The sequence below is a fragment of the Labrus mixtus genome, chromosome 15 (genome assembly GCF_963584025.1).
Source record: "Labrus mixtus chromosome 15, fLabMix1.1, whole genome shotgun sequence".
NCBI classification, from domain to species: Eukaryota; Metazoa; Chordata; class Actinopteri; order Labriformes; family Labridae; genus Labrus; species Labrus mixtus.
The window spans coordinates 18,627,307-18,894,816 of record NC_083626.1 but is presented as its reverse complement, the minus strand read 5'-3'; the positions used below and the strand labels follow the sequence as shown (position 1 = coordinate 18,894,816).

Genomic DNA, 267,510 nt, shown 5'->3' with positions numbered 1-267,510 from the left:
ATTCAATTACTGTACATAACTAAACTCAATAGATTTGTCCAAGGAAATAAACTCTACTACAATCAAAGTTTTCAGAAAAAATACATATACTAGGAAATTAAACCAGTTATATTAAATGTATTCTGTATTTGCTTAGAAATCAATGTTTGTTTTGTTTATTTTGGTAATTTCAGATCAAATATAAATATTTTTAAAGTTAAAAAAAAATATCAATGACATTGATCTTGATTTTCTTGATCACTCTGTGTAAAAAATGAAATTAAAATATTGCTGTTGCTTTAAATAATTATGTTTTTCCCCCCCTCGCCACTAGGGGCAGCGGAAACAAACAAGCCGTGAACCGCGACGGTTGACGGTTGTCATGGGCAACGCGATAAGGCTAGCCTGTTAGCATACTGTTTGTTACTGTGACAAATGCAGCAGAAAATGAGAGTAAATTTCTGGACACCAGATGAATGTAAGTCTAATATTCACTCTCCATTTAACTCTGTCTTCTTCTCTGGTGCTCATGAGTAGTGCAATAAGGTTTGTCAGAATCTTGTTTTGTTCACGATGTTTATGAGAATAGTATTAAAACTTAACATTCAAGTTGTGCCCCATTAGAAAAAAAAAAAAAAACAATGATTAGTTGCAGAAAGTAGCCAAGAACATTTTATCATATAGCCTAAGGTACTTTCCTCCCACGAATCCAAGTTAGTAACGGCCTGTTGTTCCTCTGCCCCGCCAATTTTGTCAAATGACTTTGCTGGTGGAGGAACAACCGATCTTAAAACATCAATAAACTGCATCCAAGAGATACATCAGCAACAATTGTGGGTGTTTTTACTGTATACTCCTAGTTTGCTTCAGTTGGGATGAAGCTGAAAATCTGCAAAGTTTTCATTTGAGGCAACATCAAAATGATAGCAATTCACCCTCAGGGGAACATGAATGTGACAGCCAAATCTCAAAGCTATTTATTAAAGCCATTGAGAGATTCAATAAAAACCATATGTAAGGATAGTAAAGAAATACACAATATTATCAGAATTCTTTCCCTGGTGGGGATGAGTGCCCTGTCCAAATTTTGTGCCAATCCATCCAATAGTTGTCAAGATATTTTTACTGAAAGCCATAAATGTGGACCCGCTGGATTGTCGAAGTCAGTAAGTGTCGTCCACTGACAATCCATCCAATAGCTGTTAAGATATTTCAGTCGAGAAAAAGTGCTGGACCCTCCGATATTGCCTCCCTAGAGCCATGTGGCTGTTACGGCAAAATAGAAATTGAACAATAAAGTACATTATTGAGCATCACAGACACTATAACACAGTGAAGATAGGGTACCTTTAATGTCTCGGACAGTAAAAGTCTTTTTCTAATGGAAATAATAAAGCAATAACTCATCAACCTTCATTGTGGTCTTATTAGTGGAAAAGTGTGACAGATAATAACAAGGGAAGCACCTCGTGATACAATAAAACTGGTGGGAGAAACGACACGAGGAAGACTTAAAAGATGTTGTAGGAGAGTGTTCACGATCACAGTATAAAACTTAAAATGCTTTGAGTCATTGTGCTTGTCAGATCTTATAATATGCTGCTAAATTCTACTCACTGCAGCACATAACAACCCCAGAGACCCAGTGAGCCAGGAACCAGCCTGCTGCAACATGCTGCATGGGTTATATCAGGAATGATGTTACAATGCATATAGGCTCTTTGTTTGTTTGCAATGAAATGTGATAGATCTTTACTTTTGATTAATGAGATGTTCATGTGCAACACACCCCACAGTAACTGGACCAGGACCAGAAACCTGTTGGGCATCCAGCTGCTTGAAAACACAGACGATGGCCTGCGTACACATACAGTGCAGAGGTATGATGAACAGCCTGTTGTCTGGTGTGCAGCAGTCCACATTTATTTTACTCTTTTTTTGGGGGGGGAAGCGGCCAGCTTACCTCCTAAAAAAGACCTGCAGTATGTATAGTTGGTTTGTGGACTGTTCTGAAATGAATACTATGTGGGTATCTTGAGCACATATTTCAGGTAATATGTCCAATTAGAATGAAACAAGAGTTCTAGTGGGCTTCGTGACATGGGGCCTCCACTCAGCTCGTGCAGGTGGGCGTCTGAAAGGTGCGTATGTATCTGCAACAGCTGGATGCCTCCGCTCCTGCCTGATGACTGTTTTGACAGTTCAGTAATAGCCCCTGTTGACAGTCGAGGCAGGCCTCCACTGGTGGAAGCAATTCAACTTGAGCTATTCAGAGTAAAACTCCTCATTTCAGAGTAATTAGATTCTTGAATAAGATGATTTTGAATCCCTCTGTGATCAACGAAACCAGGGGAAACAATTAATCGGGAAAGGGAGGCGCATGCTTTAATTGGAGCTTGATGAGTGTTGTGCTTTGGAGAAGGGTATCTTTCACAGCATCAAGGAGTCCTTCTTTTGCATCTATGTAATTTGTTAGGGCGGTTCAGGATAATTTGCTCATACGCTGAGCCATACATAGTTGCACCTTGCAGGGTGGCACTAAAAAAAGAACTTGGATAAAAGCGTCTGCTAAGTGAATTGTAACTAAAAAACAGATTATAATTATTTTAAAGTGTTATATTCGGATTTTGTGATAGAATTTGATCATGCTGCAGGTTTATGCATATTCTTAACAGGTTTCCTTAATATTTTACAATACCAGTTTTTCCTTTCTGATACCAATTCATATACCTAGATTTGAGTTTCTCAGAGTTTAACCAATACCCTCCCATACCAGTGCAATTAAAATAGTTTATAAAAACATAGATTGCTGACTTTATGTTTGCTTTGACTAACATTACAACCTTAACTTGAACCACATTGTTGTTATTTGTTATTGTCACATCATATTTAACCTGAAACCAGTCATTTAAAACATAACTGGTTATGGTTTCAGAAGTATTAGTTCTTATACTGAGTATCAGATCAACTCTGTAAGTTTCAAATATGTGTGGTAAATTTGATTTGTAGCTAAAGGATCATTTATGGTGTTCTATTTATACCAGTATTTCAAAATGCTCTGCAGAGTCCTCACATTATCTGTAAAGTACTTTCTGTCACAAGGTTAAAATAGAATGCTGGATACCAAATGGCATCAGGATACAAACTTCCCTCACTCTCAGTTTGACACGCTGCCTACACCCAGGTTGATTCCCTAAATCAGCAGAGTGCTTACATAACCAGGGTCACCTGTGGACCCTCCGGGAAATAGAAAGCCCTTAATGAAATGCTCACATCATGTCCTCGATGTTTCAACTCGTCTGCTAATCATATCAGAAACTATAAATCCCAACCTAGCTGTGTGTTGTGTCAGAGAGCTGAACCAGATTAGAGGGACTTAAAAACAGTGAAATTGAGAAAGCACCTGTTTTATATCCTTGTAGTAATCTCCTAAAACCTAAACCCCAACCCATCACACCATGTAATGTCTGTAGTACAGTCTCTGAAAAACAACAAGTCCTGACCGACTCTAATACAAGATGTTACATCACATCTATGTTATGTAATCTTTGTTCAGGAATTTGAATGTTGCTCAGCAATGTGAAAACATTCAAAACTTTGCTTAATATCACGAGGCAGTAGTAGCGTGATTAAACAGAGTGCTGCATCACTATGCAGCGCTCTCTCAGTCTAACGGATTTTTGCCTAATCCCTGAGAGTTTAATGGTGATGAAACTCAAAGAGCTAGTCTGTCCTGGTTACATGCACAGCTGTCCACTCGGTTTTAGATTTCCACCTTTTTTGTCTCTGAATAAACATTAAAGTTGCACAACAATAACAGTCCCTTCAGCTTGGAAGACGTCATGTTTTAATGAATCATTTAAAAATGATCAAACAGCCTTCCTCTAGCTCTTCTATGTTGGATGCCGTGGTACTAACAACTTGTCTTTGACATATGAAGGATTACATCAAATCCAATGAAATCTCACTGCAATCCTTAGCCCCTCTCAATGCTTGCATTAAGATTAAACAGCAACTCAAAACATTACAGATTCATGGACTTAAGATATTGATTGATTTCTTTTGAGGCTTCTGTTTGTCTTATCAGGTTTTAAATAGCCCTCCATCCCCGACCACCCATGTGATCTCTTTGGTCTTTCATGTCATCGACTTCATGTCCTCATCCCACACACTCATGTTCTTCAACATTGACTTTCATCTCTGCTGTTTTCACTGTGTAATTCTGTTATTCAAAGCATGTTACACTCAATTAAAATAAGGAAAAAACTAAGCTAAACAAAGTAACGCTCCCCTCGGGGGTTGCATCAGAGCTGCTTTAAGTATTTGTCGCTTCAGTTCAAATTTTGTGGTTTTGTTTGTTCCACATTGTTCAAAGTGCTCTGCTGTGTTTGATCAAAGCGATGTTGTCTTTGAAGAGCTGTGCAATTGCAGTTTGTTTTTGGTTTGTTGACTCTCCTGATTTCTGTACTTCACTATTTGCCAGATAAGCGGCACGCAGATGGAGAATCATTGTATTTCCACTGCTAGATTAATGCAACAGGTTTATGTCAGATATGTATGTGAATGATGGATTGCTGCAGGATACACTTCTGTTTTCTGCTAGATAAGAAGTTGAAACTATTGTTTGAAGTTGCGGCTCCAGGTTGAAAAATAATATGCTTTACGCCTCTTCAAAAACAAAACTATATCATAAGAGCAGGCATTTAATCTTAAAGGAGTTTTGTAGAAAAATAAAAGGATCAGAAGATTTTTATGAGTTGGAGTTGATGATTTAGATTAGTCTACTAAATGGTTAAGTGTTGTCAATCTCACTAGTTGGCACCAGAATTAGTGCCTGTGTCCACTAAGGCCGTTTTTTTTTTTTTTGTTTTTTTTGCATTGGCAGCACTCATTTTCAGTTTAAAATCGATGCAGTTTGGGGATTTCAGCGTTCAGCGACCTGAGCGCAACAATGCCCTTGGCGTCAGCAGGTCTTTGTCGCTGCACTCTCAGTGCTTTAAATTGAAAACAAGCTTTTGTAACAGTGCTGAACCCGTCAATGTCACTTCTCCCTCACCTACCAATCAAAGTCATGAAGGGGCGGGACTTCTGATATCAGCTTTGTAAACAATCGCTGAAAAGAAACTAATCTGACCTTGAGGGTGCAATTTCTAGGTCTAGAGCAGCTGCTCGTAATGCCAGGACAGGATTCATTTACCTTTTTTTTTTTGGCGATATTTCCTTGATTACAGGAAAATATTTAGCATAGGGAGCAATTAAATCGACACAACTGTCACTACCAAGGGAAGCAGGAGTTACATTTAGTAACCCGACAATGAGCGCTGGTGAGAAGTGCTGTGAAACTGAGGTTATGGGCACTGCTAGCGCAAAAAGTCAGCCATGAATGTATCTCCTGTTAACCAGCCTGCTATCCCTGTTCACTCGACCAGCAGTGATTTACCACATCCAGCACAGGGATGTGGACGTTAGCTGCAAGGAGGGCTAAAGGCGGGTGGTGCTAATTTAAAGCTCCTTTGACGAGTTTTGAGATGCTAATGAAGCAGACTTGAATTAAAACTGATGACTCATAAGGACCTACAAACAGAAAAAGACCAACACCAACTTTATGGGAAAATGATCCAAATGCATGTTGTGAATCGCCACACATTTAGAATAGCCTTCAAATGACTTAAGGAAGAATGTGATGAACTCTTTCAAACAGCAATTAAATAGGCTTCACGTAAATTGTGCTTAATCTTGACTGTTTTCTATTTGTTTTCTTATTTTTAGATAAGTCAATTAGTCAGAAATTCAATTTTGGTTAAATCCACAGGGGTATAGTCACAAGGAACATTCACAGTGGTTGGAGTGAGTTTTAGGTACTTTATGCTTAGTATTATACGAAATATAATGGATGTACAGTTTATTTAAAGTTAGCTTAATGACATGCAAGGTTCTCTAACGGACAAAATGTGGAGATACACACATTGAACTTACTCTTTTCAGTCAAGGGGAGCCATAAACTCACAGTGTTGTCCTGGAGCTTTCTGTCCTTGTAAAACACTTGCTGTGAAATATGAGCTATATTCATTTACTGATCCCTCGAGAAATATCCCCCTCCCCCATCAGTTCTGCACCTGAGTACACGGATACCTTTTTAAGGGCTGTTAATGGCTCTTCTGTGATTTTGCAAAATCACAGAGGAGGATAAAATAAAGTTAAAACTTTCATTTTTACTTTTGGGTCAGATGACAGCGAAAAGCAAGTCTGGAAGAGGAGGTATCACTTTACTTTGTTTTTGTTCCTGATCCTGAGGCGTTTAATCTTCATCTTGCAGAGAGAAGAGATACATGATGTTCTTTTTTCATTTACAGCATTTACACTCACTTCTGATTGTGTCTGATGCTATTCCCTGAGTAAGGATTTTTGCTTTCTCCAGAGGTCATCGGTTTCTGACACACAAAAAAAACTTTTGCAACATCAACTTTCAAGTGTCCACTGTGTTCCTTCCTCACTTAACATCGGCTCCATAAATGCTACGTGCTTGTTAGTTTGAATTTTGGACTGGTCTCTTGCAGAGGGGCTGAAGACAGAAGTCAGGGTGCTGGGATCGTAAGTTGCGACGGGGATAACTGGAGGTTTTGGCTGTTTGCAGCAGCTACAGCGACAAGGAGTCAGGTAGAGGTAGACAAGGATGGAGATCATGGTCACCACACAGCCTAGCAACGTTGTGTAACCAGTGTTAAAGGACTCAGCTGCAGGCAGAAGCACTGTCACATTCACCTCCCGGGTTGCATTCAGTGCCTGTTTAATATCCACGGCGGTGCACACGTACAAGCCTGAGTCATTGACCTTGGCTGCTTGAATCTCCAAGGTACCATTAGGAAATAGGCTAATTAGTGTGTCATTAATGCTGTCCTCGGTGATGTACCCCTTGCTGGGGGAGAGCCATGTAAATGAGAGATCTGTGCTGCTCAGGGATGTTTGGCAGTCTAGACGCACTCTTCCTCCCTCTGAAACCAAGACGTTGGAGAGTAGCACGGTCAACGGCTGCGAGACAGCTTTTTCCATTGAGCAATTTTGGAAGAAGCGTGTATATCGGAGGAATCGAATGGACCCTCGTTGGTCCCCATGCATGGTGCAAGTGTGCTCATCCGTAAAGTCCTTCAGAGACTCATACCCTCTCAGATCCCAATGCCAGAAGACACTGTACATTGAGCAGTCGCAGATCAGCGAGTTGTTATGGAGGTATAGCCCGCGCTGCACCAACCTGGGCAAAGCTTTTACGTCCTCCCACGGCAGGCGCGACATCCGGTTGGACGAGAGGTCTAGCATGGTAAGGAAAGGATGACTGTGGTCTTGGATGGAGAAGAACGGGAAGTGTGTGATCTGGTTGAGGCTGAAGTAGGCCTTCTTTAAGCTGCTCAGACCAATCAGTGTGCTGGACTCCACCTGTGCAATCTTGTTATTGTAAAGAAGGAGCTCCTCCAGCCTCCACAGACCCTGAAAGTAGTGTTGCTCCACCACCTGCAGCTTGTTCGAAGACAAGTCAAGGTGCCTCAGGCCAGAAGCATTGTGAAACACCCCGATGCCCATGGAGCTGAGCTGGTTGTGGGCCATCCGGAGGTTTTCCAGCCTGGGCATCCGTTTAAAGCTGCCCGGACCCAACCAGGACAAATGGTTGTGGCTGAGGTCAAGGGTCGTTGAGAAGGAGGGCACTGACAGAGGTAGCTTGGAGAGACCACTGGAGCTACAGATAACTGCATCAGATACACAGAGGCAAATAGATGGGCAGGTCTCCTCCGAGCCAGGGAGGAGCAGCAACAGGAGAAGGCCTGGATACAGTCCAGGGGTCATGTTTCTGGAAGTCGGATCCTTCAAGGTTTCTAATCCCTTAGGCACTCCCTGGTCAGATAAGAATCAAATGAGAAACAGCGTGATATATTAAAACCGTACTCTTTCCACCCACCAGCTGCTTTGAGCAGTTCAACAGACAAGTAATGTGACTCCAAGGTTAATGCCGTATAGGAACTCCCAGTATCCATGGCATGTAATGAAAAATGGTTCAAACGGAAAGGCGACAAATCTCTTTAGCCCCAGTAAAATGCTTTCATCTTTTCAATGACCTCAGACTATTTGGAGATGTTTCCTCTGTACACAGAAATAATACACATTTCTTGTGTATTATTTTTAACTTCTAATGATATACTTCTTTATCGTTTACATTTTAATGTTAATAAATTAAAAGTGGAAAAAATAGGAAATAATGTCCCCACACCAAAAAGCCCATATTGGGATCGACCTATTTGGATTTCTTTTGTCAAACAGTCCAAAACTGAAAGATATTCACTTCCCTATTAGAGTAGATAAATAAAGGTCTTTTTTCCTAGAAATTGGTTCTAATGTGTTATTTTCATTACGGAAGGTTGCTGTCAATCAATTAATCCATTAACTATTGAAGCTCCAATCATTGCCCACCAAGAAGTCTTTTAACAATTTTAGAGTTGTGTTTAAAAATCATACTCACAAAACGAGATACTTTACCTTCAAAAAGTAGGTTCTTCTGCTGTAGTTTATCATCACCAAACATCAGTTATAATCGAATTCCTGCTGCTGACTTGTAGGTCTGTATGAATTTGAAGACAAAAAGGGGAAAAGTTCACACCACTTCCAGACAAGTGACCGATTTAGCTCACTTAGTTAATCCCATTCTCCCCTCCAAAAAGAGGGGGGAAAAAAATGACTTCTCCAAAGTGCTTAGCGGCAACATGAGGCTCTAACTTTCCTGAGCTTTTTCCTTTTCGTAGTTGTACCCCCATCAGTGAAAACCCACAACATTGCCGTCTAATCCTTATCTCCTCCTCAGATCCTCCTCCCCAGGCGCTCAAGGAACAATGCTTTAGCCTTTTCTCTCCAGCCAAGTTTAAGGTCCCCCTACTGGCTTTTTCCTCGCCCCAAATGAGTGTGCTGCTCAACAAACATCCTGCAGTGCTTTTGCAGTGTATAGCAAACAGCACAGAGCTTACTTAATCTCCCACAATCCCCTCCTCCTCCTCTGTGTCATTTAGACACCAGCCTCGTGTCTCCCTCTCTCATCATTAAGTAATGATGCTGGTGGCTGCCCTTTCTGCTCTCTAGCTTACTTCCTGCCTCTCTTAGCAATATCGGTTTTCACACAGTATTCGATTGATATCCTATTCCATAAAGAATTTAATGTTTTTACTTACAATTTACAGATTAGAAGAACCACAGGAGCTTTTCTCGTAAATATGAAATGTGTTATCAAGTTACCCTTTCATCAATAATCTGACTGAAACTTTATACTTTACTTTTTACTTTTTATTTCTGGATCCTGCTTGACTTATCTTTGTAAAAAAAAAAAACTTGTTCTAGTCAATAACAATTGGCAAATTCATTCTTGGTCTCTTTGTCTCTTAAAGTCTTTCTGACATTGTAGGTCTCATCTTAACTGTGAAGCGTCCTTACTTTTTTTTTCTGTACATTTGAGTGATGTTTCCTGCTTCATGCCCTGCACTCACACACACAAGACCTTTCTTTCTATGTGCCTTAATCGGCGCATCCCCTCCTTTGCTTGCCGAGCCCACGACATCCCTCCTTCCTTTACCCTCAGCTTTGGGTTTGACTGGATATATGCTGTCCATGCTGCTTGGTCATGGTGGTCGCGACAGCTCTGATTTCTGTCACAGTGAATTAGCTTTGCCTCCCAGCAGCCACCTCCTCCTCACTGCCACCCCCCACCCCACCCCCCCACCCCCATCAACCCCCCTTTTATAAGTGCTTGGGGCTTTGACTGACTCCCACTCACTCACTCACTTTGCAGAGGCACATAGCTGATTCCCACGTGGATTCAAGCTCCCTGACTGGGGTTCACGTCTGAAATGGTGGGCTGATGGGGACAGAAGAGGAGCTCTTGGAAAGTGAAGGGAATGGTGTGGAGTAAAATTTGTCCGAGATCAGTTAAAGCATATTTCTTCTTGGTGTTAAATGATATAAAGCAGGGTAAGAAAACACATTTAAATGCATTTGTGCTAAAAAAGCCATCTCCATCTTTGGTATTGTGGCATCACACACAATCTTGTCCCAAGGCTAGTCATCAGCTTGGCTGGAACATGTAAGAAATATATACGCCCACACACTTACATCTGAGATATACTAGAAAAAGGATTTCAAACAGGCCATCCTTGTAGGTGTTATGTTTATGTGGGCTTATATCAGGGCTCAAATGGCCTCAGAGTAAGTTTTCCTGCAAATTGAACTTTGTCCCACTGTAAAGAGAACCTTTGTCCAAATAGCTTTTAAATATTCATGCTGCATTGATTGTTTGAAGGTATTATGTAACACCCCTATTTGTTCAATTGGCTGCTCCAATCATGTATGTTGTGTTTTTCCAAGTCCCTAATTGTAAACGGATCACATAAGTCCTATAAACCAACGTGTTCATCTGCATAAGCTGGTAATGATTCATGGTTCGGTGAGCTCAGAAGAAAATGAGCATGTGAGGCATTTAAATAACCGTGTGTGCGTGTGCCAGCGTGATGTCGGTAGCTGTGTTTGTTTTTAGCTACAGTGTAATTGTGCAGGGAACATGTTCTTTTTCTCAACTAGCCCCCTTTCTGCTGCAGTTGACACAACATGAACATTTCAGTGCTTTCATTATTTTCAGTATTGATCATTGTGTAAAGGATCCGTGTTTTCGAGTGCAATCATTAGTCATTGTCCACGGAGATCTATTCAACCAGTGCATGAACAGGTAAACAGAACGGAGAGAAAGTGGTGTTTCTATTCAGATGTATTCACTTAACTTGGAAACCAATTCTTTGTGACTTTTTCTGCAAATTGCCTCTCATCTTACCGTATTAATTGAGTAATTTCAGCAAAATTAGGTTCTCTGGAATGATTACCCTGTCTTCCTTCTTTTCCCACTCTGTCGATTGAAAATCTTTCTGTTAATCCATATGTGTTCCTGCATGTTCCTGTCCGTATCTGTTGTCAGACCGGACTTTGTGCTACTCAATCCTACTGCTCCGTACAATCCCTAATCTGATCAGTATCTTTCTATCAAGCTGCTTTGCAAATCCTGCCTTCCTCTCCCGCATATATTTGATTGGACTGAGTGTATGCAAATCAGCGCTGTCAAATCAGCCAGGTTCAGAGTGGACCTCAAAGCTTAAACCCTGACCCTGATGCATCCTGCCCTTAGCAGAAAGTGATTTTCCCTGCACCATCTGCTGCAGGAGAGAAGAAATAGAAAAAAAAGAAGCACACAACAGCACAGGGAAAAGTCTGCTCTTATCTTGCCCTTGAGAAGCAGTGAAGCTCACTAAGAGTCAATAACATAAAGCTTTACTTTCTCAGATGTAGGAAGAAAATGTTCTTTGAACATTAAAGCGCTAGAATGTAAAAAAAAAAATGCAGATATACTTTTCAAACTCTGCCTGCTTTTATTCTCATTTTAATGCTTAAAATTCATGGAAGGCTCAAGAAGTAGACTTGAAATTATGTTGAGAGTATCCAGATTGGTTTAATACCAAGTCGCTGGCTTATTTGTTCTTTTTAATAACATACTCTACTGTGAAAAGAAAGAAAATGAAACAAACAATGTCAAGCTCTATGTAAATTATTGAATAAACATCCGACAGGAGACACAAGAGCTAAAGTCATACACGGAAACATCCACCATTTCCAAAAGCAACTCTGAAAACCCTGCAGCATGGAGTGCTTCTGTCTGTCAATTATGAACCCTTGAACCTGAACATATACACACCCTTGTTCAGTATTTATTCAGCCTTTCAACAGCTTTTTGTTAGGACGCCTGACATCCAGACTCTCAAATATGCATGAGCCAGTGCCTGCATGGAGATTCGGAGGATTGGGTTTTATTTCTTTCCCTCCCTGGGTGAATTTGCTGTGGAGATGAGCTCTCTGTTGAAAAGGAGTTTCAGACTGTTTGCTCGTCACAAGGAGCAGAACAGCGGCTCCATACGCTCTGTATTCACAGGGTTTGCAGTGCATTATTTGAGAATGTCTTAATCTAAACCCCCCCCCCCCCCCCCCCCCCCCGAAAACTGGTGAGATGGTGTTTTTGTATGTTACATAATGTGAACCACACACACACACACACACACACACACACACACACACACACAGTATGCTCCAAAACAATCCGACTCTATCTTTTCCTGTAGGAGATTTCTGCATTCAATCCATCTGGTGGATATGTTGTGGTGTGAGCATGAAGAGACAGCACTCCATCTAGTGGTTACTCAGCTGGAATGATGAATTTTCTTTCACTATCTGCAGCTTTATCACCAATCCTTCTTAAAGAAATGTGGATAAATAGAAAAAAAAACTTACAGATATACACAATTTTAAAAGATTGCACAGAAAAAAAAACCTAAATGATTGTGTAATGATTGCACAATCTTAAAGGAACAGTGTACCTGAGGCTATAATGTTATTAGATCTCTGAAATTCATTTTTGCATAATTGTCTCTGATATAAATTTACAAGCTGATTGGGATATTCACATTTGCATAAATAACCCAACATGTTACTGCACCCCAGTGAACAGATTTATGCCACGAAGGTACTATTTCTAAAGCACTTCAAATCATACTGTTAGCATTTTCTCTTGTATCAGTTGTCATATATACAGTATACATATGCAATGAGGCAGGAGCTGCAGATTTACCCGCCTTACTCCAGTTTCTACTTCCAGTCTTTAAGCCAAGCCAAGCTAACCGCTCGCTGACTGTAGCTTTATATTAAACATACAAATATAACAGATATCAATTATTCAGCTTACTCTCAGCCAGATGTCGAATGTAATGTTTCCTTAAGTGTTAAACCATTCCTTTAAGATTTATTCCTTGATTATTTCGTTGAGTGCATTTATGATAAAAGGACTGTAATTTTTCCCCATTTCAAATCGCCTTGATTAACACTGCGTAAAGGGGGCTGAACTAATTTTAATTTCAAAAAATAAATTAATCTCCTGAGTGTGGTGAATTCTCAGCCAGAAGCTCATATGTGCCGATGTTTATGTGCTGCAGTTTGGCTACCTATGAGCACAGTAATCAGACATAACTCGTGATTATAATGCAAAGCCACGTCTTCAAACGTGTCGATACACAGGGAGCAGTGTGCAGGAGAGATGGCTCGGGGTATGAAAAGCCCCACGTCTCCTCAGCCTCTGTCATCTGCGCTGATTGTTAACGGATTTCAATTAGGACTCACAGGAGTTAATATGATTGCTTGCTGTTTACACTTTTTTTTGCTTTCATCCATGGAAGCCAATTATGCACGAGTAGCAGTAGATGAGTACTGGACGCTGCTAATGGCCCTGCTTCTCCCTTTGTGTTCACATTACTGAAGGATATGGGTTGTGAAATGAGATCACTACTGACTACTGTGCTATCAGTGATTGTGCTATAAAACATTATGGGCCAGAACGTAGTAAATTGTGTGACGTGACTGTGGGGTGGCAGCCTGTCTGCTCTTTTTTATCTTTCGTCGTCTCATCTCCTTTCTCTTCTTTTTACCACGTTTTTTGTCATGTCTTGTTTCTCTCCTCTGCCCTCATATCTTCTCTTCTACACTAAACTTCTTCCTCGCTCCTTTCCTTTGCTTCATGTCTTCTGTCCTCTTCATCCCTGTGCTCATCATCTCCTTTCATTTATCCTCTCAATTCTTATCTCCCACATCACTTTTTTTTTTACACATCTCCTCTCTGACTTTCATCCCCAGCCCCTGTGGTTATCAAGAGACAGAAGGGACGTGAAGCAAAGCCTCCCCCCTTCCAAACACTTATGCTTGATTGACATATCTAAAATCCACTATGTTCCAATCAATACGCATTAATGTACATAATATAGAGATTTGACATATATCAAAGCCAGAAAATGTATCATAATCTCATTGCTAGCAGACTCTTTTGCCCATTTATCACCAGATTGGATGTGTGCCTGTCCTTGTGCATGGCCGTTAATGCAGACATTTGAATCTACCTTGGCTGCACTATTCTGTGAAGAATGGGTTAAGTTTAGAATCAGCTCCAGAGAGAAGGAGTTTGTTTAAGTTTATGATCCGTACATGTGTTAAAAAAAGAAAAGGCAAGTAGAGCAACAGACAAAGATGAGACAGGAAAACAGCAGTGTGCAATACAGCGCAGGTTTGTCTGACTGCACTTCACAGTTGAAATAGTGTGATGGATCCTGCAGCCAGCTGTCTTCGACACCTGAGCCACGTTGCTGTTGCAGTGTGACTGCTCTCCCCCCCGACTCAGAAAGACACCCGGGGACATGGGGTGTGATGAGCAGTTAGCAGTTCCATCATGGATCTCCGGGGCCATCCATGGAAAATGAAACCATCTCTGAACAGGTAACTCAATTTAACTCGTGGCTGCTTTCTCTGAAGCTACAAGCACAAATACTTTCCCAGCTGATGAGATGAGGTAACAGAGCATGGCCGCAGTCACCCAATGCAACAGTAGAGGCTCGTTCCACTCAAATTGCCTCGACATGGTCAAGGGAGGCTTTTCCACCACTTTTTACAGACGGAGAAGCAGACACTGAAGAGTAGAAAGGTTCTGGGTTTTCTCTCCTTCCTTTTCAATCAATAGAATAGACTGGCTTTAATCATGGAGCTATTGAGTGCTGAAGCTAGCAAAATGGAGAGTTGCTCTTCTGGAACCATTCCCAACTCTTCAGGCACAGGAGGGAAAACACTTTATTTGGACATAATTTACAGCGTGCCAAAGCCTTTCAAATACATTTATTTAATGACATTTAATGCTCGACACATGAAAATTAGATACCTGTCTTAAAAAGATATTTTTAAAAAAGAGCATCTTATGTGAGCCAAACTTAAGAGTTCATTCCAAGTAGCAACACTGTGTTTCTATATAGTTATTTTAACACCTGTCACCACTGTAATCAGCTCAGATTCCCACTAGGTGATCTATGGCATGCTGATTTAAGAACCTTAATTTGCCTTTCTCTGCAAAAATTCACATTTTGTACTATGTAAGACAGATAAAAAAGAAGCAGGAAAGATGTTTCTTTATAGAACGCTAGACATGCAGGTACAGCAGAGGGTCAGAAAAGAGATGAAAAGCAGAGATTTGACTGATGAAATAAAGTGACACCAAAAAACTCAAAATTATATTTTTCATTATCGTATTTGACAGGCACTCCTGGTTTTTTTTTTGGACAGCAAAACAGTAAATATTGAACTGCCTATAAAAGGCACACTTCCCTCCAAGATATATTGAAATAGAAGTCTTGTATAACAAAATCTGTCAAATGAATGTAGGGCTACCTGAATAATTACCAGCAGCATTGCTCTCTGGTATCCAAAAACAGATGAGGTAAATTATTTCGAATGCATAAAAGCTCTGAAATGGATCCCCAGTTTAGACAATTAGCTCCACAGGGAAGGAGGTGTCACTCTCATACCTCGCATTGGAAATCACTCTTATTAGAACCATTTCATAATTGTTCTCCCGCTAAATTATCTAACGATCACATTGACCTTCCACAGTCCTGCTTAGTAGTCTATGAGTTGCATTTGAGAAAGTCAGTTTAATGAGCGCAATTTAATGGGTGGCTCAATAATGCTATCTTCTACTCCATTATTAATCACAATAAAAAAGTTAGCTCTGTTAATTATTGCTAATGTGTTACAATGGAAAAGCCAATGTGGCTTGAAAGCCTGCAGGTATTTAAGTGGAAGTGATGTATTGTTCAGGCTGCAGGAAGATCACCCAATAAAATGTCTGCTGTTAAAGGCAGCCGCTACAGCAGATAGATATGGCATAGGTCGTCGCACGCTGTCTTTCAGATAAGTCTATATGACTTCTTTGTATCACATTTCATCCAACCTGAATGTTCACTGTCGGCAAAATGGGTCCTTGCACCTTCTTTTTAGAGGCCAGCTCTGAACATATAGCAAGTGTTGGCATTATATGCGTACTTTGAAGTAGCAGGAGTTGTAACGAGAGAAAAAAGAAACCCTTTGTTTAATGAAATCCAGGTCCAAGCCTCTGTTGCATTGGTCTCTCTGCTAACGTGTCCTCGAGCAGGAATCCATACCAGCACCAGAGCTGCTGTAAGGAAAATGGAGCCATTGTATAAACACAACAAGCAGACAGGCTTCTGTTGATAACCTGCAGTGATTCTCATTGATTATTCACTAACGCAGACACTAATTCTACTTGAAAACAAAATGCAAAGGAAAAATGATGCTGTGCCGGCGGTTCTACAACAGAGCGAGGCAGCCGTATATCATCCCACTGTTTGTCAGCCGCATGCTGTGAAAGTGAAGCAGAAGATGAAAAAGGGGATGGGGGAGGGGGGGGGGGCGACAAAAAAAAACAGGATTGAGTGAGACTGATTGTAGCCTGCAGAGGGCGACCATTAAGCTCACCAAATATCATTATCAGATTTTCAATAAGGTTGCGGCCATCAGATAGTGAATGCAGACATTGTTGCTGCTGCTTCTCCAATCCGCTCCTGCAGCACCAGGTGCAACATGTTTTTTGCAATTCAATCTGGCTACAAGGCCACGAGGAGGCTTTCCTTATTGCTTAGATCCCAGAACAAATCAGAAGCCCAGTGAGCATCGGGGGCCGGGGCTGCCTGTGGAGAGGCTGCGGGCTCAGGGCTCGGATGTGCACTGTTGTTTGAGTGATTACACAATGATTACCACCCGCCGCGTACTGTTGTGCGATGTGTGCGCTGCCAAACAAGGGCACATGGAGGGATTTACTGTGTTCTGTGTTATCAAAATTTAAATTAGTTTGCTGATAAAGTCTATCCAAAATGAAACCATATTTCAATAGATTATTTTTCCCCCAACCCTCATCACAGGCCAACGCTAATGAGAGATAACAGACTGGAGATAAGGGAATTTAGGCTTGCAGGGTTTTCTTTTGCTTGATTGTTTACTAAGAGCGGAATAGCCGAAAGGTTATAGAAGACTCTGTAAGCCGGCGAATATTAACAGAGAAAGCGTTGGTTGGATTGGATAAAATAAGAGAGGTGGGGGTACTAAAGAATAAAAGTGGGAACCAATCTGTCAGTGCAGTCTGGCTGAAGTTGGCCCTTTCCTCTCTATTTGATTATTTCCTTATCTCTCTCTTACTGGCGGGCGGTGAGTAACAGTGACCCACTGGATTGCTTCCTAGACCATATTTCCTAGTCCGACTCTGGCATCACAATCCATTCCTAATGTCGGTGGATTTATTGTGAGGCCTTAAAATCACACAACGCAGAAGGAGAATGACTTAACAATAAAGAAAACAGGGATAAAATAAACTGCTGTGTTGAACATGGAGCTAACATGAAGCCGGGACAAGGATAAATCTGAAAGGGTTGAGATGTTTAATGTCGAATGTTCTGTCTTAAATCACTTTATCTGCTTCCATCCAACAGTAAAAAATTCCCGCACAAGACAAAATACTTGACACCTGGGGCATTCTACAGAGATACACTTTGACTCAGGCTTTAATCTCACTTATAGTAAGATTGCAGATAGAGGTCTACAATCCTCTATTGCAAAAAGCTTAAAATCTAACTATCTAGAGCAGGATTTATCTGACATGGATTCTGGGTAATTTAAGACTTCCTCATAGAAAAACATGGCGACATGGCTGACTGAGCAACTGTGTCACGCAACTGTCTCATCTCGATTTACTCCAGCAGAAAATGTTTGCCTTCTGGAAGAATTCAACAATTACAAAGACATTCTACAGGGAAAATTCAGCAAAGAATGTAACAATCTCCCCCCCCCAAAAAAAACATCCAGCAGCATAAAATCTTTCTACAGTGGAGGCCGGTGGCAGAGCACAGACACTGAGGTTTCGTAATGTGGTAATTCTCAGTGCCTCTGCTTACTCATCAGACTCCAGATAGTTCCCAAACAAAAACAACAAACAATGCTTTGACTTCTGTACATTTCCACACAGTTACTGCAGTTTTCAAAACTTCTCGTAACTCCTGAACCATTTTTTTACAAACCTCTAACAATGAAACATGTTGACCTCTCCATTTTTCCACCAGTAAGCAGGTATTGTCAATTGTTACCATGGGAACGCTGGTTGTCATTAATTATAAGTAAGAGAACATGTTGCATGCTTCATGAGGCCGGGTGCACAGTGGCTCATGTTCTTTGCATAAACCTGCAGCACATAACTTGTGTTTCCCCCTTCTGGCAGGGAGAATAATTACACAACTGTCGATGCATGCTAATGATTTTTCCTTTCGTAACATGGCCTCCCCAATGAGGAGAAGTTCTGACAGAGATTGTCGGTGTTTGTCACTGCTTTTTTGTTTATGTAATCCCTCCTTTGAATACAGAGCTTAATTTTTGGTCTTGGATCTTTCTTCTTAGGTTTTTATCCACCATGGGGTCAGTTATACTTATGTTGCTGAAGCCAAGTGGCGCCAGCAGGAGAGAATTTCATAGTACATACAAGAACCATACCAGCTGTTGGACACCTTCATCTTCCAAGTTCCCAAGCGCACATAAGCAATCACAATGACTGAGTAAGCAAGAGAGAAAGCCAGTACACTACTGCTACCTATACAACATTAAAATCAACCACAAGCTAAATATTTGAAGCAATGTACTGCAGTATTTTATACCATGACAGCTATCGCAGAGCAACAAAAAGTCAAAGTCGGTATTGAACTTAAATCTGGATGGCAAGATATTTGGTTTGACAGATTCAGATGCTTTTTTTTTTATCTCATCAGCAGTAATAAAGTCGATGTCACCTGGGGAGGCCGAAGTAGCACATACTGTGGATGTTTGCTGCTGTGTGGGAAAAGTATCTGAGTCTTTTGGGCTTGGGAGACAGTCACTGGTGGGGAGATCTGAGATATTGGATTGTTTGCTGGACTTAATCATGGACTAGCTGGCTGATGCCTTCTGTTGTACCACAAATGCTAGCATTACTAACAGTAGCAGAATCAGGGCTGGTATTACACTTGGCACACACTTCACTGCAAAGTTGCTTTTTATTTCCAAAAGCCTGAAAAATGTTTCAATTGTTTGTTTGCTTATTTCTATGCAACTAATATTCCAACACAAAATAAACAAAGCTAACTTCACAATTTAGCGCTAGAAATGTTTTGATATACCAACCCTTTACCATTACTAGTTACGTTACACCAATCATATGCCTTCAATGTGTTTGGGTCATGATATTAGTGAGTTGATGCAGCTATAGACTCCATCTCAAGAACAGTAAAAAGGACAGAAATAAAAAAATAACACAAAATCTGCAGTCATCACAGTTTAGTTTTTATAGAAGAAAATTATAACCCTGTAACATCCTAAATGATTACAGTGTGTACAGGGTAACAGCTGTATCTATGGTTGCATCCCCCCTTCAATTCTGACAAACCAGTCTTTTCTCCCTTGCATAAAATGCATCATTAGGGTTGCACTAGCTCAGGAATGTATATACCAAATGTATATTCTAATTTGCTGCGTCTTGTAAGATATTAAGGTGGCAGCGATATGCTTAATCAGCACTATAAAGACATTTTTCCCATAGGCTTGAATGTTACAGACTTTCATTTACATGTTAAATATATGTAAATGTTTCATTAAAGGATCAAAATCAGTCAGTCTTTATTTCAAAGTGTTGTACTTGCAGTAGAATAAATTAAGATAATTGTGAAGTTTGGCATAACACTCAGAAAGTTTTGATTATCTTTTTGCAACCAGCCAAAAATTATTGAAGTAATCGTGTTTAGGATTTCAATATCTCCCAGTTTGGCACCTCCTTCAACAGTTTGAATGTAGAGTCAGTAGCATTGTTAATTGCAGCTTGTAAACCCAACATTTAATCCGGGCCCCTCCTCCCGGGCTCATCGCCACCCAGAAGCGCACACTCTCTGCAGGATGTAATGTGTATGTTTACTGCTTGTACCTACACTGCAAGCTACCGTAAGATAGCACAGACTAACCCCCTGTGCTTTGCACCTGCCTGTCCAACTCCGCCTCTGCAGGTGAAAGCCAACCAATGGTTCACTTTCATTTTAGATCACTTCCATAATGTGGATTACAAAACCCTAACTAAATCTAACGTAGAGACAAATTATAATTCAAACAACCACTGTTTTAATCATCTCTATCATGTTGTTGTCATCATTAGTAGGCTCACATGTTTACCTGCCTCCCAGCGATCAGCAACTTCACCTTCCTGATGAACATAATCATCACATCCTCCCTGATAGGTCCAATATGGTCAAATAAAATAGGGAACAAAGCTTTTTAAAGCAATAAATAAAGGTACATTTAAAAAGTACTAGGTAAAAGTTTGAGACTGCTAGTTTATAATTCAGATTTTCCACATCCAAATAAGTTACTTTTCAGATACACATGGTAAATCCTAAATATAACAAATACATTATTATTAATTAAGGTAGAATCTTGGGCTGTTAGGGTAATCCATCTACTTCAGCTGTTTCTAATACACCTGTAGTTATAGCTAGCTTTGGCTTTAGACGCTGTAACACTAAAGAGGCAATGGAAGAGCAGGAGCTGGATCTGTAAGTGAAGAAGATGGAAAGAGGGTAGCTCAACTGACAGCTGCGAGGACAGCATATATGAAGGTATATATATAATGTATATATGCTGTATATATTTATCCTCCTCCTGGGATGAAGTGCTTCAGATGGTGGTTACTCATCTGCCAGGGATTTTTCTGGATGTAATGGACTTCTGGCAATTTACACCAGGACCGACTGTACCAAGCGGGTCAGCCTGCACGGTGCACCTGCCATAACTGCAGAGTCAACTAGAAACCGAATAAGGATTCCAAGCAGCTGTGTCTAGCGAATGAGAGTGACTGAATACCCTGACCCTTTCCAAAACTATGTTAGGTACAAAGAAGCCCCTTTTAGATTTGATTAAATATTCATCACTACCTCAAAAACATACAAACAAAGTCTGCACAGTGAGTAATGCTCCTGTGTGTACTCTATTTTAAATGTGTGCATGCTGCTATAAAATTCACTTCACTTCTTTAAAAAAAAGTGAACTTTTATTTTTCGAAAATGTCTTATCGATGTTTTGTTTTCAGGTTTTCTATTATACAGATTTATACAAACAATTTTACAAGTTTCTTTCTCAAAATATTGATAATAAACCGATTGAGCTCTGAAGCACACTGTCCCTTCGTCTCTTGCTCCTACTTGTATACTGTATATGGCTGATGTCATGTCTTAGAGAGAAAAAGAGAATAAGTATCAGCGCCTTTAACAGTGTTTTCACAAATACTTCCTGACATATAAGCATGCAGGATCAAGTTGAATGATGACCCTCACAGCCTGACCACTGAACCAGTAGGTGAAATCATTACGTGTCCATTCATCGGCAGAAATATAAAGTATAAGCTTTTGTCTCATATTGACAATTATGACATACATGAAATGAATTAACTGTGGCATTTAATGTATGGATAGAAAATATTGATATTGACAGGCAAACATGTTTACAGCACTGTTGATAAGTGTGTATTGATTTTAAAGTACACTACAGTACCATGCAATCTAGATATCTCCAATACTGCATTTATACATTTCTAACTTTTACCACAAACACATACATAACATACATACATTGTAGGTAAAAGATGTAAAGTGATGGAGGGACTGACGCGTGGTCCTCTCACTCCTTCCATGAGGAAATCATCCCTCTTGACATACAATTTTTTTGTCACCTAATAACCCTGTGTGTTTGTGCAACAAGATTAGACACATAGTCCATCTGGATGGAAAGTCCTGCGCAGACAAATCATGGACATTCCATGTGATCTGATGTTAAAATATCTTACACTGAGATATGTGCATAGTAGTATTGTTAACATCTGAATTGAATCTCCAACAAGCAAAGTAGGCTAACTGAAAACAAACTAATCTGTCAGATTATTCTCCAGTTGTTGATGCAGGGTGGGGAGGCAATCGTGTCTGCTTGATTCGTGTTGCTTCCATATTTGAATAATCATATTTACAATGGCACTGCTATCTGCAATGCTCCTATTTTTTATTTGCTCTATTGACTCCATGTTACTGACTAGTTTACCGTTTTCATATAGACACATGCATACTCACTTTAAAAAGCTGTGGTACCTGTTTTATTTGACCTTATCAGACCTATGAGGGAGGATGTGATAATGTTCATCAGGAAGATTAAGGTGCTGACTAATGATGATGATAATGATGCTAAGGATTAGAACAAACAAAAGTAGCTGTTTTAATTATAAACTGTTGGATTAAGTCAGTAAGTACTTTTGTATTCACATTATGGAAGTGACCTGATTTTTCTGAGAAGGACCCCCATGACTTCACTCCAACCTAGCTCCCCCTGAATTTTGGCATGCATGACATCCCTGAATACTGTGTTGTGTAGAACTTGTTTAGTAATCAAAGTCAAAGTCAAAGTCAAAGTCAACTTTATTGTCAATTCCAAAATATGCCAGACATACAGTGGAATCGAAATTGCGTTTGTCTCCGTCCCACGGTGCAATACCGGTAAATAAAATAAAATAAAATGTAAAGAAAAAGTAAACTTGTGCAATATGTGCAATGTGCAGTAAACTGATTGTACTTTTGAATAGTTAGCTTCAGAGTTATTAGTCCAGAGTTCTTGGTGGCAAACGGGAGGGGGTTTCAACGTCCAGTGTTCGTGGGGGCAGAGGGGAGGGAAGGAAGAGACTACTACTAATAGTATTACTTTGTCTGGTCACTTGTACAGTGTATTTCATGGTCCCAGCTCTGCAGGGCTTTAACAAGATTTGTACAAATCTTGCCAAACAGGCATCTCTGACACACACTACACACACGACACCCTCACCCTTTGCCAAACGATCACTCTTTGCCTCGTTACTCTGCCGCTGCGATTTTTCTTCTCCGGGATTGTCTTCTGTCCAAGTAAACAGTGTCTTTGAAGTATTCCCCCAATGTTAATAGCCATGGCACCTTTAATGATGAGGCAACACACAAGGCCTGGGAGAAATATTAGCTCAGCAAGGTCACAGCAGACAAGGTCCCATCTGTCTCCGTGCAGCCTCGGTGGATCCCCGGCCCTTACATTACTGTGGCCCCGGGGCAGGGAAAATGGATCATCAATCTGATTTAGAGAGACTCTGGCCAATGCTGTCATTTCCAAGCAGAATAACACTTTTTTTTTTTTTTTTCTGCCGTCACCTTTTGCAGGTAAATTCTTAATGGCCAGAGATGTTAAACTGTCTCATGTATGGCGTCGCCAAGCACAGACCTTCACATCACATTACATCAGACCACACCAACAAGCCACACCTGGTCCTCTTCAGCCGCCATGGATCTTCGGCTTTCATGCTACTAAAAGAAAAATAGAGCGGAAAACTAAAGTAGGAATAGCTTTTTATTCTTTATTTACTGCTGCTCTGTATTTGAGAGTAATTCCTCGCCATGGTCATGAAGTTTTAAGTCTGTCGGTAAACTCAACGGCCAATCATATTGCTCCAACTTCAGAATTGAGACACCGTGCCAAACCGGATCAGCCATGCCTTTAGTGCAGCCACTTTTCTCTCTGTTTTTTCTCACCGACACACACGCACACACAAACGTACTCGCGCACACAGAAAATACTCGCACACAACTCCACACGCTCTTTCCATGGAACTTGGTGTTGGTGGCTGACACAGTAGAAACGTGGCGTAAACGAAAAGGCCTCAGTGGCCACACACACAGCACTGTTGATAATGAGTCTGTAATCCATTTGATAGCCTATAAACAGGGTGAGATTCTTATGAGCCCTAGCCAGGAAAGAGAGCCAAACAGTACCCTGAGGTAGCCATAAAAACAAGCATGAAGAGGAGTGCCAGTTTAGTACATGCGGGTCAGCTGGAACTTCAATCTTGTTTTTCTATCTTTGCATAAGAGACTTTTGAAAATAAAAAGGTGGTGTTTCTCCCACTCTTGTTAATTTCTGTCATCTTCTTTTCATGCTGGTTCTCCAGTTCCCACCAAACCCTGGCTGTCGACTTATCAGCCTTGCCCACTTACGAGGAGTCCTCTGATGCAGCTCCTGCATGAGGAAAATGTCACGTTTGTATGCCAGTTTAAATTTGCTTATCGTATACAGAAAGGAGCCGCTAAGAGGGAGGTGGTTGTCTCTTTAGAACTGGGCCTTTAGGGCTCTATTGAAAGCCAGTTCTTTTCTGCATCCCTCTAATGTGACACAAATCTCTTCAACAGGGGGAATGGCTTCTGCATCCGCAGCTTGCTTCAGGTATATTGGTTGTATTTTTCTGCCCTGTATGTTATGTGTTGCGTTCCAGCGCAGTGGAGACACAGCAGGGAAACCCCGGCTGTTACCCCTGGCTGGGTGTTTCAAAACCTTGGCAACAGCTCAGGAAGCACGCGGGTGGCCAGGCCATGCTTGCTGCGCTCTGGAAGACTTTGAACCTGAAACCTGCAAATTCACACATTGTTATTCACCTGGAACTTGCTGTTTGGTTGACTTCTAGACCCAAACAGCATTATAACAGGTTCTCTCTGTTCACACGTCTCGCCTTTTTTTATACTCTGGTTCACTTTGCACTTTCATACCGAGTCCAAACATCCCTGTAGAATTCCCCTCCCTTGACACACAGTGTGATAGCTTGCTTTGTTCTCTCTGGCAAGGTGAACATTGTCAAGGGAACATTTAATAAGAGAAGAATTGCTTAGAAAGGACAAGAAAGGGCCTCGGGTGGAGAACCTCCCTCTGATGAGGATTAGTTTTATCCCTCGTATGCAAATGACATTGATTAAGCCCGAGACAGTACTTCCTTGCTTCGGTGTGGCATTCCTCTCCTGCAGGTAATCTCTGGAGAAACTACTGCAATATGCAGCCTTGGGAGACAATGTTAATAGCCGAAGATGAACTGCCATCATCATGATCATCATCATTTGGCGCTCACAGACAGAGGAGAAGTGGCAAATTACACAGACGTGTCATTGAACAACTGGTGTTTGCTTTTCCTGATCTGCATGCTGATTAGCATGAGAAGCTACATACTTCTTTGTTCCTAAAATGCAGCGGATGCTTCTCGCAGTCCGTGACTATGCAGCCTTATCATCTTCCCATGCTGAGACTTTTAACGTCTTAATCCCTCAGCATATTGCAGGAGATTATCTTTCTAAAATTAACTAGACCCTTGAGACTGCAGAGATAGCAGATGCTTTTCTTGCCACTTGGTGAGTTTTCAACAAACAAAGTGGCTTATTGCATACAGGGGAGCACGCTCAAACATTAGCTTTTTAAAAAGCTGCAAGATTGTTGGACTATTGTGCTGTTGTTGCTTTTTTTTTTACCACTGCTCAATTCATTCACATAACAGAGAGCGTTTGTTTGCAGGTTGGCAGATTTTTTACGTTTTTCATTGGAATGGCTGTTTGGCAGCGTATGTGCTCTGCATGCTATCACTGTACTGGGAAATAAAGATGGAGGAATTCGAGAGGGCTGCCAATTGTGCTACAATCCTGTTATGTCTGACATTTACGAGCAATAGTTAGTCTAAATTACTCACAGGTAAACTTTAGCTGTCATGTCACCCAAAAACACCCTGCATCTTTTTCGAAACAAAATATAGATAAATCATGCTTATGCCTGTGAGTATACAAAATTTGATTAAGGCACATTTATTTTAATTTTGTTTCTTATATTGCCAAAAAGCTATTTCTTATCCTCCATTTAACTGCTGCCAAGATAAAGACGAATTATGGCTTCTCGGCATGTTTTTCTAAACCTTGACTCACTTTTTATCATCCAGGTAGATCAATCTCTCTGCAGACCTTTTAGCTGCCTAAAGAGGGAAGAAGTAATTTCACTGTACATGATGACGATGGGTTTTCCACTTTTTAAGTCACAAGACAGCTTTAGCTCAGTGTCTATAAGACCTTAAGTGAGGCGTTATTAACGTTGACAAGTAGTTCTTAAATTGATTTTAAATTAGGGAGAACATTTTCCAGAAGGTAATTGGTCAGAAGGCCCATTAAAGGGTTAAAGCCCAAGCCCTAATTTAAAGAGAGCTAAAGCAAGTTAGATGAGCAGCAGCCAGTGGGATGTCTTCACAGCCTGATAGCAGAGAAAGTGCTCTTATCATTGTTTTTATTATACATGGCCTGTTACATAACCATACAGCGCTAATTCATATTTCACAATAAAGCTAAAACCAGCATTAGTGTCCTATTTATGAGTGCAAGTAGTTCAGTCCTTTCAATCTTGGCGAGGGATATTTCAATCAAAAAACTGCTTTTGTTCAATTAGAGCTTAAATCTGCTTAATAAATGCAAGCTAATGTAATGTTATATAAAATAGACGTCATCATTATGTCCTGTCCTAAGCTTGGCGCTCATTTGCAATAATAAGGATTCTGGCTTTTATTCCCCCGCTACATTAATGGAAACTAGACACACAAAACATTCATTCATGAGCCGGAGGAGTCCTTCACATCTCACACTGCTTATGTAGGAAAACAGCCTGAACAGACAGCTAGTTAGCCACAGTGAAATCAAAGATGCACATAATAATTCACATGTCAACCTGTTGGTAATTAAGAGTCATTGATTTGCATGTGTTTAGAAAAGCCTCATGAACATGCACAGGATAGATGTATGATTAAAACTGACGTGTGTGTTAATCCAACAGCAACATGTGACATTCACAAATACACATGAGGCCATCAAAAGACATTTTTTTAAAGTTTAAAGGTAGATTTGAGATTTTTTTTTACATTGCAGTGGTGGCTTGTCATTAACATATTTAATTACAAAACAAACAGAATAAGACAGCACAGCCAAAAAAACAGAAGGAAAAAAGAAAAGCATACATCTGTCACAATAACAAATATATGGATCACATATTTACAGTCTATGATCAAATCAAATACAATCTTATTGACATTAAAGGAATACTTCACCCATTTGCATTAAGCTTTGTATCATTAGAAACCTGGTAGTATTTTTGAATGGTCGTGCGTCCCGCCCTCATTTTCCCCTGAGATGGGAAATCTTTGTATTTCTAAATCTGAAAAGGAGCTTCTGATGACGCAAAAATCGTCATTTTGCGTCACTGGAAGCTGTTGCGGTTAGCGGGGTGAAACTACAACGCTAGTTCCTCATATTTTCGACCACTGAAGCTACAGACCAATCACAGATCAGTGGGTGTGAACTCACTCCCAGAATCGAAACTTAACGTCCGCCATATTGCTTGGAAGCTATGCTAACAGGCTCTATGGAGAAAGCTGATAATGGCGAAAAAATATAAATCTAGCTTCGAGACGGCTGCTGCCGACAGGCAGGTCTTGTGTTTTGGCTGCTGCGGCTGTTGGTCGCCAGGGCCGCCGCGACACAGCAACCGTCTCGCGGCTATATTGATGAATTGCTGGATGCCGCCAGCCGCTGCCAGCTCAGCAGCAGAGCCATAAGGCCTGCCTGTCGGTGGCGGTGAGGACGAGGAGCCGGGGCCGGCTCGAGCTTGGGCGGACTGGTAGTGTCGGTGCTCTCACTGTTTGCCTGTGGACACAGACATAGAGTCTGTTTTCTGCCAGGAATTTCCAAGATACCAATTCAATTCTGGAATAAATCTCAGAGTCAGTTGAGGAAACGGCCTTATGTGTTGAAGTAAATATGTCTGTAAATGTTTTTATTACTATATTTCTACTGCTATATTGTATATTTTGGAGAAACAGTAACGATAGAATTTCCCTCTGGGATTAATAAAGTATTTCTGATTCTGATTCTGAAATCAAGGACCTTAGTGGGAGTGGCCTGCGGTGCTGTGCATTCTGGGATTTGGTGTCTTTCATCAACATGAGGTAAAAAGACACTTTCTGCCGGCCAAGAAGGCACCAACTTCAAAATGTATTTCAAATTTCTACTACATATATGACCCAATGTCAATACAAATTCATGTTTCAACAAGTGAAGTATCCCTTTAATTACATATCAATTAATTCCATTGTGGGCGCTCCTTCTGCAGTAAGCTGACAAACTCACTGGGAAGACAATCTAAGAAGGGTTGCCGAATATTAAAAAAAAGGTTTGTTGTGATCCTTCATATAGCACTGAGGCATTACAAAAATATAAAATGTTTCTCTGTACCAATGCGTGACCGAGGGAGGCCTCTCGCTGTATCCTGTAAAGCTGTCCTCTTTGAAAAAACAGAAGAAACAATAAGCTACAACAACAATGTTGGCTTTAGCATTACTGTTTGTGAAAAATTTGGCTCAGCTTCTTAGCAACATTTTCCAATACCTGGATATTAACGGACAGATTTTTTTCTGCAGAAACACATACAGTCAATACTTTTCAGATCAAATACAGAAACCTGAACGCTCACCACAACAATAAAGTGTCCCTCCCTAATAGGTTCTGTTTTTACATAATGTGCATGTAGTGAGTTTATATAAAGGGAAGCATTGTTCTAGATTACACTGCCCAGAAGTAAAAAAGTACAAATTAGCTTCACTTCTACCAACTACAACAGTGAATAATGGCCACACATCCAATTCTATTATAACTAATTGCATACCAAGCAAAGGCTATTTAGCTTACTATTCTGCAATCTGACTTTAACTTCCTTTAAGTGACATTTTCAATGAGAGATCTAGTTACCAGAATTACTTTTACTTCAGTGAAAGATCTGAATACTTCCCTCTCTCCTGTAAAATACTATAGTGGGGTAACAAAGGTAGAATTCACGCCTGTGAGAGTCTATGGGGGTATGTAAAGTAGTTTAAGGCCCCATAAAAATGTACTTAAACTTCACTCTCCTGTAGTCTATTCTCTGCAGGGCTGACACCCTCCTCGTTGCAGGGAAAAAAAATTACTCTCCTCATGTGACTCACAGGCAGGTCAGTTGTGACTATGTGGTTTGGAGCGTCCATTTTGAAGACAAGGACGGGAGTGACCAACTGAAGCCAACATTAAATGACACAAATGGGCCAAGCATTTGAAGAGAAATGAGGGCCTGTACGGCTTTTTACCTGTATCAATGCTTGTGTGTGCTTTCATAGAATCAAGCTCATTACTCACTATTTGCTGCAGACGCACGTTCTACTTCAGCTCACTCTCCTGTAATTTCAGCTATTTTATAGTCGGTATCTATTATGTGTAATCTGATAATGATTTAGCAGCAGTGTTTGCTTGCTCTGCTTCGGCCTCCTTTGTGTGCAGTAAAGCTGAGACTCAGACAAGTGAGTCATGTCGGAAGTGACAGCAGATATTTATCACTGCCACTGTTTATGGCGCAGCCTGCATGGGCGTGTTTTCTTTTTTTTTTTTTTTCTTGTCAATCTTAACGCTTAAGCAGGGGAGTTAAGCACTAATAAGACAGCTTCAGTGTTCACCTCGCACACTCCCCCCGCTCTCCTCTGTCAGATGAAGGAAGAGATCTGAGCGCGTCCTGGAGAGCCTCCCCAGTGATCACTGGTCTGAAATAAAGCCGATCCCTTAACTAAGGAAAGAACAACAACAACTGGCTGCATGGCTAGATGTGTTGTGGGGGTATATTTTACACCCATCACCGTTTTAATGTGTAAAAAAAAAGCCTAGTTACCGGTTTTGCAGCGTGTAAACAGAGCGGAGGCAATTGGGTTGCTGCTGTTTTCTGGCAAGCTTCCACATTTCAAAATTAGGACTTGCTCCAGTATCACCATGCTTTCTCTTCCCAGAAAACATGATGAATTATTAAAAATAAATAAATAGTGGAAGCAAGGAAAATGTCACCAGTGCCTCAACTTGATTCACACATATTTTTCCTGAGGTGTTAAGGGTAAAAATATCTCCCCAGCTTGTTCAATTTATTCTTTCTGAAGTTTAAATTCCCTTCCTTAACATGCTCCTTTTTATCTTCTAAATCTATCATTTGTGATTGGACTACAAGTGAAATCTATAAAAGGATGATTTTCTCCAGCCTTTTCTTTCCAAGAGTGTCCTCAAGATGTTTCCATTCATTGAACTGCAGCTGACCGACCATGTGAGCCTTAAACACGTTAATGAAACACTGAAAAACATTTACTGCAGAATGAACTGCACAGAAAATGACTGACCCTGAAGGGAATGATTTTCTATTTGCTTTTGGTCTCAGCCTGTGATCATGATATACCCACATCCCTGCAGCTACGTTGTGATTGCCGAGGTCGTCTCCTAATGGTTTGCTATTTACTTTCACTGCACTTTCCAATCACTTGTATCACCTTGTGAACTGCTGCTAGCACAAATGCACATGCTTTCTAAAAGCTTCCTGAGAGCAAACAGTGGGATGTTGTTGCTTTTCTGCAGCCTGTCCATCCCTTGTGCACTGCAGTGTCTCTGAGGCCGTCATCAATTATGTCCTCAAGGTTCAACCAGTAGCATGTTTCCACTCTCAAATGAAGGGAATTCTCTATTATTTAGCTGCTAATACTGCTCCTGATGGCCCCTAAAGTCTGACAGGATGGGCTCTTGTTTGATGCCTTCCTGCACTCTAGAGCAGCTCCGACGTAAAAAGGGGCCGACACATGGCCATGCTGGTCATTTTATCTGTTCTCCTCATTTCCTGCCAGTTGCATTAGCTCGCCCGCTGGGGTTTCTTTTGGCACATTAAAACAGATTTGGGTTAATAATTGATGCTGCGATTTATGGACTCCAGTGCCTGAGGTTCAATTGTAAGCCTCCACTTAAAAAGAAAGCATGCTTCTCATGCCTGCCTTTGCCTCGGAGTGCCGTGATTGATAACTTCAGTTTGATAGTGTGCAGTTTATTGTATGAGAGTCTTTAGAAGAAAAGAACCAGCCGTATCATTTTTCATACAACAGTCCGTGTGATGTGATTATGTTTGAGTTTCGAATTTCTCATTCACACATCAGCTAAAGACAAAGAAAAATCTATCAATCTGTGCAACGCAGGCAGTAAATCTATGGCTGCTGGATCATCTTTGATTAAAAATGTTTTGCTCTAAATTAGTAGTCAATATCAACAGCAGCTTTGACAATACGTGAAAAAGTCGTTAAGATGTTCATCAATACAATGAACAAAGAAGGTGTGATGTATGTGAAGGAATTAGGCTTTCATTAAAATTCAGCAAAGAGGCTCCAAATAATTACTGTACATGTCTCATTTGTTCGCTTGTGAGGATGAAAGCTTCTCAACACAGATGAAGGACTTAGAGCCATGTGTTTCATTTGGATCCTTCATACAACTTCATGTCCGCGTGTTTTTTTTAATGTGATGCCTTTCTAAGAGGAAAGTATAACCCATAAAACTCTGGACTCAGGACCAGCTGCTTGGATATTAGTGCAAAGTGTAAAGGCAAGTGGATTTCTGTGTGCTGTGTCATTTTTAGCCTTGTTGCTCTAGGGATGGCAATAACAGTCAGTCAAAATGTCAGTCCATGGCTTTAATATCTCAACAACTTTTTGATGGATTGTCATGAAATTTCATTCTGACAGTCACGCTTCCCAGTATCCAATGTGCCCTATTGACTCAAGTGATTTCCTGAATTTCCTTCAGCAGCAATGTGGGGTTGGTATTTGTGGTTTTAGTCAACGTCGCAACACATTGACACTGTGGCTATTTTTCCCCCATGGAAAGGAACGATGAAGGCTGTCGCTATAGTTACAGACAATTACTTGCAGAACTGAGTAACTAGATGACTGTCAACTTAATGCAAAGACAAGAACTAAAAGTGTTTGTTCAGAACTATTGCAAGTTGAATTAAGCAGCGGATTAATGAGCCAAAAGAGTTACAACCTGTTACAACCAAAAGTAAAATATTCATACTTTACCATAACTTAAAGAAGCCTTCAGGCCTGTCTCTTAATTATATTCAAAAAGAAAAATACTAGTACAGAAGCTTATTATAACAACATCGTATCTAAGAAAGTCTTATTGCCAGCCAAAAAATAATTGGTTAGATAATTGTTTTGGCCCACCAGCCATTGGTAGATAGACCATAAAGCTCATTTGGACCTTGTCTGCAACACTTAGTTAGTAAGTAGATTAACGCTAACACCGGAGGTTGCAGCTTGGTTCTCCTGAAGCTTGTTCGATTTGCTCTCATTCAGATGATAAAATGACATATTGTTGCATTTCTCCACGGGTCTTTTTATGTTCAAACTGCAGGCCAAAGCACGCACCTACTCAGGGCTGTCAAATGTCTGCCACCACCACTCACACAAATACAGAATTTAACAAACTTGTGAATTATCGCATAAATGAGAGGGGCTTTCAACCCCCTGCCGGTATTAAGGTTTAACGTGTGACCTTGTTAGCTGGCGTCTTGGCGACTGGCGACGAAGGCCTGTGATTTTATTGCTGCTGAAAACGGAAATGTCATTGTGAACGTTTCTTTGTTTAGTTTTTCATTTGCTACATCTGATGAGTACATTTTTGATTAATAATGAAAATTAAACAAAGAGGCATCTGTGAGTACTCTTGCTATTTTCATGCAGCAGAAACTCATGCAGCCGGTTTACATGGCCAATCCTCAAACTGTAACACCTGTTGTCATCCTTGGTGAAATTGTGCTCAATTTTGACTGTTGTCAGAATGTTTTCTAAACTTTGAACTAGCCAACTCGTCTGAATTTACATTTGCTAAATGGACTTTGAAATGAGTCTCTTAGGAACATTTCTACTTCATATCAGTATAGACTCACAGAGCTGCTAGCGGCTGTAAAACTCTGTTACCAAAGGTTTGACCTATTGGTGGGAAATTATGGTCACTCACCCATTCATGGACAGGGTCTGTTCGTGTCAAGTATGTACAAATTAGTTTTCTCAGTGGTGGCGGCGCCATGTCTAATCATATGCTTTTATGGAAATTAAGTTCAGTGTGAAGGTCAGCCAACAACGTATTTCAGCAGCAATATTCAGTAAAACAAGGCGCCAGGTGAGCAGACACATTTGCAGCCAATGTTGAGCCTAATGTCTGAGCCCATATGGGACACAATGTAAGATCCCTGGAAGTACATTTGTAAACTATGTATGCCATGTGTTTAATTCTAAGGCCTAAAAATGTGAAAAAATCTGAGGAATTATCCAGGAAAAAGAATCAGTGATTTTTTTTTTTTTTGTCATTTCATCATTTCTCAAAGACAACAATTCTTTCCCTTTTCAAGGAAAGTAGGGAGATGAGGATCCATTCCCAACAGAATAGAATATAAAACAGGAGGGCGCGTTAAGAAATGCACCTGGTTTCCCTGAAAAGAGGGATTGCTGCCATTTCCAGCTCTATTTTAATTTCCTGTTTATTTCGCTCTCTGAAGCTTTGGGACCCCTGAAAGGATTTAAATGCCCTTCAGTCCTCGTGTCTTTCTCCCATTGCCTTTGATTTATAGATTTGATTTTCAGCTTGAAAGCGAAAAGGGAGAAATTCCAAAAGCGGGGAAAATACACCATCATGACATGTTGGAGCTTAAAGCGAGCTGAAAGGTGGAGGAAATAGGAAGGATATAAAACTCCCATTGCTGGCGCCACGGATGAAATATGAGGAATTGTCGGAAACCATGTAACAAAACGTGATATGCAGCAAATGAACTGGGCTTTATTCAATCCCACAGCAGCCATAAGAAGTCTCATTCTGCTCTGTCTGTATTGTGCCGTGCCCTGTGTCGACAGGACTCACTTTCACTTGACACTGGCGGGCACCCATTAAACGCTACAATACACAATCATTCCTCTTTCCAGACTCTATAAGCACATTGTGTTCTCCTTTTCTTTCCTTTGCGCTGTGAGTCCTCAGCAGCAGGTGTCACTTACAGGCACCCTGACTTGACCGTGACTTCCCTCATCTCCATAGTGCATCCAAAACAAGCCATAATATTGTAACCTCAGAGGTATGAATAAATGCATTCCCTCACCTTGACTCACCCTCTGTATGAGAGATCAGCTGGGTTGCCTCAAAAAAGGCACCCAGTGTGAAAACAGGGAGATGTCCCCGGGGGGGAAAGCAGCTTTTGTGACCCACAGTTCCAGCCACAGTGGTCCTGAGAGACACAAGAGAGTCCAAAGGGAGACAGACCATGGCTGAAAGAGACACAGGGGGGATACTGGGCGACCGTTGGAAGCACTGAGCTCACGTAAGAGATAAGCCCCAGGGGATTACTGTCAAACTGTACGCTCCTCAGGCTCGCACATGGTCAAAATGGGTAGCGGTTTAACTTGAACCTCTTTTAATTGAGTACGGCCTCCAGCTGAAGGAGGGGAAGTACTGAGGATGAGTCAGCAACAACGACTGTTGGTTTAAAGTGACTGTATTTATACATAAAAGTAGTGATTTATTGTTCCACCTCATGTGATAGCTATGTGCGGTAATTCTTTAAAGAGTTAATTTCCACCTAATGAGTGAGAAAGATTAACTCGTGTGCATGATGGATTGCACCGCAGCAGGCAGACAGGAAAAGCAAATACTTTCCCCAAATGTGTGTGTGTTTTGTGTGTGTGTGTGTGTGTGTGTGTGTGTGTGTGTGTGTGTGTGTGTGTGTGTATGTGTGTGCGTGTGTGTGTGTGTGTGTGTGTGCGTGTGTGTGTGTTATGAATGCGTCCCAAACTCTAGTAAAGACTGCAGGGGCACTAATCTTAAATAAGTAGGCCTGCCCTCCACCACAGTCCTCACACAGCAGCTCCATATGGTAATGAGCTGTGTGAGATGAAGAAAATATGTTATTTTGTAGCACAAACAGCACAGCAGTTAATTCAGGCAGCAGAGGATTAATCCATTCACACAGTTTCAACGGCAACAACGTTTTCCCTAAAAATCATGGTAAGGTAAAAAAGAAGGAGCTCCCCTGTGTTACAGTGATAGAAAAAAGAGGTTTAAAGGCTTGCGCAATGCAAATAAGTCACACGCAAAGTGTGTACTGTGGTGGTTCTGTTACCAGCTGCCTGAACATAAATTGACACGAAAAACAAACTAGGAGGCATGCCTGCCAAAGTGAAAGAATGACTTTATGATGCCCATCTGTAGTACATGTCTTAAGGTTTACATTAGGATTTTAAAACACATGAATTCATTTGTTCTTTTTTAAACATTGCAACGTTTTTGCATTTGAGTTCAGTGCAACTCTTATTCATGTCCCGTCACAAGCACAGAGCTTCTATATATTTGGAACCACACTGTGTACTTCACAAAAACGCCTATATTTCAGGGAAATGTTTACCATGGAGACAGAAATCAATTCAAAATGAAAGCAAGCTACTGCAGCATTACTATGGTAATCATAGATCAAAACTGTTCAGCTTCACACGTACTGAAAACAATGTCTTGATGTTTACCAAATCCTTTTGTTTATCTTTTTTAAATCTTCTTTTTTCTGTCTCTGCTTTGTTTGGATAGATTTATCTGTAAACTCTATTTTACAAGAAGGAGGCTCTAGCTTTTTCACTAGAGGAGACGCAAGTATAGTTATTGTAAGACAAGTCAATAAATACATATAGAGTGATCAGGGACTTTTCTTTTTGAGGCAAGCAGTCAGCATTATGATTCACATAACCTACTACACACAAGTTAATTCAAGGAGTATTTGGGGATCAATTCAATTCAAAAATCTTGATTGGCATGAATGGAACAATATTGCTGAAACAAAAAAAAACAATAATAGTAATTAAAACTAGTAATATCAATAATGATATTATATTAAGAATTAAAATCTGATAAATATCCGGTGGAAAAAACGTAAGAAGTAGTCATTTATTGTTCAAATTTTGCTTACAATTAGAAAAACATTAACTTGGTTGCTGAAAGATAGAAGTAAAGATTTGTAAAAACAAAATTTGAATGCCTCTTGTTTGTTTTTAAAAATGACACGGCAACCACTGACACCAGTAGTCTGAAATCTCAGAGTTTTCCACCTCTGAAGGAAAAGATTGCAACTGGAGCACAAGGGTTTAGATAGTCTCTTACGGTTGCCGAGCAACCTCACATTTATGACAATAAATAAATAAAACGTAAAAAGTAAGAAATGGTCATAGCCACAATAAAACCAACCTTCTTTCTAAAGCTTGTTAAAAAAAAGAAAATAAACCCCTGGGAACCAAATTCTACAACCGCCTGCTTAATATATAATTCAGGGTTGATGGACATTATTGCTTGTAGTGGAGATAAGAGTTAAAGTAATGCTGTGTTCAGGCTTGGAAAACACTTGGGCCAAATGTTTTTAGAGGAATGTCTGCTTTGATTGTTTTATGTCTCTTCCTGAAAAGTGAATGTTAATGGGGAAAGGTTGCTAAATGACATTTGATACTGTTAATATGCTCTTGGTTATATGTTATTGATTGGAGCACATACTGTAGAACAAAATCTATTCAAACATTCAATGACTGTTTTTTTAATGTTTCCCTAATGGTTTAAAAAAAGTAGTACACATATTGCATGGTTAAGATTTTCTTGACTCGGTTGGCCCAACTGGGACATTGACTTGAGCACACACATACATGTTTGGCTGCTTACCATTTCTTTCTCTGAGTTTCAGGTTCACACTTTAAAAAAAAAAATGATACTACATTGAAATAACACAAAGCTAGCAGCCTTTTTTAAACAGAGCAAATAGTTGGTTTGAACCAACCATCATGGTTAAGGATTTGGGGAATGATATGACGCCTCTTGAACTTTCACTTTTGAATGTGGCCGTATCACATGGATCAATAACAGTAATTGTGAATCTTTAAAATGTGTTTTCAAATATTGTCAAGTTATTATTGACTTTTTACGATATTGGTTGGGATTGGTCAGGGCTACTTGAGGGAATTTATTTGGGAACTCCACGGTTCAGATATCCATCATTACCCAATTCTAGATGCTTAATGAGACTTAACTTTTATATCGCATTTGCATTAAACCACCTAAAGCCAAAAGTTTCCAAGGATGTGTAGGGCGGAGTGTTAGAGGTGCATCCATTCACTTTTTTTCAGTTCTGATACATATGTACCGATAACGATACTGATTCCATTATTGTCATGATTTGGTTTTGTATTTGAGTTTCCCGTTTTATCCCAGTGTTACTTGTTTCCCTTGTGTGTTAATGTTTCCTAGTGTTGATGGTTTCCTAGTTTTGTCTTCAGTGTTTTCTGTTTTATTTTGTCATTTATTATCCTCGTGTATCTCTGTGTTCTAGTGTGTTTTGTTACATTCTTGAGTTCTGTGAGGACTAGTGTTTCATGATTTATTTTGTATTGTCCTCAGTGTTTCTGGTCTTGTGTTTCTCCCTGCCTTGATTACCCTCATTGTCTTCACCTGTGTCGTTAGTCTCACCTGTGTCTGATTACCCCATGTCTATTTAGTCTCTGTGTTTCTTGCCCTCTGTGTCAGTTCATTGTTGTATGTTGTAAGTAGCCAGTGTTGATTGTGGTATGTCGCAGTGTCAGTTTTTGCTCGTGCTCCTGTGTGGCTCCTTGTTTTTTGATCTCTGTGTTATTTGTTAAAGTTTTTGTTTGCCTTTGGCCTTTTTGATTATTAAATACTTTTAGTTTATTCTGCACTTGGGTCCACCTCTCCTGGTTTTCCAACCGTTCATGACAATTATTTTTATATCATATCTAATAATGCTATTGTTCTTGTTCATGTTATGAGTGAGGTTACACAAAGCTGAAGTAAACCCGGCATTGCATTGTGCTGGCTTCAAATACAAACAGGCAGCAGCAACAGCTGTGAGGTTTTCCAAATTAAATCTTTCAAACTGTAGTGTAAGAATTGTACTTTTTAACATAAAGTAGTAGAAGGAGCTGTTCCATCTCGTCGTCATGGAGACAATTTGTGGGCTCTTACAGTTAAGTCTGAACGTCTTCAAAGCGAGACTGAGAATGTTTTAAAGTTCCAGACCATATTTCTTGCTCAGTGACGTGGATCGGTGCCGTCAGTCCGATATCTGATATTTAAATTATGTCAGTATCGGACCCGATATCGCTATTAGATCGGATTGGCCCCATCTCTACGGATGATGTTACCTTTCATCAGAAGCCGACTACTTGTTCCCCCCTCTAATTGGTTTCTTTTTCTTTTGACAAACAGATGTGAAAGATACTCTAGTCGTTTGTAGTTCTCATACAGACACGTACGTCACCCCCCCCCCCCCCCCCCTGCACACCCACAACCCATGAAGAGGGGTTGTTATGAGTCATTCACAAAGACTGTGGATAACATCTTCTCCCACCATCACGATATTCTATGAAGACACTTGTAATAGAATAATTTGATGAGGTCTAGAGCCGCTCAGAAGGTCGGCTAATTAACCGACACAAGGCGGGAGACATTTGCCATCACAATCAAATTTGTGGCGAAAGTCCTCCTGGCTAACTAACACAGCTGCTCCCACTTATCACGAGAGTCCACTGAAGCATGAGGTTAGCCATCAAAACAAAGGCCCAGTCACACACTAATAGGGCCGCAGGATGATTCCAGGATGGTGTGGGTGGGAGGTCAGCACCTTTTGCCCCGCTACTGCCACATAAAATAAATCCTGATCATTATCGAAACCAGGCAGGCTCCCAATCAGGAGCAGGTACTTGTCATATCTGTGGGAAAGAACCGCTTCAGTAGTGTCGGCTGATATTCTTTTACATTCCCTTTTCACACTTTAACTTTTTGTTCGTCTACAAGGCCACATTTCTGTACAACCATTTACACGGGCTCTTTGTCATATAACCCTCAGATGGCCTGTGGAGTAAAAAGCTCTGCCTGCTGCGGTTTTGTATTCCAGTGGTCACTCTTGCATTATCTGTCTATCTTTCACATTTCAGAGTGAATGGGCACTGAGCTCACAGCTTCGACAAAGACATAATTAGAAAGGAGCAGGTATGACAGATGGATTACAATCATAACTGAGAGTGTGGAGAGTGTAACGTCCTAGTCACGGTGCACCTGCTTTGTCTTTGAAACAAACAGAAGAGGAGGTATATGCCTTTTTTCATATTGTATGCCTGCAGAATCACAATACCTTTATTTTGTTCTCCACACAGGCGCTGATTCTGCGTACAATAAAGAAAAAAACCATACATAGCCTGATTTTATTATTCCAAAGCAGATGGTGCAAAATGAGACACGGGGCCCTAGCAGCTCAGTGACCTTCATGTTGCTAATCTAACATCGCCCTGACATTGATCTAACATTAACTCCTCACCTCTCACAGAGTATGCATGACTCCAAACAGGCTGGTGGCCCGGCGTTATTTCGAACAAATCACCTAGACATGCAATTACCTCCTGCTCCGGAGTTATTTCTTTCCTGTGGATGCGACGGGCCCTTTAATTTGAGTCCAGGAATTAAGCAGGTTTCCAGGTTAATTAATTTGACAGACAGAGCCCATTGTGCCTGGTGTCAGCCCAAAAGGAAACCTTATTGCCTCTTGTCCTGCAGGTCGACTTCTTATTGTGCTTTGATTCCTCATTCTTTAAAGAAGCGCACACTGCTTGGCGTGTAATTGACTTGAAGAAGACTGCATCCAGCAGACGTGTTATTGAACGCCAGAAACAAAGGCTCTGGTCCCTCATAGGAGTCTATTATTTACCAAGTGGGATGCATTGAAATGTAGAGCATCCCTGGCGTGTGGCTGCATTTATTGGTTAGTTTGGCTGTATGTTGAAAAGCAAAACCTCTTCCAGGATACATCCTCGCTCCTTCCTGCTTGTTGCTTCTTTCTTTATCACATGATGGAATTGAAATGGAGTTTATACTGTGTGTATTTGAGCACACATGAAGCTGTGGACGTGAGGAAGTAGAACACAGAGAAGATCCAAACCGAAGTGTAATCTCGGTCTAAATCACCCGGACTTCCCATGGGGAAAGGCCCGTCTTCCTGGGGTTAGTCAGTGAATTAAATCACAGTGAGGGCCCCATTTTTCAAAAGTAACCTTTCCGTTGACAGTGTAAGTGGGAGTCAGGCTCTCACCCTGGTCCGAGCTGTGGAATTAGTGCCTTGTGAGGCGACACCAGTCTCTCAGGGTGTCATTTGTAGGGGCTGTTTGTGGTTTTTTTTTCTTTTCTGCCTGTCTGAGTTCGCTCAGTGTGGAGGAGACCATCTGCCTCCCTATCCTCTCTCAGCCCTCATTTCTCTCCGCAGCAGTCTCTTCCCGGCAGTTTCCCACACACTTTCCTGAAATGTATTTTTGGTGCATCTCATGAATTTTGGCCCCAGAGTACAGTTTGTGCTCCCAGTACCCACATCAACACCCTCAGACTTGGACATGAAGGATTCTCCTATTGAAAAGTATTCATGCAATCAAAGCAGCTAATGGAGATAAACACACTACATGGCTGGATTAGGCTTGAATTAATCTCTTTTCAACTTAATTAATTAGCAATGTGTCCATTCCAGCCTGTAGTGTCAATAGGACATGTTGCAATTAGAGCTACATCGCCTTTTCTAATCTTTTAATTGAACAGAATTGAACGGAACGAACATGTTCATGAATTGGTATTTTATGCCTCACAATCATTTTCACCATGTACTGTAACAACTCTTAGGGTCTGTTTACTACTCAAAGATCAGAAAACGGAACTGATTTATCCCATAATCCATTTGCTTTAGAGACTGCTGGTGTATTTCTCCTAGCAGCAGCCCCTGGGGATGCTTTTGTTTGGACGTGTGGCGGCTGGTTGAGAGGTGGTCATTTTCTAAGCTAACTTGAAAATGAAGCCTATACGAATGAATTATGTATTTTCTGTGTGCTCAGTTGGCACCTTTTATCAACTTCTAACCCACTGATTGACTCCAGCAGAGCCTTTAACATGCATTTTTTTTTTTAAATACGATTTTCCTCACCTTGTTTAAAATTAATGCCACAAAAGTGCCAAGTGAGTCCCCTACTAATGCCTGCCCATGAACGCAAATTATCATAATCTGCTTGTTTGTAAAAGCACCATCTGTGCAATTAAATAGTTTGGTGATGATGATAGTGTTTTGTTAGGAATATGAGAGGGCTCCTTTTGCTCCTGGAGGTGTGGTTAATTCTCACCAGCCTGTGTGCCAGTGTGCATGCCAGCTTTATGTGTGTGTGTGTGTGTGTGTGTGTGTGTGTGCACACAGGATGAATCAGGAGTGTCTTCTGAAGAAGGGTTGCCTGGGAGACCAGCCTGGACCCCTCCAAACGTGTCTGTTCTCCCCTCCTCCTCCTCCTCCTCCCCCCGCCTCCGTTTTAAAGGTGCATCAGTAATGAATCCAAAACTATTTCAGGAAAGCCACTTTTTCCAGTCGGCGGGCTCATACCTGCAGCTCTTCCTTTTCATAATGCCACAGATCTCTGTTTCATGCCAGCCTCCTTCTACATCAAAAGCAAAAAGAAGGGGAAACACTTCTTCTGTGTTTGTGTGAGGTGATAAAGGAGGGGAGAAGGAGAAGAAGAGAGAGAAGAGATTATGAATGCGGAGACGCTGCGCGCGGAGAGGCACTCAGAGGAACAATTGTCGTACTATTAAAGTCAGTAAGTGCATTTTGCTCGGCATGTTTACCTTCTCGTTGAGTTGATGCCTTACGACGCTGAACGCCAACTTCCTGAAAACCATTACATGAAGTGATGCTTCTCTTTTTCTCTTCCTCTCTCTCTCTTTCTCTCTCAGCCTGCTGAATGACGTCTCGCAAGCTAAGGGGGCTGAAAACTCGGCGCACACAGTGAATCCCTCGCTGTGACTCATTCATTTTGTATAAATGCGACCGGTTGCAGAGCCGGAGAAAGAGCAGGGGCTTTAATTAGCTGGATTTTCTCGGTCCTCTGCTCGGAGGACGCATTTCAGCTCGCGCTGGTCGTCTCTTTTCTTTCTTTCCTTCTTTTTCCTTTTATGGAGACTGTGGAGATGATATGCACCCGTGGGAGACAGACAGCCGACCGAGCCTTTCCTGCGCTCCCATGGAGTTGGTTTGAGCAAGAAAGAATGTCACCCACTTCTGCTGGTCCTGACATCTAAGTATTGATTTTGCGAGATCGTTTCTTGAATCCGTTCGCGTTTGAAGTAGAATAATTCTCTCTGTGTGTGTTCTGCGCTGCGGGTTTTTCCTGTTTTTGTTCACGCGCCTTTGGATTTAGCATAAATGGACAAAATTAGGCCAGTTTATCTGCGGAGGGTGTTCATTTTTCCCCCACTGATATTTTCTGACATATGGATGTAGCCTCGCTTTCTAAAAGGGAAACCGAATTAGGGCTTCACTATTCAACAAGCTGCAGCGCTCACTCCAGGCAGCAAAGCGATGGGCGCAGTTTGCCTGAGCCATCCTCTGCGTCTTGCTTCTTCAGCCCAGCTTGTTGAATCTCCTCCCTGGTGACATAGAAGAATGGCTTTATTTTAACAAACTTCCTCAGCCTGATTACGCTCAACCCGTCCCTTAAAAGTTGATCATGGCTCGTGCCTTTGTGCGCGTGAAGCTGGGCTTTATTTTCACAGTGTTTTGGCTCATGAGGACTGTGGTGGATTTCGCGCTAACCCAGGAGACTTATGCCCCCCACTCAATACGGACTGATGGCCACCTGACTCTCGGCGGACTCTTCCCGGTGCACGCGCGGGGGTCCGACGGCACGCCATGCGGAGACCTGAAAAAAGAGAACGGCATCCAGAGGCTGGAGGCCATGATGTACGCGTTGGACCAGATCAACCAGGACGAGCAACTCCTACCCAACATCACCTTAGGCGCGCGCGTGCTGGACACTTGCTCGAGGGATACCTACGCGCTGGAGCAATCGTTAACTTTCGTGCAAGCCCTCATCACGAAGGACACCTCCGACGTGAGGTGCACCAACGGGGAGCCACCGGTGTTTGTCAAGCCGGAAAAAGTGGTGGGAGTCATCGGAGCCTCGGCGAGTTCGGTATCGATTATGGTTGCCAACATCCTACGCCTCTTTCAGGCAAGTCTTTGAGCGTGTGGGATAGTTTTTAAAACTGTTTTTGATGTAACTCCTGTTAGAATCCGCTTTTTAGGGAAAGGCTGTTCCGTTTTATACCACCTAGTGATGGGAAGCAGATGGAAGTAATAAGTGGTAAACAACAAAAACCTGGTCCTATGCAGAAAATAAAACCCACCCTGTTAAAAAACAAACACCTTTATTTTCAGGCGTTCATACAGAGATTTTTACTTTGCTCTTGCCCATGTTCTAATTTTCCTCCATACTTCTCCCCATGTATAAAACAAAAAAAAAACAAAAAAAACAAAAAGGTAAGGTGGTGTGAGTTTTGGTACTTTTCCCCTTCGCTTCACTGTGCTGTGCATGAGACAGCTGAGTGTGCTGTTGCCTGTCCCCGGTGGTGCTGAAAGAACAGCTCCCGTCTGTTCCAGTCTCACTCCAGAGTCTGGATGAGTGGGCACTGACAGCCTGACACAATCACACCCAAACTCAACAACCGCCTCCTGAGAATAACTGGCCCCGCTTCATGTGATTGCGCATGATTATATGAACCTCTTGTACAAGGAAGAGACTGCAGGCGTTTTTATGAATTGTTTTGATCGTGAAGGCTGAGATTTATGGTTGAGTTGCTTTTATCTGCAGCGGGGGGGGGGGGGGGGGGGTTGGGCCTAAAAAAGGAGCTTGTTTCAAACTCTTCGCACCCTAATTGAGCTCGATAGCATTGCGTAAATAAAATGAATTTGCACTACTAATTTCAAAATGAGTTAGCATGCGTGTCTATGTGAATACATTTCTGTTCCTGCTGTCTTAGACACAACTGACCCACTGCTGGGGCTGCAGTGGAATGAGGAAACACAGCAGGGCACTAATACAACAGATGAATTATTTAAATCACATCTTCACAGCAAAACACCTAATTACTTGGATGCTTTTGCAAATGTGCAGACTTCTTTGCAGCTTTTTTTTTTTGTGTTGTTTTGTTTTTTTCTCTCTCGTGTGAGGACAGTGGTGTTACACCCAGGAAGGATGTTCTGGGCTGCAGTGTTGGTGCTAATGATTTGTGGTCGCACGTTGTAACCCACTCCTGTCGTTTTGTGTTTTCTCCCAGTTCAATTAGAACAAACCACCAGCCTGGCTGTAAGTAGCTGTTTAACTGCAACTGGAAGACAGTCAAAGTGCTTAACATGCTTTTAGCCCCCCTCCTACCTCCAATCTCCTTCTCATCACCCTTTTCACACATACACACACACACACACACACACACACACACACACATACACACACACACACACACTCTTACACATGCAACACTTTTGTTTTTTACACAGCTAGTCATCCTCTGTGGTCTCATGGCTCCACTGGCTGGACAATTAGACGGATGGTCCCCAATGCAACCTACACCCTGGCTTTGGTTCCTCTTCTCTCTTTGTAGGCTGAGTTAACAAATTAGATTTTTATCATTTTAAGTTGGTGAAACCCCCCAGTTACACTTTGAAGCATCCCCAGTAGACTTGTTATTTGTTAAAGAACATTGTAAGACTTCCTTTTGCGAGCATAATTTAACATGTATGAATTTGTGAAATTTACAAGGCTTAAGTTGAAAGAGGCGATTCCTTCTCTCGTCTTTGCAGCTCACACCAGCGGCTCTGAAAGTGTAAAGCGATGGGAGTGTGAGGCGTAGTCCATGTGTGATGCTCTGTTCAAGCGCTGTGGATTGACAGCTGTTGTCGTGCAGCTCCACCCGTCACTCTGCATTTCTTCTCATTTCCCCAAATTGTTTGGCAGACAGGTGGATTTAATCACCACAGTAAAAAAGAAAATCTTCACGCAAGATAAATTCAGATCCCATTTGCCCTTCATCACACAGTTTTTTTTCCCCCTTCCAGTGGTGATGATGGAGGTGATAATAAACGATGATGACTTAAATGTGAGGCCGCATGATACTGTATAATCAATACATGTCAGAAGTGAGAACTCCCAGCCCATTCGCCCTCATTAGTTTTACAGCATTTGATTAAAGTGTGGCAGCAATTCCAAGTTTCTGAGATAATCTTTGACTTTGATCCATCAAATATCAAATGATTCAAGCCAAAAGTTAAAGAGAAGACCTGTTCAGGTATAATTAAAGAAGAAAAGCATTTTTATTTCTTAAATCAAAGGGATAGAGTTCCCAGAAGAAAGTCTGAGTTAATTTAAATCATATTTGATTGTTGGATATGCTCAATAAGTGCACAATCTAATGCGGGCTTTGAAGTTAAACCTTCAGATTTAAGTTGTATGATTTCCTCTCACTTAGCTGTCCTCCTAGCTTACTTTCTGCCTTGTTCTCGTTGAACATCATCAGGTCATTTTGTGCCTCACCCCTGTGATAAATGAATCATCAGAGAAACTAAATAGTGATCGTAGACTTTTATTGCCAGACGCTAAATATCATGGCCGTCTATTCGGGACATGAGTAGCTGCTGAACTGTTAATGCCGGAAAATTGACATGGGGGATAGATTTTTCTGAGGACCCAGGAGGGGTGATCAATACTGTTGCCATGGTGAGGCCGATTTGCTGCTAAGATGTTTTTATTTCGCTGCCTTTCATGCTGTGTTGGAAATGAGAAGCAACAATGCCACAGGAGGGAGAAGAAAAATCAATTACCCAAACTTTTGAATTGTTACCAGGAGCCATGATGTTGTGCACATTTTGAAGAATCACCCAATCTTCACTCTTTGCTTATGAGTCAATCTCAAGGAGGAGGAGGATTCTGTGCTTGAAAACACGAGGTAACTTTGTCCATTTGTAAGTCCTGGCCTCTTGAATGAATCATGAAATTGATTTTTCCCTAGATGACATTTACATCAGGGAGTGAGGCACGCTATTCAGGGGTCGCATCTCTTTTTCCCATAGACTGAGGCAAAAAACTTTGTATTGAATGCAGGTGAACTCGGTCTTGTCCTCCTGTCTGGGGAAGCGGCCCCTTCAGACGAGCTGTCTAAGTGAGGCATTGACGTCCTCGCCTCTCATAGCCCTGACAGGCTCCGCTCGGCTTTTTATCTCTCCTTTTTTTCAAAGAATCATCACTGTGATTGATTTGAAGGAGATTGAAGCCTTGCAGTGTGATCTATTCAGCTGACACTGGTAAAGACGGACACCAGAGGAATATGAGGTGTGTGTGTGTGTGTGTGTGTGTTTGTGAGTTACATAACAAGCACTCAAAGTGACACAATATGGCAGAGGTTAATTATGTCTCTTTCCCTAAACATGGTTGCCATTTGTACATTGATGCATGCAGAAGCTTGGGTCAATTAGTCACATATCCAGTCCTGTCTCCAGCCCTATGATAGGAGACGGTGCTGGTATGTCAAGGATGCAGCATTTGAAGACACACACACACACACACACACACACACACACACACACACACACACACACACACACACACACACACACACACACGCACACACACACACTTCATATGCACACAAATAACTCCCACCCTTAGCTGAAGGAATGAAAACACAATTGTCTCTCTGCTTTTGCTACTTGCATTTTCCCTCCATCACTTGCTAATTGGCTATTTTTTTTCTGAGTGTGACACAGAGACCCCTCTCACGACATTATATCTTTATAACAAGCATCTGAAACCATAATGCAAAAAGTTATTCCACTTTTTCTACTTTGTTGACACCTACAACAAAACTCACGAGGAGCCCGAATTGACGACAAATAAATCAGTTGAGTATGTTATTATTAACATAATATTCCAAGGACAAAGAAAATGTAAATCAATATAATCATGACTTGGAGTTTGCTGTGGTGATACTAGGACATGTGTTTTTTTTTCGTTGGGGGATTCTGGTCCTTGTTGATGAGGCCAGCTCCATTTTGACATCAACCAATCCATGCAGGATCTATAACAGATAAAATAACTCACATTGTAAAGAAACAAATATGACTACTGAATGAAGTTATGAAAGAACTCAGCTGAGCTAAAAGTACAAGAAAAAAAAGTAACAAAAAGAGTAAAAGAAGATGGAAAGAAAGAAAAATGAGTGAGACATTCTTTGAATTTCAGATTTAGAGAAAGTCTCACAGGGATTTGTGTGAAGATGGAAATCTAAGACTTCAATATAAATGATGTGAATAACATTTAAATTTAATTTAATGATCAGTGCACCACCCTTCTTTAAAGTCCTGAATTATTTACATTACAAGAGAAGAACTGAATACGAGTCCAAATGTTCCCTGTCTCTCTTTACCACTCAGCTTTAACCCCTACACTCAGGTAGAAGACAAACTCTATAGTTTTATTGTTTTTTCCTGCGGGAGATAGTTTGTACCACTGGCTCCAGTGGTACTCCCTTGTGGTCTTACAACTGACCCCTAACCCAAACCATGCTGGTTTTCATTCCAGCCATTTAATCTGATGCTGACTTGTGCCCTGGTCAGAGCGGAATTGGCAAGGTGAAATCTACTTGCACGCTGGGGCGAGAGCAGGTGGGACAGGACAAAACGTGGGCGGGGTAACAAGCATACACCACAACGTGTTAGCATGGCTGACAGCCTAAGAATAGATTCTAGACACTTCTTTATACATGTAGTCTATTTTTTTGTCCACTATCACGATCATTTTACTACTTGCCAGCCACATAATGTGAACCTCCACCGTCTGCTTGTTCTTCATTCAGTTAAACAAACGAGGATATAAACAATCAATACTTAGTTAAGGAGAGGTCAATCCTATGCTCTTCAGCCGGTCACGAGTGTGAAAGGGTATTTTCCCGGGTCAGAGTTCAATCAGAGCGCACGGTGCAAGATCAAGTGGTGACAAGACCGTTGTGTGTAAATTATGAGGAGCCAGTAATGCTGCAGTAAACCTGGGATGCAAATGAATGCATCCAAATGAAATTATGTTGCTGGACATAACAGCAGCCATGCTCTGAGTACGAGTGCCAGGACTGAGCAACAGCAGGCATAGATCTAATGTTGGAATTGGATGATAGAAAAAAAAAAGAACAAAAATTTTTTTTACATTTAAATTGGAATGATGTCAAAGTCGTGTTTGTGGCGGTTTCCAAAGCACAAATTGATCTCCAGGAAAACTCCAGACACGCAATGGCAACAATTACGATACTAGCTACACAGCGAAATGTCGTCTGAGAACCTGATCTATCAGATGTCTCTCTCTTTCTTTGGCCCTATTTCTGGGAGGAACAGCGTTGTGACAGAGTTCTGTTGCACTCATGTTCAGTGGAGCAGGTGTATATTTACACACAAACACGATTCTCTGTGAACAACTGATGCAACATTAATAAACTGAATAAAATATCCCTGTGTTAGACATGTTGTCATCGCTTCTGACACCAGGTCTTTAGGTCAGCGGCCTGCCACAGGGAGAATATGAGAAGCCATGCATGCCTGATATTAATGTCTTGGATATTCCCACAGGCCTGGGGGGGATGGTCCACTTTATTATTGGGCTCCATAATAGTGTGCACGACTGTGTGACTAAATGTTTTCCAATGAAAACAAAGCTAGTGCATTCTGACTTCATTCTTCATTTGTTTTCAGACATGTTTCAGTTTGTTTCTATTTTGTGTCCACTTACATCTGATAAATATTCATTCAGACCATGTAACTGGGTGCCATCCCTCCTTTATACATGCTTTTAAGCTTGTCTCTCAGAGACAGGCTGTTACCCACACCTCCCATGCATAGGAGGATGGAAGCGGGCACCTGCCTTAAAGCTTAGCTCTGCTCTCACATGGGGTCACACCAGTGTTCCTCAAAAAACGTGTCGGCAGTATGACTGTGAAATGTGACTAGAACAGCACTCTTAGACTTTGTTGGAAGTTTTCTGCAGTTAATCTGGCGAGCAGAAGGAGCAAAAGAAGAGGAAACCCCATTACGTCCGATCCTCTTACGGGGATGAGTGGAGAAGCATGAGGAGGTCTCTGCTGGCTGCCGGTCGGGCTCGCACTTATCCCTCCAAAAAGGAAAAATGTCCCTTTTACTTGTGTAGGAAACAGTCCAGTGTGGGCTGAAAGGCATTATCACAGGGCTCATTGTAGTTTGTTTAAACACAGTGATATGTTTTCCATGGAGCATTTTTGACACAGCTTCCATTACAAAGTCACTCAGCCATACTAGCGCTGAATGACTAAATAGGATCTGATTCTGTTTTCAAGGCAGAAAACCTCATAAGAGCACAAAATGTCTCCATGGATCAAGTGAACTGTTTTTCCAGGCATTTTCCTGTCTTCTCACGGGTCCTCAAATCCTGCTAAATGAGTTTGGTGAATTCGTGAAAAAGGCTTCTCTTAGTGCAGCCTGTGAGAGTGTCTGCTGATTCCAAATGATGCATCTGTTATGGGTCCTCTCAGACCTGGGCTCTGTGCTTTGTTCCCTGTTTCATCGCTTTCTCAACACCTTCCTCATCACAATCTGAAATCACACACCACATTAGAAATTATTTTGCACTTAAGACTAATCCTTTGGATCTACTTGTCAGGGAGAATTCCCTCTCAACACATACAAAATGTTGGACTTTAAAGAAAATAGGAAGTAAAACAGTGGCTCTGAGGTTTGGACTGTAACGCACTGCAGTGCTTTTGCCGAATGCTAAAAAACTGCAAACAAACATTCTTCACAGTGACAATGCTAACTGCTAACAATGCTGTTCAGTTTTGTTATTTACCATTAAGTACGCTATCTCAGTTTAGCATGTTATCATGCTAACATGTCCTACCTTACCTCCTTTGACAATGGTTAGCCCAAACAAGGTTTGTACTAAAATGTTTAGAAGAAGTAGTTTACTTTTTTAGATCCCCAATCTTAGTGTGTTAGCATTAACATATTTGCAAACTTCAGCTTAAAACAAAGGACACCTGGGGCTGATGGAAACTAATTAGTAATTGTTAGAAAGCAGTGTCTTGGAATAATTTATCACTTGATGATGACCCTGGTGGAGAAGTTAAAGAATCATATAAGGGATAACGTATAGTGAGCAGGTTGTTGTCGCGGAATGGAACAGGACCTCGTCCACCAAATCACTACCACACTTATTAAACGGCTACTTACTAAGGAGATCAATCATTTGAAACAATATTGATTTGAAAATTATTTTATTATTTTAATCAATTAATCAACAAATAGTTTAATCTACAGTTAGAGCTTGGTCCATAGCAACAGTTACGTCTGTAGCATGGTTAAGGTGAGCTAGACTAGCTGTTATTACTCACACTACACTGAACATTACCGCAGATGGTGAATTGAAACACAAGGTGAACAGACCAGGATTAATCAGGGCAGCACCTGATTTATTTTTTCCGCCTCAACACCGTCGTAGTCTGTTGACATTTTCCATTAAGAAGTCTATATACAGAAGTCTTAGTGTTTTAGTTTGGTAGATTTCCCTGTCGTAGCGTACAGTTCTTCCATCCTTTAACCTCTTTCCTCCATTGTTATCCTCTCCTTTCTCTTCTTCCCACTGTAAACAGACCGACTCCAAATTAAACCGGACTTCTTTCCGCCGATTGATGTGATGAAAGTTAGTCCTCCAGAGTCCACGACAAGAGCCGAGTCCCCTGCAATCATCTGCTTTTTTAATAGTTAGTATTTCTTAACAACAGTGAGCGTTGCTCTGCTTAATTGGCCAATCAGAATCAAGTATTTAACACAGCCGAGTAATTGAAGTCATTAAAAGAATCTCGGTGGAACACACATGTTCTAAATTACACGCTATACACCCGCTAGCTGTTGAGGAGTTTCACTTAAAAGGGGACAGATTGTAGTAAGAAAATCAACAAAGACAGGAGGGTTTTACCTGATTTTGACCATGAACATCTCTCCAAAGTTCCAGACGAACATATCTTATTGGTAACGACAAATTTTCCATATCAACCAAAGAGACATTACTAGAAATGATGAATGCAACACAGCTCTCAAACTCAATCAACTTTGTGCAGTGGGCCAACAAGTTAGAAGTGACAGGAGGTGAACCGCTCACATGGCAGTCCCTGGAGGCCGGCAGCACGAGGCTCTGTTTGGACTGCATGCCCATGCGAGGGCTCTAATGTAGACAGGCATGTCACTGAAGAGCAGCAAGAAATAGACGAGGCGTCACCGCACGCCAGCTTGAGCTGCAAGAGAGGGAAGAGAAAACGAAATGGTCCTTCTATCTATAGTGCTCATTTTTTCCTCAGGTACCTCGAGTGGCAGCAAGCCAGGTAGACCTTTTTCATAAAAGTGCCAATATTGTTTCTAGAGAGAGGTATTTGTTCTTTATTTCCTTATAGGTAATTGTGAATGTAAACAGGAACACAATGAAAATCATTTTCAACTCTATCGCTTTTGGTTGGGAGGCAGAGGTTTTGAGTGGCACTTAAGCATCGCTGTGTATATAATTTAAGCAGCATTTCACACCGTGGCAAGTGGAAGTGGAGCTAATTTTGCTGAGAGGTATAAGTTATGAAAAATAATATTATGTTATAGGCAGATAACATGTTTTATATAAACTCTCATGCATCTAATATTAGTTAAGTGATGCAACATGTACAACAATTGCCCTCGGAATGTAGTTGAGCTGAACTATTTACCTCAAAATGAATTGAGTTAGTATAACACAGACAGTTTCATATATTAGTTCTCATGAATCTACTTAGCTACGCTCAATTTTATTTTGCAGATATTCAAAAACCTGAAGCTCTGGGTCAGTGAGCTCATCCATTTGAAATATGGTCATTAAACATCCATGTTTATGAATTTAAGATTTGTGCACAGGGATGGCAAAGTCCAGTGTGCGCTTTCCTAGTGAGCATAATAAACATCATCCGAATTCCTTGTCCTTGTGTTGTGTTATTACAGCAGAGCCTGAGGGTACATCAGTTGCTAACAAAAGATACTAACAGTAATATATAACCATGACATCAGGCAGCACAATGTGGACCTTTATAGAGAGACTAAATTATTAGAGTGCAGCATGGGCCTCAGGTAGTTATGCTAAAAACACCTGTTGATTTTTGATGTGGAAATGAAAGAGTGGAACTTTCATTAGCTTCAGTTTCATTTTGTCTGTATTTCCCTTGGGATGAAGCTTTGCGAGTGTGGCGTATGTATTTTTATTTTTTTCCCGGGTTGGCTGTGCAGTGGTGTGTTTGTGCTGTTTGAACAACTTTGTGTGTCTCCGCTCTTTTGAGCTTGAAATGTATACAGTGCTGCAGCATCTAAGGCATATATACATAACAAATCAGTTGACAGGATGACTGTTTTCAGATGCAAATCCCGTGGGATTTCAAGTGCTCTCTGAAAAACAGCATCTGACACATGCATTGATTTGAAGGAAGACCTCAATCACCACTGACATTTTGCAAATTAGGGAAGCTCTCTCCTTTCAAATAGGATTGCTTAAACTCCAATTGAATGCCACACAGGAGCTATTGATGGCAGGAGATAGTGTTTTTTTAACAGCTTTATCAGTGTTGGACCACTCGCATGTGGCCCACAGTGAAGCTGGGTGGATCAATAGCCTGCCATTTATCAATGGATTATGCATTGAGCTGTCATGTGCTACCTGGAGGTCAAAGGCCAATCAAATGTGATATTTGCTTGTTGATATTCAAATACCAAACTGTCTGTGTTGCGTCAGCCAGTCAAAGATTTTTCTCTCTGTACTCCTGCCAAAAGATTCAAAACTAAAATCTATTTTATATTCAGGAGGGTGAAATCAGATATATTTTAAGAATACTATATTACACCCTGATTTTCCATTTTTCATGCTGTTGTTCAAGGTTTTCCTGTATGTGTATATAGGTTTCCCATATGTGTATAGCTATATTAATCATGCTGTTAGGACAAAAGTCTGCTTTAATATTCACATTAAGAGGTCATAAAGAAAGACCTCACAACAAGTTAACCACTAGACATTTGATTCTAAAGGTAGGGTTTGGTTAAGGTGTGCGGTTGATTGTAGTTGAGGTTAGGACAAGCCTGATGATGATTTATACTTGACGTACTGGTTGATGTACTGGTGGCCCTGGTATAGACACCTGCAGTATAGGTTGTGATTTATTTAGATTGTGATTGATCCAGTGTCATATTTCAAATGTTGATGGCTCCGCAGCAGCCCAAGACAGTCAGATGTGTTCAGGCGGCATATTGTATATGATACAATTGTATTCCCACAGTAACTGTTGTTTATATTCTTTCATCCTCTTTGTTAAATGCAGTGACTGGAGGCTATACAGAAATATTTACACAGTAGAACTTGAGTTATATTCAGGTTAAATGCCTATTTAACCTTATCTAATCACTGGGATTCAGATTTCTCCCTCTGACTTCACCGTGTTTACATTCTTTTATTGGTGTATAGAACGCGGGTTGTGGTGAGAACAAGCTTTGCAGAAGAGCGGTTGCTTAATACTGAGTCTTTCTATAACGTCTTCAGCTTCGTCATCCAATCAAAAGTCTGCAAAAATATAAAAAACTTATCGGACTAAACACAATCTATCTGACTGACAGGTCTCTCTATCACCTGTGTCTGCATGGGTACTAATAAATACTCGCTTCTCTAGAGACAATGGAAGTTTTAAAGTCCCCATGAAACCAGAATGGGTCGGCAGAAGTAGTGGGAATAATCACATTCTGTTTGTGAAAACACAATAACAGGGGGGGCCACACCTCCCTGGCTCAATGATGGTGAGATGGTTGTGCTTGTTAGCTTGTGAGTTAAGAGAGGGAGTTGAGTACAAAGCAGTAAATCAGAAGACAACGTTTTTTCTTTCTTTCTTTCTTTCTTTTAACTGTTGTTACTTTTGAAAGCATTACTGAGCATGCACACACATCTGAAAATACCCTGCAGGCACTGTATTTAATTTGAATCTAGAAACAACCAGATGCAAGATTCCTGGTGTGGCCTATTTGGGAGGCGAGAGATGAAGAGTAGACAGCCATGTGACCTAGCAGCTTCGTTTATTTGATCCCTAACCTGCCCCTTGATATTGGCTGTGGGCTACACACAACAACCAAAAGGTTCCCCAAAAGAAGAAAAATACGTAACACAGACAAAGGGCAGGATGTCTGCAGCTACAAGACAACACCACACACTGCTAGTGGGTCGATTAATAGAAAGGGATTTCTTTTGTTTCGTTTTTACATTTTTTGGGTTTGAAAATCCTCCTCATGTCTTAAAGGCTATTCTTAACATTAGTCAAAGTTTGATTTAAGGGTTTAGGTCAGGCCTAAGCCTCCAGGGTATGAGTGTACGTCAGTGCAATGTCCTCCTAAGTACTAAAAGTGTGGACATGAGTGTGTGTGTGTGTGGATGTGTGTGAGTGTTTTAGAGTGGCAATAATCCTTCACTCTCAGTGCTCAAGCAATTTTCCAGTTCCAGTGCACAGTTGGAAACACATCACACCTTATTATTTAGGGAAACCATGCAAACAGAGGTGTGTGCACTAATGAATATAAAATAGAGGAATGGATAAATACGTGGCACTTCAAGGCACTCACTGTGCTGGTCAGAGCACAAGTGGCTTTAACAGATAAGACCTTAGTTTGTTTTACTGCACAATTGTATTTTAACATTTGGTTAAAGCCAGTGCATGTACAGTAATAAGCCCTTTGTTACCGTATTGATATGCTTGGCTTAGATAATATATTTTATTATCTCTAAAAAAAATGTATATTGGTGTTTGGATTAGATTTCTGACTTGCAAGGCAAGAAGTTATTGACTACACACAACACTGTTTGCCACATGAGATACTTAGCTAAAGAAATACAAATTCATATATATTCATTTTTTTCATTAATAATGAGGCAACATGTCCAACGTTCTAGCTTTCATATCTTTGTATTACATGTGCAAAGCATTGTATTGTCTCTTACTTCAGAGTGTTTGACAGATTGTGTTGTTAGCACACTAGAGATCCACATGAGCTGTTTTGAGGGGGATGCATGTTAGTGTTTTCTTTTTCAAAATAAAGATAACCCTTCAGAAGCGGCTTGTGACAGTTCCATTGTATTCAGCTGTGCCCGTTCCTGTTTCGGCTGGTTAACTTGTCTGAGGGTAATTGTCTGATCTGGCGTCTGTTTCGCATCTCTGATTCTGGCTTTGAAATACATGTCAGTATGCAGCCTTCTGACACTTTGTCTCACTGTGAGAGGAAGTTATGCAAAATGTGCATGTCACAAAAACACATTCCCCATAAATCTTCTCGGTCCATTAGTTGAGACACTTGCTGTGATGAATCATAATCTCAGTGAGAATGAGAGTCTATTTACACAGAATAGCTCCATCTGAAAGATTTTTTCCAGTTCTTCCAGACTTGGCAGGTTATTGAATACGGCACTGGAAAAGCTTCTTGCTCTCACTGAGTGGACAATCGTCCATTGTTCTGGCTGTGGAGCAGAGCCTGTGTGCTGCTGACATGACTACAAGGTCAGATGCCCTCAGAAATGCTCTACATCAGCAGCACCCAGCAAACAGAGAGCCAGCAGGTGGCCAGGTCACGACTTGACACTGTATGATTTTCATCACAGAGAGCCACAGGGGTAGCAGACAAACAGAGACACACTTTACTCCATGGTTTGTCATTGTACCTACCTTTTTATAGCCATTTAGCAGTATAACTTTGACTTATAGATTTGTGTTGGTGGTAGTGTAACTAAATCTTTTATGGTTAAATGGCATTACCAGTTTGTTTGCCTAATGTGTTAGTGTAGTTAGGGCAAAGGTTGATTTGGAGACTCTGCACTGCTTTAATACTTAAATATAATCTGACTGAGAAACACTTGATGTGCACTCAGTTGGATTTCACATCTCAAATGGTCACGAGTACTTTTAATCTACTTTGAAATGGTTTAGAAATACAGAGAAAACAATAGATGAAACAGCAACATGAACCACTAAATGTTTACTTTTTCGTCAAGCCATTGGTAAAAAAAAAAAAAAAAAAAACTTAACTTAACTTAAGCTTAATTCTAACGTAGGCATGCTTACATGCTCATTTTGACAGTGCTAACATTTCAATGAAGGTCACAATCCTTGTTAAGAATGCCTATGATTACCTTTTGGTAATAAACAGCACTGCACCAAAAATGAATCGTAGATTTTGAGATATATCAATTTGAGAATTGAAAGACTATAAAACTGATGGGATATTTAAAGTCTGGATTCATCAATTAGTCATCAATTATGTCTGTTCAAAATGTCATTGCCATCTAACCCATTTCTGAGAGATTTCTGTCCAAACCAAAATGGTTGACTGATGCCCAACTCCTAGCATTGCCCCCCCTCCCAGTGTCACCAGTACTGCTTAAAGTGGCAAAAAGAAGCCTGTACTTTGGAAACCTACCAGGACCATATATTCTCAAACATTTAACTTCTATATTAAAAGATCTTTTCACCTCATATATTCTTGCCTCAAACCCACAAGTCATTAAAATGTCGCAGTCAGAGTTGTAACCATTAAGTGACCGTACATTCTTGATTTTATCTTTGGCTTGTTGGCTGCTAGATTTAAAGTTAATCTGCAGCTCACATCCTGCTCACTTTATAAACATACTGTGGCTGAGGTCTGACTGACTGAGGATTATATTTCCTCATGAGTCACACAGCTTGACATCCTCAGGCTGTTCTGACTGTCCCCTGTATTGACAGAAGAAGAAAGGTGAGTTCAGAGGAGAAGGGACTCTATTTCCCCGGACTGAGCCTCCCAGGCTGCAGCTCTGAACTCCCACCAACGAGTTCCAACAATCAGAAGCTTCAGGTTAGAGATAGTTGATGTGAGGGCCGGTTAAAGTCCCAGCGAAGGAGACGTTATTTGTATAAAGGCCTGGAGGAAGGTGCAGACAAACTCAAGGAAACAAACTCCTCAGGTTCACTGTGAAGTGCCCTATCGTGATGTTTTTATTTTGTTACCATACTCAAGGTTGCCTCAAATCTTTTTTATTATCACCTTTAAACCTCCATGTTTGGGGGTTTGTCTTTCTGAAGCTTTATGCTGCTATTTAAAAAAAAAAAAGTTTTTATCTGTTTCTGGATGGGTTTCAATCCTTTCTATATTTTTCTCTTTCTTTTTAAAGAAAGAATGTGAATGCTCTTCTGGTTTATTATTGCCTTCCTTTGTAGTTTTCAATGTATTTTATACCTATTTTAAAGCCCTGTTAGATGAGTGTGAATATCATACTGTGAATGGCAGTTTAAGCGGCACACGGCCGTGTCCCTTTAAAATAAAATCATCAAGACTGCATACATTCCGTTAGTTGCAGTTACTGCAATGCACAGCATAATGTAAAAACACAACACTGGGAATTATGTTAGTTTTAGCTATTTAAGTATAAGTGTGGCCCTTTTGCAGAAACCTGTATTCATGTGCACGTTCTACTTCACATTTGCAAACCCTCTCTCAGTCAGACAGATCCACGCGGGATGACAGAGGATTGGGCGAGTGTTTCTGCATGCAGGTGTTTGTGATAAGATTCTAAAATCTCAACCCTGGGAGCGGTTCAAGGCAGCACTGCAGGCGATGCCAAAGCAAGCAGATAGCTCTCTGTTGAAACATCCTGTTCTGATCTAAACCATTACATATATCTCAAGTGCATGGATTCAAGTATGAGCTCAGACACACCAACTGAAGGAATATGAGATATCTGTGATATTTTTTCCCCTGCTGTGATCACTATGTAATTACATGGCCCTGCTAAAGAATTCTTTGTGAGGAGGAGCAGACAGAGGAGGGAAGATAAGATCGAGGAGGCTCACCCACCATTGTCTGCACTATTAGGGGAGAAATGGGCCCAGCGATGATGCTCTGTCGAGTCTGAGGGGAGAGCTGCACACAGAGAGATGGGGGGGGGGGTAATACAGAGGGAGTCATTGGGATGCAGGTCAGAGTGTTGCAGGTGCACGACTAACAATGAATGTGTCAGACCCTGTATGCTCCAGGTGTAGGTGGGGGGAAAAAAGATGTACCTATGATCGCTCTGTGGTGAATAATATGCCAGAGACAGTCCAGTGCTGGAAAATGCAATGAGGCAGAGCAGAGATGTAAAGATGTTGCACACACCAATGATTGCCAACACAAAAACACAGACTTTTGTATTTGCAGGAAGAATAGACATGTATTTTGTCTCTTATCCAGAGCATAATAGAATGCATATTTCAGCATGGCTTTATTGATATCTCATATCTCATGTTGAAAAACTAAAGTTACGATGCAGGCTGCAGAGAAAGAACACAGCAGAGAAAAAACAAAGCCGCGTCCAGTGCACTCTGCAGTCTGGAAAAATCAATACAGCCCTTTGTAATGTGAGACCCCGTGGATATAAAGGAATACATTTGATAACACTTAGTCATAAACCTGCAGGCTGTGTTTTATTCTTGCCGTGACTCTGTGAGTTTCCCGTCGCACCTGGAGAGAGCGCGCAGCACAGCCGCCATTATCAAGGCTGTTCTGTTGAACTCTATTGTTCTCTGCAGGGCCTGGCTTTGTGTGAAGCCTACGAGGAGCTGCACAAAATTACTTGAAGAAAAAACAGGATCTGTAGAAAATAAATGTCATGAGTGACAGAATAAAAGCTCGACTGTCATGCAGGCTTTAAAGGCGAACTTTGTTAGGTGTTCTTAGAAGGCTTTCTTTAAAGACAGGTATTCCAAAAAGCAATTTTAGACTCTAACACTGCATAACATAGCTCTTTCATGAGTACAGACTAATTTCCGATTAGGCTACTTGATGTTTGGAATTGATTATTCTTTTGAAAAACCAATTTAGTTGAAATAGCAGTCTGTTTACCAGATGGAAAGATGGAGGTCGGTCAGGTTCTCTTTGTGAGCTATCCACACTTTCCACCCACGCCTCAGCTCTACTCTACTGTGTGGCTCTTCTGGTCAAATATCTGATTTGTGAGTCATACCTAGCCTCTATACCCATGGAGGAACATGCTGGTTGTCTTAAAATACACACTGGCAGGGCAGCCGTGCTAGAGCTCAGGCCCGGCACCAAGCGCCAGAGCTGCCCAGGGGACTGATGTTGAGCGAGCGGGAGAGACAGAGGGTGAGGGAATCGACAGGGAAAAGGGGGAAGTGGGCGGAAAGAAGGAGACGATGGAAGGTCGTGTTAGATAAAGGATTATGAAAGCCTAACTTTCTGTCATGTAACACAGAGGCTAGTTCAGCAGTGTGGGCAACTCTGAAAGTGAGGTGTTTGGGCTGCAGCAAAACACAGTAAACATCCAGACTGGTTGAACACAACTCAGGTGAGGTCCATGTAAAATAACTGGCTGGGAAAGAGTAGAAAGATGCAGTAGGAGTGTAACATGAGGAGGAGGTGGAAGAGAGGGAATTAAAAGAAAAAGCCCAACCATTAAATTTCTTCTTCTTCTTCTTCTTTTTTTCGCCAAACACAGTTGAGATGAAGCAGAATTTCTGTCTGTGTAATGTTGGCTAGAAAAGCTTTTTCCAATCCATTAAGTGTGATGTGTCCATACAGCAGACAGCCTGGAGTGGATTGTGGGTGTAAAAAGCACAGATCTTTTAGACTGAAGGCTGGAGTTAACATCCTGTGGCCCTCATGCTGTTAATATAAAGTTCACGCAGCTTAAACATTTGGTCATTGAAAGGTTTTTATTATATTCTCATATAAGAAACATATTTATTTGAGAAAATGTTTCATGTGACTTTCAGAATTAGACTATTATTATTTTTAACTTAAACCCCTGAAACCAAAATAAGAAATAGCCGCTTTCTATGTTATTAAGGGTCTTTATACTCTATGTTATAGTAGACATGTTTAGGTATTGAAAATTGTATTCAGTCCAATCACAGAACCCGGCTAGCAGTGATGTCTGTAAATGACTCACAGTTAACTTCTGATGTAGCCAGCAGTTAGCCATAAACTACTTCTAAGAGTTCCTTTTATGGGCACTGCATTATTTAAAATCCTTGAGAAGCGACCGTGTTTCAGACTAGAGGTGGGTCACATGGAAAAAAATATCACACATTTTTTATGGCAAGTTCACGATCCCGATTTTATCATGATTCTTCCTCATGACCAGAACAACCAAACCTATTTCCGCTTATCATTTTCAGCCTGTTGGTCAATGCAGGAAACAGCTCAATATTTGTCCTTCAATAGTTGGCATCTTCAGGTAAGGGGGAGCCTTGAGGTGTCCTTGGACCACAAATCATTTATTTTCCTGCATTCTGATACATTTTTATGCACCACTTGGTGAATTTCCTTCACCACTTTATAATCTGATATAGTCTTGTCTCCTCTTTTGTGTCTTTTAAAATCCATTTTCATGTGCATCAGGCACATTTTCACGCAGTTATACATTCCTTTGAAAACGTGTAAACTTTAAGGGTGCTTGTGTTTCTGAACTATTTTAGCCCTGCAGAATTGCTATAGCTGTAGCTGTATACAAGTAGCCTATGTTCAAATCATGTCATGTTGAATTAACTAACTGGACTTCCTTTAGTTTTGTTTATAGACCGGTAAGGATGGCAAAATAAGCAAATAAAAAAAAAATCCAGAATGAGATTATTCTGTGACACATTCTGCGGTTATGCAGTGAATAAGTGAGTATTACTTATTTTAGTTTAACTGTAATCATGTTTTATATTCATAGAGGGGTCCGGACAACATCCTTTGACGCACAGAGCGGTGACCATAGTAACACACTCACTCACTCATTAAAACAGATTGTGTTCATACTTCTTCTGTGCTTTTGCTATGCTTTACTGATAATGCTTGGGCATTTATTGAACAATTTCCACTGGTAATTATGGGAACTAATCAAAGGAAAAGTCAAAGCAGCGATTGGCTTATTTACATAAAGCATCAACATTGTCCTAGTCTGAAGTATTGATGGCTGCAGGTGTGGTGTGTTGACCACAGATAGGTGATAGTTGATCAGTTTTTGGCAGGCGGTTGTTGCAAACATGTGGGGGAGGAGGGGTTAGCTCAATCATAAGATAGCTCTAGCTAACAATTTGTCACTTATATTAAGCAGTGCTTTCATAGCTTTGAGAAAATAAATCTCAGCTAACATAGTATGTGTATGCTAACTGCTAACTCGGATGTGGATATCATTTTATAACTCAATGTTCAGTGACAAACTGAAATGAATTATTTCGCAAGTTGCTAGGTGACCAAAACGACAGACGGGGAAAATAGCTCTGGAAAGTAGCTTCTGCTTCAGCAAAATGTATCTGTCCAGTAATGAGAATAAGAAAGCCCTGGCCTTTCTTCTGCTGAGAAGGTGGAAACGAGCTGCAAAAAAGAAGAGGTTGTGTGTTCATTAAATCCTCAGGGCACGACAGGATTTGGAGGAGTTTAGTCTCGTCCAGGAGCTGCAGCTTCACCGCCGCTTCACAACCACAACACACATTTCTGATACTTTTTTTTAACACACCTGGTAAACCCAAGTACAAATACAGTAAAGTACAAACAAAGTCAGAATAAAGCTGAAATAGCGCTAAAACCTTTCCAAACAAAAGCTTTTCTGCCGATGTCCTGGTAGCGCTCGAAGCTGGTATTGTAGAGCTCAGGAAAGTGATCTGATCTCCCCTCCTATTGGGCGCGCTGAGAAGTTGTCACTGAGTGCTGCACCCAAGTTGAAAATGTCCATATAGCACGCAGTAACGACTGGCGCGACCTTGCACTGCGCTAAGCTCGGTGCGGCACAGATACACCCTTGCGCAACACTTAGACAATGAATGGGTTTGAGAGTGGCGTGCGTTGCATCCTACAGTACCTGAAGGGGCATTTACACAACTCTGCAGAAGAGAAACAAAACTTAAAATCACAGCGATTTAAGCTGATGTACTGAACAGAGCACATAGTGACTCATTAAAAGATGTGTCTCTGGTCTCGTGCAAAGAAATGAGTTGAGCATCACCTCAAACAGGTTTGTTTGAGGGGAGAAACGGGGGGTTGTAGTGCATGGATAATATGCATTAAATCCCTATAATACTGTAATACCATGATATAACACAGTTAATGCAAAAAGCTAAAGAAATACCTTCATATGATTCTGAGGTCATATCGCCCGCCTCTACATGCTAGTGGAATTTCTTTTACACAGAAACAACCTTGCTGTAACTGCCACAGGTAGATACTGTAGGAAAATCTATTAATACACTTCTCTGAATATGATTCTTCTTTGGAAGTTAATATAGTTTGCAGATAATTGATTGATTAAAAAATCTCATCGTTGTAATTGACCTTAATTTTTTAGAGATATGGTTTCATCAAGAAACATGGAGAAAATTGGGAGGAAAATAGAAAGACAATAGACAGAGGGAAGTAAATGACTGAGGGCAGATTGTCTCTACTTGGGGGAAACTGGCAGCCTGAGGACCTCTGTGGGCAGGAAGTGTCTGCTGATCATCTGTGTGGGCGTGTATGCATGCAGATAGATGACAGGGAGGGAGGGAGAGACACACGCGGAGATGAGCCTCACTTTTTTTTCTCCCTCTGAAGGGGCTGAAACACACAGAGGGGTGGAGAGGAGAGCGGAGAGGGGCTGAAAGTCACAGGTCGTGAAGGGAACGCAGCCTTCCCGAAAAGGAGAGTTTGAGTGAGTGTTAGAGACACAGATGGGCAGGAAGAGAGGGGGAGAGAGTGACAGAGAAAGGGAGGAGAAGCCGCCGGCTTCCACCGCCCTCCTCGGCTGGGTTGGCAGCGGCGTCTCTGGTGAGGAGAGATTACCAAAGCCCAGCCTGAGGTTACATGTACGGACACAGTCATTACCTCCTCCCTGCTAACAAATGGCACTGCTCTCTAAACACAAAGCAATGGCTGTCTGATCACCCTCCTTGTCACATGGCTGCTGAGCTTTGATTTAGCAGGAAAGATGTAAAACTTGATAACGGCTCCATGTCTTTATAGGCCTGTTTATTGTACTGTATTATTTTGTTTATAGGATATCGACCGTTGCTGGTTTACAACACCCGGCTTTGCAGCTACAAATAAATCCTCTGACTAGGGATGTTTTCTGTGAGCAAATATTTATTCCATTAGGGACAGGCTGTGCAGTTTTTGAGTGACTTTCAAAATAGCTTCTTGGCCAGTTTATTGGATCATACTTACATTTTGTGTGTGCGTGTCATTGTGCTGGTGTCATAAGGACAGTCTGTGCATTGGCATCCAGCCACAGGCAGCACGGGGTTATGAATTCGGGTCTGTCAGAACCCGCTGTCATATCCGCCGTCACCATGGAGATGGTTGCAAACAGCCGAGCGGATCCTTGACTGTTGTCAAGATATACTTAAAGAGCTAATCATGCAGCAAATAGAGGCGCTGGGATTCCTGCAACACAAACTCCCCGGCCGCACTCCCCACCCCAGTTAGAGCCATTCATGGGAAACATCTCAGCTCTGCCACTCATGCTTCATTTGCAGCAATGCTTTTTAGCGTAGCCATCAGATAAATGGAAACCAAACCCAGCCTGTACAACACTCAAGTTTTCATTGTCTAATTCTTTGACAGATTGTGTTCCTACAGTATTGCCTTTTGTAGGAAAACACTCTTTGTTTGAAAGATGGCCTTTGATTTTTGTCTAAGAACCCATAGCTTGTCATATCTCTCTGTTTTCTGTGTCCCATCTTATATCTGCAAATTTTCCTCCTCTCAGATGGCAAGGATAGATCGCTGCCATTACCCCAACTGAGAGTCGTGTTGTGCCATATGCTGCCTGTTTTTCTTCAAACAAAAATGCCTTTTTTGCATTGAGCATGTGCGATCAAACCAAAGCAGAAAATCACAGCAAGAATTGCTCTCAGCCTCTTGGAATCATCACCTTTAAATGAGCCGGGTCGGGCAGTAAAAGCACAAACATTACAGTCTCTCACCTCTTGTCAGAGCTGACCATGGTTAGGGTAGTGGTGGTGCTGCATGAGGAAACACAACGGAAAGGCCAAGGCACTCTAATTAACTTTGCCTGGCATTCCCTCTTACTGTGAACGTGTCTAACCTTTACACAACCTCGCTTCGTCCCCTCTCCTCTTAAACACCCGGGTTGAAATTCTCATTTAATGTCAATAAGCAGATTAACAACCCTCCCCCGATTGAACGCCTTCTTTCTGGTTTTTTTTTTGTTGCCTTCTTTAGACTTTAGCAACAGATTTTTATTCAGGGCGGCCGCAGCACTTTGCTGTGGTAAATCAATAAAACAGTGTCCCCTATAACAGACCTCTGTGTTTTCCTTCCATCGATCCTGTCAGCCCAGATACATTCAAGAGCAAGCCAGGCGATTACCCTCAGCAATCTGAACGCTGATCTATACTGCAGATGACAGGTGCTAGGCATCCGCTTTTGGTAATTGTGATTCTGAATGGGGGCGTCATTAATCATTCTTCGCCTGAATTCATGTGCCCATCATGGTTACTGAAGTTTCTTGGATGCAGACTTCTTGCAGGAGTCACCAACAACTTTTTACCCTCATGAAACAGGACTATGTTGTCATCCCCGTGATAAATGATGTTTCCTATGTTGCAAATTAAAAAATGTTGTATTAAAATTAAAGACAATCACAAAGAGTTTCAAACGCATCTGTGCAAGTCAAATTCCTAATGTAGCTGGAAGATTAGAGGACTGTAATCCTGTTCTCATTTCAAGCTAATTATTTACAGAAATTGATTTGGAAATATCAATAAAATATCTATTCTCCCCGCCTTGTTATCTCTGCATTATCAACCTCAGCCAATAAATTCACATCTGCTGCAATTTGTTGCAACAAGAGCTTATTTAGTTGAACCCATTCCGGGAATCAATCATCCAACTCAAGTGGAAAAACTCAACTTTGTAATCTACCGGGAAAGACAGATCAGGAGATTTTGATTCACTTATTTTACGGAGGTTAAATTATTAACTTGCATTCTATTTAATTTGAAGGCTTGGAAAAGGGAATCCAAAGGTGTCAGATTGTTATCGGTATTAGTTAGTCAGCATCTCCTTGTATTCAAGCAGGTTTAATCCTCACACCTGGACTCTTTCTCAATCAAGGTTTATCACTTTTGTTGCCTGGAGGTCAGAGTGTTAATTAAAAAAAGCACATGCTGAAAATGTCAATGTTTGTACTGAATGTTGGTGCAGAATCCTTGGGAATAAGAAGTGTAGGAGTATTGAGAGGGAACAAGCCAGGAACAAAGTTTTTTTTTAAAAAGAGACATTGCCATCTTAAATGGTTCCCTGCAGCGAAAAGCTCTAGAGAGACAAATGTTCAAGCAGCTTTTATGTCCCAGCTGAGGCGAAGATAGGACGAGATTCAACAAACCCATAATACCTTTTGACTCTGCAGCAACTCTGTTCAGATACATTCCCTTCTATCAAATGTTCCAAATTGATGCTTTACTTTTTGGAAAGAATAGTCTTTTTTGAATGCAATTCACAGTGGTTGTTCCTTTTTCATTCCTCTTATTCTCACCCTGTACATTCACTTCAGGCAGTCCTGATGGGATTCAACCTGGGACACCACAGCAGCATTCCAAACTGTACATTTGTCTAATTGCACCACTGATGGTGCAATTCACTCATTTTGTAGATTTGTATTTTTTGGGGCCTTTTTGAAATACATTGAGTCGTCTTATGCTTGACCTCCTCCTCCTGCACCTCAATTTGTCAGCTTTGTGCGCTTGACTCGCTTTGAGTTGTGGGTCAAAGCTATAACTCACACTCTGAGAGTTGGAGTGATCCCATCAGCCAGCTGCTGTGTCCTCATTCCAGTGTTTCCCCAGCGTCCGGCTGCTTTTGATCACTCTAACGGAAATGGATGGCGTTCATAGTGCGCTCTGATTAGACTGTGTGATGAGATACAGTGCTGGGGTTCAAGAGAAAAGGATGTCTGTATCTGCTTGTGCGTCCACCTGTTAAATGAGAGGCCATATTGATCTCAGACATGCCACCAGGTGTGATTGTAGTTTCAGAATGTCAAACACAGCAGCTGATGAGATGTTGAGGACGTTATCAGGTAGAAATGTGAACAATATAGCACTAGATCCCTTATCCACTTGACTTCATTATAGGCTCTGTATTATAGTGATTTATCCTATAGTTGTAGACATCATGGCCTTAAGCCACAATCGTCAGACTTATGTTGGAGCAGGAAAAGTAGGAAAACAAAAAGAGACTGACTCACAGATTGACATTTACCTGCTGTTAGTGATGACGCTTGCTCACTTAAAAAGCTGAGCTTTGTGAACACCTGCAGTCTTTTAAAGAAACATTAAAGTGATTATCTCGTCCAAACATCAGAGTGTCGTCCTCAGCAGTTTAAGTTTTCTCAGCTGTAATAGAAATATTTCAGCTATCATTAAGTAGGAAACTCTTTTAACATTGTAAACACAGTTTTTATAAAAGGTCACATACAGTATTATGCAAAATACACTTTACACTGTTTTTCGAAGACTAATATTTGTCCCTAGCCTGTGTGAAAACTCCCCAATTATGAGAAAAGTCCATCCTCCCTGTCTTCTGCCTGCTCCACTTTTCAGAAAGTGTGTGCTCAAACAGGCCGTTTCAAGGATTTATCTTCATGACATCACAAAGGACAGTAACCCCTCCCCCAGGTGGGGGACATTGCCACAGCTTGTGTTTGTTCTGCAATCTGTTCTGAGTCTCACCGTAAAAAAATAAAAGCTACGGACACAGAAACGGTCTGTTCTGAGCAGGGCTGAAATAGAGAGGTTTATAGGCATGATCAAATACAGGATCAGAGTGGATTAATAACTACAACCTTCACAGTTTTGGGGAGCTCAGAGAGAAGAGGAGAAGGAGAATATGTGACCTTTAAGGAGTGTCAAGCAGATGAAGATTGTGACGTGGACTATTGGAGTTATTTTTGTTTTTCAAATATTTAAAGTGATTCCTCTCATGAACATGCTCTACACTAAGGTCACATGACAATTTTTAAAAAAGTGTCACGACTCTTGAAGGGCTTTTTATTTTTTTGCCATATTAAAAAAACCTGGTGACAATCTCATAAATCCTCGATACACACACACACACACACACACACACACACACACACACACACACACACACACACACACACACACACACACACACACACACACACACACACACACACAAGCAACAGAGCTGTCAGTCATAGAATTTTACCCCTTTTTTATAGCATCAAATAAGTGAAACTACCATTCTTTGAAAAATAGAAATACATTTATCAGTATATTGAGAACTAACTTTTAGATCCTACACCATGTTTGAGAAAAGTTAATTTGGTTTTTATAGTTTGACCCATATGCATGTCCCATCTGTTGGAGGAGGCAGAGCTTTTGGCTTATTCTACATACAGTCAGGAGGGAGAGCACCAAATGTTTTTGCATCACATTCGGGGATCTGTGATGTCATCCATCTTTTTATACAGACGGGCTACGCTGAAACATATCTACCTACAATCTCGCTGGCTGCAAACAAATCTACCTACAGGTACAGATAAAGTCACCTGAACCTGAACCTGAGACTTTGTATTTAACAATTTCATGTCAGACCTAAAAGGACTATTTATGACAAATATGTTAGGTGTACAACATAAGCTCTGATGTTCTGCTCTGTTTACAGTAAACAGGCAGCCATATCAGATATGTGCACATTAAACAAATGTGATTTTTCAGAGCCTTCACCACAGCAAACACCTATAACACTGCACCAGAACAATATCAACACATGACTAAACGTCCTCCTTCCCCCTTCTTTTTTCCCCCAGATCCCGCAGATCAGCTATGCGTCAACAGCCCCCGAGTTGAGTGACGACAGGCGCTATGACTTCTTCTCGCGTGTGGTTCCCCCAGACTCGTTCCAGGCTCAGGCCATGGTGGACATTATCCGAGCCTTGGGCTGGACCTACATCTCCACCATTGCCTCGGAGGGCAGCTACGGAGAGAAGGGAGTGGAGGCCTTCACACAACTCTCCAAAGAAGCAGGTGAGGAAAGGTGATCAGGGATGAGAACTAAAGCCTTTTTTTTTTTTTTTTTTCTTTTTTTTTTAAACGTGTTTGTAAGATTTCAACACACAGTTGCATTTTTCAGGAGAGGAAACGTCCTTTATTTCCAGCTCATCCTTGAATCGTTTTTTTTTTCTCTCTTTTGGTGAATGAATTATTGATCAGTTTGGCAACTTCTGCTTTCGTCCCCCAGTGAGTTTAAGAGTGTTAGAGGAAATGTAGATGGAGAAACAGCTTGCCACATCACGATAATGAGCCTCTAACATATTCACTGTTATCAAATGTAACCACTTCAGTGTTTTGAACTCAGAACAGACATTGTGTGAAATAGTCTCATGTGTTCTCTTTAGCCATCAGAGAATGTTCCAGCTGAGTGTTCGTTGGGGTGATTTGAGTTTCACACATTTGCTTTTCTGTTTCACCTCGTGTTTTATATCCTTACTGGGTGAGAGTGCAGGGCATTGTGGACGGTAATGATGGTCAGTGAGATTTGCGGTCAGTCAGTTTAGTGACCCTGCTCGGGTTGGAGCTTTTAAAGCAGCGAGCTTTTAAGACTTTTAGTGTTTGTAGAAAAGAAGCCTTCTTTTGTGAATGTCTCTTGGCATTTCTCTTGAAACTACAATTAAACAGAGAACCACTAAATGCTGGAGAAAGCAAGCTATTAAGAGTCATTCTTGTCTGTTTTGCCTGTTAACTCAACATCAATGATGATGATTTTAAGTCGTGATGAACCTCTCTTACGATTTACATTTGAATAGTTTATTTAGGGTTTGATCACAGCTCCTAAAGAGTACTTACAGCAGAATTCACATGCAGACAAGGTGTTGTGTCTTTTGCCTGTAACTGGGCTGAATGTGGTGCATGAATCACCTGCTCTCCACAGCGGTGCTGTTGCTGGCATGTGTTGGTGGTACATGTGAATCAGCAGTCATTGCTGTCGCCAGGAAACACTCAGAGTCCTTACAGTTCACTGAGCAGGCTATCTTTGTCAAATCGTGTGCTGTGCTTTTGAAAGTCTGTAGGGACTTTGCAAAGTTGCTGCTGCAGGATTTCTGCAAGAACATGACAAGGATACATTTAGGATAAATACAGTTTACTGAGCGATAGTGATTGTAAGAATGTCTTTAATGCCCAAGAGGTGGGAATTATTATGTTCAAGACTCAAGCCTTTTTTTTTTTTATCTTTGTGAAAGAACCGCTGTAAGAGGAATCTTACCTTGGCTCCACAATAGCACAATCAGAAAACTTGATGCTGTCTACCATGGTGAAATGATTGAAATGACATTACAAAACACAAAATCTGTCACTGTTTCTTGTTCTTTACTGGATCCCACCACACATAAAATGAAGATACTGATTTACCAGGAATATTACATGAATGTATTCTGATTCACAAAAAAAATCACAAGGTTCACCATCTACTGCTACTGCAACAACCATATGAAATGACGGGATCTGATTGGTATGTCCGACACATCATGATCATTTGACCTAGGGCTGGGCGATATGACAATAAAATGTTATCCACTGAAAAAATGTTCATATCAGTCGATATTGATATTTATGAAGGTAAATGTCTTTGAATTTTAAAGGCTGATTTTTGCTCCTGACTGAAAGCTGAAGAAACCAGATGGTTGATTGTGTTTTAACCATTCTTCATTGTCAGAACATGACAAACGATACTTGAACAGAGGAACATTTCACAATCATAAGCACAGTGCAGAGAGCTGGAAAAAGCTGATATGAGAGTTGGGGAGTATAACTTACTGGCCCAGTGCTTGCTGAGGGTCCACACTGACACTCGTTTTGGACTGTAATTTATTTCTTTCGGTGTGTTCTTGTTCGAGTGATATTGTTTCAAATGGTGGAAAATGTTTGTGGTGTTATCCCTTTTAGCTGTTATATGTCTTCATCACAGTTTACAGAGCACGTTACTCTGTTTTTTGTCAGGCTGTACAAATTGCCAAAATATCTCCAAACTCCTGAAGTTGAGCGGCCTTTCTTGTCGACAATGTTTTTTCTCATCTTTGAGCTGATAGGCTCAGAGGTTTCTTCAGTAACGGTATCAGTCATTTCAGCTGTGTTTCCATTCCGCTCCAAACTGTAAGCCTGCCTACCCATATCCCTGCGACGTGATTGGCTGTTCATTGTCTTTTTCTTCTTCGCTTTGCTGTCAGGTAGAAACTAGCATTTAAGGTGCATTAGCACCCCCTTCCCCAGTGTTTGGTTGGTGTAACTACAGGGTTTAATCTATCTGACTTTTATCAAACATTTGTAATATTTTTTATTGTTATATTGCCCAGGTGAAGTCCATTTGGTGGTACTTTAAATAACATGTTTATATTTGTTGTTTACATTTTTTATCTTTGCACTAAACACCAAACAAACACAACAGCACTCAAACTTAAAACGTATTTCCATGAACTCAACTTAAACAGCTTACATGGAAAGCATACTGCAGAATCTGGAGCATGTGCTGCCTGATCAAAGTTTCGCCTTAATTTAAGTAGCAGTTGCATTATCATGTCCCAGCTTTGTTTCTCGTGAGCGAGGAAGAAGAGGAGGGAGGTTTTACGGTTGCAGTGTAAAATTGATGCTTTAACTCATGTTGTGTGGCTAGCTAACAAGCTTCTATGTCTATTGCACATTTGTTTTGGCACTTGGGAGAGGTTAGCTGCTTTTGTGAAAACATACTGGATAAGAATCCTGTACCCAACCTCAACATCAATATCCATTATACCACAACAACAGGTGTGCTATTGAAAAGGTATTTTGCTGCTGCTCAGCTCATCCTGCGTGAATCCCAAACAGTTTCTCGTACATCTGTGGGAGTGATCTCTGTCTCTTCTAACAGACTAATGTGCGGAAACCTCAAGAAGGAGGAAAGCTAATGATATCCCACAGGCACCGATAAGAAGTCCAGCGTGCATGAATATTTCATCCGTGTGCATCCGTGTCCAGTGTGATCACTCATTAAAACTTTAAGAAGCTGTTTGTGGCTGTGTAATTTGCATCGACAGAGCGAGAGGGAAAGTGTAGGATTGAGAAGGAAAAGCCCTGATTTCAGGCTTACTTTAGAACTTTCAGCTCCTCTCATATCCTGTGATAAACACATTTTCTTCAAACTGGTTTCCTCAGATGCATTTTCTACAGATGTTCCTTTTTTTTCTCGTCTTAAGCAAAGAGCAGTAAGCCCGCTGATATTATTATGACACTTGAACAGCTGCACAAGAATGAAATTATAAGCCATTGTTGTTGTTGACTCATCCTGTTGCTGCTGAGCCGCAGTCACTTTCCAATATTTTGTATTCATATACAAATGGGAATTACTTCCTGTAAAGAGAAGCTCCCAGAACCCAAGGCATTTTATCTTTAATAAACACATTAATTATGTAATAGCATAACTGTGCATTGACACGACTCCTCTAAAGGCAGCAGCTCTGCACCAGCACTGACTGGAGTTGGTTTGAATTGAATAAAAAACAGACTTCTTAAGAAAGACGGATGTAGAAAAAAATCTGGTGCTCACTTTAAATGTGTTGTGAGGAGATATATTTAGAACATAAAATTTTCAACAAACTGCTTAACTGCAGAGCTAGAACATTCACTGGCTGGATGCTGTTGCAGCATACTTGCAAGGTGATCCATGAGGCCTTGGGATTTTGTATTTTTGAGCAGCCCTGTTTGGTTGAAATAAAATGTCAGATGCATTAGTAGAATTCAAACTTCACCACTTCAAGGAGAAACCATCCAACGGACCAATGCAATATGGCTGCCCATTACCCCAAGCTGAGACTAGAGTGATGGTCAGCTTGTATTGATCTATTTTGTCTGTGTTTTCTCTTTTCTCCTCTGTTTTTTTTTTTTTTTTTTTTGCTCCACTTTCTCTCCCCCTGTTTCGGCACTGCTCCATTGTGCACCTTCATCCTGGCTCCAGGTGAAGCTGGCAGAGATTAATCTTGTTTGTATTTTTCTCTGTCTGTCTGGACTCAGGCCAGAGCGATGGAGCTCAGTTTTTCCCATTTCATAAAAAGACTTGCATTTGAGGAAAACCACCCACAAAGTATCACTGTGGAATTGATTGCAGCGGGTTGCCAACACGATGCATTTTGTTAGATCTGAGCTGTGAGGGAAACACAACCTGCCAGTGAAGAACAGCGCTCATGTTTAGCAGTAGGAGAGAAACCCTGCTGCATCTGAAAAGCACCGTAAAAATAGACGACGACGACGACGACTCCTGCGCATGACCCTACGACATTGACAAGCCCCTGACTGGCAGTGAAAAGGCACAGAGGATATGGAAGGTTGCACAGATGTAGAATATGAATGTCAGCCGCCTGTCAGCCCAGTTTGATGTGCTCCCACGTGTTCATGCAGGGAAGCTGGAGGGAGCAGGTCTGCCTTGTGACTGTGGAGGTGATAAATATAATTGCAGCATTATGGATCCCCTGGAGGCTTGGGTTTGGAGGGTGTTGAGTAGACGGGCGGGGGGTCGAATCCATCAAGAGCCTCTAATTTAAAGGGATTTGTATTTCACTAAAGCAAAATGGCGATGCAGGATTCCTCGCCCCGGAGTGCATTTTCAGAACCGAGGGCATTGAGGATGAATAATTGAAGCAGTTAATGCAGTGCATGACCTATGGCACTCAGACAGATAAGCAGAGAACTTCCAAGAGCCTGATGAATTTAGCCATCATGATCATTACGCTGTCTTTGATATATTACCCAAATGTGAAGCAGAGGGTAGGAGTTCACGGTGAATATAGTTTTCATTTTATTTTTTTGACATCACGGGTAAGTGACTGAAGTGCAGCTCAAACTTTTTAATTTCACAAGCGAGCATATCTTACTTCCAGGATAATTTCAGACTGAACATATTAAGAACTAAAGTGCAATGTGTTTTGAATTTAAGACAAACTAAGAAAATGTTGTCGAACCTCAAAGAAGAGCAAACATGCTCACAGCTGTACAGAATCGTTTGATCATGGGGATTACGGCACACTTTTTCAGAAAGCCTCTCCTTGAAGGCATGCGTAGTGTTTGAATCAATTATACACATGAAAAATGACTTTTTAAAAAAAACTGTGAAAACTTAAAAAAGGGAACTGTTATTACATTCTTTCTAACTTCTTCACAGATGGCACATTGCTGTGTGAAATGGTGTGCGAGTGTCAGTTTGTTTCAGAAAGTTACATAAACTGTTTGACACAGCCTCTTTCCATCCTCACAGAGGTGTTTAAAATGTAGACTTTTGAACGATGCTAGACCACTTAACATGCAGTCCTGATGACATTTACTGACAAAAACAAACCCATAATAGCTGCTTACTTTTTTTTTCTGCTCCATTTTCTGCTCACCTGCATGTTCTTTTTCACTCTTTCATTGATTCTGTGAACATTTCAAACTACACAAAGCCTTGTTATAAAAGCAAAAACCTGTGGTCACAGCCTCAGACTCTGATGCTTCATTAGTTAGCTTGGATAAGTTGTAAACATAACAGGTCTTCCCTGTGTCCTTTTTACATCATGTCTTGCCACCTGAGGCAAAATCTCCACCTGGGAGGGCCATGTGTGAGTGAGCAACTCAGGAATATTTCAGGGGCAGGCTGTTCTGAAATGTTCTAGAAATGTATTTGGAATCAGTCTTCATAATGCTGGGAGATTAAACACTAATATCATGCAAAAAATTACATATACATATGTAATATCACATTTAATCACATAAACTGACCAATAAAAAAATGCTTTTTAGAACTGGCAGGGTTTCTGCTTCCGCCCCCCAACTCTGAATCAGCCAGAAAAAACATACAGCACTGGAAGAGGCTTATTGTCCAGTGCTAGTTCAGGAGCCGAGGGAGATGTCAATCAAATGCAATCTGCCACGCCTACACAGTTAGTAGAGAAAGTCTGCAGAGAATCAAGCTGTTTGATTTTTACTTGTTTTTTTTTTCTATTAGATATGAGTGTTAATTTTCACTCTGATTTTTGTGGAGGCTTAAAGACATGCTCAACTTTAAAATCACATATGCATTTATCTATCTCAAGCCAAATATCCGGAGGCATTTAGCAGTTGCTTTACTACGTTATTACTATACAATCCTCTTTCTTGGATAAGACTTCAATGAACTGGGAGTAAAACACCCCTCCCCTCCTCCAGAGCCTGAAATCCATCCGTCTCACATCACACCATCACCAGCCAAGACAGACACATGGCTCTTCTATAAAGCCACTATTTGAGTCGAGAGCTCTTTCAAGTCAAGGCGATGCTCTCCAGTGACAGGTGAAGGCGGTCCGACCCACAGCAGAATACTGTGGAAGTACAGATACAATGCTCTCATTTCCATCATGCCTGCCCTCCCCCTGACTGACTGAGCGTCTGGCTGACTGACAGATGAGGTATTCCGCAGGCGTTCAATAATTTAGCTACCACCGCTACACTGCTGGTCGGCAGCCCTTAGGGCAGACTTAAGCCCAAAGCACGTTCAGCTCGGCCGCTCTCTCTCTGTCTTTGCGAAGATGGGATCTGCTCCAAGTGCTTCTTATCTTCATCAGTGGCTCTTGTGGTCTCTGTCTCTATTATTGACTGTTGTGACCTATAATAAATCTCTGTTCAAGACTGTTATACCTCTTCACACAAGCCCACAGGGTTGTTTTTTTTGTCATAACGGAGTTATTGCATTTTCATGAGACTGTTTTTCTTCTATTCCTCTGTGTACTTAATGTGTGTGTGATACGTGCTGTACCTGCCCTCTGGAATTGAAAGATGCCATTAATACAGTAGATTCAGATATTATCCAGTGAAAGAATATATTCCTAAAACGTAAACCCAGACTTGCAGTGTCATACTGTCGGATTTCTGGCTGAAATAAACTAAAATCTCTGTGCAGAGAAAGAGCTTTAGTGTCATCCCTTGGAGACCCACAACGCTGGCTGTTCTGCACAAATAACACCAGGCACGTTTCACTCTAACAGGATACCACAAACCCTCAAGCAACAGTGAGACCATTTGTGGGATCTCCATTTTTATGTTTAGTCCACTTAGGGGAGATAACAGCAGTCATCCCAGCGGTCTTTTGTCTTGAATGGAGAAACGTTTCTATGTCTGCCTGCTAATACTTGAAAAATGAATAGTTAAGAGGAGGCTCAGCAGTTGTCATTTTGCTAGTTCGTGCCTTTAGAAATGCCACAGTAAACCGTGACTGGAGATGTGTGTTCTGCCAGCTAAAAGCTGTTTATATCAAAGTAATGAGCCCAAGGAGACTGGCAATTAGGAGAATCCTTCCATTTCTCTGTCTACTCAGGGAAACTCAAACTGAAAGGTTATTGGGTAGGCTATTAAAATGCTTGAGTGGGATACATTTTAATTGGTTTGGGTAGAGCTTTGCTGTTGACTCAGGACACAGGCTGCTGCCTGGAGTCTAGGCCTACAGTAGTAATGATGTTCTCTCGTGCAGGTGAACATATTATCTGTTTATACAGCGTGCCTCAAAGGTTAGTTTGTCCTCTGCACGTTTAATTACCACCTTAGGTTGAACTATTCTGTTCGGTTTTTTATGAAAGATAATTTAGCCTCTCTACTCATTAATGAGCTGTTTAAGATAACCCTGAAGACAGTGGTATCTACAAACTGCTATAAGCCAATCGCAGTCAAACACTGTACCAGATAGCCATTAACTGTTTAGCAATGCACAGAGCAATCAGAACTCTTTATCCTGTACAAACTCGTTAGTGGTGACCTGCCTGAGAATGATTAATTCTCAGTACTAATATCCTCCTTGTTTTTTATCGCCTGCTCTGCTATCTGATTGGTTCAGTGTCCAACGAGAGATGTTTGATAATGATTTTAAATGAGAAGTCAATAGTGTGCTATTGTATTTTCTGTATCCATAAGATGAAATCTGAGGCTTTATGTCCCTCTTGAAGTGGACCATTGAATTTGTTATAGCAGATTTGTTTCCGTCTTACTTTCAATGGTTTTGGTGCTCGGTCGGAGGGCGCCATTTGAGAGTTATATTGCATGCCGCTGTGGTTTTCAGCTCATTTCCAAGTGCAAATGTATACACCCAAAGACTATCATTTAGACTATATAGCAGCAAGCATGACAGCACCAACAAAGTCTTACTATTGTGTTCTGATGTTTTCTATTTCAGTAGGGGGAAAAGCAGCTATTGTGACCCCCGGCTTCTGTTCCACTGTGAGAGTGTGTGAATGGGTTGGGATCATCCCAGAGGCCTTATCATTTCTTACTTCTTTCCCCATTTGAAAAGGTGGAATCTGCATCGCCCAGTCTCTGAAAATCCCTCACAACCCCAAGTTGGAGGATTACGACAAAGCCATCGCACAACTGCTGGAAACGCAGAATTCGCGAGCAGTCGTCATCTTCGCCAGCGAAGAAGACATACGGTGAGGATGGGAGCACAATGACGAGCGTTGATGACTTGCCATGTTGAGGTCTTTAATCTCTGAATAGCAGCTCCTGAAGACAGGCTAAAGGCACAGATTTATCATGCATGCTGCACAAACGTACCACCAACAACACAAACACGAGCATGCCTCAGAGGAGAAGAGGGAATACAGATCTCAACAAAGCAACAGAGATATTGTTTCATTCACTACAGCCCATGGGACATGGTGTAAAGAAACACAGAATGAAACATTTAGTACCTGTAAATTCAAAATGAAGACGCTAGCAGTGGATATGCTTGTGAAATGTAAAAGAAGATGACTTGTACTCCCTCTAAATAAAACATTGGAAAAACACCTATTACACAGAAATACACAAGCTAACATGAACAAATAAAAACAGCGTCCTTCCTTTTCACAGAATTCTTTGACAGAGTTCTCACATCCAAACTACACCTTTGAGCTAGCTTTGGCTTTGTGTAATAGATATTGGACTGCACACACCCTCTTGTTCTCTCTTAATTCACACATGGATGTCCTTGCAGGGGAGTTCTCAATGCCACCAAGAGGGCCAATCAGGTGGGCCATTTCCTGTGGATTGGATCTGACAGCTGGGGGGCCAAGAGCAGCCCGATCCACCAGCTCGAGGATGTAGCAGTGGGAGCGGTCACTATACTACCCAAACGCTCATCCATTGAAGGTACACACACACACACGCACACACACACACACACACATACACAACTTGCTTTACTGAGGGCTGTATTATTTGGGAGTGCCGGTGGGAGTTATTGTTTTCTATAGTTTTTTATCTTAATCATATCACTAAGTTAAACTTTTAGAATGTTAACTGAAATTGTATAACAAATTATATTCCTTTAAGAAAACTAAGTTACTTTTATTTAAATAAGTTAGGGATGTAATGCTACCTTTCAGTACAATTCTTCTTTCTGAGTAAGAAAGGGACAATTCAAATCGATGAGACACAAAATATGTTGCAATATTTGTTTTCTATCAGCAGAGGGCTCTATTTGCTTTTGGCTTGTTTGACACCAGTAGCGTAAAGGTTTTTTAAGGTTGACAATGCATCTTGTTTCAAATGAGGGACGCAAAAGCAAAGTGAGCAGACGATACAAAAAAACATGCAAATATCACAAGAGATGAAAAAAGCAAAAAGCTCAACCGAAATGATAATATGTAAAAAGTCGTTACGTTGAGAAGCTGGAGACCCTGAAAACACATTAATAATATACGCTGGCCCTATGTGATAAAATTTAGTCACACAAAGTCAATTGGTTTTTAAAAGCACGCCCTGAAAATGTGGTAAAAAATGTTCACCTTGTATTTGATGTAATTGGCTGCTTCCAGACAGGAAACAAGTTAAACACAAAGTGGACATAAAGACACCTTATAAAGCATACTATGGTAATTATGGTTATTTATTCTTGTATAGCTCTGTTTTTTGTCCCCACTAACATATCTATAGATATAGCTAGCTATAGCTGCTAATTTAAAATGCCTAACCAAGGTATGCTTACAAGCTACCTGCTAACCATGACTGCTGTTTGTCGTTGCTATGGACAGTTGGATTATCAGTACTTGTTAGTTGTAAACAGCACTGATGGTAGTTACTAACAGCCAATGCCATAAAACCAGAACAACAAGCTAGCAGATGCTAAAATAAGTCACAGAGGTAAGTGGAATTGCAGATTCTCGTTGTTCTCTGTTGGTTTATTACCTGCAGCAACCTTTAGCAGATCAGTAGCCTTTTCATCCATCGTTAATATGAAAATATTGATTGAAGCAGAAACTATGATCAAACAGGCTTACAAAATGCTGTGACTTTTTGTACAAAAACCACTCCCTTTAAAACACTTCAAAGACTATCTGTGGAATTCAATGTATTTAAAAGGCGTATTTCAATGCCATTCTAGCTTTTTTTTGCTGGTGGTTGTCTTGTTTTTTCTGCTTCAGTTGACAGTTTTTACATTCCTTAGAACGACTTTCAACAAACTTCAGAGAACAAATCTGACCTTATTGTTGCATTTGGCCGTGGGTCAGACATGACTGGAATAAAGGGAGTTTTGACAAATGGATCTTTGATCTTATTGGTCTCTGCAGAAGATGAAAAAATTATTTGCTTTAAAAAAAGTTTAATTTAAGCAATTAAATTACCTAAAACTAAAGACTGATTGTCTGATTGTTAACATTTCTATCATAAATTCAAAAAAAGAAATGAAAACGATCAATTGTTTCCACAACTTAGGTGTGCATTTCTCCTAAAGCTGAAGCTGAAATGAGTTAACCCACAACAAGAAGGAGACAAAACAGGACAATAAATTGCTGCGTCTGCCACGACATGTACAAATTCACCACAGAAGAAGAATATTATCTGCTTGTACTTTCTATTTTAAGCCCTTTCTGGCGTCACAATCCTAATATCCACTCATCATTAAATCGAGGAAGTTTCATGAAGCTTTCATTAATTAAGGAGGTCCAACCAGGACACATGTACACTCTGGAGACAGTGAGAATATTATTAATTCACTATGCATCATTGATGGTCTTTTGAAAAGAAAATCAGCTGAGTCATTCAGCTCTGATTAGCCATTATCACCTCTACCCACGACTCAGCTGATTTGACTGGATAACAGAGACAGAGAGAAATCCACATTATTCTCAAGACAAAAAATTATATCTGTGACAAAAGTTAATATATATATATATTTAAACAAAATCCATAAATCACAAATCGTTCAGTGAAGTTTAGTCCTAGCTGGGTTTCCTGACCCACATTGTCTGTAAAAGTTGCACAAACAATAGAAAAGATTCTGGCATTAAAGACTTCCTTTTTCCTTTGTTGCAGCAATTTATCTTTCTTCAGGCTAATGCTCGATTCAGGCACCTAAGCCCTTTTGAAACAAGTGTTACGCTAATACATCATGCCTTCAACCATGGTTAGTGTAATGGATTTTCTGAAGTGAGGAAAAACCTGTTCTGCACCTACAGGACCTCGGAGCCTCGGGCACCAGGCTGTGGCACCCCATACAAGCCCTGCGTTATTTATTATGCATCCTGTTTTTTAATTAATGTAATTTCCTAGATGAAAGAAGTGATTAAAGTTCCATGGGGCCTTGAGAGGAAGAGGAACCAATGTGGTCAAATTTTGATGAAGTAGTGCTTGTTGGTGTGCTTCAAACACCTAGCGGCCAGCACACCATCACCACCCCCACCACTACTACTACACTCCTGCACAAGTCGCGCTTCATTTCCTACAGGTTTGAATTGGTTGATAATTGGTCCGGAACTGAGCCGTTCTTTCTCTTTCCTCTTTTTTCCCAGGGTTTGATGAATACTTTACTGCGCTCACCCTGGAGAACAATCGCAGGAACGTGTGGTTTGCTGAGTTTTGGGAGGAAAACTTTGACTGCAGGCTCCTCAGCGCCTCCAAGAGAGAGGATACCAGTCGTAAATGCACAGGTACACGAGTTTTGGCTTAAACATAGTCTGAACATTTCTGTACTACACTAATGGATGGTGCATATTTTATCTGTCCGTGTCAGGTTGATGTGAACTTGACCTTTTGTTCCCGTTAGAAGCTGCAGAGAGACTGGGGTTGGGGTTTTTAATGCAGCCCCTCTCGTCTGTGGTGCAGTCAGAGAGTCCAACACCAGGTGTTTTCACCCAGCGGGTGCAGGACAGGCTGAGTTTATTATTAGAATAATAATGCACCACGTGTCTTACACGTACTACAGTTGCAGACTATCTTCTCCTGTGGCTAATGTCCTGTAACTCTCAAATCCCATATTCCCTCCATTTTGCCTTAACCCAGTCACCTTGACAGCTCAGCTCAGCTCAGCCGTGCTGAGAGTACTAACAGAGCCAGAGTACACTTTATTTCAGTCGGGAAAGTTACAGGGACAATGACAGAAAAATGCCATCTCTGTGGAAGCATCGATGAAGGCGTTTGGAACAGTGATGCATGTTCGTATTACCTAAACACTGGCTTCTAACAGTATGACAGGCATTGCACTGCATGTATTATCTATATTATGAGGGTGATGCCTGTGATGTGGGCTGCTGTATTAATCTTGCCTGCATACGTGATGACGGTGAAGGCAGTGTGACACAAATGAGTGTTTGCTGAGGGATTTCTTTTCATTTATAATCTCCAGTTTGGCGTCTTTTATCACGCGTCAGAGACAGAAGATGCTCATTCATCGAGTGAACCCCACAAACCCTCCACGAGATGACAATAAATGAGTTTTCTTCTTCTTTCATCTCCAGCGAAACTGTCTGTCTCTTTATTCTTGTTTTTTTAATACCTCAAGCTGCTATCTCTGAACATGAGGCAGGAGTCCTTGGCATTCAAAGACTGTCCGTTTAGCACCCTATACAGAGCACTCTGAAAAGCAAAGAGGTTATGTGTGGGCTGAAATGTATGTTAAGTTATGAGGAATGGGCTGAAATGTCAGCACAGATTGCTTCTGACCTCCCTCAGTGTGCAAGTCTCCCACATTCTTAAATGTTTCCATTTAAACATCAGTGTATCCTCCACATTTGAGCTCTAAGCAGCTATCACTAAGGAGAAGATTTTCTTTCAGTATTCAGAGTTATCATTTTGGTTTACTGGGAGCTTGAATGTTAAGATAATGATGCTAATGATAATGATCATGAGGATTATGATGATTATTACTGCAAGCAATAGTAGTGTTTTGTTATGATTTTAATTTGCTCTTTGAATTGCAGGTTTCATCTTCCAGGGGTATAAAATTGCTAGTTCCGTTTTGTTTTACAGAAAGAGAAATCCAGCAGGGCTTGTACATTATGTATTCATGCAGTGTATCAGCGGTAGAGGCTAAACCTTTACGGCAGCCCATAGTGAAAGGGCAGTACACTGGGAGGAGGATATAAAAGAGCAGAGAGCTGCTGTGGAAGAGTATGTTACTAAAGTTCATGGTGATCTTCATCACCTTGCAAATGGGACAAGTGAGGTCTGTTCTTAGCAGCCTATTACTTTGTGATACACGGCAGTAATTCTGAATGTGCTGTGTTTGTCAAAAACACTTTGTCACACAGCTCAGCTTGGTACTTAAACTTGGGAACTTAATGTGTCTTCTTATTTTTCTATACCACATTGTCCCTCTGGGTGTAAATCTGTCCAAATCAGAACAAGCAGCAAATAGTAAAATGGAGGACTGAAAATGACGTTTTGGGGATGGTTGGGAGTTTTGAAAGGATGCAAAGACGAATGTCTCATGCATTTTGTTTCCCCCCTTCCTTCAGGCCAGGAGCGCATCGGGATCGACTCCAAGTACGAGCAGGAAGGGAAGGTGCAGTTTGTGATTGACGCAGTGTACGCCATGGCCCACGCGCTCCACAACATGCAGAGGGAGTTGTGTCCCGATCACCCTGGCGTTTGTCCACAGATGGATTCTGCTGAAGGGAAGACTCTGCTGAAGTACATACGCAACACCAGCTTTAACGGTGAGTAAGGCATCACGAAGGTCTGCACAACAGATGCCTAAAGAAAAGGTTTCACTTTTTTGTCCTCAAAGTTTCAGGCTTTTTTTTATGGAAATGGAGCTGAAGCCTGATCGGATGAGCTTGTAGTTTTTCTCTTGAAAAGGATTTAATTAAAAAAAACAGATTTTCTTATGCTAAAAAAAGACAATAGTTCTGGAACTGCTTCCATATTAACTCTGAAGCCTCCTTAAAACCAGTATACCTAACAGTTATACCTCGCATCAATGAGAACATGTCTACTGATGTTGAAGTGAGACAGGTTCAAATAGGCCGCACAAATCCAAGCAGCACCTCATTAACAATCTCTGCCTTGTAATAAAGCCTGTTGACTCCCCCCCCCCCCCCCCCCCCCCCCTTCACTTGTTTTAAAGTGTAGAGTTTATTTGTCAATCTATCAATCAAACAAATGTATTACTCCCTGTAGGGGTTATTTGTTTGGAACAGCTTGAACAAAAGCGATAAATAATAAATGAACCACAGCGAGGAACAGACATCAGGAAGTTTAACATTGAAGCTAAAAAAATCTAATCTAAAATAGTGATGTTACTGATGAATCAAAAAACAGTCTGAATCAAATCAAGTATAAGGCCTCGTGTCCACCTAGTGTTTTTTCCGGGCAGAAAGTGCTGGTCGTCCATGCTGTCTCTATGACAACAGTTTGTAGACAACGGCTGCTGTATGGCTGTATGGCTGTATGGCTGTATGGCTGTATGGCCGACACTGCTACGATCGTTTCTTTCCCGATGGCGGCAAAAAAACAGGTCATATGATACATTTGGAAAAGTGCAGCGGTGACGTCAACGGTGCCTTTCTGAAAAGTTGAACGATTTTCAACTTGAGCGCTCAGGGCGGCCGCACAAAAAAGGCACAGCGCTGAGAAGAAAAATGCTAGGTGGACACAGAGCCTAATTAAGGATAAAAGGACCAGATTCTTTAATGTGATAGCTTCAATTCTGTCAACTTCTCTGTCGTCCATCTTTCAGTGTCTTTTAACCTCCTAATTGTTCTCTTCTGTTTCTGTCTCTAAAAAGATCAATTTCAAAGGTATTACTTCCTCAGATTGATGTGATTAAAGTTTGTCTGTGATCAGCACTGGGTCACTAGCAGAGGTCTGCTCATAGCAGCAGTCTTCTTTAGAGAATATGCAGATCTAAGAATGCCACAACTGTCCATTCAGAGTTGAATATTTAACTCAGGTGTGGAATAAACTTGTGTACATATATTTATGAACTTATGGAAGAACCCCCTACGAACACTACGAGGTAAAATAAAGTCACATTTTCCTGCAATGCACACTTGCAGGCCAGCTACGATATAAATATTAATTCATTCACGGTTCAAAAAACATTTTCAGGCTCTGAGAAATATTTTGAGCCAATATGACATATTATGGGTAGGCCAGTACTTGAACCTCTACATTATTCAGCCCTTTACAGAGATACTTAACAATTAATGACAAATAGCTATTAATGACGGCTGCTCTGAAATGCAAAAAGGGAGGGGAGGAAGAGACAGCCAAATGGGAGCAGAGTTTAAATCAAGCACAACCTTTGTCATTACGAATGTGCCGGCGTGTATCTCAGCCAGTGATCGTTCAGGCGCTCCTCTGATGTACACTGAGTCGTCACAAAATGTTCCAGATAAGATTCAGCTCTTTTAAAAAAGGAATCATCCTAATCTGCTCACAAAAGTGTCCTACTTTTCGACGTGGATCCAGCTCATTGTGTTAACAAAAAATCACTCCACTCTGATGTATAATACATGAGGAGGGGAATGTACTTGTATGTTCCTTACTGGGTTTGTTGTATTTTACTAACAACCTGTTGGTTTATTTCATGTTTAATATCACCTCACTGTATGTTTTATACTAAATATAAAGCACAGTGTTATGAAGTTACAGTGATTCCATGCACAACATACAGACTTGAAGAGTTTCATTTGTGCAGCCACATTTGACACTTCTTATTAAATATTTTCCTTTTAAATGAGGTTGGTGATTACAATCATACTTAATGTCCGACACCTGCAGCACATCTTTAGTGCTATAAGTAGGGCTGTGACTAAAAATAATATCTCGTTATCTTTGGGGGATTCCGACAATAATGATATTTGACAATATTCAGCATTCCTCAAAAACATGTCAGTAAAAGTCTTGTATTGTACTAGCTCGCTCTTGTTTATTGTAACTGAGATATTGTTCATTATATTAAATAATATATTTAAGAAAAAACGGTCTTATTCATTTACTGAAAAATGAGTCATTCAAGTAAATACAATTTTTTTTTAAATGTATAAACCACCAGAGCAAGTATTGAAATCAAACAGTGCAGGCATGACAAACATTATTACCACAGCATTTCAAACTAGGCTAGGCAGGTTGTCCAAAGTAGTCAAAAGTGTTTTTTGTTATTCCGGTGCCTTAGCTGCTGGGTAATGGTCGCCCGCTCACTTCTAAAGCAGATTCATTCGCAGATGGTGCAAGTTAGTTGTCGAGCTGTCTTTCATGGAAACCGCTTTCCAACATAGTCTGCAAAAGACATTGATTAAGGCTGGTGCCGTGCAGGCAGCTACGCTAGCTTAGCTCTTTGTGATGCTTGGACACTGGATGTGTTCTCAATGCACATGCTCAGATATTTGTCCTACTTGTCTTGATCATATGCAGCGAATGTTTGTTGATTCTAAAGTCGTGTTTTAATTGTTTTGTTTTTTTTGCTAAATGAATGACATACAGAAAATTGTCATTTTGCACATCGTTAAAACAACAATTACGATATTCTACTCACATGTAAAGACTTGATTTAAATGTTGGCCTTTATTTTGTCATGTCAGCTGATTTGTTTTGTTCATCAAATCTTTAGTTAGGGACAGGTCTGTCTTGTCAAGATTATTTTCAGTAAAAAAAAAATGTGTTTCCCAAAACCTAGAACATTTTCTGATTTAATCTGTGGTGACAATACTCATTTTCTGGGGCTGTAATGTACTGTAGAGAGATCCATTTAAATCACTGCTGCGTTTCTGACAGTTTGTTTACTAAAGTGGAGGTCTGTCTGTGGCACAGAGAAATATGCTGTAGGATTTGGCCTCAGCAGCAGCACTACACATATTTTAGTCAGAAAACTCTTTTTGTATATGTTTGTAATATTTATTGCAGCAGCAGAACATAGTTTGTGTTTGGCGTCTCGGCTCCGACCTCAACACTCCTCGCAGCTTTATTTTATAAACAGGAATCTGAGGAGAGATGGGATGAGCTTAAGTCTACAGGGCGACGCTCGGGCGGTGGTGGTGCTGAGCAAGAGTGCAGTTATTGTTGCAGGTCAGAGCGCGCATAAAAGAGCAGAGTGAGAGACTGGAAATATTGCAGCTAAATAGACTAATTGGGAGGCGGTGTTGGCAGGTGATTGTGGATAATGACGCATGTCAAGTGTAAAATCAGTGCAGCTCGAGTTGTCTGCCTGAACTAGCTCACAGGCGTCGCCTCATTTCTCGCTGGTTTTGGTCTTTTTCTCGGGAGTTGAAAACAAGAACTAATATAGAATGTTTCATCAGTGTTATAAATTTAACAGGCAACCCTGCACTTGAAAATGATATTGATCCATCCAGTGAGTAACTCGTACCCTAACCGTTAGTGATTTGTTTATCAGTGTTTGCATAACATTAATCATTTTAAGGTTTATTCTTTACAGTACTTTAATTTGAACACAAATGTGTTTTAAATAAGTGTAAGTGTAAAAATAAACTGTTAGTGAACTTAGAGGCTACAAAGCTGCCTGACTACCTACAGTACACTGTCGCTATGGCAGCAATGCAGAGTTCCAGCAGACAAGAAGCCCTTGGTTTTTAAGGTGGCTCGAAAGAAAAGGCAATGTCTGTGTAGTGCTGAGAGTCCAAGGGGACCTTAACTAAGAGTAGATTCATGCATAGGATTGACAATCTGCTGTCCAATCTCAAAAGCCATCTGGGCCTGTGCTCACTTTTTTTGGGGGGATGTTCTGCCTCACAAAAACATTTACCTCAGTGTGACACCAACAGTGAAAGAGGCTCATTTCACCTGAGCCCAAAATGGAAATCTACACCTTCTCCATCCTCTGCCTCTTTCATTCCTGCTATTATATTCTCAAACCTTTATGCTGCTGTGGCTCAGGCCTATCTCACTTGCCCTTATTGCATTTAGACTGGAGCCACGCACATTATCCAGTGTATGTGTCGCTGCTAATGTATGTTTCAGAGTGGAGGAGTGTAAGCTTCCTTTGTTGATCTCCCCACTGCGCCGGAGTCACGGAGCTGAAGAGTGAGAGGCAGGGGGAAAAAAAAAAGAGGAGAGAATAATGATGCGAGAGAAACACAGCAGTGGATCCCCAGTCCACCCACACCGCTCTGCACAGCACAGCAGCAGTGCACTTTTGTCATGTCTTAGTTCAGAGCCACATGCAAATGCATAAATCTTTCATCTTAGACAGCACTTGCACTAAGGAGTCTACACAGAGCATTTTGCTCCCTTGAAAATATCAGGCGATGGGAAATACAAAGGAATTCCTAATGTCTTTTTATCTGCACACACAGAAACGCTGCTTAATTATTTGCTCTAAAGCAGAAGAGCGCCAAGTGCCCAATCACTCACGTCACTTTGCTGAATGACTTTGTGTGTTTGTTTATTCGTGCCTGTTTTGGCTGGGGCGGTGCGGTAAGAATGGTAACCCTGTCACAGCATTCACTCACAGGAGTCAATACCCTGTCAACATCTTTATAGACGGTGTCAACAAGTCTACTGCCTGTTTGGTGGAAACAGAAGTGACAGGACGGTGACTGCCACCCACCGATCTTTATTCTGGTTTTCAGAGTGGGAGAATTTTCACTATGGGCTTCACATGAATGCTTGAATTCAATGTGAACAGCCGTCGAGCTTCATTTTCTGTGCTGACACATTAAAGGAATTAGTGTTTTACTTCGGGACAGAAAGGGCAATGGGTCAAATGCCTCCAGATGCACCATTTCTGCTTAGTGAATGTGGACTATAAGTACTGTTTCAGCAGATAAGGAGGGAATAGAGTTGCATAAACATGGTTATAGACTATTTAGATCTTAAATACTGACTATCCTAATTTACAATGATGTAAAAAAGTCAAAAACAGAAATGTGGGTGCTTGTAAACAGTATTTTTATTTGAACGCCCCCCATCCTGTAGCCTGGAATTGGCTTTTTCTCTTGCTACCTCTGCCTTTCTTGTTTTACTAGAGGCCCTTGGCTGGAAACTTTTGTAAAATGGTCAATGACAAATGTCCTTGGAAAAATACAGGAGGGAGATGAAATTCCCTTCTGGCTGAAAACGAAGGAAAAGGTGTGGTGGCCTTCAGTCCGAAAGCCACAAGCTCTGTTCTACATTCAAAAGCCAACATGTTCCCGAAAGTGTTTTGGACATGTGCTCTTGGTCCTTCCTCTACACTTTTTATAGCCAAAGCTATTACAGTACTTAATTCCCATGCCAGGTGTCATCAGACTCCCCCTGTCCCATTTCAAAAATGGTTTCTCCATTTGTGCTTATGAGCTCACCGTATGTAGTGCCAAGGTGAACAGACTAGTTTGTAAATGCAGCAGTTTCCATTCTCTCTCTCTCTCTCTCTCTTTCAACATTGTGGGATGGTACAAATGACCTCATCAACAATGCAGCCATCCTCATGTATAAAATGAAGCAGCAATAAAACAGTTTTTTCCCATTAATGCCAGTTAACATTTTCTGCTGCCAGGGGGGAGCTGATGTTGACTGACAATTGCATTAACACACTCTGTAGACTCTGAGCTTGTATAATTGAGCAATGTGTAACCAAATGACAGGCTCTACACAAAGACACATTTTATGTTTCAGGTGTCCGTCCTCTCTGAGCTAATTAGTGGAATCTTCAGGGCTCTGCTTGAGACGGGCTGCTCCACACTGAGAGCAGATGGGGACCGTATGATGCTTTGGCTGACCTGTGTATCCTCACTATATGTCCCTTTGTTGCCAACTGTGTGACTGAAATGCATTTCCAACATGACACGATGGTGTGTGCATTTGAAATAGCAGTCCATTTTAGATATTAGTCCGCACCACTGAGTGGCTTACCACGGTTTGCATTTGCAAATTTGTATTCCTGCAGTTGCCAGTGTGCAGCTGCGATAGTGCATAGGAAGCAGGAGGGGGACGGCTTTATTGGTCAGTAGGGGGCCAGCATCCCTGTCTGTTCTTATCATAAAGGTTCAACATATAGGTCATTGTGTTTGGAGGTTTTTAACTGGAAGGTGCAGGCTTAGTTTATTTGTGTGGTCCATTCAGGGCCACCGCAGAGGGAGAGGCAATGGGTCAAAAGTTCATGTTTCTCTCCTTTTAAGAAAGCCGTGTGGTACTCTGACAAACCAGCATCTAACATTTTTCTTCTCTATTTTTCTTTTCTTTTTTTTGCTGCATTTTCTCTCCCTCTCTTACTCTGTACAGGCAGCGCCGGCACCTCTGTTGTGTTTAACAAGAACGGTGATGCTCCAGGACGGTACGACCTGTTCCAGTTTCAGATGACCAACTCCTCCATCCCAGAGTACAAGGCGGTAGGACAGTGGGTGGAGACGCTGCAGCTCAGGGTATGAACATTTACTCATAATGCCAACACAGGCGACACAAACCGGTTGTCAAATGTTGATAAAATGCTTGTATTTAAACAGGATGTGTAGGCTCAGCATGCAATGCTAAAAATGTACACGCATAAATACTGTGTTTAGCAAAATTGGAAACCCCACTGTGACGGGGGGAGGGGGGGGGGACATTATTTGCATCTCAAATATGCAGAGAGCTTAGGTGCAGATGTGTTTTACTTTCAGTTTAATTGATGTATTTTAGGCTCAAAAAAATGAATCCCTGTGTGCAATTTAGCAAGGGAAAGGAAGTGCTTATCTTTAACAAGAAGATAAATGCTCCAAATTCTTCAGGTGTAATATATTTTTCCTCCAGCAGTAAATAGAGAAACATATTCAACACAAACAACACATTTCAGTCGAGGTGTTGCATACTAATGTTCGACAAATGCTAAACAAAGTCCTGAATAAAGTTGCTGCAAGACTTCATTAAATAAGACTTAATTGTAATTGAATGTTTTTTCATTAGTTAGGATTATCACATCTCTGAGCAGCTCTTTTCTGCCTTAAGAGGAGATCAAAACATACAATTGAACAGACAGCGGATGTTAAAACCAGCGCTTCAAGGGGGATAAAATGTGGTAATTGTAGTCTGTCAGTTTGTGTTCACTATTAAAAAGGAGTTTGATATGTTTCCCCCTTTAAACACGCCTTCAATAAAAGTAAGGGCTTCTTTTGAGGGTTCAACATTAGAAAGAAGAAGGCAGTGAAAAACAGACAATGATTTCCGTTGTAGAAAATGACTCCTCTCCCACGGCACAGGTTGGAGGACTGACAGTGGAAGAGTGTGGGAGGTGGAGGAAGAACATGTTTTTAACCCGGGCGTCAGGCTGTGTGTGTGTGTGTGTGTGTGTGTGTGTGTGTGTGTGTGTGTGTCTGTGTGTGTGTGTTCAGCGTTTGGCAGCAGAGAGCTGCTGAGGAAGTTGATGTTGTTGGAAACTGACACCTGAATACACATCTCCAGTGTTGCTACTGCTGCTCAGTAGCTTTGGAGCAGAGTTTTACTGTACATGATTTTTGTAATTTAAGGCACACTTGAGAGTGGAAACTAAATCACATGAAATGCTGGGGTTCCTCGCAGGAAAGCTGAAAGATTTTAATAAGAAAGTTTGTGAAAATGCAATTTCCTTTTTGCATACCCAAAATATAGAAGAACCTATGGTTTATAAACAGGATCAAGGCATTTTTTCATCTCACAGGAGCCTTAAATCCCTTAAATTCAACTAAAACAAATCTGTTTAACTTTTCATGTTTGTGCAGGGCTGCTGAGCTGCTTTTGTAAGTGTTACCTGATGGTTTGTAGACGCTGTTATGGATCGCTCTGTAACACACAAGAATGAGCCTGTGTGAATCATGTGGACAATAAAGAGACTGATTCTATGCCAAGGTGGACGTGGTCTGAAATGCACATACTGTATGATAGGATGAAACCTGAGCTGAAATGTCTGGGTATTTATCTGTACAAAAAAAAAACATGACATTTACATACAGATGAGTTAACATTTGCATAATGGCTCTCTGGATCACAAGAATTAAACTCAATCCAATGGATTTGATAGCGCAGGTGGAACAACGTCTGCTGCTGAAGATTTGTGCTTCACTCTGTTTTAGTGTGATTACAAACCAAACGCTGTAACAATGCAATTATACTCCAATGCAGCAGCTATCACTTTGTTTGGTTAAACGTAAAGGCATCATAAATTAAAGGTTAACCCAGAATATAAACATCCCTTTTTCCACACAATGTGATCATAGATAAAGAAGAAGAATGTTGTTCCAGCTCACAGAAACTTAAATTAACTGTAAAATTAACGACTAAAGCAAAAAACCCAACCACGGCAGCCGCACGAGTCCGAGGTGTCAAAAATCTCACTGGTCTCCATGGCAACAGAGCTGTTGGTCTCATTACTGTTTCCACACTGTGTGTAATCGGGAGGTTTTCCAGAGAGCACCATTCATTGTCCAAATAACAAATGGCACCTTCATGCCCCCAGATAAATGGCAGATGATAATCTACCCAGACACCACAGTAACAACACATTTGTCATACAGGTACACACAACCCAAATACACTACGGAGGTATGTGTGGTTGTGTGTGTCTGTGTGTGTGTGTGTGTGTGTGTGTGTGTGTGTGTGTGTGTGTGTGTGTGTGGTTGTACTGTATGTGTTCTATAAAGATGCAGCTGCTCTGTATGTGTAATTACTAGCACATTTTTGGTAGTTGATGCTGTTTCTATTCTTAGGTTGGAGTCATTTTGAATGTGATCATATTTGTACCAGGTGAAAGTTTTTTTCTGCTGGTATTCATGTTTAAAGATTGGTAGAGTGTTTTGCTCATATTGGTTAAAAATCAATTTCACTGCACAGAAACGCAAAGATGAGGCAAAAGAAAAAAAAAATTCAAAAAGTAATTTTCTGACTTTTTTGGGAGTAAGCTGATTCGCTTTCCTGCCCAGAGTTAGAATATTGTTACAGCTGTCCTGTCCGAACACTTCATTCAAAGCCACAGACACAAACAGCGTAACTTAATTGAACAGAAAAACCCACCTACCATCTCTGTCGCCCCACTGATCAGCATATAATATTGTGTTTCGTTATTTCATACAAAAACTGAAGTATGAATAGTAGTTGTTTTTGGTGTATATGAAAACAAAATAGATTTAGCACAATAAGGTCAAGGTAAACTGTATTATCCCAGAGGTGCAATTTGATTTAAATAGTATGTTATAGATGCCCTGGTGGCAGGAGGTCGTTAGCGTTGAATATAGTAAGGCCAGATCAGGGTTTTTCCTGGCTCAGAATGGGCCTTTGGGGGGTGACTATACGCACTGTAGTAAACGTTCGACCCCCATCTAACAGTATAGTCTATGAATCTGTATTAACTTATTTGACAGAAATCTGTGCATTTCCTGTCATTGCTGTCCATTTTATAAAGAATACTATCATTATGCTTAAGTTACTGAAACCCCAATTAAATCTGGTAAACAATTGTTTTTTTCTTGCAACAGTGAAACAGGGGAGGAGAGGGATTTTGAGGGAGAGGGGTGTAATGAGATTGAGAGAGGGGAGGTCACATATTGCCAGTGCATTTCACCCTCTTTCTATGATGGCTGCTCTTTTCCTTTAAATTGTGTTTTCGTTTTACATACACGTTTGTTTAAGTACATTTATTTGAGTTACTAAGGTATTATGTCAAATAATCACAGATTTAAGTCACAGATAATTTGGATCATTTGATCAGATCAGGAAATTGAGAAATAATAAAAATATATTTGCTGGCTATAACGCAGCGCTGTTTGACAGTCTGTGTGGAGAAGTTCACAGACTACAGCTGGCTGACGTTACGATCGTAAAGTTATTGATTGTTGATAAAAGCAGACACGTTGGAAGGATCAACCGTGTTCCGTTGCACAGTTGCACTACAAGTAAACAGGTGCGGCCGGTGGTTGGGACTGTTGGGATAAATATTTACCGCCATGAAGTGTATTGCTCTTTGAAATTAACTCGCCAAACGGACAATCAACCTGCATTTAGCGCTTGTGGGTGTCAGCGGAGCGTCCGGAACAAGTCAAAAGAAACAAACAGTCAATCAGCTGGCTATCCAGCGCAAGCCGCACGTGTAAAAGGATGAGAGGGGAGATGACTGCTAGAAGTCAGAGACGTCGTATTAAAGTTTATGTTCTGCTTGTTCAACAGTCGGTTGATGTATTGATATTTTTAACAGACATTCAGAGAGGATTTGATTTGCAATTTGAATCGTCTTTGTTTTCTTTTGGCGCTGGGTAAAACCTCTTTGGGGGGCGCCAAAGAATTCTCTATGCAGGAAAAACCCTGCCAGATGTTTTATCCGACCCACACTCTGATGATAGGCTAAGCTAACTAGCAGCAGGCTTTAGCTTGATATTAAATGACCAAACAGGAAAGTTGCATCAATATTGTCACCTAACTCTCAGCAAGAAAACAGTTCAGTTTTGTTTCAGAGATGTTCAATTATAGACCTTAAAAGGTGTAACAAACATCACATGCAAATCTATCTCTGCAAAGCCATTTTTTAAGTTTATTAAAACATTTTTCAAGGTGCTTTTTAGATCTCTGTTTACTTCCTGGCTTTGACTATGCCACATGGCTGTGTTTCTAGACACATAACTGCCCTCTGCAGATCAGTTTTAAACTAGGAGCATCTGCAACATTGTAAAAAAACATATGTCAAACAAAACAAGGACACATTCAGCACCCATTAAGAATGTGCTCCATTAAGCTGTAGGAAGCCAAACAACTCCATATACTACTATGAGTCATAAATGAACATCAAATGTGTTTATTCATTGCATTCGTTGCGTCAGGACAGTGTACATTATTCAACATATTAGCAGTATGCATCTTTGTTAATATGCTGGAATTAGCACAAAAGTTAAATTTTATCCGCAGTCCGAGACTCGTTCTAACTAAAAACAATTGTACCCTTACAGGACACCTCACCAGACAGTCCACAAGTCAGATCAGCACACAGAACACATTAAGGCATAATGATCTCTTAAATGAATGCCTGTTTATTTTCAGTAGAGACTTAATGTTTCTGTTCTGCTTTGATGTATGTTGTTACACAATCACGTCTCTCAAAGTGCCTCTTTAAATCAGTCATTTTCAGGCAGTTTGAGAAGACAATGAAAAATCATTTTAACAATCATAATAACAGTTATTTTTCAATGTTTTTCTCTTCTTTTTGTTTGTTAGACTCCAATTGATTTATTCTAGTGAGCTGGCTTTTACTGTTGTGAAACTGCCTAAACCATGTTGCTGCATCTTTAATCTTCTTTTGCTTTTTAAGCCATGGATCAGTACACTTTCCAAAGAAATCAAAATATCAGCTCAGAGAATTAACAGAGCCTCTTTAATGCCCTAAAAAGCGATGTAATAGCTCTCAAAATGTCCATCTCTTCATCGAGTTTTCAAGGCAAACTTGTAAATTGCGCTATAGTTTAAACTTAAATTATGAAACACCGCAGGGCCTTCTGGATTAGAGTTTCAGATAGTTCTCCAGTGCGTCTGTGTACCGCACTTTTCATTTTGATGACAAGATCATAAATAGAAATGGCTCTGCAAAGTCTAACAGAGGCGTTTTGCAATTCCAAATCCCATTCTCTTTCCTTATCATCCCACATTTCATACCTCACTGCTTCCTGTATTAAAACATAATGTCTTTTGCATTTCACATTGCTTTATACTTTCACTGAACAAAGGTAGTCTCTGTTGCCATGGTGATTTCAATTACTTTCAAGTATTAGAAAGGCAATCCTCAAAGAAATTGGCAGAAAGGTGTTTTTCTTTATTAGGTTAATTGGGTTTTTTTTGTAACACATTAAAATAATTTGTTTGTAGAGATTGAATTCGACTTTGTGATTGCAAAGAATTTAGTAATCATAGGCAGGTTAATAAGGTGGAAAATAAATGAACGATATAGTGTTCAGGTACTCGTCATTGTTAGCATGCTTGCTCATAAGCAGTGGCCTTTTCAGTCTTCCTACTCTCTCTTACTTCACTGTGTGTCATCTCTCTCCCAGCTGGAGGAGCTTCAGTGGCCAGATGGGGAGCAGGAGGTGCCTATCTCTGTGTGCAGCCTGCCCTGCAAAACTGGGGAGAGGAAGAAGAGGGTAAAGGGCATGCCGTGCTGTTGGCACTGCGAGCTCTGTGATGGCTACCAGTACCAGTATGACGAGACTTCCTGCAGACTGTGTGCATACAACATGAGGCCCAACCCCAACAGAACCGCCTGCCAGCCCATCCCCATTGTCAAGCTCGAGTGGCACTCTCCATGGGCGATCATCCCCGTCTTCCTGGCCATGCTCGGCATCATCGCCACCATCTTTGTCATGGCGACCTTCGTACGCTACAATGACACACCCATCGTGCGGGCATCGGGCCGAGAGCTGAGCTACGTGCTGCTCACTGGCATCTTCCTGTGTTACATCATTACCTTCATCATGATCGCCAAGCCTGACGTAGCTGTGTGCGCCTTCAGGAGGATCTTCCTGGGCCTGGGAATGTGCATCAGCTACGCCGCACTGCTCACCAAAACAAACCGTATCTACCGGATCTTTGAGCAAGGCAAGCAGACGGTCACGGCCCCTCGCTTCATCAGCCCCACCTCCCAGATTGCCATCACTTCCAGTCTGATCTGCGTTCAGCTGCTGGGTGTGCTGGTGTGGTTCGCCGTGGACCCTCCGAACACCATCGTTGATTACGATGAGCAGAAAACCATTAACCCCAAGCTGGCCCGCGGCGTCCTGAAGTGTGACATCACAGACCTCCAGATAATCTGCTCGCTTGGCTACAGCATCCTGTTGATGGTGACCTGCACCATCTATGCCATCAAGACAAGGGATGTACCGGAAGACTTCAATGAGGCAAAGCCCATTGGCTTCACTATGTACACCACTTGCATAGTCTGGCTGGCCTTCATCCCGATTTTCTTTGGCACGGCCCAGTCGGCAGAGAAGGTGAGTAATTTTTTTCTCTCTCTTTTGCTCTCTCTCTGTCTTTGTCACCACCCCTCTCTTTGTCTGCCTCTCTCCCCCTCTCATAAATGTCCCTTTCATTCCTTCAGCCCTGTTTTTATCTTGTCCAAACACATGCACACATGCATATTTGTACTTAGACAAAAAATTAAAACACAAACAGTGCACAAAGCGAGCACACAACCCAGCACGCATATTTTCGGACTGTATAAGTTATTGGTTCATTTTCTTTTGATTTTTATATTCTCATGGTGTTTGGAAGCCCACACTCGACCACTGCAGACAGAAAGTGATATACAGACAGAGGGAGAAGGGATGTTAAGCACCAGAATCCTGAATTGTCTGACATGATGGTAGGATGGGGGTGCTGGCAGCCCCAGATGCCATTATCTTAGCTATGACGCCTAGGGCTCAACATATACCATCGTGCCTTTTTCTACAGAGGGAGACAAGTGGGGTTGAGTAGGTGGAGGACGAGGAGGATGAGGAGCTGGAGGAAGGCAGGGAGAAAATGGGGAGGGGGGGTTAATAAAAGTTTGATTCAACACATTCCATCTCTTGATGGGCAGCACTTGACTCAACAAAGCATTTGACATTGGCTGCTACTGGAGTTGATTGAGAATCTGACATTTTGACCTGATGCGCTCGTCATTGCTTATCTGGCCAGGTCCAAGCAGAATACAGATGCATTCATCTCACGAGCTGCACAGCGTTGTTTGGCAGGGCATGCATACGAGACGGAGCGAAAGGGAAGTTTTCCGCTGACAGAATATCGATGCTGACAGGAAAGTGTTACTCCTAACCTTTTGAGAGACACACCGTTCAATATCCTCCCTCCTAAGCTAGCGCATAAGATGGATCAGAAACTGATTTTCCTCATCTCAATTTGCTGCTGATTTCATAGATGAATTACACCCTCAGCAGCGATTAGGAGTTCATTATGCTACTCGCGGCGACTGGCGAGGCAGTAATGTGTTTATCTTTCCCCTTTATGCAGTTAACTCTTTCTTCGCACTTGCTCCTGCCTTACACTCACCTCCAGTTCACACCACCACATCCTGGCCTGGTAATGGCCCTGGTGGGTGCATTTCATGCTTCTTCCCCTAGACACTGCTCGGTGAGAAGTGTCTTTGCATGTCTCGATAGCATCCTTTGCAAAAGTGTAAGGTTGAAGTGAAGTTATCTTATCTATCATTTAAGCGTGCTTACACCTCTATTATTTGTGTGAGCTAGCGACATGTTTCTATTGAAACTGTACTTACTGGCACTAACAGTCCAAAATACAAAGAAAAATGTTAACAGCTGACGGCTGAGGTTGATGCTTTGTGGGTGTAGTTGGTTTGACTCTGTGTTGTGATATGTTAGAAAGTATAATAGCATATTTTCAGACTGTCCTTGAGCTATTTGTTATCTCACCTCTGGCAAGATCAACCTCTGAAAGAAATCCTCACAGATAAAGTAAGGCTAATAAAAGCTCACCATACATGCCCCCCAACGATCCCAACATCTCAAGTGTTTGAGAAGATGTCTAACCTTAACAGTAAAAGCAAAGTTCTTCTTTTCAACATTTCCTTTAAAAAAAAAAAATTAAAAAAATGTGTGGCAACATGAAAATGCAACTTGAAGATAGTAAATGTTATTTCTACAATGCTTCAAGTCCACGCTTCATCTGCATAAAACTCTTCTGTAATGTTGAATATTCAAAATGTGATCACACTACTACAAGTGCACATTTGTGTCGATCTGTATGTGAATGAGGAGGCAGTGTGATCCATTGTGATGCATTGGACTTAATCTTCACTTTCCAAGTGCCGTGTCCTCTTGGATTTTTAACAGCAAATTTGACCACACACACACACACCCACACAGATTTGAACAATGTCTCTCACCTGGGCTCGTCCAATATCAAATGATTTATGAAAACACTTGATATGATCGCAGCTGCCGGTGATAATCCATAAAGTATTATGACTGCAGTTGTCCTTGTTGTTGTTTTTGTTGTTCTGTGTGGTAGCAAAAGTTATGTCAACGCTGAGTGGAATATTCGTTAACTAAACATCATTAAGACGCCCTTGTTTTCCACACCTGTGGCTCCCTCTGCTTTCCCCATTCACACTCATGTGGAAGGATGCCATACAAAAACCGTAACAAAGGTCACAGAGCCCCTCCTGTGCACCTGCATGTGCTCAGTCAACAACTCAACACTCTCAAGTTAATTACTCTGAGAGTCACTGGCATCCACATCCAGCTGTCACCGGGCCTAGAGATCAACAGACGTCTAAAACAAACTCCAGGCCTGCAGGGCACCCTTCATACACATTTTCAACAGACAACAGAGAAATGTGCAAAATAGTGATAACAAAGTCCCAAGAGCTATTTTTTTTATGACTACAGATGTTGCTTTTGAGGGAAGGGAACAAGCCAGTTTATTTAAGGGATGCTGTCACCGAACAAGAGAACTCTTTTTCAGTGACCTCTGTGACCGCATTACACAACTTTTTCACAGTTCAGATGAACGAGAGGATTGTGAAATGAAACATTTCCCAGAGATACAGAAACTTTCCCTGTCACGCACGGATAACTTGATGTCATCGAAACATTTCTCACTGCATGTCTGGTAACCACTTAGGCCATTGTTAGTTGTCTCCTGAACCCACAAGCTACTTGAGAGAGAGAGATCCTGCTGCCACCTTTCATTAGCAGCGACTAACTATTCTCGGCCAAAACGTTCCCATTCCAGCTTTCAGCAGGCAAAACGGAAATTTTAACCTCTAATCCTCTTGTCCTCACTTGACACAAGTCTGACCTGACACTTCATGTGGATCCTTTTAAAAAAAATAGAAGATGAAATTTGTCTGCCTATCATTTGTTTCATGGGGGAAGCCTTGTCTAGGCTGCAGCAGAGGCAGACTGCAGGCAAAAGTTTTGAAACCGGTTGTCAAGAAGGAAAAGTTTTCGTTGTTACAGTGACAGATCCCCCAAGATGAAGAGGTGACATGACCCCAGCCTGCATTTATCATGCTTTCCAAGAGTGTGACATCATTGTTTCACAGCGTTCAGAGCCACAAGGGATGAGGAGAACCAAAAGGCAGACTCTGGATAGATTGCCACGGTAACAGTTAAATACAAAATAAAGTGATCCAAAATAAAGTATGCATTTAATAATCATTCTGACCAATACTACCTGTAGACACCAGTGGACTTTAAGTAAACACTGGAGAGCCACTTTGCTGGCTTGAAATTAAAGTAAACATATTCAAGCAGAAGGTAATTGGACAAGCTGCTTGAAATGACACAAGCCCTATCCGACCTCATCTCAATGGAGAAATTAAAATCTTCTACTTTATGTTCCCTATTGGTGGAAGAAAACGTATTTCTGTAATGTCACCTAGTATTTTTAAATACAACGTAACAACATCTACACACTTTCAAATATTGCCGCTGTTTTAAAATAAAAAACTAAAAGACTAATAAACAACATCAGAGTCCCAACATTAGATATAACAGCTCAGTTAAGATATCTACAATGGCAATCAAGACATGGAGGGAGACAGAATCGAGTAAAAAAACAACTTTTATGGTACAATTGCTTTCAAAGCATGTCTTGCACTTATCATCATGACCTGCACCTCATAAAGATAAAGCGGCCAAAGCTTGATTGAGCAAGCGGAGTCTTCTTTATTGCACTCACATTGTGTTTTTGACTGAATTATCCCTGTTGCAAAGCTGCATGTAATTGCAAAAAGGTGAATAATTGTGGAGACTGGAGTTTCTGCAGGCACAGGATTTGATCCTTGCTCTAGGACAAGTTAAAGATTAATTGTCAATGGCTTAAAACCTTTTGTCTATAAGCATTAACTAAACTAAGCTATTTAACAGGGTAATAGCTTTCCAACTTAAGAAGGACATGCTAACAATGCTAAAAATGAGCAAAAATGTTCTTTCTAAAGATCTTTTGGACAGTGAGTATTGATTTTAAAGGTTTAAGACACTTGGTATATAAGGACCCTGATGAGAGCAACAACCACAGCATCATTAGAGAGGATATAGTTCAGCAAATCCAGTTGGAGAGTCATCAAAAGGACTTTCTCTCATAGTTTTGGCTAAGAATTACTTTTTTTTTTTTTTTTTTTTTAAAAAGCAGAGCTTGGACATATGTCACAACCTCTTTTTCTCCCAATCTGAGGTCCTAGTAATGGGACCACTCTGAGTCCAAATGAAGGGAGGACCGTCCACACAGAAAGCAGAGTCTCGGTAATGGAAAGGGACTCTGCTGCACAAAGTCAGAGAGAGTTATTCATGACATGAGCTGGGCTAGAAAGTAGGCCACCTCGAACAACAAGAGACATCCAGGTAGTTGAGAGGAGAGTGCGAATCCCCTCATCCATTAAAGGCATTCTCTTACGGGGCGGAGAGCATCCCAATTGTCACTTACTGAATCAAGTCTTTATCGCTGTCTGCATTTATAGTACTCAACCACTGCCAACTAAATTGCCTTTGCAGTAAGTATATCCCTGGCGGGTGTAATTATGAGAATTACCCTCAACAGTTTATTTGTCTAAATGGAAGACTTGTCGTTTGTTGGGGATTGATGTTGGAGTTTGGCTTGTCAATGAGATGTAAAATTTAGATGCAACCGTTTGATTCCTGATGAGCGTGTTAATAAATCATTACTGTGGCTAAAAATAGAGAGTTGCCAAGCAGTTGAATGACTTCATGTATTTATTTATGTTAAAGCAACTGGAATTAATTATGGATGTTCTGTGACAAGCTAAACATTCGAGTGGAGGGTGAGAGGGACTAAGAATTTGGGTCAAGCTCATAGAGAGGCACAATCAAAAAATCTCTGTCTCAGTGATTAGAGACAGAAAGAAAGAAGGATATATGTGTGTGTGTGGTTGTGCGCATTTGAAGCTGTGTTAGAGGGTGTGAGACACTACATATCTACACATGTTTTGTGCGTGTGTGTGTTTATTTGAGTGTGATGGGTATGAGTAAGCACCTAACGCTTATTGGGCACCTGCTCCTGAATCAACTCTCCTGCACGGTCAATAAATCAGCTCTGAAAGGGTCAGCATTGCAGAGTCTAAGGTATCAGAATCTCATTAAAAGCTTATTCCAGCCGTGTTTAGTTGCTTGCACCAAACTCTGTAGTGTTGCTATGGATACCAGACAGGTTACCAATCACCAAACATGGAAACACCGAAGAGTGCTGAGATTCTCCGGTGATTATCTTCCGACGCTGTGTGAACCTCTCGCAATGCTTTGATTGGTTGCCCTAATATCTAATCGTAAACACTGCAAATTCCCAGCTCGAGAAACGAGAGACAAATGCAGCGTTTCCACTCTTCCACTCAGCTTGGAGTGACACAGAACAGAGTACACAGAGAGCATTGTGATATTCATACTGTTATTAATGCATGGTGTATCAGCCAGATCCCTGACTCTGATGCTGTTGCACAAACAGGAGGGGATGGAGAAAAATAAGCAGTTGAGTGAATTGGCATGTTGATGTTATCAGGCATTTGGATAATTGGCGTAGATCGGGAGACGAAAGCATGACTGGCATGTAAATGAGTCCATATTGTATGAAATAAATTACCATTAGTCATGCTATTTACCAAGAAAAACTATGCAAATGGTGACATTTCTTTCTCTGCTGGTATCTGTAAGCAATTCACTGCTCTGCAGATACACCGTGCAGGCTAATGTGTTTACAATTGTATCTCTCCACTGTCCATATCACTAACGGCTGACGGGAAGGCTGCATATAAGTGACATTTGATGCTTTCAAGTGTAGTAGATTAGTGGGGAGGCTCTAGTGATGTGCTCTCGAAACAGCCTCTTGCGGTGATTCTTCCCCCTCCAAGAGGCTTAAATGAAACAAGAGCCTCTTCCATGTCTGCAGAATGACTGACTTCCCCACCTCTTAGTGAAGTCACTACCTTTATATGAAGTCACTATATGAAAATAGTATTTAGCTAAATTGTAGCATGAGCCGGGCTGCGTAAGGGCAAAATTACAGTTTGACAGTGTGAAAAGTGTTATGTAAGCTCTGAAAGGGAAGGAGGCATTAAAGGGAATGTACCTGTGCAGGGCTCACATGAATGACAATCTTATGAATGATACCACTTAACACAGTGAGAGCCTTTCACAGGCTGCACTCCAGTGTGTGCAGAGCTGCAGGGAAACAAATGTAGATCTGCTCTGTACTGCAGATCCAGTGTTCTTAGCCCAAGTCTTTTTTATTGTTCTCTTGGAGGAATTTACATTAAACTGAGCACGGCCACATGTATTGTTCAGTGGATGCAGCTCTGAGGGTTTTCATTTGGTCTGGTGATTACTTGACTGATGAGATAAAACGTGATGTGAAGGAAGGGAGAGTAAAGGGGACTGCAACATGTCACGGCAAGATCCTTCGCACGACAGTCTAGTCGATCAATCCAGTCGAGGGTCCGGCCGGGCAGACTGGTGGAGAGGAGGCCATGTGAGGACATTTTGATAAAGTCGTGGTGATGCCTCTGCCATTGTCATTAATTCGCTTGAATCGTCTTTGACTTGAATGAGTAGCTGCAGGTCAGGCTTTAATAAATGCTGCTGGATTATATTACATCACGCATGGCTGCTCCTTTCCCCACAGCGACACATTACAAATATCCAGACTTCCCACATATCTAATAATGTTAAATTACACTTTTGTCACAGTACTGAATTATCATGAGATTTTGCACAAAATTATTATGAAAACAAATATATCGTCCAATGATGCAGGTCCCTGAGTTAGGAAATATGAAGATTTGAAAAAAGAACATGAGCGATGAACCTTTTTCACTATGCTTGTATGTTGTTATTGGGCTGGAGTCTTTATTAGGCTTTGCCTCATCACTGTGCTCAACAGTGTGACTGTTCAGTAATTGGCCACAGATGTTTAGCCATTATAGCTGTCTTGTGTCTCATTTTCTTGATAAGAGTTTAGATGCCACTCCTGACTTATTTTTCTGCCTCATAAAGCTGCCAAATCAAAGTTAATACAACATAGACAGAAACTGCCCAGTTCCATTATGTTTGCTGCTATTTCTGTCTGCATGCAATAACTTTTCTATTGTTCCTTTTTTTTCAGCTGTACATTCAGACAACCACTTTGACCATCTCCATGAACCTCAGTGCCTCAGTCGCACTGGGCATGCTCTACATGCCCAAGGTGTACATCATTATCTTCCACCCTGAGCTCAACGTACAGAAGAGGAAGCGTAGCTTCAAGGCGGTGGTCACAGCTGCCACAATGTCATCACGTTTGTCCCAGAAGCCCAACGAGAGGCCCAACGGAGAGGCCAAGACTGAGCTGTGTGAGAACCCGGCCGCTGACCCCATGAGTAAGTAACCCGGAGAAAGACAAATAACGCCTCGGAGCAGCAAAGACATGCACCATGCACCATGAACCATCCACGTTTAACTTTACATTAGACCTCATTTTATGTGTAACAAGAATATTTAAAGAATTAAATAAAACTCTGAATGCATTCGTGAATGCGTTATGTGTATGATATAAATCTTTAACTATGTTGTGCAATGATCACCAAATATATAGTTTATAGTAGGTGTAGTAAATATTCATTATACATGAATCCATATATTTTATATAAAACACAAACAATCAGACCTAGGAGTTTTAAATGGTATATTCTCATGAACTGTGATTGAGATATCTTCTCACATATCTCTCTCACATTCCCTGTGTTACATTAGAAAAGTCCCATCACAGCTGTTTAATTTCTGGACTATATGTATAATATTCTAAAGAATGGACCCAGTTATCTCCTTCCTTGATAAACGGTTAGACCTTTAGTCCAAGTGCAAGCTTGAAAGAAGATGGGGGACTTGCTCTCTGAAGAGATTTGAAGGAGCAGGGCTTTGTCGCCAGGAATGGAGGGAGATAATCTGTCTCTGTAGCTGTGAGTTACTCATACCACCCTTCATCTGAAACAGTGAGCGTGATCCTGTTAGCAAAGATAATACCGGGTATTAGCTGGTCGCTGGGGAAGCTTACTTTCTTCCATCAGTAGGTGATATTGTGTTTGTTTTTGATGAGAGAGAGAAAACACTTCTTTTTTTAAATGAGACTGCAGTAGCTTCATTTGAGAATAATGTTGCCATGGAAGCATTTTGCTCTTCTCTAGTTGTCAGAAGGAAGACATAGATGATTGACAGCACATGCAAATCACACATCACTGGCTCCAAAGGCCTCGTCTCCCGCAACACTTCTAATCACATTGGCACCCACAGGTGCAACAGCCCCTCAATCAACCCTTTTGAATTACGCCGATGTGATGACGGTTGTCACACTTTACTGTCATGAGCCAAATATGCTCGAGTATGTGTATGCAGACAACCATGAGGGTGAATAAGTCTGCAGTTTTTCCATGTGTGTGACTGAATGTGCGAGTTACACACATAGAAGCCAGAGAGCTGATGTAAGTATGCCAAGGGACGGGGAACATACCCTTGCCAGTCACATATGTGGCTCAATGAGCAAATACTCTGCATGGAGGGTGAAACCTCAACATCTGGCGCAGCAGTTCATCTGAAGTCCCCAAGCAGGGCATGCAGTCCCTGGAAGGCCCTCCCAAAAGTGCCCAATATCATCTGCTCTGTGTGTATTTCACCTTCTGTCTCTCCTACACGAATATCTTCTCGCTTCGCCTCCCCCTCCCGCACACACTCTCTCCACCTCCTACCCCTCTTATTTAGCAGCAGGCGAAGTGACATTTATTAATGGACAATTTATGTGCATGACCGCCCCAAAAACCTGAACTGTGCCTTGGCCATCCCAAGAGGATGTCCGTCAATTCCTGTAACCATCAGAGCGCCAAATCCCTCCTTTCAGGCCCCATCAGCCCAGTGTGAGACGACTGTGAGTGATTTATAAGATCGAGGGCATTAGCACCTCTGCAGATTTATATTGGTATTGATACAATGTAATGTGATCATGATTACAACTCTAAGAGGCAGGAGTATTTAGACTGCAAATCAGAGATGCTGAAATGCCTCACTGGCCTGAACTGTTTGTTTTTTTTTTCTAATAAAGATCAACCAGAGGTCTGTGTTGTATGAACACAAGTTATGTGGGAAGGAAACAGAACTGGAAAGAAAAAAAAAAGATAAGAAAAGCAATGGTGGGTTAGGGTTAGGAGAAGAATTATCAGCTATTGGTATTTAAAATTCAAATGATAGCGTAGGTAGAGGTTTAAATCCTAGACAAGTAACACACACGCACACACACACGCACACAGACTGTTTGCTTAATAAAGACGGCTCTTCCTTAAGACTGTTTATGGTTTTGCAGCGAGAATCTGTGGTACATTTACTAATGTTTTATTCATCGTACTCTCTGGCCAAGACTACAAAATCCAGCTGTAAAGAAATGGTGCTTCTTTAATTGCATAGCCCATGGGAGTTGGTCGCCATAGCAACATTCAAGCAGTAGGATAAGAATTTATAGCAATGCCTTTGATCAAGAAAATGTACTGTACATCGACCTTCTCCACCAAACAGAAAGGACAACACACCCACAGATATGCATTACTGTACATTCGCATTCCCTCATCCACATCTGGATTCACCAGCAAAAATAAACCTGAAGACTAATCTTACATCTGTATTCAATTCCAATCCTTAGAAAACCTCATACAAAATCACAACAAACCAAAATAACCTCTGTTCACAAAAAAATGTGCCTCAACTCTAAACACAAAGCTCATATTGGTCCCTATAACGAAATACTATACTTATAGGAGGACACACACACACAGAGTCACCTAGGCACTCAGCCACATTCTGATATGTTTCCATGGCAATCCAGACTGGGATCACATTGCATGCCCCAGCATTTGTTCGGTGCTCACTTGTATGCTGTTTGGTTTTTTCTATCACTAGTTAACATCTGAAAATAGAAAGAAAGGCTTTACACAGGGGCATTGTGAGTTGAAATGATACACTAGACCAGAAAATATTGCTACAGATTGCACACAGCTGGTGATGAGAATGCACGGCACGGAAGGGAAAGTTCACAGAAAACAGGGGGATGTTTATTTGCCTTCTGCAGGATTTTTTTTTTTTTTTTTGTTCCTTTTTGTTTTCCGAAATTCTCAAATTAAATTGTAATCTTTTCTGTTTGATGTTTTTACTTTGTTCTCAGGTCAAGCAACCAAGAAAACATATGTTAGTTACAACAACCTCAGGATCTGATCTGCTTGAAAACGGATGCTGTTTTAATCCATGATTGAGAAGAGGACGGGCTCCAAAGAAACAGAACGAGAGAGAGAGAGAGAGAGAGAGAGAGAGACACGAGGACAAAAGAGAGAGTGCAGGCATCCCAGCACCACCTGCAGTACCTATGCACTCCAGGGCTGTGGATGGCATCCAACCTCCATCCAAGACATGATCCATGAGTCCTGGCAGAGACTAGCACAGCTGTAGGCCAGCGTGGTTGGTTGGGCCTCACCAACCAAACAGTAGAATTTAAACATGTGTTGTGGCCCCTTTTCTCTCTGATGGAGAACAATTTGCCTGCTTAAAGGGGTCACTGCAAATGAGGACATCCGTGAAAAAAAAAAAAAAGAGGAAAGTGGATCTGCTTTCAAGATATTTTCTTTTGAAATGTCATTAAAGCCATATTCTCTTGGGGTTCCCATTATCTGATTTCTGTTTGTATTGTTTCTGAGTGATTTCTTCTTCTGTGCCTCTTTTTCTTGCAGTTGATTTCATAACCTTGAATGACGAGCTCTGCCACATACAGTATTTTGTTTTACTGAAATCAGTCCGAGATGATTATTATGTAAGAAGTGATGGGCATTGTAAGTATATTTTTTTGTAAATATTTGAGAGTATTTTCATGTTTGGAGTACAACAAACTAGATATAAAGTCTTTGTTCAAAATTTGATTTTGAATGGTAATGAAAAGCACCACAAAGTGTTCACTTTGCATGTGCCAATGTATGTCTGTTCTATTTGATGTAAACAAAAAAAAAAGAGAAATAAATTCTGAAAAGGATATGAGCTTCAGCATCTTTCTGATGTTTTTTTTTTTTTTTTAAAGCAGAACTGAACTTCATTAAAAGACAGAATATGGCTTTAATCTGTTGTTGAATTGACCTCCCACTCCCCTCCTGTATCTGCAAGCATGTTTGTTTTATAGAGTTTCGTACGTGGGTATATTATGCCTCATTATGGTGTGGGAAACATAAATATCAGAGCAATCATGCAAGTATGTTGTGATGTCTGTCAAATTATGAACATGTAATAAAATCATTTTGTTATCTTTTATACAACTAAACCAGACGGTATATCATAGTTATTTCTGTGTGTATGTGTGTATTTCATGTTTATATCGACGTGTGAAGTACAATTAATCACTACGCTGTTTTGGGTTTCTGTACACTGATGGAAATGTCATGTGCTTGTCTAAGGTCTCACCCCTATGACGGGGCAAATTAGCGAGTTGGTTGAGCAGTGCTGTCATGCAGAGGAGACGAAACGCTGTGGAAGAGCAGAGAGGAAGTCCACTAGCTGACTCCTTCACTCACCCTTTGGTCTTTCTGTCTCTTCCCTTGTTTCTTTCTCTTGTTCTTTTCTGTTCTCGCCACCATTCCCCTGCATGAATCTTATTACCTGTCAGATCAATTTGTCCTGCTGGTCACCAAGTCTTTACAAGCTAACCACTCTTTATTCCTGTGCCTGCCTGCAAGCATAATGTTGCTATTTTCAATATTGATTATTATATAAAACATGAATAGGCCACGCATGAGAGACTTCTGTTTCTTCAACCCGGTAAGCATCTCCCTCTAGGTTGTTACATGGGCAAATGATATATGAATGAGAGATGCTGATTCCTCTTTTTGTGTGTGTGTGTGTGTGTGTGCGTGTGTTGGTGTTTTTGTGTGCGACAGACACAGAGAGAAACAGAGGGGAAAGAAAAGGAATGAAATTCTTACCCAAACAGGTTTTCTCTTGTTTCCCCATCCATTTGTCTGGCAACTCTCTGGGCTCCTGTGGGACCAGATGGTCTTTACTTCTCATACGCACAGTCTGTCATTTTCTGTTGCACACAGCCAAGAAAAATCCCACTTATGTCCAATTAAGACTAGCCTCTCCCCACCAAATTAATTGCCTGTGTCAGTGTCTGTGTGCAAGTAATCAGTAGGGGCTGTACAGAGTTTAGATGTGCAGCTCAGCAAAAAGAAAAGACACAGCCCGAGTAATAGCTTTTTGATCTTGATATGATGCCAAAACTTAAAATACATGATATTTGATTTGCAAGAAACAGAAATGAATCATAAAATTCCATGTTTGTGCATGTTTTTCACCTACTTAAAACAGAGTAAAGGAATGGTTTACTCCATCTCCAAACTCCCAAGGCTCCTACGTAAGGGCCCACCTGCTCGGCATGCACCTGTTCTCTAGGCAGCAGTTTCCTGGAAGACACAAGCAGGGAATACATCAAAGGGAGGGAAACTGATCACGCTGGACTGTGAGTCCTTCAGGAGGACTTAAATGTTTAAAACACTTCGGACTGTCAATCACAAGTTATTTTGATGCAACCCTCGAAGAAGAAGAATAGGTTTTTACAGGCTAAGACGTACGCACACTGCGTCCTTAGTGCAGGTTTACCCTGCCTCGTAACGAAGTTGTCAAAACTGTCCTGAAAACTGTGAGAGAATTACATGCGCCTGTGTGACAAGGTGACACTGCGAGTACATCTCAGTGCATCTCAAAGAACAACAAACTCAGGCTTTCTTCTACCAGAGTTTTCATGTCACAGTTGTCCAGCTCTGCCTTTGAAGAAAGCCTTCCTTATCTTGTCAGAACTCCTGATGCGCTCTTTCACAGACAATTTACTGATGCTGGGTCTAGATTAGCTCTGTTTCATGGCTCCTGGGCTCTGGGCTCTTCTATCTCTCCATAAATGTCCAATTATCCAACTCCAGCCAGAGTGAAACCTTATCTGCTTCCCGTCAGTAACCAGCTGAGGCCTGATCTTACATGGGATGGATAAAGACAAGCCTCACTATTCTTATTTTTTTCCCCTGCTGCTTCTTGTACTCAAAACCTCCTTAGGATGCGCTTTGTTTACCAGCATGTGTTTTTTTCAGCTGTACAAATCAGGGACAGCTACTGTCTCCAGCACATAGTAACACTGAGACTTTTTAATTAGTGGTACAGTAGGATAGCCATTGGTTGGACATGAATCACAACATCTGCATCTCGGCAAAGGCACTAATTATCGTCTAAAAGAAGATCACTAGTAAATTTTCATGAACAGGCTAAGCTACTGTTTGTTTTTCTACTAGCGATCCAAGAAAATAATACAGTGCCCTTTTACAGTGAATAAATTAGTTAAGGGCCACTGAGTGTTAGACCTGCTTGTTGATTTTCTTGGGCTGCTCAGTGTGTGTGTGTGTGTGTGTGTGTGTGTGTGTGTGTGTGTGTGTGTGTGTGTGTGTGTGTGTGTGTGTGTGTGTGTGTGTGCACACACATGTTTGTCACAGTGTTATTGTTTTTTTTAATCAGCAGAAGAGACCAGGCATCATTCTCATCACATTAGTGTCTCCTGGTATTTATTCTCCTCTCTCTTCCTCCCTCCTTCTGTCATCAGTTAAACTCCTGGAGGGAGGGGGGGGGGGGGGGGGGGGGGGGGTCGGGTGGGCGGAGGGAATACATTTGAAATTTGCTCATTTGACAGTCATTCGAGCTATAGATTCTGACAGTACACAATTAGCTCAGTCACCTCCTTTATCCTCACTTATCTCTGGCTGGGGGATTCGGTACATGTCGCCTCCCTCACTGTCACCCTCCCTGCCGTCTCTTCGAAATCCAAACTTCTAATTCCATCTTTCCCCCAGTTAATGATTATTTGAAAATTACATATCTGACTTCATGGATTTAATTGACTGCTGCTGTGTTATTAAGATGGCTGAGTGAGACGAATGCTCTTCAGAATTCGCAGCTGAGTAGGTGCACTAATCTGCTGCTTTCCCCAAATTTCCCCTGTCAGAAAAATGCATTCATGAAGAAAAGAGGAGTACACATTGCTGGCATACATCTCGTAAATACGGTGCATATTTGTTCTGCTTTGGCTGCTTGAACGATTCTGCTCACTTTTATAGGCTTGCATCAAATAAGGCAGAACATTTTTAACATTGATTCACAGCTCAGGTTCAAACAAAAGCCACAAGCATTTTAACCAAGGCAGATCATCTATGCCTTGAACAGGAGTTGACAGAGATAAGTGCTGGCTGGCTGTGAAATTTAACTAGAGAGCTAAGCCCTTGATTTCAAGGAGCACGCCGTAAACAATGCATTTCCACATCCCACACAGATCACTGTTATTTCAAAGGAAAGCATACGCCTTTAAGAGCAAGAAAATATTGAAATGGAAATGAATAGTTAAGGGTTAGTATAAAAAAAGCCACATCAAACAAACAGGGAATGAAATCGAAAAACCCCAAAAGGTAGAGAGTAAAAAGAATCACCCTGCACACTTGTTTGGTTGTTTGGGAGTAGATTAGCAGCAACAGCTGTGTGGTGTTCTGCTTTATTGAATCTTTCTTCTTCAAACTCATCCTAATTCAGGCACATAAATCCTCCACAAGACTCCACCCTTAAGAGCTTAAAAGCTACACGTTTTTGCTTTGGGCATAGTGCAGAAAGGGTTCAGTCAAATGGTTATAAATCAATTTAAATTGTGAGCTATGGTCTTAGCACACACACTACATCGCTGAAGACTGTGTGTCTCATTTTTCAGTTGGCGGTGGAGTGTGGAGCACTCTCCATTTGATTAAACTCTACCCAAAGGCTGCATCAATTATGTATCTTCACAATGGAGTTAATGGACTGCAATAACAGTTGAAGATGACTTGACTAAATTTCCACATGACATGGCAAGAAAAATCTCACTTCAGTAATGTAGCCCTCCTGAACAGCTTGTCAAAAAAATGATAAAACACCAGGTCGGATTCCAGCTTATTAACTAAAATCACATTTTCTTTAGTTAATAACCCTGTAAAACATTTTGCCTCTCGACACATCTGTCTTATGCGGGAGAGTGTGAAATGCCACACACGTGTAAGGATATGGACTCTGCCACGCAAGACAAAGTGTATATATAATCCTGCATACACTCGAAGCAGGTGTGTGAGTGCACTGAATAAAAACTGTATGTGTGACGTGCGTATCTCTCAGCTCAGCTTGCAGTCCGTCTACCTTGTGATCCAGCTTCTATAATTCTCCTCTCTGGGGTTTGGATCCCATGAGTGGACCCTCGCCGAGAACAGAAGGGGCCTGCCAAGCCCCAACTGCACACTCACTGACCCATCTGGTCATCAGGCCAGCAGGGAGCAGGCCGGATGCAGAGACCAAAGCTTTGCACAAACATCCTGAGCTAACATGAGACTGGCAGATCACACAAAGCCTGTAAAAGGTAGGAACTGTGTACAGCCACCACATACTGAGCAGCCCTCATGTTTTATTTTCAGATGTTGTGTGTTGCCTGGACCGCTTATAACGATAGACGGGGCAAAGAGTCTGCAAACTGAACACTAACCACTGAGCGAAAACATGCTGCATTGTGCATAAAGTGACAGCGATCCTTGTCTATAATTTAGAGCAAACACAGCGTGTTAATGCATGCATCTGTGATCTTTGCAACTCAGACCGAGGTTGGCTCAACATGACACGGCGGAGCAGAGGCTTTTAACCTGACCTCAGTGCTGCTGTTTCACTTCTACACTCAAATGCACAGCCATGTAAATGGTTCTAATAACCTCTCATATGTCAAGTGCCTGCCTTCCCTCGGCACCCTGCAGCACGCCCTGGCTTAAAATGCTGCTCACACCATTAACTCCAGTAGGAAGCAGCCGGTACAAAAAAGAATCTGTCATGTTTTCTATCCCTAGCTGGTAATGAAATCCTTCCCAACTGCTTATGTTTGTCATACAGCTGAAAATCCACAGCATCCCCACCAACCGGCTCCTTCTGTGACTGAACACAGGGATTTCCATCCCAGCTCTGGATTGGATCCAATTCATGCGATAAGAAGCAAAATGCAATTAGACCACACTTTCTAAATCTGTGACTGAATTATGGAGTCTCACAGATGTTATAACTTATCTTACTTTCTAATTATGAGCGTGACTTAGGAGGGTGAAGACATATTTTTTTTTTATATGTCAAATCGGAATTAACTGAGGATGGGGTGTTTTGCTGATGCAACGTTAAAGAAAATGAGAATATCAGTGATGCACTCAACGATTCACATGAAGTGTTATGGTGACTCTCCTGGAAGATAATGAATTTAAATACATTTAACTATCTTATAATAGGCTCTTGTTACCCACACATGTGGTGCTTGATGAATGATAATTGCACTTTTGTATTTTGTTTACTGCAGCTTAAGGCTGTTTCTTATTTGTCTACAAAATTGATTGTAATTTCATGGAAATGCTTTAACTCAGTGCCTTTGCCATGGTGTGATGCTACTGCCATCTACTGATTCTGCAGACATCTCTACTGCATCTCTGTTTCCTCCTGCTTCTAGAGCCAGGCATTATCACCCTCTGTCGTAAAAAAAAACACAAGATCTCGAACAACCAGTACTGACAGACGACAAGATAAACTCGTGAACTGACCTGCTGCACAGCTCCGGGGGCAATCCTCGCTCACAACATGCTCACAAAGAATCCAAATTAGGCTATCTCATTCATTCACAAGATGGCGCTGCTGCCATCGTTTGTGTGAGGACAAAGCTGCAATTCTGACATTTCATGAGTGCTTCACCTTCGTCGTGATGATCCGCAATGCTGTAAGAGAAAATACAAACACTAATCACACGGACAATTGTTTTGTTGTTACCTCAGTGGAACATACACTGAATGACGTAATGCCCTAATCACTCTTAAAGGTATCAGCTGTTTGTTCGACGTGAACAGTGTGATGGATAGAAATATATATAAATATATAAAGTAGGCTGTAGTTAAAAAGTACAGAATGTAACACCTCTAACTACAGAGCCCTGTTTGTACACTTTCTGAAACACAAACAGTGTGGTGAACAAAATAAAATCATGACTAATAAACAGAATGACGTGTTAAAACTCACCGTTTCAGTTCACATCTGGAATGAAAGCCTGTGACACTGTGGCGACCAAAACATCACTCGAAGAATCATAAAATTAACTCAAATTAACTTCACGACCTGCAGCCACAGAAATTAGTAAGTTAGCTTCCTAAATTCGGCACACTTTTAACACCGCAGCTGGAGTTAGAGTCGTGTTGTTGTTGTTGTTGTTGTTGTTGTTGTTGTAGTAGTAGTAAAAACAAAAATAAACTCCGCACTTGTTTTAATTCGTATTTCCTTAAAGTTGAGGCCACTTGCCTAGAATTAGTCAGTTGGCTAGTAGCCTACTGTGATCCTGTTTGTGACAAAAGAAGACTATCTGGATCGCATTTGCAAAAATCCTCTTTGCTTAACTTGGAGACTTCCAGAGCTGTTTACTTTTAATATATTTTTTATGAGGACTGTAAAAGCAGCAGGCATTTTAAACGTTGTGGGGTTTTTTTTGTTTGTTTTTTTACCAATATTGTTAAATGAAAAGGTTCAACACTGTTTGATTTGTTCCCTGAGGAAATAATTAGGCTCCTGTTTGCAATGAGCGCCTGGCCTGGCTTTGCTTCAGGCCTAATTAGAAGTAGTTATGACCCCCGGAATTATAAACATGCTCACAAAACACCAGTTCTGATTACTGTTCTGCCCGTGTCTGAACTAGCATAGGTAAAGCAGGTGTTTAATAAACACTGAATGTTGTTAGGGGAGAGCATGTGGTGTAGTTTCAAGCAATTAGAAAGCAAAACATTTGCTTTCATCTGAATTTTCTGTGGCAAGCTCTTATTTCAGCCATTACAAGTCATAAAAATAGATGAGAGTCGTGGTTTTTGTGTGCAGAGTTTAAAAGAATCCACAACAGCAGTTATTAAGTGCTGTGCGTCAGATGCATCAACAACTGAAAGGTCAGTTCTTCCTATAGGTTTTCATGAGGTTATACATTTTTCATCACATACATTAACTTTCCCAATGCATTATTAATGAGTGCTGTGGGGAGGTAGATGAACTGAGAGTAAATAGCCTCAACTCCACATTTTGATACAGCCTCATTACCTACTACTGTGCTGCTATCGATTAGCTCAACTCCATTTGTAGATTTGAGCTACTCAACTTCTCCTGCAGCAGGCAGATTTATGCTGAGTATTCATAGAAAGCATATCCCGTCATATACTTTAGAAAACTACAGTTGATTGTGTACTGTAACAAGTCCTATATTACATTCTAACTTACAATTAAAATAAAGTTTATTTGGTGATTTTTGCTCTGACTTATGCTTTGAAGTCCTTTATGTAAACGTATAGTTGGTCACTGCAAGAAAAAAGCAAGTCTTTTTTTTTTTTATCACAACCTTGTACAAACCTCAACCCCTATAAGGTTGCTGTCAGTTGATTGAATTCCAACATCAGGGGATGTGACTCCCATCTGTCATTGGTCAGAAACTTAAGTCCTGTTCTGCCAGAGTGAAATGGCGTCCTACAGCCGCATAGTGAGAGGCTGCAGGTGTCAAACAGAGACAGTCGGAGGCGATGATTCCCACAGTTGTGGGAGGAACTGCCTGACACTGCATTTTTGAATGTAAGTACGTAGGCATAGAGAAAAGTTCTTTCCAAAGTAATATTTAAAATTTCAATCTAAGCATCAGGGCCGCAACTATTGTCCTATTTAATTGTTCAGACGATGGATATCCAAAAACAGAAAAAAAAAATGTCCATGAGGCCAAGTTGAAGCCAAGCCAAAACATATTTAACTACTATGCAAGTCACGGGAAAACAATAAAGTCTTACAGAGCAAAAAGTGATATCTAGTTTGGTTGTTTTTCTTCTTGAAGCGAGGTAATTCAAAACTCAATTGTGCAATTCATTACTGCTAGATGCATTATTGTTAGGCACTGTATGTTTTAAGGTACTCCACACCAATTAACTTGTGATTCAATATTTACATAACAAGGGTTGAAATACCAGTTATTTAATCTCAGTCTAAGCTCAGTCACTCAGTATGTGTTTGTAGAAAACAGTCTGACTGCAGTGTAACATAGCGCTTATGAGTCAGTCGCCTACAGTACCTTGGATGTTGTCTAATTGATTCATGATCATAATATTTAATTTGAACATTATAAACCTTGAATATTAAACCCACCTCAATAGTATCATGTTTCATAATGACATAGAATACGTCAACTGAGAAAGTAGAATAAAGGGTCTAGAAAAGTTTGGAGACAATCATTTTTTGTGAGCTTGAGGAACATTTAAAAGAAATACACATTTGTGTCAGAGATTGAGTTCTCTTCAAAATGTTCACAATGCAGAGAATTGTCTTCAATATTCCATAAAGAAGCTTTTCACATTATATCCAAAGAACTTGAATGATTTCTTTGTCGGACTACGCTAGAACAAATCAAAAAAGGACTGTGCTGCAGTTTCGAATGAAAATGTACCTTCACAGACGTGTCAATTTTGTAAGGTAGCAGGAGGTTCGCATCATGTCACTAACCCTTGAAATGGTTTTTGGCCTCTCCTGAATAAACTATCATTACACAAGCTCCATACTAAAAGAAACGGAGAGCAGACTTAGTCATTGTTATTGATATTTCTCTCAGAGATGTAGGAGCACAGAGCCATAAAAAGAAAAACTGCCCACCTAAATGCCATAGGAAGGGAGTACTTCTCTTAAAATATCACATTTTCTCTCACAGGCTGTGGTGTGTAATATTCTACAACTGAGTGTATAGCCCAAACATTTCACATACCAGAAAGCAAATCCCATCGTTACTGTAAGGTCATATATTTAATGGGAAAGTCATTTTGGAAATTAAATGTAGTTGTTAGATATTTTAAACTTACCTTTTAACTAAAAGAAAAGACAAACCCTGCATAAGGGATGTTAATGATTAATCATTCACCGCTGTTAAGAATTAAACCGATTAAAAATGTATTAACCGACAATCTGTTTACAATTTTACCAGCGGTCACGTGTAATTATACCATTTTATAGCAAAAAAGGACTTCCTTCACCTTTGCAAGTCAGAAAAACTGTTATTACAACTAAAGGAAGAAGCTGTCCTGAGAAAAGTGAGGCAAAAATGAAACTGTAGAGGGAGCGTTTTCTTGCAGCTGGACTTTGTGTGAAAAAACTGTGAACACCACTCACCCCTGGTCACAGAGATATGTTCATCTTTCTAAATAAAAACAACTAGGCCTTCCATATATTATGGCGAGTAGAGTATTTTATGCACTCATAACTGACTCCTGAACATGTAGGTGTGTTCATCTTCTCAAATAGCCTACAAAGCAGAATAATTAACTGTACTGTGAAGAGGCTCAAATGGTTTTATTTCACTTGTATATAACACTTTGTTGATTTTAAAAAGGAGTTTAATTTGGTCAGCCGTGTTAGTCTAGAAACGGCAGTAGCGCCACGTTTGGCATTTTTTTTGTTAGCAGCGCTGTTAAATAAGAAGTCATACATTTAAAAGAGAACTGTCTTCAAGCGAGAGCCTTGTTGTTTTATTAGTTTAAATTGTATTTCATCATTTAATGTTAAAGTAACTATTGTGCTGCTATGGTTTCAATAAAACAAAATGGAGAAAAAGACGTGTATTTTGTAACTCAATAATGATTAATCGATAATTGATTGTTTAGGTGTTCAACTGTCAGTTAAAAAAAAAAAAAACGACTGAAATTTGCAACCCTACCCTGCATATACCTTTCTTTGTACCGTGTTCTACTACTTGTAACAAATTCTGCTCCAGCTTTTGTTTGTGACCATGACAATGTAGTGTTTAGTTGAAACACTTTTTACTGAAAGTGTATATCTTATAGGTTGGACTAGTCAGCCCTTTTTATACACATACACACATTCATTGAAAACCCTGTTGAACCTTGTTCCTCTCAAGTAAAAGGGACCATACACCATTTTTGAGGCTTTACAAATAGTATTACATTTTATTAATATATTTTCATAAAACAAGTTTAAGACTGTATCAAAAACTCAGTAAAAACATTAGATTTTTAACCTTTTTTTTCTTATTGTGATATCCGATATGAAATGTACATAATTCACATGTTGTGGTTTCCCCATCATATTCAGATAATGCATTATTTTTTTGTGATGTGCAGGTTAACGTTCTTTTGTTCCCCCACAAACTATAAAGTATTTTTTCTCATGATTGTGATCATAAATCTAGACATACAATTAAAAAATAAAAGTATTTCCCACTCTGCCCCCCCTTTCCCCGACTAGGTTTACTGATAAAACACTAACGTTATGGAGTTGTTTAATTTCACAGGCACACAATTATGTACATCCCCATGTCCCCATGCCTCATCTGAACTGACAACAGGAAGTGCACCAAACATAACAGTGCAACACCTAGAGGCAGAGCAGTGATAATACAGTACTCTAAGCCCACCCACCCCTCAGACTACCAAAACCAACCTAAAATAAGACAGTGGATCCACTAATTTTCACCCCGCTGTGAATCACAGCATTCCACTGGCTCCAACAATATTGTTGTAGCAATCGCACAAGGTTTGCCTTGTGACCACAGACATCACCTTGGCAACAGTAAAAACCATCCGTCTCACAGGCAGGTTCAGTGGCACACACATTAAGAAAATAAAATCATTACTTGTTTGATTTGAATGAGGCTACATCTACAACAGGCGTGATCAGTGTAGTGTCCTTAATGATCAAGTACCAGAGGAATCTCAGTCATGTGGTTAGCTGAAGGATACAAAAAGACATTTTTCTTCTCCTTACCGGACTACCACTTACTGCGTTCAAATCTGCGCAAGACACGTAGTGCAAGGTTTAACAAGAATTTGCATAAGTGCAAGGGTTGCATGTTATTGTCAAGAGGGAGAAAAGCATAGAAGGGAGCAGGGAGAGATCAAAGTCGACTAAAACAAACAGATTTTTGTGTAAATAAAAGTGTTTCATGCTTTCAGTTTGGCATTTTGTATTTCATTCCCTCTAGAAATAACAGGTGCAAAATCTTAGTAAACCTAGCCGAAGGACAGATCAGAGTGATATCGAACTCATAAAGATTAACATTGTGAGGAAGAGCCTCAAGTCTGTTGTCATGGTGACATCTGTTCAAAGGCCCTGTGGGCTTCAGTCTTTCCTGCTTCTTTATTATTTTCTATACAATAGAAATAGTACGTCATTGAAGTTAAAATTGACTCTTCTTGGCAAAAACAGACAGAAAAGAATATGCAAGAAGTCAAAAGCAGATCTGAAGGAGAAAAAAAAAAAACATAAGGGCAGGAATTATAAACTGTTCCCGATCCATTTGCCCTGTGCCAGTAGTAGAATTGTACATTATAGTGTCTTATCCTTGATGGTCAAATATATGGGTATGGTTGCCTGCTCCTCTACAAAGTCCAAGCCATTTCATTGAACACATGTAAAATTACTCATGTTGTAGTTTTTAACAAGAACATCCCTACATTGCACCTGCTTTCCAAACTGAAAGCTGTAGTGTGCGTTAGGGAGGCACGTAGGGAGGTGGTGACCTGTATGAGGTCATGTTCTTGGGGCGAGATCCTTTACCCTCTATCGGGACAGTAAATGGTGGTGGGGGCTGGTAAGGAGGGGCATTAGGATCATCATCCTGATAAACAGAATACTCCTCAAGCAGATCTTGGTTCAGCAGGGTGCTGTGGGGGCCCGCCATGTTAGGGTACTCTGGAGGGGGGAGTGGGGGCTTCTCCTCCTGAAGGATAAGAGGTATGCTGGAGGACGGGGGCGACTTGGAATCATCTAGCTCATCTGCAAAGATAATTGGAACTCCTTTCTTGATGAAAGTGGCTTGCTCTTCTATGGTCATTTTCCCTTTGCGCTTCTTGCGGTAGCAGACCATAGCGATGATCCCGGCAATGAGGAGCAGGGCTGCTACCACTACAGCAGGAATGACAGTGTGTAGGTAAACATCGTCAGTGCTCCTACGACCTGTTCCAGGTGACGGTGAAGCTGTAGGAAGAACAGGGATTGGTACCTCTCCTGGTGGGATGAATGTGTAACTCTGACATTTATTGGTGCCACGAACAGAGATGTTTATGGGTTTGAATTCAGGCTCCATGGCTTTGATGAAAGCCAGTTTAGGTGTCCCTTGGTGATCAGAGATTCTATTACTTAGAACTGTGATTTGCTCCTTTGGACAAGGACTCTGCTGGAGGCTGTTGTTGGTCCATTCCACCACAATGGAGCCACTCTTGATGCTCCTCAGTGTTACTGTGCTAGTGTTGCGATCACCGAGGGCATAAGCCAACTTTTTAGTCAAAAGAATCTTCTTATGTACATCATTGCTTAAACTACTTGGGTCACCATGGAAACGAGCAGCAAACACAACTGAGGGTTTGTCATTGGATGACCAACGGTTTACTTGAACCTCAAACGCATCCATGATGCTCTTCCCACCCTTATCAGTTGCTAACATGAAGTACTCATGTTTCCCCTCATGCTGCTCCTCAGGGAGGCCGTACAAAAGCTGGATAGTGCTGTTGAATTGGATCCAGGATGTTTCACTCACTGCTTCTTTGGGGGTCTTCTTCAGAGTCAAACGCAGCTTATCAGTGGTACCATCCTCCATGTCAAAGAACGTATCGGGAGGAATTTTGACCTCGAAGTAAGTGCCAACCCATGCATTCACCTGATCAATGGGGTTGCGGATATCTGGGTTTTGATTTAAGTCAGGAGTCATTGACAGAGTAGTGGTGCGCCTTGGCGGTTTAGCTGTAGTGGACTTCGGTTCTCTGGGAGCAGGGGTGGAGGATTTGGGCTTCTTGGGTTTCCTTGTGGCAGAGGGTTTGGGTCTTTTGGTGGTGCTTGGTGGTGTTGGCAAAGCAGTAGCCTCCACAATTGTAGGCCGGGTCATGGTAGGCTGAATTGGGATGGTGCTTGTGGTTCCTAGAACTCTTGTTGGTTGGGGAGGTCCAAACACAGGTGTGTGTGCTATCTGATCTCTGACCCTCATAGTTGGCTTCACTGGAAGAGGCAAAGGACCTCGTACGGGGGGAACAGAGCTCTCTGTTGCTGTGGCAATAGAGGGCGAAGTTGGGGTGGGCACAACACGTACAGGGGGCTCTGGGTGAGTTGTTGGAGGCAGCAGGGAGGGCACTGGAGTAGGGGTGTTGTACAACTGCCGTCTGACACGTTTCACTCCATGTGGTTTTTTGTTGACAATGTGCCAGCCAACCACTGGATATCCCAGCCTTGCTGACATGGTCCCATCCTTTGCTGAGGATTGGACACTGCTAATGTCAGGGATATTGCCCTGATCAAGGGCACAGCCAAGTTTCCATGAGAGTAGGGCCCCATTCTCCACTACCTTCTTGGCATTGCCTGGTCCAGCCATGAAAGCAGACATGTCAAATAAGCGGTTGTTGACAACAGGGACCACCCTCATGTGTTCCAGGGGTACATGTGAAAACTTTCTCATAATGCCAAGTAAGTTAACCCTCTGCTCAGCAACCATTTTTGTCAGGTCAGCATCCAAGATGACAGTGAGGACAGTGACAGGCTCCTCAGAGCCACAGGTGAAAGGCTGGATACCACTTGTATCAGACTGTAGAGTGAGCAGGGCTGGCTCAGTATCGGCACGTTCTTCTGGGTATACTTCAATGGAGAAGACCGTGCTGGGGAACACTTGGCCTGCAGTCTCCTCAATTAGGTTTTCTCCAGACACCATGATATGATATACACCTTTATCCTGCTCCAGGGCCATGCCTCTCAGAATGCAACTTTCTTTGTCCCAATATAGCCAGGAGGGTAAAGTCTCCTTTCCCATCTCGATGAGCTACAAAAAATAAAAAGAGAAAAACTTTAATATACCACAGGAATACTTGAGATGTTGATAAGTCTGAGAAGGGAGAGTGAAAATTCATAATTCATATTTTAAGATAGCTCAGACTGGGACTTTAAATTATGCTATACATATAAATACAGGAAAGCAATTTAATATTGCCAACTGTTTTTACAATGTTTGGTATTTACAAAGCCTGAAAAACTACATCATGAAAGTATCCTGATTAATAATTCTCTATTTCATATTGACCAACTTGCCAGCGAAAGAGGAATTACAAAAAACAAACACACACGAAGAGGAATGCAAACCCTATCTATCCAACCCCCACCTCCTCCATATTCCATTCAGTCTTTCAAATCTCTCCAAATATGAACAGGAAGCACAGTAAGCATGTATTCATGATCACTATGTGAGTCATCACTATTCATTTTGACTTGTTAAGGTATGACAGGATATCATTCCGCATCACCACTCGGGCCAATAATAATCTCATGTCATTCATAAGTCCAACTGGAACAAATTGCACCCCAGTCAGCTTCTATCAGCAGTTATACAGTGATCAAAACTGAAAGGATAAATACTATGCACTATGTATTTCTACAGTGGCAAAAAAAGTACTCGTCTCTACGAGGTAAATTACAATTCTAAAAAGTTCCACATTTGTTACATTTAGAATACTGTATGCATCATCTGTGATTCATTTTTCCACTACTGTAGAGTTGACCTATACCTTTGTCATTGGGCATGAATTTGAAGTTGTAATTACTTTTCAGGGATACAAAAATTTAGTTTATAACCTTGTACCAGGAAACCCTGAAGTAAAGCTCAGGGCTTACAGGTTTTTCTATCATTTAAGATAAGAGAGGAATACATAGATAGACAGTCAATGTCAACCATCAGCATGGATCCTTTTGATTTGGTCTATTTAACCAAATAAAAAGGCACCTTCTGAAATACAAAGAATGGATAAAGCCTTGGACTTTGTAGTCCATTGATACAAAAAATAAATCCTCTCCATATTTCCTACTCCCATTTCCTTTAAACATAAATGTTATTCTCATGGATGATTGATACTGCTCTCATTGAATTGTTAAATAATTTACATGAAATTGTAGTAACACTAACTCTCTTACGAAGAACTTTAACAACATGCCAAATGTTTATCTAATAATAAAACAGTGCATTATCTCATAGTATTTATATTTACACTTACATTGACATTACAAGTGGCATTTGCAGGCCCTGCAGGAACCTTTAACTGAAAAACCTGTCCCACGATTGCAGAGGAGTCAGGGATGCCAGTGTGTACTCCCCCGTTCTTTACAGAGGAATCAGGGAAAGCTGATGGCGGACCTTCACCAACCAAAGATGCTGCAGCCTGAAGCTCAGAGAGCACAGAGGACTTCATAGAAGCCTCTAGTTCCACAGATATCATCTCCATCATTGTCTCTTGCTGTTCTGGAACAGACCCCTGGGCTATGGTAACCAGAAGCCCTATTACCAGTGGGATAGTCCTGCATGATAGTAGCCTGCTCCTCCCAGCATTGCCGCAGCTCATGTCTCTCCTTTTATAGTGCATAGCAAGAGGCCTTTGGGCTGCCCAACAGATGACTGTGAACAACTTAAGAGGCCGCATGCACTGAAGTCAGTCTGATGATGTGCTTGTGGCTCAGACCCCCTAGTTATTGGCTTTGCTCACAGATGCAGTGATTTCTCTTTGTTTTCTTCTGTGATCCATGAAGAGGTATGTGGCAACCTGTTAGACTGCCATGATAGCCAGCTCTGTGAGAAAACAAACAAAAGTGCAACATTAGAAAAAAAAAACATCAGTGTAAACAAACAAGGTACTGGTATTTTGGCTTACATAGTAAGGAGATCCCCTCAACAAATCTTCCCATCCCCAATACTATGACCATAGTGTATGTATGCATGCAAAGGCTGCATATCATTAATTTGCCACCTAGTCTGGAGTAGTATAGTAAGTGTTATGAATATGGTGCTACAGTAGAGAGCATGGGTGCATAGCTATTCTTCTCTTTAAAAACTTTCTGCAGCACATTTTTGCAGTTGAAAATCCCTGTTTTTGCCATTCTTGTGCCCTTTATTTGTTAGTCTTGTGATGATTGATGATAAGATGGACTGCCACCCTCTCCACTATCTTGACAATCAGGGTCTTCTCCAGAAGTAGCAACAACAGCTGGTTAGCACATGACAGAGTACATGTCCACGTCCCACTGCAAAGCATTGTTTCAGATGCCAGGGAGGTGATTAAATGACTTTCGCAAAAGAAAACAAAGAGTAGAACTAAGGTGCAAAAAAGGGACAATGAAAAAGACTTTCCCTAATCTTCTAAAAGATGAGAAAACTGTTGAATGAATGTCAACATGACATCAGTTATGACTCATTGGCATCAATGGAGTGGATGGTTTTGCAGGACATTCCTTTGCCTGCTCTTGAAGTCCCTTTGAAGGATGCCCTGAAGACTGTAGAAAGTGTAGCCCCCACCCCCCTGGGATCCTAAACAGATTGACCAATATAATTACCAAATTCTTCTGACATTACCTCAGACAAACAGTAGGAGTTGGCAAGCAGCTATCGTGGACTTCATTTCCATGACATTTACATAATACATGTTTATTTTGACACGTATAAAAAAATGTTGTCAGCAGGACGCACTGATCTACCGATCCTCACTTTCCTGTCATGCCATTTTCAGTAATAGCGATTCTCACGCGTTGCACGAGTGTCAAAGGTTGTTTGTCTTGGTTGTAAGTTTTAATTACGTGCCCTGGGGGTTGGAATAAAAGTCTCCATTGTGCTGACCCAGCCAACCCCAATCCTGTAGCACTCAGAAATGGGCAGAGGAGGGTCATCTGATTGCCTGGAATCCTAATGCCTGACTGGCAGAGAGCTATGACGTCAACCCACACACTCACAAAAACTCCTCCCTGCTCTTAACTGCTTCATGTCATTGAGGAAACCGTTTACAGCAGGTCTTTGAAAAACACTTGTCATTCACTGGTACACATCCTGGTCCAATATCTATGTCACACAAAACCCATCCCACAAAGAATGTTTTATGCCGTTTGAACTACACCATTATATCTGGATAACTCAAACAAGAAACTACCAATGACAGTGTGCTCTGAGAGCAATGTGATAGAAATCTGTTAAGAGCCAGCGTAAATGTTGCAATCACAAAACAATACTTATATTTAGGGTTACACAAACAAGAACTCCATAAGGTGACAGTGCAAAACTTCACAGGTTAAGTATGCTTTTCTCATATTTTCTCCTTAGATCTTCACTTTATCAATCATAAACATTTACATAAAAAACATTAGTATCACAATTCCAATCAGATTCCTAAAAATAACACTATCACTCTAAAGTTTTTCATACTATGTGGTTTGTGCTTTCCCATAAAAGGCCAAATCCTTTATGTTCCCTCTATAAGAAGATTTTTTTTTTTTTACTTTTACAACAAATTGTATTAGGCTTATTTGCAACTCATGTAGTCAAAAGGTAGCTTATTACACAGTTGGATGGCTGTATTTTAGATGGCTGAATGGGGCAGAGAGATATTCAATGGAAAACATTGTTCAAGGTGGGAGTGATCAGAATCTCTGTGGGAATCGGATGAAATGGTCAGGTATCCTGCCGTTTCTATTTAGATCTCTATCAGGCAGCTCAGATTGAGCCACGGTTAAAGTCATTAACTGCAATGCCAAAGTGTCAGAGCCCATATTATGTTGTATCAGTAATTTTGTGTTGACATTACAATGCAAGTAATGCCCCAGATCAACTTTATGTTTGGTTTCTTTGATCTTATTTTAATAAGGAAAATTCATCCCTTTGGGGAAGCCAACTAAATCAAAAGATAACATAAGTATTAGCTGTTGAGTCAAACAGCTTTCTGTTTAACATAAATCATGTTTATCACAGACAGCTATATTTGCAATGTTAGTTTCTGTGGACTCAAGTACAAGCCCATCCTTCACTCACTTTCCAAATAGCTACCCAAATTATTCTGATCATATTATTACAAGGAACAAGTCTCTCCATAGTGGTGTACAGCTGAGGCAGCTCAAAGGAGGAAAGCTAACCCACTTCTTTTGCAAATAATGCGATTCATCACTAGACAGAAATGTGCACACTAGAGGCAGTTAGTTATTTGATGCAGAGACATGCTTGTGTCAGATCATCTACACTTAAGTGCCTAATAAAAACTGTAGGCTAATGTATGCAAGACAAAACAACTCAAGCCATAATGTGTAATCTATGTATTTTACTTTCAGAGTTAATGAGGAAGATCCATATGCAGGTATATAGGGTTTGGTTTCTTGCAGCGATGTGGACTATTAGGACGAGTGCCAGCTATACATACAATTAATCCATATATAGTATATAGAGTATAACTGGATGGATTTTAAAAAGTCATCTGTTTAGCTCATCTGACATTTTGCCACTTACAAAGGGGTATTTTTTTTATACTGATATTAGTCACAATTAGAAGTGTGCTATATTGATTTTTTTAAAGATATGCGAAATTACAATATTGAGTATGTCACTCGTTTTGCAAAAGTCCACAAACATTCACTGCATATCATCAAGCCTAGTAGGACAAACTACGATGCATACGCAAAGAGAACACGTGCAGATTCCAAGCATCACAACAAGCTAAGCTAGCGTAGCTGCCTGCAGAGCCGAAGTTAAAGATGAGTAAACAAACCAGCCAGGAGACAATACACAAACACCACCAGCCTCAGAATCAACGTGGTTAGAGTTAACTGCTAGATGTGGATCATCCACCCTTGCATGGAGGTGGTCAGATGTTGCCTAAAAGACGTGAATCTGCAGACTATGTAGAAAAGGGGTTGCTGTTAAAGACAACGATCAGAGAGCTAGACAACTAACTTGTTTCATTCTCTACAAATTTACCACAGCACAGAATATGAACAATATGAAAAACTTTGGGCGTGAGCAGAGGACCACGACCAAGCAGATACGGTAAAGTCTTTCAGCAACAATGCCTCATGAGAAAAAGGGCAACAGATAGAAAGAAATAGCCAACGCTGACACCAATTATCTTGCAAAAAAATATGGTGCAAATTCAAGCGGTCGAGAGAGATGGTTTCAAACTGATTTTTACTACTTTGGACCCTATCTATGCACACTGCTTAATGGAAATATTGTAAACGCATGTATATTAACCCATCTGTCACATAATTACATTTTTATTGTGTTTATTTCAGCATCCTTTGCACTACTCCTCACTGCACTACTGTCTTAGTCGTGTACATATTAGTCTTGGTTTGTTATTGTTGATATTTAATGTAATCAGAATCACATTTATTGGCCAGGTATGCTTACACACACAAGGAATTTAACTTTGGTGAACTGTGCTCTCATATGTACAGGTACAACATTAAATATCAACAATAAACATAATAAAAGACTAATATTTACATGACTAAATATGAAACAGGGCAGTGGTGAATAGTGCAAAAGATGCTGAAGTAACATGATTATACTTTTGTACATAAGAGAGCACAGTTCACCAAAGTCAAATCCTTCTGTGTACGCACATGGCCAATAAAGCTGATTCTGAGATACACCCTGCCCAGCCTAGTTTAACATGCTGTCGTAATAATCTTAAGCAACGTTTTACAAAGTAAATCCTGTAGTCCACTTTGTAATGTTTCCTCATACCTGCACTGTTTGTTCTCGATACTGAATCTGGTGATTTCAGTGTTTTTTTAAATGTATTTACTGAATGACTCAGTTTTAAGTTAATGAATAAGACCTGTTGTTATACGTCTGTTCTTATTAATATCATCTACTTGAAAAGAAAAAAATCCTGCACACTATTCTTGCTAAGCATCACTAATTTAGTGTGTAGACACTTGACAAAGGTTCAGAGGGACGAAACCAGTTTCTATAATAAATTGGTAATGCTTGGCAGAGTCGTGTGCAGGATTTTTTCTTTTCAAGTGAAAGTTTGTCGTCCTACTTTATGAGATAGTTGGATTTTCCGAACACCTCCTTAAAAAAAAAATGTATATCATCAACATTTAATATACAATTTACAAAAGTGAGCTAGTACAATACAAGACTTCTACTGACTCACTTTTAAAGGGATTCAAAACATTGTCAAAATCCCCAAATATATCAAGACATTACTTTTTTCTCAATATATCTTAACCCTAGTGACAAATACATAAAAAAGCTACCTGTTTTGAAGAGTACCCTGATCAAGTTAAAAATGAAAGCTTTGAAAAATATATGGGTTGTATTTTACAGTTAATAAATTATTATTAGTGTTCATCTTCTATTGTGTTCTCTAGTTGTAAAAAAAAAAAAAAAAAAAACTATGAACAAAGCAGTTTCCTTACAATCTCCTGCTGGCATCATTTTAACGTCCAGCCTTAAGACAGTATTGAGTCATGTCTCACCTAACCCATTAACCAAGTTGAGACATGCACATTATCTGGCATCTTCATCAACTGACTCAGTTCAGTGGGATTCAGTGGGATACCGCAAAATCCCCTCTCCCCCTGCACAGCCCTCTTCTGACTTAAGAGATCCCAAACAAAGAAAACTAGAACAAAAAAATCAAGTAGTCTCTTAAAGAAAAATTGTCATGCAAAACTACTCAAATGCTAATCCTTCACTGACTGACAATGCTCCAGCTGAGCATAAAGACAAAACATATGTCTCGATTGATCTGTCAGTTTGTGTCTAAATGTAAAACACAAACATTAACATGAAAATAGGTTTTCCCCATAAGCTTAATTGAATTCAGAGTGAGCACTATGGCTCATCTCAAGCTGTTGCCACACACATGGGTAAAAAAGCAACAACTTAGCATCAAAGTAAGCTCTCCACAAAGTGTCCTGGATCATGTGTGTTATTCAGCAGCCAATCAAAAAAAAAAAATGCTTGTTCAACATTAAAATGAAACATGTACTTAATAAAATTGTGTTAGAGATTTGTTAACGTCAGAATTAACAAAAATGTTTATTTCAGGAAAAGGCCAACCTTCAACATGTGTCTTAACAAAAGCATTGAGCTGCAGCCATGGGCCTGTAGATGAGAGGATTGACATCCAAAGCTTTGGGTTAAACTTGCAGTTACACATTGTGTACTTCATCAATATCTTTCTGTCTATAGAGTAGTCTATAAGAATAAGGCACTCGTTCACATTCATTTCACAACGCAGATGTGGGGGATAATTGAGTCTTATTGTTTCATCACAACTATTTCTTTACAACAGCACAAAGCACTGAGTTATGGGGCCGACATGCTAAAATAGAGATGCAGTTAAAAGAAATCCTAAAGTGCTAAAAAAAAAAGGCTATCTAAAGGTGTTATTTTCAATACTTGTTAAGTATAACACAACTTGTTTATTTTCCACGAAACACTTATTAAAAACCACCCAGATTTTATGAGAAGCTCCTTTATGGTAAACAGTGCATTGACACAGGCTTGAGTGTGGGGAATTGCTGCCTGTTTCACACTGAGGCCTGCACTACTTGGGGGGGGGGACTAAAGCATTTACAACCATGGTATCCATGCTGTCTGCAGTTCGACAGTAGTTAAAACTTGAAAACCATCAAAAAATAATTAGGGCTCTGATGCACAGTGGCACTCAGGGCCAATTGAATTGACGTACCACATCCAGCAGCCTCCAGATAGTTCATGAGCTGAATAACAAACATATCCACAAGACAAGCTTGCTTTGCAATTGGATGTTTCCCTTGTGTTTCCCTCTTACACTGTTCGACAAAGTAATGAAATATGCGGCAAGGAAACCAAAATAGAAAACAGCCTTAGCTGAGTGAAAGTCTAATCTGACATGATGACCCTGACAGCAGCTTTGTCAAACACGGGAAAACTATTTAACTGTACTCTACAACCAGTGTTGGAAGTCTTCCAATCACTCTTGTGTACTTTTATGATTTTAAACATGTCAGAAGCATAAAGCATAAAGTTTTAACTCTGAACCACTGCAAACCTTCACCTCTGCTCCCTAAAGCCATTAGCTGTTGTTATGTTGTAGTGACTCATTTTTGGCAACTTCTAATTCATGTTAAATAACTTACCGGTACATTTCAAGTTGCTAAGGTTAATGATGATACTTTAACACCTCGTTACAGGATGAAAACATCAGTGCAGGGACCAAACAACTGGCACTACTGTAATGGAGTCTCACGTATATAATAGTAATGTTAAATAAAGGCCAAAACAGCCTTTTACTCACACAAATTAAAACTAGTTAACGTTAACCCCAAAAGACCCCGTGGTTGGTTGACGGCAGCAGATATGGTTTTAAGCGGTACATGTAACAGAAACAGTGTTGTCATTGCAAAAAAAAAAATGTTTCAGGATTGTTAATTATTAGTGGCCCAGTGACCAGTTAATGTTTGAGCTAGCTGAAGCTAACTAACTAAAAAAGCTACCCGGCCCCGTTTCACTTGGCCCCGTTTCCACTGGTGTCGTTTGACGAGGCCTTTTTGTAAGTGTTAACCACCATCTACAGTATATTCTGCATTGATAACCTATTAAGACACAAATTAACTCTTTATGTTTACGGGAATGTTAATTTAACCCCCCCCCCCCCTGCCCCTGCTTAAAAATAAATCAAATCTTCAAATCCGCTCACTGTGAGCTGCGTTAAAAGGACTGAGCGTCGCTAGCGCAGAAATGCACCTGCTTTATTCTAGGCGGACACAAGAAGCGAGGTGCATCCTCCTCACAGTGTTAACTAGCAAAAAAATAATAACATTAGCTACCTCCTTTCAGTCTTGCAATAACGCCTATTAAAGCATGTTAACAGGAGAGCAGCTCCGTCGTTTTCTAAACGCTGAGCACCAAAGTCGAATAGGAGGAAAAACAGGCTGAGCAATAGTAGCCGCGACCGAGCTAACTTACAAGCTAACGACAAGAAAAGTATGCTGGTGACAAATGTAACCGGTTACATGCCCAAGAGTCCGTTGCTAAATATGTAAATGAGTCGAGTTACCGATGATGGCGATGGCGGGTTTTGTAAGGAAAGTGCTGATAAAAGCAGCAGAACCATTCATTCAAACTGACCTTGTTAGCGAGCTAGCTTTAGCTCCTCTTCTCCTCTCCTCTTCCAGCCGGAGATCGCCGCGGAGACTTACAAAATGCCATTAAACATGCGCTTTCCCCCCTCTCTCTCTCCCTCTCTCTCTCTCTCTCCCTCCACGCCGAGGACAGATATGTAGGGTATCTGAGCACAGTCAAGGGAACAGATAAATCTCTTGCTGTGGTAAGTCTACGGATAGTTCACCGCTCTATATTGTAATTATGTCGGGTAGCAACCCCTCCCTTGCTGCCTCTCTGTCCTCTTCGCAGACAGGTCTACAGGTTGAGGCCAATCGTGTGTACCACTGTGACTCCGCCTCCCTTTTATTCGGAGACATGCAGGTAAAAAAAAAAAAATCTTTTGAACTGCTGAGTATAATTATTTGGTGTTTAAAGCCATTGTACTAATAGCTATGTCGATTCAACTCAATTTTTTATAAAAGAGGTACACTTGATAATGATGATGATCACGCATCAGGATAAGCCTCCTTTCAGCACTGTGCCATCTCAATCATGCTTCTTAGCTCTTTTTGAGGGCAACATGAAATCACAGAATTTTGTTTTTTGTTATTCATTTGTAAAATCTTAACAGACAGACAGGAGACTGTGCGGTCCCATACAGACGCACTACATTCGGACAAACTGTTCAGTCAGTCAAAGGAACTAAATATTGGAATATTCTCCCACTCACAATACGAGACTCACAAACATATGCAACCTTCAAAACACACCTCAAACAGTGGATAAAAGAAAACCAAGTCTGTGACCACCATTTAACCTCTAAGATTAAGATTAACTTTATTGTCCCAGTGGGAAATTTGTCCTGGACTTCACAGAGCTCTGATGCAGTAGCAAAAAATAACAAAATACATGAATTTGTCGGTAAAACATGTCAGTTAAATAATCATAAAATGCCATAGAAGTTAATTACTAAAACCATAAATATGTAATAGTTATGAAAAGTGATAACAGTGCAGGTACATCTACACATCTTCACACACACACTCACACCACCTCATACATGCACACGTATACTTTATTATTGTCTTGTGTCACTTGTGCCTTTGTATTTTATTTGTAATTTGTCTTTCTCTGTTACCTGCCTAGGGACAACAGATGGAAACTAGCACTTCTGCTATAATCTGGCATTTTTACTGCTGTACTTGTTACAGCTGTTCATTAATACAGTTACACTGTCCCTAACAAATAAATAAATAAAATAACACAAAACTCTGTTTTGACCAATACATTGATGTCTTTATAGAATATTGTTGGACCTTTTACCATATTAGGAGGATGTAAAATAACTTGTCCTTCCTCCTGTGCACAGGTATCAGGACCTTCATGGCCTCATCTCCACCCAGGCATATAGTAAATACTGCATGGATTGTTGTTTTCTTATTTGTAGCTTGTAATGTAGTTCAAACTCTCAAAGATAAAATAATGGCTTATCACTTTTGATGATGTTAAGCTAGATATCTCTTAAGCACCTGCAGTCTCTCTCAAAGGACATTTTTAATACAAGACATTGTATCTGATTTAAAAGTATTTTCCTTTCATTGAGCCCCTTTTCACAAGTTTATCAGAGATGACTACAAAGAATGAGCTTACTTTAATCTAACATAAAATCAGCACAGAATGACATGGTGCAGGGCAGTGTGCAACAAAAGGAATTACACAAAGCAATAGAGAAATTAAAAGACCCAAACGGCCTATATTCACCCCCAAGCCCTACTTTGTTGCTTTGTTTGCAATACAAAGTTTCAGACTTAAAGAGGAGTATATCTGTCTGCTGAGCCTGGTCTGTTTGTAGAAAAATGTGTCTCCTTAAAAGTAACAGGGTTCAAATATACCCCTCAAGAGACCTGTGATACTGTGCTGTGCTTCATTGTGTCTTCCATTCAGTTTATTGTGACTGACTGTGTCTGATGCAAATGCCTGTATGATAAGCCCTCTGTGCCCTACCAACCTTGTCAATAATATCCCACAATAATCCTCAATGAACGGATGTTTTTGAGCAAGATGTGAATCTCGGGAAATGTTTGTAATTAAACAGGAGTCTGTTGCTCAGGTTTTTTTCGGTCAAAAACTTTAGTCACATGGCTTAGGTGAGGACTTTTCACGTTCTAAAGGTTATATTTGTTCAAAGAAGTGTGCTGAAATGATTAACAAGGAGAGTCCTTTCTCTCAGCAATATAGCTTATCATCAGAACATTGCTAACTTCTCCCCTGAATTCTGAAGATTTCTATGTTCAGTGTCTTTGTCAACACAAAGGCCCTATATTGACTTTGGTATCAGCTATGTCTAGTTGAAAATCCAACTTCAAAGGAAGCAAACATCTGAACATCTAGGAAACTGTGGGATTTTATTGACAAGGTGTCTTATGGATCTTAGTACAGATGGCTTATCACAGAAGATGTGTTGCACATAGTTTGCATTTGTGCATTTGCATCAATGCATTCAGTCTCACGGAAACACTTGACTGCTTAGTGAAGGGAACTCTGAGGTAAGTCACAAGATGCGAGCATGTGTTTTTTTTTTTTTTTAGGGGTTCAGGGATGAAATAATGTTGGGTGAAATCATAAATTACACTAAGTCAATGTTGAGTCTATTTTCTTTTAAAAATAAGACTACTTTGTTTCAACTTGAGGACGACTGACTTCCCCCTAAACAGACACGAACAGGAAAATGATATGGATGGTTATTCTAGCCTTCAACATTATGGTTTTAAATAGGTCGCGTGATCTTTCGGGAACAATACTAAAAACAGGAAGGAGGGGCTCAAAAAAAAGAGGATCCATCTCCTAGGTTGTGTCACCAAATGTTGCAAAAGACAAAAGCAGCCCAGTGAAAACAACTTCAAATGAAACAACATTCACGGAGGCCATTATGCTAGCAAATCAAGCCGTGGAAATGGGCATTCTTATGATTCGTTTTGCAAACAAATGATTTGATGTCTTATACTCGAGAGAAAATATTTGCGTGAAATATGTGGTGCCATTTATGTAATGCCATCATCACACATTATCATAAACTATAAACCGTGCGGATATCTTGGGGCTAAAATGAACTCGGTGTTCATGGCAACGGAGAAACGGCCTTCACGTACCAATAAATCCCTCGGCCAGCATGATTAGGATTTTAAGATAAGAGAATCGCAGCCTGTCTGTAATAGTTCACAAGCCTGTCAGTCATTTGGGTCCCTCTGACTCTTTGTTCACCCCTGTTAGGCGACAGCTCGAAAAAAAAAACAGCATGCATGTACTTTCCGCATGTAGATTTGAGTGAACGGACTGGAAAATGAGTCTAAATTAAGTTTCTTTTCAAAGGGAACATGCACAGCTGATGAGATTTTCCTCCAGAATGTGTTTCCTAATACAAGCAGAGGATTAATTATGACAAAGATGTTGCATGGATTAATTTTTCTAATCACACATCACATTCACAGCCATTAGAATCTATTGTTATTATAATTGTATTATACCTCTTGAACGCACCATCAGCACAGGCTGAATGTCTAAATTGTATCACTGTCAGCTGAGAAGAATACACGCATTTCCTTGCTGTTCCCTCATCCTGTTGTTGACACTTGAGGCATATTATGGATGTGGGATCTTCATCGCGCATGCATCACACGACTCTCATTTTGCCTAAACACACATATACAAAAACACCTGCAGGCCTACTAGACCATGATAGCCCCACCGCGGTGGGCCTTTCATGTGATTGCACATATCAATCTGGCTCTTGATTTGTGAGCACAGAGCGAGAAAGAGAGCGGATTACGAATCAGCTGACTCCCCACATTTTCTTCCAAGTGACTTATTAGAAGGGTTATTCTGAGAGGACTGTTGGACTGCTGGGGGGGGGGGGGGGGTTGGCTGAGTAGTGAGACCCTCAATGGAGCCAATCTCCCCTTCTCTCACAGTGGCAGATTACTTCAGACAACCATTCTTGCTGCCACTCAATAACAACAACAAAAAACCTTTCTGCTTTTGCATATGCTGTGCTCTCAAATCCGTATTTTTCCCCTCCAATTTTTGTCACAATCATCCTTTTAAATGTCTCCACTCTAGTCCTTTTTTTTCCATTTCCTAAATAGAAAAGCGAAGCACTTCAGTAATTTGAGGGGACATTTCATCTAGATCAACGCTGGGACCCTTTAAAGAATGTGTCTGGAACACGTTCACCTGTTAAACGTTTGGTTTGTGGCCTGCCTATGGGTGTCGGCTTGCTCTATAACTTGTTATGTTGAGCTGATAATAGAACAGGAAGATGGAGGATTTCCTTTCAGCGCAGAGCCTGACCCATTCCTGTTAGTGCCTGCCCCCAGTTATCTGTTGTCGCTGCTCAGCACAAATAAGGTTTTGCAAGAGGTGCCGTCATCACTTTTGCATGTTTACACAAATTGTTCACGGGCGAGCCATCGTGAAAGCGCTATGAAAGCATCCTCCTTGGGAAAAAACAAATTATTTGCAAAATGACATGTCCTATTTAGATGAAAATTGGGACTTGTAGTTTAATCTTGTCATATTTACATATATTTCAGCCTAAATTAATCCAATCCGAGGCTTGCTGAGCTAAGTACGCTGATGATTCGAAAATTGCACTTCGTAATTAATCCACCACCCCGAAGAGACTCCAAAGGCAATTACAGGGGATTGGTCATTAGCCGGTCTCTATGTCAAACCAGTAACATATCAAGACACTACATTACTTTTTACACATGCAGCTCCTGAGGAAAAGCCTCTAAAGGCCCTGTGACCGGGCAATAGTTTTGTTATCAGAGACAAACAGGCGTAATGACTGAACCACATAAAAAGGTCGTCAAATAAAGAAATGTGCAAATGTAATGACCTCTGGATGACCTCAACGGGGAGCAGTTATCAAATCAAAACTCCCTCAATAGTCCCTTATTGTGTTCTGTGACTCCTTCTGTTCTGAGCAGTCATCTGGAATATTCTTAACCCAATCCATCTGTGCTGTAATGTGACTACTCTGTACTTAGTGTCAGTCCTCTGACAATTTTAATTATGATACCATATTCATCAATACATTATTTGACCCAGTCCAGATTCTAAGGGTCTGTCTAAAAGCAATGACCTTTTAAACGTACTTTTTCAATCAGGTTATGTCTGTTCATTTTATTTTTATGACTTAAGACTGAGAAAAATTTGAGAATTATAATGATGTGTTTCTGATATGTCATCTGAATTAAATGTATCTGTATTCTGAGCAAGAAGCCAAAAACTATCTGTGTGTTCACTGCTTTGGTTCCAAACGACCCACCTAAATGTTTTTATTTTTATTTTTATTTGTATTTATATTTATCTTATCTATTCTGTTTAATGTGTATTTTTGAGCTTTCTTGTCTGTGCTGCTGTAACGCCCGAATTCCCCCTCTGGGGATCAATAAAGTACTATCCCATCCTATCCTAAATAACTGCCATGGAATTTGGTGAAGCATTCATGGTCCCCAGAGGATGAAGCTCCCTGATTTTGGTGATCTTCTGACTTTTCCTGTAGCACCTTTTGACTTGTGGTGAATGTTTCCGGCACTATTTATAGATTGTTAAATTAAAATCTGGTAAAATGTCTCACGCCAACTTTAAAACAGGCTACCATGAAGTTTAGTATTTGATTGAACACACAACAAAGTAATTCAGCCTGCAGCTGCAGTTTGTGTTAAGTGCTAGCTAAAGGTTGATAATGCTATTTTGAGCATGTTAGCAAGCCAATGTTAGCACTTTAGCTCAAAGCACTGTGGTGCCTAATAGTGATTAGTTAGTATGTTAGACTAAATTGTCCCAGGGGGAAATCTCTGTCACAGCATTGCACATTAAATTACACACACCATCACACAGCAGCAGACAGAAATACATGAAGTTCTTCACAGCAACACTTAAAAGAACAACAACAGGCAAAACAACATGAGAAAGAGATTTTGATATGCCAAGAGACTCAAGCGACTGACAGCGTTAGGTCAGCTGCTGTAGACAATGTAAGCCCATCTGCACCTCAGTGACCTGAACCTGCATAAAAAGGGCAAAACAGTGAAGAGGCAATTTAGCTCCAGTGAAATGGTATCTGTGAGGACCATGCAATTGAGTTCTGAGAGGTTTGGGATACCTAATCTTGGCAGCAGTGTTCGTTATGTGGTAGCTTGACTAAACCTGTCTTTGGTTGCCCCTTTTTTCAATAAACTTTGAATGCCATAGTTTGCGTCTAGTATGACATTTAAGATAGGATATTTGATGCGTCAACCATGTAGAGGAAGACAGGAAGCTGGAGTGACAAATACTTTTTCTATGTCTTACTGCCGTTGAGATGACAGTGGTTACATTCACAGCAGTGGGTTAAGTGTTTTTCTGTGTTGTGATTGTCCAGATCTGATTGGTTATCTGCATGAAGAGCAAGAATTGTGTGTATCGTCAGAGTGTTTGGGGTAAGAGGTGGTGGGTGAGTGGCTGGTGCAATGAACCAGGGTTGTTTTAGGTATCTTTGTTTGTTTCATTCACTCACCACTCACTAACTGAGGAACAACTCTTTTGTTTCTTTATTTTGGTTTCCCCCAAAACACAGACCCATCGGTTTGTGCTGATAAGCTTGTTGTGCAAAAGTCTGTTTTTTGGCCTTGGCTCTGACTCTTTTTTTTCGCTCGGTGTGTTGACAGTTTGCTCATGAACAACTTGTTCTATAGCTCAGAAGGTGTACGCTTCATGCTGGGCAGCTCTCTGAACAACAGTCTGTTGCTTGTCAACGTGTTTCACTCTTTCTTTCAGCCTGCAGTAGAACTCAGAGGAACTGTTTCAGTCGAAAGTAACTCTTTTCGTACTCACAGCTTCCGACGCAATCATGCAGATAAAGTATTTCAGATTCACTTTTACTTGGTGATGGAGTTAACTCTTCCATTCAAATAGAATCCTATGATTGTGTATCCAACATCACTAATGCCTCAGTACAGTCCCACACAACTGCTAGCATGTCTGTAGATTTTGATTTTATTTTTTCATACAGCCTTCCCAGTTAACAAAAGATAGCAAAAGTACAAACATTCCTTATTAAAGCAGATCAAAAAATAGTATAGGCACTGATTCAACTTATCCACTGAAGTAAAATTGAAATACTGTATTACTACTTTTGTAGTTAACCTTGCTTGTTAGACTTACCTACACAAGTGGCCTACGTATGGGGGAGCGTCAAACCTCTGCACAGGCCTGTTCAGTGTAACTTGACTCTCTGTCCTCTCCTGTTACCTCTCTGCTTTAAGATAATCATCACCTCTTGTTGGTTTTTTTTTTTCTGCTCTTGGTGGGAAAAGAGATTTATTGACCAGCATGCATTATGTTTGGTCCCAGGAATGTGCTCCAGTTTTGTACAATGGACCCAACGGTGACTGGCACTCACCTCTAACGTGGCAGGCAGCTCTGTCTCTGTAAGTCTGCTGGGCTGCCATGTGTATTGAACAGAACTCTTGCTTCACATCGGTCTGATACCCTGAGCTTAGTGAAGGTGGAGAAAAGTTATATAACCCCATTTTCATGTCCCAGGTGTGCATTTTACACTGGCTATCAATTCCCGCCCAGTGTGACGGAGACCACAAGCCACATCATATAATGAGTCAGAGCTGGAGGATGCATTTCAGCCCGCCTTATTGCCTGGCTGGTCACATGGCAACAGCGCTGACTGAGATGGAATGAGTCAACTGCTGCAGGAATCACAGCCACACATCCATCCAGGTGAGAAAGTGTGAATTGAATCTAGACACTCATGTGTGTCACTCATAATCCTATGTTACAGTCATACTTATGAGAAGAGGTGACCAGGAGAGAGAGAAAAAGCTCAGCCGCGTTCATGCATCTCGGGCTGTCTATTATGTAGCGCCCCATATCCACCCACTGCTCGGTCCAAGGCTGTCTCTGCTTCTCAGCTCTGGCACAGGGGCTCTCTGTGATACAACAGATCTCTCAGAGCAGGGAGAGTGGTGCCCATGCCAAAGTCCTGTTATCCAAATCTGTCTGCACTGTCTCATTTAACAGATAAGAGGCTAATCTACAGGGTGGGCCGGAGATACAGAGCCACAAATACAAGGCCCCTCTTGTCGCTCGCTCGCCATTCTCTACATTCCTGGAATGTGTACAGGCATGTGCAGACAAACAAAACCTTATTTGAGGATCTTGTCTTTTGTCTCCTCCAGGCTCAGATGTGTGTCATAAAATGTAAATCACAATGTATTTTTTCTATTTCTCCGCCTGGACAGTGTTTATTATGTAAATTGCAGCCCTTGCTTCCTTTTATTTAACTAGCATGATAGCAAGCAAACGAATTATAGTGACAAGATTATAGAGTAAATCCATGTCACACAGGAAATAGTGTGATACTCTCACTATTATTTCTGAGCATTTTCCCGAGAGATAACAGACTTCTAACGGCTCAGATTTCCTTGTTGGAATATGATGACATACTGTACTTTTTTCCAACATAGTGCAGCCCAAATTTATGCTGTGTGGTTATGACTTCAATTTAATACCTACCTTTGATAAGTGATACCTTATTAAACATCTAACTTTGAAATGTAGAATTTTTTTAATAATTTCTTTTTTTTTTTTTTTACATTTACAAAAAATACGCCAATGTTCTCAAATGTTTAACAATAGCAGTCATGTTACTAAAATAGTCTCAAATGCAAAATTCTCTAAAAACCCTGGACTATCTGACAAAAGGTTAACAACCTGACAGCACTTGCAAGTTTGCAATACTCAAAACAAAGACACCGCCGTTATAGTGATGTAAATGACCAAATTCTAATCTCTCGTTCAGCTGATCAGTTGCCAAAAGCAGATTATTGTGGCTCTGCTAGCCAGCTTCTGCTTGAATGTAATTGTACACGGACTCAGCAAATCACAGACCAGGACAGTAAAGGGTAAATAAAACAATGAATAAACAATGGTTTCAATAATTAAAGCTGGGTGCACAGAAACATGCTACCACAAGCAAACAGCTTTCTAACAAAGTGTTTCTTTGTAATTGTGTTTGTCCTTTTGTCGGTGGCATAGTAACAAACATTATCCTTTTTGTCAGACGTTTTTCACTGCAATCATCCTCACGGATGTGGGAAAACTTTTGTCCTTCACTCTTAATAAACGTGACACAAACAAGAATATGAGGAGCTCATTATTCAGAAGCTGGAGTGTGGATCTTCTGTTATGTGATTTGGCAAATGTATTCATGATTTCATATTGGTATCTTCTGACAACGCCAGACTATTCAGGCTCTCTTCTGGTTCAACTGCCAACATCAAAGGTTTCCAAAGTTAAAAAACAATGTCAGAACAGTCAGTGTTGTGTGTAAGTATACGGAACTGTGCTCCAGCAGAGATCTCATTACCCCCTCTCTCCCCCACCTAAGTGCACATTCAAGATCAAAAGCTTTTTGAGGGTCATTTTCATACCTGAAACATGAGACCATGCAGATAGCCCTGCCACTGAAGTTACAGTTGAGAAGTCCCGGGTTATGAAGATATTAGGAAGTAATGTTTTACGCTGTCCTGTTTGAAATGCAAAGTGAAGATCAAAGCATTACAACATTTAATCTACTCTAAATCAGATCAATTGACGATCTTAACCAGACTTAATAAAGTTTATATATTAACTAATAAGAAAAGTTATTCCCTCACATCCTTATTTAGATGATTTAAATGGGGTTTATCTCTCTCTCTCTCTCTCTCTCTCTCTCTCTCTCTCTCTCCCTCTCTCTCTCTCTTTTGCACCTCATTCAATTGAATACCAGAACTTCCCACACGCTGCACCATACTTATCAGATCGAGTTGCTGCCTACAGGCTGTTTCCAACCACAACACAAGACATCATGCCGTCATAATATTTCCTGCATGGCATTTTTTTTTTTTTTTTTTGCACCTGTGAATGACACAGTATCCTTTGGCCTGTCGGAGATATAGCCTGGAGGAGCACTTCCTCTCTCACATCTGCCATGATCTCACCCCCTGCTTTTGTTTGTAACAGACACTGAATCGAGGCCTTTTCAACCCAGGGCTATGACCGTGGTTTAGTGAGACATTTAGCACATGGTTTTACTGTGAATGGAGGAGAGGACCTGCATGAAAATAGAACTTGATTAAAACTGGAACGTGCACGTTCATGCTGTTTAACAAAGCTTCATTTATGTGAGTGTGAATGAGACTTTTTGAATTTTTAATCTAAAGAGTAAAGCAGTAATGATCCATCACATCTATGGAGGCTATGAAGTCAGTGAGACATCTTAAAAGCTGATTTTGAAGTTCTCCTAGGTTCAAATTAAGGACTCATTTGAAATGAAGTGGTGTCATAGTGTAATGCTCACATCCTGATATATATCTAAGGACAAAAGATGTCTTCTTTCACAACGCTTAAAACAATATAAAGTCGATTTGAGGGGGGTAATACTTGTATTTTGTATTGCAGGAACATCCCTCAGCATACAGCATGTTGCTCTAGTACCACGTAGCAGGGGGTGTATTTTAATAAGTTTACTGTGATAAAGCTTTTAAGCTGTGTTCTTGCCGTGTTTACATGCAAGCTTTAAATGTTCAAGGACACATGCATTTTGGAAGGCACACGAGAGCGTCACACTTCACTTTCTTATCTCTATTTTACTCGTCATGGATGGAATCTGACCAACTTCACTGTAACCAGCAGCTAGTCACTGCTCTTTCAGTACCAGAGTTAAGTTGTTGTATTAAAATATTTATTTGTTGGTCTTTAATACTTTTTAAGAATAATAACATAGAGGAATTAAAGGAAGAATAAGACTATTTTAAAACATTCTGAAGTTAATATTGATCAAGTTCCATAGGAATACAAAATGAGTCCAATTCTGCAAAAGGTAAAAGATTAGAGGATAAGCGGCACAACTACTGGATCACTGTGATAAGGTCAAGTTGTAGAGTTAGCAAAGAGTCTGCCACACATTCAGTATTGAATAAGAGACATCATAATTATTTAGCTCCTGCTTAGGTTCTTACCAACTCCTGAAGGAAATGTGTTCCCAAACTTGGGGTCCCGACCCAATTTGGGAACGCATAGAATTAAAATGAGGTCGCCTGACATGTTTATTGATTTCTCCACAAATGTTTTTTTTTTTATCAAATATATTAAGACAGACCATTGTGGTTCATAGCCAATGTCAAAACAAGAAACTTGCAGCTTCTCTGTCTGTCTGTCATCCATTGTGCAGACATGTCATCCCAGCCTCTCATCCTTGCTCCACAATAATATACGTGAAAAAGCCTAGCTGTGGTCTAAAAGGAATGTTTACTTGCAACACTGTAGAAAAACTATGACATGATTGAAAATAAATTAATTTTAGCAAAAAGCTATCTGTGTTTTGGATGTCTGAGGTTGTCAGAGTTTTGTGAAGTCAGGGTTGGGTCACAGGTCAAAAAAGGTTGTGAACCACTGCCTTAGCTGCTCTACTCCACTATGGCCACCAACTGTATTTAAGTTTGCTAGTCTGCTGTTATGTACTGAACATTTAGTGTACTGCAAGTTTTTTTAGAGCGTTGCTGCTGTGAACAGACGCCTACTTTCCTTGTCATCATAAACATTGAGCCAAAGCTCCATGCTGCTAAAAAGCAGCTGCAGATTCGGGAGATAATTCTCTGTAGGTTCTCAACAGCTAATGACCAGTTTGGAAAAATGATCTTGGCTTTGATGAAATATCAAACATACAACTAAAGGTGCCTTTGATCACCTGGAACCCCCCCCTCCCCCACCCCCTTCTGTGGATTTTAAGGAAGCTAATCTGTGGAATTTTCCAAAAGTTTCTCAAAGAGGTCTCTGCTTGAACCGTATCTCCATAGAGCCGTCATTAAGTTATTTCATCTTCATCTTCAAATACAAAAACGATAAAGTTAACAATCCAGCACCAAAAACACAGAAAAAAAGTAATACCAAAAAAGAGAGCAAGACAGACAGACAGGCAGACAGACAGACAGGCAGACAGGCAGGCAGACAGACAGACAGACAGACAGACATACAGGCAGACAGGCAGACAGGCAGGCAGGCAGGCAGACAGACAGGCAGACAGGCAGGCAGGCAGACAGGCAGGCAGACAGACAGACAGACAGACAGGCAGGCAGACAGACAGACAGACAGACAGACAGACAGACAAACAGGCAGACAGACAGGCAGGCAGACAGACAGACAGACAGGCAGGCAGACAGGCAGGCAGGCAGGCAGGCAGGCAGACAGACAGACAGACAGACAGGCAGGCAGACAGACAGACAGACAGGCAGGCAGACAGGCAGACAGACAGACAGGCAGGCAGGCAGACAGACAGACTGTATGCTTTCAGATGTGTACACCTGTTCATTCATACGCAGGGCACAGTTATGCTGTGTAAGATCTCTGAGAGCCTGCTGTTCATAAGTTGTGTGTCACCTTCTGTTCCAGACTTCATTACTATAATTAGATATTGAAAATACGTGGTTATCTAAAAGTCATTATATATCATCTCTTCTGTTTCTTCCCTTTACCCTTTTGCCTTATGAAATGTTATTAATTGAGTTAGAAACAATAGATAAAATAGCAGGTCTGGTTATAATGCACTTTAATGTCAATGGTTATCCCCAGACCCCTTTCTGCTTGAGTTATTTCCCCCCTTTGAGTAGATAAAAACAGAACAACACTCATAGAGCAAACATAATCCTTGTCCTGTAAGCTATATCATATCTCTTATTAGAATTCCAACTCCAGCTGCTTCAGTCCAATGTCTCCTTCACCTCTATTGTTTAAAATAATACACTCTGTAACCTGAGCCTGAGAAATATAGTGCATGAAGATATATGGAAATATTCATAGTGTACAGTCACAACCTGTCTGTATCTAAACTCATGTTACTGTCACAGTGGTAGAAACTATACAAGAGTTAATTGGGAATTCTGTAAGCAGGTTGAGTAGACATAACACCTGTAGCTATCTTATCGTGTGAATTATGAAGGAACTTTTTCGCTAGTCTTTTTTAACGAGAATTCCCTTTCATGTCTGATAAGTAAACACCCAAAAAGAAATATCAAACCATTCCTCCATGCTTCAGAGAGAATCAAAGACAAATGCAGCTTTCAAGCAGATAAAACCCCTGCAGAGGAAGCAACTTTAATGAAAAGCAAGCCCGCTGTGAACCCTGGCATGTGGAAGCAGACAAAAGCAGAATATGTCTTCAATCACCATTTGTCAGCACAAAGTTAAGAAACGCTGTGAAAATTCAACAAAGAATGTTAAGCCGTGTTTGTTTGTGCATGAGAGGATGGCAGAGAAGAATAGAGACGTTCCACGGCTGAGTAATTGTAGTTGTCGCCTTGGTGTCATCTCTCGTTGTTTCAGTGTCATTTAGTATGAGAGCTATTTGTTAAGCCTGAATGCTCGCAGACAAGCAGCGCTGATATACATTGTGTTTGTCAAAGCAGATGGGGGGGTCCACATATATACTGCAGCTTATTTCAAACACGAGTACGGCTTTTTGTGACTTTGACATTACTTTGTCATTTTCAGCGCAGTTAGATTCGACAAATGATGATGCTACAATGTAAACACATGAGAGCAGTTCAGGTTCAAGGGAAGACGTTTAGGAATGTGTGGTCATACTATAAAACCTTAACCGTAGAACTGTTGAATGGAAATTATTTGATTTGATAAGGACGGGGGCATCCAGACTTTTTTTTTTTAACTGGGGTTGTTGAGAAAATTTGTAAGAACTTGACTTCACCAAAGAAATGATTCAAGGAGACTAAGATGGATAAACTTGAAGAAAGTTTAGAACATAGACTCATGAGGAGAGATGAATTACACAGTTTTACGGTGTCTTGCTAACCCAATTTTGTAATACCGTCCCTAAAGGCTTTCTATATATCCTAAAAGACAAAACTAATGTCAGGGTCATATTACACCACCTTAACTAGGATGTGATGTCTTAGACAATTGTCAGCAGACACTAAGTCTACCAAACATTGCAGATAACAGACAAGACCCTTGACACCCTAGGTTGTCCTTGCTTGTCTAGTCACAGCTGAGTTCTATCACCTGTGACTGATGTCAGAAGCAGCCTGTAGACAAACTAACGTCTGTACATCTGAATAGATACAGAAATTCCATCACAGGGTGGCCCAACTGTGGCACTGACTTCTGCAGGTGTGAGCTGAATGGCAAAAACACACACAAATACCAAATATTTACCCTTTCTAACTTCAACAGTCATAATTTATAACACAAGATGTCAACATATTTATCTTTTGAGCTTAATGTCGCGATGACTCAAAAAGAAGATGAATGTTCAAAATACCAATTTATACCGAAAAGATTACACGCAATCTCCTGCACAGTGTCTAACTAGTAAAAGTACATACAAGTATTTTGGTCCTGAAACATTGCCAATGAGTTCAGTAAGAAAGTGTGCATAACTTTCATGCACTGGTCTTATGAAATAGATGTGCAAAGTTTACAATTTAAAGTACAAAAGAAATTGTGTTACATTGATTTATGCAAAAAAAAAAACACTCGCATCCTTTTGCATAAAAGCCCAAATAGTTGGTTTTAACATGAGTCCCGCCTCTGACAGGGCAAATAGCCAATCACAGTTTAGGATTTTTGGAGTGGCACTAGGGGTGGCTAGGAGGATTTCAAGGAGAGGCCCATGCCCCCCCTGGCCACCCCTCTGGATAGTTACAATACAACTAAATATAGTTCAATTTCTGAGCATGAAAGAGTTAATCGCTTTAGTTATTTTCAGCTTTTGTCCGAAGTTTGTCGATTACAAATAAAGTGTCATCAAAATATAGAGCTTTAAGTTCCATAGGACGTCATTTCACTACAGACATGGAAATACAATAAAATGCATCTATCATACTATGACACCATACAGCAATCTACACACATGTACAACAATTATATTAATATCAGGTAAATTCACTAAAGGAATATGGCAGCACTTGACCTTTGTTGTGGAACATTTTATATCTGGGTTTCATTCTATTGGAGCTGGTAATGTGCAGCCCTTTATAGAAAAATATGAATACCCACTAACTTAACTTAATGATGATGGTCTCGATATTATTAATGATGATGATGGTAATCACGATGGTTTTTGTTTGATAACGATGACTTATAAGATGGTTTCTATTCTGATTAGAGCTCTCAAGAACTGCTGTCAATGTTGTGCTTTGCCTCTGTGCAATGCCTGTCAGCACCTGTGTGTCCAATCGGACTCAAAGCTGATCGTTTGCTCTTACTGACATTGTTTCTAGATCCTTGCTTGTGTTGTACTTACTCTCTGATGTACGTTGGAGAAAAGCGTCTGCTAAGTGAATTGTAGAATTGTAGAAAAAGCTGCAAGCCAAATGTAGTTCTGTGAGGTTCTAAGTTATAGTTGACATTGCCTATGCTTCTCATTTCTTTCTGTAATTGACCTGTTTTTGTATATATGTGGACAGAGGTTAAGAAACTTGATTCGTTTTTAGAAAACATGAAGACAAAAAGCTCTCCAAACTGTATGGATTGCACATGGATTGTGTGTGTAAATGATGCCTCTTACAAAGCTTTTTGTACCATTATTTTCAGGGCCTAATCTAATGAGCATGAAAGGTTTCTGATTGTGGAGTCTGAAGCTTGAGCCCATGCTCTCATGCAATATGAGGAATTAAAGAAAAAAACATAACTGGGCTGTCTGTTTATAGTGCCTTATTCATTTTAAACTATCTAGGTTGTACCTTGCTGTGTTTGAAATTTCTTCACATGATGATCAAACTTGAGCTGTGGTTCTAAATGTTTTCATCAAAGATTACACTCGTTAACCTCCTTTATTACTGATTCTTCGTCTTGTCATGAAGTTTTCCAGTTGAGCCCATATTTTCTGATAGAGAAATATATACTGAAACATATCTTCTTATTTTCAAACTCAATACGAGTGGATCACGTTTCAGTGTTTTTTTTCCATCTTCCTTACACAACACATAAAAAAAAAAAAACATACACACACACACCACAGGGAGAAATTGTGATTCATTTCTTAGCAATCAAATCCCACGCCCCGTGCAGCTCTCTCTGTTTGTCCAGCTACGATTGAATAAGGTCTCCATGTGTCAATTATATCCCTGTATTCCAAGTGTCGAGCATATTGATGCCTTGTCTTTTCCCCTGTTGATGGCTGTGTGTGATGTTCAACAATGCCCCTTTTTTTTTTTTTTTTTTTTTTCTGTTTCAAAGCCCCATCAACTTGACTGATGTGTGGCAGCGCTCTGACCCACACTCCCCCAGTGGTTGTTGCATTTTGAACGTTTTTGACAAACCACCCTGTCTGCCTCAAGATGATGGATTTGGGATCACACAGCACCTCCTGCTGTTTGAAAAACATAACTTCACTCTGTCACTGTGTCCATAGAAAGTTACTTAGTGAAGCTTTAAGTGCATGATTCATAGGCTGCCATTATGTAGAAACTCCCACAGAGTTGCAAGGTTAAACTTTAATGGGCCATATTCTCCTTCTATTGCTAGCTATCAAAGTTATTTCCCAGACAGAAGATTTAAAGCATACTGTAATGTTTCTTCCAACAAGGTTAGGATCTAATGCCGCTTTATTCACTCAATGATATACTGTACTAAACTGCATCAGGGTTTAGGTAATCAGACCAGATAACTGCATCTCCTTGGTCGCAATAAATCCTCCTGTAAGTGCTTAAAATATGCAGGAACCCATCGGCTTCCTCAGTCACAATTCTGGTCATGCATTTGGGATATAAAAAGCAAATCAAGAACATAACAAAGGTAAATATCTACTCTAGTGTGTTCATTATGTCAGAGAATACGGTCAATGAATAGGTTTTCTTTGCAGTAAATCCCACAATCATCCACTGGCCACAGTGATTTATGTTGTTCTCAAGGAGGCTTCATTACAGTGTAAGGATATTAGCAATGAGCAAGAAGTGATTTGTTAGATTTGAAGAAAGATGGTTAAGTGGCATCTTTTTTAAACCTCGGTTATGTACTTATATCCAAGTCAAGCGTAAGTGTGATACTGAAAGCTACTTTCAAGCAAACATAACATGGTTTAGGAGTCTGTGGTTGCAGATTGAAAAGGTGTAGGAGTAGAGGTTTTGGGATTTATGTGATTTAATCATATTTGATATCCTAATTTCCTATTCGTGAAGAAAAGCTTTGATGAATGATTTGTATATTAAAAATCCTGAAAAGTGTGTTGCCTATCAATGTGTGCTTATCTTATCTTATTAAATTTGCCACCTTTTTCTTTACAGAAGAAATCCAAGATGGTTACATTTTGAATATTCTTACGTTATTTTTGTATGGACTTTGGTCTCTGGTCTCTTTTTCTAAATACTGGTGTCTTGTTAACCTTTTTCTGGCATGGGAATATAAATCATGCATGACACTATGATAATATCAGACTAATCAATCAGTCAGTAGCCCACCTCTGGTCTTATTTGATTAACGCAATGTCCCAACTGTCTTTTGTCTTCCAGCCGGGATGAAAATGTCTCCGTCACACAGGCAAAGCAACACAATGCAACAGCTTACAGAGACAGTAGTATAGTCTAAATGTCAAGCAGTGATGATTATAGGCTTTTATTTAGAAATACAAATGTGATTTCTCATCAATCCTCTTCTTTTCTTTTCTTTTTTTTTATGCAGAAAATGTGAGTCAGCTTAAAAACATCTCTGTGAAATAGATGGAGATGTCAAGCTCAAATTACCGATATGCTCCCTCCGCCACACAGGAGCAGTGGGAGCTGTCTGGGATGTCGTGTTCCTGCGTCTTTAAATTAATGAGCCGTTTGTCAAGAGAGAATTCATCATACCCGCACACACACTAAGCTTGGTGCGAAACAGACTGATTCATGTCATTCTGCCCCCTGAGTGTTGTTGGTTTAGCGTGTTGCAAAGGGAAAAAGAAGTGTGCCACTTACTTAAGATAGCAGCACTTTATATTTTTACTAATGAGTGCTGTGTTATAACAATAATGTAACATTTTCAGACACTGTGTGGTAGGGTATAGTAGAGTAGCCTATATGATTCTATTTTAATTTCTTATGGGTAATGCTGTGTGAATTTTTATCCTTCATTTTATTTTATTTTAATAGGCAATATGAACCACAAAACAATATAAACAAATGCCCCTTATGAGCAAACCCACTTGGCAATAAACCACGGCTCTCGTTCTGAATGTTATGGTGGAGTGATTGCAATACGACGATGAAAACACAAGATGGCGCTGTGTGAGAAAAAGTTGGATTTCGTTGCACGCACAAAAAAAAACTTCAAAGAGAAAATGCCGAGGGCTCCAATTTAACAGAAACGCCACCAAATAAGGATGAATTCAGCCTTTTATCTTTTTTTAAACTGAGCTAAAAACTATTATTATTACATATTATTTATTCTACATGGTTTACTAGTCCGTTCCGTGTAATTCATCAAAGTTAAATGGCAGAAAAAGCTGTTTTAGTGAACATACATATAGGCTATTACAGCCGCGCTGTTTTTTTAATAGCAAATCCACGCTAGCCTCCTTAGCTTTTTTTTTTTTTTTTTTTTTTTACCCACACTCGCTTTAGATAATAAGATAATGATAATGCATGAGTTTTCCTAACAGTGTGGTTGAATGAGCTTAACGAAATTGAACGTCGCCATGCTATGAATTCACCCCGTGCAGAGGCTCACTGATCCTGCCTGTGTCAGTCTGCGGCGCTCAGTGAAAGCTCCTACCGCTCCCACAGGACATTCTGCGGGGACAGGAGCACCGCTTTCCAGCCGAGGAGGCGACACAAACACGCAGGAAGCTTAAACATCGCCGAGACACTGGACTTTTTGGCCCTCTCAAGCGGGCTGCCTCGGTTAATTGTGATAAGAGAGAGCGGGGTGGTCGCCGCCTGCATCTCTCTCCCTCCTCCTCCTCTCTCTCTCTCTCTCTTTCTCTGGGAGTGTGTGTTTGTGTGCGTGTGTGTGTGCGTGTGTGTGCGCGCGCGTGTGTGTGTGTGTGTGTGTGTGTGTGTGTGTGTTGGTGTGTGTGTGTGTGTGTGTGTGTGTGTGTGTGTTGGTGTGTGTGTGTGTCTCCACTCCTCAGCGCACAGGCGCCCTGCACTCCAGTCTGCTGACACACCGGGAGGACAGTCCGCTCTTTACGTCCGTGTCATTGGACTCTATGTGGATACAAATCCCGCTGAACGCAGACCCATGGGGAGACTTTAGCCTGCGATCACATACATGAAAACAGGTAAGACACTTTTATTATTTGTACCGAGCCATCCGCGTACGACATGTTCCTAATTTTTCCAACTTGAAACAGCTCGAATCCAATATGAGACATTCTTTATCGCTATTTCCTGTCAAATCTCAGTTTAATCCCTCAAATTAAACCAAACATTCAAGACTTGTATTTCTAATTTTCCCTGCAACTCGTCTCAATGAGTAATCTCCGAGTTAAAACCAGAATCAGACCCGTTTAACCATCAAATCCTTACTGCCCTTATAAATTACTCGTGCGATTTTACTTGCTCACTTCTGCGAGTAGAAACTGAAATCCAAGACTAGATTATGAAGCTATAAAACCGCGTGGTCTGTTAAATCCAGCATATGGAAGAAAGTCACTAGATGAGCAAGGGGACACTGTCAGAGCGGGGGACACAAACGCTCTCTTGTGTGCGAGTGTTTGTGTGAGTGTGCGAGGACGGTTTTATGATAATGAAAGTGGACGCCGTTGGCCAGGCCAGGCCAGTCCTGAACACAAAGATCATTCTCAACAAGTCCAGTACAGTGGGCGCCTGTGGGTGCTGAGGCAGCGAGTGTGTGTGACAGCACCATTATTCATGAGGATGCCTAATTGCATTAGTCTTAACACAGGATGGAAAAACTGTCTTGAAAGGTTTGACCTATATGAAGAAGCAAACCTCAGTGCAGCCACAGTTTAGCTTTGCATGTTCAATCGATACTTCTTTAAAAAAAAAAAAAAAAAACAAGGACTGGAGACATTCTTTCGCCACATTCTGGCAAACTACAAGTCCAGTTTGGTCATAGATAATCTTTAAAAGGCAGCGAGACAGATATGTCCTGTGTTTTGTCAGCAAGAAATAAGTCATCGTCTGTAAATAATGGGCATTTAACGGGGCAAAAGATGTCCTCTTTCCACTTCCAGTCACATGTTTACTGGAAATTACTTGGTCTATATTTATCCACTTCAGCACAACAGGCCCAATCTGAAATCAAACTGACTCATTGCTTTGGACTCTTCGGTACAATAGAATCAATAAAAAACAGCCTCTAAGTAGTGATGGTGGACCGTGCGGCTGATTGATTCAGGAAATCATGGTCCTCCTTCCGTGCTGCCTGGAGATGCTCATGAATCTTGCATGTGCACCTCCAGTGAGTGTGTGTTTGTGTGTGTGTGTGTGTGTGTGTGTGTGTGTGTGTGTGTGTGTGTGTGTGTTTGTGTATACACAGCGCGCTCAAACAAAAGTGGAGAGAAATATAGGACACAATTGAAAGAATGCACATCACTTTACAGGCTGTTACTGGAAGCTGCAGAATTCATTTGGATGTAATGCACTGTATGACTGTTTTACTGGAGAAGTAAAGGAGGACGTGTTTCAGATTTATCTTTCCTGGCACATAACAGAGATCAATGAGGAATTGGATTCTTTTGTGTGTGTGTGTGTGTGTGTGTGTGTGTGTGTGGCGGAGGAGGTGGAAACAGAATTTATTCCAGAAAGAGGAAAAAGAGGAACAGGAGATACAATGTGGCTTGTGTAAGAGACACACACACATACACATACACACACACACAAACAACGCTTTCAGAGGCACTCCAGGCTAGCTCAGACACAGACCACCATGTATTGCTGACTTCCTGTCCAAATGCAATTCCTTAATGCACTCTGAGAGTCAGAGATCTAATAAGAGGCAGAAGAGCATCCTCCAATAATGAAACCCCACCTGCATCTGTGCTGCAGAGGGAGGGGGAAGGGGGGGGGGGGGGGGCGGGTCTGAAAGGCTTCATAAATAACAGAGAGCAGACCTGACACGTGCTGCTCCAATGTCTGGGAACTGCCAATAATCCCTCTCATCTACTAAGATGCTGTTCTTGCAGAGTGAAACGGGGGGAGGAGACACAGGCATAATGCTTACTTTTAGTTCGCAGTCATCAAGTAAAAACGGCCCAGTGCAGCAGCTTTAGTCTATTAAACAGATCTGCAGAGAGAGATCAGGGATATTCAATCACCTTTTACTGATTGGGAGCTTTCCTGGATGATTTAGCCTTTAATTACACAGAGGAGTGAATCATGACTCATTTAGAAGAGACAACAACAAAAAAAAAACAGCAGCACATCTTGAATTGTAAGCAGATTTTTGTTCCATTTTATTGCCTCGATTTCTTTACTTTGTATCAAATTAGTTCTAGATTGCTTTTGAGTAGATTTAAAACCTGTGAGAACTTGTGGAGCTGCGTTTTTTTTTTTTTCCAAGAGGCGAACCGCTATCCTCCTCTCCACTCAGGCGTTAATTTAGATGTTGTTGTCACAGGAGCGCTGTTGTGTACAAATTAATTTCCTCTCCAATATGTGAGATAAATCCCCTGTAGCAATTAACCTGCATTTGAGCAATTAGCCCGGGCTTGTCGTATGTCTCATAAATACACACTCTTGAGGCTCTGCTTGAATGAAATGGATTTTTTTTCCTTCGGGGGTTCATCGTTGCACTCGCGCTTTTTAGCGTGAAAGTTGCGTTCCGGTGGAGGAGAACGCATGAAAGAAAAATCACATGACTGCGTGTTTTCATGGGTAGTCTGGCAGGCTCCATATAATAAACAGTGTTGTTGGCTTTGTCGTGGAGCTCTAATGAAGAGCGCCTTTCTTCTGAAGGCAGAATGTGACCCTCGCCGCTGTTCTTTAGCCTGACCCTGTGCTCGACAGAGCCCGCGGGCTGTCCCCGGCTGCTATGAAAAGATAGCACTGTGTTGTCGAGCTCCGGAGATTGACCCAGCGGGCCCCGTGACTCTCCTGTTGTGTCTCTCAGAGAGTCTCATGAGCGTGATTTATTTAGTTCAGGAGTCGACCCCCTTTGAAAGAGCGGCTTTCATGCTGTCGTTACTGTACACAAAGTAACTCGGGACTTAAGGATAGGTGTAGCTAAGTACGCCACTCCAATGACTAAGTGCTGTATTTTAAACGCTAAAAGTCTGCCTTCGTGACAGTAATCCTCTTTGCTCTTCAGTACACTAAATGGAGGTTTTCTTTCGATTGGCCATCTGCATCAGTGTGTGCGTGTCTGTTTTTGTGTTGCGACCAAGAAGGAGAGAAGCTTTTTATCCCCCCCCCCCTTCAGCTGCCGAGTGCCTGAAATATTTAACAGGGACTGCACTATTTTTGGGTTTGTGCTCGGTTTGTTCAGGAGCTTATGTAATATGTAGTTTTAGCTCAACATGCCTGGTGCTGTTGTATACCAAAGACACACCAGAGACTCAGTAAAGGTAACGATGCTCTGTGTGATTTTTTTCAGCCACACCAAAGACACTGTCCTGTAAAACTGGAGACCCTGCGCCATCTGTGCTTTGAAGGATTCAATTGCCATTTTTAAGACACTTTCTTGTGCGTCGAGGCAGCAGGGCCAATCCACATCTTCTCATGTTACTTGTTTCTAAAAGGTATCGATCAGCTCGCCTCCCTTCCCTCCAAACTGTCCCCATCTCCCCCTATTTCGTTCTCAATCTGTCTCCCCTCTCTCTCTCTCTCTCTCTCTGTCTCTCTCCTCCCCTCTCCTCTCATCTCCTCTCCTCCGAGGTGTCAGATTCTCTGACTCATGTCCTGGTGTGGAGGATGGGAGGAAAAGCAGGGATGAAAGGGAAGAGAGGGGAAAGTCATTCTGCAGATAGAGAGAGTGACCTTCATCCAGTAAGAGGGATGGGATAAAAGCGAGAGTTAATACCCCGCCAAAGTGTATTCTCCAGCATGCCAAAAAAAACCATTCCGAATGATATACGGTCGCTAATAGAAGCTCTCTAATAATAAGGAGCATGCCATTGTAAGTCAAGGCAAGGCAAATGAAGAGAAAATCTCTGCGTTGAATCCAGGGGGATAAACAAGCCGGAGAAGCCAAACTGTATAATCGAATGAAAACAGCACTGCAGCATGTGACGTACAAAGCCAGATCTTCCTTCTGTAAGAGATCAGAAATGAGGGCGACCCGACACTGAGCTACACCCCAGCAATGTAAGGAGAAAATGAGCTGCAACTTCTGTGATATCTGACTGGTCCAACAGTCACTTTTACAAGCAAGAAAAGACAAAAGTTTGTTACTCTTCCTTCATGTGATGATGTAGAGTTTTTGTTTTCATCACCATTACTTATTTATGTAGATCCTTCGTAAACAAACTCAGGGAGAACCTTTCTTAAAATGGTTCAGATGTTCAGACGACAGCATGTAGACAAATATAATAATCAGAGAAGGCTTTGATGTTTGTTATAAACAAGGATAACACGGCTGAAACCAAATAAAAGTCCTTAAATTTAAAGGTGCAGGTTAAGAAAATTATGATACGATGGGGAAATTTGACTTGGACTCAAGGTGCTGCCAAACATTCAGCTGCTTCAAAATTACGAGTTATATAAAACAGACCCTAAAACAAGAAAAACAGTAAAACGATGGAAACAATAACAAGTAAAAGCACAAAGATCAGCGACCTCTGAATTGTTTTTGTGGTATTAATGCTGTCATCTTATAATCTTAAAATAAACTTTTCCATAATAATAATAATATGTTGAATCCAGATATCACCTCTCAAGGGATCGTAGAACGCTTTACATCACACAATGGAGCACATTTGAGGTGCTTGGGGTCAAAGTAATATAAGGAAGGTCTTTGTTGTATCAGTGAATCAAGTTTATTAGTAAAACTTGAAATCATACAGAATAAAAGAGGCACAAATCAAACATTGCCTGATTAAAAAGAATAAATGGATTAATCACATTAAATAAAACAAAAAGAAAAAGAAAAAGAAAGCCTTTCAATGGAAATGTGGCTTCAAAGTGATTTTAAAGAAGATATGCGTATGTGATTGTTAGAATGGTGAACTCTGATTTTGTGACTAAATACCAGCTAAAACAACAAAACATTTGAACAAAACAATAGACAAGAATTGTTCGCCTACAACCTTTTTTTTTCCGTCTGTTTTTTTCCATGACGAGACGATGACGAGCTAAAAATAGAACTTTAAAAATAAAATCTGTCAAGACAAGTTTGTGACTAAAATAATATCGGTGGGCTGTCTGACATTCTCCCACTGTGTATTTGATCATTCTTTGAGAATACAAGCAGGACGTGTGTGTGTGTGTGTGTGTGTGTGTGTGTGTGTGTGTTTGTGTGTGTGAGTGAGTGACAGTGAGAGCACAAGGTGGACGCGATAATGAGCGTTAACTAGCTAACGTTTGCCTGAACAGTGATGTCTCTATGGTATCATATTATCAGTAACCTCACAACGCTAACGCTCTGCTTCATAAAGATGTTCTAAAAAGCTTTTTAAAATGTTAAATCTGTAGCTCCTCTGTGCTTAAATGTCTGTCAGGGATAGTGCTTAAAATAGTTTTACTGCACTGTCAGACTACACCACTACATGTTAAAGTCCTCCATTCATATTATATATAGTACTTATAGTACTTAGATAAAAGTAACAAAAAAAACTCAAATTAAAAAGCTTTTTTTCACTTAAAACTTAATCTAAAATAGCTGCCTAAATGAACACTGTGATTTAGACATGATCACCTTCTGTATAAAAAGAAAAGTATATATTGTTTAAGAGCATAATCAGCACAATGACAAATGATCCTTAGTGTGATAATCCTTAACTCCAGACTAAAGTGGAAAGCTCAACTCAGCTTCAACTTTATTTGTCCCTGAAGGGAGATTGGTTTTTGCTGAAAGGCATAACAGGACAGACAAAAGTACATTAAATAAATTAAATACATTTAAAACGCTAACACGGTATAACGTAAGAGGCTCTGAATATAGCAGCCTTGGAGAAACAACAGTGATCCTTGACCGAGGCTCTTCAGCAGCTTCCTTTAGAACAAAGTGCCGAGCTAAATGACAAGTGTAACGTGGAGTATAGTATATGGGCTTGGGATCTTGGTGTCCCCAGTCTAACTCAAGTCAGTGTAAACACAGGCTCAGACAGTGTCACAGTGTGTCTGGAACCAGCAGTCGCTTGGGAGATAACTATTGACAGCACTGGAACATGGTGCTGTAAGACTCATTATCTGTCCGCCTGTGCTGTTTTATCCCTGCTGGCGATAATGAGAAAGAGGAAGGAACTCCAGTTTAGCTTATTTAGAGGCGAGAGTCATCGTGAAAACAACAGAATCAACACTTGATCAATGCATGGTTCTGGCAGAGTGGTCTTGCTCTTCCAGGGTTGTACACGTATTAATAAGCACTGAGCCAGAACTAACTAAACACCGCTGCAGCCTGACAGTCACACATACTGATGGCTGAGGATAGACTGCAATAATGGAGTGTCAATTACTGCTCATTAGCTGTTGGATTCACTCGTAATTATGCAGATTGTGCGGCCAGATTGACATGAGTGTTAGTTGAAGTGACAAGAAGGCCTAAAAGTATCGATTCAGCCCACTTTGAGACGGACAGACAGCCTCAATAATTTCTACATATACGGTTGATCCTCAGCTGATACAAGAGGGAGGGTATAATGCAGACAAATAATCTGTTTTTGTGTATGGATGAGAGACGTTAAGATTTGATACACTCAAATGTATGTTAGGGGGGATTATGGAGATAAAAGTGTTTTGTTTCAAATACGATCCTCATTTAATAACAGCTTGATGTTGCTCCAAATTCCAAATGTCAGCCAGAAATCCCCACGCACTTTCTGAAATTCCTGCATCAGTAATTTTGTGACACAACTTCCGATGCTGAACTCTCCTGCAGATGTATTCATATCTGCAGAAAATATTTTATCATAGTTTTATTCCTTTTATTCCCTCTTTTCATCGACACAGGTTATGGACTAGGCTAATATATAACACTGTTTGTAATAAGTTACGACCTTGTTTTATAATCGATGGAAAAAGGTCATTCTATTCACTCTTTTCAAACCCCCCAGATCACAGATTGAAACACTGATTTATCACTTTTCTGTTACATATTACAACCACTTGATACTGCTTCAAATGTTTTGCATCAGTTATATTGTCACAACACTTCAAACTTTTATTGCAACTTCCAAATGATTGTTAAATATATTTACATATAATTAAAATGTAGTCATTACATGATGATGGAATTCACCAGGTGTCAGAAATATCCTCCATTTTTTGTTTTTATATATGTAATTATTTTAGTCTTTTTTCCTTTATTGGAGCAGCTGAAGAGAGACCTGTGCTACATGTTTCTACTTAATGTTATATGTTTTTTTCATGTGTATCAACCATGCAAAGCTGTGAAAACAAATTTCCCTCCTGGGGACAATAAAGTATTGTATTGTATTGAAATGTTGAGCTGAGAGAGTGGGGGATGATATGCAGCAAAGGGCCCGAGGTTGGATTTGAACCCATGGCTGATGCGATGAGGACTGCTAGGCTAACCACGCCCCGAACTATCGTACATTTCAAGAAACTGAAATTTGTTAGAATAAGGAATATTTTGCAACTTTCCGATGGATTTGTAGATAAACACAGGAAATCCAGATCTGCCATTTCATGTCAGCTAATTCTCCTGCACTCTAAAATTCTGGCTTTTGTTAGTCCGTCACAGCACTTCTAGTGAGAAACTCACGCTGCAGTTTTCCAGTAGAGTGGTCAATGTCTGCACAAATCCTGCCGTTGTATTTTCCATCTTTAACAACACAGATAATGTATCAAAAAAAAACAAATATGACAGTATCTAACTATAATTTAGAGCCTAGAGGTTATTATATAACCACTTGACAAATTCATCATGTCAGCCAACATATTCACGCACTCTGAAACTCCTGCACCAGTAATCTTCTTTCAACACTTCCAGAGAGAAACGTTTCAATTAACTGCAACGTTCAAGTAGATTTTTCAAGAGTGACAGAAATATGACAGAAATATTGTTGTTTTCTGAATCCTGTGACTTCACAGATCATGAAAACAAACTAATGTTTCTGTTTTCTGTATATTTATAAACTAGAGCCACTTCATAACGCTCTAAATTCAGCAAGGTCCCACACAGTTTCATAAATTCCTGCACCAGTAAATTTGCCCTCCTATGAGAAACTTTCCAGCAGATTTGTTAATATCAGCAGGAAATCTTGTCGTTATATTCACTCTTTACCGACCCACAGATTATGGATTATAAACTTCCAGCCTCAGGGTATAATCTTATCAGCGTCAGCCCACATTTAGGTGCAGTGGTTGTTGGCGTACTCTCTGGCTCCGGGAGCAGCAGGCGGCCCGGGGCTCTGATAACCCTCTCCGGAGCCTTGTGGCTGACAGGCGGCTCGCTCTGCAGGCTGACACGGTTATGCTTTAACACCAGACGAAGCCGACGGCTGATAGGAGAGGACGTTCCCCTCTGTGCCGAGGGGCTGACCCCTCCCATTATATGTGACAGAGCCGAGACACGACACGGTGAGAGATGAAACACTGCTCTTTAATTTCAAGCCTCTCCTGTTTCACAACTAAAGCCCTCCGCCGCCTTCATTTTTTTCTCTCTCTCTCTCTCTCAGCTCAGTGGAGAGATGTTAGAAGTGCAGACATGGGGAAGAAATCAAGTCTGTTAAAGACGTACAGATGTTTTTTTTCTAAAGCGTTTCCAATCAATAATATATAAATACAGTTAAGGGGTGTGACACGACATAGATATGGATCACACTTTTGATTAAACGATCAACATCGATTCAAAGTGAAAAATATGTATCCTGAAAATGATCTTCAACGTACACTGGCGGATAAAATATGTATTATTAGGACTTTGGATTTTTACCTTCAATTCAATGTCTTCAGTAGAAAAATATTTGAATATTTCATTTATTTTGTGGAATATTTTAGATGTAGCTGATAGTATTGAATGGGCCCAGGATATCATCTCTTATATTGATTTTTGAGCCACTGAATTGAACCGTGTCAAAGCCCCCGGTGTGACAGAGTTTGTGATATCAGAAAAAAATGTCATTGTCTTACAGGAAGCTGATGTAATGTTGTATTATGATGACACACATGCGCACTCAGTCTGATAAAAGCTAATTTGGAACTTGGAGCCCAGAAATCAGCTTCCTTCCATCAACAATAGAGTCCTTCATAAACAAGTTTGACCCATTTAGATTTGATTCCATCACACAGTTTTTTTCCCCAGTGGATTAAAGTAGGTGATTTCCACGCTCCAAATATTTGGCAATATTTAAACCGAAATCTTTTGCAAGTGCTGTGTTTGTTGCTTAAGTCACTCACACAGTCCTGAGGAGAAAAAAAAAACAAAGTTAGTCGTATTCTGTGTGTTGCAAATGTTGTCGTGAATATTTCATTTAATTGGTAAAAAACAAACAACAACTATGATTTCAAGAGACTTCTGGGGGCTTTTTAAAACAGCATTGTTTACAGCAAAGTTTAAGTATGCCTCATTTGAACGTGAAGCTCGAGGTTGTGCTGCGGATACACTCTCTTCTCGGCTGCACGGCTCATAAAGCAATAGAACTGATGAATCGCAGCGTGACTGGTGGCTGTTATGTGGGTAAAGCTAATCCAAACATGAAGCCCCCCCTTGAATATTTCATTCACATGGAATCGAGTCTGTTTAATCAAGAAGTCCCTGCATTACGCTCCAATCCTGCAGAAATGTAAGTATTCCGGGTGAATGTGTACTCTCAGGCAGTGTTAGTCCTAAAGCTTCCACTATTTAGAGCGGCACACTTTGCAGTTAGATTCATAGACAGAAAGTCCAAACGGCATGTTTACATGTGCCGTTTTCTCCCAGAGGGTCTCATTTAACTCTGACCACTTGCCGGGCTGTGTTTATTCCCCCTGTTGTACTGTGTGTGTTTTTTCCTTCATCGCAATCATCATCATCATCATCATCTCAGGACACGACGCTCTCATTGTGTCATCGCATGTTCTCAAGCATGGCCGCACTTCGAGTGTGTTCACGGCAGATCGCTGCAGAGAGTCCTCCTGAGGAACTTCTGAGCACATCAAAGCATCTCTTGTGTCCTGTTTGTGTGTCCCCGCAGTGTGTGTGAATTGTTGGCTGCTTTCATCCCAGCAGCTGTAAGCGGGGACGGGTGTGTTTTGTTTTGGTGCACACGTCTGACTGTCTGTCTCCATGTGTGCATCGGGGGGGGGGGGTCGTGCAAGCGTGTGTGTGTAAACGGTCTCTCACCTCTTGGCCTGCCCGTGCGCGTGTGCACACGTTGTCACCCTCTCACTTACTGCTCTATATGTGCCCACCCGGGGGACACCCAATCCTCTCTGCCTCTGTTTGTTCATAGAGCAGACATTCAATACCCCCCCTGACGCCCCTGCATATACACTGTATGCAGAGGGGGGAACCCTGTTTCCATCAATCACCATGGAGACCAGGCATGTTGTCCTCATTCCTTCCTCATTTCCTGTCAGCCGTCTGTTTGCCGGGTGTGTGAGGGACATGGCGGCCTCAGAGCAGGTGTCCACTTTTCCAGACAAGCAGGTTGTACTGCATCCTTTTCATCTCTCAGTCTCTGTGGCTTCCATGCTCCTGAAAACATGGCAAGAAAAAAAAAGATTGCTGCTGGCTGTCAAGGGATGCATGCTGGTTGCTGCTATTCGTGACATCTTTGATGTATGCGTCATTGAGGGAAGATAAAAACACACCTTTGGATATCCAAAAGGAGATGTCTACTTTAAACATCTTTTAGTGGTGTAAGTGGGTCATCATTTTGGGGGATTTTAGGAGCCAAGTTAAGAATGTGTTAGTCTGTATCCGGCATTTTTTTTTTCCTGGTTTCATATTTAATATGTTCTGATGTCAATGAGGCATTACGATTAAAAAAAAAAAAATGCGTCACAGGGGCCATGTTACCTGTGTGTACACAAAAGGTAATATTCTTTAGAGGACTTAAACTAAAGATCATTTTCAGTATGATTTAATCTGGTCCTCGTTTTCTTCGTCTGAGTTTTTGATACATATTTTCAGTCAATGAAATGTACCACATATTACTCATTACAACTCCTTCCACTGTCATGTTTTGTGCGATCATTTGTCCAAAAGTGAAGATATATATTTTACCTGTTCTCTCATTAATGACAAAGAAAAACAGCTAATAACATTTGAAAAAGCGAAACCAACAAATTAGAAGGATACTGTAAGAAACCCTGCTGCTTATTTATTTATATTTCAACTATATCTAATTCTTTCTTCAAGACTAAGAATACATATTGTCTATCATTTATGTCTTTCTGTACTTGCTTTCTAACTACACAGTTGAGTTTGTTCTGCTATTTGAGGTTTAAAATCATTCGGTTTAACCATCAACCTTTTTGATAAGAAGCTGCTGGCGTGTCAAATCGATTATACTTTCTATTTTTAATTATTCCACAGCAGACTGTGCCGGCCTCTTATGTCCATTTGCTTCTTTGTCAGTCATTTGGTAAACAGAGAGATGCCTAACTCAGTGTATAAAAGATGAATAAAAGAAGCGACCCGTAACGAGGAGCCCCTGAGTGCAGGATGCAGTCAGGCGGAGTAGGACCAAGGTTACACACTCAGTGACAGCACTGACGGCCTCTCTGCCTCCCTCGCCTGCTCTGACTGTATTCTGGCAGCCCGGAGATGTAGCTTGCACATTGCTAATTCCCTGTTCTGAGTTAGCGGGTCTAATTTAGAACAGAGGGGCTCTGTTCATCCTGGAACGCTGCTGCTTCGGGATTCTGGAAACAAGTAGTTCAGAGGCTCTCCGCCCTCACGCAGACACAGAGCATATGCCTTGTTATCAACCCACAGAGCTGCACATAATGATCCCTTCAACCATTAGCTCCTAATGCAATCAAGTGCTAACATTTTAGCCATGCCCCTCAGTGCCTAAAGATAATGAAGTTAGCCCACGGGTTGCACAAATGTGCTCTCTGATAACACATGTGTTCAGGATGCATCGATCAAGCTTAGCCCCATGATTATTTGGCCTTTCATCTGTAGCTGACAGCGAGCAAAATGTTCCATTTTTTGTTTATCTCCAGTCAACCCCCTGGGCTTTGTTTGATATTTATGGAAATTGTATGGAGATGAGCTTGTAACTGATAGTTTTATAAGTCAATCATAAGAGTGCCTCTTACAGAAACAGAGGAAGTTTGATTTGGTGCAATGATCTAATCCAGTGAAATGACACTGCCCCACTTTCCGCAGCATATTGACGGGCTGGCACGTCAGATTGTGCCGCCGCCGCCATGACGGGAGTGTAAGACCCACACATGCAGACGAGCTCTGTGACATCGTGAGAAGGATGTGTTAGAGCTTTTGAACATGTCTTTGCAAGCATTCAGTGCATAAATAAATCAGCGGAGCAGCGATGGCCTTGTGCGCTAAGCAAAAGCAATAAACCTTTCTACGGTTTCAAAAGACTCTCAGGAGTTGGATCTCATTAAAAATAACAACCATTTATTAAACATGATCTCCTCACAGAGCTCAGCAAATTTATATGTAAAAAAAATAAGAAAAAAGAAAAAAGAAGCCCACACACACACACATGTCAGACGGTGTCAGTGGGGTTGCGGCAGTGGGTTGGTGTACAGTGGCTCTGTGGGCTGGCTGGAATGCACTTGGCAGACAAACAAGTGGCCTTGATGAGTGAAAAATGAGAGGATCGCTTTTATTGCTGTGTTGTTGTTGCTGAATGTGAGAGCTTACCATCCACGAAGATCAAAGATTCCACTGTGAGGTGAATCCTTCAAATCTAAATGTACTTCTTATTGTAAAGCAGAGCCAGAATCACCAGCCAGTTAGCAGGGTTCAAGTGTCAGAGTAACACACACACAACATGCGTCTTCATTCACTTCATGCAGTACCAACACATTCTTTACAGACATTCACAGTTCCAGATGATCCAGTGTTTTAACGTCGAGATCACCTGACTTCATCTTCAGTGCCATTCTGAGGTTGAACAATTTCCTTTTCTTTTTTTTTTAGAGCTATTAGCTAACAACAACAGCTATAAAATTTGTTGTAAACATGCATGGTGCCCAGAGGATAATTCATACTCACTTTGGGATCTTTTGAGCATTCATAGTGCCGCTAGCATGTCAACGTTTTCACCCATCCATTCAATTTCCATCTGATGGATGGGTTACATGTTTTTTTGCAGATTTTTTAAGGTTCAAAAATGATGTATCCAAAATAATTTAATGATTCTCAAATACAAGGCCTGCAAAAGCTACATGTTAGCGTTGTCGTGATTTGCATGTTAGCACTCTGACTTAAAGCGTCAAATCCATTTTATTGACGCTTAGCTGCTCCAAGTACAAACATCATTTTCTTTACATTCCCTTAACAAAAAACAAACACAACATAGGATAGAGTTGTGCTGAGCAAAACAAACATCTAACATTTTTTTTCTGCTTAACGCTCATTGAGCTGTTTTTAAATACGGGGTTCAGACCAGCTCTCCTGGAAGATGTTCAAAGTGTTGCACTCAGGATGTTTACATGTAAACAGACAGACAGAGTTGTGTCAAGAATTTCAAAAAAAAAAGAAGCGTGATGAGAGAGAAAGGTTGAGACACAGGATCTTCACACAGCAGCAAACAGCTGGCCAATCACTGTGTGAAGTGCGTGTGAATAGCTGATTGGCTTGGTTTTTTGAAGTTGCAGATGAAGAGGAGCGTGTTTGGGATGCAAGCATCAAGCAGCTCTGATGATGAATACTTGCAGCTTTATTCTTATTTAAGTCAAACAGAACATGATCTTCTTCAGTATGAGGATTTACTGCCGCTCTTTGATTTATAGAAAAGGTCAACTGAATCCGTTTTTGGTTTGGGACTGTTGTTATACAAAATAAAACGCATGGAAGACTTCACATTATGTTTTTTTTTCACATTATGTTTCTAGGATGTTGTAATGATGAATGTATGCTTTGTTTTTGTTTTTTTACATTCAACAAAATAATGGCTCAATCCATTTAATTAGGACTCGTTCAGTTTAATCAATTTGAAGAAAACTGTGATTAAGTGAAGCCGGCATGAAAAACATTTTTTCATGTCCTCTTGAAATCATTAGAAAATGATCATTGCCTTTAAGTTATGCGAATCGCAGAGCATCTACAGGGTTGCTACTCACGGATTCCATATTGATCTATCTGCAGACAAATGTAAACAAGAAACACGTCATGAAGAAACATGAATTATTCCATGAACTAATTATACACATCAAGCTGAGCCTGCGAGCAGTCAGGTGACTCACATTAATCATCGGAGCGTAAGTCACAGTACTGACATGCACGTAGCTGCTACCACATTGTCATTCTGGCAGCGGTACAGATGCTTCTCATTTAACGTCTGTGTATAAATTGTCTCCTCATAACAGAGTTTTTTTTTTTTTTTTCCTTCTCTCCTTTGAGTGACTTTGACGGAGAGGATAAAAGCAGGTCCCTGAAAATGACTCCAAGCTAATTCAGATGTATGAAAAGTGTAGTGAAACAAATTGATTAAGTTTACATGATCTGGAGCTCATCAGAAAAGTATTTTGTTTTTCTGTTGTTTTTTTTTTTCTTCTTGTTCCAAAAATCACTACGCTCACTGTGAGTAGTCGTTAATGAAGACGGAGATGGAGTATTAGTCACCGATGGCCACCCACAGTCTGTTAATAAAAAACAACCCCAAATCTCTGAATGAATACAACATCGCTGACACTGTTGGTGCTTCTGGTCAATATCCTGCATACAGACGCTGGTCCTCATTATGACTTGTTGTGAATCTCAATCAATATCACATCGTCTCAAACAAATGAAGAGGATCCGCACATATTCTTGTTTTCAGAAGCCCTTGGTGTGAACGAAGCTTTGATTTGTTTTCTTGTTATGCGAATGTCTTTGATCTCGTCGAATTATCCTCCATTTAACAACGCTCTTCAACACTGTAGATGTATGCGGTTTGTGAGGAATGATCCAGAACGCAGCCATGAGTTTTAATTTTAGCCACTTTTATCTTTCAGCAGAACGGGAAACCATATTCCTTCTATAATATTTAACGCTTTATTTTCGAAACTCAGCCGTTCTCTCTTCTTTCAGAGCAGCACTGAAGGAACTCGGAGAGCCAGAGAACGAGCGCTGGCCTTCGTCTGACTGTGTGACCAGCGAATGAGCCTTGTTCATGCGTCTCCCTGAGTGCCACTCCCACACCACTATGAACTGTGAGCAGGACTTTGGAGACGGGGGCTTGGGAGTGACCCTCACACTACGACTGCTCATGCACGGAAAGGTACAAACCCCCTTGTGCTCACGTTGTGCATGCCGGAGCACTTTGGACTCACTTAAGCGTAAGGTTTGCCACAGCCTCATGAATAAAAAAAAAAAACAAAGAAGTGATAAATAATGAAGTGGTACTATATACATTAGAAATGTCTTTTACTTCTTTTTCTTTTTCTTTTTTTACAAAGGTTTATTTTGGGCTTTTTATGCCTTCATTTAGAGACAGGACAGTGGATAGAGTCAGAAATCCGGGTGCGAGAGGGAGGGGAATGAAATGTGGGAAAGGAGTCACAGGTCGGATACGAAGCCGGGCAGCCCGCTTGAATGACCATAACCTCTGTACACGGGGTGCGCAAACTAACCACCAGGCTACCGACGCACCGTTTTTTTGCTTTTTAAAAAGATGTATGAAGGGTTTGTAATGAACTATGTCTCTTGTCTTTCAGGAGGTTGGCAGCATCATAGGAAAGGTGAGAATTCTGTTTTTTTATTCCATTATTCTTTGAAATCAATAAAAAAAAAAAACATTTTAAGGACTGCACTTATATTGTCTGTTATTCTCAATAGTTTATCAAACCCCAATGTTCCTCACTGCAGCTTTATATTTACTATATAAATGATTGTACATTCATTGTATTGTTTATGTGATCATCTCTATAACATGATGGTTCTTTTTCAGACTCTGTAAATGAGTCAAAGTGCTTCACTTGAGTGTATTCTAATAAAATGTCGAGGCATTTCTCTTTGTCCTAAGCCCGGGCCTCTTTGTGGATTTATAGTGTGCCTTTGAAGGTTCTTTTTTTTCTCTCTCTTTCTTAATTCTACTTTGTCAAATCCACAGTAAACAAAGCCATCTAAGAAACAATCCCTATTTAGAATATCCCCACCCTAAATGTAATTGCCTTATACGAAAACCTCTTAAGACTTGCCCACACCTCCCATAATGCACCACAGTAATCCATCAAACAAAAACATCAGTGCATTGAAGGCGAGCCCCCTGTTGAAACTGAGCTCCTAAGACGTATTACCGTTGGCCCCTTGTGGCACTTTGAGCGTCTGCCGGGAGGAGGGGGGGGTGGGTGGGGGTGGGGGTTGGGGTGGGGGGGGGGGGGGGGGTTTGGCTGCCTTGTGTTTCTCCAGTGGCTCCTGCTATCCCGCCCTGTAATACAACACCTACAAAAGACATCAATAGGAGAAGGAACAGGGACGAGTGATGAAAAAAAGGAGTGCTGGAGAGAAATGTCACAATGGATGCTGCAATGTGTTGCAGGAATCAGGAGAAAATAGATACTGAAAGCAAAAGGGAGAGAAACAGAGAGATGAGCTTGGCATGCACTGTGCGGCTCCACAGAGAGACACTTGATCTGCACTACTTGGGCTAATAACTTGCCACTCTAAGCTGCAATCCTTTCCTCCCAACCTCTCTCTCTCTCTTTGGCAAACCTCATCACTCTCCCATCATTAGAAGACAGACACCAAGGCCAGAATGGACCACATGTGATAAGTTTACCTAGAATAAAATGTCTTGGTGTGAGGTGACGCTATTTTTTTTTTTTTTGGTGCTCTCGAAAGAAAGCGGTTGTCGTGAATGCACAAAAGTGTGAACGTAGGTATGACAGCTTGGATGGGACAAAGCTGAAAGAAAACGTGAGACAGGAAAATGGAAAATAAGCAACCCAAAAACCAGCAGAGGACAACATGTTGACAACATATTCTCATCCCTTGCAGGAGGTCTATATGCACACTCCATATACTCCTACTAGAGAGTCAGACACAAAGACGTAGTTGATATTTTTTTTTTTTAGGTATTTGGACTGGAGTTTGAATTTCTTCCCCTAAATTCCAGTCAGATTTGTGTGGTTTGAATGTCAGGTTTCAATTTCAGGGCGGGGACGCTGTGAAATAAGTATTTTTCTTAAACAGTCCTTCATCTTCTCTTTTACAGAAAGGAGAGACGGTGAAACGAATACGAGAAGAGGTAAGGAAGCTTTACCATGTCAACCTTTTAGCGTCTGCCTCAGTATTAGCATGCAGGATTAACTGTATGCACTGCAAGTTACGCAATATGCAGGAAAAGTGTTTCTGAGTGACTAGCTGTGTGCATGTTCAGCCAAATCTCTTCAAATGTCTCCTTTTTCTTTGACCACACGTCCAGTAGGATTATTTCTGGAGGAAAAAAGAAGTCTAATACTGTCTCAGCTGTATAGTGTAGTGTTTGTGTTTATTATTAATAATAGTGATCCTCTGTTTGTGAGTTTTTCAGTCTGAAAAGCACACCGTACAGGAACATTGTCCAAATTGCCTTTTGGGCATCAACTGCACCTTTTCAATTTAAATCATCGCTCTTCGTGATTCACGACCTTATCTCTTGCTACTTTCCTTCCTACCAAATCCCTTTTCTTCCCTGAAACAACTGCCTTTTTAATCTCCATCTGCCCCTCCATTCCCTCTCCTTAAATCTCAGGGGTGCAGCCAAACTAATGCCGCTTGGTTAACTCTTTGTATTAAAACGTAATTAGGTTGACACTGTTGCACTACATTTGATTCTCTCTCTGGCTGTGAGGCTTCTATGTTTTACTTTATGAGGCAGAAGGATAAACAGAGGAGGAGTGAGGTCATTGGACAATGTAGCCCTGCAAGGCTGCTAGATAAACCATCCGACCATCCGTCCATTCATTCATTCATCCAGCCTGTTATGGCCTTTGTCGCTTCCCGACTGCATAGGCCTCATCCTGTCACTTGCTCCTCGGGCCTTAAAAAGTCGGCGGGAGCATGACTCAGTGGAGTGACTGGAGAAAAATGTCGCAGAGGTCAGAGCACTGTCCGCTGTGTGCTCATGTGACTTAAAATCAGAGAAACACAAGGACACACACTGGAAGGAGAGGAGGGCGAGGGATTGATTGTCTGAGGGCTAAACCCAGAGGAGAAACTCTATAAGGTTATTGGTCGGAGATACAGAAGTGTGCTGTTTAGTGTTTAGACTCACCTCCTTTAGCTCCCTTGACTTTGTTATCTGTGGCTCCTCTGCACTGTACAACATGTCACCCAACACTTTGAAGACTTTTTATAATTAAAACCCAACCACATAGGGTTAGGGTTAGGGGTTAAACAGGAGAGGTTTACCTTTTAGAAAATAAACATCTGCTCGTCTGCTCTTTTGCAAAGAGAAAGATTTTTACAGTCAATAGCCAGTTAGCTTAGTTAGCATAAGAAGCAAAGCAAAATAGCGACCCTGGCTAAAAAATTAGCCTTAACTAGCACTTACTGACATCTAACCTACATACTAGTTGTTTTGTTCGATTGCAGTTTATGTATGGAATTTAAAAAAAAACACAAATAAAAAAGTTCACTGGCAAGATTTGAAGTTGCTTGATGGTGGGTAAGCTCCGGACAATGCTAGGCTAGCAGTTTCCCTGTAAATATATTTTTCTTTGTTAAGCCCTTTTTGTTCCAAATGAAGAAAAACATTTGAGATACAATTAACTTAGTTAGAACAACAACTGAAAAACAAAGATGACACAACTCTCTCCACAGCTAACACTGTCCACATCTAAGAAAACATTACCTAATTTAAGAAAGTAACACATTAACTTTTGTTTGAAATAATTTTGTTTGTTTTATCCTCGCAGAAAACACAGAGTAAAAAAATGTGTTGTTTCTTTTTTAATAGATTGTATAAAACATAGAATTAGATGCAGTGACATAATCCATTAGCTAAGTGCAGTTTTAAAGTCCAATGATCTCAGATGCCATTTTGGTGTGTATCTGACAAGCGGGGCATTTGGAGCCAGCCTCAAGTGGACAGACGAGGAACTGCAGTCTTGCACTTTTGCATTAGCTTCATTTTCTGACACCAGAGGTTGCTGCTTGGTCCTCATGCTAAACCAAGCTAAGCTAATTAGCATGCTGCTTGCTTTAAATTAGCTTCATATTCACTGTTGCCAATGTCTTCATCTTAATCTCATTTTAAAATTATAACAATAATGACTGTATTTCTACTAACATCAAACTGACCTGTGTCTCCACAGAGCAGTGCTCGGGTCAACATTTCAGAGGGCTCTTGTCCAGAGAGAATCATCACCATCACCGGCTCCACAGACTGCGTCTTCAGAGCTTTCACCATGATCACGTACAAATTGGAGGAGGTAACTGTCACATGCATAATTGAAATCAACTCAACCAAGGACTTCGGCCTCAAAGGTTTTTTTTTTTGGTTTTTTTTAACAGATGAAATCAGTCATGGTGCAATCAGAAAATATACATTGCAAGTTTTCGTAAGTTGTTAAAGTCTTCTTGAAGCCCAAATAATTTGTTTGTGAGAGGTAAAAACAAATTGTAAGAAGCCATTTCACCGGGTTATTACAAGAAATCATTTCCTGATCTTCATCTTGACATCACCACTAATGGGCTTTTATGGGTATTGATTATACTCTAAAAAACTGAAGTGATGGAAGGAAAAACTTTAGCCGTGTTCCATAGCACTCCATGTGCTTTCAGATATGATTACAGTGCAGAGGAAAATTTTGGATAAGTGGATTTAGCTGCTGTTGTAAAGCCATTTCAGAGAGAGTGTTGGTGGAGTGAAGATGTGATGTGTGTTTTACAGTAAATGAGTTGTTTGTTGGGCCATTTCACCTATCAGACTGAGCGCTAAATGAAGCTTATTTGTACCTGTTATTGAGAGGGATTTGTATATATCCTTATCGCCTTCTAATGACCTATAGACGACAGGTTCCTCCTGCTTTGTATCTCCATGGTGACTGTCCATCAGCGCACTAATTAAAATGGCAGAGTGAGGAGCTGTCTGCACTCTGATTCAGCATCACTGCGGACTCTGGCAATAAAACAGGTGTTCCCTGCTCAGGTCGACAGTCTTCAGTAAACACACGCTGGCTGGGAGCACAGAGCAGGATTCATTAAAGATCGCTCACACTCACCTCTTTTCAACCTCTTGAGTTGCCGTGGCAACGTGTTGGCTGACCCACAGCGCGCCACTTCCACCATAGTTGAGTTATTGTTTGTGTGACACCTTTAATTAAAAACAAAGGAGAATAATATGCTTTTTGGCCACTGAGTATTAGACTTGGCGTTTGTTTCTGTCTCGATGGTTCGCGAGTACACAGGAGCACACGCTCACTCACTTCTTTTATTTGGCAGATGATCACTTGTTCAAATTGTGTGTTTTATCTGCGTTTTATTGAGGAAGAGCCCCCCCCCCAACTGCTGCCTCATGAGTGCAAGTTTATGCAAATGAAGTGATCCAACAATGTGAAAGAGATATTCTAATAACACACTAAATACAGAAACTGTATCATACATGTATTTTGTTTTCGAGATGTTGAGGCACAGCATGCATGAAAGCTGCTTAATCTGTCTATATTGGGGTTCTAACCCACCAGCAATGTAATATGCTTTAGGGATTTAAGCCCGAGCAGCCCTTTGTGTGGCAGTGCTCTCATAACCCGCTGTCTTATTTCCGCCATTTCGCTCTGTTTGCAAAGATGGCACAGTAAAGTATGCGAGTGTTCACAGTTGTTAAGTCGAGGCTCATATTTTTAGATCAAATCCAGAAAATGACGCCCAGAGTCTTGTGATTGTACAGACGAGCTACTAATGAGACGAGACGTCAGAGAGCCTGAGCCGCCTCACTAAATATAGACACGGAGCAGAGACGCACAAGAGCCACATCAGAATACGCTTTTTAAATTTAAGGTTTACGGTTATCGGAAGCATTATGCAGTTTCTCTTCACAAGTTAAATCCCCCGAGGTTACACATCCACACTGTCCCCTTCTTAAGTCAAAATGTTGCAATTTTACTGCAAACACAAACTGTTCAAAAACAAGCAGCGTGCTCTGCATTCTGTCACATATTTGTTGTTGTTTGAGCTCTGATGAGAAGGGAGGCAGTGGATCTTATTTACATTTCAAAGCTTCACAGAGAGACACAGTTCATTAATTAAAAGCTCAGTCTCCACCCACAGCAGAGAAGCAGGATGTTTGCTTTACCTGCACTGTGAAATACAGCAGCAGTGAGCTTCTCGATCCTTATTCTGTTCAGACATAAACTCACCAGTCTGTACAATAAATGAACAATATATATATACATGTAGATTACATGGAAGAGGTATGGGCATGTTTTTCCTTCAGAACAGCCTGCCACTGAAATCTCCCTATTCAAATTTGTCATTTACTTCCCTTCTCTATCAAACATGGGGAATTTTAAGAGAATCTTTCATTCAATGTTCTATGTTCACAAGTTATTATCCCCACTTTATGTCAAGTATATACATTCAAAAGAACTGTTCAACACTATGTGATGTAAACAGGCAGCTGGAGCCGAGAGACAGTTAGCATAACTTAGTCTAGTTTAGCCCCATAAAACCACACCTTCTGCTGACTTTAGGTCTGGCACAGATGTAACAACAAACACGTTGTCATGCGATACTTTTTGAACATGAGAGGTGGGCAGATTGTTGCCAGCTGTTAGTAGCTTTTTTTCAGGCTTTATGATAGGCTAAGCTAACTTGTTTTCTTTTGTAAGCGTTCATTTTCTCAGACTCAAACTCCGAGCAAGGACACATGAAAGCACATTACCTCTAGAATGAAATGTATCGCATGGCAGTTATTTGAACTATCAGAAAAGACGTTTTAGCGATTGAAAATAACAGCACAATATTGCGTGAATGTAACAATCTTCTCCTGTAACCTTGAAAATGACTCACAAATCAAAATAAGCGCTTTTCATAAAAATGCACACATTCAGTTGATTTCAAAAGATTTGTCCGGAGAGAAATCCCAAGGTGACTAGTTTCAGGCTGCTTGCAGAAGGTGCTATGTATCAGTCTTCTGTAGCCGACTGAAAGGCACAAAGCACTAAACGCTCAATGGTTTTTGTTTCCCCTTTAAGCCTCTCATATGAGGATTTTACAGCTTTTCAGAGAACCACGATGGACGGGATTGCATACATTACCAGTCAGCCTCCTATGGATTTGAGCATACGTGAAAAATCTGCATGCAGGAGTTAATTAGGTGCAAATGCTGGATTGGTTCTTTGCTCACGCTGCCTCCCAACCAAAGCTCCACCTGACACTTCCAGTATGGATCCCGTTGGCTTTTTTTCTTTCTGTTGTTCAATTCGTTTCGATTCAGTCTAAAGTGAGCTTGGCTGCTGTGTGTAGGGTTCCTGCTTTGGACTTCATACTGCTGAGGTAATGCTAATAGGCGGTGATATGTTGCCTTGGCTCAACATGATTCAGCATAATTGGCGATCCACTCACATTTTTGCTGTTTGATTTCCAATATTCAAAACTGTCAGCCAAGTTTCTTAATGATTGAAGACTTGATGAAACTGAAATTGAAAGTGTGTTTGGGTAAATGTGAATCCCAAATAGACAGAATAAAATGAGCCAGACTCAAATCATTTCTGCACTGTCCTAATTGTTGGAGTTAATCCCTCCAGTGGCTTTTCTCTTTGTCCCTTTCCTTCTTCACTCCGCCTGCTTGATCCGTTTCCACTGGGAATCTTTTTCCCATTTCTCTCCTACATCTCACCACTTTTCCTCTATGCTCATATCTCCCTCCAGGACCTGACTGCGCTGGTGGCCAACGGCACCATCAGCTCCAAGCCACCAGTCACCCTGCGGCTGGTCATCCCTGCCAGCCAGTGTGGTTCTCTCATCGGGAAGGGAGGGGCAAAGATAAAGGAGATCAGAGAGGTGAGCAGCCAGAACGCAAATCTACTCCATCCTCTTCTTCCAGGAAGGTTCAACACTGAAATACGATGAAAACAAAGCTCCCGCAGATGTGGGGAAAAAACAACTGCAGCTAGAGAGGAGAGATATATCATTTCTGCTCTGCTGTGTATTTTGCCCTATCAGAGGTCCGTACAAGATGCCTCTATTCAGAAACAAGTCAGTTACAGTCCACATATAACATGTTTAAGGTGCTGATCTTAATTATCTACAAAGCTTAAAAAATGATGAATGTTGCAGAAAGATTGATTCAGATATAATAAAAAACCCACGAAGATGCACAAACATATTTATAAAGAAGTGATTAAAGAGTGTACATAATGATAGCAACCATGTGTGTCTGTACTGGCTGTTGACACACTTTGATGCATTGTGCTAAATGCTAACAGAGGCAGGCTAACACAGTCATCATGACAATGCGAAAATGGAGATCTTAATCTTAATGTAATGTTTATTATGACGTGTGCCGCTGCCTTCTTGGCCAGGTCACCACTGTGAAAGAGACCTTGATCTCAATGGGTTAATTACCTGGTTAAAAAAAGGTTAAATCAACCAAAAAAAAAATACATTTCCCCTTTGTTATTTTTCAAAATCAGAGTTTGAAGCTCTTTCAATGAATTTGCTTAAAAAGATGATTGTGTGGCAGTTTGAATTTTCCCTCAGCTGTTGAGATACTTCAGGAAGTAAGACAATAATTAAAGGAGAGAAATTATAGGGCGGTGATATACATATAGCAAACTAGAATTCAGAAAGTAAGTCGTTGCAGAGTTTAGGACTTGGATTGAAAAAGCCTCGTCGCTCTTAGTTAGCAGTCCAGCTCTGATAACCCCCAGAGACCTGCTATCAGCCCATCTAAGAGGGCACTCAGGCGCAAAGCGGTAGAGACACATTTCTATATGATAAGAAGTCCGCTAATTTAAGTTCAACAATGACAGGTCTGGGATCAAAGTCAGTGGTATTCTTCCTATGTGGACTAAGATCCCAAATAAAGATTTGATCCAGTCCAAAGAATCTATCCAACGTGTGCACTTACACTGGACCACGTCATGGATTTAGACTATTACAGCACATAATTAGAAGACAATGCAGCCTGGATAGATTCACTTCATACAACGCTCAGTATGACTCAGCAGTGTCGACTTTAAAAGAGAAAACCTCCTGACTACACTGATGCTCAGTTCAAACATCAGGATTAGACTGATCAGAGCTCTGCTGCCAGAGACATCTGACTCTGTAACTTTAGCTTTGTACTGATCCACAAATAGAGTCCCTCTCATTTTCTGTGGTAAGACGCTTTTTTATTGTCCCGTACATAACCCAAGTTTGTTTCAGTTACAGATTTGTTTTGTTTGGTTGCTAGAGGACACAAGCGCTCATATAGAAGCATTTTGTTATGTGTGTGGTTCAACAATAGCCTCCAGAAACACTGCAGTCTGATACAGACATCGACAGTGCAGATTAAAAAAAAAAGGCACTGCTTCATGCCTGCAGACATGCTTTATTAGAAATGAAATAGCTAGAATTGTGAGAATCAGATGACTTTTCACTTTTTGTAACCTATCCGGTCTTGACGTTCAACAAACTAAGTCTTGTTTTTGCCGGTATTTGCGGGAAAATATAAGGTCAGCAGAGCCAGCAGAGGAAACCCAGAACACTGCCATGTCTGTATATAATCACCCCTGGTCTAATCAGTGGAATCAAACTTAATCTCTTTTTTTTAAACCCCTATCATTTGCAGAGCACCGGAGCTCAGATACAGGTGGCAGGGGATTTGCTGCCCAACTCTACTGAGAGAGGGGTGACGATATCTGGGAATCAGGAGTCTGTAATCCAGTGTGTCAAACTCATCTGCACGGTAATCCTGGAGGTAGGAAGTGTCCCATTCCTCTTTTCATTCACCTAGCTGACATTTTGTCAGAGCTCTGCCCGCCGCCGCTGCTGCGACGTGATGGAAATAATTGCTGTTAACGTGCATGTTTCATTTCCCCAGTCATTGTCTATTCCACTGCAGCAGAAGTTATTGCATTTTTAGTAGGCTGTCTTAGCCTTCTGTGTTATGTAATGCTCTCTCTGAAAGAAGTCGACTAGATATCGAGTGCTACAGAAGAGGCAGTCTGTTCCGCTATCTTCATCTTACATAAAGGACGTGCGCTGTTCCTTTAGTGTTTGGACCTCCTGTGCTTTAATCTGCCGGGTTAAGACATCACATGGAGCTGAAAAGGTGCCGCTCAGGTCAGAGCTCGATATTGTCGGAGAGGACACTAAGCTGCTAAGAAAAAAAACGAACCGCCCCGCAGTGAAATCTGTCCACCTTTGGACAACAGCTCTCTTGAGAAAATCGAGGAGGAGATGAGAGAAAAAAAAAACAACCCCGAGCACAGTTTCTCCCTGTGTGTTCATGGAAGTGCACAAGTCCTTTTTGTTTTAGCATCGCAGCTGGACCTGACTGACTAATTGCTAGTTTGATCCAGTTTTCCAGGGCTTTCTTCAAAGGCTTCCAACTTTCATTAGGATTCTGTACCAGCGGCCGCTTGCTTTTGGCTCCAAGATTTAAATTATGCAAAGTTATACAAAGAATTTGCTGTGACTGCTGCGGCAGAAAAGATGCTCTACATTTGAAATCCCGAAACAGTATCACCAACATTGCAGCCACTTGATAAGATATACAGTGTCATGTACACTGTATAATCCCCCTTTTTTTTATTAGTGTTTGAAGTATTTTATCTTCACATTTCTTCTTGTCAGTGAATTCTTGATTTATCCAGAGGTTGAACCACTGCAGAGCCTGCAGCGCCAATGTAAACTGAAGCTCAGAGCTGTTCTCCACAAAGAGCTCTCACTCCAACACTTTCATTTTTCAATGAATGAGTAATATAATCAAAAGAGAAACAAGGCAGGGAATAATGCCCGTGTCATTAGCACTTCAGTTTGTCATCAATTGTTAGTGTCTCTTTATGTAGTGTAACAGTATTTCTATTCCGTATTGCTTCACTTTTGTGGTGCTGTGGAGATTTCAGGGGATGAGAATATTTTTTTCATGTCTGTAAAGTTACTGTGGAGGACATCAAACACCCCTGACTGTTGTCTTTGTTTCTGAATCCATAGTCTCCCCCAAAGGGTGCCACCATCCCCTATCGGCCGAGCCCCTCACCAGCTACTGTCCTCATCGCAGGGAATCAGGTGAGAGAGTGAGACCTTAACACACAACGAGGCTCAGTCCATCATGATACACACAGCAGAGTGATTCTCACACTGTGAGCTGAATCCCCGTTTGCCGTTCTAGGGGCTTAACGGGGGGTTAGTAAAGCAGAGTATGAATCCTGCTTCCTGTGGGAACAATAAGAGAACTTTCAAGGTAGTTCGGCTGTAATTATTAGTGTTGTTCTGTGTACGGCAAACAACATTAAAAATGCTGAAGAAGATTTTAAAAGGGCGAAATATTAGGTGTGAGCTTATTCAAGTAAAATTAAAAAGAGGTTGATAAGGTGAGGATCTTGCTCGTCTTTTTCTGTCATTTGGACAAAGTTTAACATAAAAGGATAAAAAGGCTTACAGCCCGTGTTCTTGATACTTTTTAATGAAAGAATAATGGACTGGATTCCTCAAAGACAAGTATTGATTTTTACAAACTAAGATGTTTACATTTGGGTCAAAACAATCAGGAGTCTACAGTCATGCTGGTAGCTCTGAAAATCTTGCTTCCAATTACTACAGTATGCCATCATACAGACGTTTAGCAAGTACCTTGTTTACTATTCTAGTCCTTCATCCTTTAGAATAATTAGCATCCTAACTTAGCACTTAACACATAGTATAGCTGAGAGTGATGAGAACATCCCTGGTTGATGGACATACAAAAGAAATGTCAACATGTTGAATAGCAAGTTTTACAGCAGTTCTTATTTCCTCATATTTAAACCAGAGTTATATTTACTAACATTTTGACCTGTGGGTGGAGACAGAAGAAAAGTTGATGGATGACCAAAGATGTTGCAATTGATTCAGTGGGAAACATGAATATGCTTTGTTCAGTTTCATTGCAGTGCTACCAATAAAGATAGAAAACAATGAAGTCCCACCACATCCAGAGGGGGAAAACAATTCACAGCTCTGAATTGACTCTGTATTCTGTGAAGGATCCTTGGTTTCTCTATTTTTCAGAGAAAACAAAAAAACAATAACAACAGTGGTCTGAAATCTGCTGAGTGGCTGGATGCACTACAGGCAGGGTTAAGAACCCGAAGCTAAGTATTTGTAAGCTGCCTGACAGTAAAACTGAACCTTTACAAAGACTGAAGTGGATACAGGCAATAAGACGAGCTGCATCAGCAGGACGAAGAGGAAAGCTATGGGACACTTGGTGTGCCTTTGTACACGGAAAGCCTTGGTTGGTGCTCTTCTCATGCCAAGCTTTTATTAGATCTTTTATAACATCGGGGATGTAACTTTCAAAGAGCTGAGGGTATATGCCTTGATTATTATTTTATGAGTCACAGTTTCTCGTTTGGCCAGACGAGATGTGGAGGTTGAGGCTTAAAGAACGCGATGCAGTGCCTGGGTTGGATCATTGTATGATTAAATGGACACATTACCTGGTGATTGATAACATAGTTGTAAATGTCAATGACTTTCACCTCTGGCCCTTCAGAAAGATCATTTCAGATCCTCATACATGGCACTTAAGTTATCTTCTGACACATTTACATCTCTTGTTTTGAAGCTCTTATGGGGACTTTTTATTCAGTAATGATGAATACATCTATATGACCGACAAAGCAAACAAGAACATTCATTGAGGAGATTGATCATTTCTCTATTGTTATTTGTCTCCCACCGCTGCCACTGTAGTGGTGTAAAACAAGTCGATTATAGGGCAGCTCATTCTGTAGAGGTGTTTTTTTTTTTTTTTCAAGATTACTTTTTGGGCTTTGGGCATTTATTTGACAGCACAGATATATAGAGGAAGGTAGGGAGAAAGGGTTGGGGAAGTCACGCACCAAACAGCCTCCAGATCAGGAGTCGAACCTGTGACCAGTGCAAACAGGACTAGAGCCCCTGTAGTTCCTCACGGGACGCCTGCCCTGCCAACTGAGCTAAACCAACACTCATATCTACAGTCTTTAAAACATTTACCTTAAAACCAGCTAACATCAGCGGACTCGTTTTGTATTGTCACCTTGACGGTGGAGCAACAAAACCAATTAAAACTTTGACCTGATTTTGACGGAAACAGTGCGTAAGGGCATCATTGCGATCTGAGGATTCAACCTCTGGGTGCCATGGATCTACTTAACCTTGTGAAAATCCATTTTGTAATTGTAGTGATATCTCAGTTGGTGTTTTTATTTGTGGGGGGGATTGTATTCATACATTTTGAGTTTAACCACTCAATCAGCACAGTTACAAAGGAAACACCCACCGCTCATGGGCAAAGGAAGACAAAAAGGAGTAAGAAAAATAAAGCAATACAGAGCCAATTTAGACAACAACAAAACATGCTCTTTTAGGTTGCCAAACAAAACAGTACCGACTGTGAAAGAGTCTCAGTGTGTCTCATTGATTTAGGATGGTACATAAATACAAGGCTCCTGTATGCAGAGTAGACACATCGGTTTGTACAAACTTACACAAGCTTATACATTAAATACAACAAGACTGTTTGCCACATCTTGTCAAAGGTTGGAGAACAGATTCCATAATGCTAATGTGGCTTTCAATTTTCAAGACCAGGAGATTAGCATTTGCGGCTGACATGCTAACTTTCAAAGCCTACACAAAACTCAAAATCAATGGGAATGAAGTCAGGGAGAGGGTTTCATTATTGATCAGATGTTTTTTCTTGGCTCGTGTGGAAACACTACTCGTGCGGGTGCTCCTTGGTGGGGGATTGGGTTTTTGAGTGTGTGTGTGCGTGAGTGTGGGGTTGAGTGGTGCAGATGCGGCTGTTTGAGAAGGGACAGATATCCGCCCTCCCATGGAGCAAGTCACAAGATTAGGGAGTGAGCCTGGGGGTCTGCCTGCCGTCTCCTGCAGCTCCAGCAGCAGCCAGATATTCTGCATAGCTGTCAGCAGTTCTGACGGCGTTTGTGCTGCCTCAGACTCCGCTCAATTTACCGAATGGCTTTGTGTTTTTGATATTCCCCGTAATAAGCTATCAAATTAAACCCGGGGCGAGGCACTGGTCACTGGGAGAGGCTTTAATGAAGGCTGCGCAGTGATAAGGGATGTTTGTATAATTTGTCAGAGGAGGAAATGAAGTGGAATGGGAAAGGGTCTGAGGATGAGTCATGGCCTATAAGCCTGTTAGGTGTGCTATAGTGTCAGAAATGCAGCCTCCAGAGACCATCTCAGGACAAATTTGATCTGCACTGAAAGCCTTAAAAAATGTGGAATTGGAAGTAATAAGTCATTATTTTTATGTCACATTTACTAAAGAGGGTTTTAGCCAGTGAGCACATATGTACACTATCACAACTCTGATTGCTAAAGTAAAGACTGTAAGCTGATATAAGCTAGGGCTGGGCAACACATCAAGTATTTAACATCAATCAATATATTGATTAGTAGGATACAGGGTAAGACAGTATCTTATATCCATATAGATTATGTTGCGTTAATGTAACATTATACGTTTCTTCTGTAGAGCCGCCTGTTTGCCCTTTTTTCTCCTCTCACTGTCTGTCTCTCTTCACCCTGCACCGCCTCTCTTCCTCCACCAGGGAAATGCAAAAAACTGCTCTCATAACAAAAAACACAGCTGTGTGAATGTGTTTATGCTGGAAAGGAACATTTGTTATTTATTTTATTTGATTGATTTATGGTTTATTTAATAGGGACAGATACAAGGGAGCATTTTAATTTAATATAATTAATTTTTCACAAACTGGTAGCTCATTTTTACATCATATTTCACGTCCATGTTGACATTGTGCTGCAGGCTGTAAATAAAAATGCCTGCGTGACATTTGGCTCATGTGGATTTGACTTTGAACTAACTTTGTTCATGTTTTTCCTTCACAGAAAAAAAAGAGATCTGTATCATGAACCATTCAGCTTAAAAATATTGAGATATCATTCTTTGGTCCATATCACCTAGGTCTTATATAAACGTGAAGGTATTTCAGTGATGACCGATATATTTGTCATGTCTTCTTTCATGTGTTGTAGGTGTTTGAGGCGTCAGAATTTGCACCCCACCCTCTGTACTCAGTCACCCAGGGGGGCCTGGACCTACAACAGGTAACTGGTTGAAAACTCCGTTCCTCTGAATTTCAGAAAACCTCTCTTTAAAAATCTGCTCACATCTCTCAAACATTGATCTTTAACTTCATGGTGAACTGCAGGAATCACTTTAAGGTCTGTGTGGATCTGAGTGGTGAGTGAGAGCGAGGGCTTATGTTGCATGTCCAAATTTACACAGTCCATCATCTGGCGCAAGGCATTAAAAACAACAGCTGAACGTAAGCTGTAGCTATTGTTCTCCCCCCCTGTCATAAGAGCTATAACCCCCTCCTGAAACTCGATGCCATCACACAGCACCACCACAGCTCCGCCGGCTTCTTTTTTTGTCCTGGCCAGCTCTGCACCAGAAACATTTCAGCTTTACGGATATTCCTCCCATGACAGCAATAGCAGATGCTGTCATAATATCAGAACGGGAACATAAGCCTATGACAAATCAGGCTTAGATTGAAAAAAAAAAAAAGAAAGTAATCATGAATAATGATTTTTAAAAAGTTAACAGTTTTGATCACTCATGCTGTAAATGAGGGGATTATTGCCTCCGATTTGATCTGTTTTTGTTTGTTTTTCCCCCTAATAAAAACAAAGCTGTGATGCACTGATGCACTATAATGGTCAGGATCTCCTCTTCACTTTATGACCTCGTAGGAATACGAGCCAGACTGCTGGCGTCAGGAAGAATTGAATTAGAACAGAGACAGAGACAGAGAGAGAGAGAGAGAGAGAGACCGACAGAGTGAGAGACAGATGGAGAGATGGGTGGATGGACGGACGGACGGATGGATGGATAAAAAGACGGATGGATGGATCGATAGATGGACAGATAGGTGGATGGACAGATAGATGGAGGAAAGGACGGATGGATGAATGGATGGACAGATGGATAGAAAGATAGATGGATGGACAGATGGAGAGATGGGTGGATGGATGGACAGACGGATTGAAGGATTGAAGGATGGATAAAAAGATGGATGGATGGATTGATAGATGGACAGATGGATGAATGGATGGATGAATGGATGGACAGATGGATAGAAAGATAGGTGGATGGACAGATGGATGGACAGATGGATAGAAAGATAGGTGGATGGACAGATGGATGGACAGATGGATAGAAAGATAGGTGGATGGACAGATGGATGGATGGATTTACGGGTAGACAGATAGATCGATAGATAGATAGATAGATAAAAATAGATAGATAGATAGATAAATAGATCGATAAATGGATGGATAGATAAATAGATAGATAGATAGATAAATAGATAGATAAATAGATAGATAGATAGATAGATAGATAGATAGATAAATAGATAGATAGATAGATAGATAGATAGATAGATAAATAGATAGATAAATAGATAGATAGATAGATAGATAAATAGATAGATAGATAGATAAATAGATAGATAGATAGATAGATAGATAGATAGATAGATAAATAGATAGATAGATAGATAAATAGATAGATAAATAGATAGATAGATAGATAGATAAATAGATAGATAAATAGATAGATAGATAGATAAATGGATAGATAGATAGATAGATAGATAGATAGATAGATAGATAGATAGATAAATGGATGGATAGATAGATGAAGTGAGGGTTCAGTGGGTGCGATTGTGTTGGGGAGAGAAAAGGGGGTTAACATATGTGAGTCTGCATTATTCAGTGTAAGGGGGGAGGGGTGAAGCTGCAGGTAGAGCGGAGACGATGAAAGGAGTAAGAATGAGCGAGAGACATTTCTGCAACATACGGAGCAAATACAGGTCAAATAATGGCGATTGTTTCTTAGCGTTTTTACATGAATAAATAACAATCCATCTTCAATAAGAAGGGAAAGAAACTATTTGCATTGATTGACGGTTTCTGCCCTGAATTTTACATGACTTACAGCGAATTGGCAGGATCGTGTTAAACACCAGTTACAGCTGAAGACAGGAACTATTTGCATCTAATAAGTACTTTTAACAAATCTCCTAAAGGGGCAATTCACTTGAATGATTTACCTCTTGTCGTATATTGAGCTTTATTTGCCCTGATAGCTTCATGGTGTCTGTTTTTATTTAAATAAAATACTTGAATGTGATTATTAAATGTAATTGATGTTTATTTTCTCTGTTTCTGTGATTGATGATGGACACTTTATCTACCTCAATAACAAATAGGTCATTTGGATTTCTGTTATTCATCTGAGTAATAAGTAATAAGTTCATTCTTTGATCCTGAACTTTAGTAAGTTCACTTTTCAGAAGGACACACTACACTTCTCTTTGCTCTATAAATGGTTTAAATAAAAGAATGGTTTATTATGCATTCATCATTATCAGCAGTGATGTTGCTATTGAGCCCCATACATTTGAAGTTAAAGCTAATTTAAATAACTTAAAAAGAAAAAGAAGAAGAAGAAAAAATGAAAATGCCTGAGTATACCAAAATGAAGTTGTTGTTTTTTTTTGTCAGGACAGTCCTCCAAAACTTCTCACAAAATTGACTTAACAGTCCTTAAAAGATGCCCACACTGAGGTCTGTGGAATCAACCAAGTAGCGGGTACACTCTGTCTAGAAAGAAATGTTCCTGCTAAATATTTTATATTTCATCTTTTATGCTGGGAGAACAAACTTCCATTAACCTACATTTCATCCCGTTGGAGGCAGAAACTCTGACGTTATTTCCAAAACCTGGACGAAATAACACTCAAACTCTGGTTTCTGTCTGCACCGAGACAGACGTGTAGATGTAAGCCATCAAATGTGCTCAGTGTGATGGAACACCTCCTCCTCTGTATAAATTCAGGGCTGAACCATAACAACTAATTTTTCTTATTGTAAAGAACTGGCTTGTATTGACAATGAGGCACTTCCATTAAGAGGCTGCAGATTTATGGCCTGTGTGTGATGTTTTATTGCTGTAATTTACCTAATGCAGGATGCTCTACTGTTCCAGGCCTACACTTTGCAAAACCAATATGGCATTCCACACTCAGAGGTACGGCCATTTGTGGAAATATATTAATTGAATACAGCATGAGTAGTTGATGGTTTTAGTGCATTATGCTCTGCTTTCTGTTCTGCAGCTGGCTAAGCTACATCAGCTGTCTATGCAGCAAGGCCTGAGTCCCATGGCCCAGCCCGCTTCCACCATGATACCTGGTATGTATAGCTCTAAAAATAAGTCACTGTAAGTTCTGGATTGTCTGACAGACAATCGAATGGTAGAAAGAGAACTGCCTTGGCTGTCTTCTTTGCGCTGCTCTTTTATCTGCAACTTGTCTCCGATTTTCGACCTGTATTAGACATGAGAAGAAAAGAATCGCTTACATTAGCCGCACTGATTATGAGCTTGTGTCAGTGAGGAGGGAGGAGAAGGGGCTTTATAGCTCGCTCATAGAAACTATTATATGTGAAATGATACATTCGGCAGAGTCAGAGAACTGGGGGACAGAAAAGAATGAGTGCGGCGTTAAACATCAGTCCATTAAAATGGAAATTAACTGCTTTGCTATATCTAGCACTTCTCAGCTCAAAGGTTTTAGGTTTTTTTCACCGGCTCGTGAATAGTGTTTTTTGTGAGGCTTCACTGACTAAAAGAGTCGAATGAATAATAAAATGTCTGATATGTCAATTTTATTCAGTGGATGCTTGTATTTTCTCTCATCAGGGATGGACTCCAATTCTCAGACATCTCAGGAGCTGCTTATTCCCAATGATGTAAGGAGAACAACAACTTACTTTTACACTGTTTATTCTCTGGGTTGTTTGTGGGGGTGTTTTCGACAAGGAGGAAAAAAACAGGAAATCGTCGCTCATCTCAGATGTTCAGAGCACAGGAGCAGGGATTTTAGATGCAGTAGCTGCAACTGCAGAGCCTTCAAAAGAGATGGGAGACATGTTGGCAACTTCCTAATTATCCCCATTATTCTAACCTCAGACTAACCCAAGGTTAAAGGGATTCTGAGCTGATATGGATCCTTTGGCATTATTGTCTGTGCTGCAGTTGCAGTGTCTTAGAGTGACTCCCATGAGTGCTCAGTAAATCCTCTCATGTTCCCTGACCTACTTAGAGGCTGTCTGCTGTCAAAACAGCCAATAAGAAAACAGACAAAGATCCTTTCCTCTCTTCACTTAGCCTTAGCCTCCGCTAGGGTCTGATGAGATGTCTCTCCGATCTGAGAGTGGAAATCATAAATACAGAGGATTACTTTTATTTTTTGGGGGCCAGTTTTGACTTTATTGGATAGGACAGCTGAACAGATACAGGGCATGTTGGGAGGAGAGAGTGGGGGAGGAGAGAGTGGGGGATGGCATGCAACAAAGGGCTGAGGATTCGAACCCACAGCCGCTGCATCAAGGACTGCAGTTTGTGTACATCTAGCGCCCCCAGAGGTTCACTTTAAATGAAAGTCACACTCAGTTTCCCTTATACCCGTTCCCAATACATCGGCTGCTTTTCGACAGAAAGCATCTGGCTTTCAATTGCAGTTATTTACTTCCTTATTGAATTTAATTATCTAAAAAAAAAAAGAGAAGGAAAGCTCTCTCCTGAGAGAAAATTAGTGACTCCATTTATAATGTATGACTTCATCTAGAGATGTTATCCCCGGTACAGAACACAGCCACAATCATCCAGAAGAAGGAAATATTGTTCTAAAAAATGAGTCTACGACAATGTGTTAGTTTATCTCTTAATACTCTCTGACTCCATCAAGCTAATAACTTCCTAATAAAGAAATAAAACATTTCATTAAACAGCTGGGCATTGTAGTTTTTAGCTCAGTCACTCAGACGGTAGTAAATGGTGTCTTTTCTTGATTGTTTGTTTGTAATTGCAGATTTGTACAACAGTGGTGTAACAAAATAATAAAAATACGCTCATGTTAAGAAACATATTCCAGAGGATAACAGGGGGGCACACTGGTGTATTAACAGTTGTTTTGTAGTTTTCTTACATTTCCTAAAGGGTATTTTTAAACATTATCAGCCCTATATTGCAGTTTCCATTGTACGTTTCAACAAAGACGACCGAGTCATTTCTGTCATTAAAATACTTTTGAGTGACTTTTTTCAATTTAAAATCCAGAAAAGAGATTGATTAGTTTTCCCTGTACTGTAAAGGGTACATGCACTACCCCTCAGCCACATTTCTGAAATGCCTGTAGGTTTTTTCCCCCCTTCTATGTAAACCCCCATGTGGCGAGTGGCACAATGCATCAGAGGACAGAGCGAGTCCAGTTCTATACGTGACAGGGACAGCTGTAAAAGCTCCAGCCATTGTTCCAGAAGAGAGGACTTACAGCCATGACTGAGCCTCCTCAGCCATCCCACCCCCTGCCCCCCCCCCCCCCCCCCCCCCCCCCCCCAACCAAGCTCCGACCACACAATCCGGCTCTGTGTGCTCACACACTGAACACTGAAGAAGACTTCTCCACATACACACAGATGCATTTCAAGCTGCTTACACCCCGTCAGCAGTATATACTGTATTTCTTCTGCGCGACGAAGATTTAGCCTGAAGAAAAATGGCTGCACCCTCAACATCCCATCCCTCTTCCTGTTGTCCTTTCAAACGACTGCCTCAGCAGGAACTCAACAATATATAGGCCACTTGTATGAAGAGCAGAAGCAGCTTTAATGATTGTATGCTCAGGAAAAAATAATCACCGCAGCCAGCATACCTGAGGTGCCTCCTGTGTGATTTATTTAGCTCCGGCTGCATTTTTGAAAGTGTTTTTTTAAGGTTGTTCATACAGGAATGCTGTTGTCTGAGGTCATGAGTACCGAAGTGGTTGAGCTGTTGACAGCTGGCGTCTATTGACAGCTGCTTTAAAAGCCAGCGTCCAGAGGAGATTCTTGGTCTCAGTGGGTGGGGGGGGGACGTTATCTGTGATTTGAGGTCCGTAGTGGCCATTGTCTCTGGAGTTGCTCTTTAGGCTTGTCGCTCTCTGGCTCCGCCCCCTCCCTTGAATAATCTGCTGAGCCAATAATAGCTGGTCGGACCAACCAGGTCGCTGTGTGACAAATCAGACGTTGTGGAACAGGCTGCTTACTTCTCAGGAAAGGAATGCAGGGACAAGTGCGGCATGGACATTGTGTATGTGCACATGTCTGTATTTCTACCTATGTGTCAGCCACCGTTAATCTGCCACCACACACACGCAGACTAACACAAATACGACAAGTACTTCATCACTGTCTGCCCCACTCACATGCATATCTGGCAGCATAACCCTGTCACTGAGCCCTGACACCCTGCACTTGAGCTGATATGCACTCCTCCGACTCTTGCTCTGTTAAATCTCTAACCGTGCTAATAGGCGGGGGTCCAGGTTGGCTAATGAACGCACAACATAGTCATAATGTATTTTGAAGTACAATAAAACCCATGTCATTGTCTAATCTACTCCCGGCAGAGAGAGAGAAGCCGACGGGACTGTACATTATATATTAGAGTTATTTTCCCATTATGTTTTTCCATTAGTGCGGAGATGCATCTCGCCAGCGTGTGTTTGGGAAGTGATTTGTTTGGGAAGTCATCACCACTCTGAGGAATCAATAACCTTTTAGCCACTCAGATTAATGAGAGGCAAATGTGCCTTCTCTGGTCTCTTTTACCGGTGCACGTGCAGAAGCAATTAAGGGAGACTCAGGGGTGGAGGGGTAAGAGGGGAATAAGTGGTTTTGACATGCATGATGGATGAGCAATCCACTGAAGACAATGTAATTTCAATTTTTGAAGTGGTTTGCTGTAAGTCAGCTGAACAGTGCTGTACACTTCTGTTTTTTGTTCTTGTGTTTTTTTCTTCTTTTGAAGTCTGTTTAATCATTTCCATCTCAGGCTTTATTTATTTATTGACCCAATTTCTTGTAAAGCATAACCATTCCTCTTCAGTGCATCTATAGAATGATTCATTTTTCTGTTCAGCTGACCAGATCTGTCTCATCTCTATTCTCCTGCAGCTGATCGGCTCGATTATCGGCAGGCAGGGCACTAAGATCAACGAGATCAGGCAGGTTTCCGGAGCTCAGATAAAGATCGGCAGCCAGCTGGACGGGACAAGTGACCGTCATGTCACCATCACAGGAACACCGGTCAGCATCAACTTGGCCCAGTACCTCATTACCTCCTGGTAAGACCCAGTGTACATCAATCTAACGAATCATGCAGAGTACAGGCCTGAGAGAGAGGCATTGGTTGAAAGGGTCAGAGGTGACTCGATAGAGTGATACGTGATAATGAGGTATGTCCTTGTGCAGCTGGTAATTGGCCTCGAGGGAGTGAGAGAGAGATTGGTTGTGTTGCATGACAGAGAAGCTGTTTAGTTGAAATTCAGTGTCTGCAGTGCAGCTCTGGCATATTGTGTTTCATCAACTATTCTGGTTATTAAATATTGTAACACAATACAAGACGAAAGCTTGTTGTGCTCATAAAATGACAAAAAAAACTAAACAAATCTTAGCCTATCAAAGTTGTCTATACAAATAAAAGAAGTTAAACTAGTAAATGGAATAAAAATGAATGAGACGATGTAGAAATTAGAACATCAACATAATAAATTGGTGACTTTAATAATGACAATGACAATAAATAAAGATGAAATATTAACCCTGTTTTCTTTTCTTAATGTTCAGTTCATTTTGGACTGAAAATAAACCTCCCCCCTGGTAATTATAATGCAGAGCACCCTGTCGTAGGAACGATTGTGTCAATGATTAATGCAATCACCCTCAAGTCCTGTTTATTACTCTTTGTCAGGAACAAAAGAACATTAACTCGTTTGTTTTGTCTAGATTAGCTTCACATCCTGCATGTACAAAACATTATAAAACTCAATAAAAAATAACTGAATTTGAAAGACATACCCCTGATTTATGTTTGCCTCACGAGTGGTAGATCGCACAACAAACTTTTTTGGACAAAACTCAAGAAATTGCAAGGTAATTAGGACAACATTTCTCACAAATGCCCAACAGGATAAAATTGTGAAGTGATAACATTTTATGTCTAAAGTGTTTTAGATCAACTTTACTGTGATATCTAAATGTTTGCAAAAAAACATTTCCCAGGCAACTATCCAAATCTATAACTCAGGAACAAAAGGAGATATTGTGACCTGCTCCTCTGCTAGTCCATCACAAGCTCACTGGTTATTCTCAGTTTGAGCTTCAGGTGGTTGTCTTGGTACCATGTGATGAAGCTCTCTATCAGTCCTCTGTGCTCCTCCACAAAAATAGTCTCTAAGCGAAGACAGCATGTTTCTCACTGGAAGAGAAAACTGTTGGCCGAAACTATTTCTGGCAGCGAACAACATTCAAACAGATATACAGTCACGTTTCAGTGCAGGGTACATCACTGTTACAGTATCTGAGCTGGTACTCAATACTATTGTCAATACTTTGGGAAACAGAGAAAATTTGTGCTGCTTTATTTGTTGCTCTGTCGAAAATATTTTACTCTGTAAACTATGAACTATTGCTGTAATAATAAAGAGATATTTTAATAGAAACATAAGTTTTAAGATACTCCAGGATTATTTAACGGATCAAATGGTGAAACAAATAGCGAAGAAGTCTAACATCTGGTCTTAATCAGACATTTTAGAATTTGTAAATGTAAACATAAGGGAAGGCTTTAATTACAGGCTCAATTTCACCTTCATGTTGATGACACTGTAACACTAAGATGTCCTTTCTCTGTTCGCATTCACTGCTTACACATGTACAGGACAAAATCAGTAAACCTTTCCTGAGCCTGGATGAAATTTAATTTGCTGGGAGGGCACAAAACAATGTTAAGGTTTTTTTTTTTTATTAATGAAAGAGTTAACCATTGACATCAATGAGACATGATTGTTCACATGTGAACTCCTGTTAACAGACCTTGATGTGTAGAGTCAGTATTGTTCCCTTTTAATAATGAGAACGTTCCCACAGTGTTGCAGCAACAATTTAATCCTCTAATCTTCATTCTCTTTCTTGCCTCCATGTCTTCCCCTTCCTCTCCGCATTCATAGTTTAGAGACAGCCAAATCCACGGCCCAGGCAGCCACCATGGCAGCTCCGGTCGACCTCAACATGGCCTTCACCCAGCCAGCCTCCCCAGCTGCCTCCCCCCAACCCACCCTGGCCACCGTCGGCGCCCTGACCCCGGCTCATATGCTGGGCAACCCGTATGGTGCCATGCCCCTCTCAGGCCTGCTGGGGGTGAAGTCCGTCCCCTTTCTGACTCTGTCCAGCCCAGCCCCTGCTGTGGCCGTCACCGCAGCGCCCTCCCATACCACTCTGGCTGCCTATACCGCCAAAATCTCTACAGCCAACTGCATCAAAAAGCCAGAGAGACAGAAGTTTGCTCCCTACTGATCCAGCTGCGTGTCTGGAGATGAATGACAGCTGCAGTGTTCTTCCACAATCGCCTGATGTAGCCATATTTCGCGGGCAGAGACGCTCTTGACTTTTATTCTATGACGCACCAACAGAGAAGAGACCAATGGAGATGTGGGTAAAGCTATTAAAAGTTATTTACAGTTATAGATAATTTGTGAGTTTCCCATGCATTGATGGACTGCTTCATCTTCACCTCATCACTGTTATTGATCACTAAAAAAAAAAAAAAAAAAATGTTCTCTAACTTGAGATACATGTGTTCAGATATCAGTTTTCACATGTGTATGTCAGGTTAGAGACCAGTTACAAGTATTTATCCCTCAATAAAATTTGTAAATTATACTCAGATGACAAATGCTCTCATGTATGATGCTTTTATACAATGTCTATGTTTGCCTCTGGAAGTTTTTAAGAAAATTTGTAAATGTCTGAGGGTTTTTTTTTTTTTAATAATCTGTGCTATGGTACTGTACTTTACTGTTCAGTGTTATGTTCATTTTGTTGGATTTTATTTTGAATGTGCAAATTGTTTAATCTTTATTTATTAGTATTGTTTCATTTATTAAAAGTCTTTGTTTCCGGATATATTTGTGTCCTAGTTTTTATCTTTCTTTTTTTTGTGCCACAAAAACTTGTCAGCCTGTTCATTTTCCTCCACAGACAGTAGAAACAGCATTTGAACCCAATCAGTGTCAAATGAATAAAGCAGCAGCTGCACATGAACACATGTTTGAGGAAAAACGAGGACACAAAGAGATTCAGAGCCGGATCCAGGTTCTTTTTGTTTTCTTTTTGAAGACAGGCCTGATGGCACCTTGTCTTTCCACTTGCCAAAATTTATGAGAGATGGCTTTCACATCATTGTGCTCCTGTGCCCCAAACAATAAGAGCAAAATGAGACAGAGCAACCCCAGAAGACTAAAGTGTTCTGCCTGCATGCCAAAAAACACACAAGTGTGCACTGACAAAAAAAAATACAGAAAATCACATACCGTTCTGTGGGGAGAGAGCAGCGTATACTAAATTTACTCACTGTAAGTCCCTTAAGACAAAATACAGTGAGACATTTTAGTAGTGGAGTTTGTACGGGAGAAAGTAAAACGGCATGGAAATGAGAGGAGAAAATGAGAGGGAGCCACAGTGATGCTGTAAAAAATGGAATTCAGTTTCTGCATCAGCATGCACTGCAGCATCATCATCCTCCAGAGAGGCAGCGAGGATCCTTTCATCCTAACTCTTCTCTTTTTTCCCTTTTTTTTCTGTGTCTGCATCATGGATCTGTGAGACATTGAGAGTGCACACAGTCCTCATTGTTACCAAAGACACACTCGCTTTCAAACAGACACACACACACACACACACACACACACACACACACACACACACACACAGCCCACGCCTACAACTCCAGTGATATTCAACTGAAGTCCAACAAGCTGCGAGGCTAAAGGGAGGAGCCTTGAGATCTTTTAACATGAAAGGCTTCTTTTATTTCATCTATCCATCCATCTATCTATCTCTACTGACTATTAAAAACATTATACATTAAAGCACAGCAGAACAAGATAAAATATCGTTATTTGCCCTTCTACGGTTTCGTATACAAGTTATACTTGGATTATATTTTTCAAATCTGGGTTGTTTGCTTGTTTTCATAGGGCTCAGATCTTTTCTAATTAATCTCGAGGAAGTTTTTCTGGGTCGCATATGCCACCTGTAGGCCACACATCAGTACTGATTTCTAATCTGCTGGAAATTGACTTTAGATCCATCCTCATAATATCTGTTTATACAATCTTCCTTTTTTTCCCCAACACACCGTGTTATTTAAGGCCTTACAGCTAAAGTTCAACTGTCAGTGTGGCTGCAGTACCATACATCAAGCTATGATTCATTTGAATATCAAAGTAGTGACAGTGTGAAGCTCCAGACGGGAAGAGCAGGGACCTTAGCTGTCAAGGCGACCCAAGACTCCGACTTTATAGTCTGTCTTTCATCACTTGTCAGGGTTGTTTCTTAACTACTGTACTCGAGTACAATTTGGAGGTTCTTTTGCTTTGTTTCATTTTCACACTAAATAGTGACTTGTTACTTTTCAAATGCTGCTCATTACACATTTTTTTTTTCTCATTTGCTTTGGCTCTAGTGCCACATGACAAGAACACATGACATTTTTCTTGTGCAGAACAGAGAGAGCCTTTTGACTAGTTGCAGATGGTTTGACCTACTTAATCACAACTGTATATTTGCTGGTAGCTTAAACTACGAGCTCTTCTGCTTTACTAGTTTATAATGAAACAATGGACTCAGCATGTGCACAGAGTTCACTGTGATACACATTAGTTGTCAGCTAGCTTGAGAGAAATAGAAACACAACATTGTTCAGTTGAAAAGCTGAATATGAAATGATGAAAGACAAGAATTTTAGAAACTGATGAATACACTCCTCTGTCCTTCTGACTCACCATCGTCAACAATGGCTCATGTCATGACTTACTTGTTGACAGAATAACCGAATGATTTCGTTACAGCCCTAATGTCATTAAATGACAGTGTAACTTCTTGGAGTGAACATTGGTCAAATGAATCTTTGGTGCTACAAACTTTTTAAAATGTTTCAAGAAAGGCTTGTAACTTTAAATATCAAACCATTACAGAGCAACATTATCGATCTGAATGGTTCATTCCTCTGACCTGATGGCAGATATAAGACATGTATGGACTCTCTTTTCACTCTGCTGGAGCATTAGCAGCTACACAGCCATTTTATTGACTCAGGATTCAAAACATCCTTATCACAAGCTAGTTGCCAATTTTTACCGTTTCAAACGGTTTTCTTGGATTGCGTTCTTAAAATAGCAGCCTGCTGAGCTGGGGGGAAAAAAACGACAAAATTATGAAAGCATTGCCAGTGAAAAAGAAAACAGTTCAGTTTGGCTTGACAGCTGAACAAAGAGCTGCACTTGTCTATAAAGCAGAGGGGAAGGTTCAGATTCAGGTGATTGTTTTTAGTAATTCTCTTCAAATTGTCATTTGGTTCATTTATATCAACATATCAAGGGCCTTTAAAGGAGAAATATCTCAATTCTCACACTGCAGGAGCACGCACACACACACACACAGTCAGAACTGTCTGCATTTCACCACATTTACATCTTCTTCATGTTTTTTCTATGACAAACATCGCCCTCTACTGTCCACTCAACACACCGCTCCACATCACAGCATAGGAAATGTAAGGAGGACAGTTGAGCTGATAAAAGATTGTCTTTAATGTTTGGCATCGTTAATGAATTCCATACCACAGCAGTTATGGGAGTAGGAAAACCACTTTTACAACCAAACACTTTTTGATCATGCTAACACCATATGTACAGGAAAGCACATTGAAAAGTGTATAAAGTATTTATATGAGAGGACTCAAAGTCAAGAACGGTGGAGACAGCCACAGTCTAATGGATTTTGTCCTTTTTCAAACATTGATTATAGATATTTATCAATTACATTGATCTCTGGAGTACATGTATATACACAAAACAACAATAAACCTTTTCTGGGCCTCTGCAATAATTCTCAAAAATATTTCACAATACTGCTGTATGTACAATAACAGAATTTACATTGAAAAATTCTATTGTACCTATATTTTGAGTATCTCTTCAGTCACCATTTATCCTCAACAGCGCCAAGCTCACAAGAGATACTCGTATACTGTATTTAATATCTAACCTCAGGTCCATCTCCATACTCAGTACAGCAGCTCATGCAGTACCCGGGCCTCCTGTCTCGGTACAGTTTCTGAAATATGTTCACACAACTGATGATCTCACATACAAAAATAGATGTTGTCTAGTCAGCTGACAACTCGATGTACAGAAACACAAAGCATCCACCTGCGGAAAAGAAAAAAAAAAAAAACACCAACCAGGAAAACAAGTAATTGTTAAAATATTAGCTATATCCTTCCAAATCCACTTCATCACAATAAACAGCGCTTTCCTTCTGCTCCACAAAAAGTAAAACCTCTCTCTCAGTCTTCTGAAACACATCTTTAGTTTTCACACAACAGAAGGTGATTGAGAAAGAGCCGCAGGCAGAAGAAGTATTATTAGCGCTACGAACCGAACAACAATCTGAAACCAAAGCGGGACAAAACCATACACAACATCACCATAGGTAGATATCTGATTTTTTCCTTCAGGGAGCATTTAGTGAGAATGAAGGACGGCGGCTGTCGCTAAATGAGCTTCTCACAGTCCAGATGAAAGGTCAAACTGCATTTGAGTGCACTTAAGGCAGGTAGGTGATTCCAAATGATGTCTGAGAGGGGGTTCACTCGGCATCTTGGGATGGGAGGGGCTGGGGCGCAGACAGCAACTTCAAACTCAACGCAATGCCACTGCAGCTGTCCAGGTGCAGCGTTCTCACTGCTTCATCTTGTCTGACAGCCATGCGGAGGGAGGAAAAAGAAGGAGGGGAGGAAGAGAGAGGGAGCTGTGTCGATGTTATCTAAAAGCGTCCAGCAGGTGGTGGGATGTGGAGAGTTCTTGTTTCATCCTGTCTTGTCCACGCTTTCTCCTGGAGATATCTTTGTCACACAAAAGAGACAGATACACACTTCTGCAACATAGACTGAACTTAAAGCACTTGAACAAAAAACCAGCATTGCAGCTTGTGCAACACAAATAGAACATCTCATCTGAATACATTCACGTAGGTTTTCCGTACGCATGGGTACGGGAGGGAAAATCGTCAGTGACAGAGTTTCATGTCCCTTGAGATGCCGGTCAACAGGGACAACCCAGAGACCTGCGATTAATGACAGCCTGACAGCAACACATTTTACAGTGTGCCATTTGATATGATTCACTATTAAGGAGCACTTAACAGTGTTTCGAAAAAACATAACGGACAAAAGCCTTTTGAAAACACTATAATGTATTTTGCATTTATTTATCAAAATAAAATAAGAATTCGTATATGTTGTATATGAAGCGTTGAAAGCAAGACAAGCCACTTCACCGTGAGTAATATCCTTCTGGTGTTGCCCCATTGTTGTGAAGGTGACATGAAAAGCAAAAAGAATGAAGGGAGTTCTGAGCTTATACTGCACCTGGATCGTGTGATCTTTGTCGTATTTCACAAAACTGTTGTCGTATTATTCTCAGATGAAAAAACATGCTCACAGACAAGTTGTACAAGTGTGTACAATCAATATCAATTCTGAACAAAGTTAGTCTGTGTAAATGTCCAACAGACTCTTTTCTCTTAAACATTTGTAAGAGGCCACACGGAGCAGTGAGGGCAGTTGTGCCTGTACTTTCTGCAGATTTGTCGAGATTCCTTTCTTTCTTTCTTGCCTTCATGTGCACCCAGAAGAGTCAACCTGACACACACAACAGTCTTCCTGTGGCTGCCCTTGCAACTCAGAGCAAGTGAAGGCAAGAAGTCAAGAGAAAGCTCTCAGTGAAACGTGGCTGCAGCCTCCCCATCACTGCGTCTCCTCGTGCTCCTCACTGATGCACTGCTCCCATGGGTGCTTCCCCTGATCCTCCCTGTGGCCGTGAGGGGAGTGGAAGATCCTGCGGGGCAGCGGGATAGGTTGAGGAGGCAGGTCCTCCTCGGGGATGCAGCCCTCTCGCAGGTAGGGCTTTGGCGGCACGGCTGGAGGCTGAGGCCGGCGGTACGGGATGTGGTGGGGCCCGTGGGTAGGAGGGTGGTGGTGAGGCGGCGGCCCGTGGGAGTGCACGTCCATCCCAGGGTGGGCGTGAGCATGAGGATGAGGGTGGTTGTGGGGGTGAGGATGCGAGGAGGGGCTGCGGTAATGGAACGGGCGGACGGGATCCATAGAGTCGATCTCCGAGCCGCCATAGTGGATGTGCAGGTAGGGGGAGGACAGGTACTCGTCAGGCGGGGACCACAGGTGACTGGGAAGAGGCTCCAAGGCGTCGTTCCTGATGGGGCCGGGGTCTGGGTACTGTCCACCGAAGTTACTCTCACTCAGAGAGGAAACGCCGCTGCTGGCGCTGCCTGACAGGGTAGAGTTACTGCCACCCAGAGCTGACTGAGGACTGGTGGGGGAGCCGGGGATCGGGTGGAGAGGAGACTGGAGAGACAAAAAAAAGTGTTTGCCATGGGTGTAATTGTCTCAACCTTCAGCACTCTTTGCAGTAAAAAAAAAAAACTTAACACACATCGTGCATTTACATCTGCATTGTACTCCACTTGAGGGTCTCCATTTTAAATGATCATGTTTAGGGGATTAAAGTTTAAAGGCTTTTGCACAAAACACAACCTACGAAAACCTGCTTAAAAAAAGTCTAGAAAAGGGTTTGTGTCAGGGCTGCTTTCAGTTATAAGGTTCTAATTCTGTTTTTATTGACTTTATGAATATAATATCCTCTGATGTCTGTACCTTTCGAAGTGACCGGACAGGCAGAGCAGGAGGAGGGTCATTGTTCTGGTGGTGATATGCATCACAGTGCATCAGGAAGTGTCCTGAGAAAATAAATTCCGAGATAATTATTAGAATCACAGTTTGAAAGGTCTTCATTTAAATTCTACAATAGCCTTTAAAAGCCAACATACACCTCATAGCATCAGGTTATATCTGGCAAGTTGACACCTGCAGGTCAAATGAAAAGTAAATCTAAAACCTGTTCTCTATTTAAATCTTCGAGTGTGACGTCATACGTACCTGGTGGGAAGGACCTGGGTGGGACTGGGGGCATTATCCCCCCTCCTGTAGAAGCTTGCATGTAGGACACATGCTCCCTGTTCTCTCCATCCAGACTCCAGCTGCTGGGAGTGTTGGGAAAGACTGGAGGGGAAAACATAAACATGTCAACAAACACCCAGATGCATGTTACATACACAATATTGTATGCATCGACCTGTCAGTGTACAGTATGTCACCTTTCTCTGGTAGGTTCATGTGAGGGTCCACACACGGCTTACAGGGGCTGACTTGCTGGAGTAAGGCACGCTGCATGTGGTTGTTCTGTAGAAAGCAACATCGTGTATAATGATAAGTAAAATCAGCGGATTAAATCTTATCTGAATCTTTAGTATTTCCTTTGGATGTTTTTAACGTCACAACATATTAAGGGAAACTACTTTTTTCATTACAGACATGTTGCATGCGGCACATCAGAACAGTGCTGTTGATCTGCCCTACCTGTCCGTTCTCTGCCATATTGTAGTACATGGAGTTGTTGGCTCTCTCACGGTGAGACGGCAACAGTATCATCACTTCTCTGTTGTGTTTGGCTTTATCAGGCAAGGAAGGAGAGCCTGGACAAGAAAAACACACGGGGAAATTACATTTATGAAACAAAAATGTAACTCCATCATACCAATGCAAGTATTTGTGTCTACCTACACTCTACATATGAGTTGTCGGATTTTAAATATCTATCAAGCATTAAATAGTGATACAATCTCTCTAGAGACCTCTTTAGAGATATGGACATTTTGAGGTGAAGCAGTATAAAGTTATTACCACCTCAGTCTCTGTAACCATCTCCTGTGTGTCTGTCTGCGACTGTGTTACTTACCTCTGGCACTCGAGGGAGCTGAGTTAATAATCTGGGAAGAGTTAGAGCGGATTGAGCTCAGGCTGGAGGAGGAGGGGCTTGGCTGCAAAACAAAATCAATTCTTAATGTAACAAAACGTTCTCATTTTAAATAATATCCCATAACAGAAAACATATTTGCTGTATTTGGTGTATCTGCCTTCATATTCAATCTATAAGACGGAAAGCTAACAATTAAACCTACTTTCTAATGCACATTCATATCAAATTACATTACATTTATTCAGTGTAGGTTTTTACTTTGAGCCTTACCTGCATGTGTAACGCCTCCTCAGGGTGCTCCCCCATCAGACCGTCCGTCATTATGACAAGGTTTCCGGCCTCGCTAGATGTGTGAGAGGACAGGGAGGAGGACGAGTGACGGATGGAACCCTGAAGGTTCAGAGGGCTGCAAGGACACAGATGATGTTGGACATTGTAAGACATATTAATCTCTATGTGCCAATAGTTGTGTGTACAGGTTAGGTGTGTGTGTGTGTGTGTGTGTGTGTGTGTGAGAGAGAGTGTGTGTGTGTGTGTGTGTGTTTGTGCCTGGGGCTGACCTGTGTCGGTGCATGAGGCGCACGCTCTCAGGGCTCATGTGACTGTGTGAGGAGAGGATGCCTCTGGGAGAGTTGACCCCTTGGCAGCCAGCTTGGCCGAATCGATCGACACCAGGCACTCCCTGCTGGGAGCCAACCATATACTGCTCTGAATATTCACACTGCTCATACACGCAATAAAACACTTGCATATAAACATTCAGCCCCACTTATATCACTTTATATAGAATATGAAAACAGATGTGTTACAAATGCAGAAATGTGCTTGTTTGCCTGCTAGAATAAGAATGAAACAACTCATAACAGAATAACGAGAGACTGAGTCACATGTGGGACAACTCACATGATGTAATCCTGTCCTCATCATATGGAACTGGTCCACAAGCTTCTTGTGCAGGGGCCGCATCTCTGGATGCACCAGCTTCTCATGCACAGCCAGCCCCACTCCGAGAATGTGCACCTGTTATGTGAAATCAAATGAAAAATGATGTGAGTCTGTTTAGCCTCCAATTCCACATTTGATCAAATTTAGAGGTGAGTCTGACCTGCTCCTGCATCAAATCCTTCAAATGTGTGATCCTCTCTGTGTCCTCTTGATGACTGCTGATGTAGTCCTTATCAAAGAAGGCCTGTTGAAGAGGAGGAGTCAAACGATAAATACAAATTCAATTAAAAATCAAATTCAATTAACTCACGCTCTTATTTCTCCCTACCTCCTGATATCTTGCGATGCCTCCGTTCACAGCAGCATCTATGACACCATTTAGGCACATGCTGAGCGGGTTGATGTTGCCATGATGCTGTCTGTGTTGGTACTGGCTGATCAGAGTCCTCAGCTCCTGGGTCTTATTCTCCACCACATAAATGGCATTCTCCAGAGGGCTCACCTCCACCTGGAAATAAATATACTCCTTTAACCTGATCAATCCGTTGTAAGAGAGATTTAGGAGACTGTCTGGTGTCCTTCAGGAGGCACATATGAAGTATGAGATGAAAGAGAATAAATGTTTGAACTCCTCACCACTTCTCTTCTTTCCACCTCAGCCCAGCGGGAGATCCCAGGGAGAGGACGGGAGAGGATCAGGGTTGTTCTCTCAATCCAAAGACTCTGTTCACCAAGAAGGGAGCGATATCAGGGGTTATATGCAGTCTACAATCAAACACATGTAACATCAGGAATGTCCACTGGAGAGCAGACTGTATGTAATAATAGATACAGTATATAAGCAGGCTGTGGAGAGTGCTACAATCAAAGCAGTGTTGTCGTGTAGCATGTAGGTCAGTTCAGTGAAGAGTAAGAGTCCTGTTGTGGTTTGCTTCAAAATGTAGGTAAATGTGTCAAAGGAAACTACAGAACAGTGTCATGTCTGGTCCAAGTCTCTAAAGCACTGGTAGGATTTTTTTTTCTTTACCACTGTAAGTTGTTCTTGTAATACAAGTAAATTTTAACAAAAAAAGATAATAAGAGCTGAAAGTGTTAAAGAATAACAATAGTAATAATAATAATAATAATAATAATAATAATACAGGTAATAATATCCTGTTTATCCTTAGAAATATTAAGGCATATTGTAGAATAAGATTAGTTTCCTGTTTTTTTGTTAAAATTTCCTTCCTTGTAGTTTTGTTTTATGGAAAATTTCACTCAATTTGGTTCTGAAAAAGATTAAATCAAAGCCATATGAAAATATTTTCAATTGTTAGACAAATATTTATTTAGTTATAAATAATCTTTGATAATATCCTGCATTTAATAAATTAGCAGTTGATGATGTCCTTTGTTCTACTGCAGTGTTCTCTTTCTTGCTTCTGCATCATGAATTTAGAAACTTTTGCTCTTGCCACATTACATCATTTTGCAGTGATTATGACTAATGCACCTGCAGTTAAGGCAGGGACTTCTGTGAGTTACAATTATAAAGGGTGCCGCAAACGGAGTCATATTGGATGAATATCTCAAATCGAAATCAAATTTTTCAAATGAAAACAAAAACACAGCCACTTCATACCCACAGACGATCTAATGGGCCTCAAAAAGTCCCAAATCATGCAAGTGTATGTAACTTTATTGCAATTTTAACATATTACATTGACTGTGTTGTGTTATTTGAAAACCCCCCTGAAAAGGCAGGTCCGTTAAGCTCACACATGGGATTGTGACATGACACAAGAAGACTGTAGTGACAGATTTTATTTTGTTTGGACTACAATAAATTTAGTATGCATATAGGCCATCCATTTGAAGACTCTAGAGCTATTATCTCAGTCTCCCTTGTACAGTGTTAAGCTTTCTATATTTTCCTCAAGCTTGAACTTAATTTGTTATGTATTCTGTAATTTTCAACTTTTGAAAACTAAAGTGTCATCCTATGTATTATTTTTTACAAGGAGTACCTCAGGGCTCTATTTTTAGTCCTCTGTTTTTTTCATGCTATATTTCCCCTGTCGGACAGACTATATTTAGTCATTGAATTAGTTTCCAATGCTATGCTGATTTTACTCCACTGTATGTGCCCTGAGCAGATGATCAAACAAAAATCATAATGTCACATTACTTCCTGCTTCTACATTCTAAGAAGTAAAATGCTCATCATTAGCCCGGCTCGATATAGATGTTGAACCCTTGATGAGTGTTTGATATATCAAACACTCATCAAGGGTTTAAGATGATCAAAGTGACAGCTAAGAATGGTATTTTTACATTTGGTCTAGCCCTCTCTCTTATAATGTCTGTATATTTGTGAAAAACACGAAGCTATGAGACAGAAAAGGACAGGAAGGGGCACTGTTGGCTCAACATACCCTGAACTCGTTCTCCCGGTCCTTGGGCCCCTTGTGGAAAGGCCTGTCATAGTGGAAGCGGGTGACATTGTTTATGCGGTAGAAGCTCTTGATCCTCTCGGGCACACGCTCCAGCTGAGGCACTTCAGATATGTCTGACACCGGAGTCACAGCATAGATCTGCAAGTCTAGAGACCAAGTGTCAAGGAATTGACAGACAAAAAGACAGACATGCATATTCACAAAGGAGGAAGACTAGGATACTCAGAGAAAATGCTTTCAGAGAGCTTCTGGCTTTACTATCTCACTCTGGAGATAAACCTCAATAGTATTGCTTATTGAGCTGTACTGATCTCTAAAACATGTGTAGTGTTAGCTTTAATAATGAAACAATTAGTCTGTAAATGAATGTAAAGAAAATAGGATACACTGTGCGTCACTCTGCAGGATGGTGTCGTCAGGTTGGTTTGGATGCTGCATGGCGATGGCTTGTGGGAATTCCCCCAGCATTCTCTGCTGGAAGTCCTCAAGACGTTCGTAGTCATAACCACGACAAACAAACTCTTTGTTCTGTGTAAAGGAAAGAAAACAGCTGGATTTATTCAGCATTCATAGTTGGATAAGAAACTGTTACACATATCTGGGGCCTCATGTGGACTAGAAAGTAACCATGTTTTTTTCAATAGTAATAGTAGCTGTTTTGCATTAGTGGTACTGTTTCAGTTGTTTTGATGTGATGACATGTTAAGAATCCCAATTTTCAAACCACCTCTGCTTCTTTAAACTAACAGTAACATATTTTTCAGCTCATTAGGGGCAGCAGGAGAAGGTTATGAACACAGCAAAAACAAATTCTGATATTTAATGTGGAAAGACAAGCTTGATTTCGAGCTTAATTCCACCTTCAGTGGTCATGGAGCAAATGTATCATTCATTCTGCCAGTTGGCCATTATCAGACCAGTTGCTCACCATGTTTGTTTGGAGTTTGGTGATGAACAGGTACAAGTACACAAATTCTATGGCCACACACTGCGTTATGAGAAAATAAAGAGGGAACAATATAATAAACTCACTATAAAACGCTGTAAAGCTGGTGTGCTGCCAAATAAACGACTAATTCTTTGCATGGTCATCTTTATGAGAGACACCTTTCAATTGTCATTTTACACAATTGTATTTAAAAATATATTCATTATAGCCACTTCAATAAGATGTATTTGGTTTAATCATAACACATTTCACTCGAGGCTTGTTTTTGGAAATGATTAGATGAACCAATAAATGTAATGAGATTGAGACTGTGATCAAATTGCTGGACTATCTGGTAGGAGGAGCTCCAATCATTTATACCATGTCCATGATGTTTGAGTTGTTACAGCTACAAAAAAAATGCTGTGAGTATTTCTTTATCTTTTCTTCATTGTTGCATACTTTATTTTACACAAAACTATACATCACCTTTATATCAGACATACTAGAAGCCTAAAAGCTAAAGTGGCTCCACTAACCAGGACATATATCATATGAAGGTATTAAACAATTGCATTGTTTAGAGTGTTGGACCTTTCTAGGCTGCTTTGGGTGTATTCTTAATTCCTGGTTAGTTTTACAGTAACCCATTTTTTTTATAAAATTTTCAACATCAAGCACCCATCCCGGTTCTCTGTCCTGCACAAGCTACTGTAGCTGACACTGTCTGCTGCTGAAGCATGAAGGAGCAGTGTAGCTTTCTCCACATCAGCAGAAACATAACTGTGTCAGGTCAGACGACATGAGACTAGATTTAGTAAATCTTACCCTGAGGAAGAAAGGAAACTTCCTGCCATAGAAGCCCATTCGGAAAAACTCTGGCTCAATCCTCTGCTGTTCAATGATGTTGTCATAGTACGCTGCCTCCATTTTCTGCCACAGAATGATAAACATGCCAAAGAGTCATGTTTAATAATGATTCAATGACACACATTAGTGAATCCTCCACATATCCTGATGAGCGTGGGCGTGCACAGGTAATTTGGGCATCGTGTTTTTGTCGCTGTACACTTAACACTGCATATGACGAAGCTGAAAATCTCACAGAGGAAGATTGTTTGATCAAGTGGCGGAAAACAGGAAGCAGACTTTACTCACCCGTATCCAGCTGAGGCTCTGATAATCATATAAAGTCTCGTACTGGAAAGCCAACTCCCGGCAGAGAGAGATTCCATATTCCCAGCACTGCTGGGACCGAGGCAAAAGAGAGACAGAGAAATTAATAAAGCTTAAAAACATCTTCATGATGAGGAGAAAAATAATCAAAAAGACTGTATGAGAATCAAAACTTTACAAGAATTAAATGCTTAAGTTGTTTCATCTACACAAGAGAAAAGAAAAACACATGAGGTCAATGAGCCCTTTTCCTACTAAGCAACTTTATATTTACAGTACATTCAACAAGGAAGAAGGAAACGCAAGAATATCAATATCACATCCTCCTGTTTGTTATTTATAGAAGGGGAGATCAATAAGGTGTCTATTTCACAGCATACAGGTTGAATTTCCTTTTCAATTTCTAATTAATAAACTTCATATTTATACTAGTCTATTGAGATTTTTCATTACACAAATATAAATAAGTACTTGTCTTGAAGTCTTATACGAGGTTTCTAATAAAAAAAAAAAACATCTCTGCTTTTTATCCAAATCTTACAGTTTCGAAAATGCAACTACATGATGTGGAATATCTAAAGTATGAAGATAACTTCTTTATTATTCTGCATTATGAATTCACCTGGGTCACCGACCTACAGGCTGCTCTTTAAGCACATACAGATTTTCATTTGTAATGTATGAATGTTATCAAAGGTAGCAGCAGAGGATTCCTCAGTACAGAACGGTTACTGATTTTATGTACGAGCTCAGCAATAAAAACTGGAGATGACACGGCGCTAATGAAGGGGGCAACTTTGATTTCCTCCTCAGCTACTTCCTCAGCGCAGAGGGCATGTCGTCTCCAGAGCGCAGAGACAAGTCCGCTAATTTAATTTTGTGGATGAATACCAGCCACTGAGGATTTATTCAGGGACGCAAATCCATTTTGAGCAGACATTTGACCCTCATCAAGTAGCACTGCGATATGGCTACATGTTTATATGTGTATTATATTCAAGCTTTTTTGGATTCCTTTTAATATATATTTCTTCTAGCTTTTAACCAAAAAGCTGTGATTTAAAGGTCACATAATATACTCCTTTTTAACAAGTTTAAATAAATCTCTGACGTCCCCAAAACATGTCTTTGAACTTTTGTGCTCAAAATCCACTCTGATCCTGTATTTTATCATGCCTATAAACCCCTCTATTTCAGCCCTGCTCAGAACAGGCTGTTTCTGTGTCTGTAGCTTTAAATGTAAGTGAGCTGTGTTCGACCACGCCCCCTCTCTGGGGATGTGGTCCAGGCTTTCTTGCGCCATCCCCTATTGTTTACAGTGAGAAGTTAGACTCAGAGGGCAGAACACACACATGGGAGTGTCAACCACCTGGGGGAGGGGTTCCTTTGTGACATCACAAAGGGAAAATCTCCAAACCTGGCCTGTTTGATTACAAATCCTCTGAATAGTGGAGCGGGCAAACGACAGAGAGACTTTTCTCATAATTTGCGGGTTTGTAGACAGGCTAAGGACACATATTTTTACTAGAAAAACATAGTAAAATGTTTTGTATTGTGTTGTATCTTAACTTATCCTATCGTATCGTATCATATCAGGTCGTATCGTGTCTTATCCTAGACTATTTTGTTCTATCGTATCAACAGTATTGTATCATATTGTGTCAGGTTGTCGCTTATCTTATTCTACCGTATCTTGTGGTATCGTATCATATCTTATCTTATTGTATGGTATCATGTCCTATCGGATTGTGTGGTGTCGTAATTTACCCTATCATGTCCTGTCCTCTCCTGTCATGTCATATCATATTGTACGCTTTGGTACAGCTACTTTTACTAAAATACAATTTCTCTCATAACTCAATAAGGCGGACAATAGTCTAGGCTAGGGAGTAAAAAAAAGTTAACACACCTCAACAGAGGCCAAATGACAAAATATTTAAAAAAAAAAAAAAAAAAACAGACTAAAAGATTCTGCTTTATTTCAAATGTTAATGAAGGCAAAAGTGAATAATGTTGTAAAACAGCTGCTCTGCTTGGTGAACACAAATAACCAAAAACACGAAAAAGGGAATAAAAACCTGTTACGGTTCATTTAGTTTTAGATGTGCTGTGTAGCACAAGCCTAATGCTGTTAAATCTCTATGAAGTTAACCTAAGGATATTTTTTACTGTGTAAGGCCCAGCTGCTGATATGGGTCAGAAATTGTATGGTTTTAATTTCCCATTAACATTGGTTTGGGGTGGGTCAGGGGGGAAAGATAACAATCAAATCCTCTTGCCTTGCCCTTGTTGAAGTAGTGGAGAATTTTACGACTCAGGTTCTCCTTGCGCTGCCACTCGCTCTGACAGGGGTAGTGGAGGAAATCCCTGAGGGGCCGGTCCTCCCACTGCAGCAGCTCCCAGTACAGCAGCAGGGTGAACGCTGCCTCTGTTTCAGAGGGCAACAGGTCAAAAGTAATCAGAAACAGAGCATTATCATGTTATTGTGCTCTCTAGTAATGCTACAGATGTTGAACTTAGTGGTGAACTGATAGCTTCCACATAATTTGGCCTCAGTTTGTGTGAACAGATGGCGTACGGCACAAAGCGCAGTCAGTGGCACACGTTGCCCTGAGCACTGTGAGGATGTTTCAGCATATCATTAAGAAGAGCAAAGAGCACCTGCACAGTTGAAACCACATCAGCTCTTCTCCATGTCAGCATATTAGACTTTTTCTAAGTGGCTGTGGCACCAACCTCAGAAAAACCAAAACGATTCTGGAAACACTGGATACATTTTTAAACACATAGCTGGACAGTAAGGTGCAGAAATACAGTTTATAATTGTACATATCTATATAGTTTCTTATTACAATTATTAGTATGTGACATTTTACTCAATTTATTTAGGTTTGTTTGTTTCTGTGTACATTACTGTTGAGTAGAAGGTGATACGTATATGTAGATGTGGGACATACTAGAGAGGTGGATATTTAGATGAAATGGGTGCTGGAAACAGTTTTAGTGAATGCTGGGTGGATTAAAGTGCATCTCAAAGAGAACATTTGAATGACTCCCTTGTTTTGGAAATTGTTTATTTGATACTGAGAGCTTCTCAATCTTGATGAATTGCTTGTTTTCTGTAACTTGTGTGATAATAAATGAAGTATCTTCTGAATTTGAGCGTAATTCTGACGAAACATGCATTTAATTAATTCAACTTTGACTTGAAATTTTTTAATAACCAAATTTGATGGATTATTTGGAATGAAACACAACAAATGAAACAATAATGAATAAACATTTTAGTTGTAGCTGTGAAATAAAGAGATCAATGCATTTATTCAAAGTATAGATCCAAAGATAAATGATGCCCTTTTTAAAGATGAATTCACGACTGTGAAGATGATGGTTTTTTTTAAGCATACAATGATTCACACGCTGCAAAATGTGCGCAATCACAGCTCTGCAGAACACTGAAATGTGTTTCAATTATCCTGCCAGCTGCCTGTTGCTTGTTTTATGTAAGTCATGAAAAAGGTTGCATTTAATTAGTCATATTTGGCGTCATTTACATGCACACAATAAAGCCGCCGCTGCCGATAATGTGAGTAAAGCAACAACACTTAAGCCATTAACACGATTACATAAACTGACAACTTTCCCTGACTTTCTGTTTACATGATGGAGCGTGGCCTTACCAGACCTTTTTATTATTTAATGTAATCCCCCTGCCGATAACAAATGTAGCCTTTTTACACTTTTAGAACTAAATGGAAACATTATATATGAATCCATGAATCACAAGAATCATAGAAAGGGTTTGTTGTACCAGAACATATATTATTATCTACATGATGAAGGAACCCCTATGTAAAGCTTTATATTTAACTTGCAAGTTCCCATCATTTAATTGAATTATTAATTTTAAAGGTAACCAAGTCCAGCAAAAATTAAGATACACTTGACACTCCTGTTTCCAGTTACTCTCACTCTCAATTAAACCTCTACTCAGGGTGAAAGTGGGTGGAGCTAGGCTGTGAAGTATGGGAGGTCATCTGCGTTAATGTTTCAATAAAAATCATAGAGATTCATGTGAAAATGTGAAAATGTGTGTCGCCCTTATAGTAGCAGAGAGAGGAGTAAGCAGTCTGCACGCGCCCACACAGTTCTGATGCTGCAGAGAAACCAGATTTTTGCCAGGCAAAAATTCACCTGCGTGGTGCAGTGAAAGCATGACCGACAGAGAATAGCATGGGTCCAGACTACCTATTATGTGTGGGAGCTAAAAGGTCTAAAAAGTTGTAAATTATTCAGCCACTTCTCATTTCTCTTTTTAAGTGTTATTGTGAGTATTTTTTCCAACTCAGATTCAAAATTAAAGTATAAAATCCACACCAGCCTCTCTTTCAAACTGACTCGACAGAGGACAGAGGAGATATTAATGGGAAGTGAAACATCGTCTGACTAGACCTTAACAAAACATTTAACAATTATTTGTTTAAATATGTTAAATGGGTCATATTATGCTTTTTCTGGTTTTATATGCTCTTTAGTGTGTTTTCCAAGTGTCCTGTGCATGTTTAGGCACATCTATGTGCAAAAATTCAAAGTCCGTGGAAACGCGACTTCTCCTACGTCCTCCTGTTCGCTGCAGCATTAGCGGCATGTAACGCTCGGTTCTAGCCCCCCTCGATAAAAATTTGCCAGTGTGACGTCTTGTCAGTGTGAGATCACTGATCTAAGCCCATTGGCTCGTTGTGGCAAGCCCAGCAGCAGTAGGTACATAGATTAAATATACGAACCCCAAAAAGGGCATAATATGACCTCTTTAAATCACATGTGTGGGTGGGCCAATTGCTATGTATGGTTTTAAACTCACAGAAATACAGCCTAAAACTGATCTTTTTCTCAAATGCAGCCAAAGATTTCCCCTACTGCATCTGTTCAAATTCTTCTCCAGGCCCCTCTGTGGTAGAATAAATAAAAGTTGATAGGAAAGGAAGGAGGCAGGACAGGCAGAGCGAGCAAAAAAGCACGACAAAAACCTGTCGCTTCTCAGTACCAACCCAAAATGTTGTAAAGTCTGGCTTTTCAAAGCTACAAAACCTGCAATCACTAAATAAATGTGAAATTTGCATAGAAAACAAACCAAAAACATCTGCCTAAAGTGATAATACTGTAGTGTGTCTGTTACCTGTGAAGTCCTCTGCTTGGAGATGCAGGTCACACAGTTTGTGAATGTAACGGATGTACATGTCCTCCTTGTTGACCTCTGATTTGTAGAAGTTCTATGATTGATTTTGAAAGAAGTATAGTTGACATGGAATTTCATGTGTGAACATTTTTCTTAAATGGTTTTTCTAAAATCCAGAGGATCATGAATGTCTCACCATAAGGTTGACCGAACCACTTATTTTCTTGTTCTCCATCTCGTCTCCTTTCATGCAGTCCCTTCACATGAAAAAATGCATTTTCTGATTACAAAGCTTCGATTCAAACCATTAGTGCCATTGTGTGTCTTCATCTCTAATACCTGTAATCCAGTAATCGCTCTACAAGTCTTGTGACTGAGGTGACAAAAGAGATCCCCGTCTCTCTCCAGGTCTCCTGCTCAATCTTCTCAAGCAGGCTGCACAGAAAGAAAAAAAAAAAAAAAAACAGTCAGATGTTTGATCTAAAGGCAACAAGTACAGGCGGTATGTATTCATCAAAGTGTGTCATAGTCTAAGCTGTGAGGGCATTACACCTCACCTTGGATAAGGACCAAACAGCTGAGTCCTGTGATGACAACAGAGAAGTACGTTAGGTGGAAACACAACAAGAGCAGCATTATTCTGAGCATCACTTCACAGGTTCACTAAACAAGAGTTTGGTGCTTACAAAAGGCTGAAGAGCTCTCTGTGATTATCATCGCCTTTCCCATCCGACACCATGCTGTCAAGCTTATCCATCAGCTCTGCTTCCACCTACACACACACACACACACACACACACACACACATTCAGCCAAATCATTTTGGTGAGTTGTGAGCCAAAAGCTGTCCACAATTTTTCACAAAAACAGCCGCGGCACACAATCTGCAAATCATTACAAAATAATGTCATAATGACCTGTTTGAAGTTGCCGTTTTTCCTCTGCTCCCAATCCATCATGTCATGGAAAATGGGGATCATTATATTTCGAACCTCGGTCTGAGGCACCAGGGTGACGCCAAGGAAAGGACCCATCATACCCGGAATAAAGTGGGGCTTGTTGTCGCCTACACACAAACACAGAGATAGGATCATTGTTGTTGTATTTTCATTGTTAATGTAACAGCAGGTGACATGGCCTGGCATTTTTCTCCCTCTCATTTGTTTTATTTTGTTTTGGTTATGAATCCGTCTACATTACATCTGTATCTTTTTTTTTTTGTTGGGATGTACTGAATGTGATCAAATGATTGGAAACATATAAGATAGAAATACATTTCTCACTACTAGTGCTTCACTGCAATATCTTTGATTTATATGTATGACGTTTTCTGACGCACCTAATTTTTGCCACATGCTGAAAAGCTCATAAGCCATCATCACTCTCATATCTCCACACCTAGAAAGAAAAGATTACAAAGTCAAGTAAGTTTGTCAAGTCGTCAACATGTGTGTAAGAAAATTACGTATGTCTAAAAAAAAAAACTAAAAAAAACTGTAGCGTCTTACTTATCGAGGACTTTCTTTTTCTTAGTTGGGCCAATCGCCTCCAGCTGCAGACTGGGCTGGTTGATGTACAGAACAGTGAGGCTGAAAAAGGAGTTCCACACCTACACACACCACAAAGAAGAAAATAATAAAAAAAAAATGTAAAAGTCAGGAACAATGATTTGAGAAGTTGCATTATAGAAATTAATCTCAAATGTGCAGGTTCCTGGCGCACTGTGTTTCCTAAATGCCAGCCCCTGCTGTTCAGACACACACCTTAAAATCAAAGTCGGCCTCTGAGAAGTTCTTGTGCAGCGCTGGAGACAGGAACTGTGTTGTCACTACGATGATACTGCAGAAAGCAAACATTACACTGTCAGCTTACCAAACAAGGTAGCTGCCAAAAATAGATAAAAAGATTTGCAACACAAGCATCACCTTCAGAGCAGGATTATCTGGAGAGGGTCTGATCTAATGGTTGGCTGTATTCCCTTACCGTCTCTGGGACAAAGACTACATGACAGAAATGTAAAAGCAAGACTCACTGACTCGTTAGAAGCCTCATGACACTCCAGTCCCGGGGAAAGATAGTCAGTTTCATTAGATTGCGGAACACGCAGAAGATCTTCAACAGGAACTCCTGCCGAGGAATATATTAAGAAAGCGATGCAGTTAAGGTATGTAGTGAGCAGGCTGCTGCAAAATGCTGCAATCGTGCTCATCTCTGTGACTCAGAGTCTCCCACCTTCAGCTCCTCCTTGCTGTGGAAGTTGTTCAGTAGATGGTGAAAGTGGATCTCTGTCATCTGCCGCAGCAGAGAAAGAAGACAGGACACATACTCCCCCTGCACGACGGAAAAAATGACAGATGTAGGCGAATGTATTTTAAAGGTTAATCGACCCAAAAGATTCACTTAATCCCACCTGTTTTTAATTCACGTCAAAGTGGTACACTGAGCGGAAGCTTACTGTTATCTCAGCAGTGCACTGTGGACAGCGTTGTCCTCTGGACGTCTCCACAGAGTGAGACTTGCTCATGATGGACAGCAGAGTCTGCAGCAGCACATCCAGAAGGCTCTCCACCATCATCTCCACCTCCTCCTGAACAGAAGACTCCTGACACACACGGGGCGAGGGGAAAGACGTGGAAAACACAGATTTAACAACAAAGATGGAGACATGCTACAGCTGCATTCCTAATGATTTCCTTTTTTTTTTAATGTAGTGTATGTATAAGTATTAAAGAAGTCTACCATTGAGCTAGTCTTAATTATGGAGAAGATGCTGCTAAGAATCCCAGAGCAGATGAGCAGCTCCCTCTGCTGGCGTAGATGCAGGTGGATGTGATGCAGAACCACCGGCAGCAGAATACTACGAGACTCTGCGGGGAAAAAAAAAAAGAAAGAACGCATTTGTCTTGAATTTATCCTTTTGTGATCTGCAGAGAAAGAAAATGGGCAAAAACTCTTTTTATTTGTCTCACTCACCAGGGAAGAAGAAGAGGCGGCTCTCAACTGTTCGAGCAATGGACTGCAGTTTGACTACATCCATAGACTGGCCAATGTCCACAGTGCTAGGCATGCTCCCTAGGGTGCCCCTGACATATTCGGCTACCTCCTGAACAGTGAACATCTGCAGCAGCTCATCAAAGATATCAGGGAAGCTGTTCAACAGGGCCGCCTGGGGGGAGAAACAAAGGACACGGTTTGTGGTGCACATACAGAATGCCATGTTTTATAGAAGCTACATTTAGATTATAAACAAGCTTCAAATAAATTACTCCTCACTACTGAGACTAAACAGAATCGTTTCATAAGACTTGTACGTCTGATAGACGCAACAAGATTTTCATGCTATGTATCCCTGTTCTCAACCGTAATCTCTGTTTCTCCTTGTTAAGCCTTAAATAATAAGCCCAGTAGCTGCAGCTAAAGCACTGGCTGCAAATCAGTTACTTAACAAAACATCCTCCTGTTTGAGCAGTCTGGTAGACGCACAGACTCTGCTGCATTGTGGAACCAACACAAGGGGGCACTGTGACTTACGGTGATGGACGAGAGCCCCACAGCATGACCACAGAAAAGGCATGCAGCTGATCACACACCTAAACTGTCCAAGAGCAAGCAAAAGATGGGGCAACAGTGGGGATAAAGGTTTGAAACACCAGTTAAGAATGGACAAAATGAAAAGTGACATAAGAGAAGAATGAAACGAGAAAACAAAATGAAAATTAATAAATGACTTATGAATTGCAAACCTAGGGGATGAGATGAACAGAAAGCAAAAGCATCTTCAACAAAAGATAAAATGAGACAAACTCTACATCCGTGATCATGTTTGTTATGGGGTGAGAACTGTCTGACCTGTGTGAACACCAGGTTCTCTGAGCTGCGGCTGTCCAGGCTCAGCACGAAGCGGATTGACTGGAAGAGCTCCTGGATGCTCGCCCGAAACTGCTCCTCCTCCATCCCGCAGGTGGCTCTCGAGTACAGGATACGGGATTGGACGATGAACTTGAACAGGTACTCTAGAGCCTAAAGGGTTAGTTCACAGAAAGCAGAGAGAGAGAAACATACAGTCAGTTAAAGAACACTGTGTTGTTATTTCCTTTATGTGAATTAGCACTGAGCCCAGAAGGATTTTAAGTCAATCATCATTTAATAGAAAATCTATTTCAAAATGTCTCAAATTTCAGGCCTTGTAACAGGAAACCTACATCTATCACATATATCTTTGTAATACTTTACCCTCATGGCTTCCTGGATGTGGTCTTGTCGTACGACCTCAGCCGAGCGGTCCATGTACCACTTCAGACATCGAATCAGCTCTCTGCGAGTAAGAAACGGCGAGAGTCAATATCAAGAGCAACCTTAGAGGTACGTTTTACAGATTTAGAACATATTTCTTGAATATTCTGAGTGAAAAGAATTTAGTAAAAGTAGTTGTACTTGTAAGCCAAAGCTCCAGCAAAGTGGTTTTGGATGTAAGAGTCCATGACGGGTCTGAAGTGGTAGAAACGGCTGTCCCTGAGCAGGTTAATGATGAACACCTACAACACATAAATAGTGTGATAAATATATGATATGCTAATTTATACCGCTTAAAGGGCGAGAATAAATCATACAGTAGAGTAAAGCTTGGCTTATTTAATATTCCTACCAGTGACTGGAAAACCAGCGGCCCGTATTTATCTGTGTTGTCATCTAAAAGACAGAAAAGCGTATCCAGGACATCTCGCAGGAACTGTGAGGAGAAAAATGAAAAACAACACTCAGTGGCACCATCACATTAAAGCCTTCCTGGAAACTAAAATAGAAACAAAGGGTAGCCCCTTCATCCAAAAAACAACAAGATTTCATCCTAAAATGAGACTTCTGAACAGTGTTTTATATTATTATTGACTTCAGTTTTTAACTTTAATTAATTCTACTGTGTAATTATGTTCATAAATAATATAATATCAGTGACCTTGACAATCTCCTCTCCGCTAATTTGACGTAATCGACCAAGGATATCCAACACCCTGTCTGGATGGGCCTTCCAGTTCAGAAGAGCCAGAAGGTCCACTGAAAACAGGATAACATCGAAAAGAGTTATATTGAGTGGAACAGAAGGTGAACAGATATTAAGATGGGCATGTGTGCCGTTAGATTACCATTCTGTGTGAGTTTGGTGGAGCAGAGTATCGTGGAGACCCAGAACGTTTCTTTGGGGCTCCTCTGGAAGGGCAGGTTGGCCGGCAGGTTTGGACAGCTGTTGAAGTCCTCTTTACAGCAGGGCAGACTCAGGTACAGGCCCTGGTTACTGAAGGTGGCATTTTCATCACACTGGAGGATGGATAGAAGAGTGGAAAAAGAGGATTTATTGAGGTTTGGAGGAAGTTTAGTAAAGGACCAATGGCATCGCAGTATCATTATCATGGGACAGACGGTTGGGGTTCTTGTCAATAAAGGTCAGAAATATTTGATTGCCTTTTTTTTAATCCAGCATCAGTGAAGGAGGGTCATGATGGGGTGTTGGCATTCTGTTGCCTACCAATGAACGAAGGTATGATACTGCGTAGACAGGGAATCTTACTTTATATGTCTTTCTGGCTTCAAACCAAACAATGTTTTATGCTAATGCTACCATACAAGAAACATAAGGATACAACTTTAGCATGCTAAAAAAAGGTACTGTATTGACATATCCGTATACATCCAAACGTTTCAGATGACAGCAATGACATACTGATGCAATTAAAATAACTTGGCTTGAATTATACGTTAATGATTCCACATATCTCAAAGCAGTACGTCAAAGCTAACATGCTTTACATGTTTTGAAGTCCTTTGTTCTTAATTCACAATTTGAACTCTTTTAAAGAAAGTGTCTTGTCTACATGCTTTTAAAGTTCCTCTTGTCATACTTCAAATACATTCCTATGAGACCCATGGCAAAATGATGTTATCATTCTTGAACCGTTCTAATAACAAGAAAATGCCAATTAAAGCCTTAAGACAGAGCTCCTTTAGTGGTACAGTTGAGTCATTTGAGGCAGCCCAACTATTAGAGTAACTACTGTACATGTTTTGTGAGGAATAGTAGACAAAGTGGATAGTGCATTTATTAAATGTTGTCAGAGTCAGTGCAGATCAGTGAGTGCTAAAAAAAAGATATCATCTTGACATAACAATAATTTTTACAAGTATCTTGCAGCATGATTTGTTTCTTTGATGAGGTGCACCATACATCTAAAAATGTATGTGTCAAACATCCGCATACCTTGTAAACATAAAGCTCATGGCTCTCATCTGACAGTGTTGTCCCATCTTCCCTCATCAGAGGAGTGAAGGCAAAACCAAACAGTTTTTTCTCTCCTTTGTCTTTAGCTGAAAGGAAGCACATCATACATCATCAAACTGGATCCACACAGGCCAAATTCAGACTGTGATCCAAATGTGTCCTAATAAACTCATGCACCGAAGGAGGACTGTCCCTGGGGTGCATAACTGACTCACTGGAGCAGTGTCTGAACTCAAAACGTAGGTGAGACCCCCTGAAACGATCTATTGGGATGGGCAGTTTGACCATCTCACTCCAGCGAGGGCTGTTGTTGTGGTAGAGGACAAAGGAGCGATATTCACTTGTGTTGGGCTCACCGCTGCCCAAACTGATGCAGTCCTGAGAAGAGAATCAGCATTGAAGATTGATTTTTAGTGACATAGTGTAGATGTATTAGGTCAAGGGTACAGTCATTATGACCCATATTTTAATGATATGGTTCACAATAACTCATGTGCTTCTGTGTCATACTCATACTTTAAGTGTGTCCCCGTCGGCATAGAGTACATAGAGTGTGACTTCGATGTTCTTCTGGACGCTCTTGCCGCCCCTCTCAAACTCCCCTCGCTCCAGGGTCAGGTACAGGTCATTGCGTGTGTCACCTATGACAATAACACACGATAAACTTTAGTTTAAGGGAAAAATTTAATGACTTCATTAGAAGTGGGTTAGATGTCTTGATGAATAAAAAACAGAGCGATATGCTGATGATACACTATTATACCAAAGGAAGTAGGATGCAGAGCATGGATGTTTTAAGAAGAATAAGGAGTGCATACAGGCCTTAGAGCTAGCCCCACATTGCTTATATTATTATAATTATGGAAATGAATGTCCAATCTCTTTTGCCTCTATGCAAAGCCCAACTTTACATTTTTTGGGTATATTTATACGTCTATATGTTGCATGTCTTTTTTTCTGTCACACTGCTTGGGGCTTGGAGAAAAGCATTTCATCTTTTTTAATGTATGCAGATACATAAGGAAAATGACCAATAAACAACTCCTGAATTTTGAATCTTTTATGTGTCCCCTTAGCTCATAGTTTTTTTTTTGGATGAAATAATGCAAATCTAAATTGTTATGTCAGGCTTTAGGAAAGTTTTACAATAAGAAAAACTCCTAGAAAATTACTAACATAAAGGCAAAAAACTAAATACTTAGGTTTGTGTTGATTTATCAACTGCTATACCTCAAGTGGCAGCTTGGAGAAATTTGCTGCTTTCCTGAGCTATCCCTAAATCCAGGTCTTTTGCTACATTTATGATGTGGATAGAGAAATGAGGTTCCTATAATTCTGTAGCCCACTCCTTATCTCTGTTTTGGTCTGGTGACTCAAGTTTAAATTAGCAGCCACTTGCATAGCATTCAGAAATATTCTACACAAATGTCTGCAGCAAAACTACTTTATAGATAATGTAGTTGCTATGCTTTGACAATAAAGAGAAATGCATGAAACAGACAATGACACTTATTCAGAAGCAACATTTCTTCATACAAGTCAAAGAAAGTTGGAGGAGTGCAATGCTACATCTGCACTCTTTTAAGGTTGACACACTAACTAGGACGTCATGAGTGAAATCATTGCCCTGAAGCACTATTTTGGCCTCTCAAGAGGTCGAATGTTTCCCACCACAACAGGACAAGTGCATCTCAGAAACAACTTTGTCTCCTGCCTCCGCGATGTAAATAAGTTATAATGTGCACGTCAACCTCTGTGGCACGGATGAACATAGCGGTCAACATAAATTAAGCCGCTGTGCAGACTAAGACGTGCACCACATGACATTGTTCTAGTCAATGAAAAATGACCCAGCTGAGTTGTGATACACTGTAGCTTATGACTGCCTCAGCACCTTTTGTGAGGTCAGTGTTTAATGAAATACATATCAGTGGCTACAGTGGAGGAAGATATTGCAGTTATTTATAAAATCAGATTATGGTTATTTATATCTAAGTCATTTCCTTGGGGACAGATGAGTCACAAGAGTTGATATTGGGAGGTATTTCAGGCTAACTGGAAAGGAGCTGGAGTGGAAAGAAGAGAGGAGGAAAGGAAAGATAAGGGAGGAGAGGAGGGGGAGAGGTAAGGAGGAGGGGAAAGGACAGAGGAAAGGAGGGGAGGAGAGGAGAGGACAGCGAGAGGATGGAAAAGAAAAGACAATCTAACATTCTCAGTAGACAAAAAACAAAGCAACTTTATCTGATGAAATATACCGAAATAAACACACACCTCTCCCTTTCTATCTCTCTTTGAGTTATCTTTGAAGACCTCTGTTCTTCAGCGTTTTCTCCGCACCTGACCTAAATGCAGATCTCACGCAAATACAGCGTGACGGACTGAGATTCTCCAAAATACCAGTTTTTAAAGAATTATTCAGATCCTTTACTGAAGTTAAAGTATCAAAAAATTACAAATGATGAACCCTGGCTTAGAAATGATGAACTAGGAGTTTTGATTATACTGTAAGTGTTCCTTATTGAATTAGATGCATTGTTTTTTTTTAATTGACTCTAATCAGTAGTTTATGTAAAATTTTTGGATACCTTGCTTCTTTGGAACGGTTATTTAAAGAAAACGTCCCTTTGGTTGAACAACTACAAATCTGAAATGTGAAGAGGCCACTATGATTGAACAAGTCTGTACAAATCTTGTATTTTATAATCTTATTCAATGTAAGAAGTAACAATGCATGTTACATCAATATGGTGCAATAAGTACATATAGTATAAAATGGAGATATCTTTGCTTTTTTCTTATGACCAGTCCATTTTGCTGTTTCCTATATTTTGTTATTTCCTGTAGATGATTTTATTCCATCTTTAACCATTACCCCTGCTTTTCTTACATACTTATTTTCCCCTCCACCTTCCTCTGCATCCTCTGTAACCTGATCTGTGACCTTTTCCTCTTTTCATTCCTCCAAGCCATCTGGCCTCTTGCCTTCACCTCCTCCTCCGAACCTCTCTGCCCCCATTACCGCCTCCTGCTCTTTGCCTCCTTACCTGGCAGGATGACATCTGGGAAACCCAGTTTGCGTGTGAGTGCCAGGGCCCTGTTGAATACAGCCTGGTTCTCCCGTCTGATCTGCTCCAACTCACCCCGCAGCAGCTGCAGGGAAATAATCAGGCCTAGGGGGCAGGGGTGGGGAGGAGGAAGGCATGAATGTGCGTGTAAATGGGGGGAAAGGGCAAGTGAAGAGGTGTAGGGTTGTGGGAGAGAAGTGGAATTGAAGGAATGAAAGAGAAGATGGGAGAAGGGATGGACAGAGGGGTATTTAAAGGACATTAGTCAGAATGTGGGGGAGGAGAAGACAGACAGATAAGAGGATGGAGAGACGTGATCAGAGTCAGGGAGAAACAGAGGGAGGGGGGAGAACCGGTGGAGTAGAAATGTTGCAAGGAAGGAAGGAAAAATATGGTTACAAATGTAGTGACAAGGTTTTTGTGAGGCATGAGTCACATATCAAACTGTGGCATGCTCATAAAGAGAGAAGCAAAAGTGAATGAGAAGAGTTCACGCTTACAGTGAGGCCATTTTGAAATTTACACACAACAGGATTGTCTAATACCAACACCAAGGGACCTGCTTTATCTTTACATACTAGCTCACACATTAGAGATGGATGTGTTTGGCTTAATCTGTCCTTCACGTGGTAATAATCATAGTGACAAATAGAGGTCGTCTCTGTACTTTGTAATCTTCTTTATATGAGCTAATTTGAACTTAAAATGTAAGAACCTTATTAATCAATTAACTTCTACCAAGTAGAATAAAACCAGGTAATTGATCAGTAAAGCACCACTGAACCCTTTATTCTTTTGTTGCTTTCATTCCAAACACCGTAACTGCATGTCCTACTCTTGTGCAGTCACATGACCTGTTGCCAATTGAGCTTGAGCAAGATCTCATTTTTTTCCTTAAAATCTAAAATAAAACCCTAAAAAAATCAAATATATAACCCCAGGGAGTGCAAACAGATCGGTGGAGACAACATCTTTACCGTAGTTGGTGCTCGGAGCGGAGTACTTGGTGTTGGACTTGCGGATGATGTTGTCGTGTACCTGGTACCACTCGTTCTCGTTGTTACATCTGGAGAGAGAGAGAGAGAGAGAGACAGTTGGGCACGGCTGTTAACAACGCACCCATTAGTGAGTCCAGATGGAGGATCAGGATTGTGCGCATGGGGACTACACGAACAGCATGTGTCCCAGAGACGATTTCCTCCTGGAGAAAAGGTAGCAGCGGGGGGAGGTGCTATCAAGCAGCACATTAGCCCAAATGCACAGCTCACTAAGCAAACCTGACAGCCAGCTCTCTACCAGCCTTTTTCATTACTGTGGGCCCGAAGGCCCCTGGGATGGCATGGGGAAATGCACAGACTGGAGCGTTATAGGAGCCGACAGTTTGGAGGCAGCTCAGCACTGAATCACTGCTTGCTTTTTTAAAAAGGAAGAGCTCCTTGCCTCAGCAAGGGAAATCCAATGAAAAAGACAGCTTTCTATTCTAAAAATCTTTATTTCACACTAAGCTGTACAGATATCCTGAAAATACCGCTTAAAAAAAAAATGTCACACAACAGGATGAGAGACTGTATGATTGACCTTTGACCCTGAGCGTACGTTGAAGAGGACAGCACGGATTCAAGGAGACATTTGAGCTGTTGACTGACATGAGAAAATGCTGAGCTTGGTGTTCTTTTATTTGTCCTCTAACTTTGCTAAATTATCTGAGTGTCATCTCTCTCTCTCTCTCTCTCTCTTTCTCCATCTATTCCCTTCTCCTTCTCCGTGTCTCCCTCCTTCCCTGGGTTGGCTGGCGTACAGGAGTGACTCTCTGTGGCAAAGCTTAACAGAAGCAGCCAGATTCACAACACGCCAAGTGCCCTATCGCAGGCCTAGGGTGAGCAGCTATTGATTTTGAAGAGGACACTTCATTATCATTCCGGTCAAAACACGCCAAGTATCAACAGAGAACGCCAAGTTATCATGCAAGAGGTTTGCAGGATATGCTCACCTATCTGCACGGACTTTTGAACCACACACAAAAGTACAAAATCCCTTTAAACTACCAAGAAATTACACAAAATGCCAAAGGAATTCTTCTTGGTGCTACCGTTTTTTAGAATCAAGAAAAGGAAGATCGAATGTACACTCACGTATAAACTTTGAGCACAAAGTCCTTCTCCTCTTTGAGGTCCGTGATGGTGTGGAAAACATCACTCATGGCAAGAACAGCGCAGCCATAAGGTCGCCTGTACTGCACGTGAGGCGGGCCCTTCTTTGAGTCATTCAGCAGCATACGACCTGGAATCAAAAAAAAAAGGGGACGAACTTGCTGAGATGAAACACCGGTACGTTAAACATCACTGTCATTAAACATAAAGTTCGGTGCATGATTTTGTGATTATGCTTTTACCAGTTCGAATGACATGTGCAACAATGTAGAGGTCTCTCTTCAGGTCTTTGCTGCTCAGGTCCTATAGAGAAAATGGAAAACATTAACAGAATGCTACAAGGACTTAAAAACTGAATATTTTAATTTCAATCTAAAAAGGAAGATATGTTACCGTAAAGAGAGCACACAGACGATCAACTTTCTCTGGGTTCTTTGGTCCTCCATTTTTGTTGAGTTTCACCATGAACTTCTCACTGTAAAAGAAGTCAGCGCAAAGTTTCACAGTAACCTCAGTCAATCTGCTGGATAGAGATATTGGGTTGACATGTGTTTGTTTGTGTGTGTGTGTGTGTGTGTGTGCATGCGTGAGTGTGTTTTTGCGGGGTCAGTCGAGGCTGTTGCGTGTGCACTGGTGGCCTCCTGCCATACCTGATCTGTTTGGCCTCGCGAGTGTCGTACAGAGAGAAGAAGACGTCTGCATCCTCGCTGATGCTGTTGTAGGTGAAGCTCTTCAGATTGATGAAGAGGTGGTGCGACACAGGGACACGGCAACCGTCACCATGGCGCTGTCTCAAGCTGTCACCCTAGGAAGGAAGAAGAAAGGGACCGCTAATAAGACAGGTCCTCACTGAAAGAGAAGCCAAGCAGCTCCCCACCTGGATAAAGTTCATCCTGTTGAGAAGATCAATAGTGCTTGATACTATATTCACTATAAGAGGTGAATATTTATGGATATATGTTCTATGGTAGATTTCTTCCAGTCTATATATGCTATGCTATCTACAGTGTAGTCAGACATACAGACTCCCATCTAAACAAAGGTTAAATCAATTCATGATTGGACACTGCAGATCTTGGGGTCTTTAAATGTTTTTAGGTGCACAACAATGTAATTCTAATTAATATTAAAGCTTTTATCCACCATAACACACTTTTATAGATATGTTTTTTGTTTAATTCACACAAAAGTCAAAAGTGTATGAATTTAAAATTTGGGTTTATTAAGAGGCAACTTTGCTGGCTTTGGATGTACTTGAATATTATGTTACATTCAAACAAAGTCAAACTTGCCATTCCACCTGTTTTTAAGGTCTTTTAATAAGCTATGTGTTTGCCGGTTTGCAGGCTTGATATTTATTGCACAGAATCGGTTGTTAAAAGAAAGCCAAGAACTATTTCTCTCAAATCTAAATCAAAAAGCCTTCACTCAGTTCATATCAACTTTTAGGGGTTAGCTCTACCTCGGTCTCGATGAAAAATGTAGTATAATTACGTTAAGAAATACTGCATTCCTTAATGGAGCTATAATGGGACCTGCCATTTGTACATACATGTTTCAACATATGTGGTCCTAGTGGGATTCAACCCTTACACTCTGGCAGCGTTAGTGTGAGGTTATAATGGAACCTGGCAGGGATATCTTCTAATCTATATTTAATCTTAAGGGTTTTTCATGCTGCAAGCTCTTTTTCTTGGTGCAACTGCAGAAATTTCTAGATCGGCAGAATTACAGGAACCAAAGAGTAAAAGGTCAGAAGGTGATAGTGCACTGACTTCAGAAAGCTCATGTAATAAAGAGTTTAAAAAGAATCATAAAATATAAGTTATAGAAAATGATGCAGAATGAAGTTTTCTGATGATTATGTAAACAAGCAGCATTGCAAGGACTGTACCTGGTTTGTGCTTTGCTGACCACAGTGTCTGCTGGATACATGCTACGGAAAAAGGGAATTACAAAGGAAAGATGTCAGATCAGTTGGTACATTCTCTACTCTTCCTACACAGCTTTGAACTTATTTACCTTATAGCTGCTTCAGACACAAACCACATGAGTAATGCCTTAACTGACGCTTTAAAAACGGACAAAATCTCACCTACGAACATTGCAGAGTGGCTGTACTACTGTTTCTGCAGCGCTAAAAGAAGCCCACACGAGGCAAAACGTGAGCATGTGGGAGAGAAGAGGACAAAGCCAGCATCGCCCACACACACACCTCTCTGCTCAGCAGCCTAAAAGACCTCCTCTACTCCCCTACCTGAAGAGGTGCCAAGGCCCTGTGCCCTGCCAAAAACAAGCTCGCTTTCATCGACAGTCAGGAGGCTTTTTGGCAAGGAAGGGCTACGCTGTTGTTTCTGGACAGGGCACATAGTGCACAAACATTCAGCGTGCAAAGCTGAGAAACGGGGCAGTGGGATAATGGGAGGCTGCAGGGCAGTTTGGGGGGTGTTTTGATCAACATACGGAGGTTCAGTGACTGACCAGGAAGGATCTCCCTCCTAGAAAACACTTCACAGCAGTAGATTTCATAACATCTGTGCTGTACTTGCATATTTCTAAAATTGGATCAGCGTCAAGTCTCCTCTGTGTGTGTGTATGTTTGTGTGTGTACTGTATCTGTATATAGGTTTGAAATTTCCATATCACCAAAATATATTAAAGGGAGGCACTTATTTATAGGAATATGTCTCTAGTTTGGATGGTGAAAATAACCAAAACTGAAGTTTCTGTAGTTTATTTCCAAATACAACAACAAACAATAAATTGTGTGTATTTTCCCATAGCCTCACCTGGGCCTGTCACTTTGTGTTCTGTCTGCATGAGCCAGTGATCACGCTTTTGAGAGTCATGTGCATGCAAGAAAAGGGACACACTCAATATGGCGGTAAGATAAGCATAAAGAGAGGGTCACATGAGGCGGCTCCAACAGCTGAAACCCTCTTTTACTGCTCCCTCTCATGAGTCACCTTCTTTTGGATGATTTGATAATCGGTACATTCACACATCCCTACACATCTAACGACATAATCTCGTGTACAAAACCAGGCTGTAGCATTAAAAAAAAAAGGCACAATCAGAAGCCTTTAGTGTGCAGAGGCAGCATCATTTGAGTCACGGCAGCACATATACATGATCTGTAGTATGTGTATACTGCCGATGTGTACTAAAATAGATTTTATCCTTCAAAGAATGCATCTACTTAAATAATTTCTCATGTTTAATTATTCATTCAAATATACATCATTCACCAGTTCAAGAATAATCAGAACTTAACATACCAGTTTGTAGAGCTCTGATATGCTGATCTGATCTGGATCCACCATTTCAAACTCTTTCCTGGGAATAAGGTCAAGACCAAGGTGCCTGTTGAAAAGAGGGGTGGAAGGGGGGGTGTCACAAAAACAACAGAAATATCAGTTGAAGAGAGAAAAAGGAACTTTTTATAAAAAAGCTTTTTTTTTAATAAAAAGGTGATGCTACAATTTTTATTATTTCAACAGTGTTATTGACTTTTGCATGAAATACATACAGATCTCTCCTAACATATGTTCATGTAGATATATGATACATCCTTGTCCAAGGAAGGAATCTGCTGAAAGTAGTATAGCAGTCTTAGCATAATGACCCTTTGAATGGTGTTTACCCTCCCCAGCTAGTGACATGAGATAGAACGCCCAGTGCTTAAAGTCATCTTTTAACTTCTCAAGGGCTGGTTTGGCAAACCATGGAAAACCTAAATGAATCACTGACCACTTTAAAGGGGGAATCAGTGTAAGAAAGTTCAGACGCATGTGCATTAATAGGCAAGAGTATGCTTTTGGTAAGAATCATTTTGTCTCCAGATGCACAGCTTTATGATGCAATGGAATTAAATGCGGTTGGAATCAATCTAAGTGGATCCGCGCAAATACCAGCGACACAGCCGTCAACCAGGTCACCCGCATATAACGCCACTTTAAGTGTATGCAGTCATTTTTTTTTCTTAAATTCGATAGGCAGGTCGTCTGGCCCTGGGGGCATTTCTGCACTTCATAGCTTTGATTGCACACTTGTTTCATCGTTAGATATGTACGCCTCCTGAGACGCAGCGTCACCAGGTCTCAGTGTAGGAAGCTTGAGGTCCTTGAGGAAGTCTGCAACCGAGGAGCCATCAGCGGCCTCCAAAGAATAAAGAGTCTTCATCATTGATACCCCCCCTTGGTCTTTTTCCGCTGCAGTCTGTCTACATTGGTGGGAGAGCAATGTGCTGGCATGTTGCCTGCGTTCATAATGGGTCTGTCTAGATCTAAGGTACAGGTCCTCTATGTGGGTGGTCACCACAGTCATATTCTAGCATATTGCAATGTAATGCAGACGGCTTGGGTGAGTGTCTCTGAACCATGTCGCCGATCAAGCCCACAAGCTCTGTCATGTGTTTAGTTTTTCTCCTGTTCATTCTAATTATTTAACAAACATGGCCTTCATAGTCTCCCATATTGTGCCTATACTTACAGGTCCCCGGTTGGTGTGAGAAAAATATCAATGCGCATAAAGACACAACTAGTAGAGTCCTTGTGTGTCAAGAAGCGCGGGTTAAGTCGCCAAGACCTCTGCAGAGGTTCATGATCAGTGAAACAGAGCTGCATTACCACTGGGCTATGGTCCAAGACAACAATCAATTTAAAGTATGAGAGTAGTTTTTTTTTATCTAAGAGGATGTCATCCTTCCTTGAATATGACTTTTGAACGATTCCATGAATCCTCAATAAAGAGTACGATGGAGGACGCTGTTAAAATCTGCCACATGAATGAGATTTTTGGAATCCAGGTCTTGGGGTAGGGCGAATAAATCCTCAATGTGTTTTTCGAGGATTTAAATAAATAAATAAATGATGATGATGATGATGATGATGATGATGATGATGATGATGATGATGATGATGATGATGAACACCCCCCCCAAAATAAACAAATAAAAATCAACAACAAAAAAACAAAAAAACAATAAGTGTCGTCGAAGTTTGGGGCATAAATGCATGCCAACACAACAGGAGTATAGTAAGCCTTGGGCAATAATATAAAGGTCGTTAAAGATTTTACTTCTTTAGTTAGCTGAAACAGTTACACATTTTACTCCCTTAAATGTTTGTTTAATCTGTTTTTTAAACAGTTTAACATTTTGGGAAATATGCTTGATTATTTTCTGAAATAGAAGCAGAACCTCTCTCATGTCTGTATACGGTTAAAATACAGCAACGGTGACACGCCCAGTGAGCTCAGCTTTGGCTTAGGCCTACCACAGATTACAAACAGGAGGAAATAGTTATCTTAGCTCTTACCAAAAGAAGAACAATTAGCCTACAAGCAATTCTAAATATCCTAACGTAATTAAGTTTGTGACTAATCCATAAAAAAAACCAAAGTATATAAACAACTGCTTGCTGTTTCACTGTGGGCGGTGGTGCCAGACTTTCTCTTGGTGATACACAAAAGTTTCCTGGAGTCCCCGCTGGTTGCTAAGCAACTGCTGAAGGCCAAAGAATGTGGTAGTTAACAGCGGTTTTCCCAAAATGTCAGACATTTGCTTGATTTTAAAGAGAAAACACAGAATAGCTTTATCAAACCTTAAACAGCTCTAAGAATTAAATACTGCTAATTTATAGGTACTTTGTTTAAATGGTACAATTTAATGTCACTCGGACATGGGCCTTTAAAAATAATGAGTAACTTTCTTGTAATATTGTTTTGTTAAGATTTAACATCAGAACTTTAGTAAGATTTAACATCAGAAACGCACTGTGAAATGATCAAACGCTTTCCTCGCTGTAACGTTACTTTGGAGAACAACTAAAAGAAAAGTGTAACAGGACACGACTGTAACAGCATGAGCACAATATCTTCTAAAGAAATGTAGTGAAGTTTGGGGCGCTGGTGGTGCAGTGGTGCAGTGGTTAGTGCGCACGCCCCATGTATGGAGGCTGTAGTCCTCAACGCGGGCGGCCCAGGCTCGAATCCAGCCTGTGGCTCCTCTCCCGCATGTCATTCCCCATTCTCTCTCTCCTTGATTTCCAACTCTATCCACTGTCCTATCTCTACATTAAAGGCACAAAAAGCCCAGAATAAATCTTTAAAAAAAAAAAAAAAAATGTAGTGAAGTAAACACATTGTAGTACAAAAAATGGGCAATGAAAAAAATAAGTACTCACTTTAAGTTCTTATTAAACAGACTGACCAAAGTGTATAGAAAATGTACTGTTCAGAGGTAAAATGAAACTCTGTTCCTGTACACCTCTCTGGTTTGTTGTTGCTGCTCTATCCCTTTATTTAAGCAAAATAGTGCAGCCTCAAATCATGGAGTAATATCAGTGTTACTGTGATCTCTTGACCATGAAATTAGATCACCATCTCAGGTCAGTGTGCATTACAGAGCACCATCCTCAACACACACAGGGAGAAAAATACAGTGTATTAAAAGCTCCACTTCTGTGAGTATTTTTACATTTCAACGTATTATTCTACTAGTGTTATCACGATAGCAGGTTTTTAAACTGTTGTAGCAAAATTAAACGATGTAGATACCTGTTTCCATACCACACAATAGAAGTAGAAGTCCTAGGCACCCTATATTGAGTCTTTTTTTTTTTATATCTCTGTTAAAGAGGCCCATCAGAGCTCTGGTGGATGTCGTTTGAAAGTGGCAACAGTAAGAATATGGCTTTACAGTTCCACCCTGGGGATGTGTATTGACTTTAAGCCGCTTGGAATTCGCTCATCTGCTAAATGACCATGAAATTATATCATAGAGGATACTATTACGCTCCCACTCATCCAGGGCTGTGGACTTCGCCAGTGCCAAAGAAATATGGTGTTTCTCTTGTAGACAACAGTTTAAAAACAATGTTTGTGTTGGAGCATGCCCACTCTGTCAATACAGTGCACTCAGTACAAGAGTAACTCACTCATTGCCCCAGTCGAGCCGTACGGTGATGTGGCGCTTGATCTCTCGAGTCTGGTCCTGGGCGAGGTGACCCTGGATCAGCTGCCGACGCAGGTCGATCAGCTCATTCATCACATGACGAAGCTTATGGAACAGATCCACCTTGTGTTTCTAATAAAGTAGCCAAAAAAATATATCTTAGTTAGGATATGTGGATCTTTGTTTATGAAACTCTTCCCAGGATTTCCATGACTAAAATCAGTTTTGGTATTTGTATAGTGATAGCCTTTCACAGCAAAGTTGAACACTTAAAAAAAAAGAGTCCACATGCAGGTGGATCCCTGGTATCAGAATCAGGTGATTTTATTTTGCATCTAGTTGAAGTGTAATGAGACAAAAAAATCATGTTTGAAGTCTGTTTTTGCTACTTCTGCCAGCCGGTGCAGGTAGAAGAGTAATATGTGTTACTAGAGGGATTTAAAGCCCTCTGGTTTTGTTAATGAAACAAAAAGAAAATCCTTTGTAAGACTGCTTTGACCTCCTCATACTTTCATCACCATTTCTCTGAGGCCAGAGACAACGCTTTAAATCATGGCGTTTTCTGTTCTTCCTACCGGTATGACGGGACAACATTATCACCAAGGTTTGTTTACATAAATGCAAAGATTAAGTGCCACCACAACGCCCATGTAAATTTAATGAGGATAAACACTGCATGTTTTCAAAGGCTGGAAGCTGCTGTGTTGATGAGCCCTTTCAGACGGGGCTAATTACGTACATTTTAAGAGATACACATTTATGCTCAGGCCATTGCTCCCTAAAGTAATACCATGAGCCGTAATTGGCAAGACTAAGTTGAAATGTATCAACATCTAGCCAATGCAACATCCTTTTATTATGGCTGCTATTGTGGCAACATGGCCCATATCACAGAGGGGGGGAACACCAAAAGGAGAACTGTTAAATCAGTGCTACACATTAGTCGAGCTTCAGAGGAAGTTACATCATCACACCAATGCCTTGGGCTCCGTAGTTGCTCAGAGCATGAGCAGTCCTCAGTGAGAGGTTATGTAAAAACATTGTGCTAGCTCTGCAATGCATCCACTCAGCTCCAAACTCAAAACCCTACCATCCACTTCTGCCGGCGCCCTCGACATGGAGCGGGATTAAGGGTGCTTTAGGTTCCCAGTAATCACTTGTGCCGGGCAAGTAAAAGCTGACTGAAGGTGGTGAACGGTGCTGGATCTTAAGATGATGTGGAAACTACGAGAGGGAGGCCAAGATCAATCAATGGCTGAATGACACAGCATGAAATTGCATTTGACAGCTCTGTAGGCCATTATCTGTGTCCGACCACAGTCTCTGCTCCTAAAGAGAGAGTATGTGGAAATGTAGGGTGACAGTCATAACGACATGCTATGGGGATACATCTAAAGGAGATGTCACTGTATGTTTGGGCTGTGTACTTGTTTTTGCCGGCAGACCTGCTTATATCAGGTGTTCAATTAAGAGCAGAGAAGAACAACGTAGAGGAAAACGCGCTTCTATCAAGCCCCCTCAGGAGGATGCAAATGAAACAACAACGGATGCAATTTCCTTCTTACAAAAAAGCTGTTATTCTCCCAATTCCCTTGGAAATCTTGATAATGTTAGATCTGGTCTCACATTTATTGCTTAGTGTTTTGTTTTAATGTTTTTTTGAGATGTATTGTAACACAACGCTACGAACCACATAGAGCTGTTTCCACAAGACGCCCCATTCCTGCAGTGTGGAGGTGGTCTCTGTGATGATCGGGTCCTCGAGGGGCACCACCGTCTCACACAGCCTGAGGTGAAAAAAAAAGATACATGAATATTAGTATATGCAAGGACACGCAGTGAATGCCCAGTGTTGATGCTTTTTCTCAGTTATCAGTAGTATACGCATAACTAACCCCAGTAGGGCTCTGTTTCTATGACAATTAGTGGTTGGTTTGCTGTGAAATTGGTAATTTGATGTGGGGTTCATTTTAAATCGGTCTTTAATCAACAGATAACCTTGGTATTAGTTTCTCAATATTTTATTAGCATCATAACGTGTCACTGTAGGGGATTTTTTTTTACGATGTTCGGGCTGCAAACCATGAAAAAATCTGAGATGTGCTTTGGCAATATAAATGTTCAGTTCTTCACTGGAGATATGACATATGATAATAAAAAAAACTATTGAAGCATGCACACTAGCTATAACACTACAGTTCTCCTGTCTTTTTTGGTTCTGCAGAACTAGCCCCCAGGTTTTGTGTCCTGAATCATGTGTGCCTTTCTGAATCCAGAGAAATTCCAAAGAACATTTTCTTTTTTTGTCTCTGTCAACTACATTTTCTTTGTTCTTCACTCCTTCCTTTCTTGGATATCACCAAATTGATGACAGCTAATCTAAAGGTAGCCAACATCTAGTTTGAGCTTCATCTGATTGGCCAATTTCTGGGACTGAATGGCTCCTGTATACAGGGCTACATGTGATAGGTCAAATATTCACTTATGCTGACTGTGAATGCATTTGGCCTGTTTGTAAAATGCTTTTCTTATTTCATTGCCCATCATTGCTTTACAATGTGTGTTGCCTTATTTCTTTCAGAAAACATGATTATTGCACAGCCCTCGTGGTTGTTCCTATTTATGCTATTAAGTCTTTTAAACACTTACAGGACAGCTCAAGTACTTGACAGTCTTTAGATTCTACATATTTCTGTAAAATTTCCAGGCACACCACAGACACAATTTTTGTGACCTGTATAAGACATAGTGACACTTTTGATCACCAGGTATTTATTTGACCTGTGTGAGTCTGTTATTCAGTCTTATAATTAAAGTGTCTTATATCACTGGATTCAGCATTTTGATGCGAACATTAAAAACCACTAGTACAAAGTAACATTCCCTACAACAGAGCATAATATGGATACACAACATCCACAGCTTGAGTGCTTGCTGTCTTTGTGCAGGTGCTGAAGGTTGTGGAAAGAGCTAAGCCTCCACCTTGATAGAAAACGGGATCCAAACTCAAACTTCTGTTTGATATGTTGAGTATTATTTGCTGGATTGCTAACCTTTGCCTGTGATAATGCTACTCTCAGAAATCACTCAGTTTAGTTCACAGTTTGAGTCCCGTCCCCCCGTCCCGTGGTGCTTAATTAAGGTGCGTTCTAATTCATAACTCCTTTAATGCGAACGCGAGTTGAGAGGGGTTGGAGGTGTGTCCCCAAACAGCGACATGGTTTGTATTGGTTTAATGCTGGTGCTCAAAGGCGACTACTTTAATTAAGTAACGTATTAACTCTTGACTTTTCTTACAAGTGATGTGTGAATTATCACATTTCAAGCACATGAATGCCAAATCTCCTGTCTGCACAACAAATGTAACTTTTAGCTACCTTGAACTTTGAACATTGACAAAATGGCCTAAGTAGGGACACGGGTTGGACATTAGGGCTAGCTATAAACTCTCTGTGCAGCTCATCAGTTTCATGCTCTGTATTGAAACTATGTTAAATTGCATTGTCCCCTGGGGCGCTGGTGGCGCAATGGTTAGTGCGCGCACCCCATGTATGGAGGCTGTCGGCCCGGGGTTCACATCCCACCTGTGGCCTCTTTCCCGCATGTCGTTCCCCACTCTCTCTCCACTGTCTATCTATCCATTAAAGGCACAAAAAGCCCCCCCCCCCCAAAAAAAAATTGCATTGTCCCCATTAAATAAATAAATTCAACTGAACCACCATAAACAAAAGGAAGTAACAGCAATAGAATGAAGAGATTTGTCGGAAAGCGGTCAGAGAGAGGGGAGAAGCACTCCCGTCTACACTACTACACACATCCTTTCTGTGTGACCACATTCAGAGGGAAACATTAAACCACAGGTTAGATCTCTTGCGACACTCTGCAGCGCTCTTCTCGCTAAGCTCCTGCCTATGCTGCAAAGACTTATCTCTCATACTGTATCATTGTATTTGCCACAAAGAAAGCATCTCCATCCATTACACAATGAGTCGGCTGTGATTGTCTCCGGCAGAGGATGCTTTGCGAGAGCTACAGATATGCAGTAGGTGTGTCACCTCATTAACTCCATGAGACAGCAAAGCAGAATCCCCAAAGTGAAGCTCCTGGAGCGAGCAAGTGTAATAATGTCAATTTCCAAGTCTGCACTTTTAATTGTCTGAGTGCAAACGGGAGTCCTTCTGCTATGTTGAGGCTCGACTTGAGGGTGGTGATATAACAGCAAACTCCCAGCCTGCAGAGTTAACATTCACGAGTTCAGGCTGATAAAAAGCTCTGCTGTGTTCTTTTGTCTCCGTCTTTATTCTGGCCTCTACAGCCAAGGCCGGTTATTGTGTCTAAACTGAAAATGACCGCTGTGCACATGTCTGTGTTAGAGATTCTTTGGCAGCAAATCTCTTGAAGATTGGGTTGTCATCATGGTCATGATTTGACACTGATAAGCCGATAAATGTGTATCACACTTGCTGTGTTATACGATAAGGAGACCTCCTGATGCATCTAAGATAAATAAAACTGTTGGTTATCGTCATCGTTCATATACTCCTCCAATATGTCTCAATAAAGGTCATGGATCTGCAGTGAGAACTGCTGATGTTGTACTCAGCAGGTCAGCCTTCTCCTCCTACATAAATTGTCTTATTCGGCAATAAATTTCACTGTCTTTCTTTACTATATGTGTCTACTCAAACCCATTCAAAGTCATTGACAGAGACAGTGTTTTCTTTGAACAAGATGTTCCTTTGCTTAAATCTGGCTGATAGATCTGACTTCAATTAAAGTATATTATGATTTACATATACTGTAGTAAAAAAGTATGTGCAAAGGGAGAATATTTAGGCTTTAACTGATAAGGTAAAGGATGTTTAGCATATTTAAATACTTGATCAATTAATTTATTTCAACACATTCATATAAATCTCCTCAATATATTATTGAACAAAGTAGTCCAACTAATTGGTTTGCAATTCTTCCGAGAATGGACTCATAAAGTCAGACAAACTAGAGGATGATTTGGTCATAGTTAAACTTTGGCTCAGTTCAAACATCTTATTGAGGTTTGAGTAGATTATTTTAGTCGGCGGCTGCAATTACTTCTCTGATCATAGTACATCTGCAGGTTCAGATTGTTTTTCTTAGTATCTGACCAATGTATGGAAAGGATCCCTGCAGAGATAGACCTTCTTAGTATAGAAGACCGATCTTTTTTAGAAGCAAAACTTTTGCTTTAGCAAGCAGAGGTCTCACCATCACATCTTACCAGAGGTGATTTGTTGAAGGAAGACGTTGATGGTAACTTTAAACAGGGTTTGACATGTTGGTGGTTGCTACACTGCATAACAGTTTGTAAGACACTTAAATAAATAAATAAATAATCAGAGATGTGTGGCTGCTGGCTGAGCCAATATACAGGACGAATTCCAAAACCGTTTCCACTTATTCCTCATTGAGACCACAATTTTAAAAAGGGTCCATGTTTAAAAATAGCACATATTTCCCCTTAAAAGGACTGCCACATCCACACACCCCAACAACAAACTAGTGGACTTACACACCCAAAGCTATCTTTGCAAATAATCATATTCAGCTGTGATCAAGGCAATTTTTTTCTCCTGCATGTTCTGCTGTTAGATTATTGGCCCTTTGTATTAGAAAATAAGACCCAGCAGTTGTGTGATTAAAGCAAATGGAAATCTTCCTTAACTCCTTGCTTTGAGGGGTCTGTGTCATGAGGATTTAGTCTGTATTTAAAGGATACAAGGTGCTAGAGTTGATTTTCTTTAAAGTATTTTTATGTACAGGTTACGTGAACTTCCTTAAACGACATGCATGCACAGTATTTTTTGGCAAACATAGACATTTATTTGCAACTCTGGTAGCCATATGTTGTTTTTATTATATTGGAGGCGATATTGTGGTATACTTTGTTCAGAAAGTTCAAACTAAAATAAGTTAGATAAGTGCCCCCTAATGATGCCGTGCAAGAAACAAAAAATTATCATACAGCTTACCCTCTGTTGGTCACTGTGGATTTCTTCAAGTGGACATAGCTGACTGGGAAAATGCCCTGTGGACAGAGGGAGGAGCAGAGATGTGACTGAGTGTGACAGGAATATGCTCTTAATTCTCCTGCAACATGTAACCAAAATGTACAGTACTGTGTTATGATGTTGTCAAAATAAAGAAAAAAAAAAAAACGAAACTGTGTTGAGTGCTACTGTAAAAATAAAAGGAGACGTTTACAAATCTGCTTGCGACACATTTCATGTTGAAGAAAATGCTCGATCACCCTTCTTTTATCTGGAATTTGACAGCTTCTGCCTCGCTGTCTGCTGACATTTTCTGCCATGCAAAGAAAAAAAAGATCCCATACTGTTTGCACATACTATAGAAACGAGAGGCAGAGCAACGGGTGGGAGCCCTATTGTTGCTTGGCTTAGGGGTGGGGGGGGGTGGGGGGGGGGGGGTGCCACCCCTGAGTGGTGCCACCCTTGCAGTTCATCTTACTTATTCTAATCTGCCAGATGTGAAGAATTTGGTCACAGTGAGTACAACCAATTCTCTCAGCATGGAGAGAGAGAGAGACTATGGGGGCGAATTAATGTGGGCAGCAGAGTACATAACAAAATGGAGGGGTGTTAGTAAGCACTGTAAATAGCTGAGAGTAGAGAAGGACAGTATGTAGCCACTAACACCCACATTTAGCAGGACTGGACAGATTTTGTGCTTTCTTTCAAACATCCCAGCAGCACTATATAACTCTACAAGCTTCTAGCATTTCAGTACAAAGCAGAGTGGACACACAGCATAAGAATAAATACACATCACCCACTGCTGCTTCTAATAATTATTCTTTTACTTGAGTGTCTCGTTATTGTTCTTATTGTTGCCATAACCTGCTTTATCTTTGTTCTCATACTTTATTTGACGATCTCTGCAACATGTTACAACTTTACTGAACAACCAATCCCATGGGAAGCAGATGTGTTTGTCATATAAAATAACCACTTTACTGCAGCACAGAGTATCGATCTCTGTCAGTGGTAATGGTGTTGTCTTAATATAAGTTCTGCACATGCGGCCTCTTCTTTTAAAGCGAAGTACAGAAAAGTTAGCATAAAGACACTGCATGAAGACTGAACAATGAGCTCTGTCCTGTTTCTTAGCTCTCTTAAAGGTACAGCTAGACAAGTGCACCACTCCCCTGCAGAGTCACTGACAAGAGTTATTTCAAAAGTATTCTTTGACTGTCATAGACTTGCATTCTATGCTATCTATGAAATACTTTTTAGCATTATGGATGTTTTTCAGATTTCTAACTGCACCATCTGCTGGCTGCAAGGAAAACAAAAATGTGGATTTCCCAAATAATTCTGCACAGGATTATAAAACAGTAAGGTGGGTCCATGAGGCTCTGACAACCTTTACAAAGTTTTAGTTCTATTTTAAAGAAATAAAAGGGCTGACATGCCTTGTATCATGGTGTGTATTTATGCAATTTGATCCACATAATGTGTTTCTCTTAGACTGCTGTATCTTTTCTTGTCATTACATGAAATGTGTCAATCGTTTCAAACTGTAAACTCTTGAAGATGACCCTACTTCAGTCAGTGCTTTGTGCCATAAAATAAAACACTTCTTGGAGAAAACGTCGTACAGCACCTCAGGAAAAAATCAGGTCAAGAGATTTCTATTTTTGCCAAATCAAAGTTCTATTCAATAAGTTAATCAGTCGTTAAGATCTTTGTTGTCTAGACACGGTTATTTCTGGGATGCTCAGATCACACTATCATTCAGAAAATACATCGTCTTTGATGAATCATTCATTGTGGAAACTATTGTGTATCAGAAGACGAGCAGTTTCACAACAATGATGATACTACATTTGTTCGTTAAAACCTACGTTTACCCTTTATTAACCACTGTAATATTACAGTCAACTTTGTGTGTGAATATAGTTTGGTTTAAATGTAGGCTACAATCCATATTATTTATTAGCCTACTTTGTGTTTCATATGAGTCTAGTTATGAATCTTACAGATTATAATACAAAATACTGTATGAAGCCTGCATGAATCAACAGAATGTCAACTAGTAATATGTGTATACTGTTATATTTACCTTGATAGAAGGCTTCTTGGTGGAAAAGCCTCTGTACCAACCTAATGGAAGAGCAAAGTACATCACAAAACTTTTCATAAAAAAACATAAAAAAACAATAAACAGTACAAAAAAACAAAAACAAGATGATACCAAACCTCAATCGGCATTTACTTAAAATATATTTTTCATGATTATATATAAAAGTCATGTTTACCCTTTGAATTTAAAAGTAATTTATACATAGCCTACATTGTTAAGCTAACTCAGCCTTGTCCAGGCTAGCTACCTTAGCACTGCTACAGCTACAAGCAAAACAGCTTGTTCCAAAACATTTTCAAAATTCCCACGACACCTTTTAGTTATTTATTTATTTATTTTGCTGAGAAAAGATTCACAGATCTGTAGCAGCAGTTACGTTAGCCGTGCTTATTTTTAGCTGACAGCTGGGCTGCGTTGTATAACAAACATGACATCAGATTCTTGAACACATCTCTGGCTGTTGTGAAAAAAAGTTAATATGATACAATACAACACATGTTTTAAATAGTAAGTGAGATACGTATGAAAGAAAAGGTTTTAGCACTGCTTTTAACCTACCAGTTTATTTCGGGGCTTTGAGAGCTTTGCATTCTCGTGGAGTGCCATTGCAATTTGGTTGTATTGTTTTCTAGCACATCAGTATAAAGACAATAAAGCTTCATCTTCTTATTAAACGTGAATTTTAGGCATCTTGGGATTGCTGGTATGAGTCCCAACAACAACATCCACCAAAAACAGATCTTAAAAAAAACATTTTAATTACTTGAATTTTTTCCATCGCTTATGATAGCTTTAGAAGGGGGTCTGTTTGCTTCCTGTTTTATTATAAATAATAAAAATCTAAATGTGTTTCAGAAAAGAGCTGCTTGCCGCCCTATTATTACTTCAGCCTTATTGTTTCTGTAAGGATTCTTCCAAGCTGAACCAAAGTAAAAGTAAAGTTTTAGTGTGTTGTTTCTCAAATAAAGGTCTAAATGCTGGCTTCTCCATAACGCTGGATATGTCAAACACTATTTTCTTCATCTAAAAGTATTCAAAATTTAAATTAAGAGTCTATAAGTCTTTTTCCTTCAGGGTAAAATTTACTGAGAAGATACTGAGAAGGACTTTACCTTACAACAGTAGGCTACTGTCCACTCTATACTATTCCTTTGTGTTTGACTTATATCATTTAATGTAACTGTGTCTCGGTTTTTCCTTCGATCTGATAGCCTTTACCTTCACTCTTCTCCAGAATCTGTACAGTCTCCCCAATCTCCAGGACCAGGGCCTGACATATTGGTGACCGGAAGTTGCAGATCACTGCAGAAAAAAAGAGAGAAAGAAAATCATGACACCACAGTGATGAAGAATATTTGACCTTATAGTAATTTTATAGTAACCATCAAGGGAAATAACTACAGAGATTTAGATTTATGCTGTCATTTTTGTGACATCAACCCCCCTCCCCCCACCCACCCACCACCTTTAGTGGTGCTTCTCCACACAACATGTGTTTTTGGGTTGTGACATGGCTTTTAATAAGTTGTTAAATGAAAACTTCTAAACACTGTGTCACACTGGAGCTGTGGCTTAGTAAACTGTAAACAAGCTCCCACCCTGAAGTGGGAAGTCATTTTAGGAGGCAATTAATTCTTAAGCGGCCTGATTTTTGTGCATGTTAAATTAATAAACTGTCTCCCAAAGCAGAGCCCACACAAAGTGCTTAGTAGCACGGCTAAACTGTGCTTTAGCATAAGTTGGTATTAGCAGAAATCTTTTATGCCACCTGCTTTTGCGGCATCTTTTTTCTCGCGAATCACAGCCCGATTAAGACCATGATTACTCCTCAGGGGATTGATGCCACAGTAAAGGCCATCGGAGTAGGATGGCCTCTGGAGCCTTTTCTCGTCTACGCAGCACCGCAACAGGGGCCATGTAACGTAGAGTCGGCTGCATAAACCTTGGTGAAGACAAACTTGTTTAATGATGACATGGCTCCACTGATGATTTAAAAAAACCTACAAATGGTGCCCCTTCAAGGAGAGTTTGGTGTGAATCATTATGCTAATGAACTAGCCAGGGGACCCAGTGAGGGGGAGGAAGCGAAGGAGGGGCTACGGCTCGGCTCGGTTGCCTGTTTGAGGGTAACAAGTGCTCAGTTCCTGTGCTCGGGTAACTATGGCAACAGATCATCCACAAACTGGAGGGCTTTCTTCACTGTAACTGCTGCAGGGATCAGAGCATTTAAAATGGCAAGCTTATGGATGCTGCATGGCAGTAGAGTTAAAGTCAAGCGTACTGGGCATACATTAAAGGCAGAGAGATGGAAAGACTTAAAAAAAGCCTCCTCGTCACCTTTTTCAGTCTGCCTCTGGCCCTATTCCTGCCGGGGCTAAGCATTTCCAATTTGAGAATTCTATTCTTTAAAGGCCTCTATGTCATTTGAATAGCAAAACCTGCACTCACACACCTTTTGAGAACCTCTTAAGCAGATGTCACGTCAGAACAAGATGGGATTGTCATGTTTAAGAGAGACGGGTGCATCACACAGGCTCATATTTTCATAGTCCTCTCTCACAAAATCTCAGACTCTTTCACTGTGTCTAGAAGCTGCAGAGCATTAGCATATCCTCAAAACATCACCAACCAATTTTTTCTTTCAACATGCTGAACGTAGGATGTTGGAAGGAGTGACGGGACAGGCTGTAGCAAAATGTTGGCAAAAGAAACTCTACTCTATTCAGCAACGGTGTATCAGTCCAGACTGTCCTTGCATCTAGCAGCATTCAGAGTCCACATGGTATTTTATGGCCGCTATTATGTAACCAGTAACTGGATTATAGGGGCTGATTACAGGAAAAGACTACTTCTCTCCTACACTTTCCTCTCGCCTGAACACAATTGTCATCCATTTCTCAATGCATGACAAATATAAATGTAAACCCATGCATGACATAACGTCAACCAAAACTCATTAACCAACTGACAGTGGAATAAATCTGTCATTGGCCATTTCATTTAAGGTGCTAGCATACAAAATACATGTAAAAAAACTGCATCATCTACTTGGGCAACTTGCAACAGCAAATCAATAAGGAATGAATTATGTAGAAAAAAGTGGAAAAGAAAATATGAAAACATCCAAACACAGTTGGTGCCAGACTCAGTCGGAAGGCCAACTCAGTTTGAAGCTCGAGGTTGTCCTTGAGTTACCTGTTTTTTGACTTTCAGTTGCAGTTAAAGCCAAGGCAATATTTTGATGGTAGAAGAGAGTTTAAAATGTTTTGATATGATGATATTCTGATTATTAACAAATAAAGAAAATGCCATACAAAGAGCAAAGTGTGTGCATGTGTGTGTGTCTAGTATATTATTTGACACTCTTTATTTATCCGGAGGTAAATTAGACGTCTCACTCTGTTATTGTGAGACACACTTCACACACACACATCAGCCTGAGATGAAGAAACAGGACCCAGTGTTTCCCCTACCATTATATTGGGGGGGGGGGGGGGGGGGGGGTAGTGAATAGAGTCGAATATCAGGGAAAGAAGTCATTTAAGGATACCTTTCCAATAGAAAAGGACAGCTGTCATTAAAAGTAACACATGAACACTAAGATTCCTTCAAGTGTTTGTGTCGCAGTGTCGGCATGTCGGCTTGTCCCCACCCCCCCCCCAACGCTTTAAACCTAGAGGAAACACTGGGACCTATAGACATCTAGTGAGGGAGAGATGTCAGAGTGAGGGGCCTGCACAGGGACTGGTGCCCCAAGCAGTTGGGGGTTCGATGTCTAGCTCAAGGGCACTTTGGCAGTACTTGGGTAGTAAACTGGCACATCTCCAGTCCTAATTCCATGTTTTGTTCATGGCCCTCCAGTTCCCAAAGTGAGCAACTACCCCTCACTTTTTATTCATTTTTTGAATTACTAGTATAGTAAGGTGAGTATTTAAGCATTTAAATGCCCAATAGCCCAACCACCACACACAACTACAATCCAGAGCAGGGCAGGTGTCACTATATAGAAAGAAACGTGGTTACTTTTAATGCTGTACATTCAAAGAACCAAACACATGTGAAGTTACAGAGAAAATATGTATTATGTATCGTCAATTAAAAATGACACCTCAAAGCATACAGTTTGTTTTTCTTCCTGTGCTTATATATTTCACAGACATCTACAAAAAGCTTCTCTCTCTCAGAGACGATCTCTGAAGAGCTCGGTTTAATGTGTTGGCATTAGGTGATGAAAGATGCTGAAGTTAATTTTCCATAACAGCACCTAATTACCAAAAACTCTGGCAAGGCAGAGCTCTCTGGTGTGTTTGGAGCTGTAACTCCACACACACCGTGTCTATGTTTAAAGCTTTAAATGAGTCAAAGTCGATGCATTATTTCTTATACTGATATCATACCCACTCTCTTAAACCACTACTGACGTTAACGTCATACTTAGTTTAAGTTGTTTCAATTCACAGTGTTTCTATCCTGGTGCTTTTAACAAAACCATAAACAAAATAAATTGAATGACAATGTTGTTAAATTGTTTGGGATCATGGGAGTTGTTGTTTTCATTGGTAATGACAACTCAGGTAGGCATCTTATTCAAAATGAGGGCAAGCATTAAGCTTTTATTATGTTAAGTCACTTTTAGTAAACATATGAAAGCAATTACATAATAATGTAACCGCTGCAAGAAACATAGCTAACATAACCAAATTGATGTCTTCCTTCATCACTCTCTGGAAATAATCTGGTGACTTTCCAGGAAGACAGGGGACCAAATGAACCTAACTGTTACCTTGAATAAAACGAGTTTCAGATTCGTTTTAGATTACGACCTTGAAGACGCCGATTGAGAGTGACATTTGATCTACTTCCCGTGTCTACCCTTTACTTCCCTGTTTCCTGTTATTCTCTTCAGTATGCTGAGTAGAAATGAGAAACATTAAGACAGTAGCAATACTATACAGTGTTAGTATTAGAAAGCCAAGTAAAATATAAGCTTCTTGTTTGAAGACATTATGTATTGTTCTTGAAGAGCAGATCAAATTAGATGTTTATCAGTGTAATTATTAGTACATGCTGCCATGTTTTTCCTCTATACTGTGACGCTTGTGAACGCAGCATGTGTGGCACTGATGACCTTGCTTGAGAATCAGGGAGAGACACATACAGTATGTTATTGTTACTATTGCCCACAGGGGGGAAATATCCTGCCGAGAAAGGGCGAATGTCATCAGAAAGCTGCCAGAACACCAGTAAACACTATTACAGCTAATAAATTTCAGAAAAAAAAAAAAAAACTACTGACACGACTGTACTGGAAAACAAATTATTGAAAAGGACATTGTACTTGTTCAAAAATCAGCATTGGAATAAACGAACTTCATTGGCTTTTTAAGATTCCGTCTCCATCAAGAGTGTTACATCTGAAAGTGAAGCGCTTCAACAGTTCCAGTAATGCAATGTGAGCACATGCGGACCATGCCAGAGTATAGTCCTGTCCCAGAGTTAGCCAAGTTCAAAATCACAAGACCGTCCTCAGACGTCGCCCACTGACTCATGTTGTTCAGCGCAACTTGAACGCACACTCAAAGAATCATTGCTGCGTTAGAGTCTTGCTAACCTCAGGAGTTCTGCCGCTGAGGCACAGGAGCATTTTACCATGTCTGATTCCAAATCAGTGTCCCAGAAATCCAGGCAACGCTTCCCAGCCGCAGGGTCTGTGAATAGCTACATGATAATAACCTTATCATGAAGCGCTTTTAGGCTATTTGCATGGCTATTACACATGAAACATGAGGTGTATTTATGTTCAGGAAACTATAGTCTAAACAACCTGTGCAGTTGAGATTAAGGGTTAAAATCACAGTTAAAATAACAAAGAAATGCAACATAGTGCTACTATAATCTCTCTGAGCCCCATCATGGTTGAAAATTAGCTCTATCTTTTCATCGGTCATGAACACGTTTGTATTTAGAGCTTTCCATTTTATAAGACAACATGGCCTATAGTCTGCTTGATACATTGTTTGAGTCACGTGACCGTAGATACAGCTGCTTCATTTCAGTCATTTTTTTTTTATTATTCCTTTGCTCTGTGTTTTTAAATGTGTTTTAAATGTAAGTCGTTTTTTTTTTTTTGGAGCCTTGTGAAAGGAGAACTTCTGTCTGTGTTGGGACAGACAGTAATGAGATTTAAAAAATTAAACAGTGAGTCAGTGGAAATAAGAGATCAGAACCAAATTATTTCAAGACCTGTCATGGGCTTTTATTAAATAATGGACTAAAATTGTGTTAATCTATTGTTACTTTATCAAACAAATCTCAAAATATGTATCACACAACTAGCTTACAACTGTTTAAAATTGCATAATTGTTATTTGTTTTGGCCACTTTCCCGAATTAACATTATTTGAGGAATAAAGCATGTTATTATGGATTCATTGGTAATTAAAGTAATCAGAATGGTAAAAAAAAAGAAGAAATTAAAGTAATCTAGGCCACTGCTGCCAAGCTTCAAGTGATTTGCCAAATAATATTATCTCCTGCTGTAAAAACACACAACCAAGAACAACATAATGAATAGGCAGCGGTTCTAAGAAAGGCATTAACGTTTCATGAGGTGGCCTCCAACTGTTTCCTGTTTAGACGGAGCCCATTAGGGTACCACAGGGGAAAAGGGAAAAAAAAAAAAAAAACCTGTTCACTTTCACGGATACACCGAAGGGAGACAATTTACAGGCAAGATAAGGAAAAGAAGAAAATGGTGCAACTGATGACACAGATGAGGCAAGAGAAGGAACGGTACGAATATACAGTCAGTTAGCGTGAAGCCGGCCAGCAGCGTGGGCTTCTTCTGCAGTGATGATGAGGAAATATTGATCCTACTGTAGCATGTCAACGCGGTATCTAAAGGTGAAGAAAGGGGGGGAATGAAAAGAGTAATTTGGGCTTCCTTTACAAGGTACAGTATGTACTTCGTAGGCAGGTACACAGACTCTGCCGCTCTGTATTTCAGCACCGCGGACAGCGCCAGGTCACTCTGCAAACACTTGATGCGGAGGCTGCGCCGAACTGTTGCTTCACACAACACCACATCTTTGCAGCTTCTCTTCGTTTGTTTAAAAAAAAAAAAAAAAAAGAAAAAAAGAACCCTAATATATTAGCTTGAAACCCCTGCAGTTATGCTACGAGCTATGTATTACGCGATAATGTTGCTCTAAAGCTTCTACAAGCGCCGAGATAATAACGAATGCCATTTGGGGCTCACATCCTGCAGTCTTTTGTGAGGCGATCATGACAAATGCAATGCCTCCGATCAAAGTGTAAACGTGTGGGTGTTTGTACGTGGGAGAGGGGGAGTATCGTGTTTGAACCAGCATGAGTAGCCCTGCAAGTAACAAGCTGTACAGCATCTGGACATGACTCATCCCCCCCCCCTAATGAAAACCCTATGTAGTGTCATTACATGTTAAAGACACTTGTGTGTGTGGCTGTTGGCTTCAGTAGTCACTATAAAGACTGTATGGGACTTTATGGCGAGATTTTACTTTCTGCTCCATTTCGGGGGGCATTTTTTTTTTCTTTCTATGTGACCGCATACAAACCCGCTTTGACATTTCTCTATTTCCCCCCCCCCCCCCACACAGAAGAAGGGAAAAGCTGATCTTGCGATGTATACTTTCACAAAGTCAACGTCCACACACACATGGAGGGGATGGTCGGTGTAGTGCAATGCAGTAAAGTTGTTATTGCAGCAGTACAATCAGTTTTGTGTCTACAGGTAGCCTCTCCAGATTCACTCCTGCCTACACCTGTTGGAAGGACGCAGTCACGATGCCCCCTCGTGGTTTCAACACGAATCGCCTTTCCCACCCCCCCACCCCCCACCCCCCTTTCCTCTCTACCCCCCTTTTAGATATGCTTCTCTAAGAAAGAGCTAAAATGCTACATTGACGCATTTCTATGTCTTTCAAAACCACAGGAGTTAAGAGATGGAGTCTGTTTTTAAGCGCCGCCCGCGGTTGTGCACAGACTGCGATAGCATCTTTAAGGCGATGGGTTGGAGGCTGTAGCATCCCACGCAATTTCCCTTTCTATGCAGTCACTGGCCTTGCATTTCAGCCATTAGAAGTGTATATGTTTTTCAGTGGGTTTAATGGACATAACAACCGAATAAAGGGGCCGGACAGCTCATAGGTGTGGACGAACAAAATTGGGTGTTTCTCGTACTTAAAAACTGAACGCCACATGATTGAAGTCCATTTAAAAAAAAAAACTGCAACAAAAACGTCGTAAAATAAAGAATAAAGGGTGCTTTTGACTCACCAACTCCGATTTTCTCCTCTTCTGTAGGTATCCACATACTTGTTTATTTTCCCTCCGGTAGAGAAAGCCACATTATGTCGATATCGTGAGATGATGCCGCTAACAAAAAAAAAAAACACGAGAGCTGAAAGCTACAAATGATCCAGGTCTTCTCGTACACGGGACTACATGTCTCCGCCGGAATCACTATCCTGGCGTTTTGTGTGTGTGTGCAAAAAAAGCAAAAAAAAAAAGCGGGGAGGAAGGACCATCAAAGCCTCAATATCTCCGCTCTATTATGTCCCGGCGTGTGTCTCCAGTCTGATGCAGTCTCCGTGTCCACCTAATGTAACGCACACGCACGCAAACGCACACAAACACACGCGCGTACGCTCGTTCCGCACACACACACACACACACACACACACGGTGAGCGGTTTTCTGCTCTCCTCCAAAGATGTTATTGCAGTCGCATTTCGAGCGGAACGAAGAGATTTTTTTTTCCTCGAGGTTATTATTCAGTGTTTTTTTTGTTTCTCTCTCCTTTTTTTGGGGGGGGGGGGGGGCTTTTACGCACACCGAGTCCAGCTGATCCACTACACGCGTGAACGGCTTGGCGAGCATCGGTGGGTAATTAGCAGCTAATAGGTCGCGATTTGTTCAGTTGTCCGAACTGTCGAGCTAATAACCGGAAAACCCCGAGAAAGCTGCGATATACCATAAGCTGCGCCATCTTCATGGTCGTCACATGACTCGTTTTGTCAACACTGATGTGTCAAGCATTTGCAAATATATGCGCCCTCCCTCTCTGCCTCCTCTCATTTTCTCTGTGTAGGCATCCATCACAAACAAACTGCATTTTCTCCTGCTACCGGATGCTGAATGCTGCCTTTTTTGATTGAATATGTCGCTTTGGGTGGGAGGGGGGGCTGTGGGCCATAAAGTAGCTCCCGGTGTTACAGATCAGGCCAGGCCATGTGGGGAAGCACCTCCTGGTTGAGTCATTTCAGAGAAACAGAGCCACTATCGGCGATGCTTTGTCATAGTGCAGTCATGCTCCCACACAGATGAGAGGCAACTAACTCCTAAAGGGCAACTTCCCGTTAGAATAAGATTGATAGCATTGGCAAAGTGTTTGATCACACATAAGACTTTAATCACACAACCACTGGCTGATTTAAAGACTCTCAGAAAAGAAATGATTGATCTAGAAATGTAGTCATGACTCCACAACTTTAATCCAGAGCTGTATTTTTGTTGTTGGACTTGAGCTGGGAGTTGTTACATGAAGTGACTTGCAGCACATTCAATGTGTTATCTGTTGATCTGTAGAGGTTCATTGTTTAGTGCCCGCCGCTGAGAATTAGTGTCTTTTTGTATATTTTTTTATATTAATCCTGTTAACTGTTCCAATTATTTGTCTATTTAGGAATAAAGGTCTCACTTCTGTAACAAAGGTTTCATCTTGCTGGGAACACACCTGAGGTTGAGACATGTTAGTGAACAAAATGTGCTTTTACTCACTGAGCTTTTTAAGGCCTATAAAAGACACATTTATAAATATGTTAAGTCAGAACATGCTAAAATCAGCCCACTTTTTATTTATTTATAGAAGTTCAATTGCTTCAGTGTTTTAAACCAACACAGTGATTTAAAAAAAAAAAATGTCCACGAATTCTGTGGGCTCAGCGGTGGCTGTGGTCTTTAAATAAGATTTGACACATATATAGAAAAGAAGTCGGACTCATCTTGATTGACCTCAAACGTAGTGACGTCTAAGTGATGCATTTCATTTAGTTGACACTAGAGTGACTTTATTGCACAGCGATTTGTCATAGGTGAGTCACTGCTGTTAAAATAAGTCTGTGGGGAAAATGATGGACACTTTGCAAAAGGTATTGCTGTTCAGGTCCAATCATCTGTAGGTTAATTGAAGAGTTGTCAGCTGAGAAATGATCACTGTGTGATTAGAGATGATTTGTTTAAAGTCCCTTTATGTATTAAAATCTAAACTCTCTGGTTGCAGCTTCTCAAAGATGAGAGGGGTTTTAAAAAAAATTAATGATCATAATTTTTATATACTAAACAAGAAAACGCTCACATATTACTCGATGATTAAAATAGTTGTTAAGAGCAGCCATATTTGACTGAGACATTTCAAACCAGTCAACAGCTTCTGTACTGTATTATTATCTCCGTTCACTTGAAGGGCACAAGAGTGACGGCAAAGCACATACTCGATAAACAAAGCCTTCCTCGGCTAACATTTAAAGAATCCTATGAATGCTTCGTTTTCTTAAAGCTTTCTTGCCACACTTTGATAAAAACGTTCAGCACAAAATCAGCACACACACACCTAAGAGTGGCTGTTTTAAACCTGATGATTACCCATTATTTACAACAAAAAAAAACTACAGCACCTCACATGTTGCTGAACGTATGTCTCGTCATTGTGCTCCATTTAGCTGTGACTTTGTGAATACAGAGTGTCCAGTGAGTTTGATGTCGTGTGGGAGGGAGGGCAGTATTCAGCAGGGTAATTTCTCTCCATCATAGCGAGGCTATGACTGACTCCCATCTGTGTATTACTTCAAGTGGAACACTGTGGGCGGTGTTCCAATCACATACATAAAGCTGGAAGAGTGTGGGGCGTTTTGTAAGCTAAATATGCATCCCAGCTAATAAACATTTCAGGATAAATAAAACACAACAAATTGGAAGGTTGGTGCAAATGGTTCAAACCAGGATATTTTAAACACCAAAAGATTTGAAAAGGCCTCTTGCACAAACGTTGAACTGGTTCTTTTGGTAGAGCAGAGGCTACTTTTAGCTCCTGCTCTGATGCAGCAGTACTGTAAGGATGAGACACCGGTCCAATGCAAACAGGGACTGCCTAACACAGTGAGAGCTGCTATCTGTTTCCACAGTCCCAGAGCCAGCAGACAATAAGAGCCAGCCGAGGAGGTAATAAGAAGCGTGTCTTAGCGACTCATCCATCACCTGCTCTCACACAAACACACACGTTCTTATTTCTTTACACTCCTCAGGATTGTACATTTCATGCACACTCTGCTCCCTGTTCAAGTAATCTCTGCACACATGGACACACACGTGTCTGTGCAGCAAACGCACAATTAAGAAGACTTATTTGATGCGCCTCAATGTGGTTCTGGAGACTATTTAAATTGGTTCTATTATTAACTGTGGAGGAGGCCACAGGAAAACGTAATGGCAAATCCTTGCATGCACAATTCAACAATAAGGAGACCTGGATAGTGTCACTTGGAGAAAATGGAGGTTTATCAACGACTTGAAAGCATTTAAGGAGTGATTATTCACCTGATTACATGTAAACAATAGCATAAATATTCATCTAGGAAAGGTTTGATTGCAGCTTCAGTAGAAAGTATCTACTTAGCTGTGGCTTGTTCTTTATGCAAATTAACATTTTACTCCAGTTTGTCTTTTCCTGCAGCTCTTTTTGCTTGAAAACTTTAATCTCTCTGGAGATTACAGTGAGATTGTCATAATTGTCTTGCTGTTGAGGCCCACTGTTGGTAAAACGAGCATGTTTTTATAATCTGTATAAAATGAAGTCGATGTGTTTGAGAGAATTAGGGCAGAGATAAGACACGAGCACACTAGCCAATAGCAAAGTGAATCAGAAACATTGTCAGAGTACGTTTCAATTCATCCAGTTGGAGCAGGCTTTCATGTGTTCTGTTAATTAATTCATGTCATTTTGTGCCAAGTTACTTGAAGGACGTTCCAGTTTAGTTGGGTATCAAGAGTTAGCCAGGACTAGGATCTGGTCTGATATTGGAGCTTTAGTAGAAATCTTTGTCCAACACTAGATGAGTGTCTCTCAGTGCTCGTTATTAAAAAGGTGACAATGAGGACAATGAGAGTACAGTATATTTAAACATGGTTGCACAATGGTTTCCTGGTCCAAAGGAGAAGACAATTTCATTCTGATAAAAGAAACCCATTTTGTTTTATGTTAGAATTAAATTAGGACTACTATGAAGCTAGAATGACTTCTAAGATTGAACAACTTCACTCTCAGTACAGGTTTGAGAAGTCAGTGAATGTACAACCCCGTTACCAAACAAAAACGTGGGACGCTGTGTGACATGTTAAAAGAACCAGAATGTGATGATTTCTAAAGTGAGCTTGTATCGCGCTTTTCTAGTCTTCTGACTACTCAAAGCGTTTTTTTACACCGCAGGTCACCCCTACACATTCTTATCCATTCACACACTGATGGCGGAGGTTTCTATGTAAAGTGACCATCAGAAGTAACTCATCCCATTCGTACACGTTCACTCGCCGAAGCTGCCAAAGCAAGTTGGGGTTAAATGTCTTGCCCAAGGACACATCGGACATGTAGCTGCAGGAGCTGGGGATCGAACCCCTGACCTTCCGGTTAAGAGACAACAGACTCTACAAACTGAGCCACAGCCGCCCCAGTGAAAGCCCATATTCGATTCAAAATAGCACAAAAACAACTTATCAAATGTTGAAACTGAAACATTCCATGTTTTTGTTTCCGACAACACTTCAGCTTCAACATATTATCTTTGTGCTATTCTTAATCAAATACTGGGTTTCAATGCTTTGCAAACCCCTGCATTCTGTTTCTTTTTTTTGTGGGAAACTAAAACCTAATGGTACTCTCTTTGGTTATTAAAAAATGACTGAACCAATGTAAAGGTCTTAAATTGAACAGATTTTCTTAAAGGGTCCCTCACAGGTGTTCCTTGCCTGCAGATGACCAGAATGTAGGGTTGGAGGGTTTTTTGATAATAAAAAGTGTCAAATGTTTTTTTTTTCTTTTCTTTGAAAGGTAACACATGTTAAAGACTCTGAGATTACAGCAGATTATTAAATGTCAAGTGCTGGAAACATCATTCACATTTCATTAAAGAAGCAGAACATATGTTTGTAGCTTTATTTATAGTAAAAATACTTTAGATACATACAAGCTGTACATAACCTGTCTCAAGAAAGTCAACTTCAGTCTTCTTATGAAAAAGAAAACGCACAAAATGAAGAGATACAAGGCAAAAATCATTCAATCTTAGCACTACTTGCAAAAAGTGTGCAACTACAAGGCATTTCTTTTCACAATGTTGTCGAGTTTGAAACCTGCGGATACTCTATCAGAGAAAAAAATACGTTTGAAATATTTTCTGAAATTTCACCAACATCTTTCACATCCAATGTTTCTAATTCTCTTTTTAGTAATTCAGGTGGATCATTTCATATTCAAAGGGATGATGTTTTCTATATTATCTACCCTGAACCCTCAAATCCTCAGTTTTTTTTGTTTTTTTTACCTTTTAGGTAGGTCAAATGTATGTTATCATTGGACTGTTATTGTGTCAAGACACTTCTTCTAAACTCAAATCCTTGACTGAATAAAGGGATGTAACATAACTCTCTGGTAGAGAACTGTGGAAGCCTGTAAATGTCCATCATGTGCTGATACTGAGCAGGTGTGTCAACAGTTACAGTGTCCACACTAGTCTTCTTCAAATGAGCTCAAAGCCCACTTGAATTCCTTATTTACACAATGAGATCTGGAGGTGATGTTCACAAATGGCACTGCTGTTTTTTTGGCATTTTGGTCAAAGGTTTATGGTGAGTGTAATATTTGAAGATATGTATGACACCTTTTGAACGGTGTGAAAAGTGTTTGTGCATTAAATTAGCTGCCTGATTAAATACTTGAGTACTTTTTGGTGGTCTCGTAAAATACAAGCTTCAGAGAGCATTGTATCCCTTGCTAAACAAATGCAGACGCACAGCCCTGCAAATGTAAGCCTTTCCCCAACACATACTAATCTGTGACCAAACAGAGGCTTATAAAGTGTGTGAATCGATATCAAATCAAGAGGCTCGTTTAGGGAGCTAGTAATATGCTAAAATAGAAAACTTTCCCCGGGGGCACTAGCCATTTGGCTCATCATCAAGCTCAACTTTCTTAAAAAAAAGAAAAGGGAAAAAAAAGAAGATATCAAATACAATCATTTCGCCCGCCAATTACTCAATTTGTACCCCTCCCTCTCTTCTCTATGAGATTATTCTTTCTTGGCTCTGTCACTCAGAGTGCAGACACCTACTGTTTCAAACAGGCAGTGATCCAAGTTATCTCCCACCTTATCTGCTGATCTTATCCTCCTCTTTCTAGCCTCCTGGCCTGCAGCTCAAATGTCTATGAGGCACAAGTCTTGACATGCTGCCCAGTTTTTCACTTGCTCCCAGGCGTGGATGGCACCTCACTCGTTCAGGGATAATATGATGTCATCCTCAAGGTCAGAGTTGTCGGAGCTGTCTGTTTGTGCGATAGACAAAGCTGATTTAGAAATGTGTTGCAGCTGGGGTCAGTGGGTCAGGAGTGAAACTGCCAAAAAGGCAAAAAAAAAATACAGTGCAGGTTTGGCAAAATGTGAAAGAGCAGTACATCCATTTTTTCCCCTCAAATTTCTGCTTCCTCTGTCTCTCAACGGCTGGAATCAACCAACACAGCAGTTTTTAAATTCTACTGGGAAAGACAACATTGCTTCACAGCGACCAGACAGCATTAAAAACACAGAGACTGGACCAAACAGAAGCCTAGATGATGATTTACCTGAGCATGCTAACATTTATCAGGCTTCAGGATCATTGTAACTGTCATCATTAGAAGAGCTTTTTGCACAGATGATGATTGATTCTATTGTCATAGATCAAGTGTCCTTCAATAACCGGTGCCTCTTTTTTTATTATAATAATGACATCCATAGAAGAAGTACTCCCGGAACTGCATTATATGATTAACTGATTGCTTATTATTAGCATCAAATCACAATCAGTCTACCAGAATGCCATAATGAGTATTAATATAATGACAGTAGTTATGCTAACAATGAGAGTTAAAAAGGTTTCATTTGTCATTTGTGTCACAAAAACTTGAGGGCTGTACTCTAAAAGCTCTTTGCTAACTGTTAATTAGTTTACATTGTTTGAATGTTTTATTTTGTTTTTTTACTTTATTAATCCCTGAGGGGAATTCTGGTTTACACTTTGTTATTGAGAGACATGCTTCTAACACATTGAGCTTGAAATACACACACATGCACAAACAGGACCTGTAGGTTTGGTGCCTTGCTCAAGGGCACCTCGGAAAGTGCCCTGACACCTCTGCAGGCTCCAGACTAACTTCCATATTTTGGTCCACACCGGGATTTGAACCCCAAGTCCCTACAGACTTTCTTCTCAGCCAAAATGTGCAGGTACATTTTAATCTAGCTTTAAAAGACTCCTAAAATGTTTTGAATCATATGCTATGAATTGAAATTGAATTAGGAAGAAAGAGCAAATACAGATGTTTCAAAATAAAATACATGTATAGAAAAGAACAAGCAGACATTATGAATAATATAAATAAATAAATCGAAGAAAGTCTGAGGATTGTAGAAATCTTACGGGTGGATCGAAGTGCTACTCACCGTTGTCCACATCCAGATCGACATCGTCATTATCAGAGTCATCCTCGTCATTGTCTTCCTCATCGTCGTCTTCGCCGGCGTCCACATCGTCCTCGAGAAGACGCGCCACCTCTTCGTCAGAGGGAGACAACTCATCATTCCCATCGTCCTCTTCTTCGTCGTCTTCGTCCTCGCCACCGTTCTCGTTCTCTAGCTCTGCGATGAGGGGATCCGTATCGACGTCATCGTCTGAATCGTCGTCATCATCGTCGTCTTCTTCCTGATCGTCATCCTCCTGGTACCGAAAAAAAAAAAAAAGGGTACAATTCATTTTTGTGTCTGCATTTAATTAAAAAAAATCAACAAAGCAGCATGATAAAAGAAAATAAATTAAGAACCTGATCCTCCTCATCCTCCTCCTCTTCCTCTGCTAGCCTCTGCCGGCCAACTTCATACAGCCTGCACACTGTGTCAGTGTTCACAGAGTCTTGGTTCTACAGGACAAGCAGGGGGAAGAGATATTTCAATTATTTCATACAGATAAAAAAAATGTATCAAAAACAATTTCATTCTAAAGCCACATTAAGAGAAGAACTTACCTCAATCACAGCAAGGTAGCAGTCTTTGGTATCAGTGCAGAGGTCAAATATGTTCCTCTTGACATCAATTGTAGCTGTGAAGAGAGCAGAGACGTTTTGTCAGGAGAAGTAATGTAAAATGAAACACTTTCATATTCATGAAAGAATTTAAAAAAATCATTAATCATGAGGTGAGGGCCGCTAGCCTTACCTATTGGTTTGTAGTCTGTGGCATTGAAGGTCCTGAATGATGAACCAAAAGGACTTTTCATCTGCATCTCCATCATGTCGTCTTCATCGTCCGCCTGCAACATTGCTGCAAAAGTACAGAGCAACAACATGAAGCAGAGAATAAATGAAAACCCGCACAGCGAGGTTGTCAGCCGAGTTTTGGGGCTCCAGAGCATTGGAGTGATTGTTGTTTGGGCAGAGCCTACACAGCACGCACCGTGGCTCGCCCTGTGAGGAGGCTTGAACCAGCTGGTTCTCTCTGTAGCCAGTCCCAACACGGAGCCTAATGCCCATATGGCTCTCTGAGTGACTGCGGTATCTCACACACACACACACACACACAGTATCACACACCTCTACGGGCCCTGTTCACACCTCTTGCTCTCCAAACACACACCTGATTTACTTTGCTTGATAATTAGAAGGTGTTCACTCAGACACACCTTTCACACACTTGCACTGACTGTGGAGTGAGTTGTAGGGTGGATGCCAAACACGGCACATTACCCCATCATTCAGTGGCTCTGTATTTACCTCCATAGATGACGGTGCCGTTGTTGTTGAAGACTATCCTGCACTGGTCCAGGGCTGGAACTGTGTGCAGGAGGTGGAAGGTGCGCAGATCCCACTGAAACTGTAACTAAGGGCTTTGACATTCTTCATTTTTCATTTGTATCAAATCAATCTGCTATGAATTTAATTACACAGTGTTTAAAACCATCCCAAGGGACGTCAAAATCAATTTTCAGAGCAATAAATATTTAATGTTTAGATGTGAAGTGAAAGCTCAATAACTGATCTCATAACTGGGGCTGCTGCAAATTTGAACTGCTGACAGAATCACATTTTTCTCTACTGTTAGCACATTCTCTACTGTCTACACGTTACCTGCTAAAATGAACAGTGTATTATTACCATCTCTTTTCAAACCAAAGGTGATAAAAACACACTGATCCAAACAATGACAGATCCTTCAGAACATTAAACCAGCTAATGCTTTAGCAGCAAACTTAGCATTTAGAAATCTTAAAACAAAACACCTTCACTGTATCAATTTACATGACATCAAACCCTCTATAATTAGAAATGCACGCACTCATTTAACTTCGGGAACATTTGAATTTGAGCTAATCTAGCAGCAGCGCTAAGGACTAGCAGTTTCTTTAGGCACCAACTTTGGTCCATTGGTATTTTATTTTGTAGCGGCTTTAATGATTCCCAGTCTATCCAACTCTCTTAAATAGGTGCACCTTTACGTTTTCCCTCTATGCCAATAGTGCTTCAAATTGTCAGATGGATAACAGTGATTTGGTTCAGTCCCCCTAAGGTTAAACCAACATCACTTTGGTAATCCTTCAACCGTCCATGCAGTGCCACAATAAGGTCAACATTTGAGGAAATACAAAACTAATGACATTCTGATCAGTCTCAGCTCAACTTTGTGTTTTGTGCTATTTAGAAAAATGTAAGCATGCCATAATGCTTAACAGAGACTGAGAACAGCGTTAATATAGTGCTGGGCGATATAGCCTAAAAAATACATTCTCAGATTTTCTCACAACAAACCTGATTTACGATTTTAATCGCCTTTTGTCTTCTTCTAGAAAAAATATCAAAATGATGAATGTATTGCTAATAAATACATTTTGCTTTTATTTTATTAAGAAATTGTAACTAAAGCAATCTGGATTTACCTTCAATTATTAATAATGTAACCAGATTTCTCTTTTGGGGTTTAAGTGCAAAGCTGAAAACTTGAGACTTTGCTGTTTCAGGATACAGCTAAAGCGCAGATGACGCAGAGCAACTTTAGCAAGAACTTGTGGTTAGGTGTGACATATCTGGGGCCAACGATCCCCTCTGTAGGAAGTAAACCACGTGAGCCCAAGGGAAGCAGCACAGTAAGTTAAAGTGAAAAATCTTGGTTTTCCACAAACCTGATTTATTGTTTAAGTCGATTTATCGCCCAGCCCTAGGTTAATATTAAACATGCAGGACATCAGATTGTTAGCATTGTCATTGTTAGATCTAAGCGTGCTGACGTTAGCATTTTTCTCCTTTTGGCACTTTACTATTTGCTGGCCATGCATCTAAGTCTCAAGGATACAATCTCTGTATTGATGATGACCTCCAGGCTGTTAGGGTGGAAAACGCCGCTGATGTTCATGTTGAACTTGTCAAACTTGTGGATGGCCTGAGCCGTGCGAACATCCCACAGCACGCCGTCATTCAGCACCAGGTCATCTGTGGGGTTGAAGGTGGCACAGTTTCGCTTGTAATTGTTTGCCAGGTCTGGGTTGTTTAGAGTCAGAGTCACCTGACCCGTCTGAATGTCGTAAATCTGGAAAAAAAACAAGAATTGAACGTAAGCGGTGCCCATTGACGGCGAATGTTTTTCACAATGCTGCAAAGATGTCTGACATACTCACACGTGCTACATGCTCTTTAGTCCCGATCACACGATCCTGTGAGAGCTTACTGAACTCCACATAGTGGTCGCCCAGAAAGGAGTGCCTGAAGACAACAAGAGGAACACTTTAACAATTCATCAAAAACATAAAGACAGTACGAGTATAAAAGCTCGGTTATTTTAAACGTATCATTGTTTTAAGACACTGTGGGACAAATTCAAATATAGATTACCAGTATTGTCTTATTTAAACAGCGTAGATAAATTGAGTGAAGTGCTTGTGTCCTAAGAACTGAAGACTGGCGCCCTCGGGCTGTGAGCGTTCATAATTAAACAGCATCCTATCTGCGGCTCCATCTTTGACAGAATAAAGCTGCTGTGTTGTGAGCAAACCCACATACATGAGGCAGTGGGATCATAGGCGGCCTTATTTTAAAGGTTTATGACGCTCGGCATTCAGACAGAAGTCATGTTGAACATGCTGGCAATCACACACTACTGCTTCAATATTTCAGACTTCTATTTAAAAGAATGAATTATGTATGGGAGTGGTAAAAAAAAAATCAAACGTCCCTTACTTCATGATGAAGACTGATTTCATGCCCCACAGTGCAGACAGAGGGTAACTCCAAGAGGCGGACGTTAAGAGCAGAGAGCCATCCTAAAACAACACAAAATATGATGGTTAAAGATCTCACCCCTTACACCTTCTACAAACATAAGAAATCTTCTACTTGAGATGCTTTTTATATTTGATATCATTAATGAATTAAATATTGTTTTCAACATCTTTGAAACATCTTGAAGTATCTATGAATATGCAAACATATGCACCCTGACCCTAACCACACCCTGAACAGTGAGTTTGAAATATTACTGTCAAACCTGAGATACAGGGTCCCACCCATCTCTTTACACCCATCAATCCTTAAAATAAATATGGATCTGAATCCCAGATCGATGAAGGCGTCTGAATGTTGTGTCAATAGTTTGTATCTTGCCATTCATTTTTAGGTTCTGCATCACATAATTGTGTCTGTGATGCCATACACATTTCAGACATCTTCTGACAATAAAGTCCTATCAATCAAACAATCAATAAGTGGTTCTGAATTTAAGGTGTCCCCTAGGGTCAACTCTCAGCAAACTGAAGGTTTCAAGTTCCCAAATGGCAGTTACACATTGTTTTGTTTTAAATAATTGAACTACATCTAAAACTGAGACATCCCAGAAAAGAAAACACTGCCCAACCCATTTTTTGGGTGGAGAGGGAATTCAGATAAACCACATGTAAAAGGCAGCAGCTAATTATGGCATTAAAATGTCGGTATACTAGAAAGCTTTCACTACAGACCCGGGACGGCTCCAGGTGAGTGATGGCAGAGCTGTGACAGCTGTAGCTGGCCTCCTCCTGGCCTGTAAACACATTGTAGAGTTTGAGCTGCCCTGTGCACGTGCCGAGCATCAGGAAGCGCTCGCGAGCAGAGAAGGCACAACACATGAATCCACTCTCGTCCTCGTCTGCCTCCCTGAACACGGAAATAGGACGAAACCTAGGAAACGGGAGGGGGAAAAAAAAAGAAGTAAGGAAATGGTTTTGGAAGATTGCTTTTGTGTTCAGGGAAGGAAGCCTGACTCTAATAAAACCACCTACCTGCTGAAGATGAGATGTCTGTCAAAGCAGCCTCCATCCACTCCTCCATATTTGGGATAAATTACCCTCCGTGTGTGTCGGGACGTGAAGTTGATGGGGGCTTGACGTCTCTGTTTGGGCTCTGGGCATTGATGCGGGGTGAAGAGAGAGAAAGGCGGGCATGTTGCCACAGGGTTTTTACAGCGTGCGTGCTGCTCCCTCAGGTACTCTGTGATGATGCTGTCTAGTGCAGGTGGGGATGGCAGGTGTCTGTCAAACTGCTTCTTCATGGCTGGACTCTGGCTGAAGGCACCGTGGTCAGACTTCTGCCTCAGCACTCGAGGTTTCTTACAATTTACAGCACTGCACCCCATTTGCCGTTCACGAGAGAAAACGATGCGTCCAATCAGGGGTGAGCCGTTGCTACAGAGGGGGACAGACGTTGAGGGAAAAGCAGTAGAGGAAGAACATACGGTGGTTTGTGATGGACAGGGACGTGTTGGTGGATTGCTTGATCCTGGGGTCGATGAATGTGGGGGATGGTTTCCGAGTCTTGAGCTGACGCCGTTCGCCAGCCGTGGGGTACGGGGGAGAGTCGCAACAGGGGAGGCAGGCAGGGGAGGAGCAACGGGAGGGAAAGCACAAGTGGAATGAGCTGAATGAGACAGACAAGACATTGGCAGTTCTGCCTCCTTGGTGAGCGTGGTAGCGGTGTCATGAAGGCCTTTTGCAACGAGGTGGTTTCTAATAAGCAGCAGCAGCTCTTTCTCAGGGAAGCTGATCCTGGACTGAGCCACCACGCTGGCCCTCTGCAGCCACGCCAGAGACACATCCGTTCCGATCATCAGCGGTTTCCCAGAGATCCGTTCTATCAGCTCAGCCGCAAACTTGCTGAACTTGACGTGTTCACTGCGTTTGTCCTGGAGCACAGGCTCCTTCATGAGCTGTTGGATGTGTCCGCTGCTGAACAAAGGCAGCTTGCTGATGATCTGTCTGACGGAGCTGGAGCGAGACAGACCCACCAGAGCCTTACAGGCCAGAGCTCGGATCTGATCTGCATCTGTAATGGGCATCTTCACTGTCAGCAGAGATAGCAGCACCTACAGGACAAATGCAGAATGTAAGCTAAAAAAAAACAAAGGCTGACAAAAACCAGTGTTTCATTTTATTTTGAATGCTACCAAACTTAAAAATGAGAGGTAGAAGAACGATTTAAAAACTTATAAATAGACCTACAGTGTGATGTTATTTAACTAAAGAAAAATACAACCCTTCTTAGAGATAAGAAAAACTGCACAGGTCTCTGCTAAGGCACCACACAGCTCACAATTAAGACCAGAACCACAAAGGTTCCTGTCTGCCACTTCTATGCAGAGATTTGCCTTTGGCTGGTACAACTTGGTTTACAAAACCAACTAAATCCTTACTGGTGATTACATGTTCTAATGTTTGTTTTGAATTTTAGATCATCTAGTCCTCCAAGAGTAGTAAAAGCCATTAAGCACAATGGCTGTCTTTTAAATCAAGATTTTTTCCAAGATTTTGTAAATTTGCATGTAATACTCTCTTGAAAGTTTTCCTTCTGCGATGTGTGATTAGGTGATACAATGAACCCCAGATTTCCTTCAGTGCAGGACTGCATCTTGCACCGCCAGCTTCCCCATATTCAGTTCATGGACGCGTGTTTGAGGCTGAATGTGAGGCTTTAAAAAGTGTTTAAAAATGTGCACTGCTCCAGGAAAAGGCACTTTATAAATCCAGTCCATTTACCACTGCAGCACTTAGCGAGAACTGTCACAGCCGAAATGTGCCTTTCAGCCACTTCCACAGCTTTAAACAGCCTGTCTTACAGAACCACTAGAAAGCATTTGATGTTCCTGATATAAAAAAAAACAACAACTCAAGAACAGACATAAGAAGTTAAAATCACAAAAGTTGTGGTGAATGGAGTAAGCATCAAGTCTACCTTGATGCCATTGTTAGATTGCACCACGTTCCACATTTTACTGAGCACGCTCTCACTGGCTTTGGTCTGCTGAGGAAGGCGCCGGCGGGGGGTTCCTGCAATGAACTTGCCAATGCTGGACATGCGTTTGTCTGGAGCACAGACGCAGTTGATGGCGACCTGCAGAGCCGACTTCTGAATCTCGGCATCATTTACAAACACCTCTCCTTCCGCCACTGCCAGGACGATACTCATTCCTGAGAGGAAAAGACAAACGATGAAATTAAAAACCTTTCAGGAAAATAATACTTGAAGTCGTGCCAGCTTCTCAGCAGGGATGGGCACAGGTTGTATGAAACAAACAAAAACGAAACTACAAAGCTACTGCCTGTTGTTACTAGTTGTGGATAGTAATACTATTACAAATCCCAATTTTATTATGCACTTGATTTCTCCTGCAATGCAGCTCCAGTGTGTATGTTACTGTTGATGGCAAACAACCAGTTGAGAGGGCCTGAGAGCTACTGTAACATATGACTCACATTCATACTAAAAGGTCAGGGTTTCATTGGACGAAATTGGCTGAAATTGCACCATGCTCTGATACAACCTACCGACAGTGGAAACACTGGATCCTCCCTCATCGAGGACAGCGACAGCCTCGGACAACAACAGCTGGGTCTTTGGAACTACTGTGAGGATACTCAGGATGTCAAGGGCATAACGCACTGTATCGCTCCTACAGGGAAAGAAAAACAATCACAAAATCAGACATCAGAAGTCAGAAGTCAATAACTAATAGCGGGAATACTTTTACTGCTCTCTATAGAAAAGGAAAAGATAATAGATGACACAATATGAAAGAAGACTTGGACTGGTCGTCCGATCCAAACCTGCCATAGTAGGTCCTCCAGTCACAGGCGATGGAAATGAGCTGCAGGAGGAGCTGAACACATGACAGCTTGTGAAAGACCTCCGCTGGTTCCCAGTACAGCCGGAGTGGGCCATACTCTATAAGAAACTCCATCATTTCCACCACCTGCTCACGGCTGTAGCTGACCGCCTGGAGAACGAGACGAGAACAGTTATGAATACTACCTCGACAAAAAGAAACTCCTGCATTTAAATTTTACCTAACCACAAACGCAGCAACTTAACAGAAAATCTGTGCAAACAAATGTCAAACGGATTATGAATTGTGCAATTAAAATGACTCCCACTTCTCCTCTGCGTACCTTATAGTAGGGCTGGGAGTGAATGGGGGCGCCCCCCTCTGTGCGCTGCAGGGACTGCTTCACCTGCTCAACCTTGATTGCCAGATGGGCCTCAAAGTATCTTCGCAGGGCCATGCAGGTGTGCTTGGCTGTCTGTCTGCTGGAGAAAATCTCATCATCACTCAGCAGAGCTCCCTGGTCCTCAGGGTTCAGGATCTCCAGTGTGCTAATCTAGAAATAGTCAGTGTCATACATTAGCGAGAATTTATCGGCCGCTCATTTTATCAGTTCATTTTATTGACATGTTTGCTAAAAAGATACAGATAAGTTTACATGGGTGAGCAGAGGAATACATATGGCAGACAGCTGCTTTGTCCTACCAGATTGACGAGGCGTCGGAGCCCGTCCTGCTTGTCAAAAAGCTCCAGGACGGCACGAAAGGAAAAAGAGATGGAGAAGAACATGGTGGCGTGGCAGCAGCCGGACGCATGTGAGCACTCCAGCAGCCACAGTGTGTAACCAACCACATCTGACAGGATGGAGTGTGGCAACATGCACACCTAGAGAGGATAGAGGACACACCAATGAATGCAAATTGAAACAAAAATGACATGATACTGATGAAATCTAGCGTCATGAACCGATAGATACCTAAACATTTTTGTAACAATGATAATCTGAATGAATATATTTATATTTTAAGAGAATTTCAGGCAGAAATTAAATGCAATGTAACAGTGAAAGAATGATGTCAATATTTCAAATGTCATTGTGGTAAAGCTTGTGTCTGGTTTGTACCCTCTCCATGGCGTCCTGGTTATAGGCAAGGTAGTAGAGGCACAGTGACACGCCAGTAGCTGCCATTGATGGCCTGGGGATTTCCAGCAACTTCTGAACTCCTCCATGAGCCACAAACTCTGCAGCAAACTTCTTGTGCAACAGCAGAGAAGCCAAGTACTGCAGGAGTGGAGAGGAGACAAGTAGAGAAGTGAGCCTGAGAAACGTTCCGCTTCTGTTGACTACAGTGGGTGGACTGCAGGAGACAGCATTTACCTTGAGAGCTTCAAAGGTGAGCTGCACATCGTTGGTCTGTTTTAGATCCATATAATGCATGAGAAGCTCACGAGCTCCCATCTGCATGAACACTGCCAGCAGCTGCAGGTGGGAAAAGGAATGATCAAATTGACAACACATAAATCATCTCGATTTTCTTTATGGAAACCAGAAAACGCCTGTGAACCAAAGTAAGACACACTGGTAACAGTTTCTTGCGTGAAATAGAAAAGATGAGGTATCACATTTCAAAAATGGTTTTAAATTGCATCAGAACAAAACCAATTTCTATTGTAAAAATTAAGGAAGACTGACACCTGCTGGTGAACATTTAACAGGACACGGATATTTTAAAGTGATCCTCTACATGCTGCTTACCTCCTGATATTCTCCCAGAGGGGTGAGATACTGAAGGATGAGCCTCTGCTCGATCTCTGGGGTCAGAGGGTACAAATGATAGTTGTTGCCGATCACCCAGGGACTCATCTCAGACCAGCTGCTGTTTGAAAGCTCACTAAAGTTCCTTTCTGGATCTGGCAAAGAGAAATTCAGCTTCTGTTTGGAGATCCTTCCGATGTCCCTGTCTACCCTCCTTCTCAGGTAACTGCTGCCATCAGACATGCCTAGCTGAGTCAGTGAACCAGGGGCAGACATGGGCTTCATCATGGTTTTAACGGCCGAGTTGGCACGGCTGCTGGTCTTATGGGGAGAATTGAGACGGAACGAGAGCTCGTTTTCAGGTTCAATGGTTGAGAGGGATATGTCGCCTTCCTCCTCTGGTCCCGCCCCGTCCCTTTCTGCTCCGTTTCTGCCCAGTGTAAACGGCTTATCTTCAAAGCCTCCGTCAACAGTCTCCTCATCCAGAGGCAACAAAGGCTCTCCCAGTGTCTTCCTGGGACTCGGCCGTTTGATTTCCCTTTTGTTCTCAGCGTCCTTATCCTGAAGCTCACGCAAACGATGCAGCATCAAAGGCACCTGTCGAAAGTTAAGCATGAAAAATTAGTTGATGTGAAGCTGCTAAATCACACAACCGACGGATTGCGGGCAGACTGGTCTCATCCTTTGCACAGTTCTAATATTTGTTGAAGTGCCTTGTCAACCGGTTCACGTTTTCCAATAAAATAAAGCAGACATAGAAGACTGCAGAAAACTCATACTGACCAAAACAGAGTTCTCCTCTCTGTAGTTGGCTGCAATGTCCTGGTTCTCCATGGCTCCGGCTAACAAGCCAGTGGCGTAGATCCTGAGGGGCTGCTCGGCCTCCTGAGCCCACTTAAACAGCCGTTCCACTATGCCTTCCTGTGAAGAGCAAGCACAGAAGAAAGGTTCAATTTATCTAGAAATAAGAATATATTATCCAGAAAGGTCAGGTATTGTGTCTCTGCCAACATGTTGCCAAATAATAATGTATTAAAGCTTGAAATACAGTTTCTAAAGTTCTAAAAAGAATATCCAGTCTTTATTATTTATCATTGATCAACTTATTCAAAAAGAACTCCAAAGACTTTGTAATACTTTTTAAAAAAAGAATCAGGTGAGAGTTTATGTTTGTCCTCAAATCAGCTGTCACAGAGAGGCGGTTTAAGTGTAACTGACCCACAGGCTGAACTGTGACAAAACAAACAAAAGTTTACATTTTCAACAACTACAGCAGTTTTGTCTTTATTTGCCTACGCATGCTTCTTTTTTCAAGAAAAACTGAAAACTGGCCCTCCAAATTTTAATTTATGACCACACTGTTTTTTTTTTTACCTTAGTATCCGGCAGTGAAAAGTACATGAAAATACATCACTTTATATAGCCTTGACCATTTAACTCAGCATGTTCTATATCTGTTAAAATATGACCTAATACAGAGTCTATCTTATTGTGTCATACCAGCTGATATAAAAGAGACGCGTAGTTAAAACACGAGTACAGAGGGAAAAAAAGAATGCTTCTCCCTTTCATGAACTCAAAATGGACCCACCTTCTCCTGAAAGACTACAGCTGTCTCCAGCCCAGGCATGATGTTCTGGAGCAGGCGACAAGCCGCTGCATTGAGGGAAAATTCCCTGCTTGTCATCACATAGCTGTTCACCAGCTACAAAGAGGAGAAAAAACACATGAATCTTTTTTTTTTTTTTAAACTTAGGAGCTAAAAGCTGCCCTTAATTTTGCACGAATACAGTGTCATGCTTACTGTGTTCATAAAGTCGTCATTCTTAAACAGGATCTTCAGCAGGTGCCCTAACACACATTCTGGATCAGCTCTCCCTAGTGGCCGAGAGGGAAATGTCAAAATCATGCACAATATGTAAACTGCTAGTTAGTAAGCGATGAGGGGTGTTTTTGTCGTACCAGGATGTCGATCATCAAAAGGGTCTGGATCGGCTTTGTGGTATTCTTCAGTCTCTTTCTCAACAAGTTCTGAGATTCTGAACAACACAGAACATTAATACATTAAAAACCTGTAGCCTAGTGGTTAGTGCTAGCCCCATGTACGGAGGCCCAGGTTCAAATCCAACCTGTGGCTCCTTTCCCCACATGTCATACCCAACACTCTCTCTCTCTCTTTCTTTCTTCATGACATCTGACTCTATCAACTTTCCTCTCTTTAAATAAACGATAGTATAAACTACTTACTTGGTGAGGATGTTAACAAGCTCCTGTGTGCTGCCCTGTTGCTCCCTCTCCCATTGTTCAAGTAGAGCAGTCAGCTCTGCCTTGGAGTCCACACTGGCAGATGCTGACGCCATAGCACAGCCTGTCAGAATGGCATCAATCAATCAATCAAACTTTATTTATACAGCACCTTTCAGACAAATTAAATTGCAGTTCAAAGTGCTTAACAAGAGTGCAGAAAAGTTATTGACGAAAAGTAGTTTATAAAATCATTGAGAGACCAATGCACACCAATAAGAATTAAAAATAAAATATATGTATAAAAATAAAATACAATAAAATACGACACATAAAAGCAACAAGATATTAAAATAAATATACAAGAGGAAAATATTTAAAATTGTAGTAGGATAAAAAGACAATTCAGTAATGTTACGATTTGAATTGATATAAAACACTATATAGGCATGCACTTCATTTGGATTTAATTTGTCATAAATACATTCTTTACATTTCTGGTCACATCCAGGATATAACAGAGCAGGCAACTGTGTGGCATAACTTAATAATAACACCACAAAAAAAACAAAAAAACAAGCATGCCTTTTTCATGTGCTTTATATACTCAGTTGCCAGATGTGTATGCACTTAACTTGAATGCAGGTAGATTATAAGAAGGAAGCTATATTGTCGTATAACCCATTAACAATTGTTTAAACTGTGTAAGTTATCGTGGTCATTTTGGAAAATAGTTTGTGGTGCTGAGGAATTATTTCGCCTTGTTATTTCATTTAAAGCAAAGACAAAAAAAAACACCATTCATGAAAGCGTGTAATGCATAACTCTTCACTGCATACATGTGAACCAATCTGTACGGAATAAACGAGACACCGCGTGTATAGTTCACTGAAGTCGGGATTAAAAAAAAAAAGAGGCAACAAACTGTGTGCAGGTGTTTCTGCCCTCCTGGGAAAACAACTGTCAAAACTCTTTTACAGTTCAGGTTAAAAATAGACTGAAATCCCGAGCAGCATGTTTTCTGATTTGATAATGAACTACTCTCTCAGAGCGAACACTTTTCATGTTATCCTATATTCTCCTAAACCCGACACTTTGTGAAGTCTGCAGAGAGAGAGAGCCTGTTGCGATATTTCGGCTAGCTCGACTGAGGCTCACCGAGGGGAAGCTATTCTGTTTAGCTTGCTCACGTCTCCTTTAAAGCGTCGTCTTCTGACTTCCCGTTATAGATTACACTTAACATGAGCGGTCCCGACATGCACAGCTTTTCTTTCTCAAACTCATATCGCACTGGAGCCAACAAAAAAACCTTGCCTGTTCGTGTAATTTAGCACTGAGGTAGAGGCTAGCAGCATCACAGGTAAACCCGACTAGTTAGCTGGCATGCTAACTTTACCTTGTTGTCCCGCTCACTTCCTTTTCGTTTTTACAAAGTCTTGTTTCCACCGGATATTAGTTCAGACTTGATCAATTCAAGGTGAAAATCAATTTATCGACCAGTATTTCACAGACAAAGCTTAATGTGCTTTATTATAGCTTTGTGTTCACGGTTTATTATCATTATGGCGAACACGTTCCACACGTCACTTCACGAGCGACGGTCCACTTTTAATGACGAAACTTTCAACAGCAAAACATTGTGAAATACCATTTATTCAAATTGATAGATAAATACAAAGCAAGTCGGAGATATTGTTGTGTGTTGAGATTACACAAAGTTAGTAATGATTAACATTCATATTTAAAAAAAATAGTTTTCTGTGTGAAATCACGTTACACATGTTACTAATAGTTTAATAATGCAAAAAATATTCAGTATAAAACATTTTGATTTATGATGGAAACGACAACATTACTGACATAAATGTGTAAAGAGTGTATCATTTACTAATTTTTACATGTTATCAATAAGCATTTTCTTTATTAGGTCATGCACACAAAGGAGAAATCCTGCCTGCATATTATCCCATAAAGCATCTCAAGATAATACTTGTTATGAATTGGTGCTATACAGATAACAATTGATTGATACATGGCATACAATAATAACAATGATATTATTATTATTATTAGTTTAACTTAGTTATAATTGATTATTCTGCTTTTATTTCTCAGTAACATTTGATTCTTATGCATCACTGTGCTTATTAGTTTTATTGTTATGATTTTATCTGTTCTCCCCTGCGCTTATTACTGTTCTCTGCTATTTTATTTTGATTAATTGTGTACTTGTTTTAATGTAAAGCACTTTGTGATGTGTATCTGTGAATGGTTCTATACAAATAAACTTTACTTACTTACTTACTTACTAATGTTGTAGCGGCTCAAAGGAAAATTCACTGTCTGCTTGGCGTATAAGATCACTTATTGAATGGATTTCATTAGTTCCTCTGACTTAAATGGCATCCTTGCTTAAATGGCTTGTTGACCTCTTCTTAGATAAACTTAAAAAATGACTTATATGCCTACATGTCAGGGAACCTCCCATTAATCAGTAAAAGTGACTAGTAGTAAAACTGCTTAATTTTGACAGCCAATGATCTGGAATTGAATTACCTTTGTATGAAAGCATTTCAATTACATGACAGTACAGCAACAGGTAGCAGGATAATTATCTGCACTGACTCTGAACTCATTTCCGTACACAAAGTAAACGTGCGATTTCCCTTTCCATGAGTAGGTCACTTTGGTGACGGGGATCAGCTCTATGGTCTGACGCTGAAGACAAAGAAAGGAAATATGAGCATAATACACTGAGGCAAAATTAGGCTTTGATCATGAGTATTTTCTAGTCCATAAACATTTCTTGAAAAAGTAGACTATAAATACAATGGATGCACTCTTACCTGTTGTAGAATACGTGAGTTCTGGCAGAACTTGTTCTGGTGTTCTCTGACGAGGCGCTGTGCAGCATTCACCACTGTAACATCTGGAAGGCCGGTCACTGGGTAAACCTGCACAGGGTGATCACTATAATATTAATTAGTGCTCATATTTTACATTACAGCCACTATCCACTGCTAATTAGTAAAAGAGCACAAAGATAGATTCAGTCCCTGATCAGTGTCACACAGGATGTGTTTTTGTGTGTGGTCACCCGCATACTCGTAGTACTACAATAGCTAAAGCTGCACACATACAAAGAAAATTCAAATGTGCTATAAGTGACAGTTAAACTTGTGAAGCATCTCACAAGTGTTATGCTGGCTTAGTTCACTGTTGAAGTGGTTATGACATGGCTGAAACAACCTGTGTTGACACTCTGTACACCTGTTGGGGAAGATAAATGTTACACAATTTTAACCACATATGAGCAAGCTTGGTGTTGAGAGTCTAATTATCAAGGCTTCAGTCGTCGGTAGGTTTGATCGATCCTCGTGCTATTTGGTGCATGTCATCCCCCAATAGAAATAATCTATTGTATCCATAAAAAAAAACTATCCTACCTGACTGAACTTGTGCTTTATGAGTAAGAAAAAAAATCATTTTTTTTACCATGTACTGAGTGTCTTTGAAAAGCTCCTTGCCAGACACATTGCTCAGGTTGTCCAACTGCAGTCCACTTGACTGTTCCACAACATAGTTATCAGTGTTGTTGGTCCTGAAATCATGTTCATAAATAAAAGAATAATTTGGGTTTATATTTGGTTAACTAGTTGAGATTCCATTAATGTTACAAGTCTGAAAATAGTAAAGAGATGTTTTTATGTTGTAAGTGGAGTTAGATATTCTTCACAGATGTTGAGGAAACCGCACCATTTCACAGTGACGTTGATGTAGACCAGAAGCTGTTGTTTTCCATGACATGTGTCACATTGCTTCGATCCTTGCCCGTGACAGTGGCTGCAACTGAGAATAATGATGAATAACTATTAGATTCTTCTCTCCTACTTAACACTTTTATTGAATGCAAATCAAAAACCAATGGGTTTTACTTACTTTTCCCTCCCTCTGCCACTGCAGCGGTCGCATCGATCATCTCCGTGGCGGAAACCGGATCCATTGCAGACCCAACAAACTTTCTAAAACGAGCAAGAAAGGAATTCTTATGATCACACTCAAGGTCGCAAAAGTTACACTTTCAATTAGGTCTGCAGAAACTACTCACATTTCCAGCACCAACACAGTCTTTGCAAGGTTTTCTCCCCATTCCCACACAAGCATGGCAGCCCTGTATATGCAATGATTGTAGTCAGGAATCATCTTTAAACACAATCACAACAGCTCTTTGTTCTCCAATCATGTTTCAAATGATTTACCTTCAAAGAGGATGTGTTGGGAACCTTTATAACCTGCTTGTCATCCACAAAAAAGGTGGGGGATTTTGCAGGAATATCCCACGGCCCTGGTGGAGGTTGGGCAAAGGCATCCACAGGCTGGCCTGATTAAATAAAGAATAAAAAAAACGTAATTTAAGTGAGCAGTGTCCTGAAACAGCTGACTGAGTGAGAATGAGAATTGCACCCATGTAACAATATGATGGTACTACCATGGTATGGATCCTGCTTCCACTCTGTAGATCGTGATTCAGTGAAGGTTTCCAGGCGGTACTAAGATAAAGCATTGGCGGAGAAAACAGGAATATGTATTAAACAGCCACTATAAAACCTTTATTGATTTACATGCTCTTCTTCTGGCAGGTTTCCTACCACACAGACCAACTGATCGGTGCAATAGACCACCTCTTACCCTGTAAGTATTAAATGCATCCATACTGGTGATCACACCATCCTTTGCTGGTGCTGCACTGTAGCAGCATTTGCTGGAGGCAAACAGGACAAACGCATCCCGGGCAGTGTCCTCGCTGATAGACGGGATACTGTAGACAGTGTGAGAATGAGATACAGTATGTCATGGGGTCTGAAACCTTTGATAGGACGTGCAAGTTTTAGTAGTGCACAAAGTGCTTAGCTTGCTTTAAATGTTTACAACACATTATGGAAAATCTTTTGCAATATTTTAAACAACCATGTTGAAATAAAAGGAAGTGGTTTAAGGCTTACTTCCAATGTGGTTGGTGAGGTCCAGGTTCAGGCTGAGGAACTGGGTAAGCAGGCATTGGAGGAGGTAGAAATCCACCTATAGACATTAAAAGTAGCATTGCTTTTTTTCTGGTAGCAATCATTCCTATGCTTTTTGTTCATGCAGTATGAGCTCAGTGGCCACTTTATTGGTACACAAATCTTTGATTATTTATGTTTATATTTAATGTTGTACTTTTGTAAACTGAGAGCACAGTTCACCAAAGCCATATTCCTTGTGTGTGTAAAAGCATGCATGGCCAATAAAGCTGATTCTGATTCTGAATCAGCAGCTTAGCCATAAATCCTCATGTCCAGATTACAATGCTCAATCTTGAGTGTTTGTATTTTTTTTTTTAAACACAAAATTAAGACCTAATGTATTTAGCCTAAATGTTGTTCTCTTTCATAAAAATTAAACTTAAACTGATGTTTATGAGCAAAATAAATGAGTAGAAAAACGTGTTGGAGAGGCGATGTCCTGGACTGCATTACCCTAAACAGATGTGGTGTACAATAGCAATGTGACTAGGAGGCCAAGTGAAAGAAGACATCAGTGTGGTGAATAGTTTCCTATTTTTACAGTGCTTTACCTCCTCCTCCCGCCACTGTTCCTTCATAGCCAGGCACGCTGTCAAACATACTGGCCGGAGGAGCACTGGGGCCCTGGAAGTCTGCTGCGGGTGGGGCGAACATAGCTGAAGCAAACCAGAAGAACCAGTTTTGGTCATGTGTATACATTTAACCAGTGGTGTCAAAAGTATTGACGTTCATTACTCTGGTTACCTTCTCTTAAGTAAGGTAACAAAGTATTTGTACTTGTACTTGACACCCCTGCATTTAGCTTTTCAAAATGTTATCTTTTAAAGTTTTAATGCATAAAACAAACAGACTATAAAGAAAAAAAAACAGTTGATAAAGTTTACAGTATAACGCGTCTCTACATGAAAATACCTTAAGACAGAGTCGTGAAGGAATCACTTACCTTGTCCATCATACATGTTATTATCCATCATGAGATGTTTTATAGCAAAGCCATAGACTCACAAAACGGGGCTGGGTTGTTTCTAAACACTAACTTCTGTAAATCTAGTATCGCTCAGAACAGCAACAGCGACCGCAGACACCTCACTTAGCCTGAACTACAAAATGACGTCACGGCTATGTGACTGACCCGTAAAACGAGTTTTTAGTTTCAGTTAAATTGGTTAACTCTCTCTTTGAATAAGCTAATACAACTCTATGGATCTTACCTGCCCCACCTTCTGCTGCCGGGAGGTACCCGGGGTTGGCCACTCCATAATTTGGGTTTTGGTGGCTGCGAATAATGCGAAAACGAAAGTTAGGTCAGTGAAATGGAAAATAAAAAAATATGTTAGAAGTGAAACACGCAACATAAATGCAACGCTCACTTCATTATCGGCTGATTCTCCATTAAAACGCAGGAAATCGACTAGAAATAAGACGACGAACTACACACACTATCATTCGTGATCTCATCAAAAATATGGCACTATAACCTATCATCATGTGACAAAATGCTGATCATTTACCTTTTATCATACCCCACCCCCATGTGCTGCATTTTAGTCCGCTACCGCCTCCTCTTCCTAAACAGGAAAAAAACTTCCCTTTTTAGTGGTCTGTGTTCCGCTTAAAATGAATGCTTATTCTGTTATACACTGGTCTTTTGGGGGGAATCAAGTCGATCACTTCAGAGAAGTACAGAAGGAAAAACCCACCCTTTGCCCCCCGACAAAAAAAAATCTGGTCAAAAAAAATCTGTTCAGGAAGTGCGCACAACTCCGTTTCCTGAGCAGTAAAGCAAACACATTAGACACAATAGTTTTGTACCGTTCCCGAGCATGATTCTGTAACGTGAGGGTCCAATGTGTGGTGGATGGATCACTAGTTAAGAGAAACAGAGGGATGGAGACGGACAACTTTCTCAGCAGCACTTTACTATCATCCACATTGTTCTGCTGCACAACAGCAGTAACTTCCTTGTTACTTATCACATATCCAGTCGTTAGCCAATCAGAGGTTAGGATGATTTAACTCAAGGCAAACATTATGACAAACACAGAAGTAGATTCAATATAATTTGGTCACAGTTACTAGGTGCTACTGCAAACATTAAAACATGTAAATATATCAATATTAACTTCATAAACTCAAATATGTAAATAGTTCACTGTATAAATGTTAACTTATTTTTAACTTCAGCTGAAATACATGAATTAACTCAAATATATGAATTTACTTCACTTTTAAATCTTACAATTCCTCCACATTCCCCTCTCCCCCGCTGGTCTGCGTTCACATAAACATCGTTCCCTGCGTGCACCGTACTATAGGCTACACTTTATATTTACAGTCTATGCTGCCCTACAAAAAGGCAAAAGGCAGTAACTTCAATTTTTTCGAAAATGAGTTTTTGT

At 40.8% G+C, this 267,510-nt stretch overlaps 7 protein-coding genes across 15 annotated transcripts; 2 read left to right on the top strand and 5 right to left on the bottom strand.

The window, feature by feature from the left end:
- Window positions 1–5,621: 5,621 nt before the first annotated feature.
- LOC132989709 (amphoterin-induced protein 3-like) lies at window positions 5,622–8,932 on the bottom strand. The gene is made up of 2 exons (XM_061057485.1): window positions 8,503–8,932; window positions 5,622–7,863 (listed from the first exon to the last, which is right to left on the bottom strand). Exons 1-2 carry the CDS (start codon window positions 8,536–8,538, stop codon window positions 6,439–6,441), a joined length of 1,461 nt encoding a protein of 486 aa, XP_060913468.1. The 5' UTR covers window positions 8,539–8,932; the 3' UTR covers window positions 5,622–6,438.
- Window positions 8,933–41,164: 32,232 nt separating this feature from the next.
- On the top strand, window positions 41,165–106,208 carry LOC132989625 (metabotropic glutamate receptor 7). Of its 2 annotated transcripts, none has more exons than XM_061057338.1 (11): window positions 41,165–41,409; window positions 41,550–42,826; window positions 67,538–67,754; window positions 76,042–76,177; window positions 76,723–76,877; window positions 79,520–79,657; window positions 81,464–81,664; window positions 88,170–88,309; window positions 93,923–94,858; window positions 101,997–102,249; window positions 105,072–106,208. In XM_061057338.1, exons 2-11 carry the CDS (start codon window positions 42,323–42,325, stop codon window positions 105,119–105,121), a joined length of 2,730 nt encoding a protein of 909 aa, XP_060913321.1. In that variant the 5' UTR covers window positions 41,165–41,409; window positions 41,550–42,322; the 3' UTR covers window positions 105,122–106,208. The 2 variants fall into 2 exon arrangements, with proteins under 2 accessions (XP_060913321.1, XP_060913320.1); XM_061057337.1 differs by having other exon boundaries at window positions 41,165–41,413.
- Window positions 106,209–115,941: 9,733 nt separating this feature from the next.
- LOC132989457 (dystroglycan 1-like) lies at window positions 115,942–129,199 on the bottom strand. The gene is made up of 3 exons (XM_061057106.1): window positions 128,931–129,199; window positions 121,048–121,616; window positions 115,942–119,825 (listed from the first exon to the last, which is right to left on the bottom strand). The coding sequence occupies exons 2-3, from the start codon at window positions 121,468–121,470 to the stop codon at window positions 117,516–117,518; spliced, it is 2,733 nt and encodes a 910-aa protein (XP_060913089.1). The 5' UTR covers window positions 121,471–121,616; window positions 128,931–129,199; the 3' UTR covers window positions 115,942–117,515.
- Window positions 129,200–147,984: 18,785 nt separating this feature from the next.
- On the top strand, window positions 147,985–188,360 carry pcbp4 (poly(rC) binding protein 4). 3 transcript variants are annotated; one of them, XM_061057241.1, is made up of 14 exons: window positions 147,985–148,218; window positions 163,223–163,407; window positions 163,844–163,867; window positions 165,343–165,375; window positions 167,426–167,542; window positions 170,982–171,113; window positions 172,888–173,016; window positions 174,255–174,329; window positions 178,317–178,388; window positions 181,324–181,383; window positions 181,472–181,547; window positions 182,056–182,105; window positions 185,352–185,521; window positions 187,406–188,360. In XM_061057241.1, exons 2-14 carry the CDS (start codon window positions 163,300–163,302, stop codon window positions 187,749–187,751), a joined length of 1,392 nt encoding a protein of 463 aa, XP_060913224.1. In that variant the 5' UTR covers window positions 147,985–148,218; window positions 163,223–163,299; the 3' UTR covers window positions 187,752–188,360. The 3 variants fall into 3 exon arrangements, with proteins under 3 accessions (XP_060913224.1, XP_060913223.1, XP_060913225.1); XM_061057240.1 differs by having other exon boundaries at window positions 147,987–148,218; window positions 163,218–163,407; XM_061057242.1 differs by having other exon boundaries at window positions 147,989–148,218; window positions 163,218–163,407; window positions 181,342–181,383.
- A 2,669-nt stretch (window positions 188,361–191,029) lies between these two features.
- On the bottom strand, window positions 191,030–241,105 carry LOC132989609 (dedicator of cytokinesis protein 3-like). 3 transcript variants are annotated; one of them, XM_061057320.1, is made up of 54 exons: window positions 240,912–241,105; window positions 233,814–233,897; window positions 232,575–232,615; window positions 230,465–230,520; window positions 226,147–226,243; window positions 224,440–224,588; window positions 220,780–220,864; window positions 219,396–219,437; window positions 218,152–218,306; window positions 217,895–217,976; window positions 217,744–217,804; window positions 217,484–217,631; window positions 216,329–216,417; window positions 215,331–215,456; window positions 212,803–212,927; window positions 212,502–212,664; window positions 212,266–212,372; window positions 211,157–211,328; window positions 210,970–211,067; window positions 210,661–210,744; window positions 210,450–210,550; window positions 210,249–210,330; window positions 209,865–210,035; window positions 208,989–209,181; window positions 208,755–208,882; window positions 208,471–208,617; window positions 208,248–208,346; window positions 208,048–208,142; window positions 207,779–207,854; window positions 207,524–207,624; window positions 207,355–207,413; window positions 206,933–207,081; window positions 206,702–206,787; window positions 206,573–206,599; window positions 206,355–206,450; window positions 206,212–206,272; window positions 206,016–206,109; window positions 203,119–203,267; window positions 200,822–200,908; window positions 200,492–200,596; window positions 199,122–199,263; window positions 198,715–198,881; window positions 196,934–197,020; window positions 196,626–196,805; window positions 196,458–196,541; window positions 196,256–196,372; window positions 195,913–196,055; window positions 195,623–195,758; window positions 195,332–195,413; window positions 194,953–195,068; window positions 194,691–194,775; window positions 194,473–194,595; window positions 194,191–194,273; window positions 191,030–193,881 (listed from the first exon to the last, which is right to left on the bottom strand). In XM_061057320.1, exons 1-54 carry the CDS (start codon window positions 240,946–240,948, stop codon window positions 193,267–193,269), a joined length of 6,267 nt encoding a protein of 2,088 aa, XP_060913303.1. In that variant the 5' UTR covers window positions 240,949–241,105; the 3' UTR covers window positions 191,030–193,266. The 3 variants fall into 3 exon arrangements, with proteins under 3 accessions (XP_060913303.1, XP_060913304.1, XP_060913306.1); XM_061057321.1 differs by having other exon boundaries at window positions 195,913–196,037; XM_061057323.1 differs by having other exon boundaries at window positions 195,913–196,034.
- A 4,722-nt stretch (window positions 241,106–245,827) lies between these two features.
- Window positions 245,828–261,684, bottom strand: LOC132989447 (DDB1- and CUL4-associated factor 1-like). Its single transcript, XM_061057091.1, has 25 exons — window positions 261,445–261,684; window positions 260,052–260,172; window positions 259,767–259,843; window positions 259,609–259,682; window positions 259,396–259,509; window positions 258,588–258,725; window positions 257,805–258,401; window positions 257,427–257,528; window positions 257,172–257,330; window positions 256,754–256,933; window positions 256,395–256,604; window positions 256,053–256,222; window positions 255,774–255,898; window positions 255,181–255,416; window positions 253,236–254,314; window positions 252,936–253,134; window positions 252,160–252,242; window positions 251,601–251,685; window positions 251,279–251,512; window positions 249,706–249,799; window positions 249,152–249,256; window positions 248,962–249,035; window positions 248,761–248,856; window positions 248,384–248,657; window positions 245,828–247,227 (listed from the first exon to the last, which is right to left on the bottom strand). Exons 2-25 carry the CDS (start codon window positions 260,162–260,164, stop codon window positions 247,172–247,174), a joined length of 4,674 nt encoding a protein of 1,557 aa, XP_060913074.1. The 5' UTR covers window positions 260,165–260,172; window positions 261,445–261,684; the 3' UTR covers window positions 245,828–247,171.
- A 132-nt stretch (window positions 261,685–261,816) lies between these two features.
- Window positions 261,817–266,783, bottom strand: LOC132989448 (protein SSUH2 homolog). Of its 4 annotated transcripts, XM_061057093.1 has the most exons (14): window positions 266,623–266,774; window positions 266,482–266,541; window positions 266,323–266,387; window positions 265,663–265,767; window positions 265,052–265,127; window positions 264,738–264,867; window positions 264,538–264,598; window positions 264,308–264,429; window positions 264,157–264,219; window positions 263,988–264,070; window positions 263,805–263,897; window positions 263,544–263,649; window positions 262,895–263,002; window positions 261,817–262,766 (listed from the first exon to the last, which is right to left on the bottom strand). In XM_061057093.1, exons 2-14 carry the CDS (start codon window positions 266,502–266,504, stop codon window positions 262,626–262,628), a joined length of 1,176 nt encoding a protein of 391 aa, XP_060913076.1. In that variant the 5' UTR covers window positions 266,505–266,541; window positions 266,623–266,774; the 3' UTR covers window positions 261,817–262,625. The 4 variants fall into 4 exon arrangements, with proteins under 4 accessions (XP_060913076.1, XP_060913075.1, XP_060913078.1 ...); XM_061057092.1 differs by lacking the exon at window positions 266,482–266,541 and having other exon boundaries at window positions 266,623–266,783; XM_061057095.1 differs by having other exon boundaries at window positions 266,482–266,625.
- Between the last annotated feature and the right edge of the window lie 727 nt (window positions 266,784–267,510).

Coding starts and splice junctions, on each gene's coding strand:
- LOC132989709 (XM_061057485.1), bottom strand. CDS start 8,538: ATGATAAACTACAGCAGAAGAACCTACTTTTTGAAG. Junction 7,864..8,502: donor GAAGAACCTACTTTTTGAAG/GTAAAGTATCTC, acceptor TTATCTGACCAG/GGAGTGCCTAAGGGATTAGA.
- LOC132989625 (XM_061057338.1), top strand. CDS start 42,323: ATGGCTCGTGCCTTTGTGCGCGTGAAGCTGGGCTTTATTTTCACAGTG. Junction 79,658..81,463: donor TACCAGTCGTAAATGCACAG/GTACACGAGTTT, acceptor CCCTTCCTTCAG/GCCAGGAGCGCATCGGGATC. Junction 81,665..88,169: donor ACGCAACACCAGCTTTAACG/GTGAGTAAGGCA, acceptor TACTCTGTACAG/GCAGCGCCGGCACCTCTGTT.
- LOC132989457 (XM_061057106.1), bottom strand. CDS start 121,470: ATGCGGCCTCTTAAGTTGTTCACAGTCATCTGTTGGGCAGCCCAAAGG. Junction 119,826..121,047: donor ATGCCACTTGTAATGTCAAT/GTAAGTGTAAAT, acceptor TATTTTTTGTAG/CTCATCGAGATGGGAAAGGA.
- pcbp4 (XM_061057241.1), top strand. CDS start 163,300: ATGCGTCTCCCTGAGTGCCACTCCCACACCACTATGAACTGTGAGCAG. Junction 163,868..165,342: donor TTGGCAGCATCATAGGAAAG/GTGAGAATTCTG, acceptor TCTCTTTTACAG/AAAGGAGAGACGGTGAAACG. Junction 165,376..167,425: donor TGAAACGAATACGAGAAGAG/GTAAGGAAGCTT, acceptor GTGTCTCCACAG/AGCAGTGCTCGGGTCAACAT.
- LOC132989609 (XM_061057320.1), bottom strand. CDS start 240,948: ATGTGGATACCTACAGAAGAGGAGAAAATCGGAGTTG. Junction 217,632..217,743: donor TGCACATGTCATTCGAACTG/GTAAAAGCATAA, acceptor TTTTGATTCCAG/GTCGTATGCTGCTGAATGAC. Junction 206,451..206,572: donor CTGTTTGGTCCTTATCCAAG/GTGAGGTGTAAT, acceptor CTTTCTGTGCAG/CCTGCTTGAGAAGATTGAGC.
- LOC132989447 (XM_061057091.1), bottom strand. CDS start 260,164: ATGGCGTCAGCATCTGCCAGTGTGGACTCCAAGGCAGAGCTGACTGCT. Junction 258,726..259,395: donor CTGTAGTCTTTCAGGAGAAG/GTGGGTCCATTT, acceptor TGCTCTTCACAG/GAAGGCATAGTGGAACGGCT. Junction 258,402..258,587: donor GAGAGGAGAACTCTGTTTTG/GTCAGTATGAGT, acceptor AACTTTCGACAG/GTGCCTTTGATGCTGCATCG.
- LOC132989448 (XM_061057092.1), bottom strand. CDS start 266,654: ATGCAGCACATGGGGGTGGGGTATGATAAAAG. Junction 264,430..264,537: donor GAAGCAGGATCCATACCATG/GTAGTACCATCA, acceptor TTATTTAATCAG/GCCAGCCTGTGGATGCCTTT. Junction 264,071..264,156: donor ACTGTGTTGGTGCTGGAAAT/GTGAGTAGTTTC, acceptor TGCTCGTTTTAG/AAAGTTTGTTGGGTCTGCAA.